General features: G+C 38.4%; 5 protein-coding genes and 3 long non-coding RNA genes across 24 annotated transcripts; 5 read left to right on the forward strand and 3 right to left on the reverse strand.

Moving 5' to 3' along the window:
* Nucleotides 1-24287: 24287 nt before the first annotated feature.
* On the forward strand, nucleotides 24288-56285 carry CFAP206 (cilia and flagella associated protein 206). Of its 10 annotated transcripts, none has more exons than XM_070633578.1 (14): nucleotides 24304-24431; nucleotides 25303-25391; nucleotides 25809-25921; nucleotides 26543-26626; nucleotides 29222-29312; nucleotides 31084-31272; nucleotides 32057-32215; nucleotides 33562-33770; nucleotides 40706-40825; nucleotides 42480-42678; nucleotides 44223-44363; nucleotides 47105-47298; nucleotides 51722-51862; nucleotides 55816-56285. In XM_070633578.1, exons 2-14 carry the CDS (start codon nucleotides 25349-25351, stop codon nucleotides 56044-56046), a joined length of 1914 nt encoding a protein of 637 aa, XP_070489679.1. In that variant the 5' UTR covers nucleotides 24304-24431; nucleotides 25303-25348; the 3' UTR covers nucleotides 56047-56285. The 10 variants fall into 10 exon arrangements, with proteins under 10 accessions (XP_070489682.1, XP_008513380.2, XP_070489679.1 ...); XM_070633576.1 differs by having other exon boundaries at nucleotides 24312-24431; nucleotides 25813-25921; XM_070633579.1 differs by having other exon boundaries at nucleotides 24328-24610.
* Nucleotides 56286-62400: 6115 nt separating this feature from the next.
* Nucleotides 62401-91558, forward strand: SLC35A1 (solute carrier family 35 member A1). The gene is made up of 8 exons (XM_008515160.2): nucleotides 62401-62772; nucleotides 67939-68116; nucleotides 79970-80129; nucleotides 80322-80474; nucleotides 85627-85693; nucleotides 87739-87915; nucleotides 88357-88491; nucleotides 90638-91558. The coding sequence occupies exons 1-8, from the start codon at nucleotides 62757-62759 to the stop codon at nucleotides 90760-90762; spliced, it is 1011 nt and encodes a 336-aa protein (XP_008513382.1). The 5' UTR covers nucleotides 62401-62756; the 3' UTR covers nucleotides 90763-91558.
* Nucleotides 91559-92967: 1409 nt separating this feature from the next.
* RARS2 (arginyl-tRNA synthetase 2, mitochondrial) lies at nucleotides 92968-160635 on the reverse strand. Its single transcript, XM_008515161.2, has 20 exons — nucleotides 160491-160635; nucleotides 142122-142195; nucleotides 137580-137682; nucleotides 136043-136126; nucleotides 132693-132790; nucleotides 127055-127110; nucleotides 124618-124701; nucleotides 121788-121864; nucleotides 110543-110701; nucleotides 109395-109501; nucleotides 102209-102304; nucleotides 99613-99673; nucleotides 98373-98449; nucleotides 97736-97860; nucleotides 96823-96890; nucleotides 96632-96741; nucleotides 96085-96180; nucleotides 95025-95099; nucleotides 93547-93610; nucleotides 92968-93084 (listed from the first exon to the last, which is right to left on the reverse strand). Exons 1-20 carry the CDS (start codon nucleotides 160524-160526, stop codon nucleotides 92998-93000), a joined length of 1737 nt encoding a protein of 578 aa, XP_008513383.1. The 5' UTR covers nucleotides 160527-160635; the 3' UTR covers nucleotides 92968-92997.
* On the forward strand, nucleotides 160589-220176 carry ORC3 (origin recognition complex subunit 3). Of its 8 annotated transcripts, none has more exons than XM_008515167.2 (20): nucleotides 160589-160762; nucleotides 163860-163914; nucleotides 169133-169230; nucleotides 170931-171075; nucleotides 173719-173823; nucleotides 174742-174884; nucleotides 176158-176288; nucleotides 177970-178129; nucleotides 179396-179509; nucleotides 183631-183764; nucleotides 184248-184311; nucleotides 194456-194572; nucleotides 195436-195515; nucleotides 208342-208475; nucleotides 211056-211132; nucleotides 212521-212621; nucleotides 216353-216494; nucleotides 218087-218203; nucleotides 219137-219216; nucleotides 219779-220176. In XM_008515167.2, exons 1-20 carry the CDS (start codon nucleotides 160739-160741, stop codon nucleotides 219882-219884), a joined length of 2127 nt encoding a protein of 708 aa, XP_008513389.1. In that variant the 5' UTR covers nucleotides 160589-160738; the 3' UTR covers nucleotides 219885-220176. The 8 variants fall into 8 exon arrangements, with proteins under 8 accessions (XP_008513389.1, XP_070489688.1, XP_008513388.1 ...); XM_070633587.1 differs by having other exon boundaries at nucleotides 160638-160762; nucleotides 211053-211132; nucleotides 219772-220176; XM_008515166.2 differs by having other exon boundaries at nucleotides 160638-160762; nucleotides 211053-211132.
* Nucleotides 193519-196807, reverse strand: LOC139085558 (uncharacterized). Its single transcript, XR_011543920.1, has 2 exons — nucleotides 196654-196807; nucleotides 193519-194592 (listed from the first exon to the last, which is right to left on the reverse strand). It is a non-coding gene; the product is annotated as an uncharacterized lncRNA (long non-coding RNA).
* A 6525-nt stretch (nucleotides 220177-226701) lies between the features above and the next one.
* Nucleotides 226702-248876, reverse strand: AKIRIN2 (akirin 2). Its single transcript, XM_070633591.1, has 5 exons — nucleotides 245499-248876; nucleotides 230765-230908; nucleotides 228717-228866; nucleotides 227638-227709; nucleotides 226702-227383 (listed from the first exon to the last, which is right to left on the reverse strand). The coding sequence occupies exons 1-5, from the start codon at nucleotides 246355-246357 to the stop codon at nucleotides 227373-227375; spliced, it is 1236 nt and encodes a 411-aa protein (XP_070489692.1). The 5' UTR covers nucleotides 246358-248876; the 3' UTR covers nucleotides 226702-227372.
* On the forward strand, nucleotides 246820-252251 carry LOC139085556 (uncharacterized). The gene is made up of 3 exons (XR_011543918.1): nucleotides 246820-246956; nucleotides 250390-250576; nucleotides 251876-252251. It is a non-coding gene; the product is annotated as an uncharacterized lncRNA (long non-coding RNA).
* A 31663-nt stretch (nucleotides 252252-283914) lies between these two features.
* Nucleotides 283915-287287, forward strand: LOC139085557 (uncharacterized). The gene is made up of 2 exons (XR_011543919.1): nucleotides 283915-284124; nucleotides 286952-287287. It is a non-coding gene; the product is annotated as an uncharacterized lncRNA (long non-coding RNA).
* Nucleotides 287288-288358: the final 1071 nt, after the last annotated feature.

The raw sequence follows: 288358 nt of genomic DNA on the forward strand, positions 1-288358 counted from the left end.
TACATTATTCTGCAGCTTGTCTGTTGTCACCTAACATTACGTTTTTGAGGTCTATACATGTTGATGCATGTCACAGTTTCATCTAGAGAGAAGTGAAATCATAGCAATTTTTATTGTTATTTTTCATAAGAAAATATTATGTGAATAGGAATTGGATTATTTTCTAAATCCCCTAAAACATTAAGACTATATTCCCAGATTGTGCCAAGTTGCCCCAGGGCACTGCAGCAAGCCCACAGCGGTAAAGCAGGGTATCTTCAAGTTCCAAGGGAAACAGTGACATTTGTCAGATCCCACACAAAGTACTACTACGTGGTTCAGACCTATTAGCAACCTGATTTGGCCTAGGTCCTGAGGAGTTGGGCACTTCCTTTGGCCGAGGTCCATGAAAAAATTATTGAGGCACTAAAGTTGGCAGGAACGGAGAAAGTTTGAGAATCTCTGCATTAAGATAAGGAAGCCACGAAGCTGTGTTCTCCATCAGGCCCACTACCTGGGGTGCAACTGCGGGAATCACAGGCTGCGTGTCTCGGAGAAACCGTGCAGCGGTGCAAAGCGAAATCTCCTTCACTGATAAAAACGGTGAGTGACGATACGGAACACCCAGCAGGGATAGGTTAGCGTTTTAAAGCCCTGGCAAACTGCCTAAGGTGAGCTTCTAAATTGTTTCAAATACATGGTTTTCACCAAAAATGCTCCTCAGACCATGATGAAACTTGAACGTGCACGTAGCTATTTACTCATACCAGAGCAGGGCGAGCGTCGAGAGAGGGTCAAGGAGGGCCACGAGCTACAAATGAAGAGGAGATGGTTTTTAATGAATAACAAATCAATCAGCTTTTGCTCACAAGCCGTGTTTCTGACGACTGAACCGTGGTTCGTTCCTTTCGAGAGACCAGGAAATCGGCTGGAGGAATATTGTTGAATACTTACCCCATTTCATCTCAAAGGACAGCATCAGGGCCCCTGTTGTAGGAATGCTTGCGTTCATGCTTATATGTCACCAGGGGTGTCTCAGGGACACTCTGAGGTTTTCTGCTGAGGGAGAAGGCCATTGAGAAGACAGGACCAGTGACAGTCACATTCTCCTCCATCATGGACACATCTGCACGTGATTCCCTCCGTAATCCCAGGGCCGAGGCCACAGCTTGTTCCGCCACCACATACATTTATTTCTACTTAAATATAAAGAGTCTTATAAGAGAAAAAAAGGATTGTCTATTTATAAAAGGTTATAAGGGTAGGTTATGAAAATCTTTAAAAGGAAACATGAAGAAGCCTGTGCTTGGGAGGAAATCGCTGAACTTGAAAAGGGAAAAAGCAGTAGCTTTTAGAGGAGATGCCTTTTGATTTTAGCAAGTTAATTTCTTACGTTGCTAAGAAATCTGAGCTGAAAATATACCTCTTTTTCTTCCTGAGTAAGTGATATCCATCTCCCACAGGACCATCTGTGGTCACTATGATGTCACCCTGGCAGAAACTTGAGGACATGAATGGATCAGATGTCTTGAGTCTTAATAAAGCACCAATAACATTTTAAGATAAAAGATTATATAACCTATGACACTTTTTTGGTAGAGAGGGGCGATTCCAAAAAATATTATCAACCATATTCTCTTTCAACTATAAATGGATTCAAACGTAATTTTTTTCCGGGATGTTAAGGTCATATTTTTTGACCCTTTGCAGACAAATAAATAATTTGGAGTGTTTTCTGGATTACAGGAATTTAAAAATAAGGCCCACCTTGAGGTCATGTAATAGTTTTGCAGACCCTAAAGCCGTCCTAAACGTCAGCATTGGATTCACAGTTGTTCTTGTAGGTCCTACGTGATTGCACTGCTTGACTAAGTGGCCATGGAGGGGTTTTTCATTTTTCCCAGACCGTGATTTTAATTAGAGAAACACTAGCAGTGGCACATTGGACATCATGTCATAAATGCTAAGGTAAAATCTGGTACCAAGTAAGGTAGGTGGTTTGACTCCTAAGTGGAATGAAAATTTAGTTGAAAACTTGAAAATTGAATTTTTTCAGATCCTAATCTGAAATTTAGGGAATTTAGGCTGGAGATGGTAGGTTCGGTCATTCACTAAGTATTCATGGAAAACCTATTGTGTGCAGTCATTGTGCTAAATTCATGGGGACTTCAGAGATGTATCAGACAGTAGTGGGAGATGATGGGCTCATAAACAATAATAATAACAACACAATGCCAAATCTGGGGAGTGCCCCATGACACCCACTAACAAAGGAGTGTAGGAGTTCAGGGAACAGTAAGAGCTAGTTTTGATCTGGGTCTTGAAAGACCAATTCAATCTCAATCGGCAGATTTGGTGAGAAGAAGGTAGGGTAATTAAGCAGGTGGAGATTTACGAGGAAAGGCACACTGAGGAAACTGTAACCTAGCATGATACGTAAATGGAAGTCGTGAGAGATAAGGCTGGAAAGAGAGGTCAGGACTAACCACAGAGGCTCTCCAACACTGTGCTAGGGAATTAGGAACTTATTTGCTAGGCAACAACATGATCATGAACACCTTCAAAATGAATCAGAGAAAGATGTCCACAGTAAAGCAGAAAATAAAGAGCTAAATCAACCGAGTCATACTTCACATTTGTGATGCAGGAAGCTCTTTTGTTCAGTCAAGAGACACTTTCCTATTAAGAAAAAATATATAGGGTGAAAGCTTTTTGCTATCATCCATGTTTGTAATTTGGAATACTGTTTTCTAATGGAGTTTTGAGAGGACCTAAGGATCAACAAAATAACGCATGTGAAAGAGCTTTGCAAACACTAAAGTCCTAGTTGTTTAATTCTTTCTTGTCAAGTAACATAAAACAACAATTTACATGAGTGGAAGAATAAAATAACATTACGGACATGGAATAGGAGTATATTATCATATAAAAACTAACAATAAATAACATTCTCCAGGACAAGTGAGGGAGAAGGAGAGACTGGATGGAGTGGGGGAAGGGAGATGGAAGAAAGAGAGGGAAGACAGGAGGAGAAAGGAAGATGGTGAAGAAAGGAAGGCAGATTGATGGCGGTAGAGAGGGTCCATAGGAGAGACACACAGGGAGGTGACGCTTAGGCACACAACTGACAGGAAGCTTCAGAAGATCCCTCATGCATTCACTTCTCTCTGCTGACAACTTCCTCTCTTTTTCCATCACCGGCACCCTCTCCAAACTTCTGAGCTGGGTACTTCTTGCTCCTCAAATCAAGGAATGAAGAGAACTTAATGGTCATATTTAGGTCATGGTTCACGTGATGACAGACTCTTAATGGCCTATGAACAGATAGCAATCTTAGGAATTGCCTGCTTTTGCAAAAGATTTCATAGATGTATAATTTTACTGCCAAGACATTTCACTTTTCAAAGTGCCTTCATATCTGTTGTCTCCTTTGAGCTTCCAGTTATATATGATAAGCATTCTTAACCTCATTTTACAGATTAGAAGAGGGAAAATGGTTGTAGGGTCTTCCTAAGTGATATCTACCTCCCAAAAGACCATCTGTGGCCCTTATGATGTCACCTTGGTAGAAACATGAGGACATGAGTGGATCAGATGTCTAGGGAGTGAGTGGAAATTATCTAAAATCTTGATAAAACACCAATAACATTTTAAAATCAATGATTATATAACCTATTCCTGTTTTTTCTTTAGGAGGAGTAGTTTATTATAGTGAAAAGGGTACTAGTCTAAATCAGAAGATCTGAGCTTTAATAGTAACAATGATATAGTTAACTAATAAAAATATCTATGTTTAGTAAGTGCTTATGCCAGACACTATGCCCAACCCCCTCCATCCCTTATTTCCCTGCACCTCCCCCACAACTGTATGAGGTCAACATTATTTTTCGATAAGTGATGTAACTAAGGTTTAGAGAGCTAAGTAACTTGACCAAGTATTGTAATTCAGGCTCTGTATCATTCACATTATTAATAACATCTTTGGGCCTCATATTCCTTCATCTGTAAAATAAGGCCACTGAGATGATTTGAAAAAGAATGAAGATATAGTTTATGCATCACAGTAAGAGAGTCTGTTGCACTATGTCAGGGCTTGCTAAACTTTTGTAAAGGACTAGATATGAAATATTTTAGGCTTTGCAGGCCATACCATCTCTGTTGCAACTAATCCATTCTGCCATTACAGAGCTAAAGCAACCTGAGACAATGTGTAGGATGAGCGTAGCTGTGTTCCAATCACACTTTATCATGGACACTAAAATTTGAATTTCATATCGTTTTCACATGTCACAAAATATTATTGTTCTTTGTTTTTTCTCCAACTATTTAAAAATAGAAAAATCATTCTCAGCTTGCAAGCCATACAAAAACAGGCAGGGGATGGACTTAGCCTGCGGGCTGTAATTTGCAGACCTTTACCTTACGTGAAGGTATCACAGATATCTATGTCTACAGAAGGTTTTCCTAGAAAACAGTTGCATCCATAAAATAGACATGATTGATGATATTATTTCTAAATGATCAGGAAGGAAATGCATTTCAAGTAGAAGAAATTGTTGCATCTATTCTCATCAATAACCACTGACTCTGCAATGCCTTATACTTTTGGTGTGTGCCGTGTTCGAAGGAATTGCTGGAACACATGAGAATCCATATATCCTGGGACTAGATGGGACAGATTCAACAGAGGCAAAGACCAAACTGATCCCAAAGGCAAGCCCCAAAGAAGAACTTCTACGTAAAGCATTGTTGCCAGATTGAGAAATAGTAGGTTTTAAAAAAGAAAAGCATTAAACAGGCATTTAGTAAAAATAATGAATAGCTTTTTGAACATCCACGACATGGGTCTGGTTCTCCTCAAGGTAGTCAGGCTCCTGGTAGCAGTGGACAAACAGGTTCGGAGAGGGCATCAGTAGAAGTGATGACGAATGTGTTGTCTTCGATTTTGTCTCCATATGCAGCCTTCTTGATGATGTCCCCTCATTAGCACCTCAAATTATAATATTTGGAAGCAGAAATGTACATCACCACCCTCTGGTCCGCGCTCATGGGCACATGTGCACGTGCATTTGGTGTTGTCAGGATGTGCTCCTGGCCAGAGTCCATTCATCTTGTTGGCTTCTCTAATCTCACAGGCATCCTGGTGTGCGAATTCCTTTTGTCTCTTGATACCCCGGCCAAGTAATGGCCACCTGCTACCATACATGTACATATCTCACACGGACAGTCCTGTTGAGGCATAGGAAGAGGACTCATTCCTGGAGGGAGGGGCTGCAGGGGAGGCATCCCCCCAAGAGGTCACTCATCTCCGACGTCCATCATCTGTGGCAGAGGCAGGCCCTCCTGCGGGAAACAGGAATTCTGAATTCTGTCTCACCCCATAGGAAAGTCCCACCTCCTCCCCGACCCAGCCTCCAAGGGCCCGACTTTGAAGAGGAAAGGTGCCAGATGAGTGCTCTTGTGTGGCAAACACAAGAATGGAGCCTCAGCAGGAAGGAAGGTCAAGAGTCTCCGAGTTGTTCAAGCCTTGGAGAGAGGACCACATCTTGTAACCAGATTACGGTGCTCTCTGATATGCTCCTTCTTTATTTGTTTCATTCCCCCAACTTCGGTAAATTCTGTTTAAATGTTTCAGCCTTGCTTCAGGATTGTCATGGGTTTTAAAAGCAAGTAAAAGCTGAGGAGTTAAAAGGGGACCAGCGCCCCTCTGAGGCCGGCTCAGTGCTGGCAGCAGTAACCAGTGAGATCCCCAAGGGCCTACGCAGTGCTTCTGTGGAGACTCGGCCTCCGGCACCACTCTTTTTTGTTTTGTTTTGTTTTTGTTTTTTTTAAAGATTGGCACCTGAGCTAACAACTGTTGCCAATCTTCTTTATTTTTTTTCTGTTTTTTTCTCCCCAAATTCCCCCAGTACATAGTTGTATATTTTAGTTGTGGGTCCTTCTAGTTGTGGCATATGGGATGCCGCCTCAGCATGGCCTGACAAGTGGTGCCATGTCTGCGCCCAGGATCCAAACCCTGGGTGGCCGAAGGGGAGCACGTGAACTCAACCACTCGGCCACGGGGCCGGCCCCTCTGGCACCACTCTTGCGCCATCAGGAGTTGGTGTTCTGTGGCGAAGGCCATCTTCATCACTGTATGTTCTCCACAATTTCAAATCCCTTCGCAGATAATCATTCTTGCCCAGTAGGTGTGAGCTGATAGCATACAGGTGAGGCATAGGCTGGAGTCTGTGTGACTTCAGGCAAGTTACTTCATTTCTCTGTACTTCAGTTTCCTTATTTATAAAATATGCATAATAGAATCTCTCTGAAATGACTATTAAAATGATTAAATACGTTAACATATAAAGATACTTAGCACCGGGCCAGGCTCATAGTGCATCCTCAGTACAAGTTCCCTATTATTACTACAGTCTATCGTCAGACTTGTTTTTTATCAGCCTGAATAATGGGACAAAATGACCCTCTCCCCTGGGTCTTCTCACTTCCTGGAAAATTAGTAAACTGTAGTAAAACTGGACAACAGCCTCGAAGATCCTAGCACTAGGCTGAGCATTGTGAGAACTCCAAAATGCTCTGACAACGTATTTCTTGTCTCCTGGATGCTTGCAAATGAGTTGGAAAGGCCGATGCATGGATTTAATCTTTGCTCTACTGCTTAAAAGCCTTGATGACTTTGGGCAGGTTCTTTTAAACCTCTCTAGGCCTCAGTTCCCTCTTTTGCAAAATGAAGATTATAACAGTAACCTCATAGGGCTAATATGAGAACTAAATAAGGTAATGAAAGTACAGTGCTTCCAACAGTGCTGGCGTACGGTGAGCGCCAGCTCTTAGCATACATCACCATGGAGCAGTGCACGTATGACGAAGCGTCAGCAAGTGTGGTGCCTCAGGGACAGAGCGCAGGGCCAAGCAGGGAGGCCGCTGCGGCTGGACAGGGACAGAGTCTTCATGGAGGAAAGGCTTGAGCTGAGGTTGCAGGTTAGGTAGGATTGGGACGGGCAAACACAAGTTCCAGAAGGAATGGTATTACCAAAAACACTAAGAAGGAAATTGGCAGGGATATTTGTTATTACAGAGCGCCCTATTAATTCCAGCATGCCAGAACCCTCTTTGAGAATTGCAATGGGTAATAAATGGATATAAGAGCTTAATGAACGTTTTCTGACTAGCAAAGAAACAGAGTATTGTGAGGTACTTCTCCTTAAAAGCTACTTTATGTCAGCTTCTTGAATTCTGTAAAATTCTTGGTCTAGATTGTTGGAGCTAAGCTTACGCGGTTATGTAGTCCGGGGGAAAAATGGACGAATTTGTAGCTGTAGGATCCTATTTTGACAGCAGGTGGCTCCCTTACATATATGTAAGAAAAATGGCGCTGGGGTCTGCATAGGAATCATTTACGTCCTTTGAGTAGTTGTCACATAGTGTATATCATTGAGGCTGAATTTGGAAGCAATTCTTTGCATTGATTTTTGTATGAAAGATAACATAAATTCAGAAAGAGGGGATTTCTTCCTTCTTAGGAGCTATACTTACCTCTGAGGATAACAGTCCGATTATTGTTCTTTCTGGGAGTGCAAGTCAGACACTTGGCAGTGCATGTTCCCACCGATGCTCTCAGAGACTGCCATTCAGCTTTAACAGTAGCTCACTCGTACATGCTGTAGACCGCACAAATTTGGACTTCTAACCATTCCAACATTAAAGTACAATTTTAGTAACAGCGCTGATTAAGAGTAACTCACCAGGAACATTTCATTTCACTGTTCCTTGATACTTAGACCCCATAGAACTCAGCTTCATCTCACTCAGTACCAGAAGTAGTAGTGCTAGTCTCTCTTTCCACCAACGGACCTCCTGACATCCTCAATTGGTGAACTCAGCTCCAGCCTGGTCCGCTTGGCCCATTGTCCCACACCATTTCTACACATCAATGTGAGCTTTGCTAGATTCCTCCATTCTGGGGTACTGCTGGAGAAATGGAGCAAATCTGGGCCATTGCAGATTTCCGGATTTTTAAATTTTTCCTTTTTCTCCCCAAAGCTCCCCAGTACATAGTTACGTATTTTTAGTTGTGGGTCCTTCTAGTTGTGGCATGTGGGACGCCACCTCAGCATAGCCTCATGAGCAGTGCCATGTCTGCGCCCAGGATTTGAACCTGTGAAACCCTGGGCCACCGAAGCGGAGCACGTGAACTTAACCACTCGGCCACGGGGCCGGCCCCCCATTGCAGATTTAAAATAACAGGAATCCTTGGGGCCAGCCTGGTGACACAGTGGTTAAGTTCACACCTTCTGCACTGGGGGCCTGGGATTCGCTGCTTCTGCTCCTGGTTGCAGACCTACGCACCACTTGCCAAGCCATGCTGTGTCAGGCGTCCCACATTTAAAGTAGAGGAAGATGGGCATGGATGTTAGATCAGGGCCAGTCTTCCTCAGCAAAAAGAGGAGGATTGGCAGTAGATGTTAGCTCAGGGCTAATCTTCCTCAAAAAAAAAAAAAAAATTTAAAATAACAGGAATCCAGGGCTGGCAGGTTACTTAGGGCTCCTCTGGTTCAAGCTCCTCCTTTTATGGCTTTCTAAAATGAGGAAACCAGAAAGGTTACCTGGTCTATCAATTCCACCTTTGCCTCTGCAGGCCAGTCTTACTCTCCCTTCCCTACATCCCTTATGGATTGTCCGACTTGCTCCATTGGCCACACCTAGAATATTCTATATAGGACAAGCTAGGGCAACAACATACCGGAAGGAGCAGAGGACTCCTCTAGAAGCTGCATTCACATAGTACACTGCTCTTTCTACTTTGATGTATTTATTGGGGAAGTAAGAGGAATCTAAAGCACTTGTCCCCAAGCCACCCCTTGGTGTCACCACTGTGCTGTGCTCCTTGGCCCTCTCCCCAACGTGATGATTGAGAAGTTTGTTTCAATAAGAAGATGGAGAATACAAGGCCAGAGTGTTGTTGAAATGTGTCTCCCCACCACAGCACACCCTGTTCTCACTTTCTCAATCTTTTCAATCATTTGTAGCCTTTACTGAACCATAAAACCTTTTGAAGATGCTGTGAAATCATGATCCCTCCCTCTAGAAAGAAATGCCCAGGTTCACAGAAGTTTGAATACAGTGTCAGGTCCACACAGCCTTGGAAGCTCCTCTATGCACCTCTGATCAAAAATCTGTCTTAGAGAAAGAGATACTTTTCCTTAAAAAAAAAGAAAGAAAAAAAAGAGAAACCCTAACTACCCTACCTGCTATATTACATTTATTCTGTCATTGTGAGATTTTTTTCTTACGATAACCCCTGGTACTTCTTGAGTACTTCCCTTGTTCCAGGCTTCTCTCCTAAGGGCTTTCTGTACAATAAGTGGTTTAATCATCACTAGGCCCACGTGGTTGGTAGGTACTCTTGTACAGATTAGAAAAGTGAGACCCATGAAGTTTCAGTAACTTTCCCAAGACTGCCCATCAGTCAGGCTGTTTATGTCCAAAGCCCAGAGGCTTTATCACTCCACTCTATTTTATGTTTCTTTTCTAGCATATTTGACTTGTAAGTTTAGATGAACAGATATTATCTGAAAGGTTGTATATTAATTTCCTGGGGCTGCTGTAACAAATTAACACGAACTAGGTGGGTTAAAAGAGCAGAAATTTATTCTCTTACAGCTTCTGGAGGTCAGAAGTCTGCAATAAAGCTATGGACAGGGTCATGCTTTCTCTGGAAGCCCTAAGGGGAAATCTGTTCCTTGTCTCTTCCAGCTTCTGGAGACTGTTGGCATTTTTGGCTTGTAGCTCCATCTCTCTCTGCTCCATCTTCACATTGCCTTCTCCTATGTGTGTCTGTGTTATCTCCCTTATCAGGACACTTGCAATGGCATTTAGGGCCCACCTGGATAATCCAAGGTAATCTCCTGATGTCAAGATTCTTAACTTAATTACATCTGCAAAGACACTTTTTCCAAATAAAGACACTGACTGTTTCAGAGATAAAAAGACAGGACTGGATGATAATATATCTAGACAGTTTTTAACTGGATGAATGACAACACCTCAAAAACACTGAGAAAGGTTTCCAGAGCAGTGTTTCTGAACTGTGGCTGCACACTATAACCACCTGGGCATCTTGGAAAAATTCAAATGCCTGGGACCTATACCAGATCAATTGATTCAGAATGTCTGGGAGACGGGGTTGAGCATCAGTATTTTTGCAATGGTCCCCAAATCAACAAAAGATACGTGAGACATCTACACAGAAAACTATAAAACATTATTGAGGAAAATTAAAGAACTAAATAAATGGAGAGATAAACCGTGTTCATAGATTAGAAGACTCAACATTATAAAGATGTTAAAAATTAATCTATAGATTTAAATTCTATAGCCACCAATAAAAATCTAGCAAGTATTTTCAAGGAAATTAACAAGATGATTTTATATGGAAAGGCAAAGGGCCAAAAATAACTGATACAATCTTAAAGGAGAACAAAGTTAGAATAATTTGCTCTTATGAAGATTTATCACAAAGCTACAATAATTAATACACTATGGTATTGATGCAAAGTATGGTCTAAAAGAATAGAATACATTATCTAAACAGGCCAATGTACCACACATTTATGAATACTTGATATTTGACAAAGGAGACACTGCAATGTGATGGGGGGAAGAATGCTCTTTTTAATGAATGGTGCTGGACCAACTGGATATCGGTATGGGGAAAAAAATGAATGAATATTGACTTCTACTTCACATCAAACACCAAAATCAATTCCCAGTGTATTATAGGTCTAAATGTGAAAGGCAAAACAATAAAGCTTCTAGAAGGCGATTCAGAATATCTTCGTGACTTTGGGGTTAGGCAAAGTTTTCTTAAACAGGACATAAAATGTACTAAACATAAAGTAAAAGATTAATAAGTTAGACTTCATTAAATTTAAATGTTTTAAAATTTACTATTACACCTGCTACCAACTTCTTATGACTGGATTTCTCAGTTCATATTCTGTTCTTGCTCTCCAAATTGCTCATTCTCCGCTGCTTTCTCTATCTCTTTCAGACCTTGTTCTTATCACATTTCCTACCTTTGATTAAAACAAATAGTCTCTTCTCATAACTTATTCTTCATGTGCTTCTTGTCTGAGCAATTTCATTAATGTTAAAGAGTTCTACCTTCTGATTTTGAGCCAAATAACTTTATTTTTACCACATTAAAAATGCGGATTTACTACTTGTGATAAGGAAATTGTGGTCTACTCATACAATGAAATACTAGTCAGCAATAAATGGGAATGAACTATTGATATACACAACAACATGGATGAATCTCAAAATAATTATGTTGTCTGAAAGAAGCTACACCAAAAAATACATATTGTGTGATTCCACTTATATAAAGTTCTAGAAAATGCAAATAATCTATTGAGACAGAAAGCAAATCAGTGGTTGCCTGATCTGCTTGGATGGGAGTGTAAGGGAGGAATGGAAGGGAGAGAATGCACTGGACAGGCGGGAACTTGCGGGGTGGCGGCGCTGATGATATGTTGATATGTTCATTATCTTGATTGTGGTTATGCCTTCATGGGTGGATACATGTCAAAATTTATCAAACTATCCACCTTAAACATGTGCAGTTTATTGTATTAGAAGTCTTCAGCACTTCTAATAATGGTAAAAAAAATGTATAAGTATCAATAAATTATGACAATGCTTTTGGTACTTCAAGTCATTTTTATTACCAAGTTGTCAACATAGCTAATCTATTTTTTAAAGCGTCTAACACACAAAATTATCATTGTCCATGAGAATTAAAGACAGAGGGGCCAGCCCCATGGCCAAGTGGTTAAGTTCGTGTTCTCTGCTCTGGTGGCCCGGAGTTTCGCCCGTTCAGATCCTGGGTGTGGACATGGCACCGCTCATCAGGCCATGCTGAGGTGGCATCCCACATAGCACAACCAGAGGCACTCACAACTAGGATATACAACTATGTACTGGAGGGCTTTGGGGAGAAGAAGGAAAAAAAGAGGATTGGCAACAGATGTTAGCTCAGGTGCCAATCTTTAAAAAAAAAATCAAAGACAGAATTTTATATAATGCTGAAAAGATGGAGAAGTGCTTGCTAGAGATGGTATTTCTTTCATATTAATTACTTTTTCAAAGTTTGTGCCTCTGGACCACCTGAGCTAGAATAACCTGGGATGCTTGTTAAAATGCAAATTCCTGTCCAGAAATAGCAGGGAACTTTCTTAACCCAAAAATGGTATTTATTTTCAGCAAACATTGCACTTAATGGGATAATATAAGTATTTCTTTGAAAATAATGGAGCTCAGTATTACCATTACTACTATTCAACATCAAACTGGAAGTCCAAATTAGAATAGTAAAAGATGGAAAAGACACGAAAAGTAAATGGAGAGACTGACACTTCCTTCACTTCAAGACTGACTACAAAGCTACAGTAATCAAGACAGTGTGGTGTCGGCCTAAGAACCGACACGTGGATCAATTGAATAGAATAGAGAGCCCGGAAATAGACCCACACAAATATAGTCAACTAATCTTTGACAAAGTAGCAAAGGGAATTCAAAAGAGAAAGGATAATCTTTTCAACAAATGGTGCTGGAACAACTGGACATCCAGAACAGAAAAAAGAAAATCTATTCACAGACCTCACTCGCTTCACAAAAATTAACTCAAAATAGGTCATAGACCTAAATGTAAAATGCAAACATATAAGACCCTTAGAAGATAACATATGAAAAAATCTAAGCGCCCTTGAATTTGGCAATGACTTTTTAAATAAAACACCAAAAGCACAATCCATGAAAGAAAAAATTGATAAGTTGGACTTAACTAAAATTAAAAACTCTGTTCTATGAAAGAACTGGCTAAAAGAATGAAAAGACAAGAGGCCAGCCCTGTGGTGCAGCGGTTAAGTTCATGTGTTCCACTTCTTGGCCCCAGGGTTCACCAGTTCTGATCCCGGGCACAGACATGGCACTGCTTAGCAAGCCATGCTGTGGTAGGCATCCCATGTATAAAGCAGATGAAGATGGGCATGGATGTGAGCTCAGGGCCAGTCTTCCCCAGCAAAAAGAGGAGGATTGGCAGTAGTTAGCTCAGGGCTAATCTTCCTCAAAAAAAATAAATAAATAATCTTTTTAAAAATAAGAAAATAAAGCGTATTAATTAAAAAGAAAATGGATGAGAAAGAGAGAAGTCAAACAGTCATTGTTGGCATGTGATATCATTGTATACTTAGAAAACCAGGAAAACCACGATCAATTATTAGTAGAATTAGTAAGAGACTTTAGCAAGTTTGCTGGGTACAAAAATCAATGTGTTTTTGCATACTGGCCACAAAGAATCAGAATATAACAAAAGATGTTCAAGCCTTCTACAAATAAAATTATAAAATTTTATTGAAAGACAATAAAGAAGTCCAAGATGTATGAAACATATTATGTTCAGTGAGAGGAAAATTTGAAGGATAAAAAGATTTAAACATGCCAGTGTTCCCCATATTGATCCATAGATTCAAAACAATTTTAGCAGCTATCCCAACAGGTTGTTTTCTGCGGCATGAAAAGATGATCCCAAAATTCATATGGAAGAGCAAAGTGCCAAGAATGGAAGGAGGAGGAGACCAAGGGAGACCCAGGGCAGAGGGGAATCAGAAAGGGGATTACAAGTCTTGAAGCAGCAAGGTGGGAAGTCTCTGGTCCGAGTTCTGAAGGGCGATGTTATGGACTGAATGTATGTGTCTCCCCAAAATTCATAGGTTGATGGTATTAGAAGGTAGAGCCTTTGGAAGGTAATTAGGTTTAGGTGAGGTCATGAGAGTCGAGCTCCCATGATGGAATTAGTGCCCTTATAATTAGAGACACCGGAGAGCTCTCTACTACCTGCTCATTCCCAACTCCCCACCCCACCCCCTATGTGAGGGCACAGAGAGAACGTGGCTGTCTGTAAACCAGGAAGAGAGCTCTCACCAGAACCTGACCATGCCAACAGCAGGGTCTTGGACTTCCAGCCTCTAGAACGGTGAGAAATAAATGCCTGTTGTTTACGCCATTCATCTAGTGGTATTTTGTTATACGGCCCCGGCTGACTGAGACAGGCAGCAGTGGTTTGGAGTCTTTTGGAGCTGGCAGATGTTGGATGCAGTTTCATGGGGTATGCAAAGCAGGCAGGCTCTAAATGGCTAAAAGTAAATGCTTATCGGAGCTATATTTAATGTGATTGAATATGTCAGATTTTGGATTTTGCACTGGCAGGCTTTGAGCTAACAATCCAAGCATATTGTGAAGAAGTAAACAACATGGGGCCAATATATGGGGGCCTCCTTTAACCCATTGTACAAGACCAAGATCCTTGTGGAGAAGATCAGGCAGGAGGCAATGCCTCTTAGACACGTAGCCTTATTATACACACGTTTTAATTCAAACAATGTGGTATTGGCTTAGGCATCACCAAATAGACCAATGGAATAGAATAGAGTACCTAAAAATTGGCCCATTTATTTAAGAACATTTGATTAATGACAGATCTGGCATTGCAGAGCAGTGGGAAAATAGGGTATTCACTAAATGATGCTGGGACAATTGGGTATTCACATGTAAAAAAAGACCTATAAAAAAATCTGGAACTCTTTCCTGAAAAAAATCACATGCAATACAAACAATTTTTAAACTCAAAATTATTTGTCCCAGTGTTATTTATAATGGAGAAAACTTGAAAAGATGCTAAATAATCAATAACGGGAATACTTCGGTAAATTATGACACATCCACTCAATTGCATATTATGCTGCTAATAAAAAGAATGTATACACTCGATAATAAGATGTAGAAATTTGTGTTGTGATGGTAAGTGTAAAAGAATAACATAAGGTATGATAAGAATGTAAAACAAACATACATGAATAAGCATCGAATAAATAATTACACAAACATGTTATCAATACTAATCTTTGTTAATGAAATTATAGGTGATGGGGTTTTTTCCCCAAAATTTCCATAAACAGCATATGCTACTTTCATAATGGAAAATGTCCCAATAAACTATTTTTAAACCTAGGCACTTAATAAATATTTGAACGCTAGCCGAATTTTCGTGCTTTTAATATTGTGGGCGTGTATCTAATTGCTGAGCCAGAATAGCTTCCCTGTGCAGTCAGCCTCATCTCGCTGCGCCTGTCAAACCACCTCAATTATCCGCTCAAACTGTCAGGCATCTTGTGGCTTAATTTTAAATGGAACACAACTCTAGCATGAGACTGTGATTTAAGAGAGGTTATATTGTATTTTGATGACCTGACTGAAATACATTCCTTTTTCAAGGTTTTTACCTGTTGGTGAAGGATTTAAATTAGGATGTTCCCTGTTTCTGAAAACTGATGCAATCTTGACCTTGTGAATATTTATTTGTAGTACTTATTCATTCACAAAAGTAGTTGTTTAGTGTATAGTACAAGTCAGACATTAGTCTAGGAGCTGGGAATACAAAGATGAATAAGATTTCGGCCCTGCCCCCATCCCCCAAGCTCACACTATGGTAACAGGAAACAATAGTGTCTTGGAGGGTTGGGGGCGCAACGGTAAATCTCCACAGAGTGCAATGGGGGCCCAAATGGGGAAGTGATCAATTGTATGAGGGTGGGAGATTTGGTTGGGAAAGACTTCACTGAACAGGGTGACATTCGAGCTGTATCTTGAAAGGCACAGTTGGGTAGAACAAGTAATACAATTAGAGGAAGCTGCCTCAGCAGAAGCACAGAACGTCAAAGGCGAGAGCCTTCGGGAAGATTGAGTTCAGGTGTAGCAGGGGGGAGATAAGTGTCCAACAGAACTTTCTGCAATGATGGAAATGTTCCATATCTTCATTATCTAATAATGGTAGCCACTAGCCACTTGTGGCTAGTGCAACCGAGGAATTGAATTTTAAATTTCATGTAATTTTAACTAATTTAAATTTAAATAGCTTCATGTGCTAGTGGCTACCATATCGAACAGTACGGGTCTAGAGATAAAGAAGCCAGATCATGGAGAAATTTGCATCCCATGTGAGGGGGACTGAATTTTCTTCTGTATGTAGTGGGAAGTCTTCAAAGGGCCATGCATAGGGAATTCATGATCAACTTTACATTTGGGAGTGGGGTGGACTGGAAGCAGATGAAACATTGAAGGGATTCCAGTAACAGGCCTCAGATAGAGCATGGTAATTACAGAAGGGAATGGACATGAGACATGCTAAGCAGGCTGAGTGGGCAAGCTCAGTGACAGGTCTGAGTGTGCAGGGTGGGGAGGTAGAGAAGTAAATTACCTGAAACAGGTCTGGGGCTGCTTAAATCATTGGGCCTACTTTTAAATCAATGACAAGTCATCCCACTAAAGAATGGCAAGAGTGGGATGGGTTTGGAGAGAAGATTAGTGTTACAGATAATGAGCTTGGAGAGCAGATGAGAAATCCAGGTGATATACTACTACCTTCCTGCTTGCAGTGTGCCAGGAGGAATTGGCAGTCCAGCCCTCCCAATCAGAGGGACAACTGAATTGAAATAATCTGATGGAATCTTTGGCCTTTGTTCAGACATAAGAAAACAGCTGCTAAAAGTGGAATGCAGGTCTTTTATAATTTCAGCAAAGCTGGAAGAGGATCAAAAAAATTCCTTCTTGGGCCAACCCCATGGCATAGTGTTTAAGTCTGAGCGCTCTGCTTCCACAGCCCGCGGTTCACAGGTTCAGTTCCTGGTGTGGACCTACACGCTGCTCATCAAGCCATGCTGTGGTGGCATCCCACAAACAAAACGGCAGAGGATTGGCACAGATGTTAGCTCAGGGCCACTCTTCCTCACCAAAAAAAAAAAAAAATTTCTCCTCACAAAAATGAGGACTTATGGACTACAGAGCAAGGTGGGTTCCTTGATAATTGAGAAAATATTCTTTCTTTAATAAAGGTTTAGACTGTACCAAATTAAAGTTTGTCCTTGGGGGCCATGCCATAGTGGTCCCCACAGTGGGAGAGAATCACAGAGATGAAATTCAATCTGGAGCCCAATGCCCAGCCCCCATGCCCACCTCCAACAGCTGCTCTCCCAGGAAGCCTGTAAGCCTGGGGCCCAATAGCGCAGCACTCCCCTGCTGGAGCCCTGGCACCGTCAGACATTGCCCGGCTCTAGCTTGAGGCATGGAGGGAAGGGAAGACTGAGAACAGACTCTCTTCCTGGGGATGCAGAAAGGGGTGCTTGGGGGTAGGCAGAGGATTCTAAGGCAGGAGAGCCAAAGGTAGAGTCGGAGGAAGTTCTTCTGAAGACCTGTCATTAAATGCCTCCTCCTGTCCTTCCAAAATTGCAGTTTCCTTCAGAAATCTCCCTAACCCTTCAGCAGAGACATTTAAAACTTCTCCCTTTCTTTCACTCACCCACTCCTATACTCACCTCTCTAACCCAAATAGTCCGGCATGACAGTTACATCTCAGGCTCTGGGGATTTCACAAAATACTTTCCCTGCCTTCCAGGAGCTTATGTTCTAGTGGGAGAGACAGACAAGCAAACAGATCCCTGGAGAACTGAGAGCTCCATCAGGTGTAAGGACTGTGGGGAGGGGAGTGACTGCTTAATGGCTATGGAGCTGTCTTTCTGGGTGGTGAAAATGTTTTAGAACTTGGCAGAGGGGAAGGTGGAGGACCCTAAACCCAATATTGACAGGTCAAGGAAAGTTTCATAGGGGATATGGCTTCTGAAAACATGGAGGAATTAACCAGGTGAAGAGGGAAAAGGGATATTCAGATAGAGTGGTAAACCTCTGCGCAAAGGCCTGGAGGCCAGCCAGTAATTCAACATGGCCGGAGAATGATGAGGGAGTCTGCAACGATGAGAAGGTAGTTGTGAGAGCTGAGGTTGGATGGGGTGAGCTGACATCAGACCATGGAGGGCCTTACACGTCATGGCAAGGAGTTTGGACTTTACCAAGGCCACCAAGAAGCCTTCATAAAGTTTTAACAGAGGAGTGGCATGATCAGCTTTCTGCTTTTGAAATACCATGTGAGTATAGGCAAAGCTTTGGATGGGTACAAGACTGGAGGCAGGGAGCTCAATGAGTTGGCTGTTTCAGTAATCCGGGCAAGAAAAGGTAGTTGCTTTAATTAATTCAGGAGAAGTGGGAATGAGAGAATTGAATTGATTCAAGAGACATTAATGAAGACTTGGTTGTTGGTTAAGGACTGGGGAGATGGGTGTGGGACTGAGTGGGTAAAAGACAGGGAAAAACCTTTTAAAAAAGCTACACAGGGGGCCGGCCCAGTGGCACAGTGGTTAAGTGTGCACATTCTGCTTTGGCGGCCCGGGGTTCACCGGTTCGGATCCCGGGGGTGGACATGGCACCACTTGGCAAGGCATGCTGTGGTAGGCGTCCCACATATAAAGTAGAGGAAGATTAGCATGGATGTGAGCTCAGGGCCAGTCTTCCTCAAAAAAAAAAAAAAAAAAGAGATACACAGTAACATTTTCCACATATACAAAATAGATACGTAGGGCCCATCAGAGTTCATCATCAGGGACTCCCAAGGTGTTTCTGATATCCTCTCCCTCACTCTCCAGAGTGGAGAATGACTGCCACAGAGGCTGTAATAGCAAACGTTTGTATGCTTTAGATCCTGTTTTCCTGATTAGGACTAGGTGTATGAAAGTTACCCAGTTTGGGGGAAAAATAATTTTAAGAACCACTACTGCCTCCACTTCTCTTTAGAGGCTTGAATTTGATTATAATAAAATTCACTGACAATTTTTTTCATTTTGTGCTCTTGTAATTTCGATTATTTTGTAATATGTGAAGGAGCAGGACCCCATACTTGGGTATCTGCAGTAAATGTTTCAATTTGCCCCCTGATTTAGGCTGTGAAAATCTGATCCTAAGATCTGTTGTTTCTCCACTGACTGGTTCATGTAGTGGAGAAAAAGATGGGAAATAAAGAATTAATGCTTTCACTCATCATTTGTCTTACCTTTAAAGATGATTGACAATCATAAAGAAAAGTAGATTTTTTTAAGGGTCAGACTAATGGACAGCAGTGCTATTTTGTGTCAGGAAACTCAACTATTCGCTTTCTTTTCTGCCTCTTCATATCTGTGCCCAAGTAACATACCTCTTAAAAGGAATCTCTGTAAGGAAGATGACTAAGGAATGATCTCATGATCTTGACTGAAAGGATGAAGGAAAGTAGACTAAAAATAGTTCATGCTTATTCTAAGAGAAACTGGAACAAGGGTGACTTACATTGTCCTGCTTGTTCCACAGTTTTTCTCATCATTACCCTGAAAATTCAGCTTCCCTCTCCATTATCAAGCATTTTTGTGGAGAAAGTTAAACTGTAAAAGGAAACTGTCAGCTAATTCCAAGGCTCTCTGACTTCCACAGTTTCAAAATTGATATACTACGTATACAGACTAACGTGAGGGCTGTATTTTTTTTTAAAAAAAGTAGGTAAGCATCGCACAGCATATGGACAATAATGGAGAACAAAAAGTGAGAGAGAGTGAAAAGCACAAGATTTGTATTTTTTTAAACATTTAAGTATTTTCTTGAAAACCAAGATGCAGCTATATTTTAGTGACTTATGGCCAAAAAGCAAACTAAAAGTCGAGAAGTTCTACATTATTGTGCCTTTTCTTTACTTTTTATTATGAAATATATACGGAACAGGTCAATGTAACATACACGCATCACTGAATAAATAATTATAAAGTGAACATCCATATAACCACCGTCCAGCTGCATTAGAGATTCTTGATCAAAAATCTACTGAGGCTTGCATGAGCTTCAGGGAATCTGTGAATTCTCTGAAATTATGTACAAAATTAGGGACTGCATGCCTTTTTCTGAGGGAAAGAGTCTAGAACTTTTCTCAGGGCCTTAAAAGAGTTCCCTTCAAATCGTAAATACTGATTAGAACAATAGGACTAAGATGGCTCTGTGACCTAGAAGCTGTGTAGCCTTAGGCTGGTCTCTTACACTCTCTGAACCTTGAACCTGTAGAATGAAATGATAATTTTTCGTTCTCTCGTGAAGCTATTGTAAGGAACAGCTCATTTGTTATCTGTGAAATGACTTTGTAAACTCTAAAGTATTCTTCCAACTGGTAATTATGGATCTCTGTTAGTCAATGGAAACTTTCTTAGCAAGGTCTTTACAATATCTAAAGAACTGCTAAATTGCTTTCGTTGATCAAGGCTGGTTTAAAAGCCCTAGTCTATCACTATAACCGCTAGTCTGACAACACTCCGATTCCAGACCAGGCCAACCACCTCATCTTCCCGAGCTGCTGCTGAGCTACTGAACGACGCCTGAAGAAAACCACTTAACTTGGCAGGTGGCTTTCACTTCCTATTCATGATCATAACCTTCAGATGAGCATTCATACTGCCCAGCAATGACCTGAAAATGTCTATTAGGCATACTTTTCTACTCTCCTAGATGACTATTTCCTAACAGCCTCTCTCCCACATTACCCACAATTCCACTTCTGACCGAGATGGAATAACAAAGACTGGATTTAACTTTCCCACCAACAACCAGAAAACTGGACAAAATACATAAAGCAACTCATCTCAGACGCTGGAAAACAGACAACACAGGACTGTGATACTTGAGAGAGAGGAAACATATGAGGTTGATTGCCCGAAGTTTCTGGGGAGGCAATTTCCAGATCACAGGAAAGTAAACCTAAATAGAGTCCAGAGACGTAGCTGAGTTGAGGAGAGGGACATCAGCATCCCCAGAGGCTGGGGGAGCTGGGAGTTGAAGAGCAGAGTTTTTTGTTTTTTGGGGTTTTTTTGAGGAAGATTAGCCCTGAGCTAACATCTGCTGCCAATCCTCCTCTTTTTGCTGAGGAAGACTGGCCCTTAGCTCACATCTGTGCCCATCTTCCTCTACTTGATATGTGGGACGCCTACCACAGCATGGCTTGACAAGCAGTGCCATGTCCACACTCGGGATCTGAACCAGTGACGCCCGGGCCGCCAAAGCAGAGCACTGAAGCGGAACATGTGCACTTAACCACTGCACCACCGGGCAGCCCCTGAAGAGCAGAGTTCTGGAAAGGAGGAAGCTGTGCAAAAGAAGAGCTCCATGAATCTGAGTCTTTGCAAGGTCTTTGGCTGTGCATGCATAGACTGAAAATCCACACAGCCCGGCAAAGATCAACCAGGGAGTTGTAGGCTAATAACTCATAGAAGACGGGTAGACATTTGAGCTCTGGCCAGAGCGGAAACCTCAGTGAAAACCTCTGAGCAGTCATTACTTAGTAGTAGGACCAAATTATCCCTGGCATCAAGACTACTCTAGAGTCATCCTAGTAAAGCTGAAAATAGTCCTCAAAGGAGTTGAACTCATCCACAAATAATTTAACCACCTGAAAAAAACAAAGTTAACACTCCTTAAAGGGAGACGACAAAATTCAGACACTTCACAAGGATAACATTCACACTGTCCAACATTCAACAGAAAATCACTAAACATGCTAAAATGCTCAACTCATTTGCTCCTAAGACTTTAGGAAAAAGAAAAATATATACCCCCTCTTTAAAAGTGTGACAGTCCCTGACATCTTAGAGTCACTTAGTCACAGGAATTAAGTCTACAACATTTTTGAAGGTCATCCTTTAGCTTTGAGATAAAAAACATTCAGTAAAATGGAGCTTACTTCCTTTAGTATGACTTCCATCACAATTGGTCAGCTCTATTTATTTATTTTGTGTTAAATTAAATTCACTACCATATGTAGATTTGTAATCTGGTGTTCTGAAACAACATAAAGTCCTCTTTCCCATCTAACAAAACTGAGAATAGTTCATAGAATAGAATACACCAGCTTTTTCTCCAGATAAATATATTCAATTCTTTCCATGTTTTTCTGACAAAATTCTTGTCATTCTCTAGAGGCACTCTAGTTCCCCGGTGTTTCTTTTTAAATTGCTGCCATGTTAAAACTAAGAAAAATTAGTTCTACAAAGACTAGACGTCCAATAAGTCATTGGAGTATGAAATATATTTCATACCTATAGCTAGTCAGGGTCTGTTCTCATGGCAATAACACAGGCTCAAGAGGGAAAGCAGAAATGTGGGGTCTCTTAAAGCCTTGGCTCTGAACTTGGCACACTGTCACTTCCACACATCCCATTGGCCAAAGTCATAAAGCTAAACTCAAAGTCAAAAGTCAAGGAAGGATATTCTACACAAGTCCATGGCAAGGGTGTGCATACAGGGAGGAGTGAAGAATTAGGGCCAATAATTCAGGGTCATACAAAAGGCTAAGTAATGTTTCCAAAGTCACACTATCGTAGGTAGCAGTTAGGGACTGAATTTGGCTGAATGTAGCAGAAAACCTAAATAACAACTGCTTAATGAGAGAGAGGTTTATTTTCTCTGATGTTATGGGAAGTCCAGAGGTAGCCAGTCAAGAAGATTGATATGGCTGCTCTGTGATATCACCAGGAACTCTCCTTTTTAGATTTTTCTTCCATCATCTTTAAGGTGTGGTCCTCATCTTTGTGTCCACAGTAAGCCTGCTGGAACTTCAGCCTGCACATTCTCCTTTCAAGTACAAACAGAAGGGAAGGAGATAGACATAAAATCAAAGTGCTTTCTCTGACACCCTATCCAGTCATTCTACTTACATCTCATTGGCCAGGACCATGTCACAGGCCACTCCCAGCTAAAAGAGGGGTTGACATATCTAGTTTTTTTCCCAGCACAGAATATTGTCATTCACAACATAATCGGGGTTAGTAAGAAAGGAGAAGAAAATTGATGGTAGGTGGGCCGCTAGCAGAATCAGACACACCCAGGAAGTATTTGTGCCAGGATGTGCCCATTAGTTCAAAATTATACTTAACATGATGGCACGACTCTTACCATCTTAAAAAAATTTAATATTCTAATTTATAAGTAATATATGCTCATGAAAGACATTTTGGTAGATATGCTAGAGCATAAAGAAGAAAACAGCCATGATCTCATTGTCCAGATATAATCACTGTGAAAATTTTGCCATATCACTACCTTTTTGTTGTTCTACCTTGTATAGCTACAGTTTCCAAATTGGGCTCAGTCTCTACAAAGAGCTAGGCCCCTCTCCCCATTAGTTTTTTCTTTATTTTGTTTTATAGATAATAAGACAATATATACTCATTATAGGCAATCTAGAAATACCAGAAAAGTATAACGAAATAAAAATAATGACTTAGCCATACTCATATAAGTAATAAATAAAATAAAATCTTACCCTTACTCAGATGCAGACACTGCTAATGATATTGGTGAATTGATTATACATTTTATATATATTATATATGTATGTATATGAATTTGGTTAGGTTTATACTGTATATAAATTTTGCATTTGGCTTTTTAAAAACATAAAACAAACAAGATTTTTATTCACATTATTTTTAATGCCTGCCTAATATTTCACTTTATCAACATTCCTTAAATATCAGGTGTTTAGATTTCCAATGTTTTGCTATTATATATCTTGCTAGTCTAAACATCTATTTTTGCACAAGCTTCATCCACATTTCAGGAAAATTTTCTAGAAGGGGAAAATAAAATCCCTTTGTACTATGACTTGGGTATTTTTGTGTTGATTCATTTCCTAGTAATCTGGGAATGTTTTTAAGCAAAGTATATTCAGTATATTTGTCTTGCAATTTGAGAAAAATCACTGGCAGGAGTCTGTTTAAAAATAAAATTTTGTTGTTTGATGCTCTGCTTCTAATATCAGTTTAATCCTGTTTCATACTTTCACGTCAGTAGGCGAGCCTAACGAACATTATTGTTAAGGGACAAAATCTCATTATCCTAACTCCAGACACGGATGCGTCCTTATCATGTGCTTCTCGAATGTGCAGTTTTCTCCTCTGGCACCTTGGACCATCCTGTTAACAGACCTCCTTTAAACAACAGGTCATGAAACTAAACCGCGATCTTTTTAAAAACTAGAGGCTTTTATAAGAACTCCATTTCTCGATATAACCCCCGGGTTTTCCCGTCCCCTCCGAACTGGCTCCTGCCTCCCGGCTCCCCTCCCCACCTCCTTTTTTAAACGCCGTATAGATTCCCACGCCAGCAAGTTAATACTCCAGTTTAAGAAATCTTGTGTTTGGCACCGTTAACCACTGAGGTTTCTTCTGCCTGCGGTTTGCGTCCTTTTGTGTTTTTGTTTTTGCTTTTGTTTTTTAAGGTTCTCGCCCATCGTTCAGGGACACACTCTCCAGGCGCTGCCCAGCCGAACCTCCCCCTTGGCCCCGCCCATGCCCTTGGCCCCGCCCCTTCGGGCCCCCAGCGTTCGATCTCCATGGTTACACGGCCGACGCGGAGAGCGCCCAGCTGCCCAGAAGGCCCCGGCAAAGACCCCGGGGAAGAATCGTTAGACACGGCTCTAGCTCTCGATTCCGGCCAAGGTCAGCCTCCTCGGGGCTCCGCGCCCTTGAGCCGGAGCTGTGCCCCGCGGGGAGGCGAGCGTGGGGCGGCGGGCAGAGCCGGGGCCGCCGGAGGATCCCGTCCAGCCTCGTTGAGACTTAACTGTCAGTCAGGACTCCTTTCGCGGCGCCGCTGCCGGCCGGAGGCGCCCTGGTGTCAGGTCAGACGTGTGACCCGCACTGCGCCGGCGCCTGCCCGTCTCTGCTCGGCGTCGCTCGTACCCGAGACGGCCAGACCTCCGGAGGCTCAGAGCGTCCGAGAGTGGGCCGGGGAGGGCCTGAGGGGGTCCCTGCGCGGCGCCCGACCGCGCCCGTGCACGCGCACGCAGACACGGACGCGCGGGCCTGCGTTCCCTCAGCGCTTGTGACAAGCTGCTGTTTCAAGCGCTTCACTTTGTCCCACGCTGCTTTAGCCGCTCCGTGTATAGAGCTCGCCTAGTCCTCGCGAAGACTCTAGAAGAAGGAAGTGTCCTGTCTATATTTCAGACGAGGAAACCGCCTCACGGAAGTGAAGCCAATGCCCAAGGTCTCAGCGAGACAGCGGTCGGGTCACGATGGAACCCGGGCAGTCTGGTTCTCCCTGACAAAAAGCCCAGCGCCCCCTGAGCTGAACGCTAGTGATGCCGAGAGTTAGCGTTATGTACCTGGGATTGCCTTTGTTATTCTCTACGTGCGAGGTTCTCCTGTGCTGCTCACTTGCCGATACACAGGAAAATCGGGAATCTCGATAACCATTGAAACCTACCACCTTTTCCTGGTTTACCGTAAATGGAATTAATAAGCAGGAGTTCATTTTTTTCCATGATGCGTAATTCTCATAGTATGTTTTGATTTTTTGCTTTTACGTTTTTAGTCAAGAGTCTAATCTCCAACTTGGATGTGCAGGAAAGACGATTTAGATGATCCAAGCAAGAATTGTCTTCCAAGAGTCTATTATAAAAGGTCATTTAGTGAATGTGGTGGGATAAGCATTTCCTCTTTCAAGCTGCACTCTGCCGCCTACGAAGAGGGTGTGGGGTTGCTCATTTATTCTACTCCCCCCCATACTAGTTAGCCTTTTTTTTAAAGTTTAAAAATATCATGAAGTTAATGTACTTTTGGTGGCCATCATCGTTTAAATAAAGAGGAAATGTCTCAATCATTTGAAGTTCCTATTGCTCTATCGTCAAAATCTTTCGTTTTTATAAATATAGAACTAACTAATGAAAAACAGGAGGGGCCTAGAAACTAATAAACACTAATAAGCTAATAGATAACATTATGACTGTTCACAAATATAATAGTGGAGAAATCTACAGAGAAAAAATAATATATAATATATAAATACGATTTTTAAAAACCAACCATTGTTTTCTTTAGCCAGAATGCCTCCTACTCAGGCAGAAAGTGTTATAAAGAATATCATTCGAGAAATAGGACAAGAATGTGCCGCCCATGGAGAGATTGTTTCTGAAACTCTGGTTGCTTTTATGGTAAGAATGAATATTTTGGTGAATTACTGCTTTATTAAAAAATGTTTTTAAGTGGTGCCCATTTTCCTCCTAAAATTTTGTGAAGCTTTCCTAAATGTTATTCAGTTGGAAGCATATTGAAATCATCAAAGTTAGTGAAGACTGTTTTTTAAAAGTCTGCAAAGCATGTCAGTTCCAGATTTATAGAGACTGATTTAGAAGCTTGATGAGCTTCAGAAACATCAGTAGTGTCCTGTATTGGGGGGGGGGGGTGTTTTTACATGTATTTTTGTTCACTCTTGTAAAAATTACTCGTTGCTTTGGTTTCTCTATTCTTGCTTTTGGTTTAACAAGTCACAATAAAAATACACTAAAATATTCAGTTTCCCAATCTAAAATCTAGCTGTTGCTTTTAACTTATTTCTCCATATAATCTTTCCAGCACCATCTTCAGATTTGATGTCTATTGCTTCCTTTCTTCAACCTCTGGTGAAAGTGCTGATGAGTTGGGTAATAAGAAAATCAGCCGAATAATCAACTCCTGCGTAATCAAGAGGCAGTTGTTTAAAAAATGGAAACATATTAAACTAATTCATAATAATATGAAATAAAATTATTTAATGGGCTCTTTCCTACTCTCAGGTGAAAGCTGTCGTCCTGGATCCAAGCAATGGCTTCAACATGGATAGAACCCTCATCAAAAGTGATGTGCAGAAACTTGTTAAGGTGATTATCCAACACTTCTCAAGGTTTGGATTATTTATTTACAATTCTAAATACAGTATTTGTGTTAGACATTATTGCCTTTAGCTCCCTGAAACAAAAACCCACCAAGTAGTGGGTGCAAACAAATGAGGCACTTACTTTTTCTCATAAAATAAAGTCTGAAGGTAAATAGTCTGCTTTTCCTGGCTTCTTCCTGCATATGGGATACCATCGTGCATATGGCTTTCATCCCATGATCGCAAGATAGTGCCTTCCTCTCTAGGCAGGTATAAGCGGGGTGGGGAGGGATAAAGGCAAAATGTGTGTGCCAGCAGGGTCTGTCACTTTCTATTCTGAAAATAATAGCTTTCCCAGAATCCTTCCCATCTGCTTACATTTATTGACCAGAATGACATTGCAAGTGAGCTTGGGACATTGATTTTTTCCTTCTTTTTTAGCTGAACAAATCTTTGCCCCAATCCAAATTGAGTCTCTGTTAGTAAGGAAGGAGGGGTATGAATACAGGCAGGTAGCAGCGTCTGCCACAGTATTTTAGAGACATCTTGTTATTAATCTAATGTTACATTAAGAACACTATTAATTGACTTGTCATATACTGTAAAATTACATAGTACTAAATTAATATTCAGATAATATTGATTCAATGTAATTTGTGTTTTTTCAATTCCAAAGGGAAAATTGAAGGCAAAGCAAAATAATGCACAGTTAGAAATGAAGTAGGTGTGCCTGAAAACCTGTTTTAAGAACTAAAGAAGGGGGGCTGGCCCCGTGGCCGAGTGGTTAAGTCGTGCTCTGCTTCAGCGGCCCAGGGTTTCGCCAGTTCAGATCCTGGGTGCGGACATGGCACCACTCATCAGGCCCTGCTGAGGCGGCGTCCCACGTAGCAGAGCCAGAGGGACCTACAACTAGAATATACAACTGTGTACTGGGAGGCTTTGGGGAGAAGAAGAAGAAAAAAAGAAGATTGGGAACAGATGTTAGCTCAGGGACAATCTTTAAAAAAAAAAACTAAAGAAGGCAGAAACTTCAGATATTGTTAATTTTTTCTTATATTTTAAGTTTGACTCACTGAATATGGGTGCTTAAATATTTACTTTCTAAATATTCCTAAATCTATTTCCTAAAAATTCAACATTACTTTTTTTCTTCTGGGTTTAATGATTTTAATTCCCTCCTTCACACAAAGGACCTGACGCAAGCTTTCCCAAGCTTGTACATGGTCATTTTCTGGGCTCAAACAAGTGGCAGAGACAATTTTCATCATCCGCCTCTTCTCCCACAGCAGCAGTTCGCATAGTGGGGTGCGGGTCTGTGTGCTGATGCTGGAGGGAGGGGTCAGGAAGAGCGTTGGGAGCTGGAGCCAGGGAGTGTGTCGTAGGATGACTGTGCAGTGGGGACTTCTTGCTTCTCCAGGGCAGCCTAGAGCTGGGTCTTTCTGTGCTGAGTTTAAATGTGGTAAAAGCCTGTTTTTAGCAGTAGAGGAAATGACTGATAATCAGTGAGAAATTTTATTGGAAAGCCATGGAGGAGAACCAAGGAGGGGCAGAATATGTTTTTCTCCTTTTCATGGCTCAAGATGAGTTTTTCTTTTCCCCCTAACTCAACTAAGTTGGAAAGAATTGAGCTCAATATACTTTTAATGTGACAGGTACATTAACTATCAATATATATCATAATTCAAGTGACAAAGATTGTTTCCTTTTTTCTCAATTAAAAACCACGTGGCTGAGCTAATCTTTGTATTTGTAAAGTCTATGTTTAAAACAGTACTTCTCCACCTGTGGAGCCAGGTGCACAGGTTCCATGCAAATGGAGTGTCCAGTGCTCACTCTTGCATTCTCCTCTCCATCCTCCCAGGAAGGCAGGGTTGGGCTCTCAGGGAGGTGGGCTGAGGGTAATGCTGCCAATGTGCCTGCGGCTGCAGATATAAAGCCTAAGGGGTGAGACAGGGAAGAGAGGGGTTGGGTGGTGGAGAGGAAAGAAGAAAAGAAAAATTCAGATTGATCATCTAATCTAAAGGGGCAAAGGAGAGAGGGGAATGAGCCATTACTGAGGGGGCGGGGGAAAGGGGAATAGGAGAAAACAGACAGAGGATGAAATTTTGAAACAGAAGGCAGGGCCAGAGAAATTTTGTGAGCAGAGGAGAGTAGCTGCAGCAATTTTTTATAAAATGCATGTTACCTCCAGCATCAGCAAAGGAGTGTTGTTTGAGGCTCAAATAAATAGTAATGAGGAGCTGTAGAAAAGCTCTAGGCAGGAGCAAGAGCTTTGTGGAACATTTACCCACATTCAGACTGCATAGACCAACCAAAATGTCAAGTTTCTTGTCTTCAACTAGACTTTTAGCCACCTGGATGTGGTGATATTGGTTACTTAGGGGAAATAACTTATTCCTTAATAAGTGGTGTTGGTTGGGTAAACTATAAAGAGTGAAGTCCTCAAAGAGAAAAATAATAATAAAAGGCATTATTGGTAGGTAAATATCAGAAACTATTGCTTTGATGTTTCCCTTTATTTTTCAAAATAACTTTAGGAAATACTTCTAAGTGTTTCAGAAAATATAACTAGAAGTACTCATGGGATATTCTTTCCTAGCATTGTGTGACTCGGCTCTTGGATAATAAAAATCCATCCCTGGACACCATTAAGATGCAAGTCTACTTTGATATGAATTATACAAGTCGAGGTAACATATGTCTACCTATGTTGATACCCTTTTTAAAGAGAGTCATATTTCAGGTAATAAAGACTTCATTTGGTTGATAATGGAAAATTTAATTCTTTTGTCTATCTTTTGAAATTGTTTCCAACTTTGGAGAATATAATAGTGTTGGAAATGCTAAATGAGAAAAACACCAATGGCCTTTGTGAGTGTTAAAAGTAAATTCTGATTATTAGACCCATAATAATTGTGTTTCCAAGTTTATTGTGTTTTAACTGTTATACTACTAATACATAATAATTAGAAATTAAAACAACCAGCCCATTGAAGTTAGAAGTTTTTAATTTGTTGATTTTTTTGTTTCTGGTTTATGTTATTGTCTCATAATGTCTCAAATTATGTAACTTCCCCAAACTGAAGTGAATAATGGGAAATTTAAGTTTAGAACATATTTTCTTATGTATATAGTTTAATGCATGCATCAAAGACAAACTGGAAACCTGAAAAAGGAAATAAATTCCTCTATGGACTAGACTGCCTCTGCACTACGGAAATGCAACCATTATTAACCATTGGTGATTTTTGTTGTATTTTCTTTTTTCCCCTCTGTGTATTGAGCTTTCACTTATGCTACATACATAAAATCACATATCTTGCTTTTTTGCTTAATAATCAAATTTCAGAGTAATAAATATCAGGGAATTAATGACATTGTAATTTAGATTTTTCTTAATTTGCAAACATTTCAAGTTGTTTTTGTGATAAGATTATAGATATGACTTGTGCATGGTTGATATGTTGGTTATTGCCCTTGTAATAGTAAAATAGGATGTCTTATTGAATTAGTTGCAAGAATTGTACTGCTGGTGAATTGTGGCTCCTGCACAAGTAAGCCTAGAACTTATCATGTCACAGGAAGAAGAGAGAAAGATACACTTTTTTTTTTCTTTGGGGAAGGTTGGCCCTGAGCTAACATCTATTGCCAATCTTCCTCTTTTTGTTTGAGGAAGATTGTCCCTGAGCTAAAATCTTCCTAGTCTTCCTCTGTTTTGTATGTGGGATGCTGCCACAGCATGGCTTGATGAGCAGTATGTAGGTCCGTGCTTGTGATCTGAACCCATGAACCATGGGCTGCCAAAGCAGAGCACACAAACTTAACCACTATGCCACTGGGCTGGCCCCAAAAGATACACTTCTTGATGCAATTCGTGTTATCAGTAATACTATTCAAAAGAAATGTATCTAGAGCTAAAATAGAAATACATGTAATTGAACAGGAATATTTACACTATGTATATGCATATTATATGTGCTTACATGTAGTATACTACATGTACATGTAGTATACTACATGTAGTATACTACATGTGCTTACATGTAGTATACTACATGTACATGTAGTATATACATACATATAGCATACATGTATGTATATAGAACATGTATTTATACCGTATATATTTACAATATATATTATAAATTATCTTGTATACTTTCTGCTTAATTGGGATATTTTAGCCCTGATATTTCTGTTTGGATTGTCTGCTTAAAGTCATACGTGTTTTGACAAAGTGTGCCATTTACATCACTGTCATAAATCTTTCCCATTAAATTTTTGTCTCGAGGTTACTTGCTGGCCACTGTTTTTTATTTTGACTGTAACATGTTAATAAAATACTTGTTTTTATGCAGTAGGATGCTATACCCAAGCTATTTTTTCTCTTGTCTTGCTTTCTTATGTGAGAAGAATTCTAAATGTCAAAATATATGGAATATTGTCCTTTGCCAATTTTAGAGGAATTTCTTGAAGAGCATCACCGAGTTCTGGAGTCTAGATTAGGCTCTGTTATGAGAGAAATTACAGACAACAGAGCATGTGCTAGAGAAGAATTGGAAAGCCTCTACCGAAAGATCGTCAGCTATGTGTTACTGCGCTCTGGGCTCGGATCCCCCACAGATATCAAGATTGTCAGAGAGGCAACAGGTAACAAGTAGACATGATTTCCATTCCATAATGAAAATATATGAACATTGTGGCTTATACAATGTGTTAAATTACAAGTGTTGATGAAGTTTCATTTTTATCTGAAAAAAAAAATCAGCACAAATAAGAGGTTAAAACTTACCCAGACTCCTTTTACACTGTGTATCAACTCTAAACCTCAAGTAGCACCTCTGGAATGTGAATATTGTTAGCTTTCTTAGAGCCATGTGTCTCCGGGGGCCTGTTACTTCTCATTAGAGAAACACTGGCAGTATGATTAAGAGTACCCAGAGTGGGTAATGAGGACTGCTGGAAGGGAGTTTCATATTGATGAAAGGAATTGTCTCGCCTAAATGGATGATGGAAAAGGACACCATTTTATCTTCAGGAGATACTTGCCACTTTAATACTTTAAGATAAGGAATAGGCAAGATCTCTAACCTTCCTATGGCTTTCTTCCATAATTATTTTAAAGCATCAGTTTTTCTACTCAGAGCCCTAATTAGAAAGCTTGTTTTAATGACCATTGCCAAAAAATTACTGATGGGTGCTTAATTATTGAAATTAATTAATTATAATTATTAATTTATTGAAATTAATTTCAGTAGCCCAGCTTTGGCATGTGATCAATTTTGCTGTGTATTCTGTAATCAGGTATCAGAAGTGTAAAGAATCATAGAAGTAACTATGAAGACCGGCCTCGACTTTCTGCTGAAAGAAACATGATTTAAATTCTGATATCTTTATGCTATCATTTTGTTGTCATTTTTGTGGTTGGTTTTAGCTGCCCTACAGAGTGTGTTTCCTCAGGCTGAGCTTGGGACATTTCTAACTCTGTCTAAGAAGGACAAAGAACGCCAGCTGAAAGAACTCACCATGATTGTTACTGGAATTCGTTTATTTAACCGAGACTGTGGAAAGGGAGGAGAAGGCATTGATGACCGTAGGTATATCGTTAGGTTAATTCTATAGATTATGCAGGTTTAAAATTTAACTTGCATGTGAAGAAAATAACACCCAGTACACCACTGGCATTTTTAGATTTAAGATTTGTGGTTTTGATTATACCTTAGGTAATGTTCATAATGTATAGTGATTTTTTTTTTTTTTGAGGAAGATTAGTCCTGAGCTAACTACTGCCAATCCTCCTCTTTTTGCTGAGGAAGACTGACCCTGAGCTAACATCCATGCCCATCTTCCTCCACTTTATACGTGGGATGTGTACCACAGCATGGCTTTTCCCAAGCGGTGCCATGTCCACACCCAGGATCCGAACCAGCAAACTCCGGGGCCGCCGAGAAGCAGAACGTGTGAACTTAACCACTGCGCCACCAGGCCGGCCCCTGTATAGTGATTTTTAGTTTTGCTAGGGCAAGACTTTAAGTTTTGTGTACTGTGAAGCTAGTTTGGGAGAATGAATCAGTGAAAGAAGTGAGGGGGCCTGCCCGGAGGTCAACCTCCCCAATTCCCTGGGGCTTTGTGTGCTTTACTCCAAATCAGATAACCAAAGGGAATAAAACTCCGTGATTTAGAAAATAAAAAGCCTCCTGAGAGCAGTTGCTGATGCGGTTAGTGGAATGAAGAGGTCCGGGAGGAGCTGTCTGCAGATCTGTGAATTCAGGAGCCTTGGCTGTGCTGTTATATACTTACTCCTTTCCCTACCTGAAGTTTGAGAGTGCTCGTGAACTATCTGGTCAAGGACCTACCAGTAGAAGTTGCTTCCTCGTGGACTGGGTGCGCATATAGGCCCACCGATAAGGGGTTAGTTAGTGGCTTCTACCAGATCACTGATCTGGGACACTAGGGTAATTTTTTGCCTTTTAAAAGCTGTTCTAAAAAGTCAAATTCCCGTTCTTCCTAAAGTTCCCTATCTTCCTAGACTATTCTGTTATTTTTCAGTATCCCAGTCAGTTTCTCAAGTTGCACACCCTTTTTTCTTTTTTACGAATAGAAAAGAAGACATACAGAAGGAGAGGGGGAGTGGTCTTTGCAGAGGCGCTCGGTCAGTGGCACAGGATACCAAACCTATTCTTTAGACTCTTCTTTCTTTTAGTGGCAAAAGCTGATCTGCTCTAACTTTTGGTTGTCCTTCTGACAATAGCTTTTGTTTGGACAGGTGTTTTTTTCATTCTTCAAGGTGTGGGAGCTGTGAAATACATGCCTCATTATTATTTATTTGGCTGAGAAAAAAAAACCTACTCAATGTTCAAAATATGACCACTTTCTAGGCTTTCTTCTTAATTCTTTTTAGATTCCTTCATGTCTTTCTTAATATGCCTTTTAAACCAGTGCCAGCTATTCTCCATGAAGCGATCCCAGCCACCACTCAGCATATTGACTCCCAACTTCAGATTGCCCAGGAGCAGGCATACCGCTACACAGCCATCCTTGAGAAAGTCAGACAGAACCCGCTCATGAGTGTGCAACTTCAGCCGTATATGTTAAAAGAGGCACTGTATAATGTGCGACAATATGAGATCTTCCTTCAGATCATCTTGGTGAGCTAATGTCATAAGATCTGGGCTTTTCCATAGAATGCAGCTTCTTCATGTATTATGGGGCTAAAACCAAAGGTAGAATGAGGTCATTGATAAAGGAGACGACCTTAATAACTGCACAGTTTCTATTGCATCTGTAGGAACTAAAATAGAAGTGGGGAAGTTGGATTTTGATTTTAATATATTGATTTTCTAGTTGTTTATTCTCTTTGGCGCTCCATCGCATGATTGTTGTTAAGCAGTGGGATGTGTGTATAGGTAAGTAATACTGCATTGTTTGTTTTAATTCAGAGCAAGTGTCTAACATGTTGTTTGGCAGGTAGTTGGCACTCAAATAATTTTTATGTAATTGTTCTTACTGTAAAAACTGGCAGAAAAGATTTTTATTTCTGATGTTTTTAGATCTAATGAGCAAGCCAAACAATATCCCCAGAGTTGGAAAATATGGTAAAGTGGTGATTTTAAACGTTTTTTCAGCAACAGAGCACTTTCATTCAGTTGGAAACTTACTCAGAATCCTAAAAGTATAAGACAGATATTTAGATGGAAAGATTGGAAGACCTTTTCACCAAGGAGCATCCCCATGCCACCCTAGGGTTCCAGGGAATACTGTTTAACTACATCATGACAGCAAGCTATGTTCCCCCTGGTCACTGGTTTTTTCCCCCCAGCTTTATTGAGGTATAATTAACAAGTAAAGTTGTAAGATGTTCGAAGTGTACAATGTGATGATTTCATGTACCTACACATTGTGACAGGATTCCCCCGAGTTAATTGACACTTCCATCCTGTGGGTCACTGTTTACCTTTACACAGCCTCTGCTTTCCAACAACCATGATACTCAGAATCAGTGGAGCCATCTTTTGTATGTGTGAATACTAAGGTCTTGAGGGGTAGAATAAGATGTATTCTGGTCATCTCTTCTTTTTAACTTGTATCTTAATGGCTTGATACTACTTTCGAATGTACTTGATCTGTCTTCTCTCCTTACCTCCACTGTGGAGAATAGGAAGATAAACATCCAGGTGACATGACTTCATTGCAACAAACTAGGAGTGGTCCTTACAACTGACCTACTATCTAATTGCCTTCAGAAGGGAGACTCTTAATCAACTATTCCAAACCAAATCATTCTTTAGGGTAGATGTTCCCCTAACATTGACTTGTGGCTATCAACCTTGTGTAACTAGACACATACTAAGGATTTTTTACGTCAGTTTATCTTGAAGTGCGTACAGGTCCACAGGAATATGACCTTGCATTCACTTTTGTCATCTGCGTTCAGAAGGGATATCATCATATGGTATCTTTTCACAGCTTGTAATTGTGAATCATAGTCAAACAACTAACTGACAGTCTGAAATTCTCACTGGAGTTCTCACTCTTAGAGCTAGACGGACAATGAGTAGAGTGTGTAAGTGATGAGTGTGGGCTCTGCAGCCAGACTGCGTGGGTTCTAATCCTGACTTTGCTACTTACTAAATCTGTCTTTGAGGAAGTTGCCTAACTTCGCTGTGCCTTGGTTTCCACATCTGTAAAATGGGGTTATTGATAGTCTCCACTATGTAAATAAGGGAGAACAGTGCCTGGCACATAGAGCTCAATAAATTGATGATGATGATGATGACAACGATGATGATCCTGCTTCCACCAGTGATGTTTATTATTACCATCATTATCATTGTGAGAGCTTTACCAGAACAGCTCTGATTTCATTTTGGTAGAGGCACAAACTGGAGAGTTCTTATTTTTCTAGATAATATCTTATTTCCAAGGCCTTTGCTGCTCATATTATTGAGAAAGGTAACTCTGATCTTAGCACTCATCGTGACTACTTCATACTAATTCCAGTCAGGGTCAAGATGAGTTCTCTTAATTTTCTGACATTTTGCTGCTTAATCAGAGTTTCTTTTTTTGTTGTGTTTTTTAACTATTCAGTCTTCCTGCGTGGATCTACCTTAGTTATGGTTAAGGTTGAGTATTACAGAATCGATATTAGTTTAATCAGTATTATCTCTAGGTTATAAAATATGGCAATTTTTGTTTAGCTCAGAGTTTTTCTTATCTGTGAAGTCTATGGATAGTCTTAAAAATTTTTTTACATTATCTGAACAGATATTAATATAATTTTTTGAAGTATTGATTTGAATTTAAAAATTTCTTCTTTTGCCAATGCTACATTCTGTTTATGCAAACATTTGGAAAATCCACTTATCGCCTGGGTAAGATAGTAAGTTATTTTCTTTTCTTTTGATCAAGACATTATCTGCTGCAGTCAACAAATTCAGATATTCTGGAAGAAAAAAGGCGGGGTGATCACAGTCCTGATGGCAGTCTTAGCTGAGAGAACAGAATTCCATCCTCTGTAGGCTGTTGAAGTGCAAGGCAGTCACCAAAGAGAGAAAGCTGCTTATTGTTACTGTGCAAATAAAAGTAGACACAGAACATTTCCTAAAATGTTTAAGTCAAGACTTTTGTAGACTTCCTCCCCCGAGCTCTGTTTGCAGGGCTCATTCACAGAATAGACAACACAGGACTTCCTGATTTTTCCTGATACTGCAAGTAAAAAATCAGTTAGGTGGAATCTGTGTCTTTTTTAGACTTGTTGAAAGACATCCATGGAAGAAAATATGAGGAACTCATAAACTGAAAAGGGAGAGGGGAGGACAAGCAGCATGCTGGGATCACAGGCTTTCCCCAAGCAGTTTTTGACTGCATTATGAAAAAAACTTTTTGTTTTTGAGGAAGATTAGCCCTGAGCTAACTGCTGCCAATCATCGTCTTTTTGCTGAGGAAGACTGGCCCTGAGCTAATATCCATGCCCATCTCCTCTACTTTATATGTGGGATGTCTGCCACAGCATGGCTTTTGCCAAGTGGTGCCATGTCCACACCTGGAATCTGAACTGGTGAACCCCGGGCTGCCAAGAAGCAGAACGTGCAAACTTAACCGCTGCATCACCAGCCAGCCCCATGAAAAAAACTTTTTAAGTGATAGCAGGCATTCCTAGAGGACTAACTTTATTATTTTTTTCACCAACAATCTCATTAGAAATATCTTTTTAAGTGTCAGGATGCTGTCAAGTTCATGGTGGCAGATACATGTTTTTCAAAATGTGGATTTTATCATTGGCAACAAAAACTATTGTTTTCCTGGAGTGACAGACTTGTTTCATCCACACTAAAGAAAATATCTGCCAAATAGCTAACACTCAAAAATCATAGTTTTTCAGTTGTTATTTCAAGTAAAAGTGGTGTTCTGTTGTTGGAGGGGAGAAGCTAGTTCAGTTTGCAATTCAATCATGTAAATATTTTCCTCAAAAGAACTACCCATTTTAATATGCAGTAGAAGAATTTTATATGTACTTTCCATTTTATCACACTGAGTATTAGAAAGCTGTGTACTTAAGGATCAAGATTTAATAAAATTAATACCTTTTACTGCATCATCATAGCTACTGTTAAGTGAAACTGGATTTTTAAAAATTGACGTGTAACTGACATATGACATTAATTAGTTTCAGGTGTACAACATAATAATTTGATACATGTATATATTGCAAAATGATCACTACAATAAGTCTAGTTAACATCCTTAACCTCACATAGTTACAAATTTTGTTTTTCTTGTGATGAGGACTTTTAAGATCTACTCTCTTAGTAACTTTCAAATATACAATACAGTATTGTTTACTATAGTCACCATGCTGTACATTACACCCCCAGGACTTGTTTATCTTATAACTGGAGGTTTGTACCTTCTGACCCCCTTCACCCGTTTCACCCACCCCCTCTTCCCCTGCCTCTTTCAACTACCATTCTATTCTCTGTATCTGTGAGCTCAGTTTTTAAAAAAATTTTTAAGATTCCACATGTAAGTAAGATAACACAATATTTGTCTTTCTCTGTTTGACTTATTTCACTTAGCTTGATGCCTTCAAGGTGCATTCATGTTGTCACAAATGGCAGGATTTCCTTCTTTTTTATGGCTGAATAATATTCTGTTGTGCTTACACGCTACATTTTCTTTATCTGTTCATCCGGTGATGGAGACTTAGGTTGTTTCCATGTCTTGACTATTGTGAATAATGCTGCAGTGAACATGGGGGTGCAGATATCTTTTCTCATGAGTGTTTTAATTTCCTTTGGATAAATACTCAGGAGTGGAATTTCTAGGTCATATGGTAGTTCTATTTTTAATTTTTTGAGGCACCTCCATGCTGTTTTCTATAGTGGCTGTACGAATTTACATTTCCACCAACAGTGCACAAGGATTCCCTTTTCTCCACATCCTCGCCAAAACTTATTTTTTGTCTTTTTGATATTAGCCATTCTCACAGGTGTAAGGTGATATCTCATTATGGTTTTGCTTTGTATTTCTCTCATGATTTGTGATGTTGATCACTTTTTCACATACCTGTTGGCTATCTGTATGTCTTCTTTGGAAAAATGTCTATTCAGATCCTTTGCCCATTTTTTAATTGGATTGTTTGGGATTTTTTGCTATTGAGTTGTGTGGGTTCTTTATATATTTTGGACGTTAATCTCTTATCAGATACTGTATAATTTACAATATTTTCTCCCATTCAGTAGGTTGCCTTTTAATTTTGTTGATGGTTTCCTTTGCTGTGCAGAAGCTTTTTAGTTTGATGTAATCCCGTTTGTTTATTTTTGCTTCCGTTACCTTTGCTTTTGGTATCAAATCCAAAAAATCATCACCAAGACTGATGTCAAGGAGCTTACCACCTATGTTTTCTTCTAGAACTTTTATGGGTTCAAGTCTTATGTTCAAGTCTTTAATCCATTTTGAGTTGATTTTTGCGTATGGTGTAAGATAGTAGTCCAGTTTAATTCTTTTGCATGTGGCCATCTAGTTTTTCCAACATCGTTTATTGGAGAGACTGACCTTCCCCACTGTATATTCTTTATTTTACTCCTTTGTCATAAATTATTGACCTTACAGGTGTGGGTTTATTTCGGGGCTCTCTATTCTGTTTCGTTGATCGATGTGTCTCTTTTGATGCCAGTACAGTGCTGTATTGATTACTATAGCTTTAAAATATGGTTTGAAATCAGGAAGTGCGAAGTCTTCATCTTTGTTCTTCTTTCTCAAGATTGCTTTGGCTTTTTGGAGTCTTTTGTGGTTCCATACAAATTTTAGGATTGTTTGTTCTCTTTCCTTGAAAAATGCCACTGGGATTTTGATAGGGATTGCATTGAATCTAGACTGCTTTGGGTAGTATGGACTTTTTAACAGTATTCGTTCTTCCAATCCGTGAACGGGGAATATCTTGCCATTTATTTGTGAGGTCTAACTTCACAGCTAGAATTCTACATAGTTGTGAACAAGTTCTTTTTGGTAAAATTAAACAGAATGATTACTTTAGGACATTATCAGAAAAAAATCAAGAAGTTCTGCATGCCTACTCTGTGAATGGATCCTGCAAACAAGCTTGGGAAGGAAGTCTAGAGTATCTTCAGTTCTAGGTTTTAAGAAGTGTTCTGTCTTGAATGTAACTTTTACTTTGGAGAACATATGCAGATTTATTTCTGTTTCTTGTTGCTGTTGCACAAATCAAAAAAGACTTTAAGGACTGCATTTTCATATTTGATTCCTAAAGGAAAACTAACAAGGGGGAAAAATAGTCTGTGGAGTAGACAAGAGACCTACTAGGTAGGATAGATAGTATTATATGGAAAAGTAAAGCAAGAGGAGGGGAGATGCTGAAAGAGTAGAATGGATACGATCAAAACAGGATGCACATTGAATAAAAAGTTTTATTAGTTGAAATACAGTAGTAATATTTGCTGTTTCTTATGAAGTAATTATTTTCGTCATTTAAAAATAGTCTAGTAAAGCATATAATTAGGCTACAGATACTGAGAACTCGAATGCACTTTTTTTCTCTTCAAATAGATATCACAGTTTTACACTGTACTGATAAACCCAGACCATTGTAATTTCTGGTCACATCTTAGGCAGTGCACATACTGGGTAAGAGCTGGGCTCTGTCCTCAGTTGGTCTGGGTAGAACCATGATTCTGCCCCTTCTTAGCTGTATATCCTTGGGCAATTTACTTACCTTCTGTAGCTTGGTTTTCTTATTTGTAGTTAATGCTTTTTGTACTTGTGTTTCATATGGTGCTTAGCACATAGTATGAATAAATGCTAGTGATTATTTCAGATTCAGCATTTAGCACTTTATTTTCGGATTACTATTGTTGTATCAGAAATATGCTGTGTTTTTTCAATCCTTAGTTTCTAAGATTTTCTTCATTTTTTTTCACTTAGAAACATTTGCCCTGAGTTAACATTTGTTGCCATTCTCCCTCTTTTTTATGACTGAGGAAGATTGCCCCTGAGCTAGCATCTATGCCAGTCTTCCTCTATTTTGTATGTGGGTCGCCACCACAGCATGGCGATGAGTGGGGTGGGTCTGAATCCAGGATCTGAACCTATGAACCTGGGCTGCCGAAGCAGAGCACATAAAACTTAACCATACGCCTCAGGGCTGGCCCCCAGATTTTCTTCATTTTTGAATGTAATTTTTAAAAATCTTGGCATCAAAATAGTTTTCAGAGGAACACTTCATTAATTGTATCATGAGGAATGGGAAAATAACAGCTATACAAAGTTGTGTCATAGGATTCACCTCTCGGGAATGCAATTATGCTGGATATCAAAGAATACTTTTATACATTTGACAAAAATTATAGCCATTGTGTTTCAAAAGGTTCATCCGTCCAACAGATACTTCTGGAACACCCTCCATGTGTCAGTGCTGTTCTTGGTCTCGGGGTGCCACGCAGGACACACTCTCTGCCCTCACTGAGCTTACCTTCAAGAGATGTAGGGGGCAGGTGGGGTTTAAAACACAGAAGGTTTTTGTAGTGAAATTATAAAAATATTAATGCAAATTATATTGTCTTCACAGTCAGATATAATTACTTGTGCTCAAGAAGTGGAAATGATGATAAAGAAGTTAGGAGCCCAGCTGGAACAATTAAAAATGATTGTAAAATCAAAGACAGCTGTCCCGACATCACAAGTCTTTGTAAGTATTTGTCATTAACTTCGACCTTGTTTAAGGGCAAATGTACTTTTGAGTTCTATAAAATTGAATTGGAAGTAATTATAATTATTAACTATCAAGTACTAAAACTATATTAATTTTATACAAATTGATCCTGTTTTTTATGGTTATTTTATAGTAATAGTATATTATAAGTTGAATGAGAGGATTCCTTTGGTAGGTGATTGTTACTTTGTTGCTTATGGCAACAAAAATAATCCATGGGGTGATTGTTACTGAAGTGTTGCCTATGGCAACAAAAATAATCCATGGGGGGCTGGCCCAGTGGCACAGTGGTTAAGTTTGCATGTGCTGCTTGGCAGCCTGGGGTTCGCAAGTTCAGATCCTGGGCACAGACCTACACACCACTCGTCAAGCCACGCTGTGGCAGTGTCCCATATACAAAGTAAAGGAAGATTGGCACAGATGTTAGCTCAGGGACCATCTTTCTCAAGCAAAAAGAGGAAGATTGGCAATAGATGTTAGCTTAGGGCCCATCTTCCTCACCAAAAAAAAAAAAAAAAAAAAAAACCAAAGTAAAAGAAAAAAAGTAATCCATAGTGCAGTGTTGAAAATGTGTTCACAGTAGCTAGTTAGAAATTACCTCCAGCAAAGAGGTGCTATAACTTGTAACCTTTCTGCAAAGATAGATAATAATCACTTTGTTTACCAGGCCTATACTTACACTGACTTTCTGATTATCTGTACCACTTTATGGGCAAATCTGGTAGCCCCAAAGAGGTATAAGATGCATATGCAGTATTTTATAGAGCATTTTGAGGCTCTCATAATTTTCTGTAATCATTCTCAATACTTCATTTTAAAAACCAAGAAACAAAAAGCTAAGTTGTTTAATTTATAAGTAGGGCCTGATTAATTTTTTTGTTTGTTCTGTAAGTTAGTGAACTTTTATATGAATAAAAAACATTTATCTCACTGACCAAAGATCTTTCACCTGCAGCTCACGAGGCATGCCCCAATTAGCGTCTCTACACTTTCCAGATTTTTGAGTCAAGATTAAGGAAGACAAATCTAGTTATAATAAGTCATATTTAGCTTTTTTGGAAAAAGAGGATATTTTCTCCTTGATATTTTTTTTTTTTTAAGATTTTATTTTTTCCTTTTTCTCCTCAAAGCCCCCCGGTACATAGTTGTATATTCTTCGTTGTGGGTCCTTCTAGTTGTGGCATGTGGGACGCTGCCTCAGCATGGTCTGATGAGCAGTGCCATGTCCGCGCCCAGGATTCAAACCAACGAAACACTGGGCCGCCCGCAGCAGAGTGCGTGAACTTAACCACTCAGCCACAGGGCCAGCCCCTTCTCCTTGATCTTTTGAGGTGAAGCGTCCATGAATCTTTCTTAGCTGATCAAGTGTGTGTGGCTTTTTTGAGTAAATTAATTTTATGACAATCATCCCCAAATAAAATGCTTTGAAATAAAATGCAAGTTTATTTTCTCATAATTTTGGAGTCCAATTTCTCTCTAGATTCTATTATCTAACTTCGTGAGACTTTCACTTGTCTTAAGGAAGAATTAATTTCTGTATAAATGAAAAGTTGTATTTATTTTTGAGAGTACAAGGATCTATAGTTTTATTAAACAGTTAATGTTTTGCACATTGTTTTCTCTTCTGCAGCCCATCTTCATTGCACTTTCCAATCTGTGGACCAGCTTTCAGGATGAAACGGTTTTGATTAGTGTCCTCAGTAATTTAACTAGTCACCTGGAGGCATTTCTGGGTGCTCATGAACTACTTTTTCCTGAGAAAGTACTGCGAGGTCTTCTTGATGGAGTGACTGTGAAAACTGATGTGTTTAGAATGAGAGAACAGATGGGTAATAGGAATCATCCATTATTTCCTCTTGCTTTTAAAATTCCCTTTGGAATAAAGTCACTCTTTCGTTTTAACCTTTTCACGTTATATCTTTCTGATAAAATAGTATCTTTTTTGATTACAAAAGTACTAATGGTCATTATAGAAAATGTGGAAAACTGAAAATATGTAACCTGAATATTTTACTATCCAGCAATAACTATTTCTAATGTTATTGTTAGTATTTTGGCCAACAATGGTTGTCTGTGGTTTTGTGTTTGTGTTGTAGTCTTACTGATTTTATTATTGATTTTTAGTAGAAAAGGATACTAATCCTTGCTATAGTTATTTCAAATAAAGCTCCTTTTCTTTGAAATATTTGCCATGTATCTACCTCATATTCAGGTTGAAATTTGTAAATAAATCAATTTTATCCCTGTAAAATTGAGCTTATTTTAGGCCCTTTAAGAGGGTATTCTTATAGGAAGTCTGTCTTTATCGATAACCTTCTTTTAACGTTTTTGGTCCCTTCTATCTTAGTTAAAGACAACTTAAAATTCATGAGAAATGCCAAAGTAGAGTCTGGGACTTGAGTTATTGCCTAAAAAGAAAGTTTTTCCAGAAAATAGATAATTTACTCTCTAAATTTCCTTTTCAAATTTGATTTTTGTAAAAGTGAAAAATAAAAGTGTAGTGGTAATTTCCATTCTTAAACTAGTAAAATACATAAAATCTGGAAACCAAATCAAAGAGACTCAAAAGTATCCTTCCAGTTAAAGTTTTTCCTATTCATTTTTCTTTTCATTAAAACAGCATGTCTAAGTAGATAGTAGCTCAACCGTATGGGCAAAACAGTTTACTTGCACCTGGTTTAGACGTGTCATTTCCCACCATATATCAAAACTTTTTATGCACCAGAACACTATTTATCAAGTGACTGCACCGGTGAATGGGGAGACCTAATGTTCTTTTGAAAGAATTTAATTTACACTTGCCACATCTCATCACTGTTTGGGGCTTTCAGGCTTATCAGGAAAAACGAAGGAAGGTTTATTTTCTCCAAATTATGCATTTACTTCTGGTTGTAGCCACAACGTCGCTGTGTATCTACTGTTTGTATGTAGAGGCAGGCAGAGAAGTGTAGGTAGGATTGCAAAAGCTACGAATCTTGGGGATCAATGTTTTATAAATGCACGTTTTTATTTGTGTAAAAAAATTTAGTCAATTTAACTATCAAATGTAAATAGATCAACCAACACTTGGAAGAATTTTTTGAAAGTGTAAAGAACAAAGATTGTACATCTTGTTATCAAAATTAGGTTACTAAGAGATATTTCCTGACTCTTTCTGCTCAGAACGTTCTCAACTGACTCAGAAGCAGTAGTGTCAGTATATAAGCACCGTATTCAGAGTCTTTTGCCAGCTAGTAGAAAGAGCTGCGCCATCTTGAATGAAGTTGATCTGTCTCTATTTTAGTCACATAGCAGCCACTCTCTTCCGCTTATTTCCTTCCGTTGTTTACTCTTCTCATTGAATAAGTTTTTCTTATTTTCCTTTTCATTTTAGAAGATAGAGTAAATGCAGAGGATTTCAGAAAACTGGAATGGCTTTTCCCAGAAACAACAGCAAATTTTGATAAATTGTTACTTCAGTATCGGGGATTTTGTGCTTACACATTTGCTACAACAGATGGTCTTCTCCTTCCAGGTATAGGGTTGTAAATAATATTACTCCCACTTCCCCATTTTTTCTTTAAATGAAGTGCTGTCATTGTCATTTATTCATTTTTTAAAACTTCATGGGATCTGATGGTGAGCAATGAAAGGAGCTACAAAGATGATTCAGACAAAGTCTTCATCTTTGAGGTGCTCACAGTATAATCTGGTAGACTGAAATAAACAAGAAATTATAGTACAGATGATAAGTGATGGAATGCGTATATAATGAAACATGGATGCTACAATGTCGTAAAAGAGGGCCGACTCATATGCCCAGTGAAGGATTCCAGAAATGTTAGATGGCATTACTAAAATATATCATCTTCAAAGTAATTACTTGAAAGAGCAACACTAATTTGACTGAGATGTTTATTAAAAAAAATTCTTTGTCACTTTATGGTTATATTCTATTAACATAGATCAGGATTTCTGTGTAAGTCAGATGCCTCTAAAGATATGGCCAGTATTTTATCAAGTACAATTTTTTATGATGTATTTATTACTAGAGCATCTCCAAAACAAAGAGTGAATCAGAAATTATGATGAAATAAATTATTATCCAAAAAGTGCCTTGTGAATTGGGAATAACAAGAAGTCAGTTAGAGCTAGAATGAAAACAGTTTGATGACATTGTTTTTTTGTTTGCCTTACACCCTTAACCTCCTTCCTTTTCTTCCCTCTTTGTTATTTCTTTTGTTGTGTTTCACAGTTGGGTGGTACTTTTTTATTCCAAAGAATGATTGAGATTGTGTGTATATACAGGCTAGAGAATATACAAATTGACTCATTTTTTATGGTATTAGATTTTTTCATAATGGGAGTAACAGACGGTTTACTGTGGGGCCCTGAGAGAATAGTATTATTCTAAGGCCCTGGGAGGGTAACTGTACTGAGGAGAAAAGTTAAGAGCCGTGAAGTAAAAAGTGATGGAATGTAGATGGTTTTTTGCTTTTCTTCTCTTTTCTTCTTTTCCTTTCCTTTTTCCTTCCATCTTTCCTCCCTCCCTCCCTTCCTTTCTTCCTTCTTTCACAACGAAGAAAGGAAGGGAGTCATGAGAGACACAAACAGGGACGTGGGGTGATGACAGAGGTAGCAGGATGTAGTTGAAAAAGCTTTGGGCTAAGATTCAGGAAAGCCTGCTTTCCAGTCCCAGTTATACCTGGGAACTGAGTGAACTTAGGAAGCTTCAGCAAATCTCATGCCTGCTGTGGACCTCAGTTTCCGTGTCAGGAAAAGGAGAGGGAACAACTGGGAGGTCTGTTTGGTCCCTTCCAGCTTCCACTATGATTCTAAGAAAGAGAGAAATAGAAAAGTAGAAGGGCTTGTAGGGCTGAGGGTTTCAGAATCTTCTCCGAATAAGCTAGTCGTGACTACTTTATTTCTGTTTACTACATTATTTCTACTTACTACAGTATTTTCTGGGCAGGAGCAACCTGCACTACCTCAGAGGAATTCTGTAGGACTTCCCTCCTTCCGTGGGGGATGCAGACCACATGGCTTAAATCCAAGGTGATGCTGTGGCTTCCCAGTCAGGGTCCTCTTCAGATGTCTTCCCTGACTATTGCCTACCACTCTTTCCTTTCTCACTACTCCAGCGTCACTGACCTTGTTGCTGTTCTTGAACGTTCCAAGCCCATTTTCACCTCAGGAGCCTCTGCACTTCAGAGCCTTTGCACTTTCTATTGCTCCTACTTGGAAGCTCTGTCCCCTAGGTAGCTACATACCCTGCTCCCTCTTGTTATTCAGCCTTTCCTGGTCACCCAATTTAAATGTCAACCTCACCCTTCTACCTTTTACTATGTGTTTAACCTCCTTTATTTTTAATATTTTTTCTGAAGCACTGATCACTTCCTGGCCTATGGTATATTTGTTGATTTGTTGTGAGCAGGAACTTTGTTGTCTTCTATATTCTCAGTGCCAAGAACAGGGTCAGTAAATATTTGTTGAATAATTGAAAGAATAAATAAATAAGACAGTATTGCTGTTTCCTATATAATTACCACAAACTGTGTATATATTTAATAATCCATATTTTATGTAGTATCTTTTGACAGGGAGAAATACTTTCTAACATGCGAATTTGCATTTTGGAAAAGATGTCCCATTTTTGTAGTTCCTACAGATTTTTTTTTTTTTGAGGAAGATTAGCCCTGAGCTAACATCTGCCACCAATCCTCCTCTTTTTGCTGAGGAAGACTGGCCCTGAGCTAACATCCGTGCCCATCTTCCTCTACTTTATATGTAGGACACCTACCACAGCGCTTGCCAAGTGCTGCCACGTCCACACCCAGGATCTGAACTGGTGAACCCTGGGCCACCCAAGCGGAACATGTGCACTTAACTGCTGTGCCACTGGGCCGGCCCCCAGAATTATTTTTAAAACAGTGCTTATAGTAGCATTTAAGAGGATTTGAAAAACCAGCCAGATGACTAAGTGGCTTCTCATAAAAGACTTGTAAACATCTTATATCTGGATAGTGAAATATTTTTATACAAAATCCTACTTTAAAATTTAAAAATATATAAAATTAATTAATTTGTTATGAATTTAATATAAAATATAATTTAACAAAATATATAATTTAAAATTGCTAATTGTAATATTTTAGCCAAATTAAAAAAGTGATATGTTAAAAATGGAATATATAGGGAATGGTTCTATGAGTGTGTTACAAACATAGCCTCACTTAATATTTCGTATCTAATTCAATTCCTTTTCTTAATTTTTAGGAAATTCAGCAATTGGAATTTTGAAATATAAAGACAAGTATTACACTTTCAATTCCAGAGATGCTGCATATTCCTTTGCAGAAAATCCTGAAAATTACATTAATTTAATTACAGAAAAAGCCAAAAAAAATGCAGAGTTAATTCAGCTACTGGAACTTCATCAACAGTTTGAAACCCTCATTCCATATTCTCAGGTAAGCAGGGTCAGTATTTTAAGAATATATGACATTTAAAAGGATAATTAACTAAAGCTGTGTTTTGTTGTTGAATGGTTCCCAAGTCCAGGCAAAGACAGGGTCAGCTGAGGCCTTTACAGGTTATCTGAAGAGGATTCACATCTGAAGATGGAAACTAATGAAATCCACAAAGAATAACGAAAACAACATAGGGAGTCAAATTGACAAATTAGGCTGGAAAAACCTGAATGAGAAAGACTACATTTAGATAAGTCATTGAAACTACAGTATTTCCTTATCTAAGATTGAAGGAGCGCAGCACAGACAACATAGGTGATAACTTTCTTATACTAGGAGTTGTTAAATAATTTAACAGGTTTAAATTGCAGTGGTCTGAAAGGCCTCAGAAAAGATCTGAAGGTGTGTTTCTTTGTATGTCAGTGCCTGTTCTTTAATTCATTCAGCAAATATTTACTGAGCCAATTCCTGTGTGCCAGGCACCATTCTTGGCACACGAGATTAGCAGTGAACAAAATAGATAAAAATCCCTGCTTGCATGGGGCTCACGTTCTACTGCTGTATATTCTTTTCGTTTTCCCTCTCTTTGTCTCTCATTTTTCTTGTTCACCTTTTAATTGCTCTTTCTGTCTCTTCTCTCTCGTTCAGTTCCTGTCTTTCAAACTCACTAAAATAGAAACCTAAAATACATAGTTTAAATGTTTTGTGTTTGTTACTTTTACCAACATTTTGACCATGAAGCAGGTGGGTTTGAGTATGACTGACCAGGTTGACAGGGATCCAAGCAGTGACTGATAAGAGGATGGTCTGGCTGGTGACAGGGAGGCATAGATGGTAGTCTGAATGCTTGGGCAAGAAGACTGGGATCAAGCTCAGGACAGAGTGGTTGGAGGGGTCAGCTGTGGTGGTCAGTACCCTGGACAGCTCAGGTGGCGCTCTTGTTCTCACATGGTGCTACCAGTCTGCTGATGTGACACTCCAGCTGTCCTTTTGGATGAGACAGTTCTCCAGAGTTTCCCCCTGTTGTAAAGAGAGATTAGTCTGTTTGGTATCCTTCTGTATGTGGGCCAATGGTAGGCCTAGAATTTTGGGCTCAAAAGGTTACTGTCAAAATGATTGGACCAGTTTAACTCCAGTCCTTGAGACCTGTCACTTACTCATAATCCTGCTAGCACTTGCTCTTACCTGTGTTTATAATTTTTGCCAATGTGATGAATTTAAAATGGTATCTCATTATTGTTTTAGTGTGCATTTTTCTGAGAATGAAGTTCACCATCTCTTCTTACATCAGTTACTCATTCCGGTTTCGCTTTCTATACATTGGCTACTCATAACTTTTGCCAGTATTTTTTCCCGTACTGCTCTTTCTGTCTTTAACTGTTGATTGGCAGGTGTTTCTTGTCTTGTCTATTGTAAGTGTTAATCCTTTATCAGTTATAAAATTTGCAAATGTCTTTTCCCAGTCTGTCACCTCTCGGTCAGCTTTGGCAGTTGAGTCCTTCATTGAAGATACGTCTTTCATTTTAATGTAGTCAAATCTATTAATTTTTCCCTTTAAAGATTGTGCATTAGAAAGTCTTGTTTTAGAAATCCTTCACTGTCTTAAGGTTATCCATTTACATTTTCTTTTGTTTTAATTTATTATTCACATTTAAGTCTTCAGTCCATTGGAGATAATAAGGAGTTTTAATTTTATTTCTTATGTAGTGAGCCAGTTTTCCCAACACTGTTTACTAATATATGATTTTCCTACTAAATATGATGCCACCCCCATTGTGTTAACAATTCTCATATGAAATGTGTTTGTTTCTAGGCTCTCAATTCTGTTCTACTGACGTATTTGTCTATCTCTATACTGACACCATATTGTTCAAATTACTATTGCTTTGTAATACATTCTATTATCTGATAGAGCAAGCCCTTCCCTTTGCCTTTTCCTTTTTCAAAATTGTCTTAGGTATTCATGCTTGAATCTTTGTATGTCCATGGAAATTTCTTAATGAATTTGCCAAATTACCCAAAGATCTTCCTGAGATTTTAACTGGATTGCATTAAAATAATAAAATAGTTTCTGGGGGGAATTTATGTGTTTATTACATTAGATTGTCCCATCCATAAAAAGTACCATTTGCTTACTTTATTTTTGCCATTAGTAGTTTCATTAATTATGCCTTAATAAAACATAATGGTTTTAGTTATATTTTATATTCTGCCTACTTCTAAAACAGTATGTGAGATAACTTTTTTAAAAAGCACTTATACATCAATTCTGATAAAACAAAACTAAAGGCTAAAAAGAAAAAACTACATGGGAAAATATGTCCCACTCATTTTAAATAAATAACTGGAACTTTTAATTATAATACAGCAAAGGGTATAGAGGATGCATCACTGCATAAAAATAACAAAAACAAATACCTGTGTGTTTATCTCTTATAAAAAGAAAATTCTCTCTCAGTGCTCCCCCTGGACCCTTTTCCAATCTCATTCTTTTCTCTTCCCCACTGCAGTAACTACTTTATGAATTCGGTGTTATTCATCCCTTGCCATTTTAGTTTTGCCATTCATGTATGTATTCCTGAACAATGTGTTACTGTGAAATGACTATGTCTTTTGCCCAATTTTCTACTGGATTATATGTCTTTTTCTTATTGATTTGTAGGAGGTGTTTTTTCAAAAGCACATTTTTGATACTAATTCTTTGTCAGATATATGTTTTGTATACACGTTCCCCCAGTTTGTGACTTATCTTTTCATTCTTTTTGTGCTGTCTTACAAATGAAAATTTTTCATTGTAATGTGTAATTTATCATTCTTTTTCTTCATGTCTTGAACTTTTATGTCTTCTTTAAGAAATTCTCATGAACCCTTGATCATAAAAATATTCTCCTACATTGTTTTTTTAAAAAAAATATGGATTTACCTTTCAAACTAGTTTTTAGTCCGCTTGGATTTGATTTCTGTGTCTGGTGGGAGTGAAGATCCAGTTTTCACTTTTTCCCATGTGAGCAGTAATTGTCCCAGACCATCTGCTCAATAATCTCTCCTTTCCCCACTGAGCTACAGTGTCTTATATGCACGGGCTTACTTTTCAGGCTCTCTATTCTGTTCAATTATTCAATTTTTTAAAAATTCTATATATCTTACTATATAAGATAGTATTATAGTATATACTGTATAATCCTAGATCTTGCTATGGCTTTATAATAAGTCTTTATATCCAGTAGAGTAAGTTCCCCCACCCTTTCTTCTCTAAAGAATTTTGGCTATACTTGACTCTTGACTTTCCATATAAATTTGAGAATTACGTTGTCACGTACCATAAAAAACCTTGAAGGAATTATGACTTTTCATGTCTATAGACAAGAATTATTTGGCCTTGCTACCACTTACATGTAATTTACAGAGTTGTAAGAGAGTTCAAAGACAATGAAAGGATAAAATCAGATAACCAGAAAGGTGTGCCGTATGTAGACAATGCATAGTTTTCCATTAGAGAACAATTTCCCCCTATATATCTGGTCTTCTTTTTCCCTTTCTTTCTGTGCAATCTTCAACTCTTCTTCAGTGACCTTCAATACCTCTGAAGGCGAGTTTTGTTCCTCCATATTTCAGTGCTACAGTCCTTATAATTATTTACTTGCTATTTACGTGTATAATATTGTTAATTATCCTTTCCCCATGTTTTTATCTACCCAACTATATCATAAGACCATTCTGAAAGCAACAAGTATATCTTATGTTAAATGGTAGGCACTCACTGATGATCTGTTGCTTGATTTGGGGAAAGAAGTTAATTTCTTCTCCTTCCTCTTTACTATGACCCAAGTTCCTTAAACCTCTACCACCCCACCAGCAACTTCGTATTCAGCATAATCATATCTTGTTTTGTCTGGAATTACTGAATACTTAATATTTGAATAGTGGGCTTCTGGGTGCTGTGGCAGAAAATCAACATATTCAACTAAAACAAAACCACCTTGGATGATAATCTGCTATGTATGCATAGTTTGGGTTTAAGACGTATCCTAAAGATGTTCTAATACTTTAAACAAATGTGATTTATACCTAATATTTAATAGCTACTTTAAACTTCTGTCTGTTTCCAACAAAATATTCACTTACCCTACCAATTGTGAAAATTGGAGAGGGGCATTCCACCTGGGAATGACTGATGTTAGCTTTTCCCTTTCCAAAATATGCCTCCTGCACTAACTTCACAAAGTCAGGGACTAACCCATAATGCCCAGGAAAATAATGACATTTAGCTCACCAAGTATGAGCTTATTTTCTCTGCTACTATTTATAGGTGTATTCCATGTTCAAAAGTTCTTGTTTTTTTAATCTTTTGACAGTTTAGCTAAATATTTTAGTTTAATTTTTATTTTTTACAAATATTAATTGCAAAACTCCATTTGTTTAGGTGAAAGATGTTGACAAACATATAAAACCAATTACAAAGTGTGAAAGTGGCACACAGACGGATACACACATATTGCCACCAACAATTGTGAGATCATATGAGTGGAATGAATGGGAATTAAGAAGAAAAGCTATAAAATTGGTTTGTAACAATATTTCCTAAAATTATTTATAGGATGGGAAATTTTAATGTGTTGTTACTCATAGAGTTGGTAAGTTATTTATATAAAATATTGGTTGTTCAGAGTTCTTTGCTAATATAAAAATAATTAGCATAATTTATAATTTGCCAGCTTTACATTGTAAGATCTTCTAATTTTAAGCGTATGTAGAAATACAGAAGCATGAAACTGTTCTCAAATTACACCAGCCAGTAACTAGAACAATGATAGTTGCACGCTATTGATCTATATAATAGTTTATCATCTATATAATCTATCTATATATCTATATATATAATAGTATATTGATCTATATAATAGTTTTAATCTACTGTGCTAATCTAAGAGGTGCTAGTATTTAGAGCACTCCTAACTATTTCTAATCATTTAAAGTATACCTTTGGTTTTTTGGACTTCTTTTGAGGAACAGAATGTTATCTTTGTTGTATCACAGATATTGTCCCCTCTTATTGTCAACATGTTCTCTCCAGACACTGGGATCTCTTGGCCTTCTGATTCTCAGTCACCTTAATCATAATCAGTGCCTACCCTTAGAGCCTATCTTTGAAACTGTGATCCCTGTCGACTCAGTGAAATTCCCCCCACTTACCCTTTTTATAGTATCTTGTCATTTTAAACAACAAACATTTATAGTATGAAGGAAACAAACTCTTTTTATATCTGTAGCCTTTTCTTGGTATGTTTTATCCGTCTCTTTAACTGAGATCAGGTGTGAAAATAAACAAAGGCTACCCAAATGAGAACAGAGGCTATTTATTCAAAGCTTGCTATAGCAAGGGTCAGCCACCGTCACTTGGGTTTGGCGGAGACTCAAAGGCAGGCGGGGGAGTGAGAAAGCTTTATAGTGAAAAGGGGAAGGCTTCAGGCGTTCTCTGATGGGAGGCTGTTGACGAGGGAATACGGGAGGTGGGCTGACTTGAAATGGGGCATCTTATGTGATTGATTTGGTGAACACAGTTGACTTTCTCTGGTTGGTGCTCAGTTGCAAGGTGGGGGCAGCAGAAAAATAGGGAAGGTGGCCCATTCCTGACTGTTCTGGGCTGATTGCTACAGCTACAGAGGTTGTGGATCAGAATTCTGTAGTCATATAAGGTCTGGCCTTTGTCCATTTGTATATTCAGTCTCTCACAGGCTCTCACTAGCCACATCATTTCCCTTGCGATCCTCCCTGGTGGCAGCTTTTTAGTTCTCTGATTTCCTGAGATGAGGAAGGTTCAGCTTCCTGGTATATGTTCCAGATCATTGGTCCATTAGCATTCCAATCAGTTACTCTTCTGTAGTTCATGGAGCTCCCTCCCCATATTCTTTTCTATTATCTACTAAACTCACTTGAGCTCATCAGATAACATATATATCCCACCACAGTCATGTGCTGCATAATGATGTTTCGGTCAATGATGGACCACATATACAACAGTGGTCCTATGAGATTATAGCGGAAACAAAAAATTCCTATTGCCTAGTGATGTCATAGCCATTTGTAATATCCTGGTGCAACACGTTACTCGTGTGTTTATGGTGATGCTGGTGTAAATAAGCCTTCGAGTTCTTCAGGAGGTATTCCAGAAGAAGGCATTGTTATCAAAGGAGATCACAGCTCCATGGGTGGTATTGCCCCTGAAGACCTTCCTGTGGGACAAGATATAGAGGAGGAAGACAGTGATATTGATGATCCTGACCCTGTGCAGGCCTAGGCTAATGTGTGTGTTTGTGTCTTAAGTTTTACCAAAAAAATTTTTTAAAAGTTTAAAAGTAAAAAAGAAAGATTTTAAAAATAGAAAAAGCTCACAGAATAAGGATAGAAAGAAAGAAAATATTTTGGTACACTGTACAATGTGTTTGTGTTTTAAGCTAAGTATTATTCAAAAGAGTCAAAAGTTAAAAAAAATCTGAACGTTTATAAACTAAAAAATTACAGTAAGCTAAGGTTAATTTATTGTTGAAGAAAGAGAAATATGTTTATAAATTTAGTGTAGCCTAAGTGTGCAGTGTTTCTCAAGTCTACAGTAGTGCACAGTGATGTCCGAGGCCTTCACATTCACTCACCACTCACTCACTAACTCACCCAGAGCAACTGCCAGTCCTGCAAGCTCCATTCATGGTAAGTGTCCTATACAGGTGTACTGTTTTTTCAATCTTTTATACTATATTTTTACTGTATCTTTTCTATGTTAAGATACACAAATACCTACCACTGTGTTAAAGTTGCCTACAGTACTTAGTACAGTAACATGCTGTACAGGTTTGTAGCCTAGGAGCAATAGCCATATAGCCTAAGTGTGTAGGCTATACCATCTAGGTTTGTGTAAGTACAGTCTGTGATGGTCGCACAATGACGAAATTGCCTAACGACGCATTTCTTAGAATGTACCCCTGTCATTAAGCAACACATGACTGATACTTTGTTCTTCAGGAATTAAGAGTCTAGCAAGTGACATCGATATACTAAAAATATTTCAGTACCTCTTGGTAAGTGGTACATAGCAGAAGCAAAATAAAAATTCTACTCAATTGACTTAGGTGATATTTTAAGTTGCTCTTGAGATACAAATAGGCAGAGGAGAAGAGGGAGTGATGGATGGACAGGATACGAGAGGGGAAGGCGACGGCATCCGTCTGGACTGGAAATGTTAGGAGAGTGGGGTATTCAGTGGGGCTGCACTTCACACCGACCGAATTGTCTTTTCTTCTTCCTCAACCTTCACTTCATTCTGATTCCCACCTGAGACTTAATGATCCCCTATAACTGCATCATGTTGAAAGCCAACTCCCCATATGTTACCAACATAACGTGCTGATGAGACAAGCTGAGTATATTGCTTAAAGTCGTTGGGGGAACCACCACCTCAGCAGAGATTTGAACGTGTCTCAGAGGAGGAACAGCAAGTCAGAATTTATGGAGAATTTGAAGTTTCGTTGAAGGCAGGTCTTTCAATGCCAGGGGTAGGTAGGAGGGTGGGAAGGGGGCTTGAAGTGGGTTGGGAAAAAATCATGAAAAAGCAGTCCAGCATTGATAGGGATAACAAGGTGAAGATTTAGGAGGCTAGGGATGCAAAGAATGTTAGGGCCTAAGCTTTGTGTTGATGCCTACTACTGAAGAGGTGATGCATCTTTTAGGATGTTCTGTAATGAATGCTTAAGTTATTTGCTTCGGCAAGAGTCTCTTGGAAGGGTAAAATTATGCTATGAAGACAACGGAGTAGTAAAGTCCTGTCAATGTAGACAGTAAGCTGCGTGTAGGGGAAGTAGTTTTGGTTCTTAATCACCTGCAGTATCTCAAAACCTGAAATGTTTCCTCGAATTTCAGGTCTCTTCCTCTTCACTCACATGCTCCAGTGCCTTCTGAGTTTTTTTCTTGGACTTCACCATAACTTCAGTAACTCCTCCTCTCTTTTTATGAGCTCCTCCTTGCTTCCCAGCCTGAGTAATCTGTTTAACTTCATGTTTACAAGTAATCCATAAAAGGAGTCAACAAAATGTAGAATAATGTAAAATATAATCTGAAAACATAAGAACTTTTTATTTTAAAAGTTTTGGGTGAAGCTCATTTGAAAAAGACAATGGAAATCTTAAATTTTTTTCTTTTTAAAAGACAAACCAAATATGGTTGAAAAATCCAAGTTGTATGAATCTCAAAGTATAACAATGAAGGAATTAGCAGATTAGATTAACAAATAATTGAGCTCACTAAATCTGAATCTATATGTTCTTTCTTTGGGTCCATTTTCAGAATTTTATATATTTTCCTCCTTGGCAAAGGATATTTATTTTCTATTATGTTCTAGATTTTCTAACGTTCTAATGGTTTATGCTATGCTGTAGGTCTAATTTATTTGTGGATTGAGAAAAAAGGTTAAGCAGATATGATTTGTTCTTTTGAAAAATAATTCCTGTGTATTCTCTTTCTACTTAGGCCAATTTGCGTCAGAAAGTTACTCACTCAGTACAAACTGACCTTAGTCACATGAGAAGAGAAAATGGTTCGCAGGTGTACTCATCGAAGGATGCCAGCACGCAGTCCATGAAGGAGGGCAGCACCAGGGTGCCCAGGCCCCAAGTTTACATAGCTGGTCTCAGAGGGGGCCGGGCTAAAACCACCTGTGGAGTCAAGGTGAACTTAACTAGAGCTATTGATGAAACCTAATTTGAGGCTAATATTTTTTAACCTAATATTTTTTAAAGTAGACACCACCACATTATGAACAATGGCAAATAGTTAAAAGTATCTTTGCATCCATGAAAATGTTAACTTTGTGGTGCTGGCACATTCATTGGTTGTGTGTTTCTTGGATTCTCACTGATATTCACTGTCAAACTGCTACAAAAAACTAAAAATTGTTTTCTGTAACACATTTTCCATTCTATTAAAATTGAAAAATAAAACTCTGTCCATTCATCTTTTATTTGTTAGAAAAAATTGACAGCATCAAGACTGAAATTATGATGCTATCTGGAAATTTTACATAAAATATGGATTTTTGCCCCTTGAAAAAATCAGAATACCTGGCAACACTTGGCCAGTAGTAGCTGTGCGCTTTAATAGACAGGCACTCCCAGTTCCAAGTCCTGCTGCCTTACAGACCTCCCCCTCCGCTTCTTCGCCTTATTTACCTGACCCCGTAGGCAGTTGTGTTTAGGGCCCTTGTGAATGCCTGATAGCTAAATTTTAGAGCTTACATACTTCTAATACCAACTCATAGATAATAAAGGCTCCAAGATGGAGAGGCTGTTAAACCTGCTTTAATAGCTGGGGGTCATTTATATTTAGCATATTTTTTCTGCCTAGGTGACTTTTACTAAGGTGTTTGTATAATTTGTCTTCTATGTAGGTTAAATGTTATTTATAATATGAATATGTTTCAAAACCCACTTTCCACAGATTTTATAAAGGTAAACATCAAACACACCTACTTCTAAGTTTTCATGATTTTCACACCTGTAGTTTAAAAGGATGTTAAAGATAGGCTGGCTGGCTGTTGAGGCAGGACAGGGAGCTGTACCTGAAGGAGAGGGGATGGTTAGAGCTAATACTAAAGTTTGCAAGATTCACGAATTTGATTTTATCTGTTCTATCAACCCTCATTTGATTCTGCAAGATTCCTAAACACAGAGAAGAATGACTCATAAGCCACAATTTGGGGTTATCAAGTTAAGGCTGAAAGTAAAATTGCCAAGTGAGGGCTGGCCCTGTGGCCGAGTGGTTAAGTTCGCGCGCTCCACTGCAAGCGGCCCAGTGTTTCGTTGGTTCGAATCCTGGGCGCGGACATGGCACTGCTCATCAAACCATGCTGAGGTAGTGTCCCACATGCCACAACTAGAATGACCCACAACGAAGAATATACAACTATGTACTGGGGGGCTTTGGGGAGAAAAAGGAAAAAATAAAATCTTTAAAAAAAAAGAATTGCCAAGTGAATGAAATACCAAATCCAACTTGAGAAGCTAAACTTAATATCAGAAAGTCACCTGGTAAGTACAAGAGAATCAGAGTGAAGGGACCTGGATCAAATGGTAAACTCATCCTCTCCCAGGACCTCCACCCTCTACCCAAGCCCCATGCTCTCTAAAGATTTCCAAGCACATGCTGAACCCAGTGTCGGAGGTCACCCCCATTTCAGCAGGTCACAGGCTGAACTCATTTTCTTTGCCAAACTTGTTTCTCCTTCTGAATATCCTTCTGTGGTCAGAGGCATCAACACCTACCCAGTAGCATAAATTAAAAACTTCTTTATTGTTTTTGTCTCACGGCCCTTACATTTAACGAGTCATTAAGCCCTGTTGATCTGGCTTGACTCATCTTTGGGATCCTGTCTTCCTACTCTCACCGCCACTGCTGGAGTTTAGGACTTAGTCCTATTACCTGACTTATCAGCATGATTTTTCTAACAAGTAAATCTGACCACGTCATCTGCCCCCTCCCCCAAACCTTCACTTCCCTTTGCTTAAAAACCAACAACTCTTTCCCGTTACCCAGGGGATCAAATAAAACCTCCACATATTATGTAAGACTTTTCAAAATATATCTATTTTTATCTTCCAGTTTCATTTTCTGCCCCTCTCATGCTCTCTATACACACTGTACATATTAGGCAAATTGAACCAGAACTCTTCAAATATGTCCTGGTCTTTAATACCACCACTTTCTGCTGTTGCTTTTCACTCTGTCACCTGGAATGTACTTCACAGACACTCCCATGAAATTCTGTTTGTCTTCAAACAGGCTGATCAGGTTTTACCTTTTCAGGGAAAATTTTCCCTGTCACTTCTGAGAGAATTAATTTCTTCTTCCTTTGGATTTTGACTGGATTCCATTTATACTCGTATTATAGCACTTAAAGTAAATAGATGTGTATGTGTTTGTCTATATTCTTCCTGTTAGATTGTGAATTTCTTGAGATTTGAGCTGTGTGTTAGTCATTTTCATATCCCTGACATTTGTATAGTTTCTTGTTGTATGAATGAATGAAAAAAAAAACAGGAATGAATGAAAGGACAAACTGGAAGCAAGGCATTGGTCAAGTGATTATTTTACCAGTTAAGGGGGGAGTTGAAAAGAGTTGAACATCAAAATAGCTATTGGAAAAGAAGAGAGAGAAAAACAGAGAGGGAAATGGAGATTATTTTGGGGGAAGTGGTGGTAAATAAAACTGGATAAGCAGGGTTTGTGTAGCTTTTGTAGGACTTTGAAAGCCAGGCAGAGGACTATGTTGCTTTCCATAGTAGGACATTAGGAAACCACTGCAGATTCTTGAAAGAAGATGAATTGTGGGAGAGGGATTCTGGAGTGGGGAAGGTGGCTAGGAAGCTGTTGCAAGAACTAGGGCATGTGGTAATGGATAACATGATAAGGCAAAGGTGAGATTTAATGAAGGGGATCTCACATCTCAGGAAGGGAAAGTATGACCTTAGGGTTTCTACCCTAGGAGACCAAGGATAACTGGGAAGAGGAACTGTTTGGTCAAAAAAGATAACGTGTTCGGTACTAGAAAATTTGGGTTTAAGGGATGACAAAAATAGTAAGGCAGAGCCCGAATTTGAGCTGGATAGAGATAATTTGGGAGTTCAGCTCCAAGGGAATGGGGATGAAATGAGGAGGAAGAGACGAAATAAGATGGAGGAGCAGTCAGAAGAGTAGAAAAAGACATAAAGGAATCTCTGTTGTCATGGAAGTAAAGTCTAGGGCTGCTACTTACTAGCCGTTACTTAATATCTCTCTGCTGCAGTCTCTTCATCATAAAAGTTGGGATGATAATAGTTCCCAACTCATTGGGTTGTCAAGAGGATTAAATGGGTTACCACACATAAAGCATTTATATGGAAGAGCTTTGTCAATGTCAGCCAAGGGACGAGAGAGTCTCCGATGTCTCATTCTACCGCACTCCCATCCTCATTTTTCCCACTTTCTATTTTCTAGCTCTCAGTTAGTGCCTAGAATAATGCTTAGCACATTATGGCTCTTAATAAATGTCTGATGAATGAACAAACGAGGATGAGGAAGGAGAAAAGGTCAATGGAGCAGGCAACTGCTGAGCTCTGTTTCAACAGAGTTGGCTTGAGTAGAAATAAGATTGCAGCAAATTAAGCAGAAAATCGTAGAAATAAGTACAGACTACATTTCAGGGACTGTTTGGCAGGAAAAGGAAAATGAGATTATGGTAACTAAAAAAGGAAACAGAGGCAAGGGAGAGTTAAGCCCAAATAAGAAATGTTTAGATATTGATGATGATTACTCATATTTACCTCTCCTAGTGAAGATATTCAATTTTACATCATCTCCTTGTGTTTTTTTATCTTCTCGGTTATAAAATGCAACAATTCTTCTGGCTTGTCTTTAGTAATATTACACCATAGGAAACAGTTCTTTTAAAATAACAATAACCTAGCAAATTGGTTTTGGATATTTAATAGCAGAATGAGAGTAAAATGCTTAAACTGTCAGGGAAACAATTGTGTTTAGGTATCTGCATTTATCTCCGTGTTCTCATGGTTAATGGTTGACTATACTTTAAACTTTAGCACTTTTAATAATCTGTTCTATAGCTACCATATTTGATTTTAACTATAACCCCGTTAAGCCTTTTAGTATTTGCTTACTGCACAGGCTTTTTGTTTGATTCAGTTCACACTTTTACTTTATTACCATTGGATAAAGTACTGGGCTTCCTTTTATACAATTCGCTGAGACTAGGGTAGCTCTGATGCTTGAGAAGAGATAGAAAGGAGCAGGGCAAATACTGCAGCTTGAGAGTGACAATCAGGAATATCAGTAGGGTCTCAAATGGCAACAGCAGTAGCTGCCTGAGGCACTGTAAGGTTAGCTCATTATCAGGCAAAGGACCTTGTGGTCCACATGTTGAAGATTGCTGCTGCTTGCACTAACCAGGGTTGTACAGAAAGCTGGGCATAAATAAAAGAAACACATCAAGCCAAGAGTTTTTCCTCCAAGATTTAGGATAATTCAGAATGAGAAAGTAAAAATTAGCTCGAACTAAGAATCTAAATATCTGCTTGGCCATTCATTCAGCTGGGATAACAAACAGAATTGCCAGCTGCAAAGTTAACAGGAAATATTTCTCCCAAGGATATGCTGCAGCTGTAAAGTATAACAACCACCCCTCTTTTGAGTGTCTAATTTATAACTCACTGAAAAATTTTGTTCTCTAAGTCATACACTATTTAGGAAACTTGCTGTTGAAATTCTATCAGTAAGAGTGAAACACCCCACTCTTACTGGGAGGATTTAAGTCACTTTGACACAAAGAAGCAGCCCCAATTTCCAACCTACGTGCAATCTTCATTTAAGGGGCTCCTGAATACAACAGTCCACATCTATAATAACTTTATAGTTTCCAAGAAACAGGATCCTGAGACTATTGTGCAGTCCAGATCTGATGGCGACTTCTTTACTCACAGCCCTGCTTTGAGTCTCTCAAAACACTGCTTCCTTTAAATTTCACCTGAGTCTGTCCTTCCCCCAATTCTATAACTCTTTATTTTCCTTTGTATCCTAAGATATCCCTGTTCCTCTGGTGTGTATTTTCCCTCACTGAAATGGGTCAATAATCCTGACTCTGACTATAGGTTTGTCCCTGGCAATCAAGTTGGGCTGATCAAGTTAGGACAAGAGGCATCAAAATCTAGTTAAGCTTCATGCCAAGAGAGTAGAAAGTCTTTGTGGACAACGAAAATTTATAAGAAAAGTAGAGTTCATCAGCATGATATGTTATGTGAACCAGAAATGCCACAAAAATGGCCCAACAGAATTTCACCCACCACCATAATTGTGATTAGTTCGTGTGTGTGTGTGTGTGTGTGTGTGTGTGTAATACTATCCTCCACCAGAAGGAACCAAAGTTCCTTGAATTATAGTTGATTCCTCAACCTAGGATGGAAGAATCAAGATTGGCCTGGAACCTCTTGTTGTTGCCAGAAATAAAAAATCTTGTGCAGACTTAAAGAAAGGAGTAGGCTTACAAGGGCCGTACTGGACAACCTGAACATCAAAAAGAGAATAATTATAGTTAACTGAAGTAAGTTGAGACTATAATGATACCCCAAAATGGGAGGAAATAAACAGACTGTACAAAGCACTAGCTGTAAAACAAAAGGAAGGTGTGAGAGAATATTTTCAATTTTTAAAATTAATTTCAAGGACACATATGAGTTTTCTGTTTAAGTGTATGTATAAGAACATACACTGGAACTGAAGAATTAATTCCACAAGTGAGAATGTACCAATTACAAGAAGAGCTGGTTAGCACCAGCGAGCACACATACAACCAGGTAGATGGAGGGTCCAACGTATTTCAAAATGAGATTAATCAAATGTCTAACTCTACAAAGTTAGCTGTGATGCTAATAAAGCACGCAAAATTTTCCAATAGTGTTAATAGAATGGATATATCTAAATGTATATTAACAATAAGACAATGGCATATAACTAACCACTCAAAACTCTAAAGTCATTTTGCGGAAAGATCATGCTATAGAACGTGTAGGCTGCTGAACATCTCACAATCTTGTACCCCTGTTCTTGTAAGGGCTGAGGTACCTTTATTGTATTTTTAACCAATCCACATATCTTGAACGCCTTTTATTTTGCCAATGAATTATTTCTAACATCGTTTTTGCTAATATCCTCTAGTGAAAGAGGAGATTATAGCGGTTGAAGTAAATGCCTGTTGACACGTCTAATACTTTTGAAGATTTTTCGATGTGTGAAGATCACATAGTTACAATGTCTGGCTGGGTAAATATAATCAATGGCAGTGCTGACGATTAAGGACACAGGCACAAGACTTCTGAACAATATGTAATATAAATTATATTAAGTTTAAATAAGAGGTAAGGTAATGGAAGGTAATGAGCGAGGCAGAAGTTATAAAAGTTGCTGAACGTAGTTCCTGTTACTTTATGAGTTCTGGGAGCTTCTACAACAGCTTTGACAGTTATGAATCACGGTCTAACCTCAAATCCTTATTTGCTGCCCAATCACCTCAGTGAGGACTACAATTCCCAGAAGGCAGCGCTCCCTCCCTTGACTCGGCTTCCTCAGCCGGTCGGGAGTTGTAGTTTACAGAACAACGCTTTCCAACCGAGTTTTACGCACTTGTCAGCAAGGACTCGGTCGTAAAAACCTCTCTTCTATCTGGTCTTCCCATTTTCGGGAGTAGCTCGGATTCCAGAGCCTAATTTTCGAGCTTGGCTGGGCGGGAGGTGGAGGGCTGGCCGGCCGGCGAGGCGCTCTAGGCCGAGGGGTGTCGTATCTATGACCGCGGGAGGCGGTCCCCGGTGTCCGGCGCAGGGCGCGCGGAGGGGGCGCGCGTCAGTTCCGCGCGGGGCTGTCGGGGGACGATGGCCGCATCAAGAGGTGAGGCCGCGGCCGCCGGGCAGGGGAGCTCGCGGGGGACGGGGGCCGGCTAGCGTCAGCGCGTGTTCGCGCCTGCCGGCGGCCGACCCCCCTGCGCGCCCGCTGGGCCCCGGAGCCGGGCTGAGGCGGCGGGCTTCGGGCGTTGGTGTGGAGCCCTCGCCGGTCAGGGAGCGCGGGGCAGTGGGCTCCCGCTGCGGCTGCTGCCCCGGGGCCGGCTCCGCGCAGGGCAGGACGTCGGCCCGAGGCCGCCGGCCTCCGGGAGCTGGCGGTGGGTGGAAACCGAACCCCGACGGGTCCGGGCCGCGGCGTCCCCGGAGCGGGCTGGACCGCATCGCCCCGCGGGAGGACCGCATCTCTCCCGCGCGCCTGCCCTGCGGATGCCCGGGGGCTTGGGGGCATGCTCGGTGTCAGAGGCTGGGCGGCGGCCGGGCCGAGGGACAGCCGCGGAGAGCGTCACCGGGCATTGGAACGGCACTGAAGCCGGAACGGGACGGAGACGGCAGTCGTTAACAGAGTGCCTCCCGAGGAGGGTGCTGTATGTAGTGAGAAGGGACACATTCGTATTTGGGGTGGAGGGTGAGAGACATCCCCCGTCGCCCAGCGATGGCACGTCAGAGTAAGAATACTTGATGACTAACTGCCATTTCGTGAGGGTGAGTCTGAATAACTCCGCAGCACTTTTGTTTTGCTCAGCGTAGTAAGTTAGGACCAGAGCTGAATTTCTGGACCCTAGAGCAGTAGCTAGGGGAGACTGGGCCCCGCCCGGGTTCTTTCTCCACCCTTCTCTCATAGAACACTTGGCTTCACCTCTGAGCTCAATGTTGAGCAAATATTTAAAGAATAGGTTTCTGCATAGATGCCGGATGATCTTCCTGTTTGGGGAGCCACGTTGATCATTCAAGCCCTGCCCAGGGGCATTGTCTGCAGGTGCCTGTGCTTCTCTCATGCATTCTCCCATTTCAAATAAGTTCAACCTTAAGAGTCTTTTTGTAGCAATACAGGAAGTAAAGGGGAAAAAAAAATAGAATTGTTTTGATAACTAACATGGAATGGGGACCAGCAAGATTAATGATGAGCGAAACTTCAAAATTACAGAAGTCAAATCATTATCTGAAATAGTTACAATTTATAGATTTAGACCTATTGCCAGTGCATAGTTGTTGTGCCTTAGTCATGTTATGGCCACTAGAAATGTGTAATACTAACAAAATAGCAGTTTCCATAGCTTCCAAGTCTTCCCCAGAGGGCTTCTTTATCTGGGACCTCCTGAATTTCCAGGTTCTCAGGTATTACAGATAATGTCCCTGTCAGGACGGGGAAAATCCCCTTTTTTCCCTTCTTGTCTTCTTATGGTTGGACTACTAACAAAATTGACACAAGACCAGATTAACAGGAGAATAATCCAGTTTAATACGTACAGATTGGAGATCATAGAGAAATGATGCTCGAAGAGTGAACACAGCAGGCAGTATATCTATCTTTTACACAAAGAAACCATAAATTTGTGGGGGATGACAGGGCAAAGAAACCTAGATGTGAGGTACGTAATTAGTGAGGAATTTCTGCAGAGTATATGTTGGTGTTGCAATCCAATGTATACATCAGGATAGATGCGGAGAGGGCTGATGGCCACTCTGAGTTTATTATAACCAGCGTTTCAATCTATACATAGCTTACATCTGTTAAACATACTCAGGTGTCCTGGACAAGGTAATTAGCGAATGCCAAGAATTCTCAGTGATTTCTCAAGGAGCCCTCCCTCGGCCTCTGTTTTGATATTATCATGTTATTGCTGTACTCGTATATTTTATCTCGGAGCATGCAAGACCTCCTAGGCAGCGGCCCCTCCTGCTCCCGATATCGGGTCTCCATCTGTGCCCCCAGGTGACCGTGCCTGGCTTAGGTTGCCCCACCCTGGAGGTCTTACCCGTCGTTGGCTAACTGGCCTTCTCACCTCTGGGTCTCAGTTTGTTGGCAAGCCTTTTCCAGTGATTATTAACCCCTCCTGTGTCAGGGGCGGCTACAGTATAGGCTTGAGATAGTAAATTATCAAGGTTTGTTTATGTGCCTTCTTGCCCTGAATCCCCCAGCTCTGGTGATAAGGATGCGGGGCGAGCTCATTTCTCATGGAAGATTGATTTCCTGCTTTCAGGGGCACAGAACCAGGAGGGTCAGAATGCCCTTTTTGCTTCTCAAGTAACTTTAATTCAAGATAATCAATATGCTATTATGGGATATTTTGGGGTGGCCTGCCCTAGGCCCCAATGTCCCCTTTAAAATATAGTAAAATATACCTGAAAAAAATAACTTCAGACTGTAAATTTCTTTGGGGCTGCATTTTCCACACAGAAACAGATAATTTGTGGGAGCTAATGGGAACTTTGTGAGAAGCAGAAAACAGTGCAGAAGTGCCAGTTCAACAGTGCAGTTGACTTGTGGGCTAGGTGTACAGTTACTGGCCTTGGGCGTGATTTGAATACTGAGCAAAATTTACATCGATTATGTGTCATGGACTTTTGATACTACCCTGAAAAAATTGAAATTGCTAATAATTGAAATTTCATACTGGAGAGTTTGTGAATAGAGTAAACAGGAAATGTTTTGATCTAATGTTAAACTGAAGTTAGAGAAAATACTTAAAAGCATTAAGTATTTTTTAAAAGTTTATATATGTTTTTAAAATGGTATTCCATACCAAGCCCTGTATGTTTTACAAATATCTAAACTTACTTAATTACTCTTCCATTTAGATCAGTAGTTATTTTCGAGAATATAATAGATATTCCCATATAATCACTATGCAAATGGGTATACTTGTAAAGTTGGTGACAATAATAATTCTAGGTCAGAATATGTTTGTAGGCTGTAAATATTTGGTTTAGTGTTTAAACATCCACTATACTGTTTTTGGAATCAGGAATGTATATAACAGCTAAAATAAAGTAGCTTTTGTTTGGCAGTCCTACCTCTCTTGTTTATGAAACTGTGGATAATCTGGGACATGGGTTGGCAAACTTTTTCTGTAAAGGGCTGGATGGTCTCTATCATGACTACTCAACTCTGCTGTTGCAGGGCAAAGAAGTAGCCATAGACTGTTAGGAAACAAATGAGCGTGGCTGTGTTCCAATAAAACTTTATTTATGGACACTGAAATTTGAATTTCATACAATTTTCACTTGTCACAAAAGGTTATTTGGTTATTTTAAAACGTTTTTTCCAGCCACTTAAAAATGTCAAACTGTTCTGAGCTTGTGGGCCATATGAAAAATGAGATGAGCTGTAGTTTGCTCACCCTTATCTGGAAGATGGGAAGTGCTTCTGCTGTAGAATACAGGTGTTATTGCTGTTTGTTTTTGAAGTCATACATTTTTCCCTGTGTAGGAAAGTTTTAGAACAAAGGAAGTATTGTAGTGATCGCCTTCACTTCCTTTTACATGAACATTGCTTTTTGGCTCCTCAGGTCTTTTGGAAAGAAAGTTTAGGCAGATATAAGCTCTATTTCTTCTGTTATACCGTATTACTTCTTAGTTGAAACCTGATGTAATTTTTAAAATTTGCCTACAATTTACAAATAATTCTTTAATTTACTCAGGGGAAAATATTTATGTCAAAGGACCTATTTTCTTGTAAGTTCCTACCTTACCATATCTAAAGATAATTTCTTTGAAACTCCTATTTTCTGTCCCTATGAAAGTCGTCTTTGAATTGTGGTTAGGCTCCCAAAGCAGAGAAGAGCAGCATGCTTAACACAAGGATGTAGTTACAGGAGCAGTCCAGAGTCACCCTGTGTCCCTCTGTTTCTTAACCCAGGTGGTCAAAGTGGCCCACAGGCCAAATCCAGCCTGTCGCTTATTTCTCTACGGCTCAGAGCTAAGAATCGTGTTTACAGACGGACATTTTTGATTGATTTGTTGGAACACTAACTTTGAAGACCAATGAAGTGAAATGTTACCCCTCAAAAAGAATTCCATTATTCTCCATAGTAGACCTATATTACAAAGCATTGTACTCAATTACTATATTTTGAATTTGTCAAAAAAATTGTGAGATTTTTCTCTCTTGTTACCTAAATACCTACGTGATATCCTTGATTTTGCCTTCTGGCCTGAAAAGTCTAAACTGTTTACTGTTAGCCTTTTACAGAAAAAATTTGCTGATTCCTGTTTAACCTGAGCCTGAAGATTTGAAAGAAGATTAAGGAGTGCTGGGGGATGAGTGGTGGGAGGTGTAGAAACCGTTTGAGCCTTGGGTGGTGGCAGTATCGGAGCAGGGCTGGGAGTGAGGAAGTATGAGGGAGACCTGTACCCCAGTGCTCGCAGTTTTGTTGAAAGTGCTGGACTGGCCCTGCCCGAGTTGGCTGCTGCTCAGATATACTTGCCAGCAGTTCTTAAATTGAGTGTGTGTAAGTTGTATGTATTTCCTGCATTTCAAGTTTTACAGCACTTCATTCTTAATACTCTTCTTTGTGTTATGAAAATTTTTTTTTTTTTGAGGGAGACTGGCCCATCTTCCTCTACTTTTCTATGTGGGACACCACCACAGCATGGCTTGACAAGAGGTGCATAGGTCTGCACCTGGGATCCAAACCAGCGAACCCCGGGTTACCGAAGTGGAACGTGTGAACTTAACTGCTGTGCCAGTGGGCCGGCCCCAAAATATTTTTTGTATAATGCTATGAAATGAGAGGCCAGATGATTTATTTTTTATTGTGATGAAGTTCTATATTAAGCTCCACTTTTATCACTCAATAACTCCTTTTATTTTCTTTCTGCTGTCTTTAAATTTAGAATATACATTGCTGTAATTCTGTTTATCCTGCTTTTGTGCTTTGCCTTCATAAGTTTGAATTACAAAGATATATAAAATATGTAATTTATAACATCCCAAACTAGAGTTGGTATACCACATAATCTTGCAATTGAGGCAATCCTCAGGAACAAAATCTGTCCCTAACAGTTGGTATTTAAAGTCAGTTGTATTTGCTGTATGTATGTTTGTTTGTGTTCATGTAATTGGAAAGTATTGTTTTGAAATAAATTTTTAAATATCATGGAATTTAAAATATTTTGTATTTGAAATTGGAAAGCATTTTGAAGTATAATGTTGACTAACTTATATACATAATATTGTCTACTAAATAATATCTTTTTTGCACATATTTTCCAGAAAATGTCAGTTTATTATTCAAGTTATACTGCTTGACAGTGATGACCCTGGTGGCTGCAGCTTATACCATAGCTTTAAGATACACAAGGACATCAGACAAAGAACTCTACTTTTCAACCACAGCCGTGTGTATCACAGAAGTTATAAAGTTATTGCTAAGTGTGGGAATTTTAGCTAAGTAAGTATAAATACTTTTTAGTGTATTAAATTATTATTTTTCCACTTAGTTAAGGTATTTTCTTTATTAGAAAGTTCAAGCTACATCTTTATATGTTTGATTGCTCTAGAGCAATGTTTCTTGACTCAGGGCAATTTCACTCCCTAGGAGATATTTTTGGTTGTTCCAATTTGGAGGATGCTACTGACGTCTAGTGGGTAGAGGCCAAGGATGCTGCTCAACATCCTACAATGCACGGGCCAACCCTCCACAATGAAGAATTATCCAGCCCCAAATATCAGTAGTGCTGAGATTGGAGAACTTTGCCCTAAAGCAGAGGTTGGCACACTGTAGCCCACGGGCCAGATCCAGCTTGCTGCCTGTTTGTTCCCAAATGAGACTGTATGGCTCACAAAGCCTAAACTAGTTGCCATTTGGCCCTTACAGAAAAAATTTACTGACCTCTGTTCCAGAGGAATATAATGATAATAGTTAACATTTCGTGCGTGTTTCCTGTGTTAAGTGCTAGGCACTATGCTAAGTGGTTTTCACTAATGATCTCATTTAGTCTTTATGCATTTTTTAGGTAAATACTATAATTACCCCTGTTTTGCTTGTATAGCATCTGAAGTTCTTCAGTCCTACCCTGTTAATATGTGGCAGCACTGGGCTTTGCATCTGTAACATCATAAGGGAATCGTTTTAGCTCAGGATGGTATATGAGAGGGGGTTAAGAAGAGGGCTTTGGGGGCTGGCCCCGTGGCCGAGTGGTTAAGTCTGTGCGCTCCGCTGTAGGCGGCCCAGTGTTTCGTTGGTTCGAATCCTGGGCATGGACATGGCACTGCTCATCAAACCACGCTGAGGCAGCGTCCCACATGCTACAACTAGAAGGACCCACAACAAAGAATATAAAACTATGTACCGGGGGGCTTTGGGGAGAAAAATGAAAAAATAAAATCTTTAAAAAAAAAAAAAAAAAGAAGAGGGCTTTGCAGTGACACAGACCTGATTTTAATCTGAGACTTACTGGAATTATGACTGCACACATTTCTTAACCTCTGTAAGCTTTAGTTTCTTCATTTTTTAATTGGAGAAAATAATATGGGGGTGTGAGAATTAAGTAAAATCCTGTAGGAAATTACTTGGGGAAAGAGTTATGAGATGGGGACCCATCTGGGTCATGTGGTCAGGTGAGAATTCATACAGGTTTAAGATGTGAGTTGGTGAGAGTGGGGAACCAGTGAGGAATAGCATGTGTGCAGGCTTTTAGGTAGAAACAAAATACATTAAAACACTTTTAAACTTCATTTAACAAATATTTATTGAGTGATTTCTATGTGGCAGTGTTATAAGAGGAGCTGGATATACAGGTATGAATGAAATACATATGGTTTCTGCTTGCGTGCAACTTAGGTTTAGTGGAAGAGACAAAATAAACCAGTAAACACACACATGATTACAAATAACGATGTGAAAAAAATATTCTAAAAATGGTTTGGGGAGGGAAAAAAGAACAGAAAAATAACTTGAGGCTAGATACTGTGACAGCCTACCTTGTTAGGTTGCAAGTAGGGTAAAATCTCAGGCCTTTCACAGTTTCTTACTTCAGATTCATTTTTATGGAAATTTAGCTTTCTTTAGGAGATTCTTCATTCTGGATAATGTCAGATAAATGAGACGCTTTAAAAGGCCATATTCCAAAGGCACAAGGCTCTGTTTAAAACCCCAGAACAACTTCCATATAACAACCTAAGAGTTAGTAACCTAACAAAATTTAAGGTTTAGCTTCTTTTAAGACAAATATAGGGTTATGGGAAGAAGAGAGACAGGGGAACACATTTCTTCTCTTTATTCCCAGACTTCCATAAGGAGGAAAAATTTTGACTCAGAAATGAACTAGCACTGTCAAGCATGAAATCAGTTACTTTAAACTGTAAGATCAAATCATGGGTCAATTGTTTTGTAACCATTACGAATTTCTAAAAACCAGTGTGCAAAAACAATGAGGCCTTTGGTGTAACTCAGCAGTTGGGCTTGTGTTCTGTCAAGCTACCTGCATAGACTTTTTGTTTTATTTCAGTGCTTTTCCAGCTTTGCATCACTTGTATATAGTATTTCTTATTCTTCAGCTATTTGATGTTACGGATATGGTCAGTTGTAGTTTGTTTTATGGAAATTTTTTGGAAATTATATCAACTAAAAGCACAAAAATTTCTAAAAATTCACCAGACAAATAATTGTGATGAAATAACAACAGTGTGGGAAACCAAATCCTGTACTTCATCATCATCATCACTAAGTAGTTGCTGTCTGTCACCAGCATAGTGTAGAGGCTCACAAAAGGCTCACAAAAAAAAAGAATCATGACGTACCGAGTTTTGGTCGTTGGCATTTGATAGTATATGGCTAACAAGAATTTGGCTGTGAAGAAGAATCATTTAAAACACATGGAGTTTCTAAGTGGAAAAACCACTGGAAAAAAGTTTACAAAACATGAAAGAAGTGAAATGCATTTGAAACTACTGGATTTTGAAGTGAATATAATTTTTATGGAGAAACATGTTGGCAGATTATGATGTGCTTATTCAAAACACATTGGCAGACGGGGCTGGCCCCGTGGCCGAGTGGTTAAGTTCGCGCGCTCCGCTCCAGGCGGCCCAGTGTTTCGTTGGTTCGAATCCTGGGTGCGGACACAGTGCTGCTCATCGGACCACGCTGAGGCGGCACCCCACATGCCACAACTAGAAGGACCCACAACGGAGAATATACAACTATGTACTGGGGGGCTTTGGGGAGAAAAAGGAAAAAAATAAAATCTTTAAAAAAAAAAAAAAAAAACACATTGGCAGAAACAGAATACCTGCTATTCATAGCAAGGAAATATTTTGTTTCTTGTAAGAAATGGTTGACTTTTAGAGGGCATCTGTAAAAATGTTAACTTCTTGGAACGGTAAAAGAGTGAAAGATAGAGAATTATTTCAACCTATGAGGTATTTCATATATGTGTGTGTGTATGTGTGTGTGTGTAACAGTATAATGAGAAACCACAGAACTAATATAAAGAGGAACACACAATAATAAGTGCAGTATGTTTAGACAAAGGGAAGTCACCTTGTTTACGAAATATCAAGAGTCAGTCTGCTCTGAGGCAGCATCCTAGAATTTTACGTTGGACCTGTATTAAGCAGGCTAGGGGAAGCATAGCCTCAGTCAGTGCCCACATTAGAACCTTCAGGTCCCAGGAGTTTAAGCGGAGGCAGTTGGAGCTCCAGGCTTAGTTCATGGCGGCCTTTTGGAGATCTCAAGTCTAGTCACTCACCTCTTGTGTGAGAACTTCGAGCCTGGAAAGGGACTAATTATTGTAATCTCTGTCTAAGGAATCTGACCTGACCAAATGGATCAGCAAGGTTCCAGACCCATGTTTTATTTTTTAATTAATTAATTTATTTTGAGGAAGATTAGCCCTGAGCTAATGTCTGCTACCCATCCTCCTCTTTTTTGCTGAGGCAGACTGGCCCTGAGCTAATATCTGTGCCCATCTTCCTCTACTTTATATGTGGGATACCTGCCACCGCATGGCTTGATAAGTGGTGTGTAGGTCCGCACCCAGGATCCAAACTGGCAAACCCCAGGCCACTGAAGTGGAACATGCAAACTTAACCGCTGTGCCACTAGGCCAGCCCCTCCAGACCCATGTTTTAAATGAAAGGCCAGTCTCTGTCAGGATTTGAGGTGGTAGGGAATTTCTATACCTAGGGAATCCTATTCGGACAGAGACATGATGGCAATCTAGGTCAAAAGGCTGAGACCCCATTCCCTGGGGTAGGAGTATGGGTTGCATCCCGAGGCATGGGTTTGCTGGTATTGTAAAACTTATGTAGGCTGAAACACTGAAAGGCAATAGCTTAATTTTAATCCCAGATCTTTTCTTTCCCCTACTTATTTATAATATTTAACAAAGAGCTAATTAAAAAATTATAAATGGAATTCACTTGAAATTTTTCTCCCTGATGTGTTTAGGATATTTAACTTCTTAGAAGATTCACAGACTTGGTTCAGTGAGGAGTGCCTAATACATATTGGGGCAGCAAAGATCATGGATTTCATTTACATTTCTTCAGAAAAAAGTAAAAACACATCTTTCAGATTGTGGTAAAAGAACGGAAGGCAGAGAAATGCATACCTTGTTGTGATCTCAAGGAAAACTGGGCGATAAATATGAGGAACATACTTAAAATATGTTGTTGCCATAATATATAAAGTTATGTTAAAATTGCCTGAGAAAAACCAAAGAATAATGCCTCTTTTGGGGACTATTGTGAAAAATGAATGTTTGAAAACCTAATGAGCAGATATCTAACTTCTTTTCTTTAGAAAGCAAATAACTACACTCTAAAATAACAACAGTTAATCCCTGTCAAAATGTGTTATGTAAAGTGCCAAACATCCTCTTTTAAGATTGCAGCAACTAAATTTGCTGCCTTCAGACGCTCAGGATTGTTGCTATTGAGAATGGCAGGCTGCCAGTGGGATGGGACTGAGGAAACGTTCTTTCCCGTCTCCCATTAGAAACAGGTGAGGGAACCTGCAGGTAAATACAGCTAATTTTTATTTCATTCTCGTACCTCTGTTTGCCATAGCTGTTTCATCTTCTATGATGAGGAATCTTAGGCTGAGGGAAGTTTTAATTTGCCAAAGCTACCTAGAAAGTGATTGGCAGTGATCAAGTTCCCTGATCTCTCATTTTCTAATCATGCGCCTTTCAGAACAGTGAAATAATTGAGCAGTTTTTTGATTAGCAAGGATAAAGATAACCATTGCTAGTAGCATTGTTAGACATTTCAGCAATTTTCAATAATTTTATTTTTTGTTTTCTCTTATTTTAAATTTTTATTTCCAAGTAACATTTTCCCATGTGTGTTTTATCATATTCTTTCTATGTATGTATGTTCGTGTGTGTATAATTTTTTTAAACTGTTTTAGTATCTTTTACACAAGTTGTCCCTTTGTCTCTAAATTCTTTAGTGCATATTTCCTAAAAACAAGGACATTCTCCTACATAATCACAAAATATCAAAATTGAGACATGAGTATTGATACAATACTATTACGTAATTCACAAGGCTTAGATAAATTTTATCAATTGTCCATTAATGTCCTTTAATAGTCAGATAATCACACTTTACATTTAGTTGTCATATCTCCAGCTTCCTTTAACTTGGAACAGTTCCTCCATCTTTGTTTTTCATGTCTTTGACATTGTGGAAGAGCATAGTCCATTTATTTTGTAGAATGTTCTCAAATTTATGTTTGTTGAATGCTTTCGTATGAATAAATCTAGAGTCCCTGTGTCCTGTCGTGTCCTCCCCCTCCCCCCAGGAATGTCATACAAATGATGTGTTCTTCTCAGTGCAGCATGTCCTGAGGCACATAATATCTATTTGCCCTATTACTGGTGATTAAACTTTGATTTCTTGATTAAGCTAGTGCCTGCTGCATTTCTCAACATAAAGTTACCAGTTTTCTCTTTGAATTAATAAATACCTTGTGGAGAGATATTTTGAAACCAAGTAAATATCCTGTTTCTCATCACACTTTCACTGGATAGTTTTATTGTCCATTGATGTTGCCAAATGGTAATTTCCTAATTCCATCCTTCCCTGTACATTTATTAGTTGGCATTCTACTCTAAGACACTTTCCCTTCTATCCCCTTCTCCCTCTCCGTGTCCCTCTCAGCATGGATTTGTGGATGATTTTGTTGTATGGGCTGGAATCCATTATTATCTTTATTTATTTTGATGCTCAAATTGTCTCAGATTCAACAGTGGGATCTTCAAGCTTCCTCCTGTTTCTTATTTACATATTTCCATCAATCTTTAGCAGTTTCTTTTTAGCATAGCAGGATGTTCAAGGCTTATTTTGTACTTCTCTGTCCGAGTCCTGAAAGCATACATTTCTGCAAGAAGCCTTGTTCCTTCCCCCCTACCCGCCCCAGAATAGTGTTTAAGAAATCAGAATCTAGACACCAGGTATGCACATTGCTCCCAGGGGGTCATTGCTTCTAGGCCCTTCCAGCAGACAGAGCTAGGAAATAAATACATGTGTGTACATACACACCTACCTATTTCTGTATTTCTGTCCATGTAGAGATATGCGTGTGTGTATGACAGTGGAGTATATATTGCTTGACACCTACAGTTCTGATCCAACACCACAGAGGTCATCATAACCTTCTCCTTTTCCATATTTGTTCCCTTCTCCAGTGGTGAGGAGTCTGGCTCCCCTTATCCTCCACATAATTTATGTATTTCCTCAGTTCTGGAATACATAATAATTACTTTCAGAATTTCTAACATACAGCTGTGAAAAAACACACGTACTAACTAAAATTCAGTATTTCTATGTAGTTCTTTTTGCTGTTAGTTTTAGAGCAAACAGTAAAAAGACTAGGTTTTAGAATACTTGGCTTAGTGCTCCTTTTCTCCTTCAGTGTAATCCTGTTATTCATTGTAAAAACTGAAAGGTTTTTTGGTTTTTGTTTGTAATTAATTTTGGGCTTTCTCCTTATCTTTGTTGATTTTACTTAAAATTTCCAGTAATTTTTGGAATGTGAAAGTATGCTTATCAAGCAGAAGTTGTTAGAACTGTTACAAAAAAGGGGGAGTGGGAAAGAATTAATGGATAGCTACTTTGATAAATAAGGTTTAAGTTTATGTGGTCTGATTAATTGGTGAGTTTTAGTTACGTGCACAAGACTCTGTGGGGCACTGTGTGTATATATATGGTATACACTGTGCTCTGCTTTACTTTATTTTCACTTGATGTTTTATCTTAGAGATGGTTCCATGTCCGTACATAGAAACCTGTCTCATTCTTTTTAAGAGCGGCATGGTATTCCATCATATGGACGTATTATATCTACCAGTCTCTCTTAATGAGCATTTGGGTTATTGACAGTCTTCTGCTACAAAACAAAGATATAATACACTGTTGTACACATGTATGTTTATACAAGATCACTTAAATTGCAAAGGAAATTACTAAATCCTATTTTTGGGGATCGGAGTGGATTAGCAGTTTGATGTTGCAAAAGTTCTATATGTGAATAAGTTGATTTTTTAAATATTTGAATTATATGTTACCAATTTCTAAGTTATAATCTGATTGAAATAAAAAAATATAACATTTAAGGATTTTTTTTAATACAACTAATTACTACTACAATTCACAGGAGAATTGCTGGTTAGCTGTGTTAGCTATAAAAACTGACAGTTTAGATTTAAATCTGTCATTCGTAGTGTGAAGAGAGGGAAGTGAAAACACTTTCATGGTGTCATAGAACAAAGTCAGCTTTTTGTTGCTTGCTATCTACCACAGTCTATAAAAGCTAAATAAACCTAGCAGATGTGTAAATGTACACATCCTTTGTGTGTGTTTAGTCATAAACCAAATGAATCATAAATCTTTAAACTACTTATCCATATAAGACTGGAGAAAATTATTTTACTATTTTGCAGTATTCTCTTGAATAATTAATGTGGCTGTCAAATACTTATGGTTATAGATTAGCCAGTCCTATTCAATTTCTCTTGCTGGGTTTACATTTTGTCTGCCTCTTTGTACCCATGGTGTAATGGGTTTAGGGTTATGGAGAAGAAATAAAAGTCACGTACCTTATGTGATGCGTATTTTGGTCCTCAGATGACTGTATTGGTGTTTATACCTGGTCCCCCAAGTCTTCTATGTAAGTGAATTATACTTAACTATGCAGATGATAAATTTGTAAATAAGATTTAAATTTCTTTTTTTTTTAAAGATTTTATTTTTCCTTTTTCTCCCAAAGCCCCACTGGTACATAGTTGTGGGTCCTTCTAGTTGTGGCATGTGGGATGCTGCCTCAGCATGGCTTGATGAGCGGTGCCACGTCCACGCTGAGGATTCGAACTGGCAAAACCCTGGGCTGTGAAGCGGAGTGCCCGAACTTAACCACTCGGCCATGGGGCCGGCCCCAAGATTTAAATTTCTTAAGCTCCTGAGTAACTTCTGCTGTGTGCCATTTTGCATTGTGCTTTGGTAACCTAGCCAAGGATTTGATGCCTCCTAGTAGTTCTCGTCAGATCAGGAGCTGGAAGAATGAGGCCTACTTTTGACCAAACAGGTCAGAAAGAATTGGTTTCAGCTGGTTGATAGGAAATTTAGTGGGGGAGGCGACAGTGGAATCTCTGTAGTCAACTCGGAGCTTTAGCATTTCCTCAAGTAGTAAAAGATTGCACAGATTCTATTCTAGTGTTAAAAATCAAACGAATTGTTTAAATAGGAAATTTAAGGGGAAAGACTATATCTAAAGAAAAAATTAGTATACGCTTTTTGATTATACGTGCTTTCTCTTATTTAGCAATCTTTATATAATTTAACAAATTGTTTTTAGCAAAAGGTACTCATTAAAGTGCTTGGGATTTGATTTCCAAGAAAATATCAGGGCAGGAAAATGGAAGAAAAAATGCTTTTGGTTTTTATGTGTTCCTTTTTATAGTACATTCAAGGCTGTAGTATATTTAGAATTGATCATTAATGTTTTATTTTATTTTATTTTATTTTTAAAGATTTTATTTTTTCCTTTTTCTCCCCAAAGCCCCCCGGTACATAGTTGTATATTCTTCGTTGTGGGTCCTTTTTTAGTTGTGGCATGTGGGACGCTGCCTTAGCGTGGTTTGATGAGCAGTGCCATGTCCGCACCCGGGAATCGAACCAACGAAACACTGGGCCGCCTGTAGCGGAGCACGCGAACTTAACCACTCGGCCATGGGGGCAGCCCCTGGTCATTTATTTTTGTCTATTCAATAGTAAAACAAAAGGATGGATGACTACTAGTGTTTTCTGGAAGATATATTGCTGTTATTGCTTTCTTTTAAATTTTAGTGAGTAAAGCTAACTACAAGCTTTAAGAGTTGTATTCTTAATAAATAGGTTAAATTAAGCAGGATTTAATCTGATTAATACTGAAAGCAGTGACCTCCTTAAAAACTTTCTGTGTGGTAAGATTCCCACATATTCTTTCTTATATCTCCTAAATCTCTTTATTCTTCTTTCCGATGTTTTTGTTATTCTTGAGCTTTTGATTTCTTTTACAAGTTCTTTTAGCATCGTCTGCTATTTTTTGTATTAAAATTCTAGGGCACTACAGTGAAACTTGAGCACTCCAGTAGTTGGCTTTCTGGTACCCCTTGGCTTCTCTAATACCTGCATTAGAGAAGGAACCAGAAAAAGATACGAAAGCCTCCTGGCAGTGAAGAGAGTCATTCCTGAGCCTCCAACAAAAAGGGCGTCTTTTATTTCTGTGGCCTAGGCAAGGATGTAGCCAGAAGAGCCAGAGACCTGAAGGTCAATCCAGCACGCTGTGCTCTCCCAGTCTGCCACGCTGAAGGAGAGGAGTCCGCAGACTGGCTGGTGATGTCTCATAGGCCCTTCTTTTTATGTGAAAGCTGAAAAGTGTGGGAGAAGAGATAAGGGAGGAGAAAAGTGATGGGGAGAAAAGAGAACAACAGTAACCTTGATTATTGGTGCAGGCATGGTGGTTATTAGGAGTACCAGCTAGTTCCTTAAGGAGCCCATATTCTGACAGGGCAAAAAGAAGCAGTGGTAAAGACCGACTCTGTCTCTGGATAGCCAGAAATTCAGTTGATACCACTGAAGGCTTAGAGTCTCTCTAAGGGGTGGGAGTGAGATGGCATTGCCCATAGCCAGAGATTAGGGAAAGGATAGATAGCCACTCGACTAGAGCTTGAGGAATCTTATGTGGGCGATAAACGGATACGGAAGGAGGTGGAATGTGGGAGACGGATACAAACAGGTACTTCTCTGTAGTTCCTTAGGGTACCACTCTGAAGCTTTATTAGTATTTAGGTCAGTATTTTAGAAGGGCATTAAAAGTAATAGCACAGTGAAAGCAGTGACCTGTACTTCACAAAGTCTGTAAGATTTATCTCTCTGCTATCATATGATGCTTACTAGTGACAATAGGACATTAAAGAAAATGTTCTAATCCATCACACTTTGTTAAGGTGGTTCTTTGAGTTGGACCCCTGTGATTCTTTTTAATTTTGATCTCTTTTTTTAAATTTTTTCTTCAATTTTATAATTGAGGGAAAACATTCTTTGAAAAATTATTCTTTATGCTGTTTGAGATGTCAAGAAAGTATATAGGACATCTTAGATTTGCATTAAATAGTAGTTAAAGGGCCAGCCTGTGGCATAGTGGTTAAGTGCATGCTCTGCTTTCGTGGCCTGGGGTTTGCAGGTTTGGATTCTAGGTGCAGACCTACATACCACTCATCAAGCCATGCTGTTGTGGCATACCTCATACAAAAAGTAGAGGAAGATTGGCACAGATGTTAGCTCAGCAATAATCTTCCTCAAGCAAAAAGGAAGACTGGCAACAGATGTTAGCTCAGGGCCAATCTTCCCCACCAAAAAAAAAAAAAAAAAAAAAAAGTCAAAAGTTTAAAGTGCCAGTCTTCAGACACTTGGAAAATTCTACTACATAGCATTTCTCAGTAGAGTGATCTTTTGGTATTCTTTCCCTCTTCTGGATGCAGTTTGTAGTCTCCCATCAGGCTGTGGGCATTACTTTTCAGCATATAGATTTATCATTGTGGTGTAGAGCATGTTGAATTTGGCAAAGAGGAAGATCTGTAACTAAGAAAGACATCGTTTGTTTCTGTGGCCTAGGCCACATTTCCTGTCTTTTCTTAAGCACTTTCTGGGGCTGGAGTGTTCTACAGGGGATAGGCAGAGAAGTCAGCTTGACATGATGGACTTTTTGCTCCCTCTCAGGACTTGGGCAATTAGTTCACCCTATTTAAATATGAAAAAAATTCAGTTAATGACTGTTGATTCTAATATGTTAACCAGAAATATAGAGGCTCATTGTGATTATGATAAACTTTGAGTTGAAACAGATCCATCTCCCCAACAAAGCATCACGTCTTCTCACAGTGTGAGGTGCAGTTAGGGCCCTGTAATACTCTTTTCATGTTCATGCTCATTATAAAACACTGTTTTATTTTTATTTGCAGGAAATAAAAGAGCAGATTTACAACAGGGGCAAGTATGAGCCAGATAGCTAGTTCCTCCTGAGGAAGAATGGGAACAGTTAAGAGCATGTATGAGTAATACGGAGTCAGGAAGTAGGCTTTACGTACATTACAAATATAGTTTACTTTTGTTGCTTTTAGGAAATAATTCAGATTTCCTGCAAAATTGTACATATATGTACTTGATTTTTATGAGAATACCTATTTAAAGATTTACTGTCTACTATATTTCATAACAGAACTAATTTACAAATATTGACCTGAATTGCTCAGTTCCTATCCCAAGTAACTGCCCTAATTACCAAAGCTGTTTTCTTTTGTTTGCAATTTAAATCTATTATAATAAAAGAAAAAGTTTTAAAAGTGGATATGCAACTTGATTAATTAAAAAAATAATCAGGGTGAACTTGATGTAATAGCAAAGTGGCAGTTAACTTTTTATAGGTAATATGAGCAATTCTGGTTTCCTATTATCTCATTATTTAATATACTCAAAAACTCCTGGAGCTTTGACCAGAGGTTGATGATGGTAAACTTAATTGTTGTTATATTTTCCCGAATAGAACTTGTAACTGTTTTTCCTTTATGAGGATGCATTGTTGGTATGTTTCTTTTAATAAATCTAAAATTAGTTGAAATTTATTAAAACAAGTTTGCTAAATTACATCAGTGGACTTAACACAATATAGCTATCCTGTGTGTGAAGGAATCTTATCAAAAGGATGCTCTTTAATCTTCTTCCTCACCCACTTCTCATTTTCCCCTTTTGATTTCCAAAGAGAAACAGCCAGTCTGGGTAGATTCAAGGCGTCTTTGATAGAAAATGTCTTGGGGAGCCCCAAGGAACTGATGAAGTTAAGTGTGCCGTCGTTAGTGTATGCCGTTCAGAACAACATGGCTTTCCTAGCTCTCAGCAATCTGGATGCAGCAGTGTACCAGGTAAGTGGAGTACATGACCAGGAAAAGCGTAGAATTTAAAAAGGGTTTTCCTGGTGAGGAGATTTTTATTAACCCTTTATCACATTATCAAGTATTTTTCTCCGTAATTCTTTTAATGATATCAAAAATAATATATTTGTGTCAGAGACTAATGTTAACTAAAAATTCATTAATTCATTGTTTTGTTTCTAGGTGACCTACCAACTGAAGATTCCCTGTACTGCTTTATGTACTGTTTTAATGTTAAACCGGACACTCAGCAAATTACAGTGGATTTCAGTTTTTATGCTGTGTGGTGGAGTCATACTTGTACAGTGGAAACCAGCCCAAGCTACAAAAGTTGTGGTAAGAAACAAAATGCGTACCATGACTGAAGCGGGAGACTTCCTGAGTCTCCTACACGTCACACAGTCACACTGATGAGTGTGGTACACTTCTGTTCCTTTGACGGAAATCGTCTCTGCCCTATAGATAGGCTTTTTTTCCCCTTAGGACAATGTTATTATTAAGGATGATAATACTTATTGGCTTTCTTTTTTTTTGAGGGAACTATGCATTAAAAATGTTAGAGATGGAAGGTCCCTTAAACTTAATGTAATCCACCCCCTTCATTTTATGGATGACGAAAAGTTCAAAACTTCTATACCTCTTTTAGCCATTCTTCTCAGAAATACTGAGTAAGGTTTTCTCCATCTAATTTTCATCTTCTCCCTCAATTCGCAAAGTTTTTTATCCTTTTGTACATACTCCCATTGTCAGTGATACAGATTACAAGGGAGTAGTGTTTTTACTGACAATTGATAACTAAAATAGGGCAAAAAGTGCCCTTTACTTCTAACTTTTAGTTTGTTCAGGGTTAAATGTTAAGGTACATACTTGATTTTTTTTAATGTTATATGCTTTATTTTTTAAATTTTTAAAATTTTTTTTTTGAGGAAGATTAGCCCTGAGCTAACTACTGCCAGTCCTCCTCTTTGTGCTGAAGATGACTGGCCCTGAGCTAACATCTGTGCTCATCTTCCTCTACTTTATACGTGGGACGCCTACCACAGCATGGCGTGCCAAGCAGTGCCATGTCCGCACCCGGGATCCGAACCGGTGAACCCTGGGCCGCTGAGAAGCAGAATGTGTGAACTTAACCACTGCACCACCAGGCCGGCCCCTGTTATATGCTTTAATAGGTTATTTTCCCAAAGCAAAGTAGGAAGTGGAACTGTCGTGAATGACCTTCTGACAGTCAGGACCTTTCCTCTTCACCTTGTAGCAAATGAAAGACCATGGTTCTCTTAGGGGATGTATGGAGAGCTTGTGAAAGTAGGAAGTCAGTTCCTTTTTAAGGAAATAATGAAAAGTAGTTATTTTCTAGCCTGGTGGGGAAAATTTTCTTTTCCAGAAAATGAGTTTTAGGTTAATATTTATTGTCTTCACATGATGTTTAAGCATGCTCATATTCTTAGTGACATTTCAAAACAGTGATCAAATATGCACTGCACATTTAACTCAGTTGTAGACCTGCAGAGAAATAATTTGTTTGGGAAGTAAGGCAAATGCATAAAAGTTAAATATGAACTTTAAGTAACAACTCTCTCCGTTAGAAAAGGTGTTATGTCCACCTCACATAGGTAATGTATGTGAAAAGTTTAGTAAGCTGAAGCAGAGTATAGGGCAGCTTATCTTGCTTTTGGACCATTCTGGAACGTTCTTTCATATTTTAAACAGAATGCAGCTTCCTGGAACTGCTTCTCATTATTCTTTGTTCTTGTGACAATAACTCAAATCCCTAACTCCATATGATGATCCTTTGACTGTCTGAGGACAGTGTCACATCCCCACCATCCAAGACTTTTTTCCTCCCTCGTTGAGATAACCCTGTCGTTTCTTTCTATGATTTCTAGAGACTTTCTGATCCCTGCCTCTTGCCCCAGTTACTGCCTTGTATTTCTCTTCTAGATGCATTCATCTATTACTGTTCCTTAGTACAGTCATGTACTGCATAATGACATTTCGGTCAACAGTGGACTGCATATACAACGGAGGTCCCGTAGGGACAGTACCGTAGAGCATAGGTGTGTAGTAGGCTATACCATCTAGGTTTGCCTAAGGACACTCTGGTGTTCACGACAACGAAATTGCCTGTCGATGCATTTCTCAGAACCTATCCCTGTCATTAAGTGACACATGACTGTGTGTCCTAAAACTTCACAGTCTCCAGGTGTTGACTGACTAGTGTGAGGTATGGCTTGCTAATTACCTCCTTTGTTCTGACTACTAGAGACTTGGTAAATCAGCATAGGATTGTATTAGTTTTGGGGGGGATAGGTGCTATCCATTCTATAACTGATTATATACAACCACATGTAGCTGTTTCACATAACTAGTTTGTCTCAAATGTGTCTTGTGCAGTGGGCTTCTTCTAGCCAAATGCAGGATGTGTTTGTATTTATTGAGCTAATCTTGTTAGCTTTGGGTCATCGTTCAGGCCTTTGAGGTCTTTTCAGCCCTTATCCATTATTAGCTTTTTTTTTGTTTTGAGTATCATACTTTTTACAGATTCAAGAAATAGTCTTCTGGGTCTTCACTGAAAATTCTAGACAGGAGAGGATCAGAGTTGTTATTCTTCAGACCTCTCTTTAGCTTGGCTTTTTTTTCTTGCTTATTAAGCACTTCTTATCTCTCTGTTTTTAGGGGTCTGGAATTTGAGGGTGCCTTGACTAGGCGGTTCCTGCTTGTGGTCTCTCATTGGGTTGCAGTGGGCATATTGGTTAGGGCTGCCATTGGCTGAAGGCTTGACTGGGCCTGGAGGGTCTGTTCCCTAGGGGGCTCATTCATATGCCTGGTGAGCTGGTAGTGCTTTGGTCTGGCTTGATTTTATTCTATTAGTTAGCACTTTGCTGTATGAACCTTCACTCAGCTATCAATAGAATTGTGCTGTTATCCTCACTGCATTCTCTGGCTCGTTCATAAAAATATTATGCAAATCTGTCAGATTTCTCGCTAAACATTATCTCTATGGAATAATTCCCCTTACCACTTACACTAGGAATCCATTCAGTAAAGAAATCTGGTATGTCTCCTCTTAGGGAAGCCACACTGTTTTCTAGTAATTACAATTAAAATTTTTAAGTTGCTCAAGTCATCTGTTCTAGCATTTTGCTAGTAATCAATAATTAGTTACAGCTACAATCATTTATACAGCGCTAAATACCAGCAGCGTTCTAAGTGCTTTACATATAATAACTCACTTATGCCTACAACAAACATGAGGCTCGTATTGTTTTTATTTCCATTTTCAGATGAGGAAACTGATAGGCAAAGAGGTGAGTAACGTGTCCAGTAACATTGCTTGAAGCCAGGCAGCGTGGCTCCAGAGCCCGTGCTGAGCTTGCTGGGCTGCTTACAGGTCTCAAGCAGCCATCAATCATTTCGGCAGCTTTTCTGTCCCTCTGCCTTTTTGAAAATAAGGACAGTGTTTGCCCAATCCAAATTTCCTGGCGTAGCTTCCAGCCTTCATTATTCCTCAGAGACAGAGTGATCAGTATCTTGAATTGCTACTATTCTTGGTCAAGATACTTTTGAATTTATTTTATTTAGCTAAGTATTCTTATAATAGTAAACCAGATGTCTTGGACGTTTCCTTTTAAATGTTTACTTATTTATATATTATTTAAAAATTATTATTCACAGAGAAAATGGAAACTAGATTTGGGTAACTCTTATTTTCTTACCATATAACTACATCATCTCGCCCAAGCAGCATACTCTTTTCTTCTTGAACTAAACAGACTTTTAAAAGCCTTCTTAAAAGTTTTAAAGGGTTTTGCAAGCCTCCACTGACTCTGAGTTTTCAATTTCTTGATACTAAAATTTCTGGTTAGATTCCTCTTGGTTATGTGTACTGGAGTTCTTTTTATAAAATCAGAATTCATTAAGATGCCCTTAGTCACCTTGATTTCTTTATGTATTCTTTTTTGACTCTTCACCAGAATCTCATTCTTTAGACCCTCTTATCCCTCTTGAAGCATATTCCTGCTAGCTATGGAATTCTAACTTAAAGTTTTGTTTTTTTGAATTTTGATTTATTCAAGACTGGAACCCATGTTTCTTAACTGTGCTGTGTTTGGCTATAACTCATGCTAAAATGGCATGGTTGCTATTTTCCAAAGTTTCTGTCACTTCCACTTCATCACCCAGTAGTTTATTAGTCAGAATTACATCCAGAGAAGCAGTGTCTATCACTGTTTTTCCTAATTGTAGAGAGATTAAACTGGCAGAAAAGCAAGCTAGGAATTTATCAGATACTATTTTTGGTAGCTTGAGCTTCCTAGCAGTTGTTGGGATAGGAGAAATCTCACACCATTTTTTTCTCATCTCTAGCCACTCTTGTAGTTTTGTATTAGGAAAGCACCCGTGTTTATCACTTGTGGTCTCTAGCAGTAGTTCTCAAACTTTAGTGTGTACACTAGAATCAACTGGAAGGTTAAAACAGATTGCTGGGCCCCATCCCCATAGTGGATGATTAGGAGGTCTGGGGTGGGGGTGTCAATTTTCATTTCTAACAAGTTCCCAGGTGATGCTGCTGCTGTTGGTCCACAGACCATACTTTGAGAACCACTAGTCCACAATATCTTCTGTTTCTCCTTTTATCTTCATGCAAATGTTTTAGACCACGCTTTCTTTCTCAAGTACTTAAAGTAATACTCTCCTTATATCAGGTTTATTTATTCTGAACAAGGTATATGCTTGTCTAATATTACAGTCATGCGTCTCAACCCTTTAATTTCAGTGTTACTACTGAGATAGTGTATATCTCTGAGGAAAGACTGATGAAAGCTCCTGAGGGTTAGTTAAGGGAAGAAAAAGGAAATAAAGTTTAAAGAGTAGGTTGGGGCCCATATACATGTATCTGTCAGCACAGTATTAGGATTATATATACCCATCAATCTCTCCTATCCATGAACTATTTAAGAACCAGAGCTGCATATTATCTTTATTTAGTATGGAACAGTATATCTGATACAGTATATCTGATACATAGCAGGTATGCTATTAATATTTAATAAAAATTCAGTAAAGTAGGAAATCTTAAAAGTCATTACTTCATCCTGTAGGTGATAGGGAATAAATAAAAAAAGTTAAACTGTAACTGTTTCCATGACTGATGCTATAAGGGGCTGAGTTAGGGTGGTGGCAGAAGTTAAAATAAGAGGCTGGCTTACTATGCAAAATTCTATACTAGGGTGCCCCTTGTTGTTAGGAAATAGGTACACGTGTTATATTGAGTATTTACTATGGCTGCAACCCGAGGGGCACATTTTTAACTTAAGAGCTTTGGTTTAATCTCTGGGATGGTCCCGTCTTATTCTACAGAGTAGTTGTGTTTCATATGGCATACTTTCAGTATCACTATAACACAGATTTTTGTATTCATGTATTTGGTCTCTTGATGAATTCTATTTATTAGTCACTAAAAATAACTTTTAAAACATTACTATTGCAGGTGGAACAGAACCCACTGTTAGGGTTTGGCGCTATAGCTATTGCTGTATTATGCTCAGGATTTGCAGGTAAATCATAAAAGCATCATTTTATTCTGTTGTCAAATTTCTAAAAAAAATCAAACTTTAAATAGGGATCTAGTTTATCTTGCTTTATCATAACAATTTTATTCCCCCTAAAGCTTATCTTCTTATGTTTAGTTATTTAGTTTTGTGTCAGCTGTTTTTCCAGTAAATGCATGCTAGTGTTTAAGTCAGTTCAGACCTCAATCCTTATTCATGCTTGCAGTTATCTAAGAATATACTTCTGTTATCCTTGACCATTCTCAGTCCAGCCAAGAACCCAAAAGTAAATGAAAAAAGGCCTCTGAAAATGGAGGAAGTTAGCCATCAGAAAACTCAAATTCTGTTTTCCTGGAACTGTCACTATCCTCAGGCTAGATTCTGCTGCTTTAGGCTTAGGTACCAGCTCAGTATCTGTTTTTCTCTGGTAACCTCAAGTTCTGCCTGTGCTTCAACAGTTTAGGACTATGGCCTAGGCAGGAAATGGAGGTGGGGTGGAGAGTTCCTCAGAAAGCTTAGTACACAAAAGTCACAGGAGAAAGCGGGGGACACGAACCAAAATCATGAACATCAAATGAACATGAAAGTCTGGAATCTTATGTGTAGGGACAAGCAATCCTCCACTGAATCAAGAAGAGACAAAGTATGAATGTTAAGTGTAACATAAGAAATGAATGTGTTTGAGAAATAGCTCCAACAGAGAAGAAACTGCAAGTTTTTTTAGTAGAGAGTCTATTAGTTACAGCTATACATCTTTATTAATACCTTTATTGGTGCTATTTCAAGAGTTAGGACTCTGTTTTTATTTTTGACTAGGAAAGTAGGCTGAATTTATAAGTGAAATATTGCTTGTAAAAAAGATGTTTGATAAGGGGAAAATATAAATTTCGGGATATACTTAATGATAACATGCTAAATTTTTATTCTTAGGAACCAGTAAATTAGAAAGAAAAATTGAGTTACCTCAAAAATAATATACTATTTGATTTTTTATCACTATTTTGAATAATTAAATGTTTGCGTCCAACATTCTATTTAGTTCAGCCTCTCAGTACACAATTGAGGAAACTCTAAGCCTGGAGTAACTGAGCACTGAATAGTTAAATGGTTTTCACAGATAGGAAAATCAAAGGAGGAAATAGGTATAGCTGTGGTATGTTTGTTCCCATTCTCTGGCTCTTTCCATAGGTTCATCAAAAAGAACCTCGTTTTTCATTAGAATTTTTAGGTGATTAGTACTTTAGTGACAATTCCTAAATTTCTAATTAACATGGTCCTTGTAACTAAAACCTTTAATGTCCTTGTTAAATGTGCCTTCATTTTAGGTGTAAAATTTACAGCAGTGGTATGCGATTTTTTTTTTGGTGGGGGGGTTGGTGCTCTTTTGGAGTATCTGAAAAAAGCTGTGGACACTCAACCCCAGAAAAGTGCACATACACACAAAATGTGTTATCTAGTTAGGGAGGTCATGGTCCTTCTGACATTGTGTATGACCTCGGTTTGTGGAATCCTGCTTTAAAGGAAAATGGCTTCACTCAGCAAGTTCTGTTTAAATTTTATTTTGGTTGTGTTAACTTACTCTGAAAAAAATCCCAAGTGGTGATTATATTGGTTATTTTGCAAAGGTGGTAGTATTCATTACCGGGCAGATATTATAGGGGTATGATTGTACTGTAACAGTATAGTTTTCCAGCTGAGCAAAGCAAGTATTTTATTGGCATGAACAGAGCTCTTGCGATCTATCTCACTGCTATAATAAGGCAGAAGCTGTTCTCAACAATAATTTGAGTCTCTTGTTAAATGTAGGTTAGAAAGTTCCTTCTTGGCTATTAATTCTATATGCTCTGTAAAAATACAAATTGGTAATGTTCAGTATACCAGTGTGTCAAACCAATATAATAAATGTGCATTTAATTAATGTAAAATGTCTGGTCCCCAAATCATATATTTATATTATCATATCTCTAGGTTATTGCTCTAAATGAAAGACATTTTAAGTTAATTTCTAATAATATCTTTATTTCGTATTTGCATGTCTAATTTTCTTTCAGGAGTATATTTTGAAAAAGTTTTAAAGAGTTCAGACACTTCCCTTTGGGTGAGAAACATTCAAATGTATCTATCAGGGATTGTTGTGACATTAGCTGGCGTCTACTTGTCAGATGGAGCTGAAGTTAAAGAAAAAGGATTTTTCTATGGTTACACATATTATGTCTGGTTTGTCATCTGTAAGTATCCAGGAATTAAAGCTTCTGGGTAGATCTTCTTTTTAAAGTTAGATGTCCATTTTAAGCCTTTATAGCATTTTGAAATTGTTCCTTTGACACTGTGAACACCAGTTTGAAAACGTAATTTTGGTTTTATTGATTTTTGTGGTGTAGCTATCCCAAAGCAATTTTGCCTTCACAATCAAAAGTATCTAATGTGTTGGCAAGAAATGTGTATAGTTTCGTAGTAGACCACAGAGCCCTTCGGGCATCTGAAAAACAATGTTGTTTTGTAGCAACTACTACTCAATTTTAGTACAAACTCTCTCAGATGGCTGCTTCTATGGAATAGTATTTTCCTAGGTAAATTAGTATGGCATCTCTGGGGATGAAAACTGACTCGCCATCCTAGAAGGCTTCATTTATTTGGGTGTTAAGATTTTCTTTCTTTCTCTATACAAGTTCTTGCGAGTGTTGGAGGCCTCTACACCTCTATTGTGGTCAAGTACACAGACAACATCATGAAGGGCTTTTCCGCAGCAGCAGCCATCGTCCTTTCTACCATTGCTTCAGTGATGCTGTTTGGATTACAGATAAGTATGTCTTAGTTTGTACTGTTAACTTTTCAACATGGAAGAGCTTCTCACTTCCTTGATTCATTTTATCTTGGATTAAATATGGCAGTTGGTCTTAGTGTTCACAGAAATTCCTAGTTTTGTTACAATTTATTCTACAAGGAGAGCAGTTCATAGTTGTGTGCTATGTGAGTCAGCACTTCTTGGGGTGTTGAAATGTTCCTAGAGCGTAAGCTGAGGGTGTCAGTTCTGAGTGAGTGAGGGCGTTCCTCAGTTACTGGGAAGAGCTTTCTCGCAGTCAAGGCCTCCCTGTTCCCCAGGCATTAGGCACATGACAACGGAAGTGCTTCAGGGTGAATACAGTGTGATTAGGTACGCAAAGAAATAAATATAAGGACTTTAGGAAATGATTCCTTTCTGCAGTACAATTAAAGTATTTAAGCTTTTTATTTTGAGGAAAGAGCAGAAAATCTCTTTTATTTCCCCCTTAGTTTGTACCTTCTCTTTTGGAGTTGGGTGTGAACTGGTTTTGAAACTAAAATCCAAATGTGAATTTTCTTTTCTCTTCTATAAAGGTGTCTTTGTTTCATTTAATACGTAATTAAGACAAAATTCATTACGGTAGCTGGCATTCTGGCATCACTGATATACTATTCCTTCTAATATAATTTTCCCTAGCCCACATCCAGCATTAAGTTGGCTTCTGAATTATTTAAGCAGTGATGTTGATTTAACATTTCAGGGTGCTTTTATGCTTAATAATCATTTTCTTTACTGATCAATTATACCATAAACTAATACATGAGGAAAATCTGTCAAATAGCCACATTAAATACAAGAAACAGACCTGGCCTATATTTACATTTCATTTTAAAATTGATCCTTGTTATACATGCAAATAGAGGAATGCCAACCTTGTAGAAATCTTAGAAAACCATTTTATAGTATGGTTAAAATCTTGCCTGTTCCATTTATTAGCTGTGCAATCTTTGAGAAGTTACTTAACCTATGTCTCAGTTTCTTCAGCTGTAAAATGGGAATGACAGTTATCACCCATCTCCTAGGGTTGTTTCAGGTGAAGTGCTTAGAATACTGCCCGGCAAATAGTAAGTACTCTGTGGAAAGCCAGCCACTTACCATGTCAGTGTCAGGTACTATAGGCTCTGCTCTAGATGTTTTTCTGACCTGATTTGGGTGAAGTTTCAATTGTAGTTCTGGACCATCTTTATGCTCAACAAATCCTTATGCCTTTGCTCCTAAGGAATATTTGGGAACAGTATAAAATGCTTTTTGGTCAATGTTCTGTCTTACTGATGGTCAGGGAAATTAATTAGAATGTCTTAGCAATCTTCCAGTTTCCTATTTAGATTTAATTTACCTCCTTCTCCTTTTTTGAAGACAAAGCTGGTCTTTTCTAGTTAGGACACAGCTTGATGTCATTTCTCTGCATGTCATTTTTAAAGCTATTAAGACTGTGCCATTGTCCTCCATGGAGAATACAGTTCAGTTTTGAACAGGACGTACAGTTTTGAAGTAGATTTTGACACGAGCATTTATTTTAATATGCCTACTTGTCAAGTTTGACAAGTTATAATTTAGTTTTTTGTGTCTTGATTTTTAGAATTAAGATGGAAAAAAGACAAGGCTAGCAGAAAATTGGATTTTATTCAGTAAATCACCACCTCCTTTCCTATTCAGAAATCTTCAGTGGTTTGAATCATTGGTCACTTAACTGTTTGAATTTTGCCCAACTACCTTTTGCCTTAAATTTTCTCAGGTTTCTAGTATCATGGAAAAGCCACATTCCACTGCCTTTAAAAAAAAAAAAAAAAAATCAGTATATAGGGAAGTTAGTGTGTTCTTTGTCAGAGTGGTCCAGGGCAGCCATACTTGTGTTCTTGAAAAGGGTGTAGTCAGTGATTGTCACTCCCTTGATTTTACCACTTTTTCGGGGCAGGGGGGCGGTGGGTAGCGCATGGGGTGGTGGGGAAGACTAGAATTGATGACCTTTCTAACCTTATATCATAAAAGTATAACATTTAGATTGATTTATTTTCCATGTGATCAGATGTAAATCTACAATTGAAAGTTCAAAATTTTAAGTTGATTGTTGTTATATTATTTTAAAGACACCAATACACAGTAAGACTTTTTTCCCCCCTTTTCAGCACTCACCTTTGCTCTGGGTGCTCTTCTCGTCTGTGTTTCTATATATCTCTATGGATTACCCCGACAAGACACTACATCCATCCAACAAGGAGAAACAACTTCAAAAGAGAGAGTCGGTGTATGATTTCAGCCTCAAAAGAGATTCCTACTAAGACTACACTATTTGCATTAAACTAGAGCCTTAAGTCAATCCCAGAAGGTAGCTTAAACAAACAAAAGCAACAAATTAACTGAGTGGCATAAGAATTAAGAAGAAAGCTATCTGAGTGAATTGCTACAAAGATTTAACATGACCTGTTTGGGGTCAACCCGTTTTGTTTTTAAATGAAGGAATTATATTATTGTATATATAATGTACATACAAAGTATGGAGAGGATATGGTGTTAATAAAAATCATGTGAAGCTACAATATTCAAAGTCACAAAGTTTGGGACAATGTTAAGGGTTAAAGTGCCAAAGCCATTTCTGTATTAACTGTTCTCTTGTTCAGGTACCGGGGAGAAGGATGACCCCTCCTTGTTCTCCAGCTCACATATAGTATTTTGTCGCAGCATCAGTAAAGACCTAGCTCTTTTCTTACAAAAGAGAGCAAAAATAAGACAGGCTAGTTCAGAAACAAACTGAATGTGTGACTTCTCAAACTGAATCTATTTCGTAACTCAGACAGTGATTTCTGGGTGTGACTGAGTACTCCTTTCAGTGCTGTATTTGTGCCATTCATTGTCTGGATTCATATTTCTTTGCTGTTAGATGATATACTTTTCTTCAAAAAATATTTCTAATGTCACTTTTGTACTTTTTTTTATAAAGTATGTTTAACTGTTGGGCTCTCAATAATTTGTGAAATTTCAGTGTTTTTAAAAAAATTTCTATAGAATGTTAATAGGGAAATTCAGCAATAAACTTAATTTATATGAAATCTGTTCGATCACTTTTTGTTCTGTAGATATGACCATTAAGGTAATGCAAAACCAAACCGACAAACCCAAAACATGAAATTTTTAATTCTTCCTGTGTTGGAATTGTATCAGTTTGAGTTCTTTGGTTGCAAATGATAGCTGTAAACCACCTCCAGCCAGCCGTAAGCAAAAACAAGTTGATCAGGAGGACTGCAGTCAGGGTTGTAGGGCTCTAGGGTGTCAGGATTAATGAACAGTCTGTTCAGGGAGCTGCTTTTGGAAAGACCTGGCTTTAATCATCACCGTCCCAGGTCACTTCACTCAAGATTCAAATACTGAGGAGGCTCCCACACTCTGGGAAGGAGAACATTTCTCCAAAGAAGTGGAGAGGGATACTGAACATGTAAAACATGTCCCAACGGTACATTTTTATTACACGGCTGGTTTGCTAAGGAAATTTTAATGATATTTTAAGTAGAAAATCAGCAGTCTGGAAGCTAATTCACTTAAAATTGAGACTGCACGGATGAGTCTTTTCTAGGACTAAGAAGTATACCATACTTGCCAATACAAAGCTATGTTCATTCAACTAGAGAAGCTTTGGTTCACGCCAACTTGCTTCTCTATTTGTAAAACTAGACACTCATTGGTATTCAGAGGACATCTTGTAGCAACGTTTGGAATGAACTGTAGCAAACGTAAATGGAAATGCTGGCAGATGAGGAGAGCTGTACTGATCAAACAGAACAGAGCCTACTCACGTTACCTAAATAAATCCTACAAAGTATACTTGACCCATATGGTAGATACATGAAGGAAACAGTTTAAGAAACTCCATTTAAAATTATGGTTTAACTAATGGACTAATTTTTATAAAAAGATTCTAATACAATACCTGTACAAGTAATTCCTTGCTATTCAAATGTCCTCAGTTCCTGAGTTCACATAGTAAGAGTTACCTGTATATATCAACAAAAAGATAAGCAACAAGATCTGTTCTCTGGAAGTAGTTGTCAGCTGTATTGGCAAAAAGGCTTGATTTTAGTCCCCCTGAATTTATTCAGAACTAGCCATAATTATAAGAAAACTGAGATTTTTTTCTTCATCAATTTTATTTGATGAAAATATTAGATCACTTCAGTTACAAGAATAGTTTCTGGAAGAATAACATTGTAAGAAACCTCAAGCTAGAGTTTAAACTCTAATCCTTTATCCTCATTAGACCACAATGAATTTTAAAAGATTTAGCTTAGTGTTACAAAAATCTGTTTAGTACATATTGACCATGAGGGAACTCCGATGATTTCTTTTGTAGGGGTAAAGATTTAATAAGTTGATAAATCACTTAGACTTAATAAAATATAGATTCTGACACAGAATGATAGTTTAAATTCTATTCTAAACAGCAAGGCATATAAGAATAGATAACTAGAATTCAAAAAGCCATTTTAATTAGAAATTACATCCTACATACAGGTGTTATTCCAAGAAGTTTCATTCCGTTGGCTAGGACAGAACGGACAGCTCTGAAAAGATGAAGTCTGGCCTACAAAATAAATCAAAGAATTATTAAGTGTTTAATTCAGTAACAGGCTAGCTATAAGTGAATAAGAGTGTATTTAAAAGTAATTCTAACTTTCTTCTAATTAAGTAGGAACAATATCTCAGTGCCGAGGGTTTGCTGTGGGCAAGGGAAGACAAATCCCTAGAGTCCCTTGTAATAAGGCTGGCACCACGGGCTGGGGGCGGGGGTCACGGGGTCATGAGACAATACAGCCACAGGTAAAGGGACTCATCACTCTAACACGATGTAGGAGAATGTGTTTCAGAGTCTAGTATGTTGTAAAGTAAACACTGATGGTTAGAGCCCAATTCTAATTATTACCTGAATCTATAAGTACTTTGCTGTAGTTGAACAACAGGATACCATTTTAGAAACATTTACAAGACTGACTCAGTAATGCTAGCCTGAGGATGCCAGACATTACACAGAAAACACCCAACCTACCCCGGCCACTTCAGGAGGACTGTCTTTTACGTGCAGTGTTTTGTGTGCCACAGCTGCAAGATGACTGACACGGGAAAAGAGAAATCATGGTTAGGACCAGCAGTAATTTCCTGTTGTAACCTATCAGCTTGATAACTAATCCTACTCTCTCACCTTACAGATAAAGAAATCAAAGCCTAGAGCCAGTGAAGGATGTATCCAAAGTTGGAAAGCTGAGACTGGAATTCACTGCTTTTCTACAATAGGCAAAGTAAAACACACTCAACTTAAGCTTTAGATTTTGGTCCTGATTCTACTAATACCAGGTGGCAAGTTCTTAAGATTATGATTTCGATCCTGTTAGTTTTACAACTATGAAGAATTCCTTTCTAATTAGTTTTTCCTCAGTTAGGTGCCCTTTACAAAGATGGAAAGTATAACGTGCCTGGCCTTTCCCCGTCTGTACGGTGAGGAGGTGGAGTAGAGACTAGCCGTCACTCCACTGCACACACACTGCCACTTTTCTTTAAAGTATCTTTTCTCTTCAGGAATGGCAAGTAGAACAATGTGCCAGAGAAATGATGCTTTTATGACATTTGTCTCAATGATTAAGTGACCTTTAATAAGACTTTCTGACTTTTTCAACTCTACGTGTCTAAGTGGAAATTAAAGGAAAAAAAATCTTATTTAAATCTGGGGAAGACAAGGTAAAAAGCATAATCAGGAAAACAATACCAGTAAATCTCTGATTTCAGTATGTCTTAAGTAAAAGAAACTATTTCTTTTCTTAATTAGCGTTATGGGAAGACCCAGCCATCGCCATAGAAGGGCAGACTCAACTTCTATTGGAGTTTCTACAACAGCTCCTGTGGAGTCTTTAGCGAGTGTCACTGACTCACTTCCCAATTCATTCTCTATCCTCTAGCTGACTGATTTTTCTGCGCCTCTGCTTAAAACCTTTTTATGGACGCCACTGCCCTGAAAATAAATCAAAATACCTTAGTGCATGGCAAAAAGGCCTATATGTGCTTCATTTCTCATCCCTGCCAGGACGATGCTTGTAGTTCCTTTAATGCATCATGTTTTTGTTCAACTTTGGGCTTTTTCTGCCTCCTCTGCCACCTTGCTTCTCCTGATTAATAGCTCATCCTTTCCTCCGCAAAGCCCTCTCTGATTCCTCAAGGCTGGGCTGAGTGCCCTAACATTGTCTCTTACGTCCACTCTATTATAACACATATGCACTGCTCTATAACCACCTATGACAAACTGTTGGTTCCCACTCACTGGACTATAGTGACTGTACCTTATATCACTGAACAAATGAATGAACATTAATTACTAATTTGCAAAGATGAAGCAAGAATTCCTGTAACTTAAAGCACATAATTTTTTAGGCCAAGGGGCTTGCTTATAGGAAACTTTTAGATGAAAGAAAGGTCCTTTGTCAGATCAGTCTTGAATGTCTTTTAACACCTGAAAATAGCAGGACAATAAAGTACCTTAGAGTCAGAAGGTAACTGACAATGTGCCTGGGTTGAAGGTCCTGAGATGACCTATAAAGCACCTCGTCGAACCTAAAAGAAAGATGACAGGAGCAGTTGGCAGGGGAACACTGCTCATATTATACTGAGCTAAGATGCTAAGACAAAGGTCTAGGATGCAAGGTTGACTTGACATCATTAAGGGGAGATGGTATAGGAAAAAAGACCTTGCGTACCTTTGAAAGTAAAGGCACACTTTTCTTTCTTACAAATTCCTTGATGGCAGCTATGTTCTAAAACATCTTCATATCCCTTAAGCCTAGCCCAGAGCAAGGACTCAAATATGGCTGTTAAATGGAATGTAAACAGTCTCTAGCCATGTTTAGGGACATAATCTAGAAACGAGCAAATACAGTCTACCCTCAATGCCAAGAAAACCTGGTTGGCTTATTTTTCCTCACAAATTAGCCAAATGTGAGCAAACTAACTCCTGATCCCAGGCAAGAACCACTGGCCATTGTGTGGCAATCAGAGAAAACTGCCTTGTGAACCAGCCACATCCGTTCCAGAGACTAATCTCTCCGGACAAGTCTGGCTTCACCAATAACACTTGTGAGAAGAACTCAAAGGTGTGGGCCCTTGCTGAGTGCAGGGGCATTAGACAGACATGTATTTGAGACTGTGAATTGAAACCAAGAGGCAAATGAAGGACTTATGGTCTCAGCGAATCTGCACCAAGGCAGGATTTTCCTTTATTTATCACAGAAGGCGAGAAGATGATCTTTTCCAAAACTAAAAGGTTATGCTTTTACCAGGCTTTACATTCACATACCATGACCTAGAGGACATTAGGCACCTGGGCTAATTCAGCAGTGATAATAATTTTAAGACCTAAGGAGTGACCTTGAGCATGCTCTCTGTCTGCCCTCAAAGGGCAGACAATCACTTTTGGGTCATACCTTCAGGAAAATGCTGTCTAGAGACAGGAGACAGGAGGCCTGTTCACTCCAGTGGTCAGTAAACCACCAGCAGTCATTTCACTAGTGGAAGCTGACTTGATAATACTAGGCACTCATACCTGAGAAGGTGCTGGAGAATTGAAACAGACTGTGGCTCTTGTAAACAAGCAGTGTTGCAGTCATTTAGATAACCACATCCAAAAGTCTCTTCCAAACTGTCATCAAAAGTTTAAAAATAAGAAAGGATTAAACGAGTCATCCAACCACACATAATTGCAAGTGACGAAGACCATGTCAGAATACACAGTCCTGCTCTCCCTAACATAGCCCTAGGCTTTGAAGCTAACATCGTTTGACTTGATGCCTCAATTTCCCCTAAATCTGTTTCTTCACCTGAAAATGGAGTATATTCTTTGGCAGGGTTATTCTGAGGACTAAATAAGGTAATATACATAAAAGCATTTCTTATGTAGGCACTTAATAAATAAATATTCTAAAACCCCCCAAAAACCCGATGTAACAGGAGGTCCACTGTACTTTAACTAGTTTTGAATATGGATGCTGGAGAAGCCCAGAAAACAAGACTTTGGTCTTAGGACCACACTAGCTAAACCCCACCCTGGGGAAGGTCCACGGGGCCCAGGGTTTCCCTGCAGCCTCCTGTACCTGTGGAGGCGGGCGTGCGTGTACTGTAGGAAGACTCCTGTGTCCCCACGACTCTGGAAAACACGATCCCAGCTGAACTGATAGTCAGATAAGAGTAAACCTTTGAAGTCCTAAAACGACAGAGTAAAGCTTCAGTGCTGGGGTTTGTTCTAGTACCAAAAAAGGGCTCAGAGGAAGGAGTGTAAACAGACCTGAATGATGAGCGCTGCCAGCCCGACCCTCTCTGCCGTCTCCTGTGGGTTCTCGAGTTCTTTGGTTGCTGAAACAGGCAAGGCAACTACCTTTAATGTGTGTGAATCTACAGAATCAGGGATTAAAGTGGAGATAAAATCTGCCAAACGTGTATGAGGACAGCGTCAAGAACAAATAGGTTCACAGTGGGCAATTTACTTTCCTAATTTAAGCTGATTTACCTTTGATAATGACATTTCCCCTGCCAACATTAAAGAGCAAGAAATACAAATTTATTTTTCTTATAAATATCCCTTGTAAGACATTAGACATAGCTGGTACTTATTTTCCCAAGGGTGAAAGTCAAACAAAGCCATAAGGACTCGTGACTTGTATCCAGTTAGATAACACAGGAGCTTTGCACAACCACTCCAGCAAGAGAATGACAGTGCTGAAGCTGTCCATGAACAGAGGCCCAGGGTTCTATCAATTTATTTATTTATTTATTTTTTTAAAGATTTTATTTTTTCCTTTTTCTCTCCAAAGCCCCCCCGGTACATAGTTGTATATTCTTCGTTGTGGGTCCTTCTAGTTGTGGCATGTGGGACGCTGCCTCAGCGTGGTTTGATGAGTAGTGCCATGTCTGCACCCAGGATTCGAACCAACGAAACACTGGGCCGCCTGCAGCGGAGCACGTGAACTTAACCACTAGGCCACGGGGCCAGCCCCGGTTCCATCAATTTAGATGACTGAAGTGAACAACCACGCAGTAATTCTAAAAATTCTAGCACCTCTAATTAGTGCAAACTATTTTTGACAAGGTCAGTGGAAAGTCAGTGGAGGAACGGACATAATAAAGGACACTGCACAAAAGTCCAGCAAAACAAAAGTGGTACATAAGCTATGACTGTAACAACAAAAAAGTGAATTCACTCTTAATAGAAGCCATGTTCTGTAGCATCCTTAATTGGATCTCATTTAAAACATCTTCCAGAAAAGTAACATCTCCTCTTCGAGTCTTCATTCCTTGTACTACTCCAAAGGGCACGTGCTGGCACCTGAAATGGTGTGGGCATTTAGTTCATGGGAAACAAGAAAGAAGCTGGTGATCAAAGTATATAATAATATCCTTTCAGAGAGTAATTTTAACTTTATCTCTTATAGATAGATTTTTTAAAAGTTAATAAATTGAAATAGAATGTAATTTGTTGTGTGTCACAAAAGATGTTAGACACACAGCTTTATTTCATAGAGATAATCACTAGCACATGATGAAATTACTAGTTGCCTTTATGGAAAAAAGGAGACGGTGATTAAGAATTTTGAAAATCAAGCCACTGAGAGCAGACGTCTAATAACACATTTATTAAATGTTTATAAGCTAGAAATTAATATAACCAGGGCATAAATTAACGCAAAAAACAAATCTGCTTTTTCACACCAACAGCTTGAAACAAAGAAGTGATATTTGCATGAAAATCTTCAACAACCTGGTACATTTTTGGACTTGGCTGACCTAACAAAGCTTTAACGATCCTGAGCAGGCAATTAAGAACCAAGCAGCCGTTACCTTTCTGCCCAATCATATCCCATGATCTGCAGCAGCTGGAATACTTGCTGAAAATGCTTTTTTTGCCCTTTATCTGTCTTGGGAAGAAAATGTATTTAAAATAAAAGAACAGTGATAAGTTAATCTACTTAAATAGGTTGGACATGAATCAAATTAACATACGTGAGCTTTGACAGATGAGAGTCATTATCAACTGATACACTTCAAACACACAAAGAGGATGCCACTAGAAGGACGTCTCGGCTGAGGGTTCTGCAACAGGAAATAAGAGCTGCAGCACCCCACTGAGTCAGGAGGAAATACGAACTATCTTCTTAATATTCCATTTAAATTCCTTCTCTCTCAGCTGCTATGAACTTTACCTCCAAGAAGGCCAAAGCTATGCTCTAAACAGATATTTAATGGCAAGTGTTTTTCTTAGGAGAAGGGAGGCTGCACATGGAAAGGAAGGAAAGGGAAGAAGAGACTAGATACTACTTGGCACGCAAGGGCATTCGCTATGCTGAGTGAAAAAAGCCAGTCTCAGATTACCTACTGTATGATTCCATTTGTGTAACATTCTCAACGTGACAGAACTGCAGTACGGAGACCACAGCGGTGGCTGCCAGGGGTTAGGGTTGCGGGGAAGGTGTGACTATTAAGTGGTTGCCATGATGGAGTGTGTTTTGTGATGGAACAGTTCTGTATTCTCAATGTGGTGATGGTTACACAAATCTAAACATGTGATAAGATTTCATAAAACCACAAACACGCCAACATCCACGTCCTCTCACAAGAACATGTAAAAATTGGTGAAATTTAAATAAGGTCTCCAAGAATGTTAATTTCCCAGTATTGACAAAGTACTATGGTTATGGAAGATAGTATCTTTGGGGGAAGCTGAGTGAAGGGTACATGGAAACTCATGCTATTCTGAAACCTCTTGTGAGTCTTAAAAGATTTAAAATAAGTTATTTTTTAAAAAATGCATTATAGTGACTGTACACATTCATTCTACACAGCCATCTTCCTGATTGGGTAATTTTTTTTTACTATGAAGCAATGTGAACTTTTTTCATTTTTAAGTGTTTTTTAGAAAATATATATAGTGGTTGCCACCTTAAATATACCTAACATTGAATTCTTTCTATAGTTTGACAAAATTATTTTCCCATAGTTTTCAGTGTGGCATCCAACTTCTATCTCTGCAGTTTCACGAGGCAGGGGTCATAACCTTTTGTTCTTTATTGTGATTACTTACCACATAAATCATTCTATCAAAATGATACTTGTCCATTCGATCTATAGCAGCTGCAAGATCTCTAAAAAATTGGCCATAAATCAAGAGTTACTAAGCAGATCTGGGTAACAATTTGTTTTACTATTTAATAGTAATGAGGCTTTTCTAATTAAGAACTCCTATTATCCCACAGCCTGGGGTACACTATCCATTGCTTATATAATCCTAATACCATGCCTTGATACAGAGTAATAACAAAAATAGCTTTGGGGAAAGCAATACCAATAAAAGTGCTATGAAAAGTAATAAAACAAAAATAAATAAAAGCTCTGGGACAAGTAATAATAATAACTAAAATAGCTCTGGGCAAAGTGTCTATAGGTAAACGTTTATGATTTGTTAATTAAGCCTCTACTGGAAAGAACCACCTGTCACTTTTCTGCAAGACACTCTCTTAAAGGACACATTGAAAACACAGGTGATGTAGAGCTAAATGGGGACCCTCCAGCTACTCTTCTAGTAGTACTAGCAAGGACTTTCACAGTCTTGGATGAGTCATGAGCAATTCTTCCTAAGGTATTTTAAAAGATCATAAAGTCCTTTGGCAAAAATCCCACTTATCTCTTTTCTCTCTCATTAAATACAAAATACTCAGTTTGCATGTAGTATGAAATAATGACAAATAAACCATAAACTATGAAATTTCAAGTCAAGATTATAGAAATACTGAAATTTAAAACTAAAGCTATTTTTGACTAATAACATATGACACTGGGAGGATTTAAGAAGTTCCTACATCTTTTGAAATGTTCAGGATCATCAAAATGTCATTAGTATCTACCTCATTAAAATTAAATTATTTTAATATTAAAATTTCACGAGGGTGAATAAGTAGGAAAAATATAGCATTTTCAGCCTTTTGGGCTCCTGAGACATGTTATAGTAATAATAATAATAATAATAATAATAATAATAATAATAGATTGTGAAACACTGGTATAGAAGATTATCCCAAAAATGAAGTCATAAATATACCCCCCCAATTATATTTTTTGGTTTGAGCCAAGAACAAAACAAAGAGAAATCTTTTGATCTGATGAAAGACTAAAAGAGAAGAAAATAAGAAAAAGTTCTAGGTTGAGTTTGTAGAACCTGAATTTGAAAGCCAAAGAAAAGCCAGGTCTTTTAGTCCAGATCTCTCCTTTCACAAAGTAGGGAACCAGGGCCCAAGAGGTCAAGTGATGGCCATGGTCTCAGAACAAAAAGGCCAGGTCTCCAGCCTCACCCTGCGCTCTTGTTAGTATTTTCCTGCACTTCTCTGTGTCTTTTATAAAAACTGCTTTAATTCACATCAACACACATAGATGTATTCTATAAGAAACCCACAGAAAGGGCAGAAACAGCTAAAGTTAAAGTAAGGTGAAAAATCAAACATTTCAACAAGTGGCAAAAAGACAATTATTCTCCCAAAGAAAAAAGAGAAAGTATAGTTGTTAAGATAAATACACAGAAAAATCTAGACCTAATGACAGCTCAGAAAAGATACCACATCAGGATAGTTACAGTGTTTATGACAATGGAGCCTCTGTTCTGAGCAGATACATTTCTTATAACCACTGCTCCAGGGTGTCTTTATTTAATCTGTCCAGTGATGGTTAACTGGCACAAAAATTTCTCCACTATAGATTTTTTTGTATCTAGAAAAGTAAATGTACCTCTTAGATATATAGGTTCTTCTCACTTCCTAACCTCAATTGTATGGAACTGATAAATGGAAATGTCAAAAAGTAACAGAAAGTAAGAGATTAATTTCTAAGGAACAATAAGAGAGCTGGATGGTTGTTCAATGTTGTTTGGGACAAGTGATAATAATTAACAACAATAAAATGTCATTACTTTAACTATGCTACAAAAGTGGTTTCTGATCTAACCTAAACTCTGGCCTGGGACACACTACAGCCTTCTGCCAGCAGGGCTTGAGTATGGCTGCATTTACTTGTGTGGCTTCTTCATTGTCCTGTCTTCTCCTTCCTATTAGCTTTGTCCTGGAAGTAAGTGTGCTTGATAACCCAGTTCTCACTGATTAATAGAGACTGCTCCTTTCCACAAGGTCAGTCATAGAGACGAATAAAAAAATATAAGCGATGTGGCCTACTTCTTCCTTGGCCTATTTTACCACAATCAGAATGAGGTCTGGTACTTATGTCCATGTAAGATGGTTTTTACAGAGTGAGGACACCACTGAGCCAATAGGTCTGCCTTCTAGGATTCACTTCCTGCCAATACGCAATTTTAAAATACTTACAGTTGATTATGAGGTACCTCCATTTTATAGTTTGTAGAACAATGTATTTAGCTGTGGAAATCCTATGATGTTTAACTCATTTTAAACAGTTTTTCATTCACTTTTCTGATGATATTAAACCTTTACAGGAACTATAACTGGCAATAAATAGAAACTCAATAAATATTTTTTGAGTGGTGAGAATAAGAGTTTTAGAAATTAGGATTTGGTAACAGTTTCAAGGATAAAATGACTGTCTTAGCATTAATCCTAGAACAAAGAACACGAAGTCATATACACATTCTAATGCCGACTTTCACAGAAGATACAAACCTGGTTGCATAGAGAGAAGTCCCATCGCTTCGCATTACAGTACAAATCGAGGAGGGGTCACCATTCCCAGAAAGATCCACTACAGCTGTTCCTTTTCTGGAAATGCAAAGAAGTAACTGAAGTAATATAATAACACCTTTAAAAGTATAATATCTATAACATAATCTTTGGCAAAGCAGAAGCTATTTTTATTACTCAAGTACCAATAGGTGGTGTAACCAATAACGAAGAAAAACAAGGAGGAATATGACCTACATCTATTAAGAGTGGGTATAATGTAATTAATTAAGATTTGGTTATCCTATATATTTCTTTATTGTATTTATTTTTTTTGCAGGGAAAGATTCACCCTGAGCTAACATCTATTGCCAATCCTCCTCTTTTTTTTTTATTGCCTCCCCAAAGCCCCAGTGCATGGTTGTATATCCTAGTTGGTAGTCCTTCTAGTTCTTTGGTGTGAGCTGCTGCCACAGCACGGCAACTGACAGATGGGTGGTGTGGTTCCACGACTGGGAAACAAACCTGTGCTGCCAAAGCAGTGAGAGCCCTGAACTTTAACCACTAGACCCTCAGGGCTGGCTCTGGTTATCCTATATTTTTAAATCTGTAGCTCTGGATAAAGTACTTAGATAAAATCTTTAATATACACCACTGGAAAATGAGATTTCAACTGCACTTTAACCATGAAATATACTCTTTTTTTAATTAAAAAAATTTTTTTTATTGAGTTCATAAAGTTTACATCAACGTGAGATTCCAGTTGTACATTATTTCTTGACTATCACCACATAAGTGCTCCCCTTCACCCCGTGCCCACTCCCCACCCCCCTTCCCCTGGTAACCACTGAACTCTTTTCTTTGTCCATGTTTGTTTATATTCTGTATGAGTGAAATCATCTGATGTTTGTCTTTCTCAGCCAGGCTTATTTCGCCAAGCATTATTCCCTCCAAGTCCTCCCATGTTGTTGCAAATAGGATGAATTTGTCATTTTTATGGCTGAGAAGTATTCCATTGTATGTCTATATATATATGTGTGTGTGTGTGTGTGTGACCTCTTCTTTATCCAATCATCAGTCGATGGGCACTTGGGTTGTTTCCATGTCTTGGCTATTGTGAATAGTGCTGCAGTGAACGTAGGGGTGCCTATGTTACTTTGGATTGTTGATTTCAAGTTGTTTGGGTAGATACCCAGTAGTGGGATAGCTGGGTCGTGTGGTAGTTCTATTTTCAGTTTTTTGAGGAATCTCCATACTGTTTGTCCATAGTGGCTGCACCGGTTTGCATTCCCATCAGCAGTATATGAGGGTTCCCTTTTCTCTATTTTGATTCTAGTTTCTTTTGTCTTGCAGAAGCTCTTTAGTCTAATGAAGTCCCACTTGTTTTTCTTTTGTTCAGCTTGTCTGAGATGACATGGTACTCGAAAAGATTCTTTTAAGTTCAATGTCAAAGAGTGTACTACCGATATGATCTTCCAGGAGGTTTTATGGTTTCAGGATTTATCTTCAAGTCTTTGATCCATTTTGAGTTTATTTTTGTGTATGGCATGAGATAATGGTCTACCTTCATTCTTTTGCATGTGGCTGTCCAGTTTTCCCAACACCATTTATTGAAGAGATTATCTTTTCTCCAATGTATGTTCTTGGCGCCTTTGTCGAACATTAGAAACCATAGATGTGTGGTTTTATTTCTGGGCTTTCAGTTCTGTTCCATTGATCTCTGTGCCTGTTTTTGTACCAGTACCATGCCATTTTGATCACTATGGCTTTGTAGTGCATTTTGAAGTCAGGGATTGTGATACCTCCAGCTTTGTTCTTTTTTCTCACGATTGCCTTAGCAATTCAGGGTCTTTGGTTGCCCCATGTGAATTTTAGGATTCTTTGTTCTATTTCTGTGCAGAATGTCATTGGGATTCTGATTGGGATTAGATTAAATCTGTAGATTGCTTTGGGTAGTATGGACATTTTAACTATGTTTATTCTTCCAATCCACGTGCATGGAATCTCTTTCCATCTCTTTATGTCATTACCAATTTCTTTCATAATGTTTTATAGTTTTCATTGTATAAGTCCTTCACCTCCTTACTTAAATTTATTCCTAGGTACTTTATTCTTTTAGTTGCGATTGTAAATGGAATTGTATTCTCGAGTTCTCTTTCTGTAAGTTCGTTATCAGAGTACAGAAAAGCAACTGATTTTTGTAAGTTGATTTTGTACCCTGCAACTTTCCTGTAGTTGTTAATTATTTCTATTAGGTTTCCAATGGATTCTTTGGGGTTTTCTATATATAAGATCATGCGATCAGCAAACAGTGAGAGTTTCACTTCTTCACCCCCATTTGGATTCCTTTTATTCCTTTCTCTTGCCTAATTGCTCTGGCCAAAACCTCTAGTACTATGTTGAATAAGAGTGGCGATAGTGGGCATCCTTGTCTTGTTCCTGTTCTCAGGGGGATGGCATTCAATATTTGCTCATTCAGTATGCTGTTGGCTGTGGGTTTGTCATATATGGCCTTTATTATGTTGAGGTAATTTCCTTCTATCCCCATTTTGTTGAGAGGTTTTATCATAAATGGCTGTTGGATCTTGTCAGATGCGTTCTCTGCATCTATTGAGATGATCACGTGGTTTTTATTCCTCAAGTTGTTGACACAGTGTAACATGTTGATTTATTTGTGGATGTTGAACCATCCCTGTGTCCCTGGTATAAATTCCACTTGATCATGTTGTATGATCCTTTTGATGTATTACTGAATTCGGGTTGCCAAAATGTTGTTGAGGACTTTTGCATCTGTGTTCATCAGCAATATTGGTCTGTAGTTTTCCTTTTTGGTCTTGTTCTTGTCAGGTTTTGGTATCAGGGTGATGTTGGCCTCATTGAATGTGTTAAAGTGTTCCATCTTCCCTAAGTTTTTGGAATAGCTTGAGAAAGATAGGTATTAAATCCTCTCTGAAAGTCTGCTGGAATTCCCCAGGGGAGCCATCTGGTCCTGGGATTTTATTCTTTGGGATGATTTGATTACTGTTTCAATCTCTTTCCCTGTGGTTGGTCTATTCAGATTATCTGTTTCTTCTTGATTCAGCTTTGGGAGGTTGTAAGAGTCTAGAATTTATCCATTTCCTCTAAATTGTCCATTTAGTTGGCATATAGTTTTTCATAGTATTCTCTTATAATCCGTTCTGTTTCTGTGGTGTCTGTTGTTATTTATATTTCTCCTCTTTCATTTCTAATTTTATCTGAGCTTTCTCTCCTTTTTTCTTTGTAAGTCTGGCTAGGGGTTTGTCAATTTTATTTATCTTCTCAGAGAACCAGCTCTTTGTTTCATTGATCCTTTCTACTGCCTTTTTTGTTTCAAGAGCATTTATTTCTGCTCTGATTTTTATTATTTCTCTCTTTCTGTTGACTTTGGGCTTTATTTGTTCTTCTTTTTCTAACTGAGTTAGGTGTAGTTTGAGATTGCTTATTTGGGATTTTTCCTGTTTGTTAAGGTGTGCCTGTATTCTGATGAATTTCCCTCTTCATACAGCTTTTGCTGTATCCCATATGAGTTGGTATGGTATGTTATCATTTTCATCTGTCTCCAGATATTTTTTGATTTCTCCTTTAACTTCTTCAATCATCCATTGCTTGTTCAATAGCATGTTGTTTAGTCTCCACATCTTTGTTCCTTTCTCAGCTTTTTCCTTGTAATTAATTTCTTGCTTTATAGCATTGTGATCAGAAAAGATGCTTTTTATTATTTCAATTTTCTTAAATTTATTGAGGCTTGCCTTGTTTCCCAACATATGGTCTATTCTTGAGAATGTTCCATGCGCACTTGAGAAGAATGTGTATTCTGCTGTTTTGGATGGAGTGTTCTATATATGTCTACTAAGTCCAACTGGTGTAGCTTTTCACTTAATTCCACTGCTTCCTTGTTGATTTTCTGTCTGGATTTCTATCCATTGATGTGACTGGAGTGATGAGGTCCCCTACTATTATTGTGTTATTATTATCTTCTTTTAGATTTGTTAATAGTTGCTTTATGAACTTTGGTCCTGTGTTGAGTGCAAAGACATTTCTAAGTGTTATTTCTTCTTGATGGAGTGTCCCTTTGATCATTATATGCCGCCCCTCTTTGTCTCTCTTTACCTGTCTTATCTGGAAGTATACTTTGTCTAATGTAAGTATTGCGACACCTGCTTTCTTTTGTTTGCCATTAGCTTGGAGTATCATCTTCCATCCCTTCACTCTTGAGACTGTATTTGTCACTGGAGCTGAGATATGTTTCCTGGAGGCAGCATAATGTTGGGTCTTGTTCTTTAATCCATTTTGCCACTCTGTCTTTTTATTGAAGAATTTAATCCATTTACTTTTAGGGTGATTATTGATGTATGAGGGCTTAATGCTGTCATTTTATCACTTGTTTTCTGGTTTTCCTGCATTTCCTTTGTTTCTCATCCTGTGTTTTTTGGTCTACCCATTGGATTACATAGTTTTTTATGATGTGTTTCTTTGTTTTCTCCTTATTTATTATTTGTGTCTCTTTTCCGTATTTTGTTTAGTGGTTACCCTGAGGTTTGTATTCACAATCTCGTGTATAAGATAGTCCATTTTCTGATGGCCTCTTATTTACTTATCTAAACCGATTCAGTCCCTTTCCTCCTCCCCTCCTAAGTTGTTTTTCTCACATCTTATTCCATCTTATGTTGTGAGTTTGTGATTAAAATGACAGGATTATCTTTGCTTTTGGTGTTTTCCTTCCCTTTAACTTAATGCTATACTTGAGTATTTGCTATCCCATTCTGATTCTGTCTACCTATTTATCTCCTTACTCTGTGTCTTGTGACCCCTTTCTCCCCCCCTTTTTCTTTTCCAGGTATGAGGACCTTCTTGAGGATTTCTTGTGGGGGGGGGGTGGTCTCATGGCTACGAAGTGCCTTAGCTTTTGTTTGTCTGGGAAAGTTTTTCTCTCTCCCTCATATCTGAAGGATACTTTTGCTGGATAGAGTATCCTTGACTGAAAATTTCTGTCCTTTAAAGATTTGAGTATGTCATTCCATTTTCTCCTAGCATATAAGGTTTCTGCAGAGAAATTTGCTGAAAGCCTGAATGGGTTCCTTTGGAGGTTATTTTCTCCTGCCTTGCTGCCCTTAGTATTCTTTCTTTGTCATTCACTCTTGCCAGTATTACTACTATATGCCTTGCAGTAGGTCTTTTTACATTGACATATCTAGGAGATCTGGAAGCCTCTTCCACACAGATTTCTCTCTCTTTCCCTAGGTTTGGGAAGTTCTCTGCTATTATTTCTTTGAACATGCTTTCTTTTCCATTCTCCTTCTCTTCTTCTTGAATAGGTATAATTCTTACATTGCATTTCCTAATTGAGTTGGATATTTCTTGGAGACCTTCTTCATTTCTTTTTAGTCTTAGTTCTCTCTCATCCTGTCTGGAGCATTTCAACATGTCTATCTTTGATTATGCTGATACGCTCCTCTATGATGTCCACTTGAGTGTTCAGGAAATCCGTATTTTGTTTTATCTCTTCCACTGTGTCTTTCATCTCTTACACTGCTGATTGATTCTTCTTTATAGTTTCAATTTCTTTTGTGAAGTAGTTCCTGAACTTGTTGAATTGTTTCTCTACATTCTCTTTTACCTTGTTGAGTTTTTTGATGATAGCTATTTTGAATTGATTGTCATTTAGATTACATATTTCTGTGTGCTCAGGACTGAATTCTGGATACTTGTCATTTTCTCTCTGGTCTGGAGATCTGATCTAGTGTTTGATCTTGCTAGAGGAGGCGGGTTGGATCTTACACATCCTGATATTATTTAGTTGCAGTTACTGCCTATCACCACTGGGTGGGGGTCAAGAGCCACGTATTCTGAGCCCTCCACCTTCAGCTGATATCCCAGGCAATGGAGTGGGCATGGGATGGGTCGGGGGAGGGGCACTTTCTCCTGCATGCTCTCTGGGCTTCCTCTATCTGCTCTCACTATCTGGTCTCCTGGGGTGTTGGCTTGATGAGGTCACCCCCCCACCCCACAAAAGCTCTCCTCCCAACTGAGGTCTTCACTCTAGGCTGCATGGGCCTTTGGGGGTCTTTACTGTTTCTACAAATGAACGTCCCCTTCCCCATTCTTTCCCTCACGGAGCATCCTGTGGTTGCAGATCGCAGTCTTTAGGGCAAGGAGTGAAGTTCTCTCTCACTCTGTTCCAGCTCCTACGAGGGGGGCTCCAGCCTCTCTGCCCTTTGTCGTTTGGCTGAGTGTGTCTCTAAGGTTTTGTGTTGTGTTAGGATGTGTAAGATCTGATCTGTAAGATGTTGGAGTATGGATGGAGTATGGACATCACTCTGACATACACTCTTCTTTTAATTCAAGTCATTATAACATTCAATATTGGGCTAATTTTTAACATGCTAGCAAGTAACCTTGAGTAATAAAACCATGGAATTTTGTTATTGTCTTTCTTGCTTGATATGGTGATCTAAAAATTTTTCTTAAGGACATTACTGAGGAAGTTGTGCACCACATTCTCCATGTCTTCTTTATAGGATGACAAGAGAAATTGCTCTTTGGTGCTATGAAAAGTGGCAGTTCTAAGCAACTATATTATAGATGGCTGGGCTCCTAAGACTGGTGTGATTTCTCTGTTTGATTGGCTGACAGGAAGCTCAAAGATAAATCGCAAATCTAAGCTTTAAGTAAGGAAGCAGAATCCCAGTGTGTTACATGATGCACCAATATCACCCTTGACTTCATATTACTTTTTCTGCCTCTATACTTCCTGATTTCTTCATTTTATTCTTTCAAAAGCTTATTGTATTATACTTATTTTCATAAGCTGCCTTTTTGAACAGGATGGAATTTTTTAAAAAGGCAGGGTTGGGTAAGATGTGAGTTCCACTTCCTTTTTCCAGTTATACCATTATCAGCTGTGTGACCTTAGGTAGGTGACTTACACTTTCTGTCCTTCAGTTTTTTCATGTATAACGAGCAGATAACATCCTTCCTCCCAACCAAACAAGGATTTTGCTATGGCACCAAAAGACAGCATGTGGGAAAGTACTCTGAATAGCAAAAAGTGCTATAAAAAATGCCAGGAAGACTGCACACCACATTCTGTCACCCTAACTGATAAAATACATTAATACCAATTTCAAAGAACAAATAACTTTCCTAAAGTATAGTAACCTGATCATACATTGTTTTCTGTAGGAGTCCTTTACTGTCCAGCAATTTTAAGACTTCTTGAGATTTTTCACGATAAAATGATTCCCCTGAGTATTCATCAAAGTGTACTCCTAGACGCTAAAAGGGTTCAGAAACAAAAGAAAAACTGGTTACTTAAATGTCCTATTATTTTCCCCTAAGACAAAATAGAATGTCCTACAGTCTGTCACAAAGATAGGGAAAATAAAAATTAGATCAATCACTCCTCTGCTCCACCTTCCAACAGCTCCCCCGACCCAGTCAAGTCCTCACAATGGTCCTGTGCTGTACAATATAGTAGTCACCAGGCACATGTGGTTATTTTAATTCAAATTAAATAAAACTGAAAATTCAGTTTCTCAGTCACACTTCTCACACTTCAAGTGCTCAATAGCTACATGTGACTACTGGCTACCACATTGGTTAACGTGGATACAGACATTTCCATCAGAGCAGGAAGCTAGACTGGACGGCCCTGGACAATGTCCTACATCATGCCTCACCCTACAACTTCTTCAGCCTCTCCTACTGTTCTCATCTTGCTTTCCTGCTCCAACTACATGGGCTTCTTTACTGAAACTCTCCTAATTTTACCCACAGACAGCACACCTGGTCTCCCCTTCCCAGCTTCATTTTTCTCCATAGCATCATCACCATCTAACAGACTATATATGTTCTTGGTTAATTTGCTTTCTTTAATTCACTCCCTGTCTCCCTGCTAGAAGGTAAAGTTCACAAGAATAGGACTTTTATCTCTTTCATTCACTGTTACATTCCTCCCCAGTCCCTAAAATGTGCATTAAATGAATGAATTTACACACATCACACATGGCCCAAGGAAGCAAAAGAAGAAAAACTGATTAAGAAAAAGTGAAGGGATGATAGATGGGAGAGAAGAAAACCCAGACTGAAATGAAATACCAGAATGTCACCTGATATTCAGTCTGTGAAATTCACAGGACTCAGGATTATCTTATAGTTCTTTCAGCCCAAAGAACAATATTTGAGTCCTAATTTTCAACCTAATGATAAATCTCTTTTTAAAACATGGGCTTAAGAAGCCAGCTTTACTACACAGCAGTACCAGTCAAGAGCTCATCGCATCACAGGAGAGCAGAAGGGAGGGCAGGCAGGTGGTACCTTGTAAATCCGAACATACTCTTCTATGCTCAAGTCCCGAAACTTCTGCCAGAGTGCAAGTGCTTGCATGTCACCCAGTTCCAATCGCTGGAAGAACTCACGTGCTGATTTTGCTACACTTTTATCATCTGCTGCTTCTTTATTAACTTGTACATAAACCTAAAAGCACGATAGTACATTAAACGAAGTACGTTACTATTCACTGTTATCTTGAATAAAGAAAATAAGAAAACAAAACACAATCCTGAGAATTCTCATTGAAAGGTTAGCCAACTGTCCTTATCACAGAGTATAACTTTTTCTTTCCTTTTGTTGCCATGGGCCCTTAGTGAACTCTATGGACCCCGTGTCAAAATGTTTCTAAATGCATAATAAAGTCAAATACATGGGATAACAAAGGAAATAATTACACTGAAATACAGTTATACAAATATTTTTTAAAAATTAATTTGTGATATAGTAATGGAAAATGCTAAATTTCTGGTAGCTGTTGGTGAAAATAATGAGTAATTTTTTCTTCCCACCCAAGTTCACACACCCTTAGGTTAAGAATGCCTGGTTTAGATTAAGCTAACATTTCTTCTTTTTTTTAAAAAAAAAGTCAAATTATTATTGCTGCAACTTCTCTGAGAAAGGTTTAAAAAAGTAGGATGACTCAATCTGGCAAAGAAAAGGTCAAAAGATGATTTAGCAGTTGTTTCAATGAAAGATTTTTTAAACTGTTCATAAATCTGCAAGAGACCAATGTAAAACAGGTGATCTAGGAGGATGATTTAGCAGTTGTTTTAATGAAAGATTTTTTAAACTGTTCTCTAAATCCGCAAAAGACCATTGTAAAAGAGGTGACCTAGGATGACCTGGATAGTTCACTTAATTACCCTCCAGCCTGGGCTCCTGAGAACTGTGTGGAGCACTCACGTCTGGAGTGTTTCACACCATCTGTCTTGGCTGGTTTAGCTCTAGACTCCCCCCACCCGCCAGTGACCAGAGCAGAGCTGGATGGCTTATTAAGGGCTCTTCCAGCTCTAGGATTGTGTGTTCACAATGCAGTAGTTAATAATTTCCCAGGCTCCAAAATGCAAGGTTAATAAATGACATTAAAATATCAACATTATAGCTCAAACAGTATGAAGTTATGGATATGGACTATAAAGATTTTACTTACAAGCTGTAACTCACTTCCAGGTTGAAACATGAATGATAAATTTACTATCCTCGTATTTCTTCTAGAAAGGTATTAAAGTAGCATGAAAGTAATAAAAATTGGCAAATAAACTACCAAAAAAATATGAGGCCTCTAAACTCTTACAGTAATATCATCAAAATATCACGGCAGCAGCATTTGGGTAGAAAAAAGTGATTTTATTGCTGGAGAATACACTGGGTAATTGAGTAAGCCTTAATGTGGCTTATACCCATGATATACTGCCAACAAAAGAGACAGGGCATTAAACATCTATCTCAAGGTAGATCTCATCTTTAACAGATGGCTTATATTAATTACTGGAATGGCAGACTTGAATGAATAAATACTCCTAAATAAAAGTTAAAAGTACCTAATATTTCTTCCTCTTTAAAGCATATTGTACAGAAAAGAGTTAACATAGCAGGCCTGAGACTGCCATCTTTAAATGTCCTGCTTGCAAGGTTAGCCCTTGGCTGCCATCTGGCAACTTGGATTTTGGGTATGTTCCTACCAACCTAACTGATGAGTGGCTCACTGTGCCTAAAACTGTCTGTGTGAATAATATGGTTTATTCTGAACACTGGCTTTCCCTCTGAGAGTTTGGAATTTTAGTCCCTGTTAAGCAGAAGGTACCTACATGATCAACTTCCAATGGAAACCTTGGGCATGGAGCATCTAATGAGCTTCCCTGGTAGACAACATTTCATACATGTTGTCACAATTTGTTGCTGGAGTAATTAAGTGGATTGTGTGTGACGTCACTAGGAAACGACTCTTGGAAGCTTGGCCTGGTTTCCTCCAGGCTTTGCCCCATGTGCTTTTCCCTTCACTAATGTTGCTCTGTATCCTTTCACTGTAATAAGTCATAGCTGTGAGTACAAATATATGCTGAGTCCTTTGAGTCCTCCTGGTGAATTGCCAAACCTGACAGTGGTCTTGGGAGCCCTGACACACATATCATGAAAAATTAATTTCCACATGGTCCTATGAATAAATCCAGAGTAATGTATGCAATGCCAATTAGAAAACAGAGAAACAAGATTTTGGTAAGGTGTAGGAAAACTGAGAGAGAGTCACTGTAAGATAACAAACTGCAGACTTCCTGACTTTTGAATGACCTACCCACTGACAAATGCTGAATAGTCCAGCCGACAGGAGTAAAAACATATAGGCATACCTCAGAGATACTGGGCTCCAGATCAACACAATAAAATGAGTATCACAATAAAGCAAGTCACACGAATTTTTTGGTTTCCCAGTGCATATAAAAGTTATGTTTATACTATACTGTAGTCCCTTAAGTGTGAAATAGCATCATGTCTAGGTAAACAATACACATACCTTAATTAAAAAATGCTTTATTCCTAAAAAATGCTAATCATCACCTGAGCCTAAAGCGAGTTATCATCTTTTTCCAGGCAGAGGGTCTTGCCTTGATGTTCATGGCTGCTGACTGATCAGGATGATGGTTGCTGAAGGCTGGGGTGGCTGTGGCAATTTCTTAAAATAAGACAAGGAGGTTTGCCACATCAATTAACTCTTCCTTTCACGATATCTCTGTAGCATGCAACGCTGTTTGATAGCATTTTACCCACAGTAGAATTCTTTGAAAATTTGAGCCAATCCTCTCAAACCCCTGCCACTGCTTTATCAACTAAGTTTACATAATATTCTAAATCCTTTGTGATTTCAACAATTTTCACAGCAACTTCACCAGGAGTAGATTCCATCTCAAAAAACCACTTTCTTTGCCTATCCAAAAGAGGCAACTCCCCATCCGTTAAAGTTTCATCATGCTATTGCAGCAATTCAGTTACATCTTCAGGGTCCACTTCTAATTCTAGTTCTCTTGCTATTTCCACCACATCTGCAGTTACTTCCTCCACTGAAGTCTTGAACCCCTCAAAGTCATCTATTAGGGTGAGAATCAACTTCTTCCAAACTCTTGTTAATGTTGATATTTTGACCTCTTCCCATGAACCACAAATGTTTTTAGTGGCATCTGGAATGGTGAATCCTTTCCAGAAGGTTTTCAATTTACTTTGCCCAGATCCATCAAAGGAATCACTATGACAGCTATGGCCTTACAAAATGTATTTCTTAAATAATAAGACTTGAAAATTGAGATTACTCCTTGATCCGTGGACTGCAGAATGATGTGCTAGTAGGCATGAAAATAACATTAATCTCATTGTACATCTCCATTAGAGCTCTTGGGTGACTAGGTACACTGTCAATGAGCAGTGATACTTTGAAAGGAATCTTTTGTTCTGAGTAGTAGGTCTCAACAGTGGGCTTACAATATTCAGTAATCCATGCTGTAAACAGATGTGCTGTCATCCATGCTTTGTTGTTCCATGTACAGAGCAGAGGCAGAGTAGATTTAGCACAATTCCTAAGGATCCTGAGATTTTCAGATTGGTAACTGAGCATCGGCTTCAACTTAAAGTCACCAGCTGCATTAGCCCCTAACAAGAGTCTGCCTGTCGTGTAAAGTTTTGAAGCCAGGCATTGACTTCTCTCTGGCTATGAAAGTCCTGGATGGCATCTTCTAGTATAAAGTCCTTTTGTCTACAGTGAAAATCTGTTGTTTAGTGTAGCACCTTCATTAATTATCTTAGCTCGATCTTCTGGATAACTTGCTGCAGCTTCTACATCAGCACTTGCTGCTTCCCCTTGCACTTTTCTGTTATGGAGACAGCTTCTTTCCTTTAACCTCAAGAACCAACCTCTGCCAGCTCCAAAATTTCTTCTGCAGCTTCCTCACCTCTCTCAGCCTTCATGGAATTGAAGAGAGTTAGGGCCTTGCTCTGGATGAGGCTTTGTTTTAAGGGAATGTTGTGGCTGATTTGATCTATCCAGATCACTAAAACTTTCTCCATATCAGCAGTAAGGCTGCTTCACTTTCTTACCATTGGTGTGTTCACTGGACTAGCATTTTTAATTTCCTTCAAGAACTTTTCCTCTGCATTCACAATTCAGCTAACTGGCACAAGAGGCCTAGCCTTCAGCCTGTCTCAGCTTTCGGCATGGCTTCCTCACTAAGCTTAATCATTTCTAGCTTTCAATTTAAAGTGAGACACGTGTGACTCTTCCTTTCACTTGAACACACAGAGGCCATTGTAGGGTCATTAACTGGCCTAATTTCAATATTGTGTCTAGGGAATAGGGAGGCCTGAGGAGAGGAAGAGAGAGAGGGGAACGGCCGGTCGGTGGAGCAGTCACAACACACACAATGTTTATCAATTGAGTTCGCCCTTGTATACGGGTGTGGTTCGTGGTGCACCAAAAACGACGACAATAGTAACAAAGATCAATGGTCGCACATCACTATAACAAGTATAAAAAGTTTGAAATATTGCGAGAATTACCAAAATGTGACACACAGACACTGAGCAAATGCTGTTGGAAAAATGAAACTGACAGACTTGCTTGACGCAGAGGTGCCAAAAACTTCAATTTGTAAAAAATGCAGCATCTGTGAAGCACAATAAAACGAGGTATGCCTGTACATGTGTGTCCATAAATGGTTTGTGATTCCACATCTCTCTCTCTCTCACACACACACACACATATACATGGGTGTGGGCACACAATTTATAAGCAAATATATACAAAACGTCCTTATTTTCAGAAAAGGTTTTAGCTAGTTTTTTTTTAAAATCTAGGACTTTAAACTCAAATAGCCAAACATTTAAAAATGTGATATGCATTCAAACCATTGAGAAGAATATTTTTAGGAAAAATTTCACCAGAATCTTTTCCCTTTCTTAAAATTTAAAATAGAAATAATTAAAACACAAAAACTCTTCATACTACTTGAAAAATCTTGGCATTTCAGCAATTTGTACTTATAAACCAAACATTACTGAAAATCAACTGACACTATCAAACAGAACAATAGAAGGGTCTTAATTAGCACTTAACAATCTGCGTGTAAATGTACAAGATAAAACTATGTTAACGTTCATCACTTTTTTAGAAAAGAAATGCTTTTCTCTTCATAAAATAAATTTAACACTATGTACTTCTGAAATTGTAGAGTTTTAATTTACAGTTACCATGATCTTCTTAAAGTATGCATTTTGAAGATGGCTTCCTTTTGAAGCTAGATCTAGACACAAAGGAATAAAAAGGAAATTTTAAATTTGGGTTTGATAATAAGACAGTGTGGCTTAAGCAAAGTGTTTTTGAGGATGGAAATACAATTTTTCTTTTAGTTATTAAAATGCAAAAGTCAGCTGTATTTCCATTAGAAAATAAACTAAGTGTCTGAGATTTCCTTAAAAGAATATTAACCTTTTCTTTTCATGATTTCTAGACGTTGGGATTGCCAAAAAGCATATTACATTTTATTCCTAATTTAAATGATTAAGACAATTAGAGTCAGCTCTTGGAATGATTTTCCCAAATGTAAGAAATAAGTGTGAAAAATAAGAGAAGGAGATATGGCCTCTTACTCCTTCTTAATTCCTTGAACTTGATTCTAGAATACCATTAGCCTCAGAGGCACCATTTACTCCCTTCGTGCAGGGCTCTAATGCCATCCCTAGTTATTTCTGTCTTAGAACTAAGAAACTGCAAAGAATTGTTAGCATAACTTGGACATTAAAGATCCTGTTACCTGTAAACTTATTTATATTTATTTATCTTAAAATGCATTTAATTTTTATCTCATTTTTTAAGAAAAGAACATGCAACAAATTCATGATTTTGACAAACAAACAAGTTCATTGCTGGTTTAATGCTGTTTCATGTCTTGATCAAAAATTTCTTAGAGAACTGTTGGCTGAGATTCCTAATGTTAAATGAAATATTAAAGAAATTAAAACAAATTAATATAATTATATCGATACATCAGTTAATAAAGTCAAAACTTGTTAGGTAAAAAAATAACTCAATTGAAGTAATTATTTCATTAGTCATCAAATTCTTCCTCCTTAGTACATCATTAGTAGCATATAAACAGCATGGTACCATCCATTCATCTTCTTTTATTATCTGGAATCTCCAGTTTTTATTCTCTGTACAACTATAATAACATCCATAATATCTTACACCTTTATTCAAGGTTAGGTTGCTAATTACTAACTTCTTGTAGATCACCATGCACTAGTGCCTAACATACATTTCTCATGTTGAGAAAAGTGTTTTTTGCACATTTCAGTGGGGTAGGATAACGACTGAGCTATGAACAGGTACTCTGGCCTTGTTGGGTATTTCCATCCTTGTTCTAAGAACACTCAGAGGACAAGGACACTGTAGGGCTGTCCCAGGAGAGTAGGGTTAGGGAGAAAGGCAAGCAGCTTTGGGAAGCATGGTCAAGAGCAATGGGGAGGCAGAGAAGCTTCCAGGAGAGAAGAAAGGAGAACTGCCTAGACTAGGAAGGGATGAGGGAACACTTTCAGGAGTAGCAGAAGCTGAGCAGCCCCTGGGCTGGTAGCAGGCCCATAGAGGGAAATAGTTCACTGTGTCCCTACACAGGGAGGCTGCTCTCTAGGCCTGTGGAACCTCCCAGGTGAACCCGTAACACAAGCAGAGGTGTGTGCCTCTATGACATCATGAAGGCTTGGATACTGGGCATATCAGTCAGGCCCAGTGTGGACTGAAGAAAGAAGAGGCCTCCACGCCCGTCCTGGGATGCATGTGGAGAACTCTGTGGTTTTGGGAGGTGGGGAATCCCTAAACAACGACTTAAGCTGACTCTCACCAGTCTCGAAAGGGATGGGTGGTTTCTGATTTAATTAGGCTTATAATTTAAGAGCCATTTCTTACATATAAGTGTTATAACGAGTAAAATTTGTATCAACCATTACAATAGCTTTCCCTGAAAAATGTAACGTGACCTAACCACTAAAAAACTCCTAAGTTCACTTCTTCATAAAATAAAAATTTCTAACTGCATAAATAATCCTATATATGTCTAAATCAATTTAGTCTTGAATTGTTCTCTTTACTTAAGTTTGAGACTCTGAAGCCAGGAAAAACATGGTCTCTTGAGGAATAGATACCTCTTCCACATTTTACAAAATGAGAGCAAGTAAACATTATCACTCGTCAAATTGCTGCTTTGATCTTGTCCTATTTTATATTTATTATTATTTTTTTGCTACTGATACAGGGAAGTTCAGAGTCAAATCTAGGTATTACCTAATAACACATTATCTTCTGATTTTCTATGTGGTTTTTTATTAAATGCCTATCAGTGTAATCACCTCAAATCCTTTTAGAAAGAGGCAGTGTAAAAATAATGAAATTCTATGGAACTCATTTTGAACTTAAGAAAAAATTTATACTATTTGTGTTAGTATGTCATGTTACCTTTATAAATGCCAGTGCTACGGTATAGGGCTCTTGCATACTTTATTGGCAGGACATTAATCTCTTATGAGAGGCTGCTCATATTTCAGAGGAATGTCTATGGTTATCAAAACCCATATTAATAAGGAACATGCAATGAGCCGAGTTCTAAAACCTTGTGTAGCAAAAAAAAAAAAAAAAAAAAAAGGCGGGGCTATTTTTTAAGTTTTTATTTTTCCCTTTTCTCCCCAAAGCCCCCTGGTACATAACTGTATATTTTAGTTGTGGGTCCTTCTAGTTGTGGCATGCAGGACACCACCTCAGCATGGCTTGATGAGTGGTGCCACGTCCGCGCCCAGGATCTGAACCGGCGAAACCCTGGGCCGCTGCAGCGGAGCTCTAGAACTTAACCACTCAGCCACTGGGCCATCCCCTGGGCTATATACTCTTAAAGGTACAGTGTTAGATGTTATCGAGGTCCATTCAAGTACTTTAAATCTAGGAGGAACCCTGAGAAATTACTTTTAAAAATTATTAAACCAGATAAAAGTAAATGATACCCATATATCCATGATTTCAATTTAACATTTGTTAACTTTTACAGTAGAAATTACTTTTAAGTGGAACGGCTTTTTATAAGTATTCCAAAGCTTATTAAAAATATTTTCCTTGAATCAACAGTGTGAATTCTCAACAGCAAATATATTAGTTATTTTACTCATCAGACAATTTAGGAGGGAAGAACTATTACAAAACGACTTCCCCATTTTGGGACAACGAATTAGAACAATTAAAGAAAAGGTTTCAAACGTTGGCCAACGAAAGTCCTAAGTCCATGTGCAACACATCTAGATGTCATGGGAGAAGAATGACTATAGGTATAGAGAAAACCAGTATTGAAGCAAAGCACAAAAATGGAAATCCTATAGAGAAATGACTGTAATTGTCAAATATTTTCATCACAGAAAAAAATTCCTGAAATCATCATATAATATCATGTCTAACCTGGCTGAGAAACTGAAACTGGAGGATACTGATCATGGTACAATTTAGAGGAAGGTAGGCCACAAAATCTGCTACTGGATGGCCACAGCCAAATTAAAACAAATATGCCAGAAGGTTGAAACCACCAAAACTGAACTACTAATTGTGTCTCTGGTACAGCAATTCGAGGATGAAAGAGGAAAATGCTATATAAGTAATCACAACCAATGGAAATGAATGGCTCAGAAAGTATTTTGTCATGCCAGTGGGGGCAGGGCAGTGCAGTGCACAGTGCACACAGGAGCCAGATGGACTGTGTTGGAATCCTGGGTCTGACCCTTGGGCTCTTCATCGGTAAAGTAAATTAGATTCTAACAAATCGTAACTAGTGTATGCTACAATAGTTAGCCCTTCTTTGGAGCTATACAATAAGTTTTATATCCCATCATTTAAATGAAAGACAAAGTGGCAAGAGAGCACTACAAGATGGAATTCATTCAAACATTTACTGCCAGGCACAGTTTGTGGGGCTGGGAATAAAAGATCAGGAAGACATGGTCCTTCCCCTCAAAGAGCTCACAACTAATTACGACTTGTCCAGGAAAAAACCAGGGATTCAACCAAAGCCTTGAGAAACAGATGTTCACAAATAAGAAAGGTAAATGCAGATTGTTCTGAAGTTTTGTTTCCCATCAGCCAGTGCCAACATTACTGATTGCTACACCAAACACTTACGAAGCTCAGAATCACCATCCCTGGAAAGATGATGGATCATCTGTATTACCATCGATACCCTATCGGACACGACTGAAGCATGATGCATGCAAGGGCACATTTCGACTTTTAAATAAACTCACTTGCTGGTATGACCTTCACGTTTTCTTTTAGGAATAGAATAAAATCATTTATTAATATTTGCCTAAAGCTCAAAGAAATAAGGAAGAAATCCTCACTCATGCTACAAGTTCTTGTTGTACGTAACCTACAGTGACAACTATAATTTTAAAGTGAAAAGTGGGTTGCAAAAATTAGCACAGATATAAAATAACCTGGAGTTTCCCATTTTAAGCTCTGCATTTTCTCTTTCCTGCAAAGGAAGAGGAGAGCAGGTGAGCGCTCTAACGAATTTCTCCCTTCCATTCCACAGGGCACGTGGTGTACGTGACTTGCCCTCTTTTGTCTAAAGGCTGCTCCCCTAGGAAGCTATCAGACAAAAGCACACTTGAAAGCAATGCCACTGTTCCCTGAGTTTTTAGTTAATCATAGAAGTAGCCCCAGCCTTTGTTTCTTCTTATGTATATTCATCAATTAACAACCTCAAACGTAGATGTGTGATCTCCCACTTTTTACAAGTCTCAAGAGGCAGGAAATTGTATTAAACTGCATAGAAAGAAGTATGTTTAGGTTTCTGCAGAGTATGAGAACAGATTTTACTAAAATACTTAAAACTTTACGGGCAACAAAGATTACTATTTTCAGGATTAAATAAAAACTTTTGAGGCAGGGTGAGAGAAAGACGAGAGTCGTAACTCTCACATGTCAAATTGTACTCTAAATTCTTAACCACGTCCTCTCGGTGACACGAGGTCTCCAAGCAGCTATCTGTATTTTCTGCACTGAGGGTTGGCTCTCTGGGCCTGAATCTGAGGAAAGTTCACTAATCTTGTGGTAAAAGATACTCGCCATTTTTCAAAGTTTTAACAAATAATACAGTAAAAATACCAGGCACTAAGATGGATGCTTTATTTATAGACAACCACAAAGAATTATTAATTTTTAAGTTCTTGCTTATCGATAAAACTCTTAATGGGAAAGAGAGAAGAAAAAATTCTTTGGCTAATATTATAAATCAATATGTGGGCATTTAAAGTGCAGTGCAGGCATGGATTCAGGAGGAAATTCAAACCTTTAAAAGTTTTTAAGAATCAGAATTTTTTTTGTTAAATTTAACTACAAAGTCAGCTGCAGGAGAAAAATCTTTTAACAAACAGGAAAATGATGACGCGCTCTCTGTGGCTTTGCCTAGTGAAGTGAAGCATTATTTTGGTAAATACTGTTCTTCACACACAGGCATATCTTTAGTCTGACCCCCTGGTATGTCACCAACATGGCTGACGTCCTATCTATGTTTCTCCTTGTGAAGCCCAGAAACAGCAGAGATAACAACTGGGACAATGAAAAGGAAACACATCCCTGGAAACTAATTGGACAGGAAGAGCTTTATTAATGAACTCCAGGAAGGATTGAGGACAGAGAAGCAAAGCATCCAAGAGACTAAATGGAGTAGAACTGAAAGGAGTTCACAGTGGGCAAAAGTCAGGAAAAGGAGCTGAAAGATAAAAATGGAAAAAGCACACACAAATTCAGAAAGAAATACACGACTTCCTCCACAATAGAACAAGAGCAAAAAAGTATATATTCATGTTTTTCAAGTCTAAGTGGATTATAATTATTGCCATGAAGAAACCTGTGGTACCTATCAACTGACAAAAAATTGAGAAATTTCTCTGTGTGTTGAATCTGTTATCCTACGTGTTTATTCTCTATCTGGAGAAATACTGTCCCAAATCAACTAAAATAGTAATAAAAGAAACACTTGGATTTGAAAATGAAAAGAACTCCTAGTAAAATAAAAGCAACATTTTCAATTGTTTTGGTTCGTTTTAAAGAACACTTTTTTTAAAGCCTCTGGGATTAAAAAATGTGTTGCCAAGCTGCATAATACTCAGAAGAAAAAGTTGAAGCATTTGCTAATATTGTTTCTTGCCAACTTACTTCAAAGAGATGCTGTAAAGGATTGGACTGGAGTTTTTCTTCATAGCCAAACAGTTGGAAGCCAGTTCCCAGAAGACCTACCACAATAATCCATAAATGAAAAAATTATAAAATGGAACAGCAGAGAACAATCATGGCAGGGAATAGGTATAGTTCTATAAAAAGATCAATCTCTCATAGTTACATACCCTGAGAATACTGCAAAACACACACTATCACCTTCTGCTATACCACAGACTGACACAAGTCAAATTCAATATATTGAATCTTGAACAGATCACTGAAATTAACCTCACAGAAACCAACAGACTATGAGCTCACCAAAGGAAGAGTCTAGGACTAATTTATCTTTTTACTAACAGATAGCTTTATCCTTAGCAGACATTAGTAAAACAAGCATTTATTGAGCAGCTACTCTGTGGAAGGACATCATGATGCTAGACACTGGACACTTGCAATTTGTGAAAACAAATGGATGGAAAGTGATTTCACAACTTTTTAAACTTGTAGATATTAAAAGAAAGCAAAGGTAGGAATTGGCTTGGTGTTATAACATTAGTTCTTAAACAAACAGCTGAAGGAAAACAATAAAAGATAAAACTTGCAACATCCGTGATTACTTCTCCCATTCAAGGGGACCAAGCAACAAAATTCTTTTATCTGGCCATATATGTCTTTTATTTGCCAATGACATTTTGTTAGTCTTCAACGATAGGTTCAGAGTTCAGGGATAGTACTAACTTGAAGCTTTTTTTTAAAAAAAAGTAGCAAATGAGGTTTGTAAACTAGCAATGAAAATTCCTAGTATGGACTGTGAATATTTACACTCAAGATATTTTGCTAAAAGGTGATCACAATTTCAATTTGAAAAGATATATGCAGTCTGGGGCCAAGAGCAATAATAGGTAGTTTAATTATTTTAAAAACCAACCTATTTCTACAACTGTATCAATTACCAAGCCTCAGATCTAAAGGAGCCACTGCCACTGGGCCTTAATGATACTCACTTTTCTACATGGGCTCAGCAGAAAGTAGGATGCTACTGAACACAGGGACATACGCTACTTTGGAGCTTAGACAGAAACTAGAAGGATGACTGAAATATGTACCAGCTCTACTCACTTTCAAGCAAAAGCAAATGTGATTATGATTCAGGGTCTTGGGAGCAGGGTGTGGAAAGATGCCCAGAGTGTTTTAAAAACAGAAATGGGAAAAGTAAAAGCCAATTCCATTTAACATTCAACCTAATGTATTTTCAAAAACTAATTCTGTGCTTAGGAACTGTCTGCCAACTTACAATAGGGTATAGCTGAAACAGCCCAAATTAAAACTCTTCCACAGTGATGGTGATGACAGAAATGGTGACAGATCATTAACCATAGTGGTCCTTTGGAGAAAAACTGCTATAACAAAATCTTGCAACTAAAATTTAATGAATACCATAATCACACATTTGCTAATACCTGTGAAATGCTGAATCTGTCAAACTAATATAAAGTGGATGCCATCTATTAAATCTGACTGTTGAGCCTAGAGCCTAAACCTCTGAGTACCAACTGTTGTGAACTGCAGGTGGATTTTTTAAATGCAGGGCATGTTTTCTGATTCTTTCACAGTGAATAGTAAGAGCACTATTAACGGGGTCTAAAAAAGATTTTTATTAACTGAGACGATAACATTCATAAGAGAATGTCATGATAAATCTGTCTTTTGGAAAGTTTGATTTCATTTCACTAGATATAGAAGATAACAGTATCAGTGAACTTTAGAACTGGCAGTGCACACTGCACTTTACAGAAGCTTTAAAATATTACCTAGCCCTTCTTTCAGAATAGCATTGTAAAATACTTTCCAAGACAGATTTATTCATCATTCTGAGTGCCTCTTATGTGCCAAGCACTATGGATACAAAAATAATTACGAGACAGTCCACGGCTTCCTGGAACATACCATCTAGCAAGGGAGAGAAGCACAAAAATCAGAATACAGTAAGCGAGAAGCCTACCTGACAAGAGCTGGGGCCTAGGCACTTGGTGAGGTGAGAAGGGGCAAGGGCATATTGGGTGTCACAGAAGGCTTTACAGAGGTGTCACAAGGGCTTGATCTCAAAATCCACATGGGAGTTGCCAGAGGCTTTAAAAGTTTGTATTTCACATGCTACTGGTCCTTCACTATCTTAGCAACTTCACTTTTCTCACCCTTCCACACCCTGATCACTGGTGTGTATGAGCGAAGGATGGTTCTGAGTAAACTCACAACACGAGAGAGAATCTGTGGCACTCAACTATTTGGGTCTCACTCCTCTCTTCCACTCTTTTCTTTTTGACCTCCCGCCACTGTACAATTTAAGGGGAAGTCAAAGTATCCCAGTTTATCTTTCCTCTGGGTGACTGGCCAGGGTACGACCACAGATCCCACTTCATGTAGGACGGCCCAGGGAGGCTGGACCTCACTAGTTTTAAAAATGGCAGGGCTGTGGTTGAGGTGTATATAGCTACTTACTTTTTCCCTGTATACTCACTTCATTTAACTAACAAATGTAAGCTACTTTTCTTTAATAAAACCACAAAAGTCTGCATTTATCAGGTCTTGCTTTGAATGTCTTAAGTTTCCTTCCCCAAAACTTATTTGTGTGGTGAGACTTACTCTAATAAATAAAATACAAGATTCATATGCAAAAGAGCTATTAGGGAAAAAAAAAAACAAGTAGGAGGCAGTACTTCATCCAGTGGGATTCTGCCTATATTCTGTCCAGATGACCAAGTGACATGATATTAAAAGAAATTAAACTTAACAATGAAATAAAAAATAAAATCTCAAACTTACTTACCAAACTGCATGCCCCAATCTCCAAGGTAATTTATTCTTGTTACTTGATGTCCTAAAGCTTCTTTGAGATTTGCTATAAAATTTCCTAGTAATCAATAAAATATACAGTTTCTCATTCTTATTATCCATGTTGGCATAAGAACCATGTGCTTCTCTAAATCAAAGCATAACACAGAAAATTCTTTTGGCAAAATTTACCAACTCAGTTTTTTTTTTTTTACTAAAACGTTCATTATTGTGTTTTCATCTATGTTATGGAAAGGGAGTAAGGAATTATTTTGGGGGCAGTTATTCCAAACAATCTCACAATTTTCTCAAGAACAGAATTTTCATCAACATTAATGGGAGTTAGGAACACATGTTAGAGTAATTGCTATTCTGAGTCAATTCCAAGGACAGAAAATAACAGAATCTCAGTAACTAATGAGAAATATATAATTTGGCTGTGCCCTGAAGAAACTGAGCCATACTGTTCCCCCGCCAACCCCAAATAGCTCACTCTACCTTCTTTCAATCAGTTAAGTCCATCCTCTCATGCCTACTCCCTAAGAGCGCATAGTAGTCCGAGGCCTCCACCTTCCTGTACTGCTGATGCTGGCTGGAAAATCAGCATCTATTCCACTCTCCTTCTAGTGCGTCCTCACATACTGCAGAGGCTGGAAACCTAAAAACTACATTTCCCAGAATCTCTTGCATTTCGGTTTGGGTAATTAGGTAGACTTTTCGTGAGATTTAGAAGGTGAGAATGAGGTGGACGGGGAGCTACTTCTAGTTTTTCTGACAAGCACAGCTGTAGAGGCTTTGTATTTTAGTGGCATCAGTACTAGATGTGCTGTCATGCAACCTCCAAAGGTAGTGAAAGACAGGGTATGGGACTGCCTCTTTGCTAGTATGAATTCTAGAAGGCATGGCAGGAGCAGTGGCAATTTCCTGACCGTGGCAGTGGCAGTGTGGCTCTAGAGCAGTGGAAGCGATTGCAGAAACGGCAGAAGGGCTCTTGATGACCAAGTTCTATGATATAGTTTGGGGAGTCATTTATGTCAGCTTAACCCAAAACTTCTTCAGCACTCCCAACAACTGAGTAAACTATCCAATATCCCATAATAAATCCGTCCCTGCTTTTACTTGAGTAGATCTAGTTTTCTGCAAATAATCCCTCACCAATATGCCTAGCTGACTTAAATTACTGCAGCTACTTCTTTTCCAGCTTCCCTACTTCTAATCTGTACTTCCCAACCTTTTGCAGCTGGTACTCAGACTTTATTCTTGTTTTTCTTAGCACCTTATTATCTTACAAATCCAATTAAATGTCTGAACCTAGGCTTTTGGAATTAGACTGCCTAATTTCAAGTCCTGGCTATGATACTTACTAGCTATGTGATTTTGAAAAAGTTACTTTTGGTATCTGAGTTTCCTCATCCATAAACCAGAGTTAACAGTACTTAGCAAACAGGGCTATTGTGAAACTAATTGAGATAATACATGAAACAACTTAACATGGTAAGTAAGTTCTCAATAAATACTCTCTCTTCCTGGTTCAAATGTTTCCTTTAACACTGTCAAACAACTTTATCATGCTCTACCCATCATTTGCTCACTCCTATACTTTTGACTTACTCATGCAGCTTTTCTCATACACTATATTTCTTATGCTCTTTTTCATCAAGTCCTGTCATTTCCTCTCTTAAAGTGCTATTTGAGAACTCTATAAAAATAAGATCTGACTGCAGTTCAATAACAATCTATGACACAAGTACCGATTCTTCCAATTCTTACAAGTATTCAAGAATGGGTTAGATGACTTTCTCCTAAGCATGCAAAAGACAAGATTTCTACACTGAAGACAAATACATGAGATAAAACTCCAAAGTCCACTCCAACTCTAACATTATACAATTCTAACTGCAGTTTTTAAGTTGGGCTGCTGCATACTGTCATGTTTTAAATAAATGAAAATCGTATTATACATTGAAGCATTACAGCTATGAAGTACGAGAGTAGTCTTTCTTTAGTAGAATAGTCTTGTTTCAATTTCCAGTCTGGAACACTCCAGTTAGTACTCACATGACTGAGATTGAGTTTCCTTTGTAAAGTAAAATATATGAACAAAAATATCATCCCCACATAATTATTTTCATTTTTCCATCTTTCAGTTCCTCTCCATATTTTTAAAAAGATAAAATCATAACATACATACCAGTTAAGACCAGTTTCTGAGTTAATCTTTGAAAAATTTGGTTTAGAAACAAATTTCTTTCTTCCATTTCTAAATCAATTTTTCCCATTTCATGTAATAGTTAATCAGCATCAAGCTCATATATATTTCAAATATTTTGCTTTTTGTCCTTTTGTTATTTAAGCATTAAACCATTAGTTTGTATTATCAGGGACTGCCTCAAAGGCATGTTTAGTATTTTCATGAAACTAACACCACTTACCTATGATGGTAGAACGCAAATGTCCAACGTGAAATTTTTTGGCAACATTAGGTGAACTGCAAATAATTGCAAAAGTTATTTTTCTGTTCTCAGAACAAGAGTTCTAAAACGAACTAGGTCATGCCTCCATAGTGTAACACAAATGGGGACTAAGGCCTTTGGTAATTTAGGGCAAAGATAAGTTAAGTAGCAGAAATTCAGAGCAAAAATAAATTAGAACTCAGAAAGAATCATCCTTTGTGAAATTGATCCTGTGACTCATGAGGTAGTACCATACACAAAAGTGGCACATAACTTAGGAAGCAAATACATTTAAGGATTGATAAAAAGATGAAGAAATTCAGAGGTATTGTTTTGACACAAACAATGTAGATTACTGAGAATTAAGCTTAGCACACCAGTTCTCAAACCTTTTATCCTCTTAAAAATTATTGAAGACCCCAAAGAAATTTTGTTTATATGAGTAATATCTATCAACATTTACTATATCAGAAATTAAGATTGAAAATTTTAAAGTATTTATGTATAAAACTTCCCAGAACAACCAGAAATCTGATTCACCACTCCAAATTCTCAAGCAACACATTTATCACTCCCATGTGTGCTTGACAAGTTGTAATCGATAATTTAACAATAGCATATGCTTGTAGAGCACTCGCTATCTGACAAGCACAGCTTCACACAATTTACATGCATTAACTCACTGAGTGCTCAGAGGAGCTGTGAGGTAAGGTACTCTCATCTCTTATTTTACTGATGAGGGAAGTGACACAAGGAGAAGAGATAAGGAAGCAAATGTAGCAATACCTTGAGGACTCTTGAACCTGGGTGATGAGCATATAGGACTTAATCATACTGTTCTCTCTGTTTTGTGTATGTTTGAAAATTTCATAAGTTTTTCAACATTTAAAAAAGATATATAAACTTGAACACAGCAGGTTAAAAAGGTGGTATAAATAGAGCTTAAGTTTGGTCTGTGTGTCTCCAAAGCCTTGTTATATATCCTTTTTAAGGGAATTACAATTTAAAATCTGGATCCTACAGATACCTGTGCACAATTGAGAAATTATGAAACTATAAGGATGTTGATTTAACCATCATTTAGAAAGAAAATGAATGTTCTTCCATAGGATTAAAAAATAAGGAATCTTGCACTCCTACCCAACAGGGACTGGATTTACCCTTCTGCTTTAAACAACCAGAAAATCAGAAAAATATATGAAACACTAGTTTCATGAAACCAGACAACAGGACAGTGAAGGACTGTGATCCTTGAGACAATCAGAGCAAACTAGGTGGCACCCAGGACCGCCTAACTCGCAAACCTGTGGGACTTTTAGTGAAAGGAGAAAAGTCTATTGCATGAAATGTGTATATCAGTAAAGAAGAAAGCTTTCAAATCAAGAATCTAAGGTTCTCCTTTAAGAAACTAGACAGGGAGGAGCAAACTAAATCCAAAGCAAGCAGAATAAAAGGGAATAATAAAGATAAAAGCAAAAATCAACAAAATAGAAAAAAATGACAGAGAAACTGTTCCATATCCTAATTGTAGTGGTGGTTATGTGACTTACACACTTTTGCCAAAACTCGCCAAATTATATGTTGAAATCTGGTGAACTGTATTGTATGTAATTATACCTCAATGAAGCTGATTAAAAAAAAAATCTCCAGACAACAGAATACTATGAAACAATTAAAATAATAAGACAGCTCTGGATGTACTGATATTAAAGGAAAAGATATATTGTTTAGTGAAAAAAAGCAAGGAGTAGAACAAGGTACAGCCTGTGTGATCTGTTTATAAATGCACAGAATAGCTCTGGGTGTGTAAACAAGCAGCTGGCATTGGTGAATGCCCATTTGGAGAGAACTGGGAAACTGGCATGGCAAGGAAACTTCCTTTTCACTGAATATCCTTTTGCCATCTCTGAATTTCTAAAAACCACGTATCTATATTATCTGTTTTTTAAAAAAAGCTTTCACATAGCTTTTGCCTTTTTTCTCTAGGATTAGAACTGAATCTATCTAGGTCTTCACAAAATGTCCCTTGAAATCATCAATTTGCCTTTCTCTTGCACCACACTCCTACTGGGAAGGGAATACAAGGAGATGGAAAATACAAATACAATTCCTTTGGCAACCAAAGTAGCCACTATGAATTACAATTTGGACACTTGATTGGGGCTTTAAAAAAATTATTTCAGGGGCTGGCCCAGTGGCGCAGCAGTTAAGTTCACACGTTCCGCTTTGGCGGCCTGGGGTTCACCCGTTCGGATCCCGGGTGCGGACATGGCACTGCTCATCAAGCCATGCTGTGGTAGGCATCCCACATATAAAGTAGAGGAAGATGGGCACGGATATTAGCTCAGGGTCAGGCATCCTCAGCAAAAAGAGGAGGACTTGCAGCAGATGTTAGCTCAGGGATAATCTTCCTCAAAAAAAAAAAAAGAAAAATTATTTCATATAATTTCTTCAATCTTGTAAGAAAAGACAGATATTTTTTACTCTAATTTTCCAGATAGAAAAAAGACTAGAGAACTAAATTCCCATCCATGATCACTGAATCAATTACTAAGTGAGAACTGGTCCCCTGATCTCCTAGTTTCCCATTTTACCAATCAGAGGTCCTCAATCTGTTTATGAGGAGAACACTTCACATCGGGGAACAGCAGTGGGTAGGGGAGTGTGCGCTGAGGAAAGAAGAGGAAAGGCTACCACTGCTGACTGCGCTCCTGCAGATTTGATCTGAACAAAACAGGAAAGCTCACAGGAAAGGCAACAGGAGCAGCTTCCAGTCTTCTTTCACCTAGCAGGCAGAGTCCAGGTCCATGGTGGACAGTCACCTACCCTGTCACTCTATCACACTGCTCCCAGATCCCACAAAAGACATGCCAACCAGCACTGGGCATCAGGGAGGCAGTAAAGGTTAAGTGTGCGAGAGTCAGAGTTAGCTCTAGGACTCTGAGCAAGTTACTTGACCTGTTATCATCACCATCATCTCAATTTGGGGGCCCAGTTTCCTGAACACAGTGATTATATCTCTTGCTTTTGTGGGGAAAGCTGCCTGGTCTATTTCAGATACTATATATTTAAAAAATTTTCTTCTCTCACTTCTCTCATTTTCAGAAAAAATTCAAGAATGATGTTTTCTATCAATTTTGCCTCTGTCCCCCAACTGTGTGTCTCCACTTTGAAACCTCAGTGACAAGCACCACAGCATCTGGAAAACTTCTAAGGGAGGGAGCAGCTTTGGTCCCACAGATGGAAAATAACAGAGCAAAGATGGTTGCTGGGAAATGGACTCTGCCTCCCTCAGCATTCAGATGCTCATCTAAGTTCCAGGCTTCCGTAACTGCTTTAGAAAAAAGTTGAGAGAGGCAAATCCGTAAGCAAATAAACTCCCATACAAAAACCCTACTGAAGACGACTCAAATAGAACAGGTTATTTTTAGGCATTTCTTACAAGCATAAACAAAAAAGAGCATTGTACGGGGAAAAACACTTTGGACAAAAGCCAGAGAATCAATGAGTAAGGAAGACTGAGGTCTTGGTAGTTTGAGCTTGGCTGGGGAGGAAGGATGGTGAAGGTGAAGTGAAAATGGGGAGGAAGGTGTTAAAAGTGAGCAACTATTCAAGTTTCAAAAAACTCATGATGGCATTATGTCAAGGGGGAATGTATGGTAACAGATACTTTGCCACCCCCTACTGATTTTCCTTTACTGCTCGTTAGGTAACAGCAAGGACTGTCAGAGTAATATGGAACTGAAGTGACTCCCCAGAGAAGAAGGGTATGTGTTCCACATCAATTTAAAGACATGAATGAAAAGAATTAAAGATGGCCACAAATTGTTTGCCACTCTTGCCATGAAGAGATGTAGTCTATTTTCCCTCCTTTTGAATCTGGCTGATCTTGTGACTTGCTTTACAAGCAGAAAGTGACAGAAGTGATGCTATGCCTGTTACATGACCAGATGCTTTTACTATCTTGGAGCCCTGAGCACTTTGTAAAGAGGTCTGGCTACTCTGCTGGAGAGACAATGTTGGGGGAGAGAGAGATGCCTGGCCAGCCCTCAGGGGAGATGCCAGACAAGTAAATGCATCTCCTGGATTTGTAGCCCCAGTATAATCTCTAGATGACCCGAGCTGCATACGTGACCACAGTTAAGTAAAAGAACCATTGAGGTAAGCTCTCCCTGATTTCCTGATCTGTGGAGTCATGAACATTAAAATTGTTGTTTTAAGATACTAATCAGGAGTTGGCAAACTTTTTCTTAAAGAGTCAGATAGTAAATATTTTAGGTTTTCAGGCCATCCAATCTCTTATCTCGACTATTCAACTCAACTCTACTGTACGCCACTATAGTATGAAAGCAGCCACTGTGACAATATGTAAATGAAAGTGTAAGCCTGTGTTCCAATAAAACTGTATTTACAAAAACAGGTGGCAGACTGGGTTTTGCTCATAGCTGAAGTCTGCCAATTCCTGTACTAAGTTTTGGAGTGGCTTATTATGCAAGAAGAGAGAACTAAAACGACAGGCAAGTTTCTTTGGGGGATGGATGGCCTTAGTGTAGCTAAGGAGTGTAGCTCCTCTCTGGTGTGAGGATGACTGCAGGAAGTCCCTCTCCTCTCTTTCATGCAACAAATATTTACACTAAACTGTACTTATCACGACTGAGGTGCACTGGCAGCCTAAGATTTATTCATATCTGTCTGCTCCATAGTAGCATTAGCTTACTCAGCAATCAGACCTTCTCATAAAAAGGTGAGTTTATGAGTCTTTTAGGGTTTGCTTTTGCTAAGATCACGAGAGAGTGGTAGAGACAGGACAAATGTGGAAGCCATAAAACCCATTCACCTCTGATTATCATAACTAACTTGTAACTTAATAAAAGTTATCATCATAAATTCTAAGTTAGGAAACCTGAAATCACATTTCCCATATCAATTTTTTGAAATCCTCCACAAAAATATATACTTAAGAAGACAAAAGACTCTAGCAAGTGCCATCCTTCTAAGTGGCAAACAGTTCATCAAGACTCTTCTCCAGCTTTTACGAAGGCAAATGCAATATTTCTCGTAATTTTCATGAGCTGTCAACCTGTCAGCTCTAGTCGGAAAGTGTTCCCTTTTCTCTTTTGGTTACCTAAAAACAGTTCAAATATTAAGACAGTGGTACTGACAGCACATCAGAAAGTTATTATGAAGACTATTTAGAGGCATATTAAAACTTCAAGCTATTTTTCTGGTAATTTTTAAAAATAACTATTACAAACACTACAATGCTTTGTTCTCTGGTAATCCCATTACTTTAACAATTCTTAATATGGTAGTAACCATTGTCTCTGCCTTGAGAGTCTAAGATAAAAAAGTAGTTTTTCCAAAAAGATAACTATTAAATACTTGATTAAAAAAAGAAAAAAAACCCAAAAGAATCACTAGACATTTTTTTGATTGGAGTCCAAACACTTTTCTTTGTGGTTTAATGATCAATTCACTGTGATTTTAAGAAAATAATATAATCTCACTGGTTTTCAATGTTTCCTCGTGCAATTTTGTGAGACCGCAGGTGCTAATGGTAAAATACTCCCTGCCCAGCCAGCTGATTACCCGACACAGAAGATGGGCAGGCACTCACCTGAACTCAACCACAATCTTCTTCTGGGGAAGATCAGAGAAAAGTTCACTTTTTAATCCGTATTTTGGGCCATCTTCAATTACTTGTTGTAGCACTGTCTGAAAATAAAAGGTGTGGGATTTAACGATAGAAAAAATTGCAATTTTCTTAATCATTTTGTTACTAGAAACTAAATATTCCTAATTTGCTCATTCTAATTTATGGACATATCAGTCTGTAGCACAGGAGAGATTCTGCGAGGGAAAAGGGAAATCCTAGGAACTCGGAGGTTTCTGACTTGGTTATCAGCTAAGTGAGTGGAAATGGAGAATGTAGAAGATAGAGGAGCTTTTAACTATAGAATGTCAGTGAGCTAGTAAAGTTTCCTGATAGTCCAACACGTGAATAAGCTAGAGACCCATCTATTCATCAACATGTATGTTTAAATGTAAGACGTGCTCAGTAATGTAAATATAGCTGCAACAGAGTTTATAATCAGAAATTAAATCTTTCAAAGGTTTCACATTTTGGAATGTTAGCAAATTAATGAACATTCCATTTGGCTGGTACTTTCTGTTTGTCTATGACCATCACATTTTCTATGGATGATTTCTGTCACTTTAACTCTGTTTTGGTTGATATTTCTCTACAGCTCTCAATCAGGACTTCGAAAGAAGCTACCATTATCTACCTGCCTAGTTAATTCTTTGGCCAACAGCTGAAAAGTGCTTAATCATTCATTCTTTCCATGTGTTCAGCCAATTGGCACTATTTGTAACCTGAATGCATGCACTGCCTATTGATATAAACTCAATCAGTGAAATAACCACCAGAATTAGAGCCATTTAAATTAGTATTTCTTTTTCTTTTTTCTTATTTGGTAGAGCATGCAAAGTTGAATTTGGCAAATAAAAAATGCATGTGTGCATGTGAAATAAAAATGATGTTATCCATTGTGTACTTCTAAGGCACACAAAAAACTCAATTTTGTTTGCCTTTTTCCCATTTGGTTAAACTCATATTTTCTCTTTTTTCTCCCACTAAATAAACTATTACTTGAAGTTACAGTTTCTCTTGAAAGTCATCTGTAAGCTGGTGACAGGTAGAAATTTGGTACCAAAATCAGTTCTTCACAACATATGAATTCATTGTATCTCCTTCTAGCTTTGAAAAATGTGTTCTCTAGTCCAGAGATTTGGCAGTTCCCACCGCCTCTAATTTCACATTCCAGCCTCCTACCTTTGAGGATGATTTATATGAAGACACTTTAAGCCACTATTAGTGATCCAGACTTAAGCGAACATTTAATCATCTCTGGTGCTGCCAGTGCTAATAATTTAATTGCAATGAATGGATATATTTTATGCAAGGTTAATTTTGTACATGTGTAAGCAATGACACATTCATAATTCTCTGAGGAATAAGTTTTAGACATAGATCATTGACTACATTTCAATCTTGATAACTTTAAAATGTAAAAAAGAAAAAAAAGGCTTTATAACGGTCCTAAGAAGGGCTGAATTTTTTTCCTGATGTGATCTGAAAAATTCATTAAATATGCAAATGACCACTGGTTAAGGCCTGAAAATAATGAAGCCAGATGTAGAAGAAATTAGGCTTTGAGCAAACAAGCATTATCATAAAAAAATTATAACACAGGCACATTCAATACTCCTTTTTCAGACTATGGGTATTCCTTGTTCTAGGATGTATATCTTTACTGTGACACTGAGCAGGGCTACTGTGAGCAATCTGTTGTTCCTCTGATGAAAATCACACTAAGATCCACATCCTCAAAGCTGCAATGAAGGGAGAATTTCCATGTGAGCAAAAGTAGCTGAATCTCAAAGCCATGCCTCCTGTTCCTTCGTTGTCAATTGAGAAGGACTTAGCAATATTTTTAATAAGTGAGCTAGTGGGCATCCTTAAACTGGAGAAAATCTCATAGTACGTTAATTGTAATAAAGCATGAAAATTCATGGCCATTGAAATTTTACATTATTAAGTAAATATATGCCTTGCCTCGAAATGTAAACCACATCTCTTTCAGCTAAGCTGACTGTAAAGGCAAACCCCATGTACTATAGTACATTTTCCCATCTCTGGGAAAACAAAACAAGTAAAATACTGCTGCCTATCAAATGACCTAAAGTTTGAAGGGTACTTTGGCGAGCTGCATTTTTACTTTCATAAAAATTAAGACAGCAACTGGAAGAATGAATTATTTATTTAAAAATGATAAATTAGACTCACTGGTTTGCTAAGTTGAACATGAAATGTTACCAAGAACCCAGCAGGTTGTAGACACTTTTTAACAAGCTCAAAACAAATTTCCTTCTTGTCCTTGTGACTGATTTTAGTTAACTAGCTTACCTTGAAGTAAGAATGAAAAAAAGATAAAAGAAAAAGGTTCAAAGATTTAGAGACAAGCATGAAACACTAACTTTCCTTCAGAATAATTATAGGGCTGATGGGCTATATAACTCTGATAAGAAACTATATTATTAGAAATTTTGGTTTTATAGTTATTTTCAATTCAAGACTGCAGCATTTACTAAGCCTGACCAATCCAACACTGGTGTGTATTTCTTTTTCTAAAAAATAATAGACCAAAACATGCATTATGATAAATTTTAAATTTTAATTGAGATGAAAGTCTCAACAAAAGGTCTCATACCACACTGTCTTTCCAGGATGACCTGTTCTCTATGGTCTCTCTCAAGTGAGACCCTATTCCTCCAGGAGATTCCCCTCTAGGCCATTCTGATTTCTCCATCTCTGATCTTTCTTATGCATGTTATATCAATCACCTTTTGCTGTTTTAATATTTATTGTTTTATTAAAAGAAGAAGCTGTCTTATGGTTTCTTCTGTAAAAATCTTATGCTCCCAACAGGTTATAGGCTACGACAGAGCATAAACCAGCAGTACCCTTTTTGTATTCAATACAGAGTCCACTAATTCATTCAACAATGGTTATCTCACACCCACTGTCTGCCAGGCACTGTCCTAGGAATTGAGGATCTGATAGTGAGAAAAACAGATGCTATGAGCCCTAACGGAAAATAGAGTTTAAAGGGCAAGGCATTAATCAAATAAAAAGAATGTACAATGGCAACTATGATAACTTCTGCAAAGGAGAGATACACAGTGCTATGAGAACAGATAAATGAAGGAGTGAGAAAGGCACTGCCCAGGAAATACCAAGATTTGAAGATAAGCAGGAGTGGGTGGCACTCCAGGCAGAGGGATCAGAATGTGCAGAGGTGGTGAGGTAAGAGGAGGAACAATAAGCTTAAGAACTGGAGGAAACCACTGTAACTAAAGCAGAGTGTGTGAAGGTACAGTAGCTAGAACATAACTCATTCTTACCTTTGTCAATAGTTCTCTGTTTATTTTGAAATTTACAGTCCCTTGACCAGTACTGATTTCACTCACCACTGTATCACATTTTAGCTGAAAAGACAACAAATGAAGTAAAATATAAGTTATAAAATAGGCCCAAAAAGATTTGTAGTTCTAACACTATCGAATTGGCTTCCAAAGGCAGCAGGTGTGTCATCTCTCACAGTCATTATATCTGAACCTAGGCCTTAGCCAGTCTCTTCAGTTCCATCATTCTATTTGGCTAAACAGGTTTTCTTCTTTTCCTGACAAGAACTCTATTCCGTATTCAGAGTCTCTCTCTCTTTCTCTTTCCCATTCTCTCACTTCAAATTCTCCATCTAACATGGAAGAAAGAGAGCAACACCTTACCCCACCCTAGGGACCCTGATGTGCAATGAACTCTTTTTATTTCACCTACCTTTCAAGAGAGCGACAGAACATGACATTCTATCAGGGCCTAAGCTAAAAAACTTGCACCAATACATAAAATTTAAATAATTTAAATACTTTGTCTTTAAGGAATATGCTTTAAACTTTTAATCAACTAGATATTCAAAGCACCTGATACACCCATGGAACTTGAAAAGATATCTGCTGTCACTAAAGAGACAGTAGTCTTTATTTGTGAGAACTCATAGAAGATGGAGGGAAAGAGAATAAATATTGTAATTAGGATAATTCTACACTTGGTGTACTTCCTGATAAAAATCTGGGATGATTTTGTGATCAAATAAATATTTATTCAGCTACCAAAGTTCCTTTATGATATTCATTCTTTTTTTTTAATGTTATGTGTTTTTAAAAATTATTTTATTGAGATTATATTGGCTTATAATATTGTGTACATACTCATTTTTAAACATCATTTTCTACAATAATGACTTTCATTGTTCCACTTCTTCAGTGTGCCCAGTCACCTCCTTTGTGTCACATGTAATAATCCTATTAAAACAAAACCTTGTCCAACACCTGCCTTTTCCAATAGTATTACAGTAATAATTTGGATTTGGTCATTCTCTACAATCCTTTCAATTCCTCTTTTAGATACCAAACCCATCAGAGAAATTAGAAATGAAAGAGGTTTATTAAATCATCTAACCACTTCTTCTCTGTAATCATGGTTCTATTTACATCTAATCATTTCTTCTCATATTTTAATGTTCATCTTCTCAGAAACTCATTTCAAAAATTGCAACCCACTGCTCTAATTTATCAAGCTTGTTCTCCTAAATTCAGAAGTCCATCCAGCTTCAATCTGTAAATGTAATTAACACTTCAGTCCCCCATAAGTAGTTAATCAAAAAATTGAACAATGTCAGCTCAAGAGGAATGCTTTACAACTAATTGTAAAAAGCATCCTAACCTTACAGTACACAGCTAAAATGAATTTATATTTTCCAAGGTGCCTTGAACAAAGAAACACTATTAAATTCATTATTATGGCTGCGATAGCCTGCTGAGTGTTTTTTCCTTTAAAATAACAAATTTATTATAATGTCAAAAAGAGACAGTGCTAAAGTACCTTCTCTGCCAGTCTCGTGGCTTGAACTTGCATATCTGGTCTCGAATGGCCATTGTTGTTTTCCAATAGAGAATCCACAGAAAGCTGAAAATCAGCTACTTCTCTAAAGAGACATTGAAATAGAAAAAGGTTATTGTTACCTTAAAAAACATTACTAGTGTACCAAAAAAAGACTGATCACTTTGGGTTCTCCACACTGACACAATTTTATCAGAAGAAGGTGTTGACTTTCAAAATATAAGGCAAAGAAATTGGAAATAACATCATCTTGTATTTATTTAGAACTTTATCTTGTATCATCTTAGAAAATTCCTCCTCTTCTATTACCTGGTTGTAGCTATATAATATCTCTGTGACAAATAGAGAGCAACCACCTTATTTTGTAGATGTGAAAATTGACATCTGGAAAGTTCATTGTCTCCTCTAAAATCCTACTCCAACTAAAACGCAGACTCAGAAAAAAGTGCAGGTTTCTTCCTCCACTATTCCAAATGCTGGCTTCTTTTAAGTCCCTCCATTGAGCTCCAAACGACCAAAGCAAAAATATTTTTTAAATGTTGTAATCTGAGTTTCAACATGAGAAAAAGAAGAATATTATTCTTGACAGTCAGTAGTTGATTAAAGTGACAGACATTGCCATTCGTCCTTTTCACTGGGTTAGTGGTGAAACAATGCAAAAACAAAGAAACCAAGAAACAAACACAAAGCAACTGATTAGTGAAAATAATCATTTGCCTCATGAAAGCAGTTACCTCTAGGGACAGATAGCAGGGAGTGGAATCAAAGAAGTATATACAAGTGGCTTCAACAGTATCTACAATGTTTGATTTCTAAAAACAAAAATCAAGAGTGCCCCCCAACCCCTGCCACAATAAAAGACAAAGTAAATTTGGAAAAAAGTTAAGACTTGTCATGTTAGAAAGTGAGCACAAGTGTTCGTTATATTATTCTCTATGAATTTTTCTGTAGTTTGAAATAGTTCAGGGTATAAAAAAATTTTGATCAATATACAAACATCTACACAATTACCCACACTGAACGTCTTCTGATGTTTAACAGGGAACTAGAGAATGTGACTCTATGTGCAGAGTAAGTGGTTGAATCATTGTCTGCCTAGCCCATCTGTCACTGACACAAAAGGCCACATTTTGGAGAGGCACAAATGATTTTCTTCTTACCACTTTTGGAATTCAGGGACACGCCTAAAAAATCCTGTGTGACTTCTGATTAACATCACATTAAAGAACCCAGTCAACAATGACCATTAAGAATTTTCCTGAGCCTTAATCCATTATCCATGCAGCCTAATGTGAATTACAGTTACCAACCCAAACTCATCTACTGAATATTTGAGCTGTAACAGCAGACCCAAGTTCATCTATCAATCAGTGTCTGTGTGATCTTGAGCACGTTGCTTAATCTCTCTGCTACCTCAGTAAAGTGGTGATGATAATGGCACCTACTTCCCAGTGTTCCTAAGAAATTAAGTCCTGGTAAAATAATACTAATTCCAGTTCTGATGTTAAATAAAAATATTAAGTAGTACCAGTACTGAGCCTGTAGTTCTTCATATATTGGCTTGCTTGGGGAACTATACTGTTTCTTTTCTAAGACTATTCTCTAATTATTAAATGACAATTCAATTTTTTAAAGATTAAACTTCAATTGTGGAAATTCATATGAGGTTTGAATGTATTGTATTTACTCTTACCAAAAGAATCTGATACTTTAGTTAAGTATTTGTGCCAATAATGTGGGAAATTGAACAGTTTAACAAAATGGGAATAATACACAAAGCAGAACAAGAATAAACACACAAAGATTTTTTAAAAGTAAGTAATAAGAACCATGATAATATTATTAATTGAAATTATATAGATTGAATGCACCAAAGATTAAATTATGATTTGCAATATATAGCTAGGATACTTTAAAAAAGATTTAATATGACCATAAACCTACAGGATGGCTCTCAAACATCCAGGAAACACAAAGAGGTCACATGATATTCTGTAGATAGTTTGATGATTTTATTCTAGACGTGAATAATGAACTAATTTAACTCAATTTAAAAATTTTATTATCTCATTAGAATCACAAATATTTCCAATTAGTTCAGTGGTAGAAGGACAAATTAAAAAATCATCCTTTTGGTCTATTAACAATGATTAACACCAACGTATTAAACTAGGAATATTTAAAACATGAATTCTGAAATTATGTGAAGGGTTACTTGCCAGTAAGAAAGACCCAAAAGAGAAGTAAATGCTTCAGGGAGGCGGGAAAGGATCAACCAGACTTGACCTATTTCCCAGTTTTCCCTTTAGGGAGCTTTTAATTATATACCCACAAGAAACTCTTGCTTTGCCTATTTAAAGAGGTAATTACTGAATGTGAATACATTTAAAGTCAGAACTGAAAACAATCTAAATGTCCATCAACAGGGGAGTGTTAGACTATTATTAAGCCATTATTACAAGTGATATTTGCAAAAAGAGAATGATGTCAAGGGAAAAGGGTTCAAAAATTATGCATACAGTAGTTGTATAGCTACTTTTTTTTAAAGGCTGCAAGACATATTCAAAGAGAAAATATAAAAAATACACCAACTTGCTAACATCACCTGTCTTACTGTAGTAAGACTTTCGGGGTTTTTTCTTCTTCTGTATTTTCCTGAATTTCCTTAAGAAGATTATCTGTTTTGCTTTTGTGATAGAAAAACAAATTAATTTTTAAAAAATCTTTTAAAAAGACATAATATCTAGACCATGAAAAGAAGTAATTGTCAAAATAATCCAGTGTGAAAGACAGGGGATAGGGTTCTAGATGAAACAATTGGCTGTGTGCCAATGATAGTGAGTGATGGGCACATAGGGGTTCATTAAACTATTCTACTTTCACATTGTTTACAATTTTAAAAAATAAATTAAAAAAGCAATAGCTACTTTCCCACTATTTCTGAGGAGTAGTTGTGGTGTCAGTGAAATCCAGAGGCTTTAGTACTACTGGCTTATAACAAAGTTATTAATCCTGTCTACTACAATCAATATTATATAGGAATTCCAACATAGTTGAAAACCGAATTGAGAGAATTATGAGATCTGAGCAAATTGATGCATATTACATTAAATAAACCACATTAACAAAAATAATGTTGCTTAACTCTCCTGGTACTTGATAGCATTCTAGAATAAAGTTAGAAATATAGAACAGTTAGGCTTAGGTTTAGTAATGTAAAGGATACCTGGGTTGATTATGGCAAAACAGCACAGCTTCCCTTTGTTTTAAGTAAGTTTAATATGCAGAATTTTAGACTTATAGCCTGGAAAAATTGAGGCCCTTCCCAATACCAATTTTCTATAAATAAAAGTCTTCGTTTTCAGATTGTTAAAGTGGAGCTGCCCAAAGGAGCTCCAGGGGGGTAAAGGAAATCCTATTCAAAAGGTGGGCCAAGAAAGTTTAGCTTATTAAAGGCCTTTGAAATATAAAATAAAAACTGAGACATTCCATTATGCAAAATGTCATTTACAGATTTTATGAAATAGGTAACTGGTTTGGAACATTACATCAATTTACATATAATTATGAGGTCCCCTTGGTCAGGGGTTGCCTCTCTCCTGGAACTCGATGTAGAGGAAGTCACAGCAGGCCATTTTACAGGTGCTCTCTTTTAAGGCCATATGTAGCCTTTCTCTTCCTTTTCTATTTCTCTCTTTGTCTTAATCTGGGAACAAGAATATTCATCCTACTCTATCTTAAAGGCCTGACAATGTTAAGGGGACAAAATGATGTAAGGACATAATGGTACTGATAATTATATCTTTACATCTTTCTAAAGCTTAGGGCTTAAATGCCTATTATCTAGCTAATTTTTGTCACTAATAATTGACTGAGAGGGTATTTTATCCAAGTATTGAAGTTTTCTATCAAAATGATAAACAAGTATCAATTAGGATGACCAAACTCACAAAGAGACGGATATTTCCCTACAAACAAGAAAGCAATGACGGATTGTAGGTAGTCCTAACCAATAGTTTTCTATCACAGGGACACCTCAAATGGAGACTCAAAAAACAACAACAAAATGACAAGCCCAACACAAACAATCTAGCAGGTAAATATGGTACAACAGTATTCAAACGTCAGAAGAGTGAAGGCATCTTTAAGATGCCCTCAAAAACCCTGAGATTCTAACCATGATCTTAGTTCGCTCATTTCTTGAACAGAATTAAATTTGAACCTCACTCCTAATTTTTCTTAAAGATTTTGCTATAATTATAGTTATTAGCATACACAAACACCAAAACATAAGAATAACATAATTCTTATGTTAATATAATATAATATATAATCTGCCATGTCAGAGCACCTAACAGACAGACTCTAAATATTTAAGTCAATAGGAACAATAGGTTGAATATAATGACTCATACCTTATGGTTAATTTCAAAGACTATCCTATAAATTGAAGTACAACAAATTATTTTTTATATTGACAAAGCCAGAAGCATTTTAGACAGTTACAAATATACTATACTTAACTCTTTTTTTGAAATTGGAACTGCAGATATTGATTTGATCAAATTTTCTGGAGGAAGATCCAACACTCTGGAAAGCTACAAATCAAAAAGAACAAAATAGGGCAAGATGGTTAATACATTTGTTCAGATTCAATGGAATCCTACTTAGCGATAAAGAGAATAAACTATTGATAACACAATGAGCCTCAAATGCATTATGCTAAGTGACAGAAGCTAGATACAATTTAGGATTCAATTTATTTGACATTCAAGAAAACCCAAAACTGTAAAGACGAAGAATAGATCAGTGGTAGTCAAAAGTTGAAGGTGAGGAGAGAGTTTGACCATAAAGTAGCAAACAAAATTGTTTATCAAAAAGGATGAATTTTATATTTGTAAATTTAAAAAATTTTTTTATAAAAAGAGAGAGGATGAACCCCTGAGGGACCAAAGATAACACATTTTTTATTCATTCAAAAAGTATTTATTGTGTACCTACTTTGTGCCAGGCATTGTTTTAGGCGTTGGAGATACAGCAGTGAATAAAAGACACAAAAACCTCATGGGACTTAAAAACAAACAAGCAAGCAAAGAAACAATGGGGGAACAATTTGATCCCCAAGTCCTATCAGAGGTTTATTCATCAGAACAGCAGGGTTGGAGGCACTTATATTTTTAGAAAGCTCCTTGAATGATTGTAATACACAGCCAAAGATGTAAACTACTGCTCGCATCAGAAACTCGCGGTTATTGGAGGAGACATTCCCATTTATTGAATGATTTTTACATGACAGGGCGCCTTACATGCCTTAAGTTTTTGTTGAAACAATCCCATGATTTTTATACTTTCATAGCCTTTATTTCATGAATAACGAAACTGAAGTACAGAAATTTATGTAATTTGCTTAAGTGGAAAAGCTGGGATGTGAACACAAACTATCTAAAACCAGAACCTCCACTTGACTCCTATCTCCATCCTTTCAATGAGAAATGCATAAAAACAAAATAGTGAAATAGTGGTAAGGCCATAATGACCTTAGACATGTCTTCATCTTTCTTCCCCATCTCCTCAGTCTCTATGGAGCCACTGCACCAGACAAGCTGTGGTTGCTGAGTTGGGAGACAGGAAAGGGAATGCTGGGGTAAATAGGAAAAGTAAAGAATTTAAGAGATCAAGGACAAATCTTCAGAGGTGTTAGAAACTGTTCAGAAGAGGGGGGAATAAAACTAAAATCACTGTCTCCTGATAGTAATAATATTTACTCTCCTAGTGTCAGAAGAAATCATTTGTTGAATTTCATAAATGTAAAAGAAAAAAAAAAAAAGGCTAAACTTGCAGGTCCAGAGCTGTTGTTTATCTTCAAGATGCTCTGTACATTTCTGCTTTGATCTAGTATGTGTTGATTTTTAAATTTAAATCTCAGAGTACAATAATTACTTTTTAAATTCTAGTATTTAGGAAGAGCATTACCATTACTGTATCCCCTATGAAAAGGTTATTTCCTTAGGATATTTTCCCAGAAGTAGATAAATATTTCCAAAGCATTTACAGAATAAAGGCTATAACAGTTCATGTTTATACTACAAATTGTTCCTGCCAATAGATGCATCAGTAATAAAGGTTCTTTTATAATCTCTTTTAGGAGGAAAAAAGGATTTAAATTCCAGTTCCACTTTTACTAGCTATGAGTCCTTGAGAAAGTCAGTTTACATGAATGAGCTTAAGTTTTCACATCTGAAAAATGGGTATAATAAACTAGGTCTCTTGTGAGGATTACAAAAAGTGTCACATAATCTGCATGTAATAAATAACGTTTACTTCTGCCTTCGAAAAGGTTTTATTTTGACATAACATTTCCCAAATTTACCCATAACCACTAAGGTTTTCTGCCTATCTTAAATATAACTCTGCTGAAAAACAACTTTGTGATGTAGATCAATTTTAAAGCATTTCAGCTGACAAGTACGTTGTGAACCTAGGTAATAAGATATTTACATTCAAATGAACAACACAAAAAATTATCCTTCTGATATAAACTAAACTACTTAAAAATTGTTTATTATTATATCTCATTTGCTCCAATGGACTCTGAGGGGGCTTAAACACATAAAAATAAAATAAAGTGAAGATACAAAATTATACCAGAAAACTCAAGGTAATGATAGTTATTAGCTTCTTGGCAACTACACAGCATGCTTCACCTAGTAACAGACCCAGCAAGACAGCAGGAACACACTCTTTCCAAAAGTAAATTCTAAGACCAAGTTATATTCATGTGAAGATCTGAACACCAAAATAGAAATATCCTCAACAGTTTTACAAAGGCACAGAAACATTCTTACATGATATAAATTAAAAAACCAAAAAGAAAGAGGAGGACAGGAGGGGGGGGAGTTATTGTTTAACAGGTACAAAGTTTCAGTTTTGCAAGATGAAGATTTCTGGAAATGGTTGGTGGTAACAGTTGCACAACAATGTGAATGTTTTTAATGCCACTGAACTGCACATTTAAAAATGGTTAAGACAGGGGCTGGCCCCGGGGCCTAGTGGTTAAGCTCACGTGCTCTGCTGCAGGGGGCTCAGTGTTTCGTTGGTTCGAATCCTGGGTGCGGACATGGCACTGCTCATCAAACCACGCTGAGGCAGCGTCCCACGTGCCACAACTAGCAGGACCCACAACGAAGAATATACAACTATGTACTGGGGGGCTTTGGGGAGACAAAGGAAAAAAATAAAATCTTAAAAAAAAATTTTTTTTAAATGGTTAAGACAGTCAATTTTATATTATGCATATTTTCCCACAATTAACAACAAAACAAAACCCAAAGGGAAAGAACTCTGGGATTAAATAGTGGAATGAAGGCTTCTTTACATAATCTGCCACCTCCCAACTCCCACTCAGTATCAAATTAAAATGAAAAGGAAGGAAGAATGGAGGGAGGGGAGAAAGGAAGAAAGGTAAGTAGTAAACAGATAGGTTGGATGGTTCTCCAGCAGCAACTACACAGTTTAGGCATAGCCCAAAGTTATAAACTTCAAAAGTGATAGCCAAGGAAAGATAAAGCAGATTTTGAAGAGGAACGGAGAAGGCCTGTTTGGCAAAGGCTCCGAACTTGAATTAACAATTCTCATTAATACCCCAAATCTGGAGAGAAAAAATTGAATGGATTCCATTATTTTTTCCATCTATGGCTGAGAGATGTTAGTGCTCTGGGAAATAATGACTAAAACAGAGAAGGGAATTGCAGCACTATCTAGCAGAAGTGAAGATTCCAGGGCAGCACACCGAGGGCCTCCCCAGTGGAGACACAATACATCCCCCAATTACAGGGAACGAATGTTGATATGGTGTTCATGGGCAGTAAGAATCAGAGGAGGAACTTTTACAGGAAGACGAAAAAATATCAGGGCTAACAAAAACTTAATATGCCAAGTCAGAGTTCAGGAGTAATGTGTACAGGTCACCATGACCTACTGGAGAGACAAAAGTGGAGCGGAAAGCAGCAGAGTTTATATTTTTGCAATCACAAAAGTGAGGAGAGCCAAGAATAAATCTGATATGGAGAGTAAAGAAGTCACCCACACAACGTGTGAACAAATAGAAAGACTGAGCACAGCTGTCAAGCACGAGCAAGATGAAAAAGAAAAGGCATGACAAAGAGGCAAACAAAGTGAGAGAGAGCAAGGAACACAATGAAAGACAGAGAAAAAGACAGAATGGAAGATGCAGCAAATGGGAGACTGAAGAACTCTGTCAAGAAGAAAATATAACCTGAGTACAAAGACATTCTTCACGAGTGCTTCAAGATTTGGAATTTTCAGAAATGTCAAGATAATAAACAAGAACTAAGAGGCAAGATGGAAAAACAACAAAGTGAGATAAAAGCGGAGTTTAAAAATCAAATAAATAAATTGATGATCCAATATTTTTTATTATAGAATAATTAAGAAACACAAAGGAAGACAACAGCCATAACTGAAAATAAAAGTATGACACAGAAAGGGCTAAGATAATCAGAGAATACAGATTTTTTTAAAAGAGAGATTAAATCAATCAGAGAAAAATAAATAAAAGTGGGTACGAGATAACCCAACCTTAGGATAACCGGTGTCCCTAAAATACAAAAGAAGAGCAGCAAAGCAGCAAGCAGACAGGAAGACAGGTGAATTGGTTCTCCAGCAGCAAATACATAAGGACAGAGAGACACAGTCCAAAGCCATACTCTTCACAAAGCGATAGCCAAGGAAAAGATACAAAAGATCCTGAAGCACATGGAGCAGCCACGGTTAGCAGGGCTCCTACTTTGGTCTCACTTATCAGAAGCCATAGAGGTGAATCAACAAAAGCCAAGAAAAATAAAAAGTATTCATAGATATGCATCGTGGCTCCCCCCAAAAGCAGGGCCTGAGAAAAGGACTGTGTGCAGGTAGTTTATTTGGGAGGTGACTCCTGAGGGCAAAGTGACAGACTGGGGAGAATGAGAGGGAAGGAGAAAAAGTTAATAGAAGATTGTGCTATCAAGTTCACTGCTACAGGCAATGGGGGCTTAATTTCTACGGTCCTTTCCAAGAAACATATACAACGTCTACCAAAATTGTCTATCAAAAAATAGGAAGCAGGAGCTTATCCCTCATCGACTGAGGGCTGTCCTTGGGGGTGTTAACTCTGCCAGCACTTGAGGTGAGTATGGGCTGGGACCAGCAAGCTTCAGACAGGATGAGGAGCTGTGAGCGTAAGTGCATGCAAACAGATGTAGAACTGTTCACACAAGTGGCAGCTGGAGTCAGAGGTGTGATCAAGGTGATGGAAATTGGGCATAATATCCAATAAAAGGAAAAACATCCCTGAGGTAAAGAACCAAATCTAAATCCTGGTCTATTGCAGCTACGGCACACCATTCAGCAGTGAAATGAAAGAACTAGACCTCCGTGCATCACTACAGGTAAATCTTTTAAATACTGAGGCAAACAAACAAAAAAACCCCAAGTTGCAGAAGGATAATTATAATTTGATTACAGCTTATATAAATGTAATAACTTGCAAAAGAATACTATTTAGAGATACATTGACAGGTAGTAAGTGACATGCACAGATATGATAAACACAGAACCTCATATGTGAGGAAAGAGAGTTTGCAACCAGGGATGGGAACCCAGGAGATTTTAATAGCATTTGTAATAGTTTATTTTCAAGCTGGGTGGTGGGCACAAGGATACTAACTATATTCTTCTCCTTGATTAAATATTTCATTAAAAAAAGAAACAAACTGGGTCTACAGATCAAAATAAATTACTCTGTCAGGAAAATATAATACAGAAAATTCAATGCTGAGGTACATCCTGGTTAAGTGATTAAATTTCAAAAATAAAGCACCCAATCAAGAAAATTCCAGAAATGAAACAAACATACTTTACTTTGTAGCCATGTCACCTAATCACAAAGACCATGACTTGTTTAAAGCAAATAATTTAGCAGTAATAGTATATAAGACTGGATTTAACCACTGGAGAAGTTGCAAACTGCTATGTTTCACCTGCTCAGTTGTTTTTTAACTTGAATGAGTTGCCAATGTACGAAAACTGAAATTTTTACAACATTAGATCACTGCATGCATTTGCATCTGTGGTACCAGTCTTATAAAAATTCAAAATCAGAACTAGACAATCTGGTGTTATTCCTTTATTTCTAAAATGAAGATTTTCGATATTATTTCTCAATCTATTATTTTGATAGTATTTCCAAACATGCTAATTTTCCAATAATTAAATTTCCTTTTGATACTTCTAACCTTATTTTATCTGAGATGTCATAATTTCTTGAAAAAAGAAAAAAACAAAAGTAAAATTAAAAAAAAAAATAAAGCACCATGAGCCCTTCTTGAAAAATCTACTGACAGAGAAAAATTCAGCCAATTAAGCCATACATCAGGAAAAGGACTGTGGTAAGCATCTTATCCAATTCAATATAAAAGGAATAGGAGACAAGTTGTGCAGATGTGATTACTAAATGGACTATAAGTATTACAAACTTTGAGAAAGTTATCCAAACAAATAAGGAAAGGTAGAGGAAGGTTATACCAACTACCAGAATGCTAATGCCCTCATCTCTCATGGCAGGGCTTGATACTGTCTAAATCTGAAACATCAAGGTTTTTAAAAATCACTCCAAATTGTAATGTTCATTGTAATCTCTTTTTCTTAACGGTAGAGGACTCATTTAGGAAATACATCAATAATTCTTTGAACCGCACTTTGGTTTCTTTTTCTTTTATTAACTTCCAGCAAAACTATGTTTAATACTTTTTATTTAAAACAGGAATTCGATTATGGGTACATGGGGAATCAATACTATTATAATTTTAGTAGTTGGACATTTTCCATCATAAAACTTAGGAAAAATTAAAAAACCTAAAATTAAGAACTTGTTACAATACAGCCAAATTTTTATAAAAAGTATATCTATCCAGTCTTCTTTCTTTTTTCCTGCTTGTATATCTGCAATGAAATACATCTAAAATAAAGGTCAACGAATGTTAATGATGATGATTATTTATGGGGGAGGGTTTTTAAAAATTGTCTGTACCTTTTGGTATTGCTTAATTCTTTGCAATGAGCAGGCATTATTTTTGCAAAATGAGAAAGATTTTTTTCTTTACCAAAGCACAACTTTATGAAAGTACTGTTAAGGAATTCCTATTGAAAGCTAAGCAGGATGGTTCAGATACGTAGTTCTCTACGTACATTAATTAGCTTGTGGGGAGTCCTCAACCACTCCTTTCCCTGGCACACAGGCACACATGATTCCTACCACTAGTACCCAGGTACTGAACACAAAGCCAAAAAGTATCCTACCAACCTGGCTCTAGACAGCTGCTCAATTCAGTTAGGAGCTAAACTTGCCAGGCTCAAGATCAAAATCTCTGGTAATTGTATAAAAAAACTAATTTCGCTAATGAAAAAGAGATCCATATGCTTTAGCAACCAGATACATAGGTGGCAGAACTGAAACCTTCTTATTTTTATCCATATAACACAGTCTATAAGACCATGAGTCTTAAAGTTCTTAAAAGGTTATCAATCACTCTTCCAGATCTTAAATTACTTAACTTGTCAATCACCCCTGGTTATTCCTCACTTCTGAGTCTCTTATATAACCAGGTCAGGCTCTGTATTTGGCACCAAGAGCCAATGCACAATCACTCCAACTTCTGCAGAGACTTCCTTCAGGCACAGGTCTGGATTATCTCAGACTCAAACAAGAAGCAAATAAGGTGACAATTGAAATTTCAGGGTTCAGAAGAGAACTTCCCAAATGATGTGGAGGGCAAGTTATTCCTAATTAACCATAACGAAAGAAAGTTAGCACAGACCTGTAGAACCTGTGGTTTTAAGCTAAACTGAATGCTAGTGGGCCTGTGAGAATAGGTTAGCAGCAAAGTACACACCTAGATAATTAACTCAGTCCTGTAGTTCACCTGAATATGGAAGAGTATCTTCCCAACACAAAAATTTCACCTTAGGACTAGATGACAACAACTGGTCAACAAGTTTAATTGCTCCTTGAGGCCGCACTTGAAATATGACAATAAAACTCATCAGCAGTCAAGGAGGTTTGTCTTCTATTCACTGTTCGCCATGTGTCTCTTCTCTCAAGTTAGGTAGATAGAAGTTAATGAGGAGGAGAGCTTACTCCATTTAAAATGTACTAAGTACATGACAACTAAATGTAGTTTGTGATTCTATTCTGGAAAAAAAGGCATCATTGAAAAACATCAACAAAACTGGAATGGACTGTAAATTAGATAAAAGTATATATCAATGTTATGTGACTCTAGCAACGTACAGTGATTATGTAAGATAAGCCTTGTTCTTAGGAAGCTAACAATTAGGTATTAACAGGTTAAGGAGCATGATGTGTGAAACATGATACAAATGATATAGGAAAAATAAATTATATACATAGATTTAGAGAGAGATGAAACGAATGTGGCAAAATGTTAATAACTAGTGAATCTGGATGCAGGGTAGATGGAATTCTCATACTATTATCACAACTTTTCCGTAAGTTTGAAATTACTTCAAATTAAAAGTAAAAAAAACTAAAACGAACCAGCTGCATTTATTTTAAACTTAACATCAAAATCTAAATGAAAAGGAAGGGAGAAAGGGAAATAAATCTTCACTCCGTCAGATCTCTGAGCTGGACATAGCGCTGAACATTTTACAAAGGTTATTCTACAGAATACAAAGAATTTCAGTTCTTAGTCAATAACAGTGAGAGAACAAATTTGTAAGACAGTATAGCAAACAAATTTCTAAGACAGAAATAGCATCCCATTCCAGAGCAAAGGGGAACATGCTTACTGCCCATGATGATAGACTCAGCGTTCATCTCCTAGGCAGACACAAAATAACCAATAACCATTCTATAGATAAGAGTGATAAGGTGAGTTTTACTTGCACCAGGGTGAGGATTATAACCCAAGAAGGTAGTTTGCACAAAGAAAGCATTCTAGAGAAGCATGGTTTTCAGTAGTCTTAGACCTTTTTAGAACAAAGAACATACATTAAACATGCCCAGGATACAGATTCATCAAAGTTTCAAAGAGGTAATCAGTCGCCAATTAGCAGGTCAACATGACCCCAAAGTCTGGGAAAGGGAACTTAGCTTCAGGAGTCCTAATAGGGGCGTTCCTGAAAGGGCCTTGTAGGAGGGGAAGTCTTCTTTATCTTGAGAGAGGGCATTCCTTACTTCAGTGGTTAAAACAGATGTACAATGCATGTTTGACAGGCCATAAGTCAGGCATCTTTAGTTTAAGCTAAAGCCATTTTGAACCAGAATAGCTACCCCATATACCTCAGTATGTGAAAATCTCGTCACCTTTATAAGACAGCGTACTGCCTGAGCAGAATAGTCTGACCCTCTTCACATTGCCCAGTGGGAAGAAGAGGGGCTTGGGGAACCAAAACAAGAAAATGTTGATACTCTGGCTACTGCTCTTGCTGTGAATAATAAAATCCTTTTCTCCCATGCAGGGGTCTCACGTTTTCTGCACCCATCCATGGAACTGTGGGGTACTAACTCATAGGGTAAAATCACAGATGCCTCACATTCTTGACACTAAGCGTTTTCTGTTAACATCATCACAATAGCCCTGTAAAGTTCAGCAAAACACTGCAAGGTACAAGTAAGGTATTCCACAAATAGCAGTTATTATTATCCTCATCATTGTCATTATTAACTCTTGCACCAATCCTATAAACTTGGACTCAATATCATCATCTTACAGCTGACAGGTTTTTTTTTTTTTTAAAGATTTTATTTTTTCCTTTTTCTCCCCAAAGCCCCCCAGTACATAGTTGTATATTCTTCATTGTGGGTCCTTCTAGTTGTGGCATGGGGACACTGCCTCAGCGTGGTTTGATGAGCAGTGCCATGTCTGCGCCCAGGATTCGAACCAACGAAACACTGGGCCACCTGCAGCGGAGCACATGAACTTAACCACTTGGCCACGGGGCCAGCCCCATGACAGGTTAATTAACCTGCCAAGAGTCAGTCAGTCACACAAATGGGGCTGGGATTTCATCCTTTCCATTACTACCATGTCATCTCATGGCTTTAAAATTCTGAACTCATTTGGTGAAGCTACAAACTTCATATTATATCAGAACAGCTGTTCATTCTTCAAGTAGGTGTTAAACACCGTCTATGTTGCAGGCACTTTGCTGGTGCTGGGGAAATAATAGTGAATAAAACATGTTCTCTGTCTTAATGAAGCTTATAGAGGAAACATACACCAAAACAAGTACAAACACATAAATAAAACAATTAACTCCTAAGTGTTATGATGAAAGCATCCAAGGGACTGACACAGAGAATAACTGGAGGACACACTTTCCAAACTATAGGTTGTCAGCTGGGACTAAATTCAGTGAGTCCCAATGAACATTTTTAAAAAAATGAAATAGCATAGACTAGAAAAGAATGTACACACATTATAAGGTAAGTATTTTGTGAAACTTCCATCTTGTATAAAGGGTCATGAAATAAAATGTATTTCTTTTAGGCGCAGGGAATAATCTATGCAATGGGAATGAAAAGACCTTGCTATGTTGGAAAAACAGAAAATAACTGTGGCTAGGATCCTACAGAAAGAAGGGATGGAGTGGTATGAACTGAGATTGCAGAAAAAGACATCAAGTTCTGATAGAGTCTGTGCAATGTAGTTTTAAACAGATAAATGACATGATTCGATTGACATTTTAGAAGTCACTTTCCTCCACAAGGACAATGGATTGGAGGGAGGGCAAGAATGGGAACAGAAAGACCCATCAGAAGGCTGTTACAAACAGCTGATACAGGGGATAACGGTAGCTTGGTGTGGGGTGGGCAAAGGGAGGGGCAGCAGTGATGGAAAAGAGTGGATGGATCCAAGATAGTAGATTGAGGATTGAATCAACAGGACTTGCTGAAGTGAGGCATCAGAATCATGCTCTAAACTTGAGTCATGCTCAAATATTGCGGTTCCATGAAGATACCATGCTCTTCCACGTGTCTGTGTCTATGCACATGCTCTTTTTGGAATACCCTACCCCTTCCCAAGCTCTCACTCCAATTACTTGGTACACTCCTACCCATCCTCTCCAACATTACCTTTTCCACAAAGCCTTCCCTGACGCTTAGGAGCCGTCCTCTCCATGTTCCCTTAGCACTGCACATATGCTTCTAATACAGTGGTTACAGACTACACTGCAATCACCTGTTTACATATCTGTTTCACAAGTTAGTCCGGAGCCATTCCAGGGCAGAAACCGTATTTTATTCACTTTCAACCTTGGGACTGATGATAGTGCTCAGAAAACTGCAGACCCATTAATCAAAGTTTGCTGAATGAATGTGCCATTTCATGTAATACTTCATTTCTAAACTAGCAAAGGGATCCCCATTTGTGAAGATATGTATTGCACATATTATTTTTTTTTTGATGATGATTAGCTCTGAGCTAACATCTGCCACCAATCCTCCTCTTTTTGCTGATGAAGGCTGGCCCTGAGCAAACATCCGTGCCCATCTTCCTCTACTTTATACGTGGGACGCCTGCCACAGCATGGCTTGATATGCAGTGCGTAGGTCTGCACTTGAGATCTGAACCAGAGAACCCTTGGATGCCGAAGCGGAATGTGCAAACTTAACTGGTGTCACTGGGCTGGCCCCTCTATTGCACATATTTTTATTTATCCTCATTTCAGATCATCCCTCAATAACTCCATATTCGGAGAAATATATATTTGCTTAGTTTATGTTGCTATACAAACCTGTTAGATACTGTTTAATGATCAGATTGTGCTCCCTGCCTTCACAAACTAAACAGCATAGTATATGGGGAAGAGCTCATTTTGAAGTTAGACAGATCTCCGTTCACAAACCAACTCTTCAATTTATTGACCATGTGGCCTTGGGTAGGTTATTTAATCTCTCCGGATCTCAATTTGCTCAATTATACAATAAGGTTAATACTTTTATGTCATAAGTTTGTCAAGGGATTTAAATGTGAATGTACAGTAACCAGTACAAATATACACTCAATACGTATTAGTTCCTGCTTCTCCAACTTACCTTCTTTACAAGGAAGAATATAGCCTTTGCAAAAGCAAACACAAAATGTTTCTGGCCAAGGCACAAACTTTACCTAATGGCTAAGAACGGAAACCATCTTATCTCTCCATAAACACAAAGCTTGGACACCGAGGCCCAAAACTACCTACCCTGGACATAGTTTACTGTCTATGTTAACATGCCTATATTATTTCTTTGTCTTCATTAGCATAATTTTACTATTCTAGGAGACTCCTGCCCAGACAACTAACTGGATTGTTCATTACAAGGACTTCCTGAAAAATCTATCAATTCTTCAATAGAAAGCATCAACAGTTTATGCCCTAAGACGCCTTGCACTCCTGATTTTGCACTTTCCATCAACCTTAAAACTGCTAAGATCAGTATTCATTCCCAATCAAGCCATCTCCTCCACTCCCCTCCCCTGTTACCTTCTGCCACTGAAAGACCAGCCTTAAACCATATTTCAAATTCTCAGTAAAATCTGACCTTGCTTCTCAGAGACACTACAAAAACACTATCAAGCTGGTGTTCTCCCTTACCCCAGTAAGGCATAAACTGAGTTTTGTCTTATCAAAAGATCCAGTGGTGATATTTGGGAAGCTGGCAGTGAATAGGGCAATACACCTACAGGCATAAAGACAAGGCAGAGGGATTTCCCCACAAAAGTCCAGAAATACTGTAAAAATGAACTAAGAGAACTTATATACCAAAATACGTCCACTAATATGTCCATTAGTAAAGAGGAAGAGGATTTATCAAGACTACAACAGAAAGTTTCATTGCAAAATGTCATAGGTGGCCAATGCATTTTAAAAGTTATTTTTAATGAATTCTAGATTTATGTTCCAGTGTTTTATTCCCTTCCTCATCATACAGCAGTCTCATGTTATCTTTGGAGTTACCAAAAATAATGCTAGGACAGGCAGCCAAAGTGACTGCAAGAGAAATGACCAGTTTTAAAGTTGGATCCTTTCGAATAAAAATTCAGATACATCATCAACTTCCTCAAATGTAAAGAACACTCATTTCTATCGGGTCTAATCATGGCCCACTGACTTTCTACCCAGGTAAAGTATACAAAGCTGTGGGGTGGGAAGGAGTGAGGGAAGCAACATGTTCCTTTTCAGATTTACTTTTTGATGCGGGGTCAGTGAGCCGAGGAGTCTGGATGGTATGGCCAAAATTAAGAGCTCTGTTTAATTGGCTTAAAGTAAGCGCTTACATAAATTCTAAATGTAGTAGAAATTAATCCAATGTCTTTCAAGTTCATGCGATGTGAGTTAACCTTTGGTAAATGAAAGCTTGTTTAAGTTTGTTGGTTTGATTGAAATAGTCTTCTTGTCAGAGTTGCCGGTATTTGCATATGATGCAGGCATGCAGCCTGGGTTTACTAGTCAAATAAGTTTACATTGTCTGTTAAATTCATCAGCAAGATAATAGCTTTAAATGATGACCAGTTTTGCCTAATGTCTCATGAGGTTTTTGTGGGTAATCTGAACATAATTGTTGGAAACAAACGGTTTAAATAGATAAAAGTGGGTACAATAACTGTTTTATGGTCTGTATACTTGGGGGAAAAAAAAAACCCAGCTTTGAAATTCTTTTTGGTAACAATCTTGAGTTTTGCCAAGTTAAGTTAAATGATAAAACAATCTGAGTATCTGGGTCATTTTTGGATTGAATAGAACACAAACGTTATTGCTAAATGTATATAAGTTATCTACTTTTGGCTTCTTATTGTAAAGAGGCTAACAGCATTTGGGTCTATTAAAAAGCATGCCTTGTGTTTTATTGTGAAGTGGCATGTTTCTAGAAATTATGAAGTGTTTAGAATGCTGATGTAAAAGACAATTCGTAATTGCTTAGCTTTTTAGTGTTTACTATGGTCTGTTAAGGGTTAAAAGTTCTTATTAACCTATATAATTAAAGCTACTGGGAATTAATAAGGGAAACAGCTCTGTATTCAAGGAAAGTAAAATGTATGTTTTCAGTAAAGAATGTATAAAGAATGGAAATATTTTGTTTGTTGGGTTAAGAAAGATAAATTTGTCCTAAAGTACTAGAAAGTAAGAAAGAAAGCATGGGACAAATTCTGAAGGCAAAAAGAAAGTTGTAGAAGGTTTGTGAAGGAGAAATTCTGAAAGGAGTTTTATGCTAGTAAACCTGGCTAAGATTAAAATGAATCTAATTAACTAAGTGGGTTTTAATATGAAAAAGTAAACTGGTACAAAAATTAGAATTTGGTTTTCTCTCTCAAAAGGTTAATTTTCTTGAATTTTTGGCCTGCTCTAAGTCTACCTAAAAGACAGAATCTGGCTTGTTAAAACAATTGGTTAGGTTCGGGGAAAAAAGAGGTCTCTTAAAATTTTGACTGTTTAGCTATTTACCCTTGACTATATGTTGTCATTTTGAGTATATACCTGAGCATTGTTACACAGTGAGCATTGTTTCCTATTTGAAGAAGTATTTTAAAAACTTTTGATTTTTTTTTTTTAAAGATTTTATTTTTTTTCCTTTTTCTCCTCAAAGCCCCCCGGTACATAGTTGTATATTCTTTGTTGTGGGTCCTTCTAGTTGTGGCATGTGGGATGCTGCCTCAGCGTGGTTTGATGAGCAGTGCCATGTCCGCGCCCAGGATTCGAACTGACGAAGCACTGGGCCGCCTGCAGCGGAGTGTGCGAACTTAACTATTCAGCCACGGGTCCAGCCCCAAAAACTTTTGATATTTTTGACAAGCTTCTCCCTCAAAAATATTCAAATCCTGAATGAAGGCTTTCTTTTGACCTTGTGGAAGGAAAAAGAATTTCTCTGAGGATTTTCAGAGGGCCCTTGAGACTTCTCAAAGAAATTTGTTCTCTCTCTTCCTATAAGGAGGAAAATACTAAATTAATTAGGCTTATTTGGTCTATTAAACTACATGGGGAAGCACTGTCAAATAAGTGATGATAAACTTTCTTAGGTGGTATTATTTGGGTAAATGCTATTAATATAGGTGGCTTAAAATTATATAACATTCCTAAAATTCTGATCTGTCCTGGTTATCAGTCATAATTTTAGTTATTATCTAGAAGTGTTGTATGTCACAGAAGTAGCCAAGTTTCTTTGTCAATTGCCCTTTTGAGTCTTTTGTCCATTTACAGATAGTTGCTGTTTTACTCTGATGCTTTTTGCTTTTGCAAATGTTTCATCTTCAGAGCAATTCCTGGAAAGGATTCTGACATAAGATTCTAAACTATGGCTTTCTTTTTTTTTTTTTTTAAAGATTTTATTGTTTTCCTTTTTCTCCCCAAAGCCCCCCGGTACATAGTTGTATATTCTTAGTTGTGGGTCCTTCTAGTTGTGGCATGTGGGATGCTGCCTCAGCATGGTTCAATGAGCAGTGCCATGTCTGCACCCAGGGTTCGAACCAACGAAACACTGGGCCACCTGCAGCGGAGTGCGAGAACCTAACCACTCGGCCACAGGGCCAGCCCCTAAACTACGGGTTTCTGATAAACTTTCAGATTGTAAAACTGAACTGGGTAAGAAATTACAGAATTCTAACAGAAACCGAGCTCACAGATCTGCTAACAGAAGATTAAGCTCAAGAATCAATTATACAGGACTGTGTGAACTGATGAGGATGATCATAACTTTTTATGACTTCTGTTTGAAATATTGTTGAGTTTTGATGTGTTGTTTTGTTTTCTTAGAATTAAAGAAATCTTTTTCTCTTTTCTCTTATGCTAACTATGACTTACAGCAATTTAGTGAAATTATACCTTTATGAGCAAAACTGAAACATTTATCTTTTTCTCCCTCCCTGATCCCTCCAGAATTTGGAAACTCTTTTTGAGTGAGTATGGTTATTTCATGGCAGTATCTGCCTAAGTTCAATAAGAATCTATTCTCCTTATAACAGGACACATTGGTTATATTACCAAGGCTTTGACTGGAATGTCGTATTTGAGAAACGTACAGGCTCAGATATGACAATACTGCCTTTGAGGAATAAGGTTGACTTTCTGGAAATAAAGCCACCTGGAAATATACGCCTGGTACCTTGTTTACAGAGATTCTAGCAATCTTATCGGGTAAGTAAGGAAGCTTGCTTATCTGGCAGATGCAAGGAACCTCAGAATATTTTGGGGGACCTAGAGAAGAGAGGACTCCACCCAAACCTGTAGGTACTACAGGTAAAATCTGATGGCAAGTCCTTGGCTTGGCTTTTCTGGCCTTGAGACCTTTACAGTTCAATCTGAGATTCCTAATAAAAGATTCCAGCAAAGCAGATTTTAAAAAGCCTGTATAATCAATTGCTATTCTTGCTGCACTTATGTAAATAATTGGACCAAGTTTTATTGAAATGACACTTATTTTGCAAACCAGTTTATCTTAATTTGGCTATCTTTTATAAAAGTGAGGGTGATTTTAGAGAGAAAAATTATGTTTCAGTAGAAGCTATAGTACACATTCATGGATATTAGATTCTAGCTCTTCTCTTCTACAAGATTCATCTATTACTAATCATAATGTCTCCTTGTGGCCATCCATCTCTGATACCAGGGAGTTCCCTGGTCACAATCAAGCCTTTTCCTTCAATACTACTGCCCAAATACTAACTAGATGTGCCCTGTCACAGGTGGATCATAAACAACAAGTTCCAAAGGTAAAGTCCCCAACTTATCGATACACACAGGATGGACTATATCAAATTTGGGATGAATATATTTGGCTCACTCCTACTAGTGGTCAACTCAGTCAAAAGGCCACTCTATGTTGGGAACAAACCAATCACACCTGTGATACATGGCCTAATAGCACCCGACCTATGGGAAAAATTCCCAGTTATATGTGTTCTCATATCATAGCCTTAAGAAATACTGATTGGTTTGGGATTGACTGGGATAGATGGCCCAGCGTACGTTGGTTATCCCCTAATGGCACTCAGTGGTTATCTGGCTCCAACTTATGGCCTTGGCTGCCACCTGGATGGATTGGACGATGCACCCTAGGTTTCAACGCACCCTAGGTTTCGTCTGGATGCAAGGTAGAACTACATTTACTATATCTCCTCCTGCTAACCTACCCAACCTGCAACAGCACTGGACCCACTCTGTCTTCCACTGGTATGACCACCTTGCCTCAGTTTTCCTTCCCCAATTAGGAATTGAAAGTGTCATCTGGCACATGGAAGCTCCAAACAAATTTACTATGAAAACATTGAATGATACACAACATAGCCTTTCGCTGCTCGATTTAGAAGTATCCCAAATGTGTAAGGCAGTCCTCAAAAACCGAATGGCACTGGATGTCTTGACAGCAGCACAGGGGGGCACTTGTGCCATTATAAAAACTGAATGTTGTGTTTATATTCCTGACTACCATCAAAATATCTCTGCCTTCCTATCTGATAGAGCCACCAAATTAAATCCATGTTTGATCCTACCCTATCTCTAAATGATTGGTTGAACTTATGGTCAGGTCCAGGTTTCTAGACTACTATCAAAACCTTATTCAATTGGGTTAATCATATTGCTCGTATTTCTTATTATAATTTGTTGTCTATTTCATTGTTTGTCTTCCACACGTCAACAAAGTTTCACCTCCTGGACCACCTCTCATCAAATGATTGTCTCATCTCCAGAGGCTCTGTATACCTTGTCAGCCTTGGACTCCACAGCCACAGCCTTCCAGTCCACTGAACTTCCTGCCTGTACCCCTATGGCCCCATTTAGGGACAGCTCTACGACCTTGTACAGCCGGAAGTAGTTATAGAAGACTGACCATCCTCCATATCCCCAAACTATTTCGGGGCCAAATGGGTTCAGGGGGGTTTATGATGAGGATTATTTTAGGCTGGTTACCTGTAATAAAAGCAACTCTGAGGAGCTTGCCCTCAGAGTTTGCTTGCCCTTCGTTGGGAAACATTTACATTTGTAAGGGAAATCTCCATCTGTAAAGATGCCACCCTCTTTGCACCAGGAGGAAGGTGGGATGGTGTCCTCTCTGGAAACTCTTAATGGGGAAGGCAAGGACTTAAGTTGTTTACCGTCTGGCAACCTCATGTAACTGACACGCCCCCCCCCCCCAACATCCTCCTTTGTCTTTAGCTGAAGATAGTATTTAGGGTGGTGGCTTCTGGCCTTTACTTAATCCTATTTGATTCTTATCTAAAAGTTATAGGACCACCCAATAGCCAGACGCCCACCTGCACTGATACCATTTTAACTTTTTTACATATTCTTTCCTTTGTCTTGTAAAGAGATAACTCACATACCTATGCCTTAAATTTAGCCCTACCCTCAGCTCAGTTTTGCAGCAGCAACATGCCAGCACCAGCTCTGACTGCCCGTGGGTCCTGTCCCCACGCAGCAGCTCTGACTGCCCATGGGTCCTGTCCCCATGCCGGCAGCAGCAGCAGCTCCCCATGCCAGCAGCATCTCTGGCTGCCCGTGGGTCCTGTCCCCATGCTATTCCATACTAGTCTCTAAATAAAAGAGCACTACTGCCAGATCTTAAGAGTCCAAGAAATCTTTCTTTCGACTCCTCAGCTCACCGACCCCGCATCACTTTTCACCCTGAGAAACTATCTGGGCCACAGGCCCGACCCTCCAGCGGGTTTGCCTCAGCAGCTCCAGCAGCTCCAGAGAAGGGTGAGGAGGCGCTAGAAACAAACAGGGTTTCCGCGGAACCCCCCTCCCGCTGACTGAGGACTGGCCCACAGCAGTGAAAGAGTCTCGGGGTGCCAGCCTCCGCGGGGGTCCTCCTGCCAACTCCCGGATCCGTACCTGACAAGCGATAGACCTGCGGAAACCACACGCCATGGCCCACTCCACGAAGCGCTTCAGGGCCGGCGGGCACCCTGCCTCGCCCCGCCCTCCTCTGCATGCCCCGCCTCCGCGCGCCGGAAGCCGGCCCCGAGGGTGCTGCCGGCCAATCACGGAGCCGCGTGCCCCAGCACTAACCTCTGCCCCGCTGCCGCGAGGGCGCGCGGGAAATCCCGAGTGCATCTGTAATCCCGCGGGCCGCTGGGGCCATGGCCACCTCGTCGGTGTCCAAGGTACGTGAGGGAAGGCGCCCACTAGGGCTCCGCCGCCGCCTCTCTCCTTTCCGTAGAAGGGATAAAGCGGAAGTTACAGAGGCTTCGGTGTGCCGGCTTGAGGGGAGGCAATGGCGGGCCAAGCTAGGGCTCTTCGCTCCAGGTCTACTTGAGGCCAACTTTGCTTGGGGAGCGACGGCGCCGATCTGCTTTAGCTACCTGGCTAGGAGGACTTTTGAGTTCTGGTTTGTGGAGGCCGGATGCTCCGACGATGTGCCCCCGTCTCCTCTCCTTTTTCCTTCTCATAGATACGTACTATGCGCCAAGCGCTACTAGGTACCGAGATACAGCAGTAAACCAAATAGGTTGTTTCTGCACTCAAAGACATTAAACACAGATAAACTGATGATCACAAATTGTGATAAGTGTAAGCAAGAAGGTTCTAAGTGAGAGAACAGGAGAGCGACATAAGCCTAATATAGATTGGCGGGGGTCAGCGAAGGCCTAGAGAAAGTGACATTTTAGCTGAGATCTGAAAAATGAGTAGAAGTTAGTCAAGCAAAGGACTGGGAGGCAGCGGCGCTGTTCTGGCAGAGAGAGTGGCATGTTCTTTGGCTCAGAAGATAGAAATAAAGTGGCATATTAGAGGAATTGAAAAATCAGTATAATCAGAGAGTAGAGATAGAGGGAGCATTATAAAAAATGAGAACGAGAAAGTAGTGTATATGTGTGTGTGTGTGTGTGTGTGTGTGTGTGTGTGAGATGAGATCATGTAAACCTTCCCATTTGGGCTGCCTCGCTTGCCAGGAATTGCAAGACACGATAGTGTAGTTGGTAAGAAGATAACGCTAGAGATGTATTGTCCAATGTGACAGACACTAGCCACGTGTGGCTATTTAAATTTGAATCAAAATAAAGTAAAATTAAATAAAATTGAAAATTCAGTCCCCATTTCAAATGCTCAATAACCACATGTGGCCGTGGCTACTGTATTAGCGCAGATCTGTGATGTTTCCATCATTATCGAAAGTTCCATTAGACAGCCCTACTACAGACCAAGTAAAGTAAGACCTTTCCTAATATGAGTGCAACCGGAAGCTCCTGAAGTTAAGCTATCTGATAAAGCTGAGAAAGCAAATGAAGAAGCTGCAAAGACATTTCTCCCTACATTAAATCAGTGGATTAGTGAAGAAGGCTATACCATGGATCTAATTTTTAATTTTGATTAAATTAAAATAAAAAAAATTTTTAGGCGTTCATAAATCTTAGCTTTTATTACTTCTTTCAGAGGATTACTGTGAGGATCACATGAGATAATGCATCTGAGAGGATTTGTGAAATCATAAGAACTATCTTAATGGCTGTGCTTTCCAAGACTACATATCAAGGAGGAACTACCAGCCATTGGGTTTATGGTTACAAAGGATTGACTGTGATGCTAGATTTAACTGTGCTAGTACTTTTTATTAAGATTGGTACTCTTTTTGTTTTGCCCTGGTTATAAAGTTCCCGAGGTTTTGAGTGGTCTGTCCCCTAATCTTTTTTGTTGCATAAGCCTCTCTTATTTTTGTCTATCTTGCAGAATTGTGAGGTTTTTTTTTTTTTCAGGAAAGCATTTATGGCATTGTAACAGAAATGCTTGTATTGAGATGATTATGAAAGAGACTTACATAAATAAGAATCTTTAAGGACTGTTTCAGGAATTGAGGGAACTGCCAGCTTTTTATTTTTTTATATAACCTATCTCAACTTCCCTTTCCTGGTCATATTTTCTGGCTTTTGGCTCTCCTTCTAGACTTCTTCCTCCATCTCAAACAGCATCACTTGATCAGCTGTTCAAAGTGGTTAACCGTATTAGTACTACTGCCATATTATTAGCATCCATTCCTGGCACTCTTCATATCTCACTCCTTCAGAGCTCCTTTTCCTTTACTGAATTGCAGGTGATTATAGAAAGGAGGCAATGACAAGCTTGTTGCGGTACTACATGATTTTTCTAAATGTGTATGCACATTCCAAATAGTTCGACTAGTTGCAGATATAGTAGTATAAGGCACAATTCTTATTTTGGATCCTGTAATCCAAATGGCCAGTTTATACTTGCACAGCTGTCTTTAGCACTATCCTGAGATGACTTTTTCTAGGTATGTATCTTTCATTCTTTCTTCATTTTCCATAGAAATGGCAGTCTTTCAGAAGCTATCCATGATGTATGGCTTTAGGATTGGTAGAATTAACACAGAACCAGTAGCTTGAGGGCTATATATCACTAGTCAAATAATGTTACGAGACTAAATGTAAGTAGGAAATTACCAGGAAAATTACTCGGCAAGCATTCACTCATTCCATATATTGATGGCCTAATGTATATGTTAACACTATACTAAACATGGGGGAAACAATTATGAATTGAATGCAATCTGCTCTGAAGGTGCTGACAAGCTAGCTTGGGAGACAGACCCATAAATAACTATGATACAGAATGGGAGTGATTTAAAACAAAGCAAAATAAAGATATTCAAGTACTGTGAGATCTCAGGAGAGGGAATAATTCTGACTACAGAATTGGGGAAGGTTTCCCAGAGCAGGTGAGTTTGAGTGGAACTTTAATGGATAAATGAATAAGAGTTTATCAGATGAAGAAAGGTATGTAAAGTGAGACAATAGCCAAAATTATCTATTTCCTGTCAAGGATCTAGATACTTGGTGTTTAATTAAATAACAAATAACTTCTCTTGAGATGGGAGAATGTCACTATTTTCGATCTTCGTGATCTTCATTTTAATTTATGTAGCCCTTCAATTTAATCTAAGTTTTATAAAAATGGAAGCTTTGTGGGTTTAAATTTCATCAGCTTTTATTTTCTTTGCCTCTTAGATCAGGTCACAAAGAACAAAATCAAAGATGAGCATCCCATGGGAAGGAAGAGAAAGAAATGGATAGTCCCCTTGTTGTTTAAGAATTTTCCTTCTTTAATTCAGATAGAAGAGATGTCATTTCTTAGCACTTTAAAGAAATGTCTTTTTTAAAAAATCTGCTTATCCATAAAATACTTGGTCAATCGGATTTGTCTGCTCTTTAGCTTTGACTTTATGCTTTTTTTCTTTCTTTTTTATAGGGCTGTTTTGTGTTTAAGCCAAACTTCAAGAAGAGAAAGATCTCTGTGCCAATAGGTAAGATGTCTTATGGTCAGATTTGTTGGTTTTCCTCCTCCAAGTCTTAAACTTTAAGAACTAAGCTAACCATAATTGAATTTAGTAATTCTCTTGTCTAAGCTTGGCTTACTTACCCTGTTGATGTAGCAGATATGTTCTGAGGTGTAGATCCAAGGGATCAGGGGACACCCCAGGGTTCTAATCTAAAAGGGAATCCAAATATACCTTCAAAAGGCAAATTGGAAAGTAAATTTCCTTTGAATGATATGTCACCATGTTTTAAAAAAGATTGTCTTAAAAATCTCAGTGGTTTCCTGGGGTGAGGTAGGGAGAATTGACTGTAAAAGGGCAAGAAAGACTTTTTGGAGTGATGGAAATGTTCCCTAGATTGAGGGGGTGTTTAAATGGGTGTATACTTTTGCTAGGACACATCAAACTGTTAAAATGGGCATATTGTATTTTATTATTTGTTAAATTATACCTCAATAAAATTAAATTATTAAAAAAGAAGATACTGCCTTCATTGTCTTCATTTATCTCCAGATATCTATTTAGTGATCCAGTTACGAAGACTTGACTTCTGGGCCAGCCTGGTGGCGCAGCGGTTAAGTTCACGCGTTCCACTTCAGCGGCCAGGGGTTTGCCGATTCCAGTCCCGGTGTGGACATGGCACCGCTTGGCACGCCATGCTGTGGCAGGCGTCCCACATATGAAGTAGAGGAAGATGGGCACAGATGTTAGCTCAGGGCCAGTCTTCCTCAGCAAAAAGAGGAGGATTGGCAGCAGATGTTAGCTCAGGGCTAATTTTCCTCAAAAAAAAAATAAGACTTCTTCAAACAAATCACAATAGTACTGTTAGTCAGAAACACAATATTACTGTTAGACAGAAAGTGTTATTGCACTGGTTCTCAATTGTGGCTACACATTAGAATCACTTGGGGAACTTTTTAAAGAAAAAAGTTATTTTTGTTTTTGTTTTTTTCCTGATAGGATGGTAGATTCCATGCAGTTGCAAGAAATAGTATAGAGTTCACCTGTGCTCTTCACCTAGTTGTTCCCAGTGGTAATATTTTGCATAATTATAGTATAGTATCACAATGAAGGAACTGACATTGGTGCAATCCACCAATCGTATTCAGATTTCAATTTGGGGAACTTTTTAAAGACACTAATGCCCAGACCCCGACCCAGACCGAGTGAAGCAGAATCTCTGGGAGTGGGACCCAGCGCCCCACAGGCTTATTGAGTATTTACACTCAATAGTAAGCACTGTGAAAATTCATTCCAATGGAAAAATTGTGACATGGAATTAAGCATACTCATGCACTAGTTTTTAATTAAAAAGGAAAAACAACTATACCATTGTTTGACTAAGGACATAAATAATTTGAATATATAGAATGGGATTTTTTGAAATCATGATATGCTGCAGACCTTAGGGTCTTAATCCTTCGGTTTGAGACTAGCTAGATAAGAGACTTGTGTGCTCAAGGATAAAGTAGTAAAATAATGGTTCATATTGAGAGGAACAGCGTAGAAAGTATGACTTAGGATAAGAATCCAGTTTCTTGTTAACAGGGGAATAAACAGCAATCTTGAGCTCTACACCGTTAGAGACTTAGTTTCAAAGAAACCTGAAGCTATCTGTATTCCTTGCCCTCCTCCCCATCAAAAATGAAAAGTGTTAGCGATGGACTTGGAAATAATGAACAAAGAATAGCTACATTAAAATTATTTTATTTATTTATTTATTTTCTCCCCAAATCCCTCCAGTACATAGTTGTATATTTTAGTTGTGGGTCCCTCTAACTGTGGCGTGCAGGACGCCACCTCATCATGGCTATGTCCACGCCAAGGATCCGAACCGGCAAAACCCTGGACTGCCAAAGTAGAGCGTGCAAATTTAACCACTTGGCCACATGGCAGGCCCCCCAAATTATTTTGTTTTTAAGTGATTGACTTATGAACAAATTTCTTTAATGTTGGAGATTGCTAAACTTAACTAGAAATAGTTCATTTTCAGAGAAAAGTCAAGACTTGTTCCCCCATTATCCGTGGAGGATACATAGCATGAAATGACATCTGATATCATCAGCAATGTAATTATATCTAATAAAATTGCTAACATTTATTGGGTGTTTATTATGTGCCAGACTATTCTGAGCAGTTTATATGTGTTAATTTGTTTAATCCTCTCAGCAAACTATGAGGAATATATTATTTTCATCTCCATTAAAATATATGAGGATGGTGCTAGTAAGTAGCAGATCTGGGATTTGAACCCGAATTGTCTGATTCCAGAGCCTGTGGCCTAACCATTACCTGATACTGCCTCTCATAATATGAGGAGAGTTTTTGCTTAGAACTTTTTGTATTGAATTTCAACTACAATTTGTTAAAATTTGTTTAAAGATTTTAGTATTAGTAAGCCTAATGTGTGTAATTGTATAATTTGAACTTTGCTTTAGAAGTACATTAAGTTTGGGGTTTTTTTTCATTGTGGTGCTCTAAGAACAAGAAATAGTGTTAGAATATAAGAATCTTAGAGGTATTGACCTTGATTATAAGCCCGATGGAGCAGGAATGAGGAAAACATATCCAGATTTTAGCACTTGCCTTCACTGGCTTCAATTCTTGAAACAGATTGCCTGGAGAAGTAGGAAGATGCTCTGCATTTTGCCCACCATCTGTCCCCTGACTTGAAGACCCTTGGGCATATACCTAAGAGGAGACTGGTAACTCTCCCTCTCAGTGCTCTGTGGATGACTGCACATCCTGGGAAGCAGCTGGGTAGAAGTGGCGGGGCGGGGCTGGGGAGAGAGAGACCGGCCGCAGCCCTGGCGCTGTAGGAGGTGTTCACACTGAACTGAAGCGCTGTGAGTGGGAGCAGGAGGAGACCTGACGACAACAGTGACCACTTATGTTCTTCCTGTCCCCTCAGTGCTTGTTTGTATTTTACCTACCTGATCTCTAAATGACTGAGAGAAGTTAGGATAACGGGTTAAAGTGTCCTAGTGCTGTTGTTTCCCAATTTCTAACAGTATTTTTGTTACCTATTTTGATGCAGTGTAATTCAGCACATAAAAAGTTCTTGTCTTGACTTCCCACTTTAACATTTTACTATGATTGTATGCATTATCAAAATGAAATGACTATTTTTGTTTTATATAAGGCTACCTTGTTATTCTGCTCTCTTAGTAGTGTATCTCCTTGCCTTTTTTGTTTGCGTTTTTATGCTATAACCTTGTCTACCATTTTACCGTATGATGACTTCAATATATTTTAAGGTGTGATAAAATTAAAAAATCAATATTTGCTAAAAATCTCAGTCAACTATGATTAGAAGGTAAGTTCCTTATCATGAAAGAGAATTTCTATCCCAAATTATCAGTTAATGTTAAAACTTAATGACAGAATGCTAGCAGTATCTCTGTAAAATCAGGAACAAAATATGTACTTTCACAATTATTTTTTTAATACTGTGAAAGTTCTAGCTGTTACAATAAAATATGAACAGTAAACAACAAGAAATATGAAGGGAAGTAGAAAACTATAAGGGATGTAAAATATTTGATTAAAGGAAGAGACCTGTAATGTTTGGATGTGAATTTTTTTAACATATTAAAAATGTCATTTTGAGCCAGCCCTGATGGCCTAGTGGTTAAAGTTTGGCAGGCTCCATTTTGGCTGCTTGGGGTTGGTTTCCAGGTGAGGAGCCATACCACTCGTCTGTCAGTTGCCATGGTATGGAGGTGGCTCACATAGGAGAACTAGAAGGACTTACAACTATAATATACAACTATGTACTGGGGCTTTGGGGAATTAAAAAAAAAAGAGAGAGGAAGATTGGCCACAGATGTTAGCTTAGGGTGAATCTTTCCCAGGGCGAAACAAAGAGTCATTTCTCCCCGACTCAATCTACAGATTTTATTTTATCCAGTCAAAATACCAGTGTAATTATTTTTGAGAAATGACAAAATTAATTTAAAAGAATGGCTTAAAATTTTTTGAACAAGAATGATAATGTTTGGTGGTGGTGGAAGACATTAATCTATTTGATATTAGAACATATTACAAAGCTACAATAATTAAAACAGTTCAGGACTGGTATAGGAATAGAGTTGGATGCAGTAGAACAAAAGAAAAAGCTCAAAAATAGTTCCAAGTATATATAAGTATTTAGACAATGAAGGCATCTCAAAGCAGTGGAAGAAAGGATAGATTGATTATTCAATAACTGTTTTTCAAACTGAAGGGTTGAAAGTCTGAGTCATGAAATCAGTTTAGTGGGTCATGATAGTTTTAAAAAACAGAATAGAAAACATTTCCTATCACATGATAAGGATAAGTATTATTTGTGGGACTTTTGTTTTTGTTTCTGTTATATATATGTGTGTTAGATTATAACATAAAATGTATTTCTTAATGTGGATCATGGTTTAAAAAATTTGAAAACCACTGCAGTAAATGGTGTTTTGAAAAATGGCTATTTGGAGGAAAGCATTCAAAAAGGATATAAAATAATACAGACTAAATAAAAGGCTAGGCTAAACTATGTCAATCAAACAAAAGAACAAGAATTGTTGTACTAAGAATCATTTAATAAAGGAGAGTTCAAAGCAAATATGTGAAGCAAAGTATATAAGCCCTTAGAATAAGAGCAAATAGTGAAAATACGTTAATATTAAATGTATATACCTCAAACCAAACCCCTTAAATAAAAACTGTTAGACAGACTATCTCTGGTAGGATATTTAAGAAGCTGATGACAGTGGTTGCCTCTCAAGAGCAAGATTGGGGCACTGGTCTTTGGAGTCAGAGATGGGAGGAAAATGGAGTTTTCACTGTGTACACTTTTATAAGATTTAATACATTTTTAAACAAATGCATGTATTATGGATTCAAATGAGTTAAGAGAAAATTATTAAAAGCTTCAGTGATTTATGATTACCAATGGGGGAAAAAACCCTAGAAATTCAAAAGCAAATAATTGAAATATAATCTAAAAATTAAAAAAGATATTTTTAATCTTATAGATACAATTAATATAGTAAAAATATAAGTATATAAAGAAAATCAAATGTAAAGGACATTGAGTATTTTTTCTTCCCAAATATATATATTTTTGATTCATATAAAAAAATTCAGCCCCATCACTTACTGTGTGACTTTCCATAGAGATTTTCTAACTTTTATTATATAAAAAAGAAACTGACATTTCTTTCTGTGTTCATAGAGGACTATTTTAATAAAGGGAAAGATGAGTCTGAGGACAGTAAGCTTCGATTTGAAACTTATCATTTGATATGGCAGCAGATGAAATGTGAAACTCAGGTGAATGCTTTTTTTAATAACTTAACTTTTCTCTAATATGTAAATCTCATGTTTGTTGCTTCCCATTTTCCTTTCCACCACTTTACAAGTGTATTGATGAAATATAGGTAGTATTGGTTAACCGTATCTGTATATCCTAAAAAAAACCCTCACCTTCCAGGTATTAAGTGTAGCTTCAGGTACCAGAACATGTTTATAATAATAGCTGCTAAGGCAAGGGGCCTTTTACATTTCCTCACAGCTTTTAAATGGTGGCACTCTTTAAATTATCCATTCTGTTATATAAGTAAGAAATCAAGCTGTTTCTAAACTACTTCACTCCTTCATCCTTATATCCATGTTCTTTATAATCGAGCGCTGAAAAATTTCACCATCGTAGCAAATTCATACTCTAGGGCCAACATCTTGACCAACAGCGTTGTATTTTTTTGTTTTTTAATGCCTTTAGGAGGGTTATGATGCACTCTCCAGTTTATTGCTGCTTCCCACCACTCTTATTGCGTTACAGCTACTGGCTTTGCCCGTTCATGAATTCTATGGGACCCTTGAAGGTATTTGAGTTTGCGGTTTCCAGTTTAGACCCTCTTCATTTCTTAACCTGGATTATCATACCCTCCTGACGTCCCTGCCTCTGATGTCAAACCCTTCAGATCTGTCACTAGCCCCACCGGCACCATTGACCAAATTAGGAAAGTCCTCCCTTCAGGCAGATACAGCCCCATGCCAGGCTACAGAGATTTTTCCAGCCCCTCTACCAGTGCAGCCTCTCAGATCCCCTCTAATCTGGCCTTTACAGTGCTGCCAGGTTAACCCTTCTTTACCCTCATTTAATCATATCTCTGCTTTAAATCCCTCCAGTGGTTTTCCCCATGGGATAAAATCCAAAGCCATTAACATCACATGTGTATTTTCCTCCTCTGGCCCCTTGCTTATTTGTCCAGCCTCATTCCCTACCACTTCTCATGTTCTTTATGCTTAGCTATACCTATGGTTCCCCAGATGTTTGGTGCTTTCTTCCTTCCTTGCCTTCTTCACTCCCCATTCCTTCTGACTTTCTTTTACCTACCATCACCTCCTCCATAGCCTGCTCTAATGCTTTGGCTCAAATATATCATATCCTCAGCTTAAATTGGATGATCTTTGTTCCTAAATTGGATTGGATACTCTTTGTTCCTATATAGTCATGCGTTGCTTAACGAGGGGTATACGTTCTGAGAAATGTATCCTTAGGTGATTTCGTCATTGTGCAAACATCATTGAGAGTACTTACACAAACCTAGATGGTATAGCTTACTACACACCCAGGCTATATGGTACTAATCTTATGGGAGCACAGTCGTATATGTGGTCTGTCATTGACCAAATGTCGTTAATGTGGCACATGACTGTATTATCATAGCACTATACACAATGTGTTTTAATTGTAAGTGTTCTTGCTCAATTTCTTCACTTTTTAGAGTAGAGACTATCTTTCCTTTGTAAGGTGGTTCGTAAATGTTTCTTGAATGAATAAATGAGGGAATCCAAAGCACTAAGCACTAGAGATTTAAGGAAAAAACATTTTTTATTTCATCCATTTTATAATCATTTTACATGCAGTCTTTGGGATTGAATTCATGACACTTTTCTTTCCCAAACTTGGAAAGACTCATTAGATTACCACTAATAATAATTCATAAAGTTTTGTGTTTTCTTTATAGCGACTCCAAGAGGAATTAAATAAAAACCTGTTTGACAGTCTGATTGAATTTCTGCAAAAGTCTCATTCTGGATTCCAGAAGAATTCAAAAGACTGGGGCAGTCAAATAAAACTCAGAGAAATTCCAACTGCTGCTCTTGTTCTAGGTGTGTACACGTGTTTGGTTTTTTTTAATTGCTGATTTTGTCGTTGAGAATAGTGGGGAATAACCTGTTCTGATAAACCTGTTTTGTCTTTTTCATTTACAGAATTAAACCAGTTATGGTTTGCTTTGCATATACTTTCAAAACCAATAGAAGTTTCTTATATTCATCATACATCTGTAAATTAAAAGAAACTGATCTAGGGTTAGCTAGTGCCCTCAACTTTTTGTCAGAGAAATGAAGGGGAAGTGTATTTGTGTTACTCTTTCTTCCTTAGATATATTAGGAGAATATATGAGATTGGAATTTGGTAATAAAGAAACCACCAGTAGGTTAATAAATTTGATTTTTAAACTTTTTAATCATATCTTCAATGGAATTACTCTTTGACCTTAATTTTATTTCCTTGTGCTTAGTTTTTCCATCTCAGATTGTTTTATAATATTGAATTAAAATTAATTGTTTAGAAGGGGGTTTGGATGAATTGTATATAAATTGCTTTCAGGCTGCAGGTCATAAGTTTCTTAGGTACTTAAATATCTATCATTAATATCTAATTTTTACCAAACATCTGGATTGCGGTATAATGGAAAGAATTTCTTTGGAATATTAGCAAATTTCCTTCCTTCTTTTTGAAGAGTTGAGTTTATTTGGATTCCAAACATCCTCTTCATTTCACTTCCAATTTGTTATTTATGCAGGGTTTGTTATAACACTGGGCTCTGAGATAAGACATTAATTTTGTTGTTCATTAATTCTGCCTCTAATACTGTTCATTACCTAAATCTTATTCCTGCTATTCAGGACAATACTTCTCAAACTTTAATGTACCCACAAATAACCTCCAGGAAATCTTATTAAAATGCAGATTTCTGTTAATAGGTCTGGGGTGGGACCTAAAATTCTGCATTTCTCACAGGCTTCCAGCTCATGCCATACTGCTAATCCCGAGAGGGCTCTGAGTCAGAAGACTCCAGGGAATGATTTTTACAATGCTGTGAACCAGCTTTACAGTGCAGCCTACCACTTAATTTCAAAACCCCTTCAACTGATAGACGAGAGTCTGAGGCCCAGTGATGGCCAGCTTATGCTGTTGGGTGCTTTGTTTCTCTACTGCTGGGTTACAGCAAGTGGAAGTGGAGGGGGGAAACACAATCAAGAGGGATGACCTGATAGATTGTTGAGAGAACCCTGTTTGAATCCTTGCTCTGCCTACTGCCAAAAGGAGAAAAGAAGCTAATGGAAATCATATGTGTCAAAGTCAGTGGTCTGAGGAGAACATTTTTCCAGTTAAAGACATTGTTGATTATCTTGTTTGTAATAAACAAGTTCATTGTTTTAAGGAACAAATTGTTAAATAGCTTATAAAGTCAGTCAGTGAAAGACAGGATAAGCCAGTGTTTTCTAAACTCCCACATTTGTTCAGACATGCAGTATCACAGTCATAGACCATAACACATGCTAGGAATATCGTTTTGATACTATAAAAAAAAATCTATACTCAATGCTTAAGTACGGTTGCACATTTTTTATTTTCAAAAAGGTATATCCATTTAAAAATACCCTGCCAACGTTTTTATTTGTTGGCTCTCCTAGAAAAAAAAACGTTCCTTATTGATAGCATGGATGATTCTGAAACTTTTCTTTTTCTTCCAAGCAATGGGAGTTTTATAGTAGCAAGTCTCAAGCAATTTCAAGATGTCTACTGCTGGTACCTGCCTAAGCACCAAAAACTTTCTAGAAATCACAGATTGTGACATTAGGGAAATTATCAGTTAATAGAAGTTTTTCCCAAAATAGTGGGCAAATTTCCACTCGACTCTGATAACTGCATGCAGAGCACTGAAACTCTGATTTGTGGAAATGAGAGCCATAGGTTCAGTAAATACCAAAAGGACTCTGAAGTTTTTATTTGTTTTTAGGCTCTTCCCTCAGAAATCAACTTAGTGTACATTTTACCTGTTGTAGCTACTACTTTGATCATTAGTAGTGTTGATGGTTGGATCCTCCTCACTTGTTAAGTCAGAGTCACAGTAAGGATGGAATTCATAGCTCCTTATTTTGTGTGTGTGTGTGTGTGTGTGTGTAGGAAGATTGGCCCTGAGCTAACATCTGTTGCCAATCTTCCTCTTGTTGCTTGAGGAAGATTGTTGCTGAGCTAACGTCTGTGCCACCCTTCCTCTATTTTGTATGTGGGATGCCACCACAGCATGGCATGATGAGCAGTGTGTAGGTCTGAACCCGCGGATCCCAGGCCATCAAAGCAGAGCACTTGAACTTAACCACTACACCACCGGGCCGGCCCTGATAGCCCCTTATTTTTGAATGATTATTTTAAAGAGCTCTTTGTGAATTTTACAAAGTAATGAAATTGCTCCTAAGATGTTTTCAAGGGTCAACTACACATCCTCAGTAATTTTTTAAAAGAAATTGTGCTAAATACCTTTCCTGACAAATAAGTATAACGTGCCTTTAGATGTCTGTTGTTAATGGAGATCTCTTCATATATTTTCTTGGTTTCTGTTATTAATCATGTTTTAAAAATATTTTTACTTAGTAATTCACTTGACATAGTAAATAGCTTTTCTTATTGTTAAATTATTATTAATAAAAAGGATGGTGTAATATTGATGTATTATCCCATAGGTGTGAATGTAACAGATCATGATTTAACATTCAGAAGTCTCACAGAAGCCCTTCAGAGTCATGTCACACCATATGTAGTCTCACTGCAATCTAAAGATTGTCCGGGTAAAGTATAAATGCCGTAATAACCTTGGTGACATGTTACCAATCTCTTCGTCCTTCTCTCCCTCAGTTTTGGCAGGGTGAGGTTTAGTGCTTCCCAGTGATCTTGACTGTTGCAGGACTCTTTGCCACCTTTTGCTTTGTTTGTTTCAACCCATCTCTGTCCTATCAGCTTCGCTGCCAGTAATAGTCCAGGCATTTTACAAGATGTGTTCCTTAACTCAGTGAAATTTTAATAGGAAGGTTTGTGACAGGGGCTGAGAATTGAGGAATAGGGAGCTCTTAGTTAGCCCAACAGAGAGTCGACTACATAGGCTCATATTTATAGCCTCAAATCATCTTATTGTCCCACTTTGAAAGGCCCACTGTGGTAAAAATAGTCCATTGCTAGAGCTAATCTTGGGTATCTGAAGCCATGAAATCATAAAGAATGTGGACAGCAATACAGTAGAATGTGCTTAGATTTGGACTGATATAAGGGCTTTCTGTGCTTATGTTACTTTCATGTTCATAAACTGATTGGAATTAAGTAAAGCCCTTAGAACATCTTTATTGATGACTATAAGGAAGATTTATAATCAGTAAAATATCTTATGTAAATAAAACTTTTGATCCTTTTAGAGGGGCCTTAAAAAACTTTTGTTGTCCAGTGTAATTTAAATGTATGTTATTCCTTATATAATTCATAGTTTTTGTGTTTACGCATTTGCTTAGGTAATACTTTTATAGTAGATAATGTACATAAAGTTTGGCCTAGTGTTAGTCTGAATTAATGAAATTTAAATATTACAGAGAGGATACTTATGACCATTAATAGTTAATATGTTAAATGTTATGTTAGTTATATTAATGTTAAGTATAGAAAAACGCATTCTTTATTCTCTAGGGGAAATAAGCTTTCTTACCTTTTATATTCTGCAGATTTGAAACATTTTTTGCAAAAGCTTGTCTCACAGTTGATGGACTGCTGTGTCGATGTAGAATCCAAAGAGGAGGAAAGCGCTCAGAAAAAGACACACTGTTCAATGGATTCTCTTTCCAGTTGGTATACTAATGTCACACAGGTAAGTGTAAACTCAGAATTTTTTACCAGGAAATTGGCATGTGATTGAAGAGTCTTTGAATTAGATTAAACATAGTACTGTTTTATTCTAATAAGAATATGCTTATGCAGCACTAGCTGTTAATTTAATAGTAGCTACTTATTTTTCCTAAGGCTCCTAGAGTTTAAAAGTATTCTTTTATCAATGTGCACCCTAATTCCTAAGTGTTTAGGTTCTTACAAGGCCATTTTATTTGTGGGAGAATATCCTCTAGTGACAAAAAGTTCAGGAATTGGTTCTGCTGCAGGTTCTATCCCTGTGACAATGGCTATAACTTTGATATATTATCTCCTAGGTTCCTCAGTATTTGCTTTTGTGCAGTGGAACCATGCTGCCAATACCCATTGTCAACTTAGTCTCATGAGGAATAGTCATTTTTTTTTTTTTTAATTTGTTCCATGTTTAGAATTCTTGGGGAATAAATGCTCTGTAAGTAAAGTGTATTCAACAAACAGATAAATAAAAAGAAGTTCCATTCTACCATGACAGTCTCCGGTGAAAACGAATAACTTAGGTGATTCATGGGTCACTGTACCATAAAACCACAACCTTAGTTTATGATGTTGTGTAGCCAGATAGTATGGGAAAAAATACTGTGGTGGCATTTTCTGATGAACATATTTGCTGAAGTCATCATAAGTAAAGTTTCATTTTGCTTTATATAGGGATTAAACTGGTTTTAATGCTTACCATAATATCTAAGTTGATCCACAATTTTAGATTTTCTAGAAATCAAACACTACATGTAGTTTATGTCAGGTATCTTTAAAAGATTGGGATCGAACCAGATGATATTTAAGGTGCTTTTCAACTTGAAATTTTACAGTAGCAGACCAGCAAGTAGTGTTATTATGCTTTTTAATAAAAAATACTAGTTCTTACCTTACAGCAAAGGAAAATATAACATTCTACCAAGAGAAAAATCAAATTTACAGAAAATGTTCTCTTTTCTCCATGCTTTTCCTGTTATTTTCTCAGATAGCAGAAAACTGTAAATATTTCATGAGTTATAGATTTTACTGAACCTTTTTCTTCTTGGTTATTATTCCCATGTCAGACACAGAAAGATTCTGCTAATAACTGTTGCCATGAGTTTCTATTTATTATGTGGGAGAAATAAAAGAAACAATGTTACTGTGAAATGTAAAGGGCGACACATCAACATGTGGCATTATAGCATTGTTTGAGTGGTAAGGCTTACTTCTGACTCCTTCTTTCCACAATGGCTTACAAGAAGACAGACCCAAAAATGCCAAGGAAAAAGAGGACTTCTAGCCAATGGCAGTCTCCTCCTGTTGTGCTTATCTTAAAGGATATGGAAAGCTTCACCACAAAAGTACTCCAAGACTTCATAATTATCAGCAGGTAGATGGTATATCACCTGGCTTCTGCCAAAGTTCGTTTTATTAAGAAAACATATAACTTTTAACTTAAAAAGCAACCTTTTTGGGAGAAAATGAATGGCAATTTAATCTTCATTTTAATACCAGCTGGATGGAAACCCAGATGATTTCACATTCCTTATAATTGAATGCCCAAAGACCTCCCATCAGATTTTCATTTGCTTTTTTGACCCAAGAATGAGAATCAAATGACAAAAGTTAGCCAGTTTTCAATGAGCATGATAAGGCAGTAAGAAATATAGTTTTTCTCACCAAGATTGTCTATGTCTTACTTGCCCATTAAATAGATAAACTGCTCCAGGTTGAAATATTTTTGTCAGGTCTTACTTCTACCCTTAGAAGCTCTGAGTTACATATAGTTCTACTGAGCAAGAATGTTTTCTAAATAACATTATCTTGTACAATATTTCTGTGAGAAACAACTTCCATGATCTCATTGGATCTTCAAAGCAATCCTATTTGACTCAGAGTTGAAGTAACTAACCCAGTTTTGTAATCTAGTGACATGCATTTCCCTTGGTACATTTTTGAGGATAAAATTTATTTTGGCTTCTTCTTTTTGTTAACTTGCATAATAGTTATGGCTACCTTTGCCTAAAGCTATATTGTGTTATAATTTACTATTATATTTATAATTCCTAGTTTGATAGTGTCTTTATTTTACCATTGAAACTAAACTAATACTAAGATTTTTCTTAATGCTAACACTGAATTGCTTAACATGCTGGAAAAATGCACAGTACAGAATAGTGACAGAAAAGCTGTACTTTTTTGGAGCTCAGACTTGTGACTCATTTTACCATCAAAAGTAAAGAAGAAGAACTTACAACAGTAGTAGATTCCAGGCACTTTACTCCTATGAAGGTAGACCTGCATACAGCTGGAATACTGAAAAGCAGTAGCTAACAGGAGGGAGCAAGCAAAGTCATTATCCATGATACAAAGGGCTCTGACCTGCAGTAGCTCTCAAACATAGTGCCATTTTACTCCGTGGAAGCCATTTGTGTTCATACTGGTAATGCTAAGAATAAATTGTGTGCAGTAAATTTGAGTTAAGAATGCGAGGAAAGGATGTAACATTTTTTAATGATGTCCATTAAAAATATGTCTTACATATGTTTAAGAAACGGTTTCTAATTCTTAGCTGTCGTGGCTGGGTGACATAGTGTCTGTTAGAAATGTCCATAAGTAGAGTAAGTGACCATGAACATTAGTGAGCTTTATGTCACTGAACTCTTAAAGCCTAGGCTGGATGTGTAACTGTGAGGAAGACTGTAGGCAGGGCTCAAACGTCGGGCGAGAGGTTAAATGGAACGGTATCTAATACCTGTTCTGACACTCGGGGTTGGGTATAACCTTAGACGGAGGCCCTGGATCTCTCTGGACCTCTGTGTTCTTATTTATAAAATGAGAACATCCATTAAAAGGTTGACTTCAGAGCTAGCATGTCTAGGAAATAACTGTTTCTATGTTATTTAACAGAGGAAAATGAGTGACCTAGAAAATTTTACTATTTATCATAATACTCCTTTGGCAGTGTCTTATAAAGTAGACATTAAAATAAAAGTTGTCTTATTTTGAAATAGGATGTATTGAAATATATTTGCTAAATAAATTGCACTTTTGTATCTTCCTTTGAAAAGTCAACATCTACATGAATTTCCACTAATACTCATTTTTGGAATCGCCACATCTCCTATTATCATCCATCGGTTGCTTCCTCATGCAGTGTCATCTCTATTGTGTATAGAACTTTTCCAATCTTTGTCTTGCAAGGAGCACCTGACTACAGTACTTGATAAGGTAAAAAAAAAGAGAAAAAATTTTACCAGTGAAATAAGATGAAAAGAAAACTGCCAAGAATAGATTATAAATGTTAGTAATAAATTTCTACATCTCTCAGAGTATGATATTGAACATATTCTTTCACATATTTAAATATGTGAGAATTTTTATTAAAGATTTTCATAGCGGTATAGTATTGCCTCTTCAAATAAAATATGAGCTTTATGAAAAGAATGATCATATCTATCTATATCTATTACCTATCATTCAATCAGTCAGTCATTACTCAATAGAATATTGTGGGTTTTTTAAATAAAGTTTTACAGAATTTAATGGCTTCCTAGTAACAGTAACAATGTTTTGATTCTTACATTGTATGTAAAGTGATTTGAAGTTTTTAATGGACTCTTTCCTGTCGGTACTGCTCTTGACAAAAAATAAATACTAATGTTTCCCCAGACCTTTAGCTCTGTTTCTACCTAAATAGAAATAGGGTTCTTTAGTATTGATCTGCCACAAATTGTTGCTAGACTCAGCTTCTTCAAGGTCTGCCTCATACTGCTTGTGTAAGGTAAACGAATGACAACTTTCCATTTCTTTACTAACCACATCTACGTTTTTTTCTCATAAAGGTGATATCCATTGGTTTACCGACATAAGAGAAAGTTTTTCCAGCTACAGTATTTAAAATTGCTTGTTTGTGGCCAAATTCAGTTGGCTTTCTATAACTATGCTGCTGTTTAAAAAGCCTAGTATGACTTTTCATTTTAAGATGTAAAATCTTTACTATAGGCCTTTGAAAACTGGCTGAATAATACAAATTCAGCTATTTTATATTTTTTAAATAGACATCTTTTAATTTTGGGTTTCTCATTTGACAGTGTATAATGTGTTACTCTTTATTCATGTATGTCAGTAGGGATGAAGAAGAAATCTTATCTGATAGCAAGAATTGCCCAAGCCTGCAGCTTCTTCAGTAGCTTCTGGTGGAAGAAGAGGGATTATATAGTTAATAGTAGTTTTTTAAAATTAGGAGTCAGATGGAGGATGATGGATGGCTTTGATTCTGAAGATGTAGTATGAATAGCTTCTTTTTTTGGTTGATACTGTTGTATAAATTAATTTAAAATTTTGATTGATATTTGACATAAAAAACCTACCTACTAATTATAGCTTTCATAGTTACTGTGTCATGATATTCTTTGCCTCGTTATTTATGCTTGATATTTTTGAAGAGTGAAAAATAACAAGGAGTGTTCCTTGACCCCCTTTTATCTCTTTCAGCTACTTCTTACAACTCAGTTTCCCTTTAAGCTAAGTGAAAAAGTGTTACAGATTCTGACCAATATCTTTTTGTATCATGATTTCTCAATTCAGAACTTTATAAAAGGACTTCAGGTAAGAAGACACTAATAGGTTTGAAAATTCACAAGCTGGTTCTAAATAATTTGCATGTTTTTTCAAACTATGTATTGTGATAATTAAGGCATTTTAAATGGCTAAATCTAGGATAAGTAAATTCAAGTTGTAGTATTCTAGGTTCTAGCATTCCTTTGTTATCTTGCAGCAAAATACAGAGAACACATTAATTAAGGGGTCAAAAGTGGAAAAAGACCTCCCTCCATTCGAGTGATTCTTAGCCATCTTGGTAGTGGGGAGGAAGAGACCTTTTTTTGAGAATCTGCTGACAGCTTATGGACTTTCTACCTAGGAAATGCTGTATATAAGGGGTCAGCAAACTTTCCGTAAAGCAGCAGATATTAAATATTTTTGGCTTTGCATGCTCCCTATGGTCTTTGTTGCATATTTTTCTTTTTTCTTTTTTTAAGATTTTATTTTTTTCCTTTTTCTCCCCAAAGCCCCCCGGTACATAGTTGTATATTCTTCTTTGTGGATCCTTCTAGTTGTGGCACGTGGGACGCTGCCTCAGCCTGGTTTCATGAGCAGTGCCATGTCCACGCCCAGGATTCGAACCAATGAAACACTGGGCCACCTGCAGCGGAGCGCGCGCGAACTTAACCACTCGGCCACAGGGCCAGCCCCCATATTTTTCTTTTTTTAAATAACCCTTTAAAGATGTAAAAAACATTCCTAGTTCCTGGGCCATACAAAAGTAAGCTGTGAGCTGTAGTTTGCTCTCTCCTGCACATATATATGTGTGTGTTCATTTATATTTATTCTTATATGTTGGAAATCCATTTTCACTAAGGTTTCACAAATTGCTGGAAGAAACTTCATGAACTTAGATTCATAACATCTGTTCTAATCTAAAAAAAGACCCTATTCACCAGTTGTTTAAAAGTTAATGTTATTTCCTTCTCTTGGCAACTACCTAAAATACCTCAGCAAAGTGTAGTCATTGTGAACACATGCCAGTTGTTAAGTTCATTGAAACCTATATGTTAGTAACCTTTGGTACAAAGTGCAATATGATAATACCTCATGTTGTGTAGTGCCTTGAAGATTATAAATTATTTCTCATATGTATTCTTTCTCCACATAAAACACTGTAGTGGTCTCTTATGACTAATGTGTGTGTGTGTGTGTGTGTGTGTGTGTGTTTCAAATTTAAAAAGAGTATTTTAAAGTAAGAAAATATCATTTACCTTAGCAATATGTGAAATTAAATGATATTGAGATAAAAAACTTTCTAATTTACTTCTCATTTATTTCATTCACTCATCTATGTACTCATAAGTATCATCAGGAGCCTCCTATAAGCCAAGCACTATGCTGAGCCCTGGAGATACAGAGAACAAAGAAATCTGCCTTCAAATCACTCACTGTGAAACAGAAGAGTAAACCTGCAGTTACAGTTCTGAGTAGTCACTGCTGTGAAAGAAACCTGCCTGGGGATTCCGTAGGCGAGCAGAAGTGTATCCTGAGGAATAGGAATTAGCCAGGTCAAAACTGGAAGAGCATTCCAGGCAAAGGCCACAATAGAGGGAGAGAGATCTATTAGAGGGCTATGGCAGTAATGTAGACAGGATATGACAAGGGCTAAACTAAGGCAGTGATAGTGGGACTGGAGAGGAGGAAACAAATTTGAGGATGAGAGAGAATCAATAGAACCTAGTGACTAAGCGGATCATAGGATATGTAAGAGAGGAACATTGGCGACAGACACAGTTCTAGCTTGGCAGATGGATTGGCGGTTGGTACCATTTATTAAGTGTACATGTTAATATAAAGTGAAGAGCCAGTTTGTTAGAAAAGGATGAACTTCTTTTTGTATATGGTTAATTTGGGGTATGTTGGATATAAAGATTTGGCACTCAGGAGTAAGATCTGGACTAGAAATATTTAGGATTTATCATTGAAAGGTGGTAGTTGACGTCATGTAATGAGGATCAGGCATCACCCAGAGGAGTGAAGAAAGGACTGAGGTAGAACCCTAAGGCAAGATGACACAGAAGAGTGAGCAATGCAAAAGGAGACTAAGCACAGTAAAGAAATCCAGTGGAAAGTAGAGTATCATTGCACTGGAGGGAAGAGTTTTAGGAAATATAAACTGTAGTCTCAAATACCATTGAGAAAGTGACTGAAGAAAAAGACATTAACCAGGTTACTTAATCTCTCTGGGTCTTGGTTTTTTCATCTATAAATGAGGGGATCAGATTAGGTGATTTTTTTTTCTCTTTGAGGAAGATTAGCCCTGAGCTAACATCCACCGCCAATCCTCCTCTTTTTGCTGAGGAAGACTGGCCCTAAGCTAACATCCCTGCCCGTCTTCCTCTACTTTATATGTGGGACTCTTGCCACAGCATGGCTTGACAAGTGGTGCTAGGTCTGCACCCGGGATCCAAACCAGCGAACCTCTGGCCGCCAAAGCGGAACATGTAAATTTAACTGCTGCGCCAGCAGGTGGGACCCCAGATTAGATGATTTTTATAGGTTCCTGATAATTGACTAAGCACCTCCTTTGTGCTGGGGACTTTACTCAGTATTTATGTTGTTTCATTAATATGTATTATTGTCCTCAGTTTTGCACATGAAGAAACAGAGGCTTGGGTTAAATGGTTTGGCCAAGGTTGCATGGCTAATAAGTGGCAGAGCCTTTACACTCCATTAGTCCAGTGCTCCTAATTATCAGTAGGAAGTATGTGTAGTCCTGATTTCTGCAGGAGGTTCAATAGGGCAGGTAATCATTCTGTATATATTTAAGTCCTTCCATAATTAGGTGGATATGTTAACCAACTTATTAATTGACCTGGGTGTGAGAACACACTTGGACAAAATAGTTAAGTAATGCTGGGTCCTTATCCTATTTATAGTTGTACTGTAACTCATGTGATTTCCTCCCATTCCTCCTCAGCAAATCTGGTATCATGTTTGGTTTTTACTTTTCTCATGTGTAAAAAGTGGTGTTAACATCAGAATAAATATTATCACATTAATATAATTGGAAAATGTAAGAAACAAGATTGTTAATATGTGCAAAAATAATTTAGCACTTGACATGAACAGTTGCATTTTATTTTATACTTATGTCTAAGTTAGGCTGGCCCTTTACCTTACAGCCTTATATTTCTTCTGGAATGGACTATTTTGGAGGATTTCCTTTAGCCTTGGGTATCTGATCCTCAGTTATATGGGCTGAGAAATTCATTTTCAGTTTACCTGGGAAGGATCAAGCTCAAATACCTTTAGACTGATATATAAGCTAGTATGTCAATTTATTAATTTGTGATGGAGAATGCTGTTTTCCAGTGACCAGAATGTGTTTTGTCCGCTATCTAGGGAACTGTCTCTCCAGTATCAAGGAATCTGGAAAAACCAAACTGCTCGCTAGAGTCAGTTTTTAACATTTGGATAGTCTTGTGAGATGTATCTTACAAGTTATGGGAGAATCTGGAAAATCATAACCCCTTGTACTGCAGGAGACCATAGATAGCATTCTAGTCACTAGAATACTTATATCTACCAGATATTGCACTATGTTTTCCTCCATGAGATAAAACATGAATTTAAAAGGATGCATTTTCTTTAGCCATCCCTCATTTTTCATTATTCTCTTTTATCAATAGGCAAAGCTTCTACCATTGAAGCATTTTTATTTACTTAGCAGACCAGTTTTTACAGTGATTTTAGATCAGTATTTTCTTATGAGTATTTGGTGTATGAATATTGACTAAGCACCTCCTTTGTGCCGGGCACTTTACTAAGTATTTACGTTGTTATTAGACTTTTAGGTGACAGCCCAGTCTTATCCCCACTGCATTGACTGTTATTGTAAGTGAGTTGCTTCTGACAGCTTATCTATCCGTTTATATTAGTTTCTTTTAGTTTATACTTCAGAGATTACAATTTTCTCACTTTGCAAAATTGGAGCCTTAAAATATTAAAGGTATGGTACCATTTATGCATTGTTTGCAGTGTTATTGTGACATTATTAAATATATTAGTGCCATAAATACTTTTGCTGTTTAAAAAAAGACACCTTAAAATTGAGCAGACATAGGGCAAACGATTTACTGCCAAAGTATAACAAATATATTTAATCTTCACATTTCTTTCAGCTTTCTCTATTAGAGCATTTCTATTCCCAGCCTCTCAGTGTTCTGTGCTGCAGTCTCCCAGAAGCCAAGAGAAGAATACATTCTTTATCAGATAATCAATGTGAAAACATCCGACGTCTTCCATCATTTAGGAGGTAAAAAGAGAAGTACATATTTAACACATCTTATAATAGAGTTCAGGGTAAAATAAGGAATCTCAGATCCAGTTATTTTTGAAGTGGGGAAAGGAAAAATAACCTTTTTGTTTTGTTCAGAGCAAAATAAAACCCTTCTAATTGTGAGATATCTTTGTTGTATTTGAAAATTTGCCATAAAGAAAAATATTTTTACCAGGGGACATAATTTGCAGGTTTTCTAGAATTACTTTTTATAAATAACATTTCCTATTTCTGGAGTCTATGGCCTTTGTTTCTGATTAGACCTTTAGACTATGAACTGCAGCTGATTTAAGGAGTTAAAAATTACTGTTAAACCATGACTGTCATCTTGAATTTATTTTTGAGAAGAAATGAAAGAATGTGGCCACCAGTCTACGTAGTTCTTTTTCCTCATATGGCATTCAAATATTTAGAATGTTTAATTTTCTCTTTTTGTGTGTGGGATGGTAAAAATTTTAGGTACGTGGAAAAGCAAGCTTCAGAAAAGCAAGTTGCGCTATTGACCGATGAGAGATTTTTGAAGGTAGGAATGTGGGTGTATCTGTTTCAGTTTTATTCTTTTTTTCCTTCATGAAAAAGAATATGCACATAACATTTATTGAGTTAATTTTATAAAACATATATGTACATCCTAATATGCTTTGCACAATGAAGTAGTGAGTTTTGATAATCATATAGGAAGGTGACTATGAAAGATGACACAAAACCTTAGTTCTAAAACATAACACTTTTTTTATTGAGAAAAAGTTTTAAGTGTAACGCTAGGTTTCTCCTGTGGTCTATTTTGAAAACACTTTTAGATCTCAACTTTCTTTCCTCATAGCAGTTTTGGAACCTGCAACCAACCTCATTTTAACATTCTTTTAAAGGCTGTCGTAAATAAAAGCCCATGGAAGCCATGCAGCTTAGGGACCCACTGCTAAATGGGTATTGATTTGATTTGAAAAAATATCATAATATGTTGACAGTGTAGTGCTAGGGAAACAGTAATAAGCTTAGAAAATTATGAGCTAGCCATACAACATATGGAATATCAAAAGAAGAGGGTTTTTTCCTTTCTTGAATAAATAATACTTGGCCGTGGTACATAATTCAAAAGGCAAAAGATAATACACAGTGAAAAAACCCCCTTCCACCTTTATTCTCCAACTACTCACTTCCCCTCCCTGGATACAGTCAGTGTTTTAGTTTCTTATGTATCATTCTAGAGCTACTCTCCACACAGACAAGTAATTATATGTATTTTTGGAGAAGATAAGGATATTATATACACTATTCTGCACCTTGTTTTGCACTTCATCTTGGAAATCATTCCATATCAGTACTAAAGAGTGGCATAGTATTTTACTGAATGAATGTACCTTCATTTTATTGAACAAGCCCCTCATTGAGGGACAATTAGAAATGCATAAGGTCACACTTACTTTCATACTCTTCATGCCTTTTTTAGGAAAAAGTTGTTAGAAAATTATAATAAAATTAAGATGAGATTGAAGTTAAGCCCTAGTGCTATGTGTGGTTTTGCTGATACGTACTATTTTCCAATTTTGAATAAAAGAAGGTTAGCTCCTAAAGGGCATGTGTTCTGTATATTTCTAAATACTAATTTACCTCCTTTTTGCAAATTCTCAAAAAATATTAAGAGTGGCTTTTTTTAAATTGAGGTATAATTGACATACAACATTACAGTGGGGAATGGCTTTTATTAAATATTATTTCTAATGCGGGCTCCATACTGGGCCATAGTATAAAATCACTTCTGGATTGTGTTTAATAGTCGTTTTAATAATTTCTGTAACCTTTTCAGAGCAGTATAGGAAGTCCTCAAATCCTAATGCAGGTTATTTCAGTAGAAAGGAAATGTAAGAACCAGTGGAAAAGGATGTGTACTATTTACTGAGTCTTTAAGATTGGATAGATTAGCTCTCTGCTGAGTCAGCTAGTTGCCAAGTACATTTCCTGGTAGAACTTTGTCAAGAGTGTATTTTCAGAAGCCAGGAATAGATTTTTAAAGAGTACTTTTAACCGTTGAGATCACAAAGGGAGAGAATGTCTAGGCTGGAGCGTTAAAAGAAATAGCGTGACACTTATCTCTGCTTTTCAGTAACTTTTGTGTATTTTCTAAGCGTTTATTTTTACTGTACTTGTTCTTATTGCACTTAACCAGCCCTGTTTATTATTATCTTTGGTGTGTTCATTTTACGATTGTATATTTTGTCATTTAAAGGCATATTTTTTGAGACTTACGTAGTGAGAAATATGAAGGAGCACAAAGATTTGTACCCTTACCCTGAAAAAGTTATCTGCAGGCTACCTGCTAAATTCAAAGGACAGAAGACGTCTGTGAAAAATATTAATCAATTGTCTGTTGATTTTTCTAGTTTAGAGTGAAAGTAGTTTTGAATATTTTATTCTTATTATAATGCTGCTCTTTTTCCGTTTTTATAGTTTTCTTTTAAAACACATGATAATCCATTTTATCACAATAAAAAAAATTGGAAAAACTCCATATGATAATCAATATGGTACCACATGATATGGGGGAGGATCCTGATCTTGACTCAGAAATCTTGCATTTGAACTCCAGCTACTCATATAACAATAAAACTTTTATAAATGTAAATCATAAATATTGTTACTATTTGTTTTTCACTATGATAAAAAATTAAGATATCAATATGAATACATAGTTTTATATATTATAGTATTCTGTATTATAATAAATACTATATATAATAATATATATAATACTCTATGTTATATAGCCACATAGATTATATAGTTATATAGACATGCCTATTGTTAGAGTTTATCATTTTGTACCCATTTTGTACACTCAGATTTCTAAGACATAGACCTCAAACTTTACTCCAGAGAAATTTATGCTTTTTATATTTAGACTGTTTCTGCCCTAAAAATATACTTTGCTCTCCACTCTGCATCCCCAGAGTTTCTGATTTTGTAGCTCTGAAGTAAGTTTCAAGAATTTGCATTTCTAGCAACGTCCAAGGTTAATGCTGATGTTGCTGGTGTGGAGACACTTTGAGAACCACTGAACTAGACTGACTCCCTAGAAGGAAATGTTGTTTATTGTTTCCCATATGTTATTTTCTTAAGTGTAGAACTCATCTACTAAATCCCAACTTAAACAAATGATTCATCTCAATTATACTCTGACTGGACTCAAGATGTGAAAAAAACCCTCAACTCCTGTAATATTACAGACCCTTCAATTCACAGATACTACTTTCAAACTGTATGCCACCTTTGTATTTCATAAACTCCTTTTAAGAGCGGGTTTTTTGAGAATGTACTTTTAAATTTAAAAGTTCAGCTGATTAAACCATGTACATTTGTAGAAGTTTCCTGGGAAGTGAATTCAAACTAAGGTGGGACGTTAGAAGGTCATATACAGCTGATGAAAGACTAAAGATTCTGTGCATTTTCTCCTTTTTGAGTCGTCTGACCCTTGAACAGTTGTACAGTGCAGCTGGGTACAATGGCCAGAAAGTGTCCTCTGACAGTGCACTATCAAGTTTTTCTAGGTTCTAGCAGAATGAGTTTGCACGAACTCCCATTAAGTTCAACTTCCGATGGCTCAATAGCTGTGAAAGCCTGTGGTAGAAATTTAACCAAACAATCTTGAAAGTTCCTTCTGGCTCTAGACCTGTGGTTTTATTTACTTGTCTGTTAAACAATTAGTAAGAATTTTTTCTGACTGGTTAAATCATTGATTCCTCATTAAAATTTTAGTTTAGTACATAGGTGTAACTGAAGGTGGGTAAATTATGTTAGACTACTATACTTTTTAGATGAAACGGGAGGAGCAGTGACTGGATATATTTTTACCCATAGTGCTGCTTTAGTAATCGAGCTATTTTTTTTTTTTAATTTAAACCTTTATGAAACAATATTTCATGAGAAATTGACTTGTCAAAAGTGCCTTAAACAGAACTTCAAACACACCATAATTACAAAGATATAATTTTTATTGTCTGTGCCAGAAATTTTGTTCCAAGTTAGATATTAAGGAGACCTTTAAAAAAGATTGTGGCTTCATATATTTGCATAATTGTTATCCTTATCGATAAAAAAAAACACTAGGCCTTGAAATACTGGAAAGATTTTTTAAATAGTGAAAAATTCTCTTCCTTTCCATGAGCAAATGTTTTGGGGGAATGGGGTAACATTAACAGCTTTTCCCAATTAGTAGATAATTGTTATGCACTGTCTCATTGTGAGTCACAGCCACCACATAAGACAGATGTTTTTATCTCTTTGTATAGATGAAAAGAGTCACAAAATGATTAAATAACTTGCCTGTCTAAAGTGTCACATTTAGCAAATGGAAGATCTGGCATTAATACCCAGGCCTGATGTCAAAGCTCACACATTTTCCATGACACTTTTTTCAAGAATTAGTATAAACTGATGAGAAGGAGCCTAAGGTTCTTTATTAGTGTTTGAGAAATCAGAAATGGGGTTTTCAAATACTGTGGCAAGTTAATGATGAAGATCTTTTGTAGGAGGCTTAGAAAACCACTCGGTAGGAGGCAGCTTCAGCCCCTATAGTGAGGTGGCCACGTGTCATGCAGCACTACATGCTGTTGCTCCAGTTAAAGAAAGAAGGCGAAACAACCCCTTCTCCCCACCAAATATATGTTGTTAGGTCATTGTATAGTTACGTATTATATATGTATACACCAGTGTCATTTATGTAGACACACACACACACTTTATTTTCAAGAGACTTTTTTTAAAAAAGCAAGTCCCAACACCATAGCAAAGATTGGGTTCATTTTAATCCTGTGCTTTCCACACCAACCACATCATCAATACATATTACCAGTAATGATTTGCTATTCATGTTGATCCTGTCTTGTCAAGAAGTTACATTATGCTCAGTATATTTAATGAATGACTAATTCCCTATACTTCTTTTAAGAAAATCCATTTATATATTTTTACTCAAATCTTCCTTAAAGCTATTTGGCATGGTTTCAATGCTTAAAGGGTTAAACTTTGTGCCATGTAGAAAACTCATATACAGTCCCTAACAGGTGACAGTTGACATTTTATTAGTCTGACCTGTTAATATTTCATGTCTCTATGCCTGTGTGCCCAACTAGCTCTTAAATCTATTGAGAGCGGCACATAATTCTTGAACTTCTTAGAATTGTAATGTGGTACTATTAGAAAGACAACCTGATTCATCATGCTCATTTTACAAATGAAGAACTACAGCCAAGGCAGGGAAGCGTCTGAGGTCACAGAGCGAGTTCGTGGGAGTGCAAGGACTTCTTTCACCATTTAGTTTGCTCATCCTGGTGATTCATGAACAGAAGGCACAAAACTGGTTCATGAATTTGGGGAGAACTGCCTTTCACCTTTGCTCCCACCTCTTTCTGTTTCTTTTGATAGACCTAAAGGTCAAGAGGAGGGGAAAAAACCTATTAGACAAAATAACAACAGGAAAGAAGAAAACAAGCGCAAGACAAATACCGCACGTGACAGGACAAGTGAGGTGTGAGCCTCACAGAGTGTCAGGATCCAAACCCTCTGTCAAGTGCTTCTCCTGGTCTACAGTGCCCAGTAGGAATAGGGAGAACAGACGGCAGAGATGGATGCGGAGACCAGTGCTCGTGCCACACGAGAGCTGGGAGCAAGCTGTGCTTGGCGCTCTTATTTGGTAGCTGTAATATGATAAGTCAAGTCTGGGAAAAACTGCCAGCCAAAATTTCTCTCTAATGGGAAAAATAATGCTTAGTTCTATCAAGATGATAAATGAGAAAATGCTGTTTTCTTGGACAGCTAATACCTCTTAATCCTAAAATTCAATGTAAGTCTGTTTTACCAGCTTTTAATGATCAGTGAATTGATTAAAAGGAACAAGACACAAAAATTTACAGTCATTTTTATGTACTTCCTTAAGTACACTTATGTACATTCTTCACCCTGGTGCATACAATTCTACACACAAAAGTGATAAATATTATGGAAATCAGAAGAGAAATAAATGCAAAAACTAAGCATCGTAGCAAATGTAATTCTGCCTGTTCATATTTTCTTTACCTATATATAAGATTTACAGATCCATTGGCTTCTCCTCCACAGAAACTAACTAGCTCAGTCATGATAGAGGCCCTGTCGTCTAAGTAAACCATAATACATGAATGATTTTTGAATGAATGACCAACAGAACTTATGTGATTGGAGACGGCTAATTTAAAAGGGTGTATTACACATTGATTGGCAACCCACGGCATAATATGAATGTGGTTCTTTTTAGGTCCATAGTTTTTTTTAAAGACTGAGCCAACATTTACAAATTGAGAAATTTTATGTTAAAATTTCAGACTTTTGTCTTCTTTTGAAAAATTAGTAAATCTGGCCCACATCCAGCAAGACAACAAGCAGTTGCTCTTATTTAGAAGAGAGACTGAGGGCCAGCCTGGTGGCGCAGCGGTTAAGTTCGCACGTTCTGCATCTCGGCGCCTGGGGTTCGCCAGTTTGGATCCCGGGTGTGGACATGGCACCACTTGGCAAGCCATGCTGTGGTAGACGTCCCACATATAAAGTAGAGGAAGATGGGCAAGGATGTTAGCTCAGGGACAGTCTTCCTCAGCAAAAAGAGGAGGATTGGCAGTAGTTAGCTCAGGGCTAATCGTCCTCAAAAAAAAAAAAAGACAAGAAAAAGAAGAGAGACTGAGTGTTGGTCTCCATTCATTAATGCACTTCCTCATTCAACAGATTTATTTATTTATTTATTTATTTTTGCTGAAGAAGATTCGCCTTGAGCCAACATCTGTTGCCAATCGTCCTCCTTTTTGCTTGAGGAAGATTAGCCCTGAGCTAACATCTGTGCCAGTCTTCCTCTATTTTGTATGTGGGTTGCCGCCACGGTGTGGCCGCTGCTGAGTGGTGTAAGCCCATGCCCTGGAACTGAACCCGGGCCATGGAAGTGTAGCATACTGAACTTAAATGGGGCCAGCCCCTCAACAGATATTTCTGGAGTGCCTAGTGTGTGCCAGGTATTAGTCGAGGTGCTAAGAATACAGGAGTGAACAAAACAGACAAACAGCCCTGCCTTCATGGAGCTTACATACTAGCAAGATAAATTGGTAAACTATGTTAGTGCTAATTGTTAAGGAGAAAAGAGTAAAGGAGAGAAAGGGACTGAAGTTTGGTGTGCATGCAGAGTAGGACTGAAATTTTAAATAAGGGCCTCACTAAGAAGGTGAATCTTGAGTAAAGACCTAAAGGAAGTTACAGAGCTTGCCATACAGGAATCTAGGAGAAGAAAGAGAATTCCAAGCAGAGTGAGAGCAAGTGGAAAGGACCTGAGGTTGGAGCGTGTCTGGCATGTTTGAGAAAGAGTGAAGAGGCTGCTACGTGTTTGCTGTTTTTCTTGTAGCAGAGAAATATTTCTGTCCCGTATCTTATAAAAGATTAGTCAAGGGGCTGGCCCCGTGGCCGAGTGGTTAAGTTCGCGCGCTCCGCTGCAGGCGGCCCAGTGTTTCGTTGGTTCGAATCCTGGGCGCGGACATGGCACTGCTCATCAAACCATGCTGAGGCAGCGTCCCACATGCCACAACTAGAAGGACCCACAACGAAGAATATACAACTATGTACTGGGGGGCTTTGGGGAGAAAAAGGAAAAAATAAAAAAATCTTTAAAAAAAAAAAAAGATTAGTCAAGACAAAGAGGTCTTCATATTTCAAGAACAGAAGAAAGCATATCTCTTTGGGAAATAATGAATATCCCTAGACAAAGTGTATCTTTGTAGAAAACAATCATTCTAAACACAATTAGGAAATAAAACAGTGGCAACTATGACTAGTGTACAGAAAAGATGCTGGAGGAAAAATTTAATGAATGGAAAACAGGATTACTATTTCAACAGACTTTGGACATAAGGCAGAGATCTGGGGTGGTCAAAATTACTCTTGAAAATCCCTTAGGGGGCTGGCCCCGTGGCCGAGTGGTTAAGTTCGCGCACTTCGCTGCAGGCGGCCCAGTGTTTCATTGGTTCGAATCCTGGGCGTGGACATGGCACTGCTCATCGGACCACGCTGGGGCGGCGTCCCACATGCCACAACTAGAAGAACCCACAACAAAAAATACACAACTATGTACCGGGGGGCTTTGGGGAGAAAAAGGAAAAAATAAAATCTTTAAAAAAAAAGAAAATCCCTTAGAAAGATATAACAGATCTTATGTCATTAAGTTCAGCTTGTTGCTGCCCTCAAGTTGATTGTGATTTCTAGTGACCCTGTGAGTAGCAGAGCTGAGCTCTGCCAGGTCTTTTTATGCTGTCTTCTCACCTTCCGGTGCTCTACCAGACTGCTTCACTGCTATTCACGGGGTTTTCATGGCCAATATTTTTGGAAGAGGGTGGTCAGCTCCTTCTTACTAGTCTGTCTTAAATCTGGAAGCTCCTCTGAAACCTGTCCACCATGGGTGACCCTACTGGTATTTGAAATACCAGTGGCATAGCTTTCAGCATCACAGCAACAAGCAGCAGACACAGGACGACAACTGACAGACGGGTGGTGTGGTTCCCCGACCAGGAAATTAACCCGGGCCACAGTGGTGAGAGCAACGGATCTTAACCACTAGACCACCAGGCTGGCTAAATCCAGCACAGCCAATTTTACTTCTAGTGTTGGAACCAGAACTCCATTTCCTCAGTTGAGCATCAGATGAGATAGTCTGCCATGTTATATAAACGAAACAAAACAAAACAAAAGTAGGTAGCAAAACAAAGCAAAAGTAGGTAGCGCTAGTAGCATGAAGTATGATTATTATTTAGTAATAGATTCCTTTTTCTCCAGAATGTTCCATTTAAAAGCTATTTAAGCACACAGCAATGCAAACAATTAGTGGCTTTATGCAATCTTTATGTTATAGCTTACAGTAAAAATATAATTAAAGTATACTCTCCCAGTGGTGGTTAAAGTATCTTTTGTTATGATAGGAGACCTAGATTTTTGAAATTGCCAACTATCTCAAATACTGGGAGGAAAAACTTTTTTTGCTGAGGAAGATTCACCATGAGCTAACATCTGTTGCCAATCTTCCTTTTTTTCTAATCTTCCTCTTTTTTCACTTGAGGAAGATTAGCCCTGAGCTAACATCTGTGCCAGTCTTCCTTTGTTTTATATGTGGGTCACTGCCACAGCATGGCTGACAAGTGGTGTAGGTCTGCACCTGGGATCTGAACCTGCAAACCCAGGCTGCTGAAGTGGAGTTTGCTGAACTTAACCACTATGCCATGGGGCAGGCCCCCACTTTTTTTGGTGAGAAAGATTGGGCCTGAGCTTACATTTGTGGCCATCTTCCTCTATTTTGTATGTGAGACACCTGCACAGCATGGCCTGATGAGTGATGTGTAGGTCCACACTGGGGATCTGAACCAGCAAACCCCAGGCTGCCAAAGCGGAGCGTGCAAACTCAACCACTATGCCACCAGGCCAGCCCCCAGGAAAAACATTTTGATACCAAAAGCTGTTCTTTAATTTGTCCTATGCTTTCAGGTAATGCCCATAGATTACTGACCAAGGAATTTATTTCTAAGTGAGTTAGAGTTTAGGCAAGTATATCAGATTTGTTGTTTTATATTGGTTAGATTTGCTTGAATTTATTGATATCTGAGGTGTTATTTTCTGCATGGTTGGCTGCTGAAAATAATGGATATCTGCAAGCTATTACTGAAAAAAAGACAGCCCAGTAGTTAAAGTCCTTTATTTGACTTCTTAGAGGAGGAAAATTTTGAAGACCATGTCACAGATCATAATCCTCTTAAGAAAACATTAGAGAAATAAGCCATTATAAAAGTACTTGAGGTCTGAAAACACTTGATAGGACACAGGGTTTTAAAATAATTACTCAACTATTTCAGAAGGTTCTAGAAAACATTGCCACCCACAAAAAAATATCTTTTGAAACTGACTTGTGAGATTAGTCATCCCATAGGTTTCTTAAGACACTGTTTCCCATATCATACTTGCTGGATTCTAAATTATAAAGCTTGTTAGCTTCAGATTTCTCTTTTTCACTTTGCCCCCCCTCACTTGCTAAAGTAAATAAAACCAGTATTAGAGATGCTCAACAAAAGGCAAGGATTTATCAGAATTACCTGTGGTGTTTCTTCTACAGTCTTTCCCACTTCCCTTTCAAACAGAACTCTAGCAGTACTTTAAGAAAAGCATACGTCATAAGCAGAACCTCACCAACTGTTAATTACATTTGTACTGTGCTCTCTGGTGATCTCACCCTTCCAATGCCAGTGAGGGAGGGATAGGGTCACAGGCCCACCTCGCCATGGCACACCCCACAGGCACAGGCAGGTACTCAGCAACATGTTCTTTTGCACACTTGTATTTTTGGGGACCAAGTTATTGTGGCAATGCTGTAGATAGGAGGAAATTAGAGTGTTAATTTTAGTGTGTGTAAAGTATCACCAGGCTTGATACTAAATCAAAAACGCTCACCCAGCCTTTATCCTGGATTTTGTGTGCATTATAAATTCTCAGAATTAAGGAGGTTAATTTGTAATTCTGAATCTTCTCTCATCATTTTTTGGAAATTATGTATATCCATGAAGTAGATTTTAGTATTATATTGTTTTAATTACGGACTTACATATTTGTAATGTGATTTTTAGGAGGAAGCACAATCATTACTAGAAAACCTGTATGTTTACCATACAAATTACTTCCTGGTTTTGAGATGTCTTCATCAATTCACCTCTTCTCTTCCCAAGTACCCATTGGGTCGACAGGTAACTTCTTCCTTTGAAATCTATAAAGTAGGAATATTAGTAGTTTTTTGCTTTGATTTCAGTAGCATTCAGGGATATCAAAATTTGAAATGGATCCAAATCTTACAGTGAGTGCACAATCTAAATCAATTCCAGCTGTACACATGATTGGTAACTGAAACAGTATTTTTTGTTCTGATGGCCACAACTAGAAACAACCACCTGAATCTCAGTGGTATTGCTTCCCCTACAATGTATTTGTGCTAATGCATTTTAACTTTCTTTAACACTTCTTTGTCACTTATACCGAGAGAGCTAATCCTCCACCTTAGTGAAATGGAAAAAAGAATCTGTTTAAGAATGTTTAATGGTTAACCTTGCGTGGCACCAAGAACTAAAAGGGAAGCAGCACTTCTGCTCCTTGCAAAATTGTGCTCCTCTGGCCTTTGTGTCATACCACACACCTGTGGACCATCCGTAGAATGGATGTTAATGGAAGAATTCTGAATTCCTAAGTCTTTGCATCCTTAACTCAAAGGTTTAGAGAACAAATATAGATATGTAAGAATGACTTGTTTATAAGACAATTTCTGCCATTAAGCCTTCTTTTTAATAATCACATTATCTTTTTATCATTTTCTTATTACAAAGTGACCCGTAATATCAGCCAATCCCAATATAGTCTCGTTTTGCTTCTGTGTAAATGGTGTTCTTATAAAGCCTGATCCATGTGATATATGCCAAGTCTGTTGTCAACTAAAGAAAATGGTTGTTTTTAATAACACTAATTTTTTGTCTTGACCATTTATGATTTTGCCAAACTGGCAGTGTGCAAACTTAGTATATCACTCTTGTTTCCTCACGAGTATACTCTTCACTTACAGATCAGAGAGCTGTACTGCACATGTTTGGAAAAGAACATATGGGATTCAGAGGAGTATGCATCGGCCTTGCAGCTGCTGAGGTAGTTCTTTTGTTGTTTTTTTCTTTTTTGTCTGCTCCAAGCCTGCCAATAAGTAACACCTTTCTCTAGAACTCTGCCTGCCAAGGAGTTTCATAAGCGGCCATTTTGTGTCTAATATTTGTATATATCTTGAATTTATGTTTGTAGCTTATAGTGTTTTTAATATAATGCCCATCCATTTCTTTGCTGGTTTTACCTTATTTTTGAACTTGTGATTTTTAAAGTAAAATGAGTTTTTGTTTGGTCAAATATTGACACTACATGAGGAGAGCTTAGGTATGGACCATTTTCATCCAGCCAGCTTGACGTCATGGCAGGGAAAGTAGTCATGGAAGGTGAGCTCACCATGGCCCGACCTGTCTGAGTGGAGGAGCAGCGTCACGGATGAAACTTCATTTCACGGGCTGAAACGAAGCCTGTGAAGGTCTCTGCTGACCTTGATGAGGAACAGCCAAGAGTAGGTAGTGGTTTTGATGCCTTCCCCTACCTGAGCTAGCTTTGTTCACATTAATAATGGGTAATTCATAAATTATTTACCTCCTAGTATATGAATAAATAAGATATTTTAGTGTTATTATCAGATATCAAAGATCATTTACTATCCCCAACAAATTTACGTTTTAAAGTTATAATCATTTGTTTTCCTTGGCTTTATTTGTTATATGTATGGTGACTTCTTAGTCTTCCATAAAAATAATGATCACATGGATAATGAGAAACGGAAAATCAAGTGGAGTTGTTTCTGTACAGTCTTATAATTTTCCTTAGTGGATACAAATGCTTATATGAAAATATCATAAAGAAGTCTGAGAACTGAATATTTCTTAAGTCTTGGCTTCCTCTGGGCTCACAAGAAAAGAACAGATGGGCACAGTAGGAGGAAAATTCACAGTGAAAGCACTTTAAGTCCGAGACTTAATAATACAAATGTTAGTGATCTAGCAGGTGCAGATTAAGATAGGAAACTAATTTTATGCTATCTGAAAAAATAACTCCCTATGGAAACTAGATTGCCACTGAAAAGCTATGTTTTATTTCATTTATTTAAATGCCAATAACAGATTTCTTTGTATTTATATACTTCAACTAGAATATTTCTCAGATTTCTTTTGTTTTCTCTTCAGCTCAACATACCTACCTCAAACACCCACTTGATTCTTGCTGGATTTCCTCTTTAACCTTTGTGATTAGTGATTGTCTTCCTTCTCCAGTTGGGTATTCCCAAACTCATAGATTCCTTTGTCCAGGAGTAACTTGTTCCTTTCCTTCTGCATCTCCCTGGCACTGGTAATCTTGGAGTACAAGTCAAGGATCAAAAATGTCAATTCCAAACTAGGGCAAGGAAACATGAGCAATAATAGTAATCATGACCCTAGTAACCATGGCTTATGAAAGCTTGCAGTGCGCCAGGCACTGTGTTCATACTTTCAGTATATCTTCCAGTCTAACACTCAGGTACATCTTAGTAGCAGATACTATTAGCCACACTTTACAGCTGAGAAAACTGAAGCTCACGTAGGTTGCAGGTGATTTGCCTGAGATCTCTTAGCTGTTGATGGAACCGGGATTCTAATCCAAGTCTGACTTCAAAGCTCTTGTATCTTCCACTGTTCTTTGCTAAGATCTAAAATATGGATTTGGGGATCTGAGTAAAGCAGAAGCAATAAATAGAAAGTCATTTTGCTAAGCTGAGGTCAGAAACATAGGAATATAAAAAGCACTAATCGTCAACTATAGTAGCTACAGCAAGGACAGGCAAGAGTCTGGGCACTAGAAGAGGGAAAAAGAATCTGGGAACTTCCAGACTGGAATTCTTTTCCCCTTTGTACACAGTAGATGTGGACAAGAAGTCAGGAACACTTGTCAGTTGAGGCATTCTAAGTAGGAATCATCTGAATTTAGGAAAACAGACATTCTTATCACTTGTCTTCAAACAATTCAAGTCATGAGAGAAAATGAGATTAAAATGATCACTGAATGTTACTTTGGAAAGAAAAACTAGGCACTGTTAGAAACACAGTACAGTAACATTTCCAATTTGAATTTTTTTGTTAAGGAGGACCTTAAAGGCAGTATTTCTCTTGAAAAATCCTTTTTCTGGAAACTGGCATATTTACATAACCATAGATCTACTTGATGAAATATTTTGTGTCCATTAAAAAGTATTTAATTCCTAACATATGTATGGAACCACAAAAGACCCCAGATAGACAAAACAATCTTGAGAAAGAACACACAGGTGGAAGCATCACGCTTCCTGATTTCAAACTGTATTACAAAGCTACAGTAATTAAAACAGTATGGTATTGGCACAAAAAGACATATAGATCAATGGGACAGAATAGAGAGTCCAGAAATAAACCCATGCATATATGGGCAAGTAATTTATGACAAAGGAGGTGAGAACATACAATGGGGAAAGGATAGTCTTTTCAATAAATGGTGTTGAGAAAACTGGACAGCCACTTGCAAAAGAAGGAAACTGGACCACTATCTTACACCATTCACAAAAATCAAATCAAAATGAGTTAAAAACTTTGAACATAGACTTGAAACCATAAAACTAGAAGAAAACCAATGGTAAGCTCTTGATGTTGGTCCTGGCAATGGCTTTTTAGCTTTGACACCAAAAGCAATGGCAACAAAAGCAAAAAAAAAAAAAGTGGGCCTACATCAAACTAAAGAGCTTCTGCACAGCAAAGGAAACTATCAACAAAATGAAAAGGCAACCTACTGAATGGGAGAAAATATTTGTAAATCATGTATCTGGTAAGGGGTTAACATCCAAAATATATAAAGAACTTATACAACTCCATAGCAAAAAAGACCAAACAATCTGATTAAAAAATGGGCAGAGGATCTGAATAGACATTATTCCAAAGAAGACATACAGATGGCCAACAGGTACATGAAAAGGTGCTCAGCATCACTAATCATCAGGGAAATGCAAATCAAAATAGAATGGCTGTTGTCAAAGAGACAAGAAATGTGTTGGTGAGGATGCGGAGGAAAGGGAACCCTTGTGCACTGTTGGTGGGAATGTAAACTGGTGCAGCCACTATGAAAAACAGTATGGAGGTTCCTCAAAAAATTAAAAATAGAACTACCATATGACCCAGCAATTCCACTTCTAGGTATTTATCCTAAGGAAACAAAAACACTAGCTCAAAAAGATATCTGCACTCCCATGTTCATTATGGGATTATTTACAACAGCCAAGACATGGAAACAACATAAGTGTCCGTTGATAGATGAATGGATAAAGGAATTGTATACATACAACGGAATATTATTTAACCATATAAAGAAGGAAATCCTGCCGTAACACTGAACTCATAGACCAGAGAACAGGTTGGTGGTTCCAGAGGTAGGGGATGGGAGATGGGCAAAATGGTTGTAGGTCCCCAAATGTACAAACTTCCAGTTATAAAATAAATAAATCCTGGGGATATAATGTACAGCATGGTGACTATAGTTAATAATATTGTATGTTTGAAAGTTGCTAAGAGAATAGATCTTAAAAGTTCTCATCACAAGAAAAGAAATTTACAACTGTGTGATAATGGATGTTAACTAGATTTATTGTGGTGATCATTTCACAATATATACATATATTGAATCATTATGTTGTACACTTGAAACTAATATAATGTTATGTCAGATGTATCTCAATTAACAAAAGTATTTACAAGGAATTTGTAATAATGTGGGAAATGTTTGTCATACATTCGTGAGTGGAAAAAGACCTACAGGATTTTATATCAGAGTTTTTTAAAAAATGTATGCAACAAAACATTGATGTGTGTGGGGGAGCATGCAAATATGCCTTTATAATATGTCATTATTTGACACAAGTGCAATGGTTCTGCATGTCTTCCATAGCCTTTCCTCTCTCACTCAACTCTTAGAGCATGAAGACTTATACAGGATATGAGTTGGTTAATTTTTTGCTCAACCATGTATCATTCCACAAGTACATATTTAAGTTTTGGAATAGGAAGTGGTAAAAAGGATGTTAACCCAGCAATGAGCTCGATGAGTACAGTGGCTTCTCCAGGTCAGCTATGAAGGATCTTAAGAAGAAAAATTTACCTTTCTATTGGAGAGAATTTCTAAATAGCCATCTAGAAACCAAACACTAGACCAGGAATTTTTCAGACTTTTGAAATTCAAAAAACTCTGTTTCAATAATAAGGTCTTAAGGGTTTATATAAATCATAGACTCCTCAACTTAGAGGAACATAATGGATCAGCTGGACCTGAAGAATATTGCACTCACATCAGTAGCAGTGAATGGCTATGGGAATGATTCTTGGATTGGGGAAAATGAAAAGTGTGCCCCTCTTCTTTGGGGAATTTACTATGCCGTCCACTCTGTCAATTGAGAGTTATTCATCTAGAGTTAGCCCATGTTCTTCCAAATAAGGAAACCAAAGTGAGAAACATTGAGTGACTTTTCTGCAGTTGGCAGAGCTGGGATTTAAATCTGAATCTTCAAAGTTCAGTCCATTTTTCAGCCCTATTCCAATTATTTGAGAGGTGGTATAAAAGGAAATTTATATGGGTTTGTGGCCAATAGTCCATGTTCAGAGCGTACCCAAAATTTTAAAATGAGCCAGCAGAGCAAGCCTCTGTGCACTCAGTACCCCCCCCTCCCATCTTGGCACAGGATACAGACATATAAATGAAAGGAGCCACAGTGTCTAGGCTGCTTATCCCAAGTGTAACCTTATGTGCTTGCTACAGAAACAGATTTGTAAATTGAAGGTGATTGATAGCTGAAGGAATTTACTTTAGGCTGAAAGAAATTATTCTAATTTCTGAGTAAGGCTTTTGAGTTAAACAGTAATATATTAGCAAGTCAGCTCAGCTTTCATTGAGTTAAAAAAAAAATGACGCATGACCCAAGTAATAATATTAACATTTGATCACTTTAGCTTAGTTCAAAGAGATTAGAGATTTGGAATCTAAATAATGCATTGTTTCCTGACTTTGCAGATCAACTTTAGATGATATTTAAAGATCTAGTTATAAAAATGACATGGCTCCACAGTCTCTGAGATCCTAAATAGCAGTAATCTAACTTTTGAGGATCTAGATTTGTCCGTGCAGAAGCTATATGAGACTGCATGCACCATTAAAATAGAATTTCTTTTTTTTAGAACAAGGATTGCCAATCCTGAATTTGTATCACATCAGGTCCTCCACAATTATCTGTGGGCTTGTGGTAAAATCAGACACACAGCTGAATTGTTGAAGCACATTTTAAAGCAAAAGATACTGAGAGCTACTGTTTTGAGAATAATGATTTGTAGCTTTTAGCATGCCTAATGATTTCTACCCTCTCCCCAAAGACTCTGAATCTGACCATTGGGAACCTGGGTGTGGTGGTCATCAGCACCATTTAAATCTGCATTTAACAAGCGCTCCACCACGTTTGGACAGATGGCCCAGGGACCACACTTTGAGAAATACTGTTCTAGAAAATAAAGGGGAATAAAAGAGGGGTACCAAAAATTGAGGGAAAAAATGAAGCCATCAAAGGAAAAGAAGAGTCTTTATCTGTGGAGAGGCTGGATGGCTTTGGGCAGTTGATCTCAAATTTGTTCCAAAACTGGACTAAAGTATTCCACTGCTAATAGTGAGCAATGGCTTTTTATCTCAATAAACAGAAAAAGATCTGAATTTGTATTTTTTTAATTAAACATTTAATGCCTACTACCACTTTCCTGCTAGTAAAGTGAAAAAGTATCTAAGAAATATTAAAAACTCAAATAGCCGATGAAACTTAGTTTAACAACTTTTTTTCTTATGAACTCGGGTATACTTTTATATTGCATTAATAAAATATGTATATATTTAGAAAAATATAAAAACATGTATAGTTTTTAGAAACAACTAAAATTGTTTCTAACCATATGAGAGAATTAAATTTATTCATTTTGACATACAAAAAAAAGCATGGTGTTCCACAAAGGGCACCATGACTTCCAGGTGCTCCCCGACATGAACCAGTTTGAGAATAAAGAAACTGTTCTCACTCAGGCCTGAAGTCATGAAATTCTTTAGCAATGCATGGCCATTGCCTTGTTCATCCATTCAAAAAATGTTTTTTTAATGCTTGATATGTGGAGCCACTGATCTGATCACAAAGATGACCCTGGTCTTACCTACATTGAATTTTGACCAAATGAGAGATTAAGGTGGATGAGTAGATAGTCAGTTACAATACAGAGTAGTGAGTGCTGTGATGGGTGAGGTCTGGGGTCCTACGGAGCTAATAGACGGGACAGCTAACCTCCACTTGGGGGGTTGAGCAGTCTCTTGGAGGAAGTGGCATGGAATATGAAATATTGTCTAGGCTTAGGAGGAATTATGAATATTTTTGGTTTCCATTTCACTTGTTATGATCATATATGATTGCTTCGTTGTGTTGTCATTGAAGAAGACAACCTCTGTGGGTTTTTTTGTAAGCTTTTCTTATTTTCTTAACTTCTAGTCTTTGTTGATATATTTACAGTTTGAGTTTTTGAATATTTTCCAAAACTGTTTTACAATGGTAATGTCTGTTTAGAACTTGAGAAGTCATTATTCAGAAGACCTTTGCATTAGCCATGGATTGACCAGTTTCTCCTTGTAGCCTGTTCTCAGACGTTTATATAATCAGTACATACTTCACCAGAAATTACTGGCTTTCCGCATGATGAAGCAGAACACTCCATTGCCCTGCAGGATGATTGCTTTTAATGATTGCTAAATGATTCTCTTTCTGTCTTAGTTAAGGAAACTTTTTTTTATGACAACCTATAAAGCTTTTAACACATTAAGTATCACATTAAGTATCACAAGCCTTTTTTGAACCATTTACCTGATAGAGATATAATCACTTAAGTTGGTTAAAGATAAACAGCTCTTTTTCGGCATTAACATGGCCTATCTTAGATGTGTTTTTCCCTTTCTCTTTAAAGTAATCTAGTGTGGTGGCTTTCAAACTTTTACATTCTGATATTTTCTTTTCAATTTTATTCTACTTCTTTTAAAGCAGAATGCTAGATGGAATCCACCAGAATTCAAAGGCCATGTCACAGTCTCCAATTCCTCTTCTCATTCTCTCTTTAACTGACGGTTTGTGCACTGTATCAAAACTACTTTGATCAAGGTCACCAGTAACCTCCATGTTCCTAAATCTAATGGTCAGTTCTCCATCTTCATTTGTGTTAAGCTGCATTTAACACAGTTCATCATTCCTTCCTTAATGACTTCCAGGACCCAGCCTCTGGTGGTTTCTCTTCTTCCTGACAGCCTAACATAACAGTGCCCCAGGGCTTGGTTGAAAGCCCACTCTTTTCCCCTGAGTGTCAGACTGTTACTTCCATCTACCTATTCAACACCACTACTTGGACATCCAATACACATCTCAAAGTTAACATGTTCAAAACTGAATGCCTGATCTTCCCCCGGAAACCTATAATCTTTCTGTGGTCTCTCCCACTGTTCAAAGCCAAAAACCTGAGTTCTGCCTTCAAAATATATCAAGAATCAAACCTCTTCTTGCCACTTTCTCTTAGTGACCAAGTCACCATCATCTCGCACCTGGATTATTGCAAGAGCCTCCTAACTAGTTTCCTTGCTTCCACACATGTTCCCCTACAGGTTTTTCTCAAAACAGCAGTCAGAATATTCCTTTTGAAATATGTCAGATAATGTTACTCCTTTGCTCAAAACCGTCCATTAACTCCTCTTTTCACTCAGAGTAAAAGCCCCAGTCTATGCAATGACCCAACATGATCTAGACCCCACTCCCTCTCTGCTTTCATCTCCCACCACTTAGTCTCTCTTTCCACTTCAGTCACCTTGGCCTCCTCGTTCTTCTTGAACATGCCAGACATACACCCACCGTAGGCCTTTGCATGCATTGTTCCCTCTGCCAGGAAGAGCTCTTCTAGATATTTGTATGGCTAACACTCTTACCTCCTTCACATATTTGGTCAATGTCATCTTCTCAAGGAGGCCTAATAACTAATTTAAAATTGAAACCTACCTGCTGACTCCAAAGCCTCAATTACTCTGTTCAATACCGATTGGTATTTCCCATAATACCAATTTTTAACATACATATAGTAACACGAGATAGGTAGTGTTTGTTGTCTGTGCACCACTCTCCCGCCCCTGCTAGAAGGTAAGTTTTATGAGGACAGGGTTTTGATTCACTGAGGTATATCCCAAATGCCCACAACAGTGCTTGGTATGTAGTCGGCATTCAATAAATGTTTACTGAATGAACGAATGGTTTCATGACTAACTAATGGCTGAAACCCATTTTGAAAACCTAGTTTGAAAAATGCTGGTCTAGTGGCTAGACTCGGTCCTTAATTTTCTTCTTAGGGTGCTATATATAACAAACTTTTGGGGATAAATTAAATTTTTCATTTTTTGGTTTTCAATTAATTTTGTTCAGTTAGGTTTCAGAGTGCTTGTTGGAGTCACTCTAATAGTAACCTAAATGAAAACATAACAGCACTTTTCTGAAAGTACCCCTTGTGTTATATAACTCTGAAAACCAGTCATCCACTCTTAGCAATTTGTACTTCTAGGTTTTTTCCAAGTACAAACATATATTAAATCATACTATATACAGTGTTCTACAACTTGCATTTTTTTGTTTTTTGGATTTGTTTGGTGGGTTTTTGTTGTGGTAGTTATTTGTTTTGCACCTAATATTCTACCACAGACACTGTCCTGAGATGCAGTACAGCATGGTCAGTAAGAGCATGGATGCCAAGCCAGACTGGGTTCAAATCCCAGCTGTGCCGTTACCACACACTGGACAAGTTACTTAAGTTTTCTGTACCTGTTTTCTCATCCGTTAACATGTGAATAATAATAGTATCTACATCATACAATGTTCTGGAGGTCAAATGAGGCCTGGTACATGTGTGCATATAAGTGTTAGCTGTTTTTAGTATTACTTCATTGTTTATCACTGCTATGTAATATCTCGTGTTTTGAAAGTGTAACATTTCATTTAATCAGTCCCTTGCTTGATATATATTTAGGTTGTTTCTAATTCTTCTCTGTTACAAACAGTAATCATCAGGGGTGAGTGTGTTTTTGCACATTTGTATAGTTACTTTCATAAAATAAATACATAGACATAGACTTTCAAAGTCTAAAATATAAACTCTGTTGTACCAAGGTAAACTTGTGCCAACACGGTATCAGTATTTGTTTCTCCACACTGTTGCTGATGCTGAATATTATCAGGCTTAAGTATCTTTCTTTGTTGTCTTTCAGTATTTTATGATAGATGGACTAGTTTTCCCCCACCCCCACACCCTACTCAGTTTTATTTTATCTGAACTACATTGAGGTAGTGATCTCTTTTTTTCAAACTAGTTACTTCCAGTACCTCCCATCCCTTCCCTACTGATTGAAATGCGACCTTTGTGTCATGTACCAAATTCCCATATACACCTTGATCTCTTTCTAGACTTAATCTCTTCTATTGGCCTCTCTATTCCTATACAAGTACCATTGATTTTAATCACTGTACTTTATACCTTTTGATATATTAATAGCCCCACTACACACACTCAAGCATACACACATTGTTCCTCTTTTTTAGGAACAATTATTTTTCCAGGTAAATTTTAGAATAATTGTATGAGGTTTTAAAAGAATACCCACTGGGATTTTGTTTCAAAAAGTGTTAAAAGTATAGATTAATTTGGAATGAATTTGTATCTTTACAGTATTGAGGGTTAGAACTTAAAAATGTCTGTTCATTTATTCAGGGCTTTCATTTTTTTTATGTCTTACACATTTGTTATAAATACACGTGTATTCTATGTTTTGTGTTGCCATTTTGAGCATGCTTTTTTCTTAAATAGTTTATATACAATATTGATTACATGTCCCTGTAAGGTATTAACATGTGTGTGTGTATACACACACACACGTCTTTTTTTTTTTATTTATTTTTTTTATTGAGTTATTGATAGGTTACAATCTTGTGAAATTTCAGTTGTACATTAATGTTTGTCAGTCATGTTGTAGGTGCACCACTTCACCCTTTGTGCCCACCCCCCACCCCACCTTTCCCCTGGTATCCACTAAACTGTTCTTGGTCCATAGTTTTAAATTCCTCATATGAGTGGAGTCATATACAGATTATCTTTCTCTTGCTGGCTTACTTCACTTAACATAATTCTCTCAAGGTCCATCCATGTTATTGCAAATGGAATGATTTTGTTCTGTTTTGCAGCTGAGTAGTATTCCATTGTATATATGTACCACATCTTCTTTATCCATTCGTCTGTTGATGGGCACTTAGGTTGCTTCCATGTCTTGGCTATTGTAAACAGTGCTGCAATAAACATTGGGGTGCACAGGACTTTTGGGATTGCTGACTTCAGGCTCTTTGGATAAATACCCAGTAGTGGGATGGCTGGATTGTATGGTAGTTCTATTTTTAGTTTTTTGAGGAATCTCCATACTGTTTTCCATAGTGGCTGCACCAGTTTGCATTCCCACCAGCAGTGTATGAGGGTTCCTTTTTCTCCACAACCTCTCCAACATTTGTTGCTATTAGTTTTAGATATTTTTGTCATTCTAACGGGCACACACACGTCTTTTATCCACACACCCTTTTACATCTTTAATACTTCCCCAGTTCTCTTAGATTATCTAACCTTATAATCATATCTTATGCAAATAATAAATTTCATCCTCTTTTTATACCACTTGCTTCTTTTTTCTTAATTTGCTGTAGTGACTGAACTCTAGAATGATGTTGAGTAACAGTGATGATAGCAGGCCTCTTTGTTGCTCCTTTCTGAGTATGTATAATTGAATTGAAAAAACTCCTCTCAATGACTTTATTGGGTTGATCACATTATTAGCTCAATCAGCCTTACTTCAAGTCTTCTTTTATTTTAAACCAGAGCATACTTGGGGAAGTTTAAGATCTTTTGCTACTCTGGAAACAATAAGAACATAATCTTTGGCTGAGAATAAAAAGAGTAATAATTATCTGAAGCCCTGGAAGTTTATGTCTGAGGAGAACGATCTACCCCCTCCAATCAAATGCCACATTAAGTTATGATTAATAAAATTTGACTTCAAAATTATGACATAATGCCATTTTTTCTTGAACGCTGAAAATGAATAATAGTCTGGGCTTCGCCTTCCTTGATATTCAAATTTGCAAGCTGCAAATAGATGCAAGGTGTGGCTGCCTGTAGCCTGGGAAGCTAGTCTTCAGCGTGCTGCTGACGTGGGTTCGCCCTCCACCTCCATTCCTGCAGCCTCTTCGCCCCTCCCAGCAAGCCTGTGCTGGTGATTCCTTGGACCCTAGAAATGCTGATCTTATCCATTTGAGTAGGGCTAAAGGTCAGGCAGGCATAACGGATTGTTCAAGTGTATCTGACTTGGAGTAGTTAACTATCTTCTCAACAGTTTAACTCCATCGGGGCAACAGAAAACCAGAAATTTTAAATAATTTCAAATGCAATCAAGAATTAAATGTGTTGGTTTAGTTTTCTTTGACCTGTGAGCTGCCTTTCATTCACAGATAAAGAAAACACTGTGGATAATTATTTCATTGTTGTAGAAAGAGGAAGAAAAGGTTTTATACTTTTTCTTAAAACCAGGGAAAAGTTTACTTTTTGTCCACCCCAACCAGTTTCTGTATTTATTGGTTGACATTTTTTATTTTTTCATTTAAGTTTTAGTTGAAGTAACCAGCTTAATTTCTCAGTAGTTATAATCTACCTAGCTTTATATCTCTTTTTCCTAACTTAGTAATATTAGTATTTTTCCCAGATTTTTATTATGAAAAATGTCAAACGTAAAGACAGTTATCTTGCAGAATAATGGCCCATATTCTGGATTTGTCTGCTTGTTTCTTGATTAATATAAGAACTTTTAATCAATGTAGTCTTCATGATTTAGGTCTGTTTGGTGAGAATAATTTGTATACTTGTGTCATGGCAATTAATAATTACTAATATTGACCTGGTTCCTTTGCATTGTGTTACTGAATATGATCTTAATGGAGAGATCGTATAAAGAATGGCTCTGAGTACGGGATCCTAATTTTAGAATATCTGTGTTCTCTCTCCATTTCTAACAAAGATTTCCTCTATGGCTTTGAATGAGTTACACAACCATTCTCCCTGTGCTATAAAACAAGCAGAATTGCCTTCCTTGTTTAAAGTTCAGTGGATTTACTGACTGGTGTTTATAAAGCCCATGGAAGATGTAAAGCTTGGCTAAAATGGTAACAATTAGCAAAATGATTGTGATACTCTTTTGGTCCTTTCAAATAAGCTTTCATTTAGCCTAAGTGTTCTATCCTCAGCAGACATTTCTTGTCTCATATTTACATTTAGATCTGAAAGAGAGGGAAACTAACCTTAAATGTCTACTGTGTGGTAAGCGCTGTGCTAGATTCTTCAAATGCATCTTCTCATTTAATTTTTAAGCCTCCACCTAACCTATGAAATATATCAGTTCCTATTTTTATTTTACAGACAAGGAAACCAAGGATCAGAGATGTGTAGTAACTTATTCTGTATTATAAACATAGTAAGTGCCAGAGCCAGGCTGTGAACCCAGATCTTTGTAAATTTTCTAAGTTGAGCTTTATGTAAGAACTCTTCTGAATACTATGTCACTGAAGAAAATCTCTCCAAAAAAAGTTGGTAGCTACTAATGAAGAATTTACACCATCTTCTGACCAGAAACATTTAATATGTAGACAATGTTTTTTAAGTATATTAATTTTCCAGTTATATTACATCCCCTGTCACTGACTCTGTTCTAGGATGTTGGCAAAGGATGAACTGATGACCATACTTGAAAAATGTTTCAAGGTTTTTAAGTCCTCTTCTGAAAAGCAGCTTGGCAGCACAGCAAAGAAAATAGAGGAGCTCCTGGCCCAGTTTCAGAGCCTTGATGGTGAGAATATAATATCTTGCCAATTCTACTAGCTATGACAGTCATTTAACTAAAATAACATGGAAACCCCCACATTCTGATGTGTTGAGAGTTGAAGAGATAAAGTAGTTCATGAGCAGTCAGTATAACAAGACTGAGAATATCACCTCTTCATAGTCACAGTAAGCCAAATGGTTCTCTTCTAGATATGGTTTCAATGATGAAAAGCATCAAATGGGCAGGAAAAAAAAAATGGCAACAAAACGAAATTAGAAAGATTGGAGAGAGTAGCAGGGCATCATAATTAAGGACTCCTTTTGGATGTTTTTTCTTAAGCATTTCATCAAGTTCTTTATAGATTTCAAAAACAATGCATAAATCATTTGTAACCCTGAAAAATTAATAGCTTGAACTGCTTTCACAGCACTGAGGCTCATTGCTATGCTGATTACCAAAATATGCATGAGGTTTGCTTTAATCAGATTTACAAAGGCTTGACTCTCTCAGTCCTAAATGAACTGAGGCAGCCTGGCATTCCTCACTGTTGGAGGGCTACAGTTTCCTTTAATTTGCACGACCTCCACACAATCATTTGTATCCTGATTGTGCACACGTAGCCATGTTCTGTTCTCGAATGCTTCAGGACTTCTTTGTTGTAATGGGGCACCATGGATTGATACTGATCATTAACTTTTCATGGGCTCTTCTCTTGCTTTATTTCTAGCATCAAAATATGATATTCTTCTGGTAAAACAGACAAAATGAGTGTGCACCTTTTATTTTCCCCCAGTTAGGGAAATGTTTTAACAGAGTTTGGGGAAAAGAGGCAGCATGGTGTGTAAGCACACAGATTGGACATGGCATGATGAAACATTTCACTTGGAATGTCTATATCCTTTTCTATGTTTGGCAAGTGTTCCTTTGTCTTGAAAATCCTTTGGATTTAGGAAAGCGCTTTTGCTGAAATGCCTCCGTATCTCTCCATTGTTGCAGTGCTAGGCACCTGATGAGTGCTGAGTCAATGGAAGGCGAAAGAGAAAGGTTGCTTGACTCTTAGAGTGGCAGGAGCAGCTAGTATGAAGTACTCTACAGTACAAAGGGGTTCCCTCCGAATTATGTGTAGGCATTGCTCCTTTGCACTAGAGCCTGAGCTGAACCATTTTTCAAGTCATAAAAATTGTAAAGGGCTGGAAATTCATATCATAGAGATCACTGAGGACAGCTACAAACAGAAATTAAAGCCCAGGAAGAGAAAGTAACTTGCTCCAGATCACAGCGAACTAGTGGTGGCACCCAGACTAGAGCCCACCTCTCTTAACCACCAGCTCATTGTTTTTTTCCTCTGATTCACAATTTAAATGTCCCCCTAATTGTGGTCATTGGGATAGTCAGGGGCCACCACTGAGGACATAAATAGGCTAAAAGAGTTAGAGGAATATCAGATAAATTAGGTAAATTTCAATCTTTTACAAAATTGGACTCGGGGATTTTTGTAAAATGAAATTGCAGATATAATTTTAATTGAAGTTTATGTAACATAAGGTAGAGAACAAATTCTGTGATGTTCTAATATTAAATAGAGGAATGCTGCTTTTAGAAATGGGAAGGCTGGAGATTAAGTGACACATTGTCAATAATAAAGTGAAATTAAACTGCTACACTGGACAAGTAGAAATATTTGACTATATGCTAGCTCTGGTTCCTTAACACTTACTACATATTACAGTCTGGGTTTAAAATTACATTTGGAGGGTTAAGTAAGCCAGACTGTCATATCAGATTTATTTTTAAGGCTTTGCTACATGTTAATGAAATGGGACAAAGAATTTATTAGATATTTTAACCTTCAGTTATATCTTTCTTGAACCAAGAATTATCCATGGCTAAAAAGAAATTTATTCTTTGAGAACAATGCAGATTCTCCAGCCTCATCCCTCTGTCTTAGATTTAGGCCAAATCAGTCATGTGAGTGTAAGGTTCCTTAAACCTGCCCTGCCCTGGAAGGAGGATATTAGGGCCTCATGCTCTCTAGAAGCACAGCTACACCTTCTGCCAGGTTTGACCTTCTGTTCTCGTCACTGAAGAACCATGATGCACTTTGCATCTTAGAAGAATATTTCAAAACTTTTACACCTTACCCTCTTCATACTCAAATAGCATTGTGTCAAAAAATAGTGAATTGGAAGATCGAGGCCAAGTTTGCCAGGGTGTATTGTGTTGTTTACAATCTTGGCATAGTCAAAGGAATACAATTTAAATCTATTTATTTGTTTTTTAAAAGCTATTTATAACAGCACAAAGATTGGAGCTTTTTGCTGTTGGTTTGGGGGTTTTGTTTGTATTTTGTTTTGTTTTCATTGTGGTCACATTTTAAAAAATTCAGTACCTAGTATTTTGAAGACTTCTCTGCAGCATAACCTACATAGTATTTATTGACCTTTGGCTTCTGGAAAAAATCATTTATCTGATGGAACCTTGATCCCTTGAAACATTAAAAAAAAAGATGAGACTTTATTTCCCTTGAGTAGTAGAAATGTTTGTTCTCTTGACTTGAATGGATATACCCTAGTAAATGGATATTGGTTTGTGTATTAAAAGCAGAAGCCAAAGAGGAAGAAGATACTTCTGGGTCACACTCAAAGGGGCTTCAGAAGACAGACCTCTATCATCTTCAGAAGGTCAGGTTACTTTCTTTTCCTTGCAACATCCTGTGATGCTTGCAACATCCTGTGATGTTCCCTTTTTTCTGTGTGTGCTCTAGATTAGTGCTACTTGGATGTTGTTTTCATTTTTAAACTACAACCAGGAACAAAGCAGACTTTGTAACTCACTTATAAATTGAACATACTGTTTATCCCACTGCCATTCCCATTTTCCATGTATGCTAGCTAAGTTACTAGCTTACATAGGTGGAAACTGTTCCTGTAGCCTGAGAGAAAGAGAATTAACTAGCAATAAGGGAAAATGGGAACATGGCTGCAAAAAAGTAATCTGATTATCGGATGTATTTGTTTTCCTGTTTGATCAAACTGAGAGCTCCAAAAGAGCCTAACACACTAGTTTTAGATATTTTTGATTTTTTTAAATGTGTATCCAGTATACAGCAGAAATTGAGCCACAGTGTATATCCAATATAATCTTTTTGAAATAGTTCTAACTTGGATCTTGGTTGTCAAAGTAAAGAACCTTGTTTGTACCATCATAACAAGTTATGATAAATGTAGAGTAAAATTTCAATCTAAGCAAAACAAAACATATGGAGTCTATTCTGTTAGTATGGCAGAAGGGCAAGGGTTTTTTTTTTTCCTTCTGAGTCTTTTTCTTAAATGAAGTAACAGGTTGTGGATAATGAGCACTCTGCCATATAACTTAGTAATGAAGTGAAATGCCCTTTTCCTCTTTCTCTGAAAATTCACTTGATGTATATCTGAAGCAAAGGCCTAGGAGGAGAGATTCTTTCCAGACCTCAAAAATAAAAGATAAGGGGCTGGCTCCGTGGCCGAGTGGTTAAGTTCGTGTGCTCCGCTGCGGCAGCCCAGGGTTCAGATCCTGGGCGCGGACATGGCATCGCTCGTCAGGCCATGTTGAGGTGGTGTCCCACATCCCACAACTAGAAGGACCTGCAACTAAGATATACAACTGTGTATCAGGGGGGTTTGGGAAATAAAGCAGAAATAAATAAATAAATAAATAATAAAAGATAAGAGGCCAGCCTGGTGGTATAGTGGTTAAGTTCACAGGCTCCACTTCAGCAGCCCAGGGTTAATGGGTTTGGATCCCGGGGGCAGACCTACATGCTGCGCATCAAGCCATGCTGTGGTGGCACCCCACATACAAAACAGAGGAAGATTGGCACAGATGTTAGCTCAGGGACAATCTTCCTCACCAAAAAAAAAAAAAAAAAAAAAAAAGAAATTTAAGCACAATCCATTTTGATCTGGTTCTTTCTCTGCACATTATGTTTTATGGAAAGGGCATCAACTGCCTCTGCCTAAGCAACAGAGCTCCCTTTTGAGGGGTATTCTGTCTCAGAATCACCAGAAAAGGTATGTTCTTTCATCCATAGTCCTTATTGGAAATGAAGGAGTTAAGAAGAACCAGTAAGAAACAGACCAAGTTTGAAGTACTCAGAGAAAAAGTTGTGAACTTCATTGACAGTCTGGTGAGGTGAGTCTGTTGCTCTTAAGAGCTAAAAAGCAGGCTATCTTCCCAAAAAGCACTGGTGTGATAGCTGTCCACAGCCACTCTAGGACGCTTTCTCCTATATTAGGCTTTATGCTTCTCAGCTTCCTCCGTCCAGTTTAGAATTGTAGTGTTGATTATTTTCCAGCCTTATTAGGATGTCTAATCAAATGACTTAGTTCATTCTTTTACTGACACTTCAAGAACACAGGTTTAAACTTGATCTAGTTCATTAGGCTGGGGCAGAGAGTCGGGTTGGGGGTGGAAACAAAAACTGTCTCCTTTCTAATAACAAGTGTTTGCATTTCCTTTTATCCTTGCTCTATCTTTGCTGGGAGTATGCTGGATCTGTGCCAAGCCAAGAAAACAGACAGAGCAAACTAGCCGTAATGCCCTGTTTTATCCTGAGTAAAGGACTTCTAATTCTGAAGAACACCAGCCCAACTCATTATCAGGACTACATTCATGTTGAGAAATGTACTCATAGTCAATTTAGAAATCCACTAGTCCTGCCTATATTTTAAGATGATTCCATTTTGGGAAACCTAGATCATTCTGATTCATGGATATCCCAAAAGCCAGCCCTATGTAGCTGTGTAAAATCACCCACCTAAGCTGCCTGTCAGGCAATTGGAACATACCATAGGAAAAAAAAAATGAGAAGTGTGAAAAATAAAAGTAGGAAATAACTGTTATTTATCATTGCTTATTCTGTTTTTTAATGGCAGTTCAAACTCAACAGCAGGCTAGGCACTAGTACTAAGAAAACAGCAGCTCAGTTATTGAAGACAGAATGGTTTTCTGATAAATTACCTATCCTTGAAAGTGAAAAGTTCCATTTTGCAGGACAATGTGGGGGCAGAGTCATTGTTCCTAGTCATTGGGGAGAAATTACTAATGCCATGAAAGAGGTCCAAATGACCAACCAAGTGTAACAAAAGGAAGGTTAAAGTCAGAGAACTGTGTCATATAAAAGTGATGCAATGCAATATTGAACTGACCTACTGGCCAGAAATGACCTTTTAGAACTCATACAGTTAACCTTGTCTTTGGTGTTCTTGTAGTTTCTAGACCCAAGTTCCTGGCTCTTTCCTTTCACCAAGTTGTGACTATTGTAGTTGGTAAAAATAATTTTGCCATGTAATTTAGCATAATTTATAGGCCAAATGTCAGGTTCCTTTCTGAGTTCCCACAAATCCCAAATTGTAGGCTCTGAAGCCAAACCAACCATTCCCCTTTTGTGACCTTTCACCTAATATGTCTCACTTTTTACCTTTCTGAGCAGTTAATGAAACAAAACTGAGCATGATTGAAATGTGTTGTGTTGGGGAATCATAAAATTTTCCATACTAGGATTTACTGTCTTTACCAAGATTGACTATCTCAGAAGGGAAGAGATAGGTTTGTAGCATGTTAGAGCTAAAAGGGACCTGAGGAGTCATGTGGCAGCTAAAGTCCCGAGAGAGGCTATGACTTGTGGAAAGTCACAGTCCCAGTTTGCTGACATCTGTCAAAAGGCCCTCTCGATTTCTCCACACTGTCCCCAAGGACCACATCACAGATGTTTGACCAGATCTTGGAGTTCTGGAGAAAAGATGTCCTTTAAAGATAAACATAAGCACTAGGCTCCAGGAGGCGGGGTTCCCAGTATACCATGAACAGCTCTTGCTGAAACTACTGAGAGCAGAGAATAAGTTGCCACTTTGTAAGTTACTGTTTTCACCAAAATACAAGCTTCAACTCTGTAGCCTTTGTTGTTATTAAGTGGTCCTCCCAGTTCCCTCCAAAGCACCTCTCTTTTGCTTGTGAACTCAGATCTGAATTCAAAATGAGCATCATCCAATGCTCTAGTACGAGACTCACTGCTTATTTCTTCTCACAGCAAATAAGATACAGAAGTATATTTTTATGCCAATCTCCAAGTTTGCAGTTAGACAAAAAATTCTAATGTATGATTTGTTACTGTTGTTCAACTAATGTAGCCCAGTGGAAACCAAATACAGGCAAATATTTTGCCTGTGATGGAAGTTCTTTGAGGATATCCAAAGGCTTTTTGCCTTGGGAATTGCCTAAATTTCTAAACATTAAAGATGTGAAAAAGGGAGAGGAGTACAAATATGAAAGAATAGTTTCTTTGAAATTGACTCTATCTGGTTGCCTTGTTAGATTTCCAGTCCTTATTATATTGCAAGGACTTCAGTAGTGTCTTTTAATGGCAGTTATGTATAACGAGTGGGGAAAAGAGCCTGAGGTTGGTGTAGGAAGAGTTTGTGGTCAGAAATTACAGATGGGCAGCCAGCCATTCAGGGTGGCAGCCAGCATCACCCATTCCTGAAGTTACAGCTAAATTAACTTAACCTTGAGTATGATGTTAGTAGTACTTGAGGTGTAGAATTCTGGTCTTTAGGGCCAAGTCAAAATCATACCCTTTTTGCAAATGAGTTTTATTCCAATTGACTCTGGAGAAGGTGCTGCATCTAGAACTGGAATGAGCAGAGGGCCAGGAGCTCTTGAGACTGGGAGAAGGGAGATGGTGATGAGTGATGTAAATGGTTAATATGCTCTTCACTTCCTCTCTTCCTCAAAGCGACTGACGGCACAGGTGAAGCAGGTGTAGTGGGATTTTCTAGGCAGTGTTATCCTCTCCAGCAGGGAGAAAGCCAGGACACCAGGAAGAAGAGGGGTAATTTTCCTGGTGGCTAGGCTGAGGTAGCTGCTTTGTTCTGCCTGCCCTGGTGGGAAAAGGAGCTGCCACAAATCTGTCATGTGGCCAAAATACTTTACGCCCAGGACTGTACTAAGCCCCAGGAATCTTTATGAAGGCATGTGAGTTAACTACTTTAATCAAGTTAGTGACTTATTACTCTGTCTTTGGGTTGTGTGTGCCAAAGCTTCCGCCTTCCAATTTACTACCTTCCAGGCCACTGAAGGGCAATGTTACTGTCATAGCACAGACCAGCTGATGGGCTCATTATAAATTTAAAGTGAACTTTTTAATGCTTTATTTTTTAAGTTCAGATTTCATTAAAATTGGTTTGTCATCTACCTCATAAATAAGGCAAAAATCTCAAGTTACAATGGCTATTTAACAACTGAAATTTTAATAACGAACAATGTGTTTGTTTTTCAATACTCTGAAGCTAAAATTCAGCCTTTTCTGCCTTCTAAAGTAAAAAAGTAATTCAACATATAAAAAACTTTCAGGGTATCATTTCTATAAGAGATATCACTTAAAACATTTTCTGTGATCCAGAAAGAATTTCCTAAACTCTTAATTCCAGGTCTGAGGCCTGTGTTTAACACTGCCAAGAATTAAATGTTATGGTAAAGAATGTGGATATCTCAGTTTTCTAAATAATTTACTTTATGAAAGTATTCATTCATACTTTAAGAAATTCTACCTTAAAGATCTTAAACAGAAAAGTAATTTATGCACATTTGTTCCAAAAGGTTTAAATCAGAACTGAAATACATACTTTTTTGTACTCTAAGGAGTCTGAAAATTTTTAAAAATACTATATGGAAGAGGTACAGTTCTGAGTTAATCTACACTGGATTTGATATTTGGGTTTTCTTTCATTTGTTTTTGGTCTTTGTTGATTTTGCTCTTTAAGTAAATTAATTGCTCAGTCTTCCACAGAGGATTGACAAAAATATTATATTGAAAATAAACCTGTGCTTATCTAAAAGCTGACACTTAACTTGGGCTGTTCCAGAGAGTATCTTCTGCCCCCAGACACACAGCCTCTGCACGAGGCGGTGTACTTCAGTGCCGCCCACACGCTTCGTGAGCACCTGAATGCTGCTCCGCGAGTAGCCCTTCACACCGCACTCAACAATCCTTATTATTATCTCAAGGTAAGGAGCAGACTCATTTTTCGGAGAGTTTAGTTCAGACCCAAGACTTCTTTATCACAAGAATATTGTATATTTGCAGTTCTAAGGAGCAAGGAGTTGGCAGCTCAGGGTCGCATCTCTTTCAGCTATTTTTAAAAATTCTTTAGATTTTTGAGGGCATTTTCTAAGCCAGTGAAGATACCAGTTAGTAGACAACTAATGCTGCCAACTTTTGATCATGTGTAAATGTCTTCCCTTCATGTGATAAAACCAGATCATAGGCATTAAGACTGGAACGTATAATGCTACTAGTACTGTGAAAATTAAGGAAGAGTTTCCTGCAGACATAGCAGTAGATAACGGGTCAAACAATATGGCTTAATGAAATTACTTGAAAGATCCAAATGATGGTTTCTGATGGAAAAAAGAAAAACTTTGGGATTTCATTTTAGATTTTAAACCAAATAAAGATCTACTCCGGGAGATACCTCCAGAGCTGAGTTTAGAGGAGGGCCAGCAGTCTGCCAGGGATGAAACTAAAATCCAGACACATTTGCTAGTTCCAAGAAATTGTTCTTTAAACAGAGTTCAAAACTGTTCAGAATTTTAAAAACTTTCTTATGACCAGGTAAAGTGATCACTTTAAACATTTCAGTAAGCTATATTTCAGTAAGTTATATATACATGAAATAACTTGATATTTTGCTAATAAGTTATCAACTCAGTTAAGCACCTAGAAATCTTGCCATAAATACTTAAGTGACTCCATGAAAAACCTATGAAGAGTGTTCCAACTGGTTTTTTGTTCCAAAATAGCACACAGACCAACATGCTAAGCGTTACAGGGGAATAGTTGGTAGGAAGATATAAATCAACAGTTTTCAATGATGGTGATAGTGGGGAGCTTGAATAATTTCATATTGAAAAGCACAAAATGTCAATTATTTTTATTATATAAACCACAAATTAACTCTGACAAAGTCTTTTTGGCTAGTGGCAGGTCACAGAAGAGGACTCCTGCAGTCCCAGCAGTCTTTGGGAGGATATATTATAATCTCTGAGCATATGTGTGAGAGAGATTCTCTCTCAGTAAGAACCATGGATTTCAAATAGGTTGAAAAAGTGCTGATGGTTTTTGTAGGGGTTAGGATCTGCAGTGCTGTCAACACAGTCTTCTTTGAGAGAACTTATAGCCTTGGTAGTGGTGTGTTGGTATTTATTAATAGAGTAACTGCTAGAATTCACATAATTACAAATGTTGGAAGTGGCATTTTATTGAAAATCCACAAAGAATTCCATAAACTATTTATGGAAAGCGGAAGTGCTTTAGGGTCTTGGAAATTAATAATATATGATTAAAATGAAAAATATGCTTGTCTTCTAATCCTGGGAGTATTCTTCTAGTGAAAAGGAGCTAGGGGGATTATGATCAAGACCTAATCCTAAACAAAAACTAGCTAAATTTTAGAGAGTAAATGCAACCCCCTAAATAAAGCAAACCAAAGACTCCATTTACTGGATTACTAAATTTAGGTTAGGGACTTCATTAATATCTGTTTTTGTTCCTAATGATTTCTAAAGTGTACTCATCTTAAGTTTACTGTGATTTTTAGAACGAAGCACTGAAAAGTGAAGAAGGCTGCATTCCAAATGTTGCCCCCGACATCTGCATAGCATATAAACTGCACCTAGAGTGTAGCAGGCTGATCAACCTCGTGGACTGGTCAGAGGTAGGTCAGGGAGGAGAGAGAGAGCTGTTTACTTGTCTAACCACCCATGACAACTTTCCTGGAATGTTTTTCTATTTTTGGTACTTTGAAACTCTTTTTTTTTTAATGCCCTGTCTTTTGTTTGGAAAACATAAATCACCTCATACTTCAAAAGTTCCTCCAGAAAAGCAGCTAACTGCTCAACAGTCCCATTCCCAATCATTCTGATCCCACATGCCTCAGCCAAGCCAATCCTGCGTTCATGCCAGGTCAAAGTAAGCGTGTGACCTAACCTCACAGTTAACAATAAGTGAAAACAGTTTAGGTCAGTTCTGTTATTCGACAAAATAAAAAAGTATATTATTAACTAGCATTTCTCTTATTGCATAAAAGAAAAAACATGCATTGGAATAACTACCCAACAGATTTAAGTTGCAATCAGGAAGTACAAGGAATACTTGGCAAGGCAATGGACAGCTGTTGTTACTCTTTACGATAAGTAACTATTCTTCCCCTCCTCAGAAGAATACTGCAAATTTAACTCTGTTGAAGGTCCTATTTGACAGATGTGATGTCATCATATAAAATATGCATAATTGGCTGCTTCCAAGAAAATCAGGCATTTTCCTGGGGTAATGGAGGTTGGGGAGTGCAGGATACAGGGCATCCTTTGCTTTTCAACTTTGACTAGTTTTGTTTCTTGTTTTTCTCTGTATACTTCCTAGTTCTCTGAAATGTAAGAGTATTCAGGAACCATTCCATTGTCTTTTAATGTGTACCTGCTTTAAAGTGATCATCAGTTTTGAGAATCTGAAATTTGGTATAATAAAAAATATGTGCCAGCTATCAGCAGCAGCTGTGCATGACCTGGCTTCACACAGAGCCATCAAAGGCAATAAAGGATGTCTGGCAACAGTAGAGATTTTTATTTTCTTCTGTATTGTCTCTCAAAAGGCTTTTGCAACAGTTGTGACAGCTGCTGAAAAAATGGATGCTAATTCTATAACCTCAGAAGAAAGGAATGAAATTATCCAGTATCCTTTTAAACGACTTCTATAATGTCCAAGTATACATATAGAATATAAGTTTAGTTTCTCCAGATCTACATTAGAGATTTATAAAGACATGCTCCAAGCAACCTTATTACTTACTAATATTAATCATACCATCCCAAAATAACTTGTTTATAAATATTCATTCGGAATTTAGTCTAAAAACAAGACCAAATCTGAAATATTGGTCTAAAACTTACATGAAGGTCATATTCCAAAATTCACCAAAAATGTCCGAAACTGTCACTCAATTTTCTACTTTTCTAAGATTATTAATGTACTTTTCGAATTTGGGGGGTGGGGCAATTTTCACACTATGTGAAAAATTAGAATTAGGTAAGCAAGTGTTAAGCACTTTTCCATTTGTGTCTTATTGACATTGGATTCTAGTATATTTAATGTTTTCCAGGATGGGTTATAGTTTAATTTAGAAGTATATTTTTGAACTATATTTCAGTTTACTAACTAATGTTTTAACATTGAGATTTTAACTTCTTTTTATCAAAAATACAACATGGTGAATTTCCTTAGCTACAGCCTCCAGTGCTCGGTTTATTAGAGCTGTTTCTGAACTAGAACTTTTAGGATTTATAAAACCTACCAAACAGAAGACTGACCATGTGGCAAGGCTAACATGGGGAGGCTGCTAGAAGGCAAATGAATGAAACCAGAAGGATCCCATTTAGCTTAAGAGAAAAAGGAGACCAGCCATATTTACATACCTCTAGAGGAAGACTGTTCTGGAAAGAAATTAAATGTGTAATCCCCATGTGATATTTGACAAGTAGACTGCTAACCCCCAACAGGAATGTATCAAAACACCTTTGGAGTACTTTAGAATCCACTAAATAATTCACTTACATTGTAACCAAAACCTCTCCTGTTACCACTATAATTTTCACAGCCATTACTAAATTATGAATAAATTGTTTTTGAACAAAATAATGTATAAATGTAATAAATTCCTTTATCCAGGAGTATAAATTATTTGCATTTGATTGAATGGTACTCATTCCTGCTCCCCCAGTGTCTTGCACTGGCCTTCCTCACTTTAGTAAACTGTGTCGTAAGTAAGATCAATATCCTACAGGCTTATTTGTTCTAGTAACTACACAGGTTCTAAAACTCTCTCTGTTGTCCCATTCCTTTAGTCTTACAACTTAAAAAGTCCCAGGTTGTTTGACTTTATGCTTAAAGACAGTAAATATTCTCCTTGAGGATGACCCATCATTGAGTATTAGAGCCTGTAAGCTGTTACAAATCGCCTCTCAACTTCATAAGGCTCAGCTGAAATGACAACTAGCTCTCTTCCATAACAAGAACACATCAAGACAATGAAACAAAGATACCTCAAGTTCACTATTTAATATTCTACTTCCAAGAGAATTCTAGGACATGTCTTTATGACTACTCACTAACATACTAAAATTACCATGCAAATATGCCCAGGAGAAAAAAAAAAGTCCAAATTCATATAAACTGTTCTGGGTTCATAAAACTTAGAACTATGTAATTGCAGGCCTTTTTTTGTGCTTTGAGGACAAATTTAATGTATAACTAATTAAGCAAATTTAGTAAGTAATTTAAACCTCGTTAATGCTGGAGTGTAAAGGAGGAACAAAGAGTATCGTAGCTCTCTGACAAACATGATGGGCTGAGATGACATTACTGGATAACTGCTCCCCTCCCCCTCTTCCTGCTCCAAAAACATAAAAATGCTAGATGAAATATATCCCAAAAACAAACTGTCAAAATGTTGCCAGAGTTAAAAAGAAAGGGAAATCCCAAGGTACCAGAAATAATCAACCACAACCCAGAGCAGAAAGTGTCTAGCCCTACAGAGCTTTGAGACAACCACCAGAGTAGTATTAGTTAAGGTATATTAAATGTCTTATCATCATCTAAAAGATGCCAGGATTTCTTATTCAGCAGAATTTAAACACATGTACATATGCACAAAGGGCTGTCAACTTGGAAATTAAGGAATTTATGATATGTAGACAAAAACACCACCACAAGGAAGAAACCGAAGGAGGAAGAGGCTTTTGACACCTGAGAATCCGTGTGTTAAAAGGCAGAGCCTCTGTCATCTTGGGTCCCTGAAGGAGAGCATGGAGCTGAGCCTCTGCCAAATGCATACAATCGAAGCGTAAATTTCTATTATGTGAAGTCTCCATGATTTATCTTCACAGCAACTAGCTCAGTATTTTTTCTCAATATTCTATAGTCATTCCCCAAAATAGTCAAATGTGCCCAAAATGATGTTTCATTTTTGACAATGGTTGGTAAAATCTAGGGAAAGAACGTGTGAATAATTTTAAGGGTTTTCCATTTATTGCCTATTTACTTAAGTGAGGCAATCGGCATCAGGAAAGGTTTTCCAGTACTTTATGTCTTAATATGCACACACTGTCAACATCTACGATGTGATTTCCTCCAGCCTTCAAATGGTGCAGATGAGCACCAGATAAAATTGTGTTTAGAAACCATTTCTTTCAACTACACTCATACAGCAAAATGCTTCACTGTACGGTACTGAGGAACTGTCCTCACACAGACCAGCAGATTCATGTCTGTCTGAGGTGCCCCTAGTAAAGTAAAAGCCCTGCTTTACTTTTTTCTTTTGCTGGGCACTTTGTTGAATTCATGCTACCTAAGCATGTCATGCATTGAACCACTTTAATTTTCCTTACTACCTAAAGATATTAGATAAGAGACCAGCAGAATGGAAACTGTCCTCTTTTCATAGTGAATACCCAAAAGAGCTATAAAATTAAAACATGAAGCTCATTTGTGGTAATCAATGGAGCACCAAACCCTCAAGCCAGGCTATGAAATGTCAGCTTAATTCTGTGTCCATTCCTTAATACAGCAAAACCGCAAGGAAAATACCTTACAATTGGGATAGTCTGATTCACTGAATCTTTTGTTCAATGAAATACTAATCTGAAAACCCTGAAGTATAGTTTGAAATGCATCCAAAAAATATTTACTTAAGCACATTCCATGTCCCAGGCACTGGACCAGGCACTTGTGATTCTTCAGTGAACAAAGATCTTTGCCCTCATTACATTCTAGCAGAGGAAACAGAATAGACAATTATATAGTATGTTATAGAAAAGAAGAACTGGGATGCCATCTTGCAGATTTAAAAACAGGCCTCATTGAGATTACATTTGAACAAAAACTCAAAGTTGGTAAAAGATTTACCCATGAAGTTTTATGGGAGAAGTGCACTGTAAGCAGAGAACAGCAATAACCCCTTGGCTGGAGGAACAGCAAGAGCCGCCAGTGTGGGGGAGGCAGAGGGAGCAAAAGGGAGACTAGAAAGTGAATGAGGTGGAGTGGAGTGCAGTGCAGGTAATTTAGGGCCCTAACGACAGACCACTGTAAGGTCTTTGGCCTTTTACTTAGGTAGGAAGCCATCTAAGTAAACCACTTAGATCTTTAAAGGATCACCGACTGTGATGAGAAGAGACTTGGATAGGTGAGGAGACATAAATGAAGCAAAACAAAGACCACTGAGGAGATCAGTGAAATCTTCCAGGCAAGACATGATAGCATCTTGGATGAGGGTAAGAGTAGACATGGCGAGATTTTAGATGGAAGCAAGATTAGAAGGAATTCAAGACTGTTTTTTGGCTGAGAATCTTGAAGAATGAAGATGCCATTAACTGACTGGGGTTGATTAGGAGGAAAAGGTTAAGAGGCAAAAATAAGAGTGGTTTTCAACATAAGTTTTAAGACCTCCATTAGATGTCCAAGTGGAAATGTCACATAGGGAGGTAAACAGAATCTGATGTCTTTAGGATTAGATGACATCACAAAAGTGAGTATGAACAGAGGAAGCAAGGAGCCCAAGGTCAAACTCTGAGGCATACCTTTGTTGTAAAGTTCAGAGAAATGAATGACTGGACCAGCAGCAAAAAAGGAGCAGTTTTACAAAGGAACCAGATAACTGAGAAGGAGCAGCCAGTAAAGTAGGAGGAAAGTCAGGCAAGTGTGGTAACTTGCAAACTAACTGAAGAAAGCATTTCAAAGTCATGTTGATTCGATTCAGCAATGTGGAAATCATTGGTGACTAATAAGAGGAGCAGTGAAGACAAAGCCTGACAGGCATCACCTATCAGATGACCTAACAAGTGTCCAAACTTATCACTAGTCTAGGAAAGCCATACATTGTATGATGTAATATGGAGACCATAATATCCTCTTGCACAAAACATTTAACCTGAAACTAATAAAACTATAAACCTAATTTCAGTTTACAGGAAGTTCAAAAGGATAGAAAAGGTTAAATTAATGACACCACAAAGAAACATTCTACAAGACAGTAATTCTAATTATTCCACAAAGTCAGAATCTTGATTGAATCCTACTTAGCAAGAAAAAAAGCGGCAAAAGACATTTTGGGGACAAATGGGAAAATATGAATATAGACTAAATGTTAAAAATTAGCGAAGTATTATTTTAAATAAGATAACGGTATCAAAGTATATTTATGTAGAACCACCTTATTCTTAGGAGGTGCATCATGTATACAGTAGTCCTCCCCTATCTGCAGTTTCACTTTCTGTGGTTCCAGTTACCCACGGTCAACCTCAGTCTGAAAAAAGTGGAAAACTCAAGAAACAGATAATTCATAAATTTTAAATTGCCATGCCATTCTGAACAAGGTGATGAAATCTCTCACTGTCCGCTCCATCCATCCGGGACTTGAATCATCCCTTTGTCTATCATATCCACACTGTATATGCTACCCACCCCAGCAGTCATTGAGTAGCTGTCTCAGTTATCAGATCAACTGTCATAGTATCACAGTGTTTGTGTTCAAGTAACCTTTATTTTACTTAATAATGACCCCAAAGACAAGAGTTGTGATGCTGGCAATTCAGATATTCTCTTACTGTGCCTTACTTATAAACTAAACTTTATCATAGGTATGTATGAATAGGAGAAAACATAGTATACCTAGGGTTCAGTAACATCCATGGTTTCAGGCATCCACGGGGGGTCTTGGAACGTATCCCCTGCAGATGAGGAGGGACTACTGCACATTTTTTTTAAGAGTTAAAAAATATATACATATAAAGCAAATATGGCAACATAATAATTGTTCATTTTAAGTGAATCGCTGGACTGTTCTTTCAGCTTTTCCATTTGAAGTTTTTTCTTAATAAAAGAAGTTGGAAAAAAAGGGAAACAGGAAGATTAGAAGTTCAGAAAATTCTTGAGTTTTCTATAAAGATTACAGAGCAGAAAAATAGGATAATAGCTAGAGAGGGATTATAAAAGCAGAAGATTTTTAATACTATGTTTATTATGCTTATGGGAATGATCGAACTAGCAAAGATAAAGAAAATGGATGCGAGAGAGAGAGAGAGGACTGCTGGAACTGTGTCTAGACAGGGTTGGAGCTAATGCTCCCTACCCAGGGCAAACGCGGGAGTAGAGGACTGCTGGAGCCATGCCCGTGAGCTAGAGGGGCAGGCTACTAGGTGCTTTAGCAGAACACTCACTTAGAATACCACTTACTAATTTTGAAGCAAGTGAGTAAAAAGAACCCAAATAAGCCAAAGACAATTATTTCCAACCCTAGCTGCTTGGATCATCTAGGGAGCATAATAAACCGATTCCAACAGTCCTCCCCTCCTCCCAATTTTATAAGGCAATCTCTGGGGGGTAAAACCTGGAAATCTTCCCTAAAAGCCCTCCCGTTAATATTGCTGATACAATAACATCTCATTTGGAAACTATTTTCTTTTAGGGAGGTAAGTTGTTGCCGTAGGCCAAAGATATCTTTGATATTTTAAACCTCCACTATTTATTTTTCTCAGATTACCTATGCCTATTTTTCCTCAAAAATGCACAGCATTATACCTAGCCATGTGCCCCTGTTAATCAGGGATTTATTGGACACATTACAGCAACCTAACCGCATGCAGCACAACCACTGCCTTTTATTAAAAGAAAGCTGACTGTTAGCACACTAAATTCTGTAGATATTTACCTATTAAAAGCAATTTCAGGGATTTGGGGGAATTCAGAATCCCTAGGTTGCTACTATAATCTTTTTATTGAGATCAAGTGTGGTTGGTATTTGGATTAGAGTAATCAAGTACTGGATCCAACTAATTATAACTAAGTCCAAGAAGTTGCCATTTTTTTTTATCTTCTGGAACTACCTCACATACCACTTAAAATCAGTAAGTAGCCCATAAGCTAAGACTTTCTGGTAAGGTGATAAGCAGAAATTTGGCTGTGGAGGAAATTTTATTCTTGATGAGAAGTGAATCTGGAATTAAAACCATATTACTTGTGGCTCCAGTCAGATTGCCAGCACTGATTTTCCTTTTAGCATATCTTGCCCTCCAAGTGTAAAAAACAGCTCTTTTATAAATTTAAATCTATGCAAAAATTCACATGTGCTTACTTAAAAGAATGTTCATCATTTTGCCCTTACTAGGGTTAAGAAGGGATAACTTATTTATATTCACTCTATTCCCACTCCTCCATATTTTAACTTGTTGCTTGCACTCTTTTTTATATTCACTCTACTCCCACTCCATATTTTAACTTATTGCTTTCATTCTTCGAATATAGCTGGGGACTCCCCCAACACCCAACATTCGGTAGTATATCAGGAGGTACATTTTTGTTTGTCACAACTTGGGGGAACAGTGCTACTGGCATCTAGTGGTAGAGGCCAGGGATACTTAAGAAAGAATGATCTGGCCCAAACTGCCAGCAGTGCTGAGGTTGAGAATCTCTGTATGAGTCCATTAAAACCAGGTAGAATTATCCACCTTATTTATGGCCACCTTGTGCCATACCAATATTTCTCAAACACTTAATGGGTATATGAATACTGGGGAATCTTGTGAAAGCCCATACCACTTTTCAGCCTTGTTTTAAACAAAGAATTGGTAAAATATGATCACCAAAGTTAAAAAGGGAGGAAAAAAATCCTTTTTCTTTCTTCTACTAATTAGGTCAATTATAAATATATATGTCCCAGTACACTTATGATTGGTTTAATTGGTGGAAATATGCTAAGAGAATTCAAAAAAATTCACTGAAGCATTTTTGTTCACTTCATTTTCGGAAAGCTGTGTTTGGAAAGTGAGTTAAATGTGCTGAATCATGCTTTCATGTCATCCTTTTAAAAAAAACCTGCATTCTACTGATATCTTTGAGGTAAAAATTCTACAGCTGTAAAAACTGATCTATTATATAATATTCTATATAATATTATATATTATATAATATTCATCAGTTATAAGAGAAGCAATTTGGAATCAGAAGTCAGATTTTGAAAAGCAGCACTCAAATGTTAGATTATGTAGTACATGAAAGATTTTTAAATCTTATCAGAAAGTCAACTTCATTGAATCAGGGAAAATGCTTACATTTAAAACACTGGCATTATTCAAATACTACCCATCAGTACATTAAAAAACAAGCAGATTAGAAGTAAATGTTTTATTCTTTCAACTAAATTCCAGTACTACAAGGGCAGTAAAACAATGATACACTGGGAAAAAATGCAGCAATAAACATTTGTTAAAAAGACTGATGGAATAAATAAAAACTACCAAAAAAAAAGAAAGAAAATCATAAAAACCCATTCTGAAACCCCAAGAAGTCCTGGAATACAGAAATGCCCTCCTCCTTCACTATTTCACAGGAAGCACTGTAGGCTATTTGCTTAATAATGTCCTGGGATTACATTCTAAATTATTAATAACTGGTTACAGCTCGGTTGTAGTGCACAATTAAAATCACACTAACTTCATCTGAAGTGTCATTCTACAGTTTTATTTACACAACCAGTGAAGGGCATGTTCTTAGAATACCAGATTTAATCCTTTTCAAACATTAATGTAAGAAGCCAAATTGTAATGATACAGCAAATGAGGCCACTGGTATTAATACAGGTAGCAAAGGTCCACATCCGGGTGGTATTGACATCAGGGAAATTTCCAAAACCAGTTGCTGCCTAAAGTGGTTGCCACTGACGAAAGCTTGAAATAACCTGTATTCATAGGGGGGTATTGGCATTGCTGCATGTCATAATTGGGACCTCTTGCAACAATTCAACAAAGAACAAGGCAGCCCACAAATGCAGAAAACGTGATTCATGAAACATCTAAAGAGGGAGAAAAGGAAAATTAGTGCAAAATGTAGGTCAAAATTCAAACACACACCAGATCTTCATCCCCAATATTGCCATAAGTATTTAAGTAACCAAAAGCAAGCCTTAGTAGTTTTGCTGCCTATTTCCTCTAGGCTTTTTCTCCATGATTTTCTGTTAAATTCTCTTCTTGAGTATGAAGATAATTATAGTAAATGTCTTCTCCTTAAAAGACTGTCTTGTTTTCAATTCAAAGATGAAATACTTACAACTAGCAGGCTGTTCTCCATATCGTCGCATTATTTGATCATGCGTAAACTTCACAAATGCATCATATTGTTCTATAAATAAAGGTACACATTAATTACATGATTTGCAATATCTCTCTAATATATTAAAGCCAGATAAACTCTGAAAAATCCAATAAATACAGTGAAGCATTCTAAGTTGGCACTCTGAATCAGACACATAACCTCAGTAATACTAATAGTGTATCAAATGGAAAGAGGCACAGAGCTTAGTCGGGAAACCACTTTGTCCAAATCACACAAGTTCAGGTATAGACTAGGTCGGGCTTCTTTCTCAACCTATTAAGAATAAAGGGCTTAAAATAAAAAAAAAAATCTTTCCACTCTGCAAGTTAATTGTAAGTCGTCTATGAATGGCCATTTATTCCAAGGAGAGGAAATGAGACAACAAAAGCCTGACACAACATGATATATCCAAAAACATCCACCTGCAACCTAATCAGATTCTCTTGATTAGCACCTTGATTTAACTCCTTAAGAATCAAAAAGCTTACAATACCCACAATAAAATCTGTGGCTTAAAAATCGGGGAAAATTCTGATTAAGTTACCATATATAATACATTTTATTTACTGCACTTAAATTATCAAGTTTTACTACAAATTTTTTTGGATAATTAAAACAAGAATGCAGCGGCTTTTGATACTCTAAAATGATGTTCACGGTGCCAGTTAGATATTTCAAGTGTCTAGATTAATGGCAAAGTTATCATGAAAGATAGGCAGTTCAAAGATCCACAACCAAATTGTGGTATAGTCAAGTTTTCAGCACAGGGTACTTTATCAAAAGAAAAATCTACTTCACTAATACTGCACCTGATCTACATGGCTAACAAATACTATTTCTTGAGGTAACAGAGGAGGGTCATGAGCTACAGGGAGGTTCATTTCCTTTCTTGAACTGAATGAAATTCTCTGGTTCTTGGAAAACATACTGTACCAGTGTATAAAAAGGGTAATTTAACTGACATGAAGTACATGTGGGAAATAATCCGTTTCTTATGAGCTTCTCAGAGACTCTAAAATAAACACATCTCATACCTGCAAGTTTTGTGTTTAATATTTCTTCATACTCTTCTCGAACCTTCTCTTCACGTTCTTTCAACAAACGTTCACAGATCATCCCAACCTGCCGTAGAGTGAATAAGGGCTGTTCTTTTTTTAATGGTGAGGATGTTGCAGATGAAGCCCCTATGTATAAGATGAACCAAAAAAAGCATGTGATTTAGAGTGATCATAGAAAGCATCTTCTAACTCAAGAGGTTTCATCTGGATCTTTTCAATGTTCATATAAAAGCATTTTTTATCACTTTTTAGCACATTATTTCCCAAGTAGTCTTAAAACAGGTGTAATCCCATCAGCAAGTCACTCTGGAAAAACACAGCAAGATGCATGCAATCAAACATAAGGGAAAAAGTCTGAAGGTGAGTGGACAAAATTACAAGATAAAAACAAGATTTAATCAAGTTTTTGTTTTTTAATTAATGATATTAGCTAGGAGACCAGTTTGTAAAAATAAATACTGAGAATATACTAATATTCAACATTAAATTTTATGGTACAAAGTCCTTAAGGATTATTAATCTAACAGCCACTTGGCATTATCAAATAGTGATACTTGATAGAAAAGATTTCTTCTGAATGCATTCCTCTTCAAGTACTACTTAATGCACTTTGATTTTCCAAAAACATCACTCCTCTTTTATTAAAAAGAACATGTGAAATTAATTTTTTTGAGAACTCAGGATTATGATAGCCATCTATTATAACACTGCTACAAGTATTTTACATGCATACAGATACACAAATTTGCTATCAATTGTGCGTCCTGCTGTGTATCTGCCCCTGGTACCCTCAATTCCTCTTTTCACTTGCCCCTACACGGCTGGGACCAGTTACTAACTATGCTTGTTAGAGATGTGTCTATCACAAGAATAAAGTATACCAGCTTTAGTCCATAACTACACTAAGGCTATCTTTATTTAATTCCCAGCTTTCTTAGTTGAGGCTGCCAGTTAAATGATCTAAGAAGCAAACTGACTAACAGATGATGATGATCTTGGTTTCCTGCTGATATAATCTAGTTTCTACCCTCACCCCATTTCACCCACTTATACCTGGCCCCCAAAATTGGCAGGAGTACTGCAGAATGTTTTGAACAATTTCATGTTTCCTAATCTAATTTTATTTGACTGTTTTCTAGCCTTTGAATGTTTTTTTTATTCTGCCAGGTTTTCCTATCACTGCTGGGAGGGAAGGGAAGGAAGGCAGGCAACTACTGTCACAAGAAAAACTATCTTGCTGAGAACTTTACTAATGCTAACAGCCACTTTTGATGGCTCTTTTTCAGTAAGAAGCTTTACTTTCCCTTCACTTCAAACAGCCTTCATTTTTATACCTTTTTTGTTTTTCAGAAAAAGTGTACTTGCAAACTATTCCCTCCAACAAAAGGTAACAGATCAAAAATAACCCACCTTTAGGAATCTATCCTAATAGGGTATATGTACAGGGACATTTTTGTAAATACTCTAATAGCAGAAATTCTGAGTCCAATTATTGATCATTAATGGTTAGTTTAATAATTATGGGAAATACATAAAATGGCAAACCATTCAGCCATGGCAAGGTACATCATTACCTAACGAAGCACACAGTATATTGTTATTATTTATTTTTTTTAATAGAAGCTACAAATCATAATACTTTTGGGGAAGTCCATTTAGGCGATCTATATAAAGACTTGGATATTAGGCGACAGACAGGTCTTTGGGTGGTGGGAATGCAAGTGGCAATTATAGTCAGCCCTCTGCATGTGCGGGTTCCACATCCTCGGATTCAACCAACTGCGGATCCTGTAGGTATTATGTTTATGATTTGCGGTTGGCTGAACCGTGGGGTCCTGGCAGGGATACCAAGGGACAACTATAACTTGTTTTGTACCACGTTTTTAAGAGATCAGGCATTACTTGTAAAAAAAAAAAAAATGTTTTTTAAAAATCAAGAGGAGAAATAGGAGCTTGAGTGACTGAAGGCAACTTGTATTACCTTTTCCCATACTAAATAATATTCCCTTTAAGTTTATTATTACCTGGCGAAGCTGGTCCACTGAGGAGAAATGCATGTGGCTGTGCATCAGAAGTACAACATGGATCTGTCTGCTGGAAACTAGTTTCTAAATGTCTTCTCTTCTGCATGCGTTTATACTCTTGTTTTATGTTGTACAGAATTTGTTCTAAAAGAAAAAAGTTAAAATTTGGCAAGATAAAAACTTTTAAGTTTAAAAAAAAGTTGTGTTGTTTCCAACAATTATTTAGTGGATCTACTGAACATATCCTCTTCAAATAAAATACAGAAAACTGATGATCTGGGAAGAATTAGTTTCAGCATTAATGGGGGCACTCATTCAGAAACAGCACATACATACTACCTGGAATTCAGCTATTCTAAAATGCCATTCTTTTTGAGCACTGATTAGCAAAAAATAAATTTAAGTGTTTTCCATTTAACGTAAAGATAAGGGACTCAACTAAAATACATATTTTATTCAAATTCTTAAGAGTCCCAAACTCAAAGGTCATTTACTCATCACACATATAACTATTAACAGGATTTTCCAAGACCATAAATAATTAGAAGCAGGAAGGACTATGTATATACTAGTACACACTAGTGAGAAGTGACAGTATACTGGTCAGCAAAATGAGAGTAGATGGGAACTAAAAATGATCATACATTAAATATTAGGCTCAAAAGAGCCTATGAATATTACAGCATTAACAACAAAGTGTTATCTGATTCTTGGGGGTAAAAACCCACGTAAAGTGACTGGTACCTGTACAGGTACTCAATAAGAAGCACCGTACCACAGTGCCATTATCTTCAGCCACAACCATCCATCCAAACAGGGGTACAAATTATATCAAACATATCCTTTAGGCCAGTATAATTCATTTTAGAAAGCTTTCTAATTTAAAATAGTTGCCATTTAGCCTCTCCAGAAAATCACTCCCTGAGATTTCGACTCCCCTACAGACTGACTTTTTCACAACCACCGTAGCTCCTAAATTAATAGGTTATCCATGTGAAACTAATCCCAAGAAGTTTATTAGTCCCAATCCAAAGCAAAATTAAACACAAATTAAAAGTTAAGGTGGCAACTAACAGGCAATAAAATGATTCATAAATATAATGGAGTGTAACTTGACCAATTCTACAATGGTGCATTAATTTAAAAAGGAATTGAAAATTCGAAGGCTAAAGATTTATTAAGATGAAACAATTGTTTTTTTAAATTTAATAGCGATGGTTTTCTTAGGTATATACTAAATTCTCATGTTTCTTTTCTCACTTTATATTGTTTCCTAGTAAGAAAAACTTTCAGGGCTTTTGAGAGAGACTGAGGGGACATCAATCAGTCTTAAACATTTTATATTCTGCCAATTTCCTTATTTTAACTGGGGAAAAAAAAGAGAAAAGTTGCAAAAGATAGATCCACTTAAGATTGCACTTACGTAAATTTTGTGTATAAACAAACCTGTTTACATAGACATGAATGTGCAGTTTAAGTACAAAATTATACATTAGAATGATTAACTTCAGGATGGCTGTGTGAGGGGTGCTTTAGCTGTATTTAACATTTTTCAGAATGTTAACATTTGTTTATACTAAACATGGTCAACCATTCAGTCCTTTTCCATTTATTTGAAATAGTTGTAATTTAAAAACTAAGTCACCAGTGTGAAATAAAATGGTTGTCTACGGAACAGTTAAGCACCTTGATAGAAATGGGTTTCCTAAGCTTCACAGGTGTCCAATAAAACTAGTGCAACATCCTATACCAACCAGGACAAGCACACATATCCTTAATTTTTAATAACAGAACTCTTTCAGTAGCAATATTCTAAAAGGTTTTTAAAATAATGATGTTTTGACCTCTGACAGCAAGCTTCACTCATTTATCACTTTCTGTTCAAAGCTACCATCACCCTGATCAAAAATGCCTGAATTCAAAGCATCCTAACGTTTATTCACAACCAGAGACTTCAAATGTATTAGCACAGAGTAACCTGACCTTAATATCTTTCTGTGACATTCTTTGACCATCACATAGCTGTTCTCAGATTACTTTAGTCTTCCTTTTGCCTCACAAAAATCAACCAAAGCACAACTAAGATGTACCAAAAGAATAGTGGTAACAAACTCAATTTCTTCACTTGATAGCCTCAAACAAGATCCAGCCTAGGATTAAGATATGGTAAAACTTTTAAAAATTAGTTTTGTAAACCTCCATACCATCTAATACTTAAGAGACATCATAATAAGTTAAGGAATTTTAAGGTATACATTTACAAATGAATTCACCAATTTAAATGTACAATTTGATGAGCTCTGACAAGTGCACACATAAGTCTTGCAACCACCACAACCATAATAAAGAACTTTATCACCTCCAAAAGTTCTCTCCTTTCTTATTTCTTAAGCTCCTATTCTTCACCATCACAACTACATTCATGTACTGTCACTATATAGTTTTGCCTCTTCTAAAATTTGATATAAATGACATCATGAAGAGTGTGGATTTTTGCATCTGATGTCTTTCACTCACACCCCCCCCCCACCTGTCCATTTCCGTTTAATGAACATTCGGATTCTTTCCAATTTGGGGATATTATGAATATTGAAGTAGAAGTCTATGAGTGGACAAATTCTCATTTTTCTTGGGTAAACATGTAAGAGTGGGATGGATGGCCTGATTATATGGTAAGTGCATGCTTTTACTTTGTAGGTAATTGTCAAACCATTTTCCAGAGGAACTGTACCATTTTGCATTCCCACCAGTAATGTATGAGTTCCAGCTGCTCCACATCTTTGCCAACACTTGATATTGTCAGTTAAAGAGCTGCAGAATTTTTAATGCTATTGCCTGCACTGCTTTTTACATCTAATATGATGCAACTATGTCACCTAAGCCTCACTGTGACCTCAAATGCTCTAATGCGGGTAACATGTGATCAACAACATTATGCAGTGAATGCGCCAATTTAACTTGGTCAAGATCTGAGCAGCACAAGTAGCAAACAGCTAACTGTAAGCCTCAAACTCAACTTCTCTCAGTTCAGAGGCATAAGCAGTTTTGAAACTGCTAACTCAAGAAATTTCCCCATATTCGACATTCCACAAATCACATTTTAGGCTCAAACTAGATTTCTGGCTGACTTAAGCTGCTTCCATACCAGCTGCATGAAGGCCTTCTGGACGTCAATAAAGTACCTATGTCTACTTAGTCTTAAGCTACTTAAATCTAGCCATCTCTTAACAAACTAGCAAGTGACATTTTATTCCATGTACATGTAACATCTGACATTGTGTTCCCAACACACAATGTATGGTCCATTAAAGAAAAAGAAAGTCAAATAAACTTCATTTATATTATCAGTTGCAGATTCCAGTTTTAATTATGCAAGCTGCATATTTGCCTTATGAAGGAGACTGAATTTGCAGCAAATCAATTAGAGCAAAATATGTACTTATCTTCATGACAATCCACACCACAAATGGTTGTATATTACTTTTCAAAATCCTAAAAGCTACATCGCTCTTTCACCATACTCTTTTGCCAAAATACTAAGACTCTCTTCTACTGTACTAGGTTAAAGTGAAAGTCAGTATTAGCAAATTCTATGACTAATGGCATTTACATTTCCAAATCTAGTAAATATCATTGGGATTGCTAATAAAATCCTCCTCCTTAACAGGTAAGAGATTATCAATGAGCCAGCAGTTATCCATTTGGCATATTTTTTTTAAAAAAACCTAGGTGAATGTGAAAAGAAAAAGCCTGGCTTAAAGCAGTATTAAGCCAACATCCAAAATATTTCACTCTTCTTCGCTGCCACAGTACTTCAGAAAGCCTGGACACAATGAACAAGATCATCAATATAAAACAGGAGAAAGCAGTTGACGGGATAAAAAAAAAAGTAACTGAGTTGATGAGAGTAAAAGAAACAGCATCAAGATGGGACTAAGAGCAAAGGGAGGCATATGGAATTAGAAGCAACTAAAAATGGGTTTAAAGAACCATAAAATTGGGGGGGGGGGGGAAGGAAACCAAGCATCTGTCTAGAGTCCATAAGATGTCTAAAAACCTGTGCTATGTGAAACTAAACTTTTGCTCCAGACCTGTATAGCCTTAATGTTTTCCTACTGACATAATTATTGAACATTAAGGTTTCATTAACAGTTTTAAATATAGGAGTATAAGACCCCTTTTTTAATCACCTTATATGTTAATTTCTCTATGGAGTATCTCCGAAAAAACAAAGTGAAAGTTCATCAAGATAGATAAACAATGGGATTAAAAATAAAATAAATCTTAAAAGTATGTAAGTTCTAGGCAGGAACACAAATGAAATGGGAAACCTGTAAACAACTAAGAACAGAAAACCTGCAGTAGCCACTAAGACCCAAAACTAAGGAACTGTTCCAAATCAAACAACAGACCAAATCTAGAGCTCTCAACTACATACTAGACATGGCCATGTCTACTGTATAAATTAAAACACACACAATTAAGAGTTGCTATGGAGACCCATTTTTGTAAATCGACTATTTTCCCAGTATCATCTGTTCAAAACTAAAACAGTTCTTATGTTCTCCTTGAAGGAACCTTAAGGACAATGTTCTTATCCAGCTGAGAGCTACCTAACTAAAAAGAATGAGCTGATGTCATTTTTAATTCACTTTAAAATTACTGCTAAGTCAAAAGGACGTGGAATCAATTTTAACACAAGATTATCAAGTTATATCTACATTTTTAAACTTCTATTTGGATTAACATGAATCATAATAAGCATGATATAGCTGCACACAATTACATAAAGAGTATTATCTACAGTACTTTAGCAAGTGGCTTAGACTCTACATTACATTTTACTGTATAAGAGGCATTTATTTATCTCCTACAAGATGAAGAAAAACTATAATCACTACAGGTCAAATTCTATTTTTTCACTGGTTCTATAATAGCCAGTGATTCCTTATTTGAAATAAATGACTCTATTTGTTAAAACCCTGCAGGTCGATGTATAAATTTTACAAATTAACTGCACAATGGAAGTCACTAATGCAAGGAGTCCAGCAATGCTCAGTCAGCAGGTGGCTCCTCCCTGATATTCAAGAAGTTTCTTATCTTTATTTGATATTACTGTAGATTTTAAAGACATATGTTAACCCTGTTGCTTTTGTTGTTTAGCTCTTTTACTGTCTGCAAATACCTTCTGAAACAGCTTACAAGCTAGAAAAATAAAGAGTAGTAAGAAGCCCAAAAAAGCAGTAAATGGGGAAGAACAAGGAGAAATTGGACCATTCAAAACCCAAAATACGCATGCTACAGAAAACATTTAATGCCAAGGCAAGAAGTCCAGCTTCTATTCCAATTAACCATGGCCATGAAGACAAGGTAAGGTTTGAAGAATACAGAGAGCACACTCCTTGAGGAGAACTCTAGGCAGCACAATCAAGCTGAAGAGCAAATCCATCTCCTATAACAACTTATTAGGGCACCCAAACACACACAAGTATGAGCTATGGTTGCAACTGATGATTCACAGGCTAAACTGACCCCAAGGACATGTCTGGCCTGAATACTTTTAAAAAAAAAATAAGTGTGACTTTGTGGCCAACATTTAAAAGTGGGGTGATTTTACATTAAAAGTCAGATTTCTGGCTGTTGCTGGGGAAAACTGGACTATGTGGCAAAATCCAGCTAAAGAGTGGTTGCTACCTTTTGGGCATAAGTTCTCAAGCAGTTCTGAAACTCTGACTGCACACACAAATCACCTGAGGATTTTGTTAAACTACGGACTCTGAGAAATGGAGCCTCAGATTCTACTTTTCTAATGAGTTTCCAGTTGATGCTGCTGGGCACTAGAAAGGTTAGAACCCACCTAGTTTACTTCACTCATTTATATTACTTGCCTGGAATAATGAACATTTAAGTTTATATCGCCTGCTTAAAATAATAACTCTCCTACTGTGACAATTAAATAGAAAAGTGGTTGGTTTATTTATTACTGGACATACCAGGAAGTGGAGAGGAAGAGAAGGAAAGCGGTAACAGCCAAGATTATTACAAGTACAAAAATATTTAAGGTGATCTAAATTCATTTGCCACCTTCACCTGCATGGCTTTTGTAGTTCTAAGTTAGACATACTCCTCTCTAGCAGGAAAATATTCTGTAAATCAAATTTAAACTTGATTGGAACTACTTAGGGAGACTCATTACATGACTAACATACATAAATTCATTTTTCCTAACACACCGTTCTTAAAATATAAAATTCATGTTCATTATATGATTCATAGTTAAATGCATTTACTTTTCTATGTCTGCTTTAAGAGCAATTAAGACTACCTCTCACACCAGACGGCACTGATTGTAAGCCCACAGATATCTTTTGTTTATCCCATATATTTTGTAAGTTAGCTGTGAATATTTAAAAGTCAACAGATTTCACAAAAATTCTGACTTCTGGGGGGAGGGAGGGCTACTGGAAAGATCTGACAATAAAAAGCTCAAATTCCCCACAGCTGGAACTAAGAACTATAAACTGAACTATAAAGATGTAAATTAGAGAGTCATCTGTAAGTGGAAACTGAAGTCAGGGGCATGCACATGATTGCATAGGGAGCTTAATATTAAGCTGGATAGGAATGGCGCTGAACCTAGAACTGAAAAACTCCTAAGTTTAATGGCCAGATGAAGACAGAAAGAACAGCCAGAAAGTGGAGGTAAACAGTGTTGTCACAGAAGGAGAAAAAAAAAGTATTTCAAAAGGAAGGGAGTGGGTCAGCAACGTGAATGCCATAAGAAAGATCAAAGAAAACAAGGACCGACTGCGTGCCATGGAAGTCACTGATGACTTGACAAGAGCTGTCTGAGGCACAAATACACCAGGAGTGAGGTGAGAACCAAAGAAATGGAACCAAATAGACTATCTGAAAGCTCTTTGAATTTGGTTTTGAAGTGGAGGAATCTGGAGGAAAATGAGGATGTTCTGTTTACTTTCTAATGGAGGCTTGACAATATTTAAAGCCAAAAGTAAAGATCCAATTGAGAGAGAAAAATAATCAAGAGGATAAGGTTCCTCTGCAGAGAAGCGGGATCCTTCCCTTACCATGTAATAAAGTGCTTTAATTATCTCATTTAATCTTTCTCAATGATACTAAAAGGGAAAACAGCATAGGCACAAATGTTAGTAGTGATGGTACTGGGAACAATGAAGAAGCTGTCATTTGATGGCTTCTATTTTTTTCTGTGAAGTAGAAGGCAAGGTTATTTACTGAAATGGCAGGACCGCTGGACAATGTAAAAAGTCTCATTCAAGGTTGCCCTATTGTGATTGTCTCCAGAACTGGGGGACAGGAAATACTCTTAATCCTCACAAGAACCCCAGGAAGCAGACAGTACTATCATCATGTGCATAATTCTATAAATGAGGAAAATGAGGCTTTGATTCAATGGCTTCTGAAAGGTCACACAGCTGGAACACGGCAGAGCCCAGCCTGATCTCAGAGCGTAAGCTCTATTGCCCTCTCCAGTATTGTATTACTACACCTAGCCGGTATTCCACAAGTACCTAAAGTTACAGTAAGTCACAGTGAGGAAAGCTAATTTTTAAAAAACAGGGTGTCAGAATAGATGATTACTACCATGTATTATTGGTACTTCATACCCTGAAACCTCAAATTCTACAACTGTTAAGAAGGTAGTAACAAAAACAGCATAATTCTCATCTACCTAGAGCCCTGAAACTGTCATCACTGGCTATCAACCGAGTAATTATAAGAAATATTCATATTACATTCAGATATTTATATAAGTGATGCTTCAAGAGTCTTTAAACCGCCTGCTCTTAGGATAGGCATCTATATCTAACCAGAATGTTTTATTAGTGTTTTAAAAGTGAGGAAATATTCTAAATTGGTAGGTCAGCATTGCCACACATAAACAACTGATGCCAGCCTCTCATAATATACTATTTCACCTTGGGCCATGAATGGTTGTTACAGTGAGCATCAGGTTCCCCTGTCCTGTTACGGAAACCTAAACCACCTATATTTTTAACCAAGTATACCACTTAGAAAAATTTTTCTTCCAGAGAATTATATTTTAGCATTAGGAACAAGGCAATCCTCTCTAACAATTAACAGGCAAAGTTTAGAGACAATAATGTTTGAAAAATCAGCTTTTTGCAATCTTTCAAGTTCCACTCTACATTCTATTCTTCATTTGCTGGATCAATTCAACAATACTGTATTATTTTTTAAAAAAAGAAAGAAAATCAACTCTTCCAGGTCCCTCCCTCCAACCTTTCCCTTTAGTGTGACTTTTGGAGGGAGTTTTCTAAGAATTAAGATTAATGGAAATGAAAATGAATGCTAACCCAAAGTCAGAAAACACATCATAGACCAAAAAAATTTCAGCAACAGCCAACAAAAAAGCTTCAACACTTACCTAAAAAGAAAATCACCTTTAAGGTTTCAAAAGTAGTACAACTGTGATTTAATCAGTAAGCCAATTTAGGCTGCCAAAGGCGAAAGTAATGCTAACGTGGAAAAATGTCCACAAGGAATTAAAATACAGTCATGTACCACATTAAGGACGTTTTGGTCAATGACAGGCCGCAGATCCAACAGTGCTCCCCTAAGATTAATACCATACAGCCTAGGTGTGTAGTAGTCTAGGTTTGTGTAAGGACACTATGATGTTCGCTCAACATCGAAACAGCCTAATGATGCGTTTCTTAGAATGCATCTCTGTAATTAAGTGACACATGATGGTAGGTATATTGATAAAGCAAAAAGATTACAGCATTTTTATTCAAGTTTAGCTAGGTAGTAAAGTATCAGCAATGGCAGCTCTTTCAGTCCCTTGAGAGATTTTGTCTTGTCTTTGCCTAACCAGCACGGTATCTGGAACTCAAATGAGGTTTATAAGAGCCTGAACAAGTGAATTCTAAAGTATTCAGATTTTTCTAATATTTGAGAAAAACCAAGTACGTGAATAGACCCAGAAATTAAGTCAAACCCAAAAACTGTATTATTGGAAAGATTACAATTTTAATAACATCAAACGTTGCAAAGCACTAATACATTTCAGGATGATCTGCCTATGACATTTGTGACAGACAAACACTAATGACTTAAGATTTTTAAAGAGAGGAAGAAGTAAGTTAAACCCCAAGACAAACTACCAACATATTATGAGCTATTTGCTTTTCTAGTGCTGGGAGGTTAAAAGTAACTATTACCACCCAAAAAAGCCTAACATCACAAGAAAGATTACAAAATCCGACATACTGGAACATTCTGATCAAAAGGCCCAAAATAAATATCAAAGCTGATAACTCGACAGACACTAGAATTTTAATTTACCTGCAAGGATTCTCTCCCTGCTCAATATAGCTGCAGTATCTTCTCATCATGTGAGAAATTTGCTGTAACTGAAATCATTCCTTTAGAAATAAAAGATCAGAACTTCATATATTACAAAATATTTTCTCCTGAAAATCATGTAAATTCTTCAAAAATGTGTTTTTTCAAATAAGCAAATCTCTGCAAACAGTGAAATCCTTGTAGATGGTGCTATTTCAAATATTGTAATGCACATAGTCCGTGTTTATCATCATTGTCCAAAAAAGATGAGGGAATACTGAGAAGTATACTTCAAGTGCCTCAGAAAAAGCACTGTTCAAAGCCAAACTAATCGTTCTATTTCTTATTACTACTCATTTGTTTCCGTCACAATTTTTTTTTTAAATGTTGTCAAGTATTGTGGCTATATTGTCACAAAACAGTCTAAAAAGAAAAACTGGTACATAAGAGGGGGTAGAACTGAAATTACATTTTTATTTTTATCATCAGCATCTCTAAGAACCTTGGGAAACGCCAAGGCTCGATCAACTCAACAAATAAACTCAATAAATATTTTAAAACTTTGTGATAAGACATTAACTAAGAGGATAGGTATGGCAGATAAGAATACCTTTGGGGTTATTTTCCAACTTTACAATGTAAGTCCCATTTGATCCATCCTACCCCCTCAAAATCCAAGAGGCATTCCTGTTAAGAGTTTTTGCTACAAGACTGTGGGTGATGGGTCATATTTCTCAAATGTGTTTAGAAAGTTGAGAAACACTGGTAAGCTGAGTTCTAGAAACCCTACACTCAGCAATAAAATTAAAGATGAATCTCAAACTAAATTCATTTGTGAAAACATATTTGCTGTCTGCAGATGCCAGGCTGGTTCATATAGGTTTGAACAAGTATTCCAGCCTCCATGCGTTCTTGAAAGTAGGTAGTCTTCTCAAAGGCAAGAAATTCACTGTGGTTTCACATACGCATAGAGAACATTCTGTGAGTCAAGAGCACTAGCACAGTGTTAACACAAAGACTGCAGAGACCACAAGTAGCTGATTAATTCAGTTATATGTACTTGAAAAGACCCAACTCAACACCATTATCTAGTTTCATGAAATAACCATCCAAGAGGTCCCAACTTAACCCATGCTATCATTCTGCATTCTTTTTTAAGTGCAAGGACAATCCAAAGTTTCTTTTCAAAGAGGAAAAATACACAAAACTGGGCCCTTCCACTGACTTTCTTATTTCTCAACTTTTCAAAACAAAAGCGTTTCTATCATTCTGTCTTCCTGGGTGTACCTAAACACTTAGTAAAGGCCTGCCCGAGTAACACATTACGTATATTCTTTTTCCTATAAAGCCATTTGAGAACTGAAGAAATGTATTATTCTCCCTTACATCTCAGATTATGTCTCTTCAGCAACCATGATAACTAGTAGATTCTATATCTAAAGGGCTAACCAACCTCTCTCTGATCTAGCCATGGTTTACCCTATGTGTTTCTGTGCTCAAGATAGGCTTTATTTTTCTACTTTCAAAACAAAATAGCTCAATAATTAATACAACTGTGCACTTTCAATGGCCATAAATTTACAGGATTCTTAAACGCATAATTCATAGAACTACGAAATAACTCCAGCTACACACACAGTCCTAAACAAAGTATCAGGTTTAAAATCCAAAGTACAAAGACCATTAAAAACAGTTTATTTGCCAAATCCACTGAGAGACCAGAGGCAACTTATAACAGCTGTCTAAACAACCACAAAATATTAAAAACACTTCTGGCTCAGTATAAATGACATCTGAAGTGAAATGCTGCCTCCTCCAACAGACATCTCATTTGTTTGCCTAGAACCATTTATACTTCATTTAAGCCAGCTGGTATCTCCGTTTGCAGGCATGCATCAATGTCTACTGAACAATCTAAGTTCCTGTACACCCTTCCCCATTCACAAGATGCAATTTCCATTTTTAATGGCAAGTTTCCAGCAAATACAACGAGTTCCTTCAAATGAACTTAACTCTTCATCCAACTCAATTCCTAGGGCAGACTAGAGCAATGATAACAAAACAAACAATGTGCATAAAAGTCACCTACCAAACTCACAGAGGTTGACAGCCATAGAAGCATCTCTTCACCAGACCATTCATTCATTCACTACACAATTATGAAAAACACCACGTTGGATTTGACTGACAGTCTCTTGTAATGTTACATAATATTTTGGTTTTATTAAAATAATTTTTTCCTTGAGAATGTCATAATCTTTTGGCTAAATGGTAATACTCTGAGCTGTTTCAAAAACCAATAAAGAAAAACAAAACACTTTGAATCTGTTTTCAACTAACATACCAGAATGAGTACTGGTGTAGCTAGTAGAAGCATTCATTTTTCCCACCATATTCAATGCTTTCCCCCGCCCCCAATACCTCCACTCATCATTCACTTTTCCTTTTCCACATCCAGGGGTATTATAAACCTCACTGCTGACACCCTAGAGAGAAGTAGGTAAACTTCTTCTGTAAAGACCAGACAGTAAATATTTGAGCTTTGGGAAAATACAGCCGCTGTCACTACTCAACTCCGCTACTGCAGCCTGCAATGGACAATACTTAAAAAAATAAATAACAAAGAATGAGCATGGCTGCATTCCAATAAAATTCATTTGCCAGCCCTTTCCTTTTTCCTAGCATTAAGTTGCAACGGTGTGAAAAATATTGATTTAAATAATAGTCATCAAGACAAACTTTGGAATTACCTTCCTGGGATGACTAAAATAAACTAGGGTTTAAAACAGATGTCCAAGTTCCTGAAATGACTAGTAAAGCTGAAACATGACTTCAATAACACATCAGAAGACACTGTGTAAAAGTATCCAGCGAAGAATGATGATAATGGTAAATTTATATACATGCTCTGAAAAAAATTCACTTCAGCACTCTAGTTCTAAACTATTTCAATTTCTCTTTGAACTCATAGAAACGAAAGGAAAACAGTTTCCACAGAGTCCCAGTCAATCTCAATTTGCTAAGTCACTTTCCATTTCTAATCCTATCTACTTATTTCAGCGAAGGATATACAAGTACTCACTCTGCTAAGTTTAAGAATCACCACTGTTAAAATAGGAATCTAAAAATTAGGTGCGTGTGAAAATTATTTCCAAGTGTGGTGACATGAAAACTGGGAAGCTCTTTGATACCTGCACAACACTGCAGCTCCCATTATGACAACATTTTTACAAAACCAGGAGCATGCCCAAGATTGGCCATGTAAACACAGTCAAATTAAATTACGTATAGAAAGTCATTCAAAATAACAGTAAAGGTAAATTTTAGCAATTCAAAACTTGAGCAATTTTATCTGCTTTTCTAAGTCAACTTTTAATGTTAAGATTCAAATTAGTTGAAATAGCTAATAACTTTCAGGAGACTCAATAACAATCAATTATGGTGTGATTTTTAGAGTTCAGGATATGACCAAACTTCCAGAGTAAATGTCCAAAATGGAAGACACTGCAGTATTTTGGAAAAAGTGAATTTGAATCAGCAGGCTTAAACAACTCCAATGATTCCAGCTGTTTTACCAGCATATAGTCCACTTAATTGAAATTTGAGAAAATTCAGGGCAAACCACACTAGCCAAGCTACAGATATATCAATGAAACGACAAATCTGCAAAGGATCACATTTCTTTCTGAATAAGCTTCCTTTAAAGTGAGGACAAATGTTATAGCCGCTGGCTGGTTTGCCATCTACGCTCCAGACTATTTCAGCATTGAGATATATTTCAGCTCCCAAACCTAACACTGTATTAATTCACTCCCTCGACAGAAATTTACTGCTGGTTAGCCAGAGCTATTTTTAAGTAGCTTTATTAGTTGTTAAGTACAGATTCCATGGTATCATTTCAATTTTCAATGATACCATTTCACTGAAAAAGACAAATTCTAAAAATAATGTTAACCACCAGGAGCCCATTCTTAACAATGACTGTTTCTTCTTTAATGTATAGCCTAACAATAAATCAATGAATGCCTTTATACAGAAGACAGTTTAGGTTCGCTTTAAAGCTATCTTGGAATTCTTCCAAACTAGCCACAACTCTAAAATAGTATATCTTTAAGTTAGGTCAAAGATTTAATAGCAAAAAATGGTAGCCTAGGCATTTGAACGTCTCCCTGTAAATTTGGGCAAAGATATTTTAAAACCTGACCTGAAAAAACAAAACAAAATTTAGTCAATTCCAAGTAGAAGTCCCCGAATATAAAGGTATATACGCCCAGATTTTTTTTAAGCTAACGATGAAACATTTAAATCAAACTATGAAAAAGCTTTGTCTACAGGTCATATTATTACCAAAGAAACAAACACAAAACCTTTGCATATCACACACACAAAGGAGACAGATTTACACTACCAGTCCACAAAAGCCTATCTCGGGACTGTGCCAGGGGCACACAAGGATTTTCAAAGTACAGAAAAAACTGGGCATACACACGCGGTACGAAGCAGCCAAAAGGCATTTCCCCACAGTCACTTTCAGGAAATGTTTCAAGATGAAAAGCAAAAATCGTCTGAAGTCCTTTGGAATCTCGGGTTGATTTCTTTATTATTCTCAAGGCTGTTTTTCTCCCAACATACTGCGCTGGGCAGAAAATAACACACTTCCAACTACACGCCAATACTCAGGCCCAATTTTCGATACAATGTGCTTTTCCTTAAAAGTTCAAGTTTCTCAAGGTCTGAACGTATAGCGTGATCATATTACAGCACTCGGGAAGAGCATTTTCTTTGTTGTTGACCCTGCTAGGGAAACAGGTCTTGACTCAGCCAAAGTGGCGTTCTTGTGGGTGATTAATGACAGGCCTAGATCGCGCCCCGGTGACATCCATCCCCACCCCCCACCCCCTCTGTACTAAAATCAGCCATGTCTGAACTGGAGAAGGGGCTGCCGCCTCGCCTCGAACCCCCCAGTCCCAGAGTGAAAAGCTGCAGCCGACCGATTCTGGGAGACGAGGCACGGAGATTCGGGGGAAACGTGACCCACCCCTCGCCCGAATTTATGAATAATATCGCCCTCCCGGATCATTTCCGCCGGGGCTCTCCAGACTACGGAAACACTCAATTCCAGTCATTCGGCCCAAAGAAAAGGATCTTCCTCTTCCCCACAACACCCGGCAAGGCACGGCCCCTACCCACCGCCCCAACGCCCCCCTCTCTTGACATCAGGCCATCTCTATTGTGTCTCCGAGGCCGGACGAGCTAATTCGAAAGAAGGTGGTCGCCCGACTCCTCCGCTGAGAGGAGGACGCGTCCGGCACCCCCGCTGCGGCCGCATCCCGCGCCCCGGGACCCCGTCCCCTCACCCCCCGGGCGGCCGCGGGCCGAGTCCCACCTGTGGTGAGGCGGGAGGAGACGTCGCCGAAGGGGGACGGCTCCATTCGGAGATACTTCTGCGGTGAGGCCGCGGCGGCCGAGAAGGAGGCGGCCGTGGCCGCGGCGGCCGACGACGGGGAGGCGGCGGCTGAGGTGGGCGCCGACAATGGCGCACATCGCCTCCGCTTCGGGGACGCCGGGCTCAGCAGAGGGTCGAAATCCAGAGTCCTTTTCAGAGTGGCTCCGCACGCCATGGCCGGGGCGGCGGAGGCGCCGGGCTTGGGTGAGGTCGGGGAGGGCGAAGGGAGGGGGCGAGTGAGGACGCGAGGGGAGCCTAACCGACGGGCTCGGGAGCAGGAGGGCGGCTGGCGGACGCCGGCTGGGAGACGAGAGCCGCCGCTGCCTCCGCGGCAGGGCAGTGGCCCGGGCCGGCGCGGGCGAGAACGGGAGGGGCGGTGGCGGCAGCTCGCGCCCGCCGCGTCAGGGGGGCTCTTCCGCCTGCTCCGGCGCGGCTCCCCCGGGAGAGGCTCCGGCCGCCCCCGCCGTCCGTTCGAGCTTTGCGCCGCGCCTGAGGCGCTCCTGCGCTGACACCGGCTCCCTTCGGAAGTCGATACCAGCTTCGTGAGGTATGAGGCCGGGACGCGGCTCCCGAGACGCCTGGGCAGGGGCAGAAGCTCGAGAGCGGCGGTCGATGCGGAGGGATTGCGAGGTAGCGGCGGCGGCCGGAGCTCCAGCGAACACGTCCAGCCGCTTCCCCTTCCACTGTACGACTCTTCCACCCGCCGCCGGCCCCAATATGGCGTCAATAACAACGCCGCCGATTCAAATCCTGCGGCCTCAGGACGCGTGCGCATAGGGTGGCTACCACGAGGGCGCATTCTGGGAGTTGTAGTTTTTCACTGTGAGGAAGAATCCCCGTGAAAAGCGGTTAGGGAGGAGTCACGGAAACTACGACTCCCGTCATTCAAGGCGCGCGACTCTCAGTTCCGGGTTGGAATTTAAATCCCCTACACAGCTTGAGTGTAGAAGGAACTAAGCAAAAGAGAAAAAAAGAAAAAGCTGTGGGAGAGAGTGTGAGAGAGGAAGGCAAACCCGTAGGGAAAGCGGCCTTAAAATACCTTTAAAATTCAGGACATTAGTTGTCCGGATACCGCTCCCACACTGATTTAACAACCAGGAAATAGAAAACTAAGCCAACCTAACAGTCCAAGACAGATTAATTTCCGTAATGAATGCCAAGAACAAAACCTGTCACATCGAAGGGCTAGGAAATAATAAGATTATGGAACCTATTTAGGACTGCTAGAGAGAACAACGTAATAGTATCAGGTTACCGGATCCTTGATTGAACTCCATCCTTGTCCTTCCCAGGTAGCTGTTTGCAGCCGCTTACTAAATTTTGCAAAGCCAGCTTTATCCTGTAAATGAATAAGATTTAAACGACGTACAGTACCAAATTGTTTGCTTCGGATAAAAAGTGAGTGATATCAAAAATTGTATTATCTCTATTGAATATTGGTGTATCTTGTGAACGGTAAAAATTGAAAGACGTAGTGAAATCTCTAGGGAGCAGATGTTGGACCCATTTTGTAAGCAGAGAAAAATATTTTTTCTAAAAGTTTCACTTTTAATCAGGTACCTAAAATAAGTCAAATACAGCATTAATAAAAAGGTGATTTATGCAAAAAACTATCACCAGTCCAGTACAAAACTACTTATCTATGTGAATGCCATATTATAAAATGTTCATAGATATCAAATACTGGCTTCCAGTGCTTATGTATTCCTATCATTTATTCAGTAACTAAAAGAAGTTTTGTACCACTTTGTCTTTTATTCTTTATACCAGTTTTGGACAGTAGTTCGATATATTTATTCTTGTTTTATAGAATTGTTTGACGCCTCAAAGATCAGCAGTCCTGATCACACTGATTGTGTCAACAACTAAGTGAGCTAGTTTTATTTTGAGATGTTATACTGTTTGGAAAATATATTTCAAAAATGATCAGTGTTTAATAAAACAGCAGCTTTACTGTGACACCCAATAGGTAAATTTTTACTAAATTCTAAGCACTCTATGAAATCTATGATATGGTGAAATTAACAGAATATACATATTTTATGTAAATAAGTAGGAAAAGATAGGTTAACCCATGGAAAACAAATAACAAGGCATTTATGTTCCTGTTAAGTGTTTTCTGGAATTAAGATTTGACCTTAAATTATAGTGCTTACATTGGAAAGGGAGTGTTATGAGCTGATTTGTGTCTCCTCAAAATTTATATGTTGAAGTCCTAACCCCAGGTATCTCAGAATATGACCATATTTGGAAATAGGGTCATTTCAGATATAATTAGTTAAGATGAAGTCACAGTGGAGTTCTGTGGGCCCGTGATCCAATATGACTAATATCCTTATTAAAAAAGGGGAAAATTGGATTCAGGCAGGCAGAACACCACGTGACGTGAAGGCAGAAATCTAGGTGCTGCGTCTACAAGCCGAGGAAAGCTAAGGATTGCCAGCAAACCACCAGAAGTTAGGAGAGACATGGAAGATTCTCCCTCACCATCCACAGAAAGAACCAACCCTGCTGATACCTTGATCTCAGAGATCTAGACTCGAACTGTAAGACAATAAGTTTCTATTGTTTAAGCCATCCAGTTTGTGGTACTGTTATGGCAGACCTAGGAAACTAATACAGGGGGATTGTGGTTATCATTTGAGTTACACTGGACTGCCTGGAAAATGGGGAAAGAGTTGTGTGTAAAGGTGGTATGGGACATCTGGTAAACTTGACATTTCCGTCATAATGGCTGCTTATGCGATCACCATGGCACAGCATATCTGCAAAACGCTCTCTGTATGATGAAACAGTGACGGGGCTGGCGCAGCCTCCCCTTCTGCCAATGACTAAGGTACCTGTTCAGAAGCTAAGAGGAAAAAAGGGACCCCTTCCCTATTCATCTTTGTATCTTCGCTCAGGCTCTCTGCTCCATACTTTTTGCCTGACTGCTTGCCCTTTAAGACTCAACCCAGGTATAAACTCCCATAGGAAGCCTTCCCCCAACAATTCCAGGCTGAATCAGTTTTACAGATTCGCATAGAAAGAGGCGCCTACCTGCAAATCTTCATCATCATGCCCACCATACTGTAATAGAATTCTCTGTGCGTGAATCTGCCTCTCCCACCACAGTACGTATTAGCTCGTTGCCAATAGTATAGTCCTTTGCACACTTCAACAAATACCCATTGAATGTTTCTTCAGTATTTTAAAATCACCCTATCCTCTCAGTAGCCTACGTTATCCTTGTCCCTAAGACAGTTACCTACCGAAATAGTATAGCAACCCTTTTAGGATAGAAGAATGCTGTTGAAGGAGAAAAAAGAAAAAAACCTAAAAAAATCTTTCTTAGACTAAAATTAAAGATAAAAATAAGCAACATATATGCACCCCTATGTTCGTTGCAGCACTATTCACAATAGCAAGACAGGGAAACAATCCAAGTGCCCATCCACTGATGATTGGATAAAGAAGATGTGGTATATATATACAATGGAATACCACTCAGCCATAAAAAATGACAAAATCATCCCATTTGCAACAACATGGATGGACCTGGAGGGAATTATGCTAAGTGAAATAAGCCAGACTGAGAAAGACCAACACTAGATGATTTCACTCATATGTGGAATATGAACAAACACATGGACAAAGAAAAGAGTTCAGTGGTTACCAGGGGAAGGGGGGTGGGGGGCAGGCACAGGGGGTGAAGGGGAGCACTTATGTGGTGATAGACAAGAAATAATCTACAACTGAAATTTCACAATGATGTAAACTATTATGAACTCAAAAAATAAATAAAAATAATACTTTCAAGCCCATAAATCTTAATATAGTTTAGAAGTGAATCTTTATTTTGTTGATCAAGAGGAAAAGAAAACTATATTTAACACACTAATATGTTGAATCAGGTCACATGAATGTAAATACATAGTACAGCTATTGGCTCCAGTGACCTACACTGACCAGGGTTGCTCTTGTTGTGACTAAAAGCCCTATAACAGGTTTCAAAGGCTTGAAATATTTAGAATAGTTTTGTGACAATCTAGGAAGTATTTTCTGATTTGCACAATCTTAGATGCCTCTGAAGAAAATCAAACTGTTCTACCAAGATGCTTGTCTTTGGTTGGTATTAGACTTTTCTAACACCTCCCAAAATATTCCCCGGGATCTGATTCTGATGACTCATTCTTTGGCTAAAGCCAGTAAAAGTAGACATAGGTGGATGACACAAGATCTCATCATCCTGAGCCTGAAGATCCTCTTTGTACCATAAATCATTTTTCAAACAATTTTTCTGACGTCAAATAAAGATAAGTGCAAATATGTAAGGTGTGGAGAGGTGTTTGCTGACTTTGCATGCTGAGTTTGAGTAATCGTAGGCTCAGCATTAGGAACAGCAGCTCCAGTTCAGGAGTCACTTCAAATCTATATTCAGAACAAGCATTGCCTAGGGCAAAAAAAAAAGTTTAATCATTGTGTAAATGAGTATAGTAGAGAAGAGTACACATTGTAGTTCCTTCCATGTAAGATTTTGCAGGCTGGCCGAAACCTCTTCTAAGCACTGTATTTGGAATACATACTACTTTTCGTTGTAGATGTGATGCTGGCTAATTTTATTTTGCTTTCATTCTTTTGGATGTGGTTGTTATTTTGAGTTGATTGGATAGATCATAGAGTTATCAAAACCATATATCTGTGAGTGATTTCAAGAGGTCACCTAGTCTAGTTGCCAGCCTTAAGGCATGTTTACCTGTAAACTACTCAGGCCAAATCAGTATCTATCTGACTCTTTCTAAAGAATTTCAGACAACATCCAAAATCCAGCTGCAAATTCTCTTCTATCTAGCTGTAACCTCTTCTCCATCAGAGGCTGATTTCTACTGGTATAGTGCTCTATGAAGAAAAGTGCGCCGCTCCAGGAAACAAGCTATGATTCGCTTATCCTGCAGGACTTCGAAAGAAACCACAGGAAAGTCTCTGGCAGTCAAAAGAAGTTTTTATGAAGTCCTTATTTTAAAATTAGCATACTTTCCGTGAGTACCTGTATCCTTACTCAGACTGTTTACTCTTACTACAGAAAAGTTAATCACTTTTGGAGATCTTATTTCCCAGCCCAAGCCAATCAGAAGAATCAAGTAGGAGGAAAGGAGAAAAGGAAAATGCGGTATACACTGACTACCACAAGCAGTCCAATCACTGCATAGCAAAGAAAGAGACTGTAAAAAATGACCACAAAATTCAAAAATCCAACAGCCTTGAGCCACCGAAGTGTGAGGACAATCAGCCCAACTGCAGCTGAGGCATCGCTGTATTATTACAGCACCATATAATAATGGTAGGCTTGCCAGATTTAACACATAAAAACATAAGACACCCACTTAAATTTGAATTTCATTTAAACAAGGAATAATGTTAGTACAAGTATGTTCCAAATATTGCCTGTGTTTATCTGAAATCCAAATTTTACTGGGTGTCTTGTATTTTATCTGGCAACCTTAAATAAGATGGGGATCCCAAGTCGTCAGTAAAGCACAACCTGTTGTTAGTATGCAGTTCAAAAACTGTGTAACAAATATGATATTAGAAAATGTTCCATGAATAGTATTTAAGATTAAGCAAATCAAAACTTCCAGTTGTCCAGAAAGTTAATCTATGTGAAATACTTTGAGCCATGCATGTTCTATTCATTGCAGAGTCCTAGGCATAAAATAAACACTTAATAAACACTAGACAAATAGTGAAAAGCTTAACACACCATCTCCCCAATGATGGGGCACCTCAAGCCCCTGTAGGTTGTCCCTAGCCCCTCCTGGTTATTTAGTTCTAGAATTCCTTCACACCTTCTACTGCAGATGTCGGTTCTGTTGTCCTGTTTGGGTCCAAGCCTGACTCAGAGTTGGTGTCACTCTCTGTGTCGGACTCCCGTTCCCTCTTGTGCCTGTTGTCCTGGGCTTCCATGATGCCACCATGAGCCTTTCCTGATGAGGCTTGTTGAGAGAATGAGATGACGCCTACACTTCCCCAATATTTTGGGCTTCCTCTGCAAGCCTAATGTTATAAGGGTCAGTCAGGTGTGTGGTATAAAGGAAATAAAGAAACAGGCCCAGCTCTTCCCCCAGGAGCAGCTTTTCCATTCCCACCCACTGATAACAAGCATCAACCTGGGACCAATTATTGGTCACTTGCAGCCTCGGGGCCTGTATTAAGGCTAGGGCTTCACTGGGTGCCCCAGAAACGGCTAGATTTCATCTGGAACTTGTGTCCCACATTAATTATTCTATGTGGTTCGATTAGTCAAGAAATTATCCACCTCTTTTTTTTTTTTTTTTTAGGAAGATTAGCCCTGAGCTAACTGCCAATCCTCCTCTTTTTGCTGCGGAAGACTCGCCCTGAGCTAACATCTGTGCCCATCTTTCTCTACTTTATATGTGGGACGCCTACCACAGCATGGTGTGCCAAGTGGTGCCATGTCCGCGCGCCACCAGGCCCGCCCCTCCACCTCTTAAAGGAGACAGTCTACACTCTTAACAGGGCTTGCCTCTGAACAATGGGACATGGAATGTGTCTGTGGGAACAAGATGAACTGAACACAGGTCCCGCCCTCAAAGGAGCTTACTTTCTACCTTATATGATTGTCTGAAGAGTCTTTTACAAATATCCCATTTATCATAATTATTTGAAAATTAAAATATAATTTTCTGGAAAAAATGTCATCTCAATTACCACTATCCTGAAAACTAAAAGCCAGTCCATCCTTAAACAGTGCCCAGCCCATAGTAAACCCTTAGTCAGTACTGGCTGTTATTATCATGCTAAGGCAAACGCCAAAATTTCCCCAAGCCTGAGGTGGTCGAAGAATTTCAAGGGTACCATCTTGTTCATTAGACTGCCCAGAGGCCAGGCACAGCTGCTGGGGACCAGTTTCTGAGCCAAGCTCCTCCCTCCCCTCTGTCCCCAGCCATCAGGAGGGAACTCAGACAAGATCTAGGTTCCGAATAAGTGTAGCTGGGCTACAGGGTGTGTCTCTTTTAATCCCACTTAGATAGGTGAGTTAGAGCCTAGGTTGGCAATATATGGAGAGAATAAAAGTATTATTTACAGGCATGCCACCATGGCCCAGGCGCCTTCTCAATTCATCTTAGTGAAAATCCAAGGTAGTAGTGTTAATCTCGTTTTACTCTTGAACCTGTGGCTCATGCCTAAGGTCACACAGTCTTAAATGGGTCAGCATTGGAACTATGACCCAAGTTTGCAAGACCTCAAAGGTGTGTTCTGGTACTCCACACTGTTGACTCGGGCAGCGAAGAAGCCTGGAAAGAAAGAGAGGGATTAATTTAAATTTTACAAAGCATCATAATAGACATAAGTAGCAAGTGGTCAATAAAAAAAAAAAATCTTTTTTAAGGACAGTGTCAGCATATGTTCCAGAAGACACAAAAGAATGTATCCCCTGACTGCTTCACTGCGTTCTGTTTCCCCATGGAACCTGCTATTTGAGCACCAAGCTTTAAAAGATGATTGACAGTTGTGGTATCATGTTTCTGTTCTAAGGCAATTGTGAGTTCCCAGGGAGTATTGTGGAGTCACATGTGACCCACATGACTTATTTTCCTTTCCTTAAAAGGTCTTTCATTGTGTCTCTCACACAGCCAGCTACAGATCACTAAGAGTCATTCCTAAATCATGTTAGCCACATCTTTTACTTCATTTGCTAACAAGCAGCTAAATAGAAGTTCAGATTCTTTTTATTCCTCTTGGTTGCTTGCTGCTTAAAGTGTAGCCCATGGACCAGAAGCATTGGCATCGCCTAGGAGCACACCTGGAGCTACTGAAGCAAAATCTGCATTTTAACAAGCCCCTCAGGTGATTCATATGTGCGTTAACTTTGAGAAGCTCTGCGATAATTCACTTGGCCCCTCCCTCACAGATGTGCTAATCACACTAGGCAGTGGTCCTCAGGTGTGTGCCAGGCCCTCTGTGAGGCCGCAGCAACACTAAGATGACTAAGGCATGGCCCCTGTGATAGATAGAAAGTAGAATGAAAGAAAGGAGTCTAGGCCATCTAGAAATGCTCAGCTGAATCAATGAGCATTCCGGTATCTAAATGTCTTTCTGCTCTGGGAAAGCCTGGAGTTCAGAATGGCTTTCAAGGGAGACAACACACCTGAATGTTGTGTTTGCTTTTCAAGAGATCATAACCCAGGAAAGTGATAAGAAAAGGAAAGATAGATAGATACATCCTTCGTACCGCTAACCTATTTGTTCTTTCTCCAGTAACTATCCCTCAGAGCACTCCAACAGAGATGTAAGACAGCTAAGCTTCTGAGAATCCACTCACTGAACAAATGTTTATTGAGTGATTGCTATACACCCATCTCTGTGCTAGGGGCCCCAGTTACGGATTAAAAACGACATGGTGCCAGCCCTCATGGAGCTCAGAGGCGTGTGTGAACCATTACTACCCATGTCTGTGAGGATAAACAGAAGGCTGTGGCTTGCAGTTTGAGAGGAAAGGACTAATTCTGCCCTAGTTTTCTTTCTTCTGTAAACTCTGTAACATTACTTTCATGGCCTGGGGGTTCCTCTCAAGAATTTCTTTAGCACCTGAGATGAGAGGGTATGAATAGGAGCCAGCTACCTTCTTCAAAAGTGGGAATGGTCTTGATAAAAAAAACTAAAGCATCATCTGCTGTCCAAGAACAATTCTCCTGAAATTATGCAACTCATCCTTCCAGCACTGTGCTCCGTATCACTGCTACTCAAAATGTGGTCTGTGGGTTTGTTCCCAGCCACAGCAAGGTAAGTATAGAAACCAGCAATGATGGTTTAGAAACCTTGATGGCAATTTGACATTGTCACAACATGCAAGGGCATCAGCAGAGGACCAGTCTCGTTGAACAGTGTGCTATAGATGGAATGTTTGTGTTCCCCACAAAATTCAGATGTTGAAACCTAATCCTCTGTGTAATGGTATTTGGAAGTTGGGCCTTTGAGAGGTGATTAGGTCATGAGGGTGGAGCCCTCACGAATGGGATTAGCACCCTTATAACAGAGGCCCCAGAGATCTCCCTTGCCCCTTCCACCATGAAGACACATAGAGAAGGCATATCCGTGAAACAGAAGCAAGTCCTGTATGAATGCCTGGAACTTGGACTTCCCAGCCTCTGGAACTGTGGGAAGTAAGTGTTTGTTGTTTTTAAGCGACGCAGCTTATGGTATCTTCTTATAGCAGCCTGAACAAACTAAGACACAGGGTGCAGTTCAGGTGTTGAACTGGAATGGGTGAGTCACATGTGACACAGATTTTATACCAGCCATTCCCAGTAGAACCACTAGTGATGTTTTAAAGTTCATTTGTCAACTGTAACCCAAAAGTGTATAAAATCCAGAATTCATCTTGTTCATTTGTTTATCGAAGAGAATTTAAATTTAACTACAACTTTAAAGCATCCATTTTGGAACTGACTACTGATGAAGGTTGGAAATGAATGTTGAATATACAACATTATGTGCTTCATTTTAGATGGAAGTGAAAAATGAGTATCTGGAGCTTGCTGAAATTGCTTTAAATTCTCTTTTCCCTTTCTTATCAACCTACCTCTGTGTGAGTGGTTTCTCTACTGTGAACGTGATTAAAACAATCATAGAAACTGTTTAGATATACACGATCCTCTCTGCGTAGCGCTATCATCTATCTAACCTAGATTAGATAAGTTAACGGGCAAAAAGCAAGCTCACTTATCACAGAAAAAACTTTAAATATTAATGTACAAATGTTTGTTTCAAGTACGCATATCAGCATTTAATTTGGGGAATTGCTATTACCTTCATAACGTTTTGTTTTGTCACAAATGTGGAATGACAAAAAAGTGCTGAAGCAACACTAATTGCCTGTACACGCTTTCAGTGAACAATTTTTGTAATTTTTTCTCCTATTTTCTCTCTGATTGTCTCTATTGAAATATAATCTATTGACATATATATTCAATATAGTCTATTGACTCTAATTAAAAAGCAGGCTTGTACTTTATATTTTCTTTTTTATTTCTTTTTTCTAGTAATTCATTTTTGTTCTATTTACAAAAGTGTCAGTCCACTTTGATTGGGGGAATAAAACCTGGCCCTTTACCTTGGATAGTTTGAGAAAAACTTCTCTATAGTAACCTGTCTGTTAATGTCTGCTACTGTCAAACCAGCTGATGAAAAAGAAGGAACACTATTAGCTAATATGTGTAAAGTATTGACTACCTGCCAGGCATGTTCTGTGTGTTACTACACAGTTAACACATGTTACATGTATTAACTCATTTGCTCTTACCTTATAACTTAGATGCCATTGTATCACCATATTACTGATGAGAAGACTGAGGCACAGAGAGGTTGAGTTTCTTGCTCAAGGTCACACAGCTCTAAAGTGGCAGAGCCCAGTGCCAGCATCCGTGCTTTTATCTGCAAGGAGATATAAGACAGGCATTGTAGTCATAGTCCTCCACCAAAAACTATGGGCTTACGTGAGTCATTTAACCTGTGTGGGAAAAGAAAAGGAAGAATTAGAAAAGATAACAAAAGCTACTATGCAGAGTCCTTCCCATGTGCCAGCATTGAGTTAAGTGCTTTACGTGCATGATCTCAGTGTCTCCTAAGTGTGGGGTGATACAGGAAATGGTTTCAGGTAGTCGGGGAGATGATTTAGTGGTGCACGGGCAAGGCAGAGGTCAAATTGCATCGAGTAATGAGAAAGCTATTCCTTCTCTGAGTCTCTGACTCCTTCTGATCACATCTGGGAGGGTTTCTTTCATGCAGGTCTTGAGAAACATTCTAACATCGTCTTATTTCCTTTCGTTACAAAAGGAGAGCAGGCGTTAGGCTTAACACTTTCTCTGGCAACAAGTCTTTTTTATTTTTAGTGCACCTTCGATTTAGGGCAAGTTGTTTTCCATTTGTAATAAGGATATAAAATTTCCTTTAAAAAGGTATTTAGGTTTAAAAAGTGAGCTATGGAAAAATGTAAAGAGGATGATAGTATAGGTCTTACATGGACTTGGCAAAAGTTATGACTAATGAAGTTTGGAAAATACTTCATTATCTTTCATCAACCAGCTAAGGTAGATTCTACTGTTCTCTATCTATAGGACGGAAGTCTGAGGCTTAGAAAAGTTCAGTAACCCAAGGCCACTCCGTAGGAAGGTGAGGAGCTGGGATTCAAATCTAAAAGAGTCTGCTTCCAAAATTAGTGCCCTTACCCATCACTTATCCTGCCTCCCTTACGTGGAGCCTGCCCTTGCCCATCCAGGACCAGCTCTCTGGCGCTCTGTGATGGTACTTCAGGACGTAAGACCACGGTTCTCAAAGAGCACTCCTTTCTGGAGGTCCTCCAGGAAGGTCCTCCTCTAGGTCTTTTCAGCATAATACTAAGATATAGTTTGTCTCTTTCATTCTCGTTCGCTCACAAGTGTACAGGGAAGTTTTCCAGAGGCTACATGACATGTGATGTCACAACACAGTGAGTGCAGAAGCAGATATGAGAATCCACCTGCCTTCTATCAACCCAGACACTAAAAAGATTTACAAAAATTTTAAACAACGCTGTTCTTCTCATTGAATCTTTTTTGTTTGCTTGTTTTAGAAACTATAGTTTAAAAAATATGTGATTTATGTTAACATGTAATGGGTTTATTATTGTTATTTTTAAATGAATAAATAAGTAAATATTTTACACACTCATCCATCTTAATTTCTAATACATTAAACATCAATATACATAGCCCACATGAACAAGTTCTTTGGGGTTGTCAAGAGTTCAAAGGGGTCTTAAGATGGAAAAGATGTGGATAACATTTTTTAATATTAATGAAAACTTTTTTCTCTCAGTATCTCCACCCTTCCTTTCCTCCTCCTGTAGACTCCCCGCTCCGTTTAAGCAGGTAATCCCTGGGATTCATTGCTTCAAGGGAAGGACATTAGTGGCAAGCAGAAATAGTGTCTAGCTTTTGTGTTCCCGAAAAGCCTAAACCCATTAAGGAAGTTATGCTAAGTGCTTTGAAGCAGTCATATCAAAATATAGCCAATGCTAGTGAGAAAAAACAATAGCAGTGTTGAGACAGGGCAGCTTTCCCAGGCTAGTAAAATATTTCTCACCTCTTGAGGGTGGATGTGGGGAAGGACAAAGACAAAAGAGTGACGGGAGAAGAGGAGGAGAGAACTGGGCTGAAGGGGCCAGGCAGACAAAGCCAAGCACTGCTCAGCCCCAGTGGGGCATCTTCCATTGTCCAGGAGCCAGGTGGGAGCTGGGAACTGCCACTGCCTAAATCCAGTGTCTCTCAGAGGCAGCCCCCCTTCTCGATCCCTATGACCCTCTGCAGGAATGACACCATCTATTCATCCAACCTGGACAACTGCACCCTCAAAACATCCCAGCGCATCAGAAGCCCAAGGGAGGGGGCCTAGGGCCCTGGAGGGTTCATGGGAGTCAAGAGTGAGAGCTCTAGACTCTGTAAGTGCAGGGTCTGATGGGAATCAGCTGCAGGTCTGCCCTGAGTTGGGAGAGCAGTTCAACACACCTTTTCTCGAATATTAGGAGCACCAACATGCCCGTTGGCAAATAAGCAAAGAAGGGACTGTGTTGCATTCTAGCAGAAGTTGCAAACTGATTGCCCTCTCATTGAGTTCAGCCCACAAGCAAGTTTTCTTGGTCCAGCTTAGGAGATTTGCTTTGTTTGTTTTCATTAGAATACTTTTGAGAGGAATCCATGCACTATCCAGGGCCCACTGTCCTTTCTCCCGTCCAACTCTTTCACTGGTCAACATTCTCTGCCTTACCCCTGAGGACATCTGAGTTTTCTGAGCCCTGCTTTACAAAGTGTTTGACCTGTAGTAGCTGAAGATGAAACCTCTAAACTATATAGAATGATGCGTCTGTACATTTTTCCGACGAAAGAGTCTTAACTTTCACCAACTACTCAAAGGAATCTCTGACATCTGGGTTGGAATCCTGGCTGCTGTTCACTGGCTGTGTGACCTTGAGCATGTCACTTAACCTGTCTGTGCCTCCATTTCCTCATCTGTGAAATGGGGTGTTAATATAGTATCTAACTCTAAAGGTGAGGAGCAAATGAGCTAATGTATGAAAAGCACTTAGAATGGTGAACTGTTTGCCAGGGTTGGCTATTGTTATTATAGAGGAGGTGGACCGCAGGGAGGTAGAGACCGGGGAGGTGAAAGCCTACGTCACAGGGGCCAACCTAGAGTAGAGAGGCATTTCGGTGCCCAGCCCATCTTCAGGATGCAGCCTGTGTAGTCCTCAGAGCTCTTTCATTCAGCAAAGGGTGCCAGCACCTTGGAAATGAGCAGCAAGGCTTCTCTGCCTGTAGCCAAAATGTCTGCCAGCAGCCGGGATACGAGTATGCCTCTTGTTCTCAGAAAGACAACCAGCTGACGGTGGCCGTCAGAGGGGGCCTGAAGTCATGATCTTGGAGACCACAGTTCTGCCCTGGAGACCAATGCCACCTTACTTCTAGGCTCTAGACACAGAGCTGGGCCAGCCCAGGGGGCAGAGGTATAGCAGAGTCAGACAGCAGAAACTGGAATCCTGCACCCCCTTTCCAGCTGAGTGTTCTTGAGCCACTTACTAAACCTCCCTAAGCCTTGGTTTCCTCTTTTGTAAAACTGAGCAACAATATGCCTACTTTACCAGATGAATAATATAACATGCAAAGTACTTATCAGGGACATAGTAAGTGCTGAATAAACAGAACCATTGCTATAGGAAGGTGGGCGTACTGAGATAGGGCTTGCAGGGAGCTGAGCGGCAGCGGGGGTCCAGGTGCCTGACTGGAGGGGGACCTCTGGAAGAACAAATCAAAGGGCCACTAGGGTGAAGATACTTTGGGCCCACTGTGCAATTTTTGCTTCAGCTCCCCTTCGTGCTTGGGAATCACAGACTTCTTAGGGCTCCTTTGGGCTTCTCAGGAACCATGAGAGGAGAAAATTAAGATTCAAATATTCTTTCAAAAACATCTCCTCGTCCCTGGTATTCCCATGAATTGAAGAAATTGTGATACTGCTTATCTAAGAGAAATCCATTCAAATTGGCTTAAGGAGACAAAGCTTTCTCACAGGCCTGGAGGATAGGGAGTGCTCAGGACCATGGGCCCTCATCTCTGCTTCCAAGGCATTCCTGCTTCTTTCCTTTCTCCCTGCAGATCTACTTTCTCTTCTTTATGATGCTCATGACCAAAAATGGCTGACCCAGCCCAGCTTTGTATCATTTTCTGTTTGAAGTACACAGACTAGAGGTGTCCTATTCTTAAGTCCAAACTCCCGGGACAGGAAATTTATTGGCCCAGCTCCTGTCACATGCCTGGACCAGCTACTCAACCAAAAGTGTGTCAACCAAAGAAGGAGGAAATAGAAGTGAGTGGCACAGACACTCAAATTCAGACAGTTCATAGAGGAAGAAGACCAAATGGCTAAGGAATACCTTAAAAGATACTCGTCTTCACTAATATTCAAAGAAATGCAAATGAGCACAACAACATGAGGTGCTAATTTTTTTTTGGACCACCAGATTGGCAATAATGAAAGATGAAGGTAATTGCAGGAAGCTTGCTAAGGCTGTAGGGTGATACGACTTTTCTGGTGTTAGCTTGTCATATTTTAAATGTGCATAACCTTTAACCCAGTAATTTTAGTTGTAGGAATTTATCCTAAGGAAATAGTTAGAACATGCACAGGCATATTTGTATATACACGTGCATATATATAGATGTTCATTGCAGTATTTTTAATATTTAAGAAAAACTTATACACACCCTTCAGTGGAGGGTAGAGATTATGGCACAAAGGAATGCTAAGAAGCCATTATAAAGGACGAGATAGATTTATATGTAAGATGTATACAGCAAGCTGTAAAATTTTTAAAAAAAAGCAAACTACAAAAAAGAATAGATAATATAATCCCATTTTTGTTAAACACATACAGTATATAATACATACTCTATTTAGAGCATGTATACATACACATCTGTATGCATTTGCCTGCTTATGTGTGTGTACATATGATATATATATATATATATATATATATATATCAGGAAGGATAGATATAAAACTAATAATTGTGGTCATCCCTGGGAATAACTAGAAGTATGGAAAGTTTTTGCTTCCTGTTTTATCCATTTCTATATTGTTGAGCTTTTTAAAAGCAAGTGTAAATTACTTTTATAATTGGATGAAAAAAGCAATAAGATAGGCATGGCTTGATGAGAGGTATGTAGGTCCGCACCCGACATCCGAACCCTCAAACCCCCGGGCCGCTGAAGCAGAGCACACAAACTTAGCCACTACACTACCAGGCCAGTCCCTGAGCTTTTAAAATTGAAGAAGGACAACAAAAATCCATTTTCCCAGTGGCAGACAGGCAGAGTAGGTGGCCACAAAGGCTGTCCCTGCCCAGATCCTGGGATTATTGGGCAGGAGCTTTCCAGGGTGGAAAGGAGAAAAGTCAGCTTCTCCCAGGACCGCAGAGTACATGAGGGCTATCCTATTGGCAGAATGTGGCTCACCCACAACCCAAAGGGCCTTCTCCTTCTGCTATAGATGAATTAATGAACTTAATAAAGTTGAGTGAAACTCTTCAGCTCAATCTAGAGATAGTCTATTTACATATTTACATATGAAAAGAGGGGGCAGAGGCAGGTAAATGATGAGAGGTGAGGTGTGCAGCCAAGGGAGGGGTTGGATGCGGGAAGAACTAGAGGCCAAACTGGGAAAGGTGGAGGTGGCCCGGGTCAATTCCAGAGACTCATTTACCTGCTGTCCATCATAGGTTCGTGTGGGCGCTTGGGGCTTTTTTAAAGGAACTTGAATGGGTTGGGAAATTGAAATTCTCACTGGGATTATTATTATTTTTGAAGTGTTTCCCTTTGGATCCTTGCTTTCTCGATAGGAACATGCTAAATATTAAAAGAGCCAGTTGTCATTTCTTTCAATACCACAGGAGATTTCAAGGGGGGGGGGAAATTAACCTTGCTGTGTAGGCAACTTTACAAGAATGCCTCAATTTCACATGTTGTGGGATAGCTGTATTAATCTGGCATAGATAGAAAGCAATTTCTATTAATACAGTCTTTTGTCTTTATTTGCAGTGGGCAGTTCACCAATAACGCATTTGAGAAAATTGCTCACCAACAGCATTAGAATTGAGTGAATTTCGCCATATTACTTTTTCAAGCCTCTGACAACTTGACAGGCAGATTCTTTTAGAGCAAGGTCTGTTTCTTGTCTTCATTTAGAATTCCACTCTAAGCAAGAAACATTTGCTGAATGCCTACCTAGAGACTTCAACATTGCTAGCGCATATAATGGCCTTCCAAAAATGTTTGCTGTAATGGTAATGTTGGGGATAATACACCACTGGACTTATTGCGAAGACAGTTTTTGAATGATTGTTCACATGAAACCTGCCAAATCGTTGATATTAGAGTTGCTCATTCCTTACATTATGAGATTCTGAAGATGAAAATAATAATCATAGACAGCAAGAGCTGGGAGGTCATCTTGTTCAGCTCCCTCAGGTTACACATGAGGAAATGAGTCTCTGAAAGATTAGGAGTATGTCTAGTTTTATGACTAAAAAGTGGCAGAGATTTTTTTTTTCACTCCAAATTCGATGCACTTTTTGTCATAACTCAGCATGTCTCTCTCAGACCCAAGTCTGTCTCAGAGATGCCAAAAATTCTCTTCTCCCTACTCACATTCCGCCTCAGAGGCTCTGCCCCACTCATAACCCTGGAAGGGACAGCGCTACATCCCATGTGACTATGCCCCACCAGTCTCAGCGACTGACCCGGGGAAAGACTTCTGACCTAAGCTGGGCTGATCGGATACTCTCTCAAGAATTTGGAATGAGGACAAAGAGGCTGAGTCATTTAGCTGTGTAGAGCCAAGCTGCAAGGTCATGCCCAGCGGGCCTGCCACAACAGGCCAAAGCCACATGCTAGTGAGTGAGGGGAAGCTGAGAAACCATGAGTCAGCAGAAAAAGCCAGTCTGCAAACAGAGGAGCAGAAGGATGGAGCAGATGCCCAGAGACAAATAGAGACACTGTGTACCTCAAAAGGCAGAAGAGAGACAGAGAGAGAGAGAGAGAGAGAAAATCTGCATAATCCCCTTCTTGATCCCATTATGCCCAGCTTTATCTCCTGCACTAGCTTATTGTAACCCCACAGTCAACTCTGCCTTTCAATCAACCCTCTTTTTATTTGAGCTAAGTGGAATTCTATTCTTTGCATCTAAATTCTTCCTGTCTAAGACACTGAACAATTCATAGTGAATATATTTTTGAGTGTAAAGACTGCTCCTTTTTTTTATGAAGATTATGGAAATTAAAGTCTTATCTCAAAACCCACAATAGGATGAGTGGTTTTCTGCATTCTCCTCACTCCCTATCCAGACCCTGGAGACCAAGTTTTCCAGGAGAGCAGTTTCCAGAACTTCAGATGAGAGCTAACCCCTCTTTGGATCTTCCCCCAGAGTACACTAGAGATATTTTGTCTAGAAATAGAGATTTTATAAGGGTATGTAGCTGCCACCTTGAGGATATATATTAGGACTTCCTAGAGTCTTTCCATTTAAAGTTTTCAAGGGTTGAGCCTGTATTCTCTTAAAGCCTCTGTTCCTTTAGATGTGTTTGTGGAATCTCCATAGGCCCAATGTTGACCTAGCTGGGAGGTGTCCATATCCATCGAAGTTCAGGTTTATTCCTGTGCTAATCTCTTTCAAATAGTGGACAGAGCCTTTTGAAAAATTCCACTTACCCTTCTAAAATTCTTAGAAATAATTCAAGTATAAAATGATGGTAAGTGATTGAGTAAACTAGAGTTATTCATCTGATGGAATACTATACAGATATTTAAAAAGGATAACTACCAAGATCTGACAACATGGAAGAGATTTATGATTCAATGAATAAGGAGAAAAGCAGAATGCAAAGTTATAAGTATCAACGATGTGAAAACAGGTTCATATACGGACATTTTTCTTGATAGTCCTCAACAAGGTAACTGAGGTAGCCACAACCAATCCATAGATCTTGGCATGTGGGATAAAATCTGTTGGGCATTTCTGCCTTAGATGATTTTGGCTGGGGAAGAGTTGCTGACCTGGTTTGGGTGCTGAGTTTTTTCTTCCATTGACCTGATTCTGTGCCCCGTGTTGGTCTACTTCTGTGCCTGTTCAAAGCACTCCCAGCTGACGTGACCTACCGATTATGGAGAGGTCTCAGCCTCTCTGTCTGCACTTACTTAAAGTCTTGTATGGAGACCTTTTGCTTTGTACCACACAGATTTCAACAACTGTCTTTAGACTGCTTTCATTAGTTTTTTCCTATCTGCTCTGTCTCATATCTGTGACAAGGTGGAGATGTGCCTTTCCTTCAGTATGCTAATAACTTCTGCAGTTTCTGAAAATACCCTCTAAACCTAAGGTAAGAGGGAGAGACATTGTATCTCTCGCATTTGGTAGGAAAAAAACAATTTGTGGACCAAATACTGCCCGAAAGACTTTCTTCTCTTACAGTAAAGCTCTTCTATGGCTGTTTTATGAACCACTCATGACAAATCCCGTCGGCAAGCATAAGGAATTAAACACTGGCCTCTTGATGCTTTACAAGGGTTTGGTTGCCTAATTATCTCATGCCCACTACAGTATAACAGAATAGAGTATAACATTTGTTATGTTGGAGCCACACATCATTTCTCGAAAGCCTTTCCCACATCAAGGAAACTCATACATTATGAGTCCTGCCTTCTCAAGATAAAACTAAAAGTCACTCTTCCAGCCTTCTTTGCAACCGGGGGGTAAGCATGTGATCTAGTTTCTGCAATCAGATGCAGCCATGCAAGACTGCAATGCAGAGAGAAAACTGTGAGAAAGCAGGTGTCATGCAAAGTCAGTTTTCTGGTAAGGGCTGTGGAGCTTGGCAGAGGCACCAAGACAGAAATGGCAGCAACCCTAGCATTGGCATCCTCTGTGGGGGTTGTCCGTGCTGCCACAGTGCCTGTGCATGTGGCAGTCCCTCCTGTACCGTCTAGCAGTGTAATCTGGATATAAATTCTTGCAAGGTAGCCTCAGAGCATGATTCTCTGGCCCTTCCAGAAGACTATGTGCTATCTAACATCCTTTGATACATTCTTTTTATTTTTAAACTCACAAGAGTGGATTCTGTTGTCTGCAACTAAAAATCTTGACTAATATACAACTTTCATGATTTTGTTTCAAGCTGAGGGACTTAGAAGTGATTTTTGTTTTTATTCATCATGCCTCACCAGCTGGCAGATACAAATAGGGTCACATTAATGACAAATTTTAAATTTTACTGGCTCTTGCTTCCATTTGCATAACGTAGATTTTTCTGGCCTCACTCAAGGTCTCTTCCAGAATCCCCTTCCGTGGAGGGTGGTCTTCTACCCTCCATCTTCTATGTGTCTTCTATGTGCTCGTAAACATTTCTCTCAGGTTCTTGCTACTCCTGTGTTTTTGGCTGTGGCCTAAGAAGCCGTTTGTGGATATTGGCTCAGTATCTATGTCAGTGCCCAGTGTGAGGAGACTGATACCTGTGTCAGTGTGTGCTGCCTCTAATACTTTCACTCTGTGTCACCCCTGGACCAGAAGCACCACAGCCCATGTCCACTTGTTTTACAGGGCTCCCTTATGAAAATATTTCCTTCAGCGACTGCACACAGCCCTTGTCTCTAAGGCTCAGACGTGAGTACCTGAGGCTGAGCCAAGGGATCAAATAGATGCTGTTTATCTTTTCCACTTCCTTACTCTTTCTCCAACATGCAGGCTTTCCTCTCCTCTCCCCCATGCAAATCAACTCATGCAAATAGACATCTGCCAATAGACATCTGCAAATATGGGCTGTAACATTACAGTTCATGCCTTGTCCTATCTGTGTCCTCAAAGTGGGAACAGTTTAGGACCAAGCTGGTGGACTTCTGAAATGTTATTTTTATTTTTCAACATTTCACAAGTTGTGGTTATAATGCTATTTTTTCAACAAGTAGAAAAGTAGGACCTGAAACAGTCAATTTGTCCTGTGGAATGTGTGCTGACACAGCCTGCCTTTGCCAGGATGCTTTCTTACAGATGTCTTCTCCCCCTGCACCCTCGAGTATCTGTCTGTTAATGGAATACAGGCAACTTCTTTGGCAAGTAGATTCAGAATGTCAGCACCAGCGATGAGTTTTAGGAAAATGGAACAAGTAGGGGGTTTCTCAGCAGTACCACTGCCAGTTTTCCCTGGGCACTTGTATCAGTTTAATTTAATGACTTCAATCAGGATATTTTACTCATCCTAACTCAGAGGCTCAAGATTTTAGAGATCAGCAGAGAATTCAATGTATTATAGTCTTGCTTTGTAGAAATTATTGGGTGGAGTTTTTCTGAGTAAATGGAGCAGTAAAAATCCCTTCTTACCACTACTTTCCAGCCCAGCTTTGCCATTTGGCATGTGTCCACCCGTAGTTATTTTAAGAATTCCAGATTATAGTTCATAAAAGATCATAAAGCAATATTATGCCCCCAGATTGAGTCCTGCAAATAGCATTAAAATATCTCTTCTCTAGAAAATATTATAAAAAGTGCCTCAGAATTATATAGGTACAAGATTTCCATTGCTTTTTGGATTTCTGTTACGACTCCTTTGGAAAATACAGTTTGCTCCTGGATAGTGAACTCCTATAACTTTTTACAAATTCAGCAAAGAGCAAAGAAAGGAAAGACTGGTGAATGTGAGGAGGAACATCCAACCTTGTTCTGAGGGAGAGATTTCACAAGCTGCCAAAGTGGCCCAGAGGATTTAAGGGGAAGAGACGTCCCAAGGAAGCCCTAAGCCCTCCAGTTGTTTGAAGCTGAGGATGCACTCTGGGAGACCTGACTGTTGAAAAAGTATTGCAGGATCTCAGTTGACTCCTGCTATCTCGAGCTGAATCCTAGAGGAGAAAGAAGACGTGTTTTGAGGATGTGGTAGGAAAGAAGGCAAGCTTTACGAGAAGGGACAGCAGGAGCCGCAGAGGAGAAATGTGACTCGAGAGGTACACAGGGATAGTTTGACACTCAGGGGAAGTGATTCTTTCCTCAACGCCTGTTTCCAGCATAGATACTGTAATGCAGTGTCTACCCTCACTTACATTTTCTGACAACCAATTTTTCAAAAAAATTCACTGAGATATACAAGTACTAATTTAAAATAGCTAACCATGCATGAACTAAGCATCATGTTTTTATGTGTGGGAAATAGATTTTCAGATCATTTTAGCAGTGGTTCTGTTGAAAGTGTAGAGTAAAGAAAAAGAGATAAGGAAGAAGATGCTGAGTGTATCCAATTTTTGTAGGGTACAAAAAAGTCTCGTGGAACATGTATGGTTCACTTGAAATCTTAAAATGCATTAATTATAAAACTCAAGAGGTTCTGAGATAAGATATGATTTTGGTTTATGTCCACAAAATAATATTTGAGTCTGGAGTACACGAAAGAGTTTTCCCAGATATTGTGCTTTCTTTTTCATTTTTCTCAGAAACGTGCAAGGATAAAGTACAAGATTATGGAAAGACAAACTTTCTTGCTTCTTTCTGATGACAAAAAGGTGAGTGAGTCATTTGCTCAAACACCAGCCTAGAAATTTGATCTCGTGCATCCTTGAATAGGAAGCCTCAGCCGGGCAGCCCTCCAGCTGGTAAGAGGATCTCCAAGGCGCATGATGAAAAGGGCAGGCTGAACCTGCAGCCCTCCCTTCCTCCTCTCTCTGGTTTCTGGCAGCCTTTCTGCACACAGATCATCCTTTACTGGTATTCTGCCTGCAAATGGGCTATTCCCTTTTGGCTCACTACCATTCGGATCAGAACCCTGAGCCTCCGTGGAGATGTGAACCAGGCAGGTCTGGCTCAGCTTCACTTTATGACACAAAGGAATGTGACCTTTATGCTCCTTGGGAATGGTTTGTGTCGCTGACTGGGCCCCAAGATCAAGGTCATCCATGTGATTCCTGGAAAGAGATGCAGAGTGGGCATCCCTGGTCTGGGCCAGGTGCCTCAAATCACAGCATTTTAGAATAGGAAACGTGTGCTGTGGTTCTTGAGAAGGACTAGACAAGTGAGGAAGGTTGCCGTGATGCATGCAAACATTTGCACTAGGGAGAAGGGGTGAAGGTGTGAAGGTGTGTGTCTTTAGCTGGGCCACCTTGTTCAGCTGGGTCACCCGCACAAAAGTAGCTCAGCAGCACAAGTATTAGAAATCAGACAAGGCCCAGTGCGTGAGAGGCCAGGCTCCTCCCCGGGAGTGCGAGTCCCCGTCACTTCCCCTCGCAGAGGCAGGGAAGTCCTTTCTACTTTACATTTCCATCGTGATAATTACACAATTGGAAAAGAACTCAGATGAAGGAAACTCTGTAGCTTCCCTGGTGAGGTAAAGAGGAGTGTAGCCAATGTCAGAACAAGAGCAACATTTCCTGTATACCCTCCTGAATCATCGTATAATAGGCTTCTGACATGCAGAAAGCCCTGAAGAAATGTAGCAGAGAAGGAAGTGAATGAGCCAAATGCATTGGCTCAGTGCCCAAGGAACACCCTACTTTGAGGATAAAATTGCACCTCTTGTGCCAACAGTTCAGGCAAGGGAAGCTACACAAATAATGCTTGGAATTCAGCAGCAGGACAAGCCAAAATAGGTCTTGTAGGCTTTTTTTTTTCTCCAATGGCCTCTAAGATTGCTCTCTTGCATGGTTTGTTTGCTTACTTGCTTTAGCTCAGGTGATGAGATGAGGGGGTAAACAACCCGCCCTCTTGTTCTGAGGAGCATCTGTTTAGATGACACAGAGGGATGTCATCCAGGTAAAAGAGGGTGTGGAACCCTGCTACCTCATACCTCCCTCCTGTGTAAATGAAAAGCCAAAGGCTACTGGAAAAAGTCATTTGTGGCCAGCTCTTGGGGGAGAGAAGTAATTTCATACTGAGAAAGTCACACTCCAAATTTTAACCTAGTGCTCTTTCCTGCTCTTACTCATAAAGTGATTCACATGACTTTTAGGAGCTTTAGCCTCTTCAGAATGAAGGAACTAGCAAGCCAGTGGCCACCTGATGGACTTACACAACATGGCTTATTCTGGAGGAAAGGGAAGTCAGAGTGGGGATCATTTATTTCATCAGCCTCATGATCACAAACGTTACCCAGGCTAAAAATGGTCTTTAGTCACTCTGCCATTTATACTTTTCCCCCTAGCTTCCAAATTCTCAGGCGTAAATTCTCTTTTTGTGAAGTCTACTTTTAACTTAAAAATTCTTCCTTCTGTTCTTATTTTTCTGTTACTTTTCTCCTTGTTTAATCCTTTCCATTATCCAATAATAGAAATAGGATAGCAAAAGGAGTTGGGCAGCAGAAAAAGAAGAAGACCAAATACGAGATGGATTGACTCCATAATGGAAGCCATAAGCATGAGTCTTCAGAAGCTGAGTAGGGCTGTTGAGGTCAGAATATTGTGGACATCACTCATTCATAGGATCGCCAGGAGTTGTAGCTGACTTGATGGCAGGCAACAACAACAACAAGTTGGGAAGGTTGCTAACTCAACCCCAAACCAGCGAGTAAGAAGAGAAATGGAAGACCCTCATACTCCATTTTCTTGGGTGTAATCAAGAAACCAACATGTGGCCAAATCCAATCAGATTAAACAAAGGAAACTGATTGCTCATGTGCATTACAACCAGAATGAGGTAACGATGAACACTAGTATTGTGGTTTGACAAAGGAGACCCAAACATCAAGAATTTCAGGGTCTGACAGTAAACACTAGGAAGATACTTGATCTGGTGAAATAGCTGGTACTTAGGAGCTTACTGTGTGCTGGACACTGTTCTAATCACTTTACACATATTAACTCATTTAATCCTCGCAACAAAGCTACCAGGTATTTACCATTATTATCCACTTTTGCAGATGAGGGAAACTGAGACAAAAAATAGTGCAAGTGGTAGACATGGAGAGGTACTATGCTTCAAAGGACTTTCTGTTCAGCTGCCTACACCTGTCAGTGCCTTCAAAATGTACCTCAGCTGTTAGGCCCAAGGTCATGGCCTTCCCAGGGCAGCACGCCTTGGGTGACAGAGAGGCAAGGTATAAAAGCCCAGCCATCTTGGCCCTACATAGGACAATTCTGATGAGTGATAGTCAAAACAGAGCTCCCTGCCTGATTGACAGAAGCTTTGATGAGCACACATCGCATTTCAACTTCTGCCTCAGTTAGGGTGACCAACCATCCCACCGGTTTTAGCACCGAAAGTTAGTTCTGTGTCCCAAGAAACCCTCATCCCAGGCAAACCAGAATGGTTGGTCACTTTAGCCCAATCCTCCTTCCTTCCCCTTCTTTCCGTAAGTGTTGACCCCTAATAATCATCTTGCACCGCAAACTCCATCTCAGTGTCTGCCTCCTGAGAACCCACATGTGACAGAGCCATGATTATATCACACATGATGGGCATTCTGGCAGCAGATTGTGTGTTCTTAATCTCTAAGCTTCACTCTCCATTTATAAAAGAGTTCTGGTCATTAGAAAGCAGTACTCAACAGAGGTCCAGACAGGTTCTCCAGGCTCCGTACAGCCCAGAAGAATTACTTCTCAATAGAATAAAAGTAATTCATGTCTATTAGATGTGCCAGGCAATGAGCTAAGTGCACTGCCTATGAAGGAGGTTTTATCAACATCCTTATTTTACAGGTGAGAAAGCTAAGGCTTAAAGAGTTTACTTGCCTCAGGATTTTAACCTAGGCACTCTGCTCCTAAATTAGAAGTTTAGATAAATCCGACTAGCTTAGCATTATAAAATAGAAGATTTTTTTGGAGGAGAGTTGTAAGAGCGGGTTCAGGGTACATCAGGGAAGATTTTATATGGAAAAAGTCCAGCAAAATGGCAAGAGGCTACAGTCCAAAGTTGTCAAAAAAGCTAAAAGAATTTAAGAACAGGGATGTTAAATATTTGATTGTAGCTGTTTATATTGCAGTGAAGTAAATCTCTATCACTCTCTCCATCTTCTCGAACCTTCACAAACCTTCAGTAAAGTTGGGCACAGAAGAGCCTCACATGTGGTATGTGTGGAAATCATAAAGGGGCTGCCTGAGCAGAGAGCAGGAATTCCAGAGGCAAGAAATCAGAACTAGAGAGGCCATGTGACAGCCCTCTCCAAATTCTCCTCACCTCCGCCTGCCACCAGGCCTGGAGGAATTTGCAGAAATATTCAGGAGCTTATTGGACTTTGCACACACCTGGGAAGAGATCTAATTTGTTTGTATCTTTAGGAGAGTGAGATTCCAGATGATAGCTGAGGTGCATTGCATGACAAGGAGTCTATTAAGATAAATCAAAATGATAAAGGCAGCTATCTAGGAGAGGGAAGCAAGAAAATGGATAATTTATATTTTCTTTTTTGTGCTTTTTCTGGGTTTTCAAGATTTCTACAACACATAAGTGTTACCTTCATAATCTGGGAAAAGAACAATAAATGATCAGTGTCTATTTCTCCTGTGTTCCTGATTATATAGACTCTTCTGTCTCTTGGGTGCACCTAGTCACTAAAAAGACACAGACAAAACAAATACATGTGTAAAACATGTCACTGATTCATATATAGGTATTTTATATATTTACAGAAAAAGAGTCTAAATATTGAGTAAGGACTCATTACCTTAGTGTCAGAGCACCCAAAATGTTTCAGGTGAGTGCCATAGGTCTAGGAAGAGCAAAATGTCTTTAAGATTCCAAGACAATCCTTGAGACTTTAATCAGGCCAACTTGATATTGATCAGGCCAAGGTTTAGTCCTGACTTGATTCATAACTCATGTAATTTTGAGTGTGCAGGTGATTTTCTCTCCTTAATTCTCCTGTTCTCAAAGTGATGAAAATTATTTGCAAACAGATAATGCTTATAAAGAACTTTGAGGTCTCTGGATTAATGATTCTATATAAAAGGAGAGTTACAATTGTAACATATTTTAACGTTACTGATCCAGCAAAGTGACCAATATTCAGACCAAAAAACAGAAACAAAAAATTATAAACAAGTTTCTTTGCTTCTTTTGAATAACCCAGGTCCTAAAATTTAATGAAAAGTCTAATTTAAAATGTAAATGTTTTTTCCCTTCTTCAGAAGTATTTAATAGGAAAACAAAGGCACAGTTTATTATTTTGAAATAGCTCAAATACTCTGGAGTGCAGAGGGATGAAAGATCCATGATTTCGTGTCCTGGATATATCATCTTTGACTTGTTAATTTCCACGTTTGGGCAGAGAGTGGTTGAAAAATGAACACTCTCTGTTCTTTTAGAAAATGAACAGATCCCGAGCAAAGGCATGGAAAGTTTAAAGCATCGTTATCAAGAGAAAGGGGATTCTGTAAGCCATTAGATCCGTGTCCTCTTGACTGACAAGGAGAAATGTATCGATGTACACCCTGAAATTGACATCATACTATAAACCAATGTTACTTTAATAAAAAAATGAAAAACAAAACAAGCAAACAAACAAACAAATGTATCGTCTCCCTCATCCCTGATGTCTTAGCCTGAAGCTGGCCATCAAGCTTTGCTTTCTTCCACTGAGATGGTATTTTCTACTGATGGGCTGCTTCTGCTTCCACTTCTGAGTCAGCGAGCAAGATTTACTTCTGGGACCCACCTTATAAACAAACATATTTAAATCTCGTAGTAATTTTAAGATTTCTTTATTGCTAGTAAGGACTTGAGAACCATGAAGATATAAATGTTATCAGTGATGGTAAATTTTAGAAGAACTTACAAATATCCTAACAAAATGCATGTGACATCCATTTACTGCAATGACAGCAATAAACTATTTTTTTTTAAATGAATGGGTAAGATAAGAAATTAAAAGGAAAAGTCTGTGTCTAAGTGATACACTATTTTAACACTTTTTGTATGATTCTTTAAAAATTTATTTCTTTGGTTTAGCTCCTGGTTTGGAAACCAGCTATAAAGGACATTTTGGGGATTATTGGGGGAAAATTTGAGCATGGACTGCACATTAGGTGATATTAAGGAGTTAACATTAATTTTGTTCAGTGAGATAATCTTATTTTAGCTATGAAGGAAAATGTTCTTACTTTTTAGTGATGTGTGCTGAAGTATTTATAGATAAGATGTCACTGTCTCTAGTTTGCCTTAAAAACTTTCAACAGAAACAGCAAAGTGAGTTAAAAAATTAAAATTTGTTTCATCCTATCATACTTTTCGTTCTCATTTTTATTCATGATCTTTCTTCTCAAAACATCTTACTTTCTTGCATTCTTATTTATTTATACATTTATTATTTTTATTATAAAAGTAATTTAACAATATTACAAAAAATTGAAAAATTCATAATCCTACTTCTCCCCTGCCCTGCCCCAAATATCATTAGGATATTTTCTTTCAGTTTTTTGCTGAATTATATTGTTTTACTTTAATCAGAGTGTATGTACAATTTGGTCTCCTGTGTTTTTTCCCTTAGCATTGTATCTTGAGTCTTGCAGCCCCTTAAATTTCCCAACATACATCCTTTCAGTGCTACTAAAAAGCAAGCTATGTTTAACCTCCCTACATCCAATGTCTGTTCCTACTGTCTGTCTCACAGCCAATCAAGCCCAGGTGACTGTTTGCTGAACACGTGTGGGCTGCTTCACGCCGGAGCAGCACAGCTGGGCTGGACAGAGAGGGGAACCACACCACATGGAAGCCTGGCTCCTCCCTCCCACCCACACACAGCATAGATGCAGCCTATCGGTCTCCTTCTACAAAATGAGAAAAAAGTTCATTGTATATTTGCGTGGTGCCAAAGGATCACTCTACAAATGACTTGCCAGTTATAAGGGGGAGAACAGGACTTTACAATGGGGGAATCTGGAGGCCACCACTCAAACCCCGTGACCAATTTCGGCGTCACCTATAGTGAGACACTAGACAATATGTACTTCCTGATACGATGCCATGTGAAGTACAGGTCTTTATCTGTGAAGCAGTGCTGCCAAAATGTGTAATCTACATCTAAGCAAGCCTTCCATGTCGACATTTCGGTTTATGGGAAATACTGGTGATTAAGGGACACGTTAAGTGATACCACGAGGAAATCTAGAAGTTGGGATGTTCTACTAGGCAACTGGCCCAGACTTCTCAACAAGCCAAAGTCATGTAAAGAAAGAAGGAGTGGGAAAGGGGGCTGTTTTAGATTAAAAGTGCTTGAGATCCATAACAGCAAAATGCAATGTGTGTTCCCTTTTTGCATCCTGGTTTGAACAAACCAGATATGAAAGCAATTGTGGAGAAAAGTAGGTATTAGATGGTAATAAAAGTTACGGAAATTTTGTTAGGTCTGTTACAAAGGAGAATTTTTTTTAGCAGAAAGATAATTTTTTTATTGATGTATAGTTGACAAGCAATATTATATTAGTTTCAGGTGTACAATATAGTGATTCAACATTTATGAAATGATCACCACACGTCTAGTAACCATCTGTCACATACAAAGTTATTACAATGTTATTGACTATATTCCCCATGCTGTACCTTACATCCCCATGATTTATTTATTTTATAACTGGAAGTTTGTACCTCTTAATCCCCTTCACCTATTTCGCCCATCCCCCCAAGAATGTTTTTATTTATTGGAGATGAATGTTTGTTGTGCTGTTCTTTCTACTTTTCAAGGTATTTTAAATATCTCATTAAAAAGATATTCTGGGAATGGAGTAGAGACGGGGAGGGAGGTGCTTTCACTGGGAACAGGATGGGGTGTTTCTATTGCTTTCTGCTATCATCATAAAAAATGAGTTACTGTTCAAGACATGAGAGATGAGATAAACAAACAATATAAAGTTACACAAGATTAAACAGACTATATTTTCAAAGTTTGTTGCAGAATTTAATTTCATTTGCTTCTCTCTGAGATGGGGATAACACAGGCAAACAGTTTTAAAATGGGAACACCTAATACAAAGTTTTTGCTACGCAGGAGGAAAGAGAAGATAACCACAACATGTGTTTGTTGCACACCTACCATATGCCAGGCACCGTGCCAAGTGTTGGATATATCACAACAAAGTCCAGTGTGGTCCCTGCCACAGTGGAATGTGCTCTCTGGAAGGGAAGGCAGACAAAAACATGCAAACGGACAAATAACGTAATAGGAACACTTCGTCTTGGGGGGTGGGGAACAAGCAAAGTCTGTGAAAGAGAACTACAGGTGTGAGGGTCAGGAAAGGGCTCTCCACGGAGGTACCCTCGGGCTGGGTCCTGTAGGAGGAGGAGGAGTCAGCAGAGGAAAGGGGAAGAGGAGAGCATTCCGGGCAGAGGAAACTGTGCAAAAGTCCTCATGGGGGAAAAGGAACTGAAGAAACCGAGTGTCACGTTGGTGTAGTGAGCAAGGGGCACTGGGGCACAAGTGAGCTGGAGAAATAGCTTTTAGGCCAGGACAAGGAATTTAGATTTTTTTCTAAGTGCAACAGGAAGCCATATTCAATAGTATCCACTTATTTAAAAATATTCCATTTTTAAGAAGACTTAGGGAAATTGCTAACACACTAAAAGCTTGGGAACTACAACCACATGTCCTATACTCCAGCAACACTCAACCACCCAGTACAACCCTTTCAGTTCTTCTAATTGGATGCCTCCCACCAGCCAATGTGGCAAACTAATAGTCATTTGGTGTATTAGGAATCTGTTGCTGGATAACAAACTACCCTCCTTACTTTCTTGCCATGTGGCCTCTTCATAGACCTACTTGAGTGTCCTCATGACATGGCAGCTGACTTTCCTCAAGTGAGTGATCTGAGTAAGAGAGTAAGAAGGAAACCACAGTGCTGTTGATAACCTAGGCTTGAAAGTAACACACACTGTCACTTCTGTCGTCTTCTATTAGTGTCACTAAGACTGAGTCATTAAGTCTAGCCGGCACTCAAGGGGAGGGGTATTAAGTTCTACCTCTTAAAAGGAGGAGTTTCCAAAAATTTGTGGACGAATTTCAAAACCACCACATTCAGTGACCCAACTCAAATGTCATCTCCCATATGAAGTCTTCCTTGATTTTCCTGAGCAGAGCAAGTCACTCTCTTCTCTCAGTTTTTACAGAATTTCATTTCTATCTCTTACAGCTCTTGCCTGGTTTATTGTAATTAGTTTACTTATGTGTCTATCTTTCTCACTAGACTGGAAGCTCCTCAGGCCAAGGGACTGTGTCTTTTTCATCATTTGCATCTTCAATCTGCTCATTAATGAAATTCTCAGATGACCAAGGGACACCACCATCTATCACTCGTGAGATAATATTTTTAAAAGACCCCGTCACACTTAATGCTTTTCTTGCCTCTCTTTTTTCTTGACTTACTCTTTGTATTATATATAGACATGTCTTCTCCACTAGATGATAAACTCCAAAAATAAGACTATCTTAGTCATCTCTCTTTTTAAATTCTTCATAGCACCAAAGGCATTGCTCGGCATTATAATAATAAATATCTTTTAAAAAAAGAACTAAATAAGAGAGGGCCTGACGAGTTCAAAAATCCTTCCCCTTCTTGGGTAATTGGAATATTTACTGGCTACCTCAGCTCCATGTAAAATCTAATAAAGAAAAATGACCTCAGTTCATAATGCATAAAACATTCAGCATTGTGAAAGACCTCTGAAGCACAAGGGGTCTTCTATTCTGTTTTGTTTGCTTCCTTATTGCTTGGCAGAATCACACTCTAACACTATGAGGCTCCCCTTAGCATTCAGTGGAAAGAACTTGAGAGGAGATCTTTTTATTTTCTTTCTGAGAATGAGAAGCTATATTCGCTCTTACAGTTACAAAGTACCATCCTGTCCTTGGTCATAGTTTATAGAATGTTAGCAATTCAGGTAGTTTTATCTAGATTGAGTTGGCGGCCTGGATGGCCTTGGTTCTGATGAGCAGAAATCCTGTGACATTGGGAGAAGTGTGCTAGGGCAGGTTGCTTTGGCCTTGGCAGAAGTGGTTTGACCAGCCCTGAGCATGTCAGGCTTAGGGTGGGGGAAGGGGGCAAAGAAGTGAGCAGAGGATGGAACTTGGTCTGTACCTCTGCCCCTTTTCACCTTGACTAGGACGTTCTTTCTCATGATTGCTCATTAAAGAATCAAGATTACTGCACATTAAAATTAAAGAAAAATAGTGGAAGAGCCTCCAGCAAAATAGCCAATGCAGCATATCAAAGGGTCACTTTCTTCTCAAAAGGAAAAACTAAATGCATATCAACTCCTTTCCTTTCTGTCTCTGACCTATAAAGACAGAACTGCCTTGACAGGACAAAAATGCCTGCTTTTACTGGACTCCCCTGTTTCTAAGAAGGTGATCCATTCATGCTAAATCAGATAACATGGTAAGCCCGGAGCATGATATCTGGCATCCAGTAGGCTCTCAAACAGCGGTGGTTGCTCTGACGGTTATAACGCTAATGTTGGTTGGGTTCTCTGGTTCTGAGACAACTAAGGTGAAATAAAATCCTGGATGACTTCTCCAGCAGGTTCTGAAGGAAGAATCATGGTATCTAATGGCCTAGACACATTCACATTTTACTTGTCTCAATTCAATAGCACAGTAAATTTGAAAGAAAGAACTAGGCTTTCAAAGATGTTTGAAAGAGATGCATCCTGGGAAATGTACCCTCCCCAGGGGAGAATGGCAGGAGGCCTCTTGAGGGAGAGACACCTCCGCCCTTCTAAGAGAGAAGACAGAAGGGTGTTTGTTTCACATAGGACTTGACAGCAAAGATTACTGTTTTCTTTGTTAAACAGCTTTCTGAAACATGTTAGTAGCTTGTCTGACTATTGCCCGAAAGGGTGGAGGGTAGAGAATAAAACTGCAAATTGCTGGTGAGTTATTCAGCATTCAAGTTTCAACAAATCTAGAACTCATGCTAACATTATATTTAATTTCAGGTTAAATCTGGAAAATCTAAAATCTTGGTGACAACGAATGAAATGATAAGTGAATTTAAAAATACATGCAGAAAGATCAAGAGTTTAAAAAGAAAATCATTTTGGTTAGTACACTCTCTTCCCGGTGGGTCTCTTTTCTAAGTCAGATGAAAAATGTTTAATCAAATGCCTTTAATTAAAGCTCTGCACACATGGAGAAGCACAAGTGGAGTTTATTTCAGTTAGACAAGAGTGTCCAAGGGTTCAGTTGCTAGAAAATCGACATTTAATAACATGCATTTCTATCAGAGACTCCCATTTTGTTTCAAGTCGTGAAAAAACTGAAGCTTGCTAAAGGGGTAACAGCTGTAAACATCTCGTCTATTTTTTTTTCAGTTTTTATCTCATTCACAGTGATTATTACTGGTGTATTAACTGAGCCGGAGCATATTGAACAGAACTGTCTGGGTGAGATGAGCAGCCTGAGATTCATTTGCTAAGAAACACCAACTAATTTCACCAACTACCCCTAAACCAACCAACCAGAGAATTCATGATAAACACTGCTTGACTTACCAGATGCTGCACTATGAGAAGATGAGAAGAGAGGTGTTGTGTCAGGGGACGAGGCACACTGGGCTGGCAACCAGGGCACTCAGTTCTAGCCCAACTCTCCTGGGAACAATCACTATAAACCAGGACAGGCCATTCACCTCTATGGTCTTAACTTCCTTCTCTAGACCTTGAGTGGGTCAACTAGATGGCTGATAATACGTAGCTAATATTTAATGAGTCTTGCACATCTGTACACGGCAAGGTGCCCTGATGTCCAGTGTGATGTGGAGCATGGGCTCCGGAGCAAGGCTGCCTTGGTTCAGAGTGATTGTTGGGAGAGTGACTTCACTGCCCCTTCCTCATCTATGAATGGATATGTAATGGGCCCCACGTTATAGGCTGTCGTGAGGTCTAAATGTGATAATATACCTAAAGCCCCTAGAAGAGAGTCTGCTGTAAATGTTAGCTGACATTTAATTCTTCAAAAAGTTTCCTTTCCAGATGGATTTCCTGAGTTCAGTGCTTTTGCTTGGTCACCACTCCCAACTGTCTGGAGTGTCCATATGTCCCCTGTGAATATTTTGTGACTTTTATTATCCCGTGGAAGTGTTTGATGGATGTTCTGCATGGATATTAGAGCTCTAATTTTCAAGCTGTGAAAGGAAGTGAACTTGTTGGGGAAAAAAGACTTAGGCTTTAAATACCTCTAATGTCCTTTGATTTTCATCTCGTGTGCAGTGGGTGCTATTTAATGCCTCTGTGTGGCATTAAGTACCAGGATCTGAAGATTAAGTATCAGGGTCTGAAGAATGGTATTAGAAATGCTGCTGATGGCTCCCACAGTTTTACGAGTTGTTAGCCCTTGCCTAGACCCCAACTCAAAGGCATGTATTCATGCACTCATTCATTCTTTCACTCACGAGCTTTTATTGAGCACTTACTGTGTATCAGTCACTACAAGATAAATAATACATGGTTCCTCTTTGGAAGAGCTCAGAGCCTAAAGGGGAAGACAATGAAAAAAATTATAAATTACCAAAGTGGTAAGTGCAGTGGCAAGGACATCAACAAAATGCTCTGGGAGCCCAGAGAACAGAGCAACTAATTGTGCCTGGAGGAGCCAGGAAGTGACAACTGAACTGAGCCTTGAATGGCAAATAAGACCTCTGTGTGATTGTGCATGTGTTTATCTGTCTGGGCATGGCAGGGACGGGGAAGAGCAAAAGTGCTGTGAGAGAGGCTGAGGGCTGTTGCGGGCACAATCAATGTCCCTGGGGAAAGATAAGCTTTTCTTAAGTGAACAACCCCATCTAACATCCCACCTTCCTCCAGGGATGAGGGAATTTATATCAGGCATCCTGTATAGGATACCTCAATGTTAAGTCTTGAACTTAAAAGCAGGTGCATAATGATTTCTGAGTCCCCCAAAAGAACCTGGTATACTACAGAGCAGCTAAATTCCTCTTAAAATATAGGTAGTATGTGACGCCATCAAAAATTCCCAAAAAGTCTTTTTGAGGTAGGCTCGTGAGAAAGGTAAAGAGAATGGATGTTAGAACACAGAAGATAGTTTACCGCAAGGGTTTTAGAAGCCCACAAAATCTGTACAATGAACACTCGTACACCAACCACCTAGATTCAACAATTGTTAACTTTTTTCCAATTTATCACATTTGATTCACATGTGGATGTGTACGTATATATACATAGGAAACATTTTAAAGAAAATGACCAACATCATGATATTTTATACCGAAATACCTCTAAACACATGCCCCATATTAAGGATGTTTTCCTACATAACTGAACACCAGTCTCACACCTAACAGAATAAACAATAAATCCCTAATTTCTAAGACTGCATCCATATTTATTTTTTCCTGGATGTCCCAAATTATATTTTATAACTCTTTTTTTTAACAAAGCAAATATATATTTTTAATGGGTGGCATAAGAACCTTGGACTTCTCGGACATGGACAAGTCTAATTTCTACTTTAAACTGTATTTTGCACCTCGCCAGATTTCTCTGAAGCCTAAACTATCGCTTAGGGTTGTATAAGTACACACAAATGTGCAAGCAAAATGGGATTATTCTGCTAAGGAAAGCTAAAGAAAGAAGAGCCAGGATTTAGAAAACAGTGACGTTCTAAGAACCTCGTCCCTTCAGGCCAAGTTTCTCAGAAAGGTTGGTCTGCTTTTTTCTAACAGAGAGAATGCAAGGATTAAATTGATCATAAAGCAACAATGCTAACAGGTGATAGTCAACTTTTCTTTTTGACACTCCATGGTGAACTTGGGTTTTTTAATCAGATGTTAGGAAATGGGAAAAGAGAAGCAAGAACATTCTGATTGCTTTTCAAAATCGTTTTCTCACACCTCTCCTCACCATCTCACACCACCCGGGATTCAATCAGGGCTGTGAAAAGTTCTGCCAGACTCCATGCCCCAGACACCAGGCATCCTCCGTTAAGGTGTGTGGCCTGAAGATGCTCTGAGTCCTGAGAACACGAGAAATATCCATTTCTACCAGGAGACCTGAAGCAACTGCTGAAGGGAGATGATTTTTTTTTTTTTTTTTTTTTGCTGAGGAAGATTAACCTTGAGCTAACATCTCTGTCAATCTTCCTCTATTTTATACGTGAGTTGCTCACACAGCATGGCTGATGAGTGGTGTAGGTTCAAGCCAGGATTCGAACCCACGAACCTGGGCCACCAAAGTGGAGCATGCCGAACTTAACCACTAGGCCATATGGCTGGCCCCAAGAAGACTTAATTATAGTATAACAAAAGGATTTGAGACAAAATGATAAATATTAAAAAATTTTTTAAATTAACTTCAATTTACAGAAAAATTGTAAATGTAGTACCAAGAATTTTGTTCCAGAACTATATGAGAGTAATTTGCCAAACTGATGTGCCATAATCCATAATACTTTACCCTCCTACATAACCACAATACAATCATCAAAATTAGGAAATTAACACTGATACATGCTACCATCTAACACTCAAATCCCATTCAAGTTTTAGCAATTCTTTCATAGCAAAAAGATTCAATTTGGAATCACACCTTGCCTTTAGTTGTCATGTCTGTTTAATCTTATCCAATCTGGAGGAATCCCTCTGTCATTACTTGACTTTTATGATCTCAAAACTTTTGAAGAATCTGGACCAGTTGTTTTGCAGAATGCCCCTCAGTTTTGTTTCTGTTTTGTTTTTTGAGGAAGATTAGCCCTGAGCTAACTACTGCCAATCTTCCTCTTTTTTCTGAGGAAGACTGGCCCTGAGCTAACATCTGTGTCCATCTTCCTCTATTTCATACGTGGGACGCCTACCACAGCATGGCTTTTGCCAAGCGGTGCCATGTCTGCACCCGGGATCCAAACCGGCGAACCCCGGGTCTCCGAGAAGCGGAACGTGCGAACTTAACCACTGCGCCACTGGGCTGGCCCTCAGTTTTGTTTTGTCAAATGTTTCCTCATGATCAGATTCAGCCTGTGCATCTTTGGCCAGAATATCAGAGACATGATGCTGTGTTCTTCTCATTGCATCTTATCAAGTGGCACACTATTTTAATTTGTTCCATTACTGATAATATTCACTCTGATTATTTGATTAAGGTGTTAGCTGCCAAGCTGCTTTGATGTAAAGCTACTCTTTTCCCTTTTGTGATTAATTAGTATTGAGTGGGGAGATATTTTGAAATGATGTAAATGTCCCATTTCCAATCAAACTTAGTTTATTCATATATTAATTTATATCATTATGGGCTCTGTTTCTATTTTATTCAGTGGTTTATAATCTGTTACTATCATTATTTATTTGACGATCAGATTGTCCCTGATTTGTCCAACAGCAGTTCCTTCAAACTGAGTCTTATCTCCTTTTGACAAGGCCTCACCATTCCTTGAACATTTCCTTTCTTTCTGATACAAAGCATTTTCCAGAATTATGTTGTACTTTTCAGGCTCAGCCCTGAATCAGCTGTTTCTCCAGGGATCCCTCGTTCCTTTTGGTGGAGAATGGTGTCTATAACGTAGGTGTGCTCCTTGTTCTCGGGGTATGGCAGCTTCCAGGAGCTCTCCCTGGACAGAACTAACCGATATATACATGCATTACTTTCCTATTGCTGCTGTAACAAATTACCACAAACTTAGTGGCTTAAGACAACACAAATTATTACCTTACAGTTCTGCAGGTCAGAAGTCCTAAAATCAAGGTGTCAGAAGGGCTGTGTTCCTGCTGGAGGCTTTGGAAGAGTTCCATTTCCTTGACTTTTCCACCTTCTAAAAGCTGCCTGCATTCCTTAGCTTGCGGCCCCTTCCTCCATTTTCAAGCCAGCAGAATAGCGTCTTCAAATCTCTCTCTCTTCCTCTCTGACCTCTGCTTCTGTCATCACATTTCTGCTTCTGCCTCTGACCCTCCCGCCTTCCAGTGTAATCACAAGGACCTTTGTTATTATTTTGGCCCACACAGATAATCCCAGATAATCTTCCCATCTGAAGACGCTTAACTTAATCACACCTGAAAAGTCCCTTTTGCCATAGAAGGTAATACATTCACAGATTTGGAGCATTAGGAGGTGGACCTTTGGGGAATGGGGGTCCATTATTCTACATTTCACAACATGTATGTGCGTATATACACATTTATTTATATATCTATATAACCATATTGAAAACCATGAGTTCACCTGGATACCTCCAGTTCCAACCCAACAACTACAGGGTCCATTCCAGGTTTCTCTGTTTCAATATTTGTGACTCCCTTTGCCAACAGTGAGAAACCTGTTCCCATTATCCTCAATGAGTTACTTATTTGATTTACTGCCTCCATGTGACCAGTCTCCTATTCCACTTCTGTCCTCTTAGTCATGGAGGAATGTCCTCCCACTCCGCCTGGACTCTGACACTTCACACCTGGCTGCCCTTCCACAGGGACACCCTCCTCATCCCACTCGGACTCTGCCACCCTGAGCCAGGCTGCCCCCTGCAGGAACACTGCCCTCACCCGGCTCAGGCTCTGACACCCCACCCTGAGCAGCCCTCCTGTGTGGGCACCCTTCTCACCCAGCTGGGGCCCCGACAGCTGGCTTTGACCGTCAAGACTCTCCTCTTAGGTGCTCTGGCCCACCCACTGGTTTTAGGAGCAAATCGTTGAGAGAGGGAAGGAAAGAGAAAGAAAAGCCCAAGTGACTTATATTTAGGAAGGAGAAAGGGCAGTAAAACCTTGATCGGAACAAGGGTGGGAACTGTGGAATGCTGCGGGGACGGGAGGTGGGGAGTGAGGTGGAGTACACAACAGAGGACTTGAGCCTTGAAGACATGCTCGTTCCTGGAATTGGCCCCCGTCCTTGGGCCTGTTTGCGTATTTGAGGAGTCGACTCGTATTTTTCTGGGCTGAGAAAGCTGCCACCAGCCTGGAGCCTCATCAAACCACTTTTTATTAAAAACCACCCTTTGGCTCTTATGTTTTTTATGCTGATTAAGAACACTGACTTGGCTGAAGGAACAAGAGGGCTGATTGTTGCTCTGTCTCTTGAAGCAGAAGAGGCTTTTGATCAAGTTGAGTGGGAGTTTATGTTTGAGGTACTTTAAAAAATGAAATTTGGAGATAAGCTTATGAACTGAATTTGAACTTCATTCTAAGTTCATTGAACAAAAATGTTTCAGATCCTTTTAATCTGGAAAAAGCCCGCTGCAATTGCCCTTTTAAACTCTTAGTTTTTTTTAAGATAAAGCTCTTTCTTAAATTATTTACCATTTATCTACCTACTGAGATGGGCACTTCAAAAATAAACTGTGAAGCTCAAAGATGTTTGAATTTCTTACTTTCCAAGGGCTGAGCACATTGGCTTGGGTGTCTCTCCCTTCACCCCGGCACCCAGAGGAAAGGCACTGTCTGGTGGTGACAAGGAAGGATCAGTTTCTCGGTGGCAATCTGGGGTCGTGCTTGGCTTCACAGCGCGGGACTGTGGGATAGTCACACAGAAAGCAGAAGCTTGTGGGTTCTAATCTCAGTTCCCCCACTGGCGTCTGAGTGCCTTTAGGTGAGTCATTTAATTTCCACATGTTTAGTCTGTCCCCTCCTAGACATGGAGCCAACGATACCCTCATCTGCTCATCTCCTAGAGATGTTGTAAGGGCCGATGGGTGTACAGGGCAGTCAAACGTTGCATATGTGTGTTGAGCTAAGAAAGTAAGACCATGAGCCCAGAGATGTCTTCAAGTTGGAGGTGATCTTTCCCTTCAGGAATGGGCTATGCTTATGGTGCTAGGATTTTTTGGCTATTTCTCTGTTTGTCTTATTAATTCAACTTATGCTATTATTAATTATACACATAATAATATGCTTGGTTCAACACAGATGAAGTCATCCACTTCAATATTTTTTGTGTACTTCCCATTGCCTGGCTCACTCTCTGTATTAGATTTAAGAACCTAAGTAAAAACAGAATTATGGGAAGATCAGAAAATGTGAAATATTTGTGAACAAATTCATGTCTATGGTTCTACTGTTAACTCTGAGGATTCATTTATTTGAAGAGAGGTTTCTCTTTTTATCATAAAACTTATCTGAGGGAAGCTGAGCTTCAGTTTCCTGAGTATTCGTGAAAGACACAGCTGAGTTTTTAACAGGAAGAGCTCCCGTTTGCCAATTTCTCATAGGAGGACAGTGCTCCCGAAGACATGGTATTCCACTTCATTAATTTCCATATAGCTGTTCCCTGCTAAAAATGATATTAACCTAAATGAGGCCCCTTTGCAGTGGCAAGCAGAGAGTAAGAATGAACATCATCAGTGTATCCCCAACACAGGGCAGTTAAGCCAGATTATACACAAACTGAAAACTAAACTAAAAATGATTATTTCATACTCCTGAAAAATCCTCATTTTGCGCACGTGGAAAGAATTTCTTTCCACAGCATATCCCCCACTCCATGCAGATGATCATTGCCCTCAATGACACTACTTTTGAACAGGCTGCAGCAAGAAATCTTAGCGCTTTTATATCAACCAGAGCTGCCATCTAAGTTCAAAACGCCAAGGGAAAAATAAAAAACACAAAATAATATGACACAGACTAGGAACTAAGGGTTTGGCAGCTTTGTTTCCAGTTGTTGGCTTTGGCTCTGGGTAGGGCTTCTGGTTGGCTGCTGTAGGAAAACTTTTGGACTATTTTCGACAGACAGAGCAGGCCACATGAAATTTCTATTATTACTTCAATCTTGGCTGGCTCTGGTGCACAGAATTGGCTGCCATCTGTCCGTCGTCCTGCAGCGTGTCATTGCTGAGCGATGCACGGGGACCTCCCCCAGAGCCTGCTTCAGGATCATTACCTCTTAGAGAGGAGACCATCTCCAGTAAGGTCTTCTCAATACTGTAGCTGCTGATGTTTCTGGAGGAGAACCAAGCTCAACCCAATTTTTCTTTTCTAAATCTTTGTCATTACTAACTGTGTCAAAATCTAAGGTACCAACCAGCTCTTAAGTCAGAAACCAGAAAAAATTCTATAGGATTACAACACTTAAGATTTGTGTGTATTTCTAAATATGTATCCAAGAACCAGGGAGAATGTCATCAATTCTCTAGGCAACTCCCACAGGGAGAGCCTGGGTTTGCTCCCCAAACCTTATTTGCTCCTTCTTGGTTAAGGCGGAAGGAGGAGGCAGTTTAAAGGACCTACCTGGGATTTAAACAGAACCCGCAAAACTTCCAGTGTTTAAAAGTAATAATTCCTATGTCTTTACATGTAGTGACCTCAGCACTGAAGAAATTCCAGGGGGCTGTGGTCTCACTCGTTGATGTTCACATTTCCTGGCCTCACACACAAGAAGAAAGACTACATGGAAGAAAGAAAGTCCATTTCAGTAGACTTCGGACCATGTGGAGTCCGCTCTGTGGTGTGCCAGAAAGTTGAGGTTGACTGATTTATGTTTTTGTTGAGAATCCTGAGTTTTAGGAAAATGGAATTCAAGCTGAGGGGGCAGCTTTACTTTTGCAATGGAGTTTTGTTTCTTTGTGCTCAAATCCCATTGCCTTGGGAACCATCAAAAATGGGAGAATGATGGGGCCGGCCCTGTGGCCAGTGGTTAAGTTTGGTGCGCTCCACTTCAGTGGCCCAGGTTCACCAGGCACAGACCTACACCGCTCATCGGTGGCCAAGCGGTGGTGGCTACCCGCATATGAAACAGAGGAAGATTGGCACAGATGTCAGCTCAGGGTGAATCCTCCTGAAGCAAAAAGTGGAGGATTGGCAACAGATGTTAGTCAGGGTGAATCTTCCTCAGCAAACAAAAAGGAAGAATGATGATGAGAGATGGAACATCTTTCTCCAGATTGGTTGATAGAAAAATTGGGCCAAGAAGGAACTAAGATTGTAGAGTGTTCTAATTTTGCCACCGATTCACTAGTTCAGTAACCTGAGGAGATTATCTTTGTTGGTTCACGACTCAACCTCCCTCTCTGTAAAATTAGGACACTGATGTTCCTTACATAGGTAGTATGGCAAGAGGGTTGAGAGCATGAGTCTGGGGGGCAGAGTGCCTTGTTTGAACTCTAACTCCATCACTTCTAACTGTGCGACTTTGGGCAAGTTATTTGACACACCCTTGAGCCTCAGTTTCCTCATCTAAAGTGAGGATGACAATAGTGCCTACTTTTTAGAACTGTTGTGAGGAATACATGTCATGATATAGCTAAAATGCCTGCACGCAGTACCCACTCAGTGTTAGTGTTAGTGTTGTTTTACTTCTCTGGAGCTCGTATTGGTATTATTATTATAACCTAACCGGAGATACTGAGGTAGTACAAAGAAGTAAAGAAATAAGCACAAATAGAAGTTCACCTTGAGTCTATTTTTTTTTTCTTTAACAGGGCATTTTGTACAAGAACCAAGATTTCAAGAACTTTTGCAAATGTGGATTAACTGGAAATGTTTCACAACCTATCTACACGTGATGTCAGCGAAAATTTAAGGAACAAGCAGAGTGATGCTGGGACAAGGAGCAGAGTGGGAGGTCCCTACCTCTGTCATCACATCCAGGGGTAGGCCAAGGCATTGGCAGGATCTCCAGCAATATCCTCATAACAATTACTTTAGGTGGAATTTGGATTTTAGAAACATTAGCTAGTTACTCGGGTGAGGTGAGCACGCTGTCACTCCGGGGGCTGGGTTAATTGCATTGCAAATAAACAAACGCTTAAAGATGATGCATTCTGAAGCGTTCACTTACAGCAAAAGGCAAGCCCAAAGCCATGGAGATGAGGCAAGAAGTCAGGAGAAACCTGGATCTCATTTAGGTTTTGTCTTTCCTGAGCTGGCTCTTCTCCATCTATTCAGGCTTATTTTCTGCTTTTCCTCAACATACCCTCTTCATTCTCTTCAGCTCTGCTTCCCATGGACCCATAGCTATGATATGCTCAGCTTTTACTCATGTTGGCCCTCTTGGAAAGCTTCCCTTTCTCATCTTCTTTTTCATATTTTACTCATCGTTTATGGCCTAAAGCACCTGCTTTCCTCTCCGTACGTCTCTCCCTTGCTATGCTGCTTTCATGATTTCTCTCAGCATCTGGAAGAATTATATAGTCAAAAGGCTTCCATTTCCTTGCTATCCCTGCAGCACCAGGTCCCTGCAAGTGATTAATGCATGCTTTCTTTATGGCCCTCGGGGCACATTTACTGAAGGCCTGTGATGTGGCACATCTGTGCTAGCAGCAAAATATTATAAGTGGATATTATTCCTATTTCATAGATTTTTTAAAAATGAGGCTTTAAGATATTAAGTTATTTGCTCAAAGCCCCACAGCTAGCAAGTGACAAGGATGGAATTTAAATTTGAGTCTATCCTTTTTCCACCTTTCTGTAGAGAATATTGTGTGCTGAATGAGAACAAGTCACGGTGAGTGGGTAGGAGGGAAGGAAAAGGCTACTTAGAAAATCTAGAGATGAGCTTGACAGAATTGGTTACCGGATTTAGTGAGCAGTTGGGTGGGGGTGAGGTGGGCAGAGTGTTCGGGACTGAGCACACAAAAGGATGAGAGGCCAAAGGAATGCTCATGGAAGACCAGAGGGAAAGGGCTTCAAAGGTGGGCAAGGGCCATATCTCTCTGACCTCCTCTCTTGGGGGGAGACTGGTTGAAGCTTGGTCTGAGTGCTGGCCAGAGGCCTGGTGCCAGGGTGAGAGTTTCCCCAAACAGCAAAATGAGAGAACTACAGGATGAATGCAAGCTCTGCCCTTAGGAGGAGAGAAGGCCAAATTGGACTGCTCCTTCAGTCACTGA

This window comes from Equus przewalskii, chromosome 9 (assembly GCF_037783145.1).
Source record: "Equus przewalskii isolate Varuska chromosome 9, EquPr2, whole genome shotgun sequence".
In the NCBI taxonomy this organism is placed as follows: Eukaryota; Metazoa; Chordata; class Mammalia; order Perissodactyla; family Equidae; genus Equus; species Equus przewalskii.

Bases quoted from the DNA above. Each gene is read 5' to 3' on its own strand.
- ORC3 (XM_008515166.2), top strand. From the start codon at position 160,739: ATGGCCACCTCGTCGGTGTCCAAG. The intron at 176,289-177,969 runs GTAGATGGTATA...TCCTTTGAAAAG, and splicing joins GACTTCATAATTATCAGCAG to TCAACATCTACATGAATTTC. The intron at 212,622-216,352 runs GTGAGTCTGTTG...GGGCTGTTCCAG, and splicing joins TTCATTGACAGTCTGGTGAG to AGAGTATCTTCTGCCCCCAG.
- SLC35A1 (XM_008515160.2), top strand. The intron at 80,130-80,321 runs GTAAGTGGAGTA...TTTTGTTTCTAG, and splicing joins TGGATGCAGCAGTGTACCAG to GTGACCTACCAACTGAAGAT. The intron at 85,694-87,738 runs GTAAATCATAAA...ATTTTCTTTCAG, and splicing joins ATTATGCTCAGGATTTGCAG to GAGTATATTTTGAAAAAGTT.
- RARS2 (XM_008515161.2), bottom strand. From the start codon at position 160,526: ATGGCGTGTGGTTTCCGCAGGTCTATCGCTTGTCAG. The intron at 142,196-160,490 runs GTACGGATCCGG...TTTGATTTGTAG, and splicing joins GCAGGTCTATCGCTTGTCAG to CTTTCCAGAGTGTTGGATCT. The intron at 93,085-93,546 runs GTAGGTTGGGTG...TTTATTTTGTAG, and splicing joins GTCCTCCTGAAGTGGCCGGG to GCCAGACTTCATCTTTTCAG.
- AKIRIN2 (XM_070633591.1), bottom strand. From the start codon at position 246,357: ATGCGCCCTCGTGGTAGCCACCCTATGCGCACGCGTCCTGAGGCCGCA. The intron at 230,909-245,498 runs GTGGGACTCGGC...TTTTTCTTTTAG, and splicing joins CTCCTCCCGCCTCACCACAG to AACAAATTCTGTACAACATA. The intron at 228,867-230,764 runs GTAATAATAAAC...TCTTATACATAG, and splicing joins CAGTGGACCAGCTTCGCCAG to GGGCTTCATCTGCAACATCC.
- CFAP206 (XM_008515158.2), top strand. From the start codon at position 24,326: ATGGTTACACGGCCGACGCGGAGAGCGCCCAGCTGCCCAGAAGGCCCC. The intron at 33,771-40,705 runs GTGAGCTAATGT...TTGTCTTCACAG, and splicing joins TCTTCCTTCAGATCATCTTG to TCAGATATAATTACTTGTGC. The intron at 44,364-47,104 runs GTATAGGGTTGT...CTTAATTTTTAG, and splicing joins AGATGGTCTTCTCCTTCCAG to GAAATTCAGCAATTGGAATT.